A 217,266-nucleotide genomic window follows, 5' to 3' on the forward strand; every position below is an offset into this window, starting at 1 on the left:
GCTATTTTCGGTTATAAATACATACATACCATATATTATTATTTCAAGTGTGTGTATGTGTGTGTGTGTGTGTGTGTGTGTATGTGTGTGTGTGCGGGCGGGGGGGGGGGGGAGGTCGTGGTTTGTTCAGACAAGGGCCTACACTACTGATTCCCGCTGCCCCCCCCCCCCCCCCCCCTTGATGGGAATCATCTCTGGGTAGTACCCCGAAAGGCATGGATGTATAACTTTTTTTTTTTTAAATCTCTATCTCTCTTTCGATTCTTCCCCTTTTTTTTTTTACGGGGGGGGGGGGGGGGGGGGGACAGCGTGCACCCCACCCCCTCCCCCTTCCTCGAGGCCCTGATAATTATGCATGTATGTATATACGTAGTGCCTGTGTAATGCTAATGCTCATGAATGCTGATCCGATACTTCCCATTGAGATGAGGTTATTAGAATTATATCTAATGTATGTGAACATCATTATAAACAAGCATAAAATCACTAATATGGCTACAAACGGCAGCTTTTGGACTGTAAAATGTCAAAATTTTCAAGCTCGCTCGCTTCGCTCGCTCGCATCCAGCAGTTAAACCCGGTACGCCTCCCCCTTAATTTCTAAAGCGAAAAACATAGCTACGACGGCAGTTGTTGGACTCTAGAATGTCAAAATTTTCAAGCTCGCTCGCTTCGCTCGCTCGCATTGAATCGTTACGCCATTCTCCTAATGTTGCTGACAGTAATTGCCAGTAGTTGCGCCCGATGCCCCCACCCCTTAATTTCCAAAGCGAAAGATAAATATAGCTACAAACGGGAGTTTGGGGACTGTGAAATGTCAAAATTTTCAAGCTCGCTCGCATTGAATCGTTATGCCACTCTCCTAATGTTGCTGCCAGTAATTGCCAGCAGTTGCGTCCAATGCCCCCCCCCCTTAATTTCCAAAGCGAAAGATGGAGCTACAAACGGGAGTTTTTGGACTGTAAAATGTCAAAATTCTCAAGCTCGCTCGCTTTGCTCGCTCGCATTGAATCGTTATGCCATTCTCCTAATGTTGCTGCCAGTAATTGCCAGCAGTTGCGTCCGATGCCCCTCCCCTTAATTTCCAAAGCGAAAGATATAGCTACAAACGAGAGTTTTTGGTCTGTAAAATGTCAAAATTCTCAAGCTCGCTCGCTTTGCTCGCTCGCATTGAATCGTTATGCCATTCTCCTAATGTTGCTGCCAATAATTGCCAACAGTTGCGCCCGATGCGCCCCCATTTATTTCAAAGCGAAATATGTAGCTACAATTAAAACTCCAGTTTTGGAACTGTAGAATATCAAAATTTTCAAGCTCGCTCGCTTCGCTCGCTCGCATTTTATTGTTATGCCATTCACCTTATGTTGCTGACAGTATATAATTTGTCGATCGCTTCACACCGTCATTCCATAATCCATGTAAGGAAAACTTACAATGTTCCTCAATGACTGCGTTGTTGAATGTATCACATTCCGTAATGTATTGTAGTACTCTGGAATATGCACCTTAATAGTTTAAATTTTAACCAGAATATAGGCACAATGTACAAGGTCACATAATCTGATATTCCCAGACCAAAATGTGTTTCAGCAAACCACTCCGTATACCGGCCCTAAAACTATGGCCCCAATAAATTTGTCAAATAATTGTCATATACGAACTGCGAACACTAAAATAATTTCTGAAAGTACAAAGACTATCTTACTCTGTTGTTACATAATAAAATTCAATGATTCCACGTGCTAAAGTATGCTTAACTATAGAGTATAATATGCCTATGATTTTCCCTGTCAGTACACATACCTGCACGGTGTTTCTTCTTATTATTCTTTTCGACCTCTTTTTTTTTTTTTTTTTTTTTTTTTTTTTTTTTTTTTTGCTGAGCGGCGTTAGTTAGTTTGTTTGTCTGCTTGTTTGTTTGGTCGCCTTGGTTGTCTATGTCGTTGATGTCTATGTAGTTTAATGCCTTGTTATTCGTGCCCGATGCAACTGAGCTATGCTTTTTGGTGGCACTCCACCTTCAATGTTTATAGGCCTATAATACAAAATATTTACATTCCGATAATTTGGCATTGAAGGAAATAAATGAACTGCCCTGAAATGAGTATGTGTACATTGTGTGTGTGTGTGTGTGTGTGTGTGTGTGTGTGTGTGTGTGTGTGAGTGTGTGTGTGTGTGTGTGTGTGTGTGCGTGTGTGTGCGTGTGTCAAAAGTTGGAGAGGGGGAAGGGGAGAAAACAGGGTCATAAAATTTAGGCGTGTATATAGCGTATAATATGAGCATTATACACACAAACACACAAAATTCCATATACAGTATGCCCCCCCCCAAAAAAAAATCTACAATCAGATTTTCGCATTGATAACACCCAATATGATTAAACTGTCTAAATGCTACTTCAGAGTCTTAAAAGATAACATCTTAGCTCTATTTTGCAGAAAACCCCATTCAATTTGGTTAAGCGGTCACAGAGAAATGTGAATTGTTGTAAAGCATGTCATGAGTCTGATTCTTCCAAGTTTAGCAATTCGATGCTCTTGTGTGTGAATACAATAGACAGAACTTGGAGGGAAGAGATTTCTGACATCCTCTACAAAACTCAGAAAACCCCATTTGATTTGCTTCAGCGGTTTGACCACTGAAGCAAATCGAATGGGGTTTTCTGTAAGATGTGGGCAATGAGTTATAGTTTCATACCCTGAATTTGTATTTAGATTGATTCACTATTTTTAAATATCATTGCGGAGGGTCCCGTTGTATTTTTTTTTTTTTTTTTTGGGGGGGGGGGGGGGGGGACATACGGTACATGGAAGTTCGTTGATCCGAAAATGAAATCGGGTCCTTTAATCCGATTTTTTTTATTTTATTTTTATTTTATTTTATTGTTATTATTATTGTTATTATCATTATTTTATTTATTTATTTATTTATTTTATTTATTTATTTATTTATTTTTTATTTTTTTCTATTTTTATTAATTTATTTATTTATTTATTTTTTATTTTTTTTTTGGGGGGGGGGCCTTTTTCCGAAGATTTGTTATTCCGAACACTATAAAAACATCCGGGTCAGAACTGACCCGGAAAGGGTCCGTTGGGGTTAAACCCCATTCCGGGTCAAATGACTTGGAATTTGGTCATGAAGACCCGAAATGGGGTCATATCTGACCCCATTCCTTGTAATTTCTGACCCTGAACGGAGTGTGACCCCAACGAACTCTTTCCGGGTCAGTTCTGACCCGGATGTTTTTAGAGTGAAGGTTTGGTAATCCGAAAATGGAATAAAGTTCGTTATTCTGAAGGTTCGTTAATCCGAAAAACGAAAAAAAGTTGCTTACTAATGAACCATCGGAATTATGAACCTTATTACGTTTTCCGTATAAAGATCCTTCGGAAAAGAAACCCTTTTTCTTTCTATATTTGGATTAACGATCCTTTAGAATAAAGAAAAGTGACAAAAGTTGGAGAAGGGGGAGGGGGAGAAAACAGGGTCATAAAATTCAGGCGTATAGCGTACACACACAAACACACAAATTCCCTATACCTAGAAGTTCGTTAATCCGAAAATGAAATTGAGTCCTTTTTAATCCAAACATTTTTGTGGCCTCATTCCGAAGGTTCATTATTCCGACCGTTCGGTAATCCAACAATGAAATAGAGTTCGTTATTCCGGAGGAAGAATCCAAACATGAAAGAAGGCTTATATTCCGATTGATCGTTTATCCGAAAATTGAATAAGGTTCGATATTCTAAGGGTTCATTAACTCGAAATTCGAAATATGAACTTTATTTCGTTTTCCGAATAAAGATCCTTCTGAAAGCAACCCCCTTTTCCCCCCTATCACATTTTTTAATTTACGATACTTTGGAATATTTTTTCATTATCGGATTAAAGAACCTTCGGAGTAACGCGCCCTTTTTCATTGTTATATAGTTTAACCCATTGCACCTACGGAATAACGAACCTTATTTCGATTTCGGACTAACGAACCTTCGGAATCACAATTCTTTTTTCGGATTATCAAACCCTCTTGATAATAACCCTTGTCTCATTTTCGGATTAGCAAACCATCGGAATTACAAACCGTATCACCGCCAGAAGACAGGGCTCTCCAAAGATAAAAATTAATGTATGGGGACGTCTCACATATAAGGCATGCATGCTTTTCAGGGACTATACAGGGGTATTTTCCCCATCTGAGTGTAAGGGAAGTCCCAGCTTCTTCTTTACCTCCTGCTCCTCCTCTTCCTTCTTCGAGCTGAAGACATCATCCTATTCCATAGGCCACCGATCTTTGGTGTGTGTGTGTGTGTGTGTGTGTGTGTGTGTGTGTGTGTGCGATTTGCGTATACAGGGTATCTTGTGTTTATGTCACCGAGATAAACATCTAAATAGTATAGACTATTTAATTCTATGTTAGGGCTTATATGTCGCTCATGATACGGATCATCATCCTCCGACCGGAAACCAGTTCCAACTATTGATTTCGACTTTCTATCTGGAGATCCATGAAAGATCGGTGAAACAGAAGGAATCATCGTGTGGACTGCATAAATCTTGCCGTAAGTGGCTCTCGACCTCATTTTTTCCTAGCCCCATGGCAATCTCGAGCTTTGCTTCTGTTGTACTAGGCCTACGCAGTATTTTGATAGACATAAGAGTGTAAGGCGTATTATACTCATACATGTTTATTGCAGTATACAACAATAATTTAAATAAGATGCAATTGAAGTTTGAAATGACAAGATATCACACAGAGATTCTCTTAAGAGTCTGAGTGATGGTGAAGTTCAAATTAATTATTCTTTATTCTATATATAAATTCGACTAATTTTGTTGTTTTTCATATATGTATGGCTAAATATAATACAAATATTTGAAATAATGTGTTAATAGATTATTTACATACAGGCAATAGAACGATATAGAGAAATTGCAAAGATAATTTAAAATATTTAAATCTTTCTAGCATAAAGAAAGGGCACTTGACTTATCTCCTGCAAATTTCAGAAAATCTTTTTGATAGAGCAAGTTGATGCAATTATTATGTACTTTTCGTTTAAATACTAAATTTAATGGAATCATTTTTGTATCGTTATACTCTCTTTACAGCACAAAATGCTGCGGCCATCCTATTCCTCGATGACAGCACATTGATTCAATCAAACCTTGAAAAAAATCATTAAATTTTATTTGGTTGTCCAAGTTTCCTCACATCACTTGAATGACACGTCCATGCATTCCCTGAGTTATCATCATGTAGACACATGGTAACAGTCCGGTTCGTTATTCTAAAGGTTCTTTAATCCAAAAACAACAATTAGGGGTTCTTTTTTCCAAAAGTTAGTTAATCCGAAAATTAAAAATAAAAAAAGGTTCGTTATTCCGACAGTTTGTTAGTTTGCATTTTTTTTTTCACTTAACGAATATCATTTTCGGACTATCGAACGTTTAGAATACAAAGCCTTATTCAATATTTGGAATAACAAGCCTTCACTCTAAAAAAAAAAAAAAAAAAAAAAAAAAAAAAAAAATCAGAGTCAGAACTGATCCGGAACTGGGTCCGTTTGGGGTCACACACCGTTCCAGGTCAAAAATGACTTGGAATTTGGTCATGAAGACCCCGAATGGGGTCACCCTGACCCATACTGACTCTGAATGGGTCATATCTGACCCAATTCCTTGTCATTTCTGACCCAGAACGGTGTGTGACCCCAACGGGACCCAGTTCCTGGTCAGTTCTGACCCGGATATTTTAAGAGTGTTCATTTTCTGACAAACAAACATTCGGAATAACGAACTTTACTACGTTTTTCTGATTAACGAACCTGCGGAATAATGCCACAAACAGTTTCATCAGTGAACCGTATCCATTGTTGGATTAACGAACATAATATAGGCAGGTATTAAAAAACTTCGGAATAACGAACACCGCAGCCGTATATCATGACAATTGTTTTGGATAAGTTCCCTCATAGGTGTAGCGGGTGTCTATATGTTTTCAGGATGGGGGGGGGGGGGGGGATTTGGAAGATATAATGTGCGAGGGAGCAAAGCGACCAAGCGGGGAGGTGTCCTCCTCCCTGACGACGCGAGGGAGTTTTTTGCATTATCAGAATTAAAATTCAGTGATCTGATGCAAACTTTTGGTGGAATATTAGGACATTTTTTTTCTTCTTCTTCAATTTAAAAAGTGTACAGTACTAAGTCATTGGAGGTGGACGGGGTGGAATGAGAAGGGGTATCCTCCTCGTACATGAGGGAGCTTTGCATTTTTTTTAGAATTAAATGATCTGGTGCACATTTTTTTTTTGCGAAATGTTTGATAACTTTCAATTTAAAAATTAAGAAAAAGAGAATCCTATATTCTCTTCACGGTTAGTGTGAATGACTACATCGTTGCATCTATCAGCTCTTGGATGTTCTTTGACTGTGTGCGCCTTCATTGCATACAAAACCTATCATGCTTGGAGGTGGACGGGGGTGCAGATGGAGGTATATATATCCCCCTCTCACCTCATGAAGGAGCTTTTGCATTTTTAGAAGAACAGGATCTGTGATGGTGCTTGCACTCATTCGATGGAATATATCTCTCTGGAAAACACTTTATAAGTTTTGATAGCTGAATAGAATGTTTGCTTACAATTGATTGTCATTTATGTTTTAGCAGCTATATCTACTTGTGCTATTTTTTTTTAAATTTTTTTTTTTTGGGGGGAGGGAAGGCAAATTATGTTTGCCTCTCCCCCACCCCCAAACCCCCTCAACTTGAGTTGTCTAGTAGCAGTGTGCATGCTTCGTTATATGTAGGCCCTATTAATTCGAATCATAGAATAATTTCCTATTTCAGGTATAATGAGAAATAAACACCCAAGCTATTGACAAATTAATAAAGACATTGCTAATATGTATATCACCAGCTATCCACTTCAGGGGCCGCGGAACCGGATGGGGGTAGGGGACTTGCTGGATGCAGCCCTTCTTCACACCTTTGGCTCTTAAAAAAACAAATTCCGAACAAAAGGGAAACAGTAGAAAACCTATTGGATTTCCCGAGAGGTCCGACCCGAGACAGTTCCTATCAAGGGTGGGGGGGGGGGGGGGGGGGGGGGGCATTCCTCAATGACAAATTGACCACTCGTACAAACAAAGAAACATCTAATGCATTTTTGAACATTACCAAAGTCCACTGTAACTACACAGAACGACGAGTAGCTTGTATGAGGTAAGAATGAACAACTTCACCAGTTACCAATCTTATACAGCTTTCCCTTCTGTGTGTTTTGAATATACAGTCAAACCTGTCTTAGTGCCCACCTCTCTATAGCGGCCACTGAAAAATCCCCCGGACGAAATTGCCTTTTTGTGGACTCTTTATATATATAGCGGCCACCTGCCTAGCGCGGCCAGCGGCCACTCATTTTGTATTCCGTTGGCGCTCCTACTAATTGACGCAGACTAATGCAAACTAACGCAAACTGATGCAAACTAATGCAAACTGACGCAAACTAATGCAAACTCAATGTAAACTCAATGCAAACTGAATGCAAACTACTAATTAATGCAAACTAACGCAAATTACTAATTAATGCAAGTTAATACAAACCGCTAGCGGTGAAAATTAGGGTGAATTACAGCACCTGGACCTGGCTCTTCCCAGGTCACTCTAGCCCTCTCGAAACAGATATCGATCAAGTAAATCCATCTTATCGAAGAATGACTAACGTCACGTTTACGGCTATACTTCAGTATATCACACATCTAACCTCACAGTCAACAAAAAAAAATAAAAAACGTTTTATTGAAAAATCATCAAATTCGTATTTTTGACCAAACAGATGTCGTTTAGATTTTAGTTTACTTTCAAAATTCAGAAAATGTAGAACAGAATGAAGCGCAGAAATACGGACTGTAATGATCGATCATTGATGGTCGACCTACTAAATGCAATCTCAACGCAAACTCAAAGCAGGAAGGTCTCACCCATAGCTCCCCTGCTCCAAGACACAACGCTATCCTAGGGTCTATCCTATGTGAAAACCAAGTAATATCGATTACAAATATCGGAAACTGACATTCCGAAATACTAATTAATGCAAACTCAACGCAAACTGCAAGACACAGCGCTATCCTATGAGAAAACCACATAAATCGATTATAAATTTCGGAAAATGACACCCCGATATACTATAGCGTAATTAATTCAAACTCCAAGACCCAACGTTATCCTATGTGGAACTGACCTAAATCGATTACAAATATCGGAAAATGACACCCCGAAATCTTAATTAGTGCAAACTCAAACACACAACGTTACCCTCATGTAAAAATTACCTAATTTGATTACAAATATCAGAAAATAACACCCAAAAATATAAAACAAATGTAGATTATTGACAACTTAGGTCTCACGGAAAGGTGGAACAATCAAGCATCAAATCTCACTCTAGCAGAAGCAAATGTTTAGTTAGCGGCATATTAAATTACATTTATAAGGAAGAGTGGCGCATAGATATAGAATAAATTTTAATCCCCAATGTTTGCACTATCGAATTTTCAACCAGGAGCTTTTATACCTCAAGCACTTGAATGTTTTGCAAGGAAATCACAAATCCCAACTGTTTCTTGAAGATATAATCAATTCACTTCACTTCACTTCATTTCATTTGTAATCGTTCAATGGTAATAATAAAAAAAAAATTACAGTAAATTCAGTGCGGGATTTCAACATATATAAATACGAAGCATAACAAATACAATATATATATATATATATATATACAGGGAGAGAGAAAAAAACACGAAATAGTACATGATGAATAATAAATAACTGAACATGCATGCAAAGTCAAACTGAAAAGAACAATCGTATAAAAACGTGGCATAAAACCAACTCAATTGGCATGATGTTAAAAACTCCAGAAACCTTCCCTGTTGCTACGTTCCCAGTCTCACCCCCCCCCCCCATGTCAGCCCGCGATAAACTGAAGCAACTCAAACCAACTCGCCCTAAAATACGACACAACAAGCAAATTAACACATACGAAAACAATAACAGTGATTAGGCCTATATCATCATCTACATTTTTTTCTACATTCCACCTTTGTATTGCACATAATCACTTTACAATACTGAGATATACAAGATAACAAATATATTGTAATTATACGTCAATTTGCCAGAAAAAAAAAAATATGAAGGGAGGATTAACGGTAGAGAAAAGTAAGACAAATAAGAATGGAAAAGGAAGAGTTTCACTGTTTTACAATACCGTCCCAACCCGACAACTTTCCAAACCATAAATCACCGCAAATTTGTCCCTTATCTATCACAATTCGTCAATTTGAAAGCCCAAGATTCCACCAAAACACCCGCTCATCGCAGAAACAATTCCGACACACTCCTGCTGACCCTTACCTACCTCAAATTACTCAATGACAGTAGTATTTCACGTGAAAACAGTGGAAACAAAATTATCAGATAACCGACAGGAAGGCCTCTGGTAGCCCATTAAAGGGGTAACCTCACGGGCGGCCTCGGGTAGTTCAGCTACTAATGAGTTAACGGGTACTACTAAAAAGTCTAATTGCAAATGGAATGAAAGAATTTAGATATCGGTTTGTCTTGTATTTTGCAGACTGCCGTCGTTTGCCAGATCTCAACCAACAACAACAACAACAACAAAATGATGAAGGGGGTGTTTGGGGTCCCTCAAGATATTCAGAAATTAAAGATTTTTTTTCCCATTGCGATGAGAATAAAAGCGGTGGATTTCATTACCTTTTCATTGCAGCGTCCTATAGTGAACATAGAAAGAAATGCTGAATAAGATATCACAGGAAATACCCAAAATGAAGGTGGATCAATTATTATTTATTGTGAAAAGAGGGCAGTCATTTCTAGTTAAACCAAGTTTTGTAGTTATATAATGACACATGTTTTGATGACTATAGTATTTTGTCCCTTTCTTAGTCACTGCATAAGTCTCTTCCAGGCCGTGACTTCTTTATCTGTAACGTGTCTTTTCACTCTCCCCCTCTTTTTCTTCACTTCTCCTCCTCTTTCTCTCTCTCATCTCCATTTCCCTTCATTCTTTGTTCACTTATCATATGCATAATATTTCCGTACGTCTTTGTTTTTTTTTTCCCGTTGTTTTTCTCAACTATAATATGTGACTCGTATTTCTTTCATTCTAAATTTGTACAGCTATGCTCATGTCATCAGTTTGGTTCCTTCTCACTGTCCCCCTCCCTTATATTTCTCCCCCCCCCCGTCATATTTTCCTCTTTTTTTTTGTTCCCTGTATCGTGTATTAATAGTGTTGTATTTATTATATTTCTGTACATTTTCTTCGTTCTTTTCATCAATCATATTTCACTCTCATTTACTTTATTATAGTTATTTTGTATATTTTCAAAGTTACTTGCAACTCTGTTTGCATTATTGAATTGATAACGAGAAATATGACTTGACATTGGACTCCGATACCCAGAATATGGGTTGTTGAGTGAAGTAAAATTTTAACTTTCCACTAATCACAGCACTGCAAACACGTGAAAGGAAGGTGTCGATCGATTAACAGGTTCTGAAATGCAAACTCCTGAGCGCAGTTGGTCGTAATATGTTTCCCACAAATAACTGACAATTGCTGTACCGAAACAAATCAAAATCACATTAGCTATATCAATAGCTGCCTTTGTATATTAGTACTTCCATCAATGTTTTCTTCACAACATCAGATAAAAATAAACAAATTTATATGCAACTTATTTGACACATCGACAGTCTATCATTTAATTTAAGAGACAATTTAGGAATAAAATATCACAACAATGTTATGTTTGAAATGTTAAATCCTTCTGTTCGATATCCACTCCCCTCTTCATCTCTTCTTTTCCTTCTAATCTCAGTTTGTGTCATTTATTCCTTCTGTTTCTTATCCTTCCATCACATTTTCTGTTATCAAGCGGGGCTTTAGTTTCAATTGTTATTGTTATTGGCTTTTTAAAAATACCATTGTGGTATCAATACTTTGTTATAGTTGTTATACACGTAATAGATATTCTTTTATTTTCATTTATGTAGTAGATATTGTGTTTCTCAATATTCTTGATTTCAGTCAATTAAAGCAATGATCTCAGGGTCATCGATCCGTTTCAATGATGCTGATGGGAAAGGGAAGTAGTATTAGTATATCTCGGGTGTCTTAACTTGTGGGTATTGTTCAGGACAGTAGAATATGGGATATGAATATGAAAATGATAGATGAGTTATGAAACATGAATATAGGATACATAAAAAAGAAATTACAAAAATGAATGACGAATTAAAAAAAAACAAATAATGTTATACGTATTGATGAGTGAAAGGGATAATAAATGACGTCACTTATTTTTATATTCATAATGACGTCAGGAGCTTCACTAATTTCCATAAATGACGTCATAGATTGCATTAAGGTAATATCGGGCCGTGGCACACTCTAGCTCTCCACCCCACTCCCTGGGTCCTTCGAGAGTGCAAGAAAAAGTGCCCCCCCCCCCAAAAAAAAAAAAATATATATATATATATTTGGACCCGTCTGAACCCCACCCCCTGGGTCTGTGTACTCTTGCTCTGAACCCCACCCCCTGGGTCTGTGTACTCTTGCTCTGAACCCCACCCCCTGGGTCTGTGTACTCTTGCTCTGAACCCCACCCCCTGGGTCTGTGTACTCTTGCTCTGAACCCCACCCCCTGGGTCTGTGTACTCTTGCTCTGAACCCCACCCCCTGGGTCTGTGTACTCTTGCTCTGAACCCCACCCCCTGGGTCTGTGTACTCTTGCTCTGAACCCCACCCCCTGGGTCTGTGTACTCTTGCTCTGAACCCCACCCCCTGGGTCTGTGTACTCTTGCTCTGAACCCCACCCCCTGGGTCTGTGTACTCTTGCTCTGAACCCCACCCCCTGGGTCTGTGTACTCTTGCTCTGAACCCCACCCCCTGGGTCTGTGTACTCTTGCTCTGAACCCCACCCCCTGGGTCTGTGTACTCTTGCTCTGAACCCCACCCCCTGGGTCTGTGTACTCTTGCTCTGAACCCCACCCCCTGGGTCTGTGTACTCTTGCTCTGAACCCCACCCCCTGGGTCTGTGTACTCTTGCTCTGAACCCCACCCCCTGGGTCTGTGTACTCTTGCTCTGAACCCCACCCCCTGGGTCTGTGTACTCTTGCTCTGAACCCCACCCCCTGGGTCTGTGTACTCTTGCTCTGAACCCCACCCCCTGGGTCTGTGTACTCTTGCTCTGAACCCCACCCCCTGGGTCTGTGTACTCTTGCTCTGAACCCCACCCCCTGGGTCTGTGTACTCTTGCTCTGAACCCCACCCCCTGGGTCTGTGTACTCTTGCTCTGAACCCCACCCCCTGGGTCTGTGTACTCTTGCTCTGAACCCCACCCCCTGGGTCTGTGTACTCTTGCTCTGAACCCCACCCCCTGGGTCTGTGTACTCTTGCTCTGAACCCCACCCCCTGGGTCTGTGTACTCTTGCTCTGAACCCCACCCCCTGGGTCTGTGTACTCTTGCTCTGAACCCCACCCCCTGGGTCTGTGTACTCTTGCTCTGAACCCCACCCCCTGGGTCTGTGTACTCTTGCTCTGAACCCCACCCCCTGGGTCTGTGTACTCTTGCTCTGAACCCCACCCCCTGGGTCTGTGTACTCTTGCTCTGAACCCCACCCCCTGGGTCTGTGTACTCTTGCTCTGAACCCCACCCCCTGGGTCTGTGTACTCTTGCTCTGAACCCCACCCCCTGGGTCTGTGTACTCTTGCTCTGAACCCCACCCCCTGGGTCTGTGTACTCTTGCTCTGAACCCCACCCCCTGGGTCTGTGTACTCTTGCTCTGAACCCCACCCCCTGGGTCTGTGTACTCTTGCTCTGAACCCCACCCCCTGGGTCTGTGTACTCTTGCTCTGAACCCCACCCCCTGGGTCTGTGTACTCTTGCTCTGAACCCCACCCCCTGGGTCTGTGTACTCTTGCTCTGAACCCCACCCCCTGGGTCTGTGTACTCTTGCTCTGAACCCCACCCCCTGGGTCTGTGTACTCTTGCTCTGAACCCCACCCCCTGGGTCTGTGTACTCTTGCTCTGAACCCCACCCCCTGGGTCTGTGTACTCTTGCTCTGAACCCCACCCCCTGGGTCTGTGTACTCTTGCTCTGAACCCCACCCCCTGGGTCTGTGTACTCTTGCTCTGAACCCCACCCCCTGGGTCTGTGTACTCTTGCTCTGAACCCCACCCCCTGGGTCTGTGTACTCTTGCTCTGAACCCCACCCCCTGGGTCTGTGTACTCTTGCTCTGAACCCCACCCCCTGGGTCTGTGTACTCTTGCTCTGAACCCCACCCCCTGGGTCTGTGTACTCTTGCTCTGAACCCCACCCCCTGGGTCTGTGTACTCTTGCTCTGAACCCCACCCCCTGGGTCTGTGTACTCTTGCTCTGAACCCCACCCCCTGGGTCTGTGTACTCTTGCTCTGAACCCCACCCCCTGGGTCTGTGTACTCTTGCTCTGAACCCCACCCCCTGGGTCTGTGTACTCTTGCTCTGAACCCCACCCCCTGGGTCTGTGTACTCTTGCTCTGAACCCCACCCCCTGGGTCTGTGTACTCTTGCTCTGAACCCCACCCCCTGGGTCTGTGTACTCTTGCTCTGAACCCCACCCCCTGGGTCTGTGTACTCTTGCTCTGAACCCCACCCCCTGGGTCTGTGTACTCTTGCTCTGAACCCCACCCCCTGGGTCTGTGTACTCTTGCTCTGAACCCCACCCCCTGGGTCTGTGTACTCTTGCTCTGAACCCCACCCCCTGGGTCTGTGTACTCTTGCTCTGAACCCCACCCCCTGGGTCTGTGTACTCTTGCTCTGAACCCCACCCCCTGGGTCTGTGTACTCTTGCTCTGAACCCCACCCCCTGGGTCTGTGTACTCTTGCTCTGAACCCCACCCCCTGGGTCTGTGTACTCTTGCTCTGAACCCCACCCCCTGGGTCTGTGTACTCTTGCTCTGAACCCCACCCCCTGGGTCTGTGTACTCTTGCTCTGAACCCCACCCCCTGGGTCTGTGTACTCTTGCTCTGAACCCCACCCCCTGGGTCTGTGTACTCTTGCTCTGAACCCCACCCCCTGGGTCTGTGTACTCTTGCTCTGAACCCCACCCCCTGGGTCTGTGTACTCTTGCTCTGAACCCCACCCCCTGGGTCTGTGTACTCTTGCTCTGAACCCCACCCCCTGGGTCTGTGTACTCTTGCTCTGAACCCCACCCCCTGGGTCTGTGTACTCTTGCTCTGAACCCCACCCCCTGGGTCTGTGTACTCTTGCTCTGAACCCCACCCCCTGGGTCTGTGTACTCTTGCTCTGAACCCCACCCCCTGGGTCTGTGTACTCTTGCTCTGAACCCCACCCCCTGGGTCTGTGTACTCTTGCTCTGTGGACTGTCTGTGGACCCGTCTGAACCCCACCCCCTGGGTCTGTGTACTCTTGCTCTGAACCCCACCCCTGTCGTAAAATGATATAGAAAATATTAATTTCTTAAAAGACACAAACACTCGACCTGACATGACCCAGTGCCACATGTGCCACACTTAGTGGATGGGTTGTAAACAAGAGTGTATCTTGTTTAAACTCCACCCCCTGGATGTGGCACATGGCACATGGTGTTGTCTGGTCAGTCTTTGTGTCTTTTAAGAAATTAACATTTTTCTATATCTTTTTGTATAGTGTTTTACTACTTGATATGGGACACGCCACGCAGTCACACTAACACACACTTATTATTTTGAAATCATTTTGTATACTGTGATGTATACAAAGTGAAGTGGATGTCACATTTCACACCTTCACAGCACTCCCGAAATTAGAAGCCTGAATAAATGAATTTTATTTTCCATTTCATTTTGTATGCCAGAGAATACAAGATAAATTTGTCAAAAGTGCAGAGTGTACAGACCCCAGGGGGTGTGCTGTCACAGTGCTGACTGGATAGGCACTGTGACAACACACCCTCTGGGGTCTGCACACTCTGCACTTTTGACATGTCATCTTACATCTCTGCATACAAAATGAGATGAATGTCACATTTCAATCTGGGCACTCTGAAAATAAAGACAAACAGGTTCTGAAAATATTCTTTTTCACTTCGTAACGTTATTTCATCTTTATTGCAATCAACTGTACAAGATATCTACAAGTCCATGAAGCAATCTGCATTTCCACTAAAGATTTGATGCTTGAGCAGGTCTTTAAGATTGAGCGATTTTTCAAGTCTTAAGATGAAGCTGTCGTTATTAGAGGGTAAGTCATGTTATTCAGCTAAATGTCTCGAGGCAATGGTGAATTCCGTTATAGGACATGCATCACAAAGCACGTCGCCAGCTATTTTGTTGGTTTTTTGGGAAGAGAATTAAAAGCAAAAGAATGTAGGGTCTAAATTCATTTATTGGAGAGCCTCCATTCATTCTTATGGTTTAAGATATTGGTAGATTTATATCGTATTGGTAGATTTATATCGTTTTGGAAATGCCAAAATGGATTGTGGATCTATCTAAATATTATCTAACCTTACTTGATGTACAAATGGTTTTAGCAGCAGTTCCACCCGAAAGTATATAAAATTACAATTAAAAGCGAAACTTGTTCGTAGTCATTTGCCTTCTAAGATCATTCAGATTCTATCATAAAGGAATAAAGTTATCTGGGATGAAGCAAAGAAACAGCCAGTCCCCAAAAAGACAGCCAAGTCACTTACTAAAAACTTTAGATGCATTACCCGGGATCGTAAAAGTCGTCCCCACCGTGCTGACCAATAGGTGAAGTGCGGGAGGGGAGGCCCCGGCCGTCGAAGATGGCTCTATGGTCAGCTCTAGTAATGGGTTGTTTGAGCGTGGATTAGTCTCGTTGGTTGTATGCCCCACTAAGGCAATGGGATGCTCGGCATTCTGGGTCGTAGACTGGACAAGTAACCTGTAGAAGTATTATTAACTAGAGACATAAAAACATATCAATCATAAACTTTTCCGCAATCTACATCTCACTACACTGATCAGAATCGGTATTACTTTTCACTTGGTTTTTTAGTTTTACTTTTTCAAATAAAAAGAAAACTAAACGGAAGTCGAGGATATAGATGATACGGTGCTAGTGGCACATGGCATGTAGTAGCATAGCGATTTTCTATAATTTCTGTCCCAAATATGGAATTCAAAAACCAAAGGCAATGAGAGCTTACAACCAATACATTATCACCGCTTAAAACCGTATTCTGCTAAAATGATGTCCACTTGAGCTAACTGCTAGATTCTATAAATGGTTACGGAACCTGTACAAGAGATAAAAGAGATAAACTGGTATATTGGACACGCCCTATACTGTAACACAGGTGAAACAATATCATTTTGCAAGCATAGATTTAAAAGACAGACTAAACTACTAATGGCCCATTCGTGGCGGGTACATGCAGGTGGACTGGTGTCTGCTGCCGGGGATGGCTCCGTGGTCGGTCCAGCAGGTGTCCGAGCTTGGATTGGTCTCACTGGCTGCACGTCCCCCATAAAGGCTGTGAATTGGGACACTCGGCATGGTGGGCTTGTCGACTAGCATTCACCTTTGACACGACAGGTATAAAAAGTATAAGTAACCAGTTAATACAGTTTCCACACAAACAATGTTACATATAACATAACTTGTAAACATAAAAAAAAACAGCATTGGATGCATACATTGTGTGTAGTTTTTTCCTCACTAAGACCATAGATCTATATAGTCTACAGATATTTCGTCAAGCAAATAAATAGATAGATAAAGAAATAGAGTGCTAAATGTGTTTTACTTATATTTGCTTTGAATGCCGGTAACAAAGGAGCCAAAGTAGACAGCTGCCCAACTCCTGGGAGAGATGATGTCCACGAAACGGCCGTGCGGTCCTCCCCGCTCCTCAGCGGTATGATGTCGGATGCCTTGCTGCAGGGGAAAATGACTCGTTCCTCAGCATGCACGACTCCTCCATGTAGCATAGACTCTCCTCCAGCGGTGATACAGGCTGGTCTCTATCCACGCTGTCCCCTTTAATACTTTTCACTGACTCTACCCCCTAGCCAATGACAGGAGTAAAAACTCTCTTCAACGCCCAAATGAGAAAATCCCTCGTTTTCATTGGTGCTCACAAAATCAGCAGTTTCTCAATATATACTGTCACGCGACCCAAAGTGGGTGCGGTTAACATTACTAGTCAAGGGATTCCAATCATAAGTCTAATTTTATTCAAATGCATGCGAATTCCCGCCAACTGATGTTATGTGGGGCAGACTATACTAGAAACAATACAAAAGGGGCAAAATGTCCATTGACAAAATACCGTGTCTTCATTGGTGCTACGAACAAAATCAGCTGTTTCTTAGGGTAGGCCTGGCCTATCACACGAACCAAACTGGGTGCGGTTAACATTCTTAGTCAAATGATTCCTTTCAAAAGCTGAAATATATTCGAATGCATGCGAATTCTCGCTAACTGATGCTGTGTGAGGCAAAATACTACGAACATCACAAAATAGGCAACCTGACCACTCGATCGATGCCTTATCGAGTAAATGCCGTGCTTTCATTGGTGCCAACAAAGTCAGCAGTTTCTCAAAGTAGGCGTAGCCTATCACACGACCCAAACTTGGTGCGGTTAACATTCTTAGTCAGTTGATTCCTTTCAAAACCTGAATCGTATTCAAATGCATGCAAACTCCCACCACCTGGTGCTATGTGAGGCAAGCTACTACTAACATTACAAAAGGGGCAACGTGACCACTCCCTGCCTCATTTACAAAATACCGTGTCTTTATTGGTGCTATCGAAATCACGCAGTTTCTTTAAAAAAAGTCGCACAAGGATCCAAACTGGAGGAGGTTAACATTAATGTGCTTGCTTCCAAAACATGAATCGTATTAAAATACATGAAAACTCCCGCCACCTGATGCTATGTGAGGCAGGCTCCTATCTACGGACGGTACGAAGGGGCAACCTGATCACTCGCTGCCCTAATGACAAAAAATACCGTGTCTTCATTAGTGCTATCGAAATCAGCACTGACTCGAAGTCACCCATGTATCCAAACTGGGCGAGGTTATCATTTTTAGTCAAGTGTTTCCTTTCAAAATCTGAATCGTATTTAAATGCATGCAAACTCCCGCCACCTGATGCTATGTGAGGCAAGGCACTACGAACAATACAGAAGGAACAAGATGTCCTCTGGGTGCCCTATATGGACAATTCCCCGTGTCTTCATTGGTGCGATCGAAATCGGCCGTTCTTGAAAGATACCTATCACGACGTCCGTATGAGAGGTGTTATTTAAACATTCTATCCTTTCTTTTTTATACCCCCAGATTGCTCCGTATCGTTCAGATGTTACACGCTCTATCGCAGGTTTTATACTGAACTGCTTTGACCATGGACATTCATCACCCGTATACAGTTTCTGTCAAAAGCGTTACAATAATATTTTAAACATGCTTTCCTACTTGGATCCCATCATAACCGCCGACAGCCTAACTGAAGGAAAACAGGGAGGCATTATAGAGTGGCTTGGAACATGAAACACCAAAGCCAGAAAAATGCTACTTTTTCAATTGTCATCCTACACAATAGGGCCTACGCATAAATTTGCAAAATCGCGAAGAGATGTCACTTCTTTTCTATATAGTAACCACCTGCCTGCGCCACCAAACTGAGTGCAGATAACATTTTCTAGTTAAGTGAATGCTTTCAAAAGCTGAATTTTATTCAAATGCATGCAAACTCTGACTGCCTGTTGTTACGTGAGGCAAGCAACAATGAGCATTACAAAGGAGGAAAACAAGCAAACAAGTCTCTTCCTTCAAGACAAATTCCTCGTCGTCTCCAGTGCTAACAACCAGAGATTCAGCAGATTTCATACACTATATTACGCAATCAAAACAGCTTGTGCTTTACATGGGGCCTGTCATATGATTCCTGCAAACTGTGAGAAATTGAATTATATGATTACTCAAGCAATTATCGGCGCCTGTTGCCTTTGAGACCAACTTCTGTAAACATAACCAAAGGAGCCAGATGTGTAGACCTACCCCCTGCCCTCATGACGAAATCCTTTTCTTCACCAATGCAGATTGAATCAGCAGTCCCCCCCCCCCCCAGCTCCTATTATATTTTTAATGTAATTAGTCGTAATACTGGTCTTAGCAGCCATATTGGAATTCAAAATGGCGGGCAAACCGTTCGTCAGACAGATCACATTATTCCATTTCCTAACCAAGCGTGTTACAATATTTATGTGCAAATAATTTCAGCGACATTCGTCGTTTAGAACTTAAAAGACAAGTTCACCTTCATGTACACGTGGATTGAGTGAATGCAACAATATTAGTAGAACACATCAGTGAAAGTTTGAGGAAAATCCGACAATCCGTTCAAAAGTTATGAATTTTTTAAGTATCTGCGCAATTACTGCTGGATGAGAAGACCACTACAGTTTGTGATGTCACATGCGTATTTAATACAACGACATAATGAAAATAAAAAGAGAATTTCACAAAATTTTACTTTTTGAATGAAGTGCACATTTCTTGGACTTGTTACTGATGTATGTTAAGGATAATATTATTCCCCTTGCCTTCTGAAAGAGAGAAGTCGAGTGTTCTTTTGTTATGCGAGAAAAGTGAAAATAAGGTGAATTTTCTTTGTACTTTCTTTATACCGTTGTACTCATGTGACATCACAAGCTACAGTAGTCTTCGCATCCAGCCATGACTGAGCAGAAACTGTAAAAATTCATAACTTTTGAATGGATTGTCGGATTTTCCTCAAACTCTCACTGATGTGTTCTACTAATATTGCTGCATTCACTCAACCCACATGTCTATGAAGGTGAACTTGTCCTTTAAGATAGGGATTTTCAACTTTTTGGTCGAGGCGGCATTCTGAAATTCAAAATGGCGGCCATTCGATATGTTTGTCAGACATTTCAAATCCATCCGTCACATGAATCTGAAGTTAGCATGTCCAAAAGCCCTTGTTTACGAAATATTAATGCCACAAGTCATTTTGAAGCCAAGACAAGAATCTTTAAGCCCTAATTGTTTCTTCATGGCGGCCATGATATTGGAATTCAGGATGGGGGCCGACCCAGTAGTCATGTCTCTTTGATCCCGCATTTTTTTAAATCAGCGCCCCCAAAATACCTCTAGAAACAAAATGTACTCATTAAAGTGCACATAATCAGGTGTCGGCGACGATCATATACATCAAAGAAAGACTGCAGTGAACAGTCCATGCATATTAGGTCCATGGTAGGGCCAGCCTCCGGCAAGCTTTGCAACTTTTGTGAATCATAAGCATGCATGATATCTTAATACATTACCTGTCTATTCATATCAACAAAGAAATAAAAACAGCGAACATTTATGCAGGAGAGGAATATGAGCTTTTACGGATTCATCATCTCATCTGATTTGTCTATGGTTGTTCATTATGACTTTGCTGGAAAATCATGAAAAAAAACCCCCTGATTTCCAAATTTTCCATAATTTAAAAAACATATATCGTTAACGTGTTTGGTTGATGTCATTATTTTACTTATCAAAAGTCATGTTGAACAAAGACTCGATTTTCCTGTAAATGAACTATAAGGCCTACATAATGCAAATGCATGTGGACTTTGCGTTGATTCATGATACCCTCGACGGCATATGCAATGACCAAATGAATGTCTAAATACATGTCATATGTTTCATAATAGTCTTCTATTATTTTTCTTATACGCCCATTAAAAAAAAAACCCACTTCAAAACCAAGATCCTACCTGTGGCCTTAGTCAGTCAATTAGGTACTAATGATTAATGAAAGAAATTGGAATTCAGCTTTCCCTAGCCTAACTGTCATGCTTCCGTGTTCAAAAGACATTGCAGTTGAACACCCAAGTTATGTCCACTATACTGTGAAGATGCATTCCAATGTCTTTTGTTAATCAAGTAGTTCCTGAATTTGGGAGCGTTGTGAACGTCAGGGGGGCTGAGAAAATAGAGGTGCATTTATGTACTGTATACAACAGTTTCGTAATCAACACGTCATTCTGTTATGGCGATCGCGTCTAAAATAACAGTTAATGCTCTCCACTACTATACCCCCCCCCCCCAAAAAAAAAAAGTGTTGGAGAAGGAGTGGAGTCTCTTCGCAATTTGTGCGAATAGCATATGGGTTCTATAGCAAGACAAACACTATTAAACGCTTACCCTAAAGGGGGTATATCACTGAGCGGCGAACGTTTGCGAACGTAGCGAAATTTGGGATTTCGCCAGGGTTCGTAAAGGGTTGCAAAAGGTTCGTTAACAGTCGCAAGAAAGTTCGCAAACGGTTTTTATTGTCGCAAACAGTAACTCTTGTCGCAAAGAAATTTGAACATGTTCAAAATTTCTTTGCGAACCTTTGCGAATTTGTATTTTTCGCTAACAGTTGCAAACATTCGCAAAACATTCGTAAGAATTCGCAAACGGTCGTAATACGGTGTCGCTAACATTTTTATTTGATTCGCCACTGCTAGCGAACAAGTATATAAAAGCTTCTGAAACAGACAAGGTTCCACTCTAAGAAAGTTCTTGAAGCTCCTGACATCTCCATCATGTAATTGCTACAAAAGCTTTTCATATTGACCAAAGTCTGTCCTCTGCAACAATCACTCTCTGACCCAAACAGTCTTTCTTTTCTTCTTCCTTTCTTGTTTTTCTTTATCTTCCTTCTCTTATGCTGCACGATAGCTGTAGCAGCAGCCTGACAAAGCAGCTCTTCAAGGATAGCAACACGTTGAGCCTCTTCTTGGCAGAAATTTATTTCCATATAATGGAAATCCACCTTGAACGGATGTCACAAGAGATCTGAATTCAGTGGAAGGTTGTACGTTCGTCTGACTATACATAATCGCCTGGTACTTTTCTAGGTCCCAGAACACTCGCAAATTGTCTCAAAGGATTTGCAAACAGTTGCTAATATTTGCAAAACTGTCGCTAACATTTACAAAATTGTCGCTAACATTTGCTAACAGTCGCTAATAGTCGCCACCTGTGTTTCACAAACACTTTCGCAAACATTTGCTGAAGTGTTGCTTATTGTCGCTAAGCTAAACATCGCTAAAAGTCGCTAACTATCGCTAATGGCAGAAGCGAACCTTGATTTTTCGCAAACATTCGTCAGAAAAGTTGGCGAATCTCAAATTCGCTACGTTCGCAAACGTTCGCCGCTCAGTGAGATACCAGCTAGTACCAGCTTAAGCTGGTATCTCACTGAGCGGCGAACGTTTGCGAACGTAGCGAATTTGGGAATTCGCCAGGGTTCGTAAACGGTTGCAAAAGGTTCGTAAACATTCGCAAGAAAGTTCGCAAACGGTTTTTATTGTCGCAAACAGTTTTTCTTGTCGCAAAGAAATTTTGAACATGTTCAAAATTTCTTTGCGAACCTTTGCGAATTTGTATTTTCGCTAACAGTTGCAAACATTCGCAAACATTCGCAAAACACTCGTAAGAATTCGCAAACGGTCGTAATACGGTGTCGCTAACATTTTTATATGATTCGCCACTGCTAGCGAACAAGTAACCACATGGTTCCTATATAAAAGCTTCTGAAACAGACAAGGGTTCACTCTAAGAAAGTTCTTGAAGCTCTTGACATATCCATCATGATTGTAATTGCTTCAAAAGCTTTTCATATTGACTAAAGTCTGTCCTCTGCAACATGCACTCTCTGACTCTCTTTCTTTTCTTCTTCCTTTCTTGTTTTTCTTTGTTTTATTTCTCTTATGCTGCACAACTCTCTAAAAAAGAAAGAGTGAAAATGTTCACTCTTGAAGGAGTGAATTACAGAAAAGAGTGAGTTTTGAGTGAAATTGGAGTGAATTTTGGGTGAAAATGTCTATTTTCACTCATTTTGGAGTGACCTCAGGGATCACTCGAAAATCTTGGAGTGATCCCTGAGGTCACTCCAAAATGAGTGAAAATGAACATTTTCACTCCAAAATCACTCTAATTTCACTTGAAACTCACTCTATTCTGTTATTCACTTCTTCAAGAGTGAACATTTTCACTCTTTCTTTTTTAGAGAGAATAGCTGTAGCAGCAGCCTGACAAAGCAGCTCTTCAAGGATAGCAACACCTTGAGCCTCTTCTTGGCAGAAATTTATTTCCATATCCTGGAAATCCATCTTGAACGGTTGTCACAAGAGATCTGAATTCAGTGGAAGGTTTTATGTCGTTTTATGGGTCTTACTATACACAATCGCCTGGTTCTTTTCTAGGTCCAAGAACATTCGCAAAATTGTCGCAAAGGATTTGCAAACAGTTGCTAATATTTGCAAAACTGTCGCTAACATTTGCAAAATTGTCGCTAACGTTTGCAAAATTGTCGCTAACATTTGCTAACATTCGCTAATAGTCGCCGCCTGTGTTCGCAAACACTTTCGCAAACATTCGCTAAAGTGTTGCTAATTGTCGCTAAACATCGCTAAAAGTCGCTAACTGTCGCTAATGGCAGAAGCGAACTTTGATTTTTCGCAAACATTCGTCAGAAAAGTTGGCGAATCTCAAATTCGCTACGTTCGCAAACGTTCGCCGCTCAGTGAGATACCAGCTTTAGCATTTCACTGGCTTTGATGTTCCATGCTCCACGCCGCTCTTCCATAGTGTTTGGATATGGAGACCAAAGAAGAGGTTCTTGATTTAAGGAATTTTTAACTGTATTTCAGAGGAAATTTTGAAATCTAAATTTTAGTATGCAACTTGGTGGTAATCGTGTATGGAATAATATTTTTTTTCTTCTTCTTCAAATCTCCTTGTTATTAATACCTCCGGACTGAATATTAATATCTCATAAAAAAGGTAATATTTAACAATCTTGCGTATATTTAGTGCATAATATTGTTTGCCGGGTTTAACACTCAATTATCAAATCTTTCGAATTTAGTATTTGGCAATTGCGTGTTTCTGCCTGTTTAGTCGCATTTTACAGTTAAAGAAGTACATATTTTACTACATTCCTTCGTGCGTCCTGTATAGATTTATATTCTTTGCACATTGTACAATTGCAGCTGAAAATATTGGAGGGGCAGCGCATTGCTACTGGCTAGGATGTTGTATTTGAGGAATGATGCATACTTAAACAGAAGTGCTGTCTTAGGTGAAAGCAATTTATCAACACCTGCGGTAGAGTGCATAACTTCTCGGCGGCATGGAGCATGGGCAAAAGAAAAGATTCTCGTTTCTTCTCCTCTGACACCCCCATGCTACTGTCAATGACGGGTAATCCCGGCTCGTAAAGTAATGCGTTCTTTGCCAAAGCGGTAACGTTTCTTTATTCAAATGAAGCCTTTCGACCGTCGAATATCATACAAATAATGCATGTAAAGCTCGGGGCTGTTGCTCTGCTGTACAGGGATTCGCAGAGATACGCCGGAGTTGACTTTTATTTTGAACATGTCAAAAACAAATAAACAAACAAACAAACAAACAAACAAACAAACAAACAAACAAACAAACAACAACAACACCTGCTCCAGCTTATCTCTGCGAAACTAGCTACTGGAAATAAAGAACGTCAAACTTGGTTTCGATGAACCAATCTTACGCACTATCAACGGATCCGAACGCATCTAAATTTTTTTAATTCGTTTGGGCATTCGTTATCTCGATATGCCTTTAGAGAAGGAGCGAAATCTCCTCGCACTTTGTGCAATTTTTTCGTAGATTCATTGCATGACAATTCTTGAATGCTTACAGACATTCCATTGTCTTTGACTGTGCTCTAAGCCGCTCTTTTACAGAGTTTGAATATATCATGGAGACCTCCGTTCAAAAGAAATGTGGAAATCCTGTGTGGGACTTGGGGGTAATATGGCAGGGAACAAATCCCTTCAGTTTTTCTTCATTAAAAAATCGATCAACTACCTTGCGCACAAAATGGCTTCGCTTGGGAAGTTTAGAACTTGAATGTGAAATCTTTCTGATTATGAAATGTAATTGGCTAAAGCATGACCCGATTTATGTGTATACTTGAGTATCATGTTACAGTTAACAATCCGAAGTATGCCTAAATTTTTTAAACTGATTTTTGTTCACGTGTCCTATTCTCTATCCACATTGCTGCCGAAGGTATTGAAAGGGGCTTCGAACTGCTGCTCGTTCGGTTTGCTTTGATTGAGGAACTATGCATATTTAAACAGGGACGCTGTGTTTCGTCGAAGCAAATCATCAACACCTGCGATAGATCTCATTAATTCTTCCCTGCACAGAGCGACATTCGTCAAATAGAACTTAAGATAGGGATTTTCAACTTTCGTCGAGTCGGCATGCACACTGAAATTCAAAATGGCTGCCTTTCGATATGTTTGTCAGACATTTCAAATCCATCCGTCACATGAATTTGAAGTTAGCATGTCCAAAAGCCCTTGTGCATGAAATATTATTGCCACAAGTCATTTAGAAGCCAAGACAAAAAATTTTAAGCCCTAATTGTTTCTTCATGTCGGCCATGATATTGGAATTCAGGATGGGGGCCGACCCAGTGGTCATGTCTCTTGGATCCGGCAATTTTTTTTTTCTTTAAATCAGCACCCCCAAAATACCTCTAGAAACAAAATTTCATACTCTCCGCCGATGCAAGCATCTCGACCAATCTTTACAGCTACATATCTGCGCTACTACCAGTCTTATTATATACATACCAACAGCATGCATGAATTCCTGAATCTATAATGCCTAACAAACATGCTATATTTGGTACTTTTCCAGACATAAAGAGTCTGCAATAAGCATATGAATCAAACACACCATTTCTAATTGTCCATTTTGCTACTCGTCCATTTATTTCCATTTGCTATTCGTCCATTTATACTACTAGTAGAGGCTACTATGTAATCCCGTGAGATTTTTGTGCCAAAATTGATTTTTTTTGGCTAACTTTGTCAATTTGGGGGTGCTGAATCCAAAAAACTTTGGTTCCATTTTTTCCAACCACGTCTTCAGCCGCCATTTTGAATTTCAAAATGGCCGCCATAGCAAACTGTATTTTGACCCATATTTCATAAAGTGAGCATTGTTGAAGCTTCAAATTTGGTGCAAAATGCATGGGTGTGATGTCAGACACGCTGATATATCTTTTTCTGATATTGTGGATTGTTTTGATACAATTTGTAGGCTGCCATCTTGAATTTCAAAATGGCCGCCATGGGAAACTGTAATTTGACCCATATCTCATAGAGTGAGTATTGTAGAAGCTTCAAATTTGGTTCAAAATGCCTCGTTGTGATGTCAGACACTCTGATATATCTTTTTCTAATATTGTGGATTGTTTTGTACAGTTTGTAGGCTGCCATCTTGAATTTCAAAATGGCCGCCGTAGCGTTTTTACCCATATCTTAGGTTGCAATTATTGTAGAAACATCAATTTTTCAAGACTGCGCATGCTTGTGGTGTCCAACGTTCCAGTACAGCTGTTTCCTAATTGTGGATCATTAGACAGGTAACCATGTTGAAATTCAAGATGGCTGCTATATAGAAAACATATAATACTGTTGTAAGCGCCTTAGATGAATATGCCAAAATAGTTCTAGTTAGACCGAATTCGTTTCCAGGTCAAGCAGAATGACAGCCATCTCTCAATTCAAAATGAGAGCCATCTCTCAAAATGGTCGCCATAAATTCAAAATGTAAGGACGAGATTCCAATGACGTCATCAAGCCATGCTGAGGGGCAAAAACTGAGCATTGGGGGGGGGGGGGATACCCCTGTCCCATACATGTGGGCAAGCAAGCATGTAAGCGTTACATCCCATATAGCCAGGCGGGTATATGCGGTTTCCAAATTGCGCGCTAAAGCGGTTTGTTTTTGCCTCTCAGGGAACACATCACTTTGCATCGTGGAACCTCGTTAATGATTACATTTAATCCCAGTCAGAAAAATATTTGTACAAAAGCAACCATTGATACAATTGAAGGTGATCTTCAAAAACTTGATGCTGCCTCGAGAGATTGAAGACAAACAATGAAAAGTCTCGCAATGGCAAGAAATGTCACGGTCACCCTACCAGGCATCCCATTCACAAGCTTGTTTGTTGGCCACAAACTGAAACAAGATTTGCCAGACACTAGATATATTTCTAGAATAATGCAGAATGAATAAGGAATGAGTAGCCTCTTTCCTGATTGCCCTTGAGTGAGTCATCTTCAATTATTAAGACTTCCAAGATGCTCACTGCTGTTCAGCCTATGATTCTAAAGCAACAAAGGAGCAATAATAGCTTAGTTCTGTGACACTTTGCGTGCATCAGAATTCCTCCGCAATTTAGAAGACCATCACATGAGGTAATCTAAAAAATTAATTGTCACTGCCTTGAAGCTGATGAATGTGGTGTTTGGCATTCAGCTATAGGAAACATGCAAGGGGGATATTTTAGAAAGAGATGAAAAGGGCAGTTTTCATCTTCTGTACTAAGAATTTGTATCTAAGAGAATGAAAATATATTCATTTCTCGGATAGTATGAAAAGGCCAGACATTCAGCTCGTGCAATCAAAATACACCATGTAAGATCGGATCCAAAGTCATTAAGCATAAGAGGATCACCAACTTCTCAAAACATTTCTACTGGTTCTACAGTCTAATAGACCTGTCATTATGCAGTCATTGCTGGACGATGCAATTATCGGAAGGTATAAGTTCTAAGTAATTCTACAATCACTCTTCATCTCATAATTTCACGGCCTTCTCCTCATTCTCACTCAAAAAGGTTCCTTTTTTATACCCATGCCTTAGAAATCCACAAAACTGAGCCAAATAATCAGCCTGAAAGTTGAAATACTTAGCAGTCATTTCTATCTGACACAGAGACCACATCACGGAAAGAAAAGAAACAAAGGGTTCATCAAAGATGCCATGGGAGCTGTCACCCGTCACTCACAATGAGGAAACAGATAGCGTCATTCCATTGTATGTATTAGATGCTACTTCAAGAGCAACGGGAAAATTAGAGATATTGATGATTATTACGTATACACTGACATTTCAATTCTGCTGATAGATCTTGTAAGTTTGCTTTACTTACTGCATTGCATGATGTCTGCTCCATCACTGGAAAATTGTTAAAATGATAAAAGTACAATTGACATTATTGAGAGATTATATGTTCTGCCGTTCGTTGTGAAAAAACAACAACTATAAAGGTCTGCTTTATCATGCCTTTCATGGTGCTGGCTGAAGTTGAAAATTTGAGGATGTCTCAAAGAGCAGATGGACCAAGAAGTATCTGAACCTGGAATCATGCAGAATGTGAAATGACACAGTCCATGCCTTCCAGAAGTTTGGCGTGGATGACTTCAACCAGGACAATCTCCCGCTTTGCCCTGGTAGAGTCTTGGTTACTCTTGATACAACACATCGAGAGAGCAAACCTCGTCAACTCTCACAACCTAATTTGTGCCTCTACTACAGGGAAATTATGATATATTACATTGTAGCTATTTCCAGAGGGTATCCATAACCTGTTAAATTAAATACTTGGAGCTTCCTACACAAACGGTGGCCACAGAATTCATTATCATGCTCATAGCAAGAAATGCAAAAGTCATTGTTTCTGGAAGAATTTTATAGAACCAATCCTCCCCGTGTACAGCCTTAAAGTGCTGTGACTTCAAAAACTCATGCAGGGAATGAGCCTAGAAGACATTATATCTATTAAAGTGACTATCTCACAAATTTTTAGAATATAGGGCTAATATTGTAAACTCTACAAGCAAATCGTCTAAATGGGGCATTTAGTCACTCAGACTCAGTTATTAAGAAGTTCTTTTGAAAGTCATTTGTTTTGACGTCAGAATCACATGATTTCCCATTCACAATTTTTACGTAACGCTACGCTTTTAAAGGAATGTTTCCCATGGCAGCCATTTTGCATTTCAACATGGCAGTGTACCTACGGGACAGCAATTCACTGAAGTGATTGACTTACACATGAGTGTTCCAGCATGCTTGGGTTTGCAGTTTAATGATCTTACAGCACCAAATATGGTCGAAATCCATCTTGAATTTCAAGAGTGGCGGCCAACGCGAATAATTCATTATTACAGAATGTATAGGCTCTATGTGTTTGTTTTAAAAAGAATGTACACTGTACGCCACCATATAGACATTCATTGCTTGTAACCAGAGATATTAGCTGAAAAGCAGCCATTTTGAATGTTAAGATGGTCGCCTTGAAAGTGATCTGCAATTTCAGGGAGGGGAAAAGTGCATCTGAATGTTCAACATTATAAGCCTGGTTTATGCCCGAAATGTGAATTTTCTTTATTGCCTACAACAGCCCCTAGCAACATGAGACATTGGTCAAAATATACGTTTTGGTATGGCGGCCATTTTGAATTTTAAGATGGCCGCCTTCAATATCAAAATGAACCATCGTTTCAGAAAAAGATGTTTCAGAATGTCTGATAGCATACGCATGCTCTTTGCCCCGAATTACAACCTTACTCAATGTATACGATATGAGATACAGGCCCAATTACGTTTGTTATGGTGGCCATTTTGAATTTCAAGATGGCCGCCAATAAAATGATCCATCATTAAAAAAAATGTACATGTTAGTATGCCTGACATCACAAGCATGCTTTTTACCCCGAATTTTATACTTTCCATAATGCTGATAACCTTAGATATGGGTAAAATATATTTAGCTATGGCGGCCATTTTGAATTTCAAGATGGCTGCCTAAAAATTGTATTAATACTATCTACAGTATCAGAAAATGGTGTACCAGAATGTCTGGCATCATAAACATGCTTTTTTCATCAAATTTGAGCCTTCGATGATGCTCACATTATGAGAATTGGGTAAAAATACAGTTTACTATGGCGGCCATTTTGAAATTCAAAATGGCGGCTGAAGACGTGGTCGGAAAAAATGGAACCAAAGTTTTTTGGATTCAGCACCCCCAAATTGACCAAGTTAGCCAAAAAAATCAATTTTGGCACGAAAATCTCACGGGACCCAATATTTCGACATAGCAGACTGTACTATACAGTGTATAAGGGTTTGGAATAAATCGTTCCACAGTATATAAGTGACTAATGACTGTACTTGCTTCGTTCAAATAGCTAACGAATCAGCGATTCCGTTAGATTTTCCATTATTCATCCTAAACTGCACGTATATGGTATAACCCCCTGTCAGATAAACCCTTGCAATGTCGAATGTCATAAAAGATTCTATACGGAGAATAGATTCTTTGATATCATGCGAAATCAATGCTCACTATAATTCTCGGTTGCCAGTATGTGAGGCACTCGTATAGACCAATTCGGTTTGGGTACTGTTTTTCTGGTAATTTCTAACCGGGGGCTTTAAGTATGCCTGACAAAAGATAATTCATGCACTGACATTGCAACGCACCTGACTCATCTCATAACTCATTGAAAGTGATTTTGTTCTTCTTTGGAAGCCCCCAGTTACGGCTGCCATTTAAGCTACAGTGCTCTGAAGTCAGATTTATCTATACTATTACCATGTGAGGCGGCTTGCCCTCGGGAGTGCTAACATCACTATAAACTATCTGTTACGAATAATGTGGTATTGTTAGGCAGAACAGTAAGGCCAAACAAACAGATATTAGTAGAAGTTGAATCCAGAAATTAAAGAATGGAAAGCTTATGACTATCGAAGTTCATTGCATTTTCCAAAACTGCAATGGCCGTCTCAAGCACATTAGTAGTATGTGACGAGGACATTGTCATTGCCTCACAATATATTGATCTGACTTGTTTGTTCATTAAAAAAAAAAAAAATCTAATAAAAGTGTGTGTTTTTTTTTCTTCAATATGGACAGGGAGGTATCACCTCCCTGTCCATATTCACAAACAACATTGTAAAGCCGAACGCCCCGTCCTACTAATTGACGCAGACTAATGGAAACTGATGCAAACTGATGCAAACTGATGCAAACTAATGCAAACTCAATGCAAACTACTAGTTAATGCAAACTCACGCAAATTACTAATTAATGCAAACTAATACAAACCGTTAGCGGTGAAAGTTAGGGAGAATTACAGCACCTGGACCTGGCTCTTTGTAGGCCACTTAGCCGTCTCGAAACAGATATCGATCAAGTAAACCATCCTATCGTGATTCGATTCGATTTATCATGAAATCGTATTGAATATGGAATCAATAAAAGATTATGGAAAAACAAAAATCCTATCAACGAATGACTAACGTCACGTTTACTTCACTTCTTTAAGCATCTCATCCCGACAGTCAACTAAAACGCGGAAAATCATTTGTATTGAAATATCAAGATATTTTTTGACCAAATAGATGTCACGTAGATTCTATTTTGCTTTTAAAATGTGGAAAATGTAGAACAGAATGATTAATGATTACTTTGAAGGTCGAAATACTAATTAAAGCAAACTCAACACAAATTCCCAAGACACAACGCTATCCTATGTGAAAACCACGTAATATCGATTACAAATATCGAAAAATGACACCCCGAAATACTAATTAATGCAAACTCAACACAAACTCCAAGACACAACGCTATCCTATTGAAAATCACCTAAATCGATTCTAAATATCGCAAAATGACACCCCGAGTCCAAAAGACAACGTTATCCTATGTGAAACTGACCTAAATTGATTACAAATATCGGAAAATGACACCCCGAAATCCTAATTAATGCAAACTCCAAGACACAACGCTATCCTATTGAAAATCACCTAAATCGATTCTAAATATCGCAAAATGACACCCCGAGTCCAAGAGACAACGTTATCCTATGTGAAACTGACCTAAATTGATTACAAATATCGGAAAATAACACCCCAAAATATTTTAAAAATCTAGATATTTGACAACCTAGGTTTCACGAAAAGTTGGTACAATCAAGCATCAAATCTCACTCTAGCAGAAGCAAAAATTTAGTTAGCGCCAGATTAAATGAAAATTATAAGGAAGAGTGGCGCAGTGATGTATAGAAGACATTTTAATCCCCAATGTTTGCACTATCGAATTTTCAAGCAAGAGCTTCATTTTAAGAAATACCTCCAACACTGGAATAATTCGCAGGGAAATTTTCATGCAAATTCCTTTGTGCTAATCACAAATTCCCAGCAGTTTCTGGAAGATATTCAAATACTTTAAAATCAAAGATTGTGTGAATAAAAGTGGTGATGAATTCTATTACCTTTTCATTGCAGCCTCTGAATGAACAGCGAATCTACAGAAAAATACCCCAAAACGAATTGTGAAAAGTATGAAAAGAGGGCAGTTCTTTCTAGTTAAACTAAGTTTTGTAGTTATAGATGACACATGTTAAGATGACTATATTTCGTCCTTTTCTTAATTACTGCATAAGCCTTTTTTTAAACAGATTGTGACTTCTTTATCTGTAACGTGTTTTTTCACTCTCCCCCTCTTTCTCTTCATTTTTCTTCCTATCTTTCTCTCTCGTCTCCATTTTTCCTTCATTCTTTGTTCACTTATCATATGCATATATTCCCGTACGTCTTTGGGTTTTTTTATTTTCCCTTTTTGTTTTTCTTAACTATACGTGACTCGTATTTCTTTCATTCTAAATTTGTACAGCTGTGCTCATGTCATCAGTTTTGGGTCCTTCTCACTCTTAGGAATTCCCTTTCCCCTCTTTTTCTCTCTCACCGCCTCTCTCTCTCTCTCTCTCTCTCTCTCCATATTTTCCTTCTTTTTGTTTGTTCACGGGGTCGTGTATTATAACATGCCTACATTACATATTACTGTTCATTTTCTTGGTTCTTTTCATCAATCGTGATTCACTCTGATTTACTTATATACTTATTTTTTATATTTTCAAGTTACTTGCAACTCTGTTTGTATTATTGAACTGAAATATGACTTTACATTGGACTCCGATACCAAGAATATGGGTTATATAGTGAAGGAAATAAAATTTTAACTTTCCACTAATCACAGTACTGCAAACTTGTGAAAGGAAAGTGTCTATCGATTAACAGGTTCTGAAATGCAAACTCCTTAGCGCAGTTGGTCTTAAAATGAATCTGTTTCCCCACAAATTACTGACAATTACTGTACCAAAACAATCAAAATCACATTGGCTATGTCAATAGTTGCCTTTGTATGTTAGTACTTTTATCAATATTTGTTCACAACATCAGGTTAAACAAAACCCCACATACAAAGAATATTTATACACTAACCAATTTATATTCAACTTTGACACATCGACAGTCTATCATTTATTTTAAGAGACAATTTAGGAACCAAATATCACAACAAAGTTATGTTTGAAATGTTAAATCATTCTGTTCGATATCAGCTCCCCTCTCCATCTCTTCTTTCCCTTCTAATCTTAAGTTGTCTCATCTATTCCTTCTGTTTCGTATCCTTCCATCTCATTTTCTGTAATCATTGCGGGGCTTTAGTTTCAGTTGTTATAGTTATTGGCTTGTTTCTAAAGGTATGAATACTTTGCTGTTGTTGTGGTTGTTTGTGTAAATTACGGTTCTGTTATGATGGGATTTTTTTTTCGGGGGCCTATCTAATATAATGGCTGTGCTTTTGATTTAGACTCCTCCACTTAGGTTCTTCAACTATAGTTATTTACGGTTTGTTGCAAGCGTCTATAATTTGAACATGTTTTGAGATTATTATGTTTTTACATAAAAGATAGATTTTTCCTTTTTTTCATAATCATTTTAACTCATTTTTTCATGTTCTTGTGAACACAAAGTGGAAATGAATTCAGATCAATTCAATCAAAGTAAAGATGTGATTTTTTTTTTTTGGGGGGGGGGGGGGCAGGTAATACATGTTGCGTAGGCTCCTTTGACTACATAAATGCTCTTCTGTTGCAAAAGTTTTATATGCTTTATCATTTTTGTACGTCCAAAAAAAAAATGGACAAAAATGCTATTGTATAATCATTGTAAGTCAATTATATTTGTTTTTGTGCTAGCGAACACAAAGTGGAAATAATTTCAAATCGAATAGAATTAATCAATCATTCATACAATCAATCAATCAATCAATCAATCAATCAATCAATCAATCAATCTCAATCAATCAATCAATCAATCAATCAATCAATCAATCAATCAATCAATCAATCAATCAATCAATCAATCAATCAATCAAGCAATCAAGCAATCTCCTAGACGGTGCATTTTGTTTCACCTATTGTTGTGAACAAGCATTCATGAAAGTATTAACATACAAATATAAGTCACTTATCAGTACAGGTGTATTGATATCACCTGTTATTCCATCGTTTCGGCACAGTAATTGGCAGCAATTTGGAGGAATCAGATACAGTATTATAAAGAAAATCGATCTAATGCGCTCGGGAGTTTGCGTTGCACGATCTGTTAATCGATCGACACCTTCCTTTCATGACGTGTTTGCGGGACTGTAGTCGAAAGTTGAATGTTCATTTTACTCAACAACCCATATTCTGGCTATCGGAGTCCAATTTAAAATCATATTTCATGTTATTAATTCAATAATACAGAGTTGCACGTAACTTTAAGTCTATACAAACAACTATGATAAAGTAAATAAGAGTGAAATACGATTGATGAAAAGAAACAAAGAAGAATGTACAGAAACACATGCTTTATATAAACGATATAGTGAACAAAAAAGGAAGGAAAATATGACGACAGATGAGAGAGAGAGGGAGAGAGAGAGAGAGGATAAACAAAGAGTAAGAGGAAACTGTAAGAAGGACACAAAGCTGATGACAAATTCCTTGGACAAATTAACGAAAGAAATATGAATAACAGAATAATAAAAAAGAACAACAACAACAACAACAAAGAAAATTAAAAAACGTAGAAACGTACAGAAATATATTCATACGATGAATAAAGAATGTTAAATGTTTCTTAGGGGCAATATGTGTGGGTTCACATGAAATGCTTATGATATGTATCCTATATTCTTTACTTGGTCGAATAATTACATGAAATATGGACACAAGAGCGAGAAGAGAAAGGAAGAGAATGAGGGGAGAGTGGGATACATGTTGCATATAAGGCACAGGCTGTAAAAAGGGTTATGTAGGAATTAAGAAAAGGTCGGAAAAATATCAGTCATCTAAACATATTTCCTTATTAACTTTAAAACTTGGTTTAACTAGGAAGGACTGCCATCTTTCCACAATTGAATAATTGATCCACCTTCATTTTGGGTATTTCCTGTGATATCTGATTAAGTATTTCTTTCGCTGCTCATTTAAGAGGCTGCAATGAAAAATTAATCACCAATTTTATTCTTATTGCAATGGGTACAAAATCTTTAATTTCTAGGAATGTGATCATATCTTCCAGAAACAATTGGCAATTTGGGATATGCTCGACGGAATTTGCTTTAAAATATCTTTGCGAATCATTGAAGTGTTGGAAGTATTTCTTAGAATAAAGCTCCCGCTTGAAAATTCGAGAGTTCTAACATTGGGAATTAAAATTTCCTCTACATCACTACCCCACTCTTGCTGGAAACTGTTATTCAGTCTGGTGCTAATTAAATTTGCGCTTCTGCAAGAGTGAAAATATGATACAGGAAAATAATAGTGTTTTGGAAGTATGGTTTTACATGTCCTATATATGATACATGTCCAATATGATATAATATCGTGTTTGTTTGTTTTTTAATATCGAGGTGTTATTTTCCGATATTTGTAATTGATGTAGGTAGTTTTCGGGTAGAAAAACTTTTTGTTTTGGAATTTGCATTACTAAAGTGTTTCGATGTGTCATTTCCCGATATTTATAATCGATTTAGGTTATTCTAACCTTGGAAATGTTTGTACATCGGGTGTCATTTTCCGATATTTGTAATCGATATAGGTGATTTTCACATAGGATAGCGTTGTATCTTCGGGTTTGCATTAATAGGTGTTACCAAAAAAAAAAAAAAAACATTTCCCACTCTTGATGCTTAATAGCTCGAAAACTATATATCAGATAAAACTGTCATTGATATGAGTAATAGCTGAATAGTGTACATTTTAGTTGGAGGTGATTTGAATATGAAAACCTACATCAGTTTTATGAAATCCATAATTAATTTCAAAGTTAGATTCCAGATTTTGGTCAAATTTTAACCCTCTGTACAAAACCTGAACTTTACACAGGAACTAATGACGTGTATGTGAGTGTGTACATGCAATGACCCTGAACAATGGACCAGGGGGGCGTTTCATCAACGAGTTCGTCGGAGGTTTTCACCGACAAATTTGCTATCAGCCAATCAGACGCAAGGATTTACACTGATAACTGTTAAAAGCTAATGAAATCCTTGCGTCTGATTGGCTGATAGCAAATTTGTCGGTGAAAACTCCGACGAACTCGTTGATGAAACGCCCCCCTGGATACCACCTGTTCAGAGCTCTGCTCCAAGGCACATGAATGCTTTATTAATTATTCATGATGGATAACCTGGGCACTACTACTTTAAATTCCTAGCAAAGGGTGAAATGCATGCACATGAAAAAACAGTAAGCACATGTTTCCATGTGCTTGCATACACCACATTTCAGAATGAATAAAGACTAGCTGTGATAGTGGGATTTCTCATGAATAATGTAGCATTCAAATCCTGGTCATTGTCCAGGACCATTGATTGTCTGGGTGTCAACTACACACTTCCGTCAAGGAGGTTTAATACATTGGAGTTCCAACTGGCTGCAATTATTCAAACAATTATCAGATTTCTATTGATGTACAAAATAATTCCACAGGTGCACTTGTGCCTGTGATGATCGATGTTCCAAGCCGCCGTCTTGCTGAGCAATCTGAAGATTCATTTTGAACGTTATCATAAAGTTGGCCACATTTTGCTTATTCATTTATTAAAAGAAATGAAATTTTACGTAATGATAAAGCATGTAAAACAAAAGTAAATTCCGTCCAGAAATTTGCGCAGGAAGAGAAACAGGCCCCAGGTGCTGTAATTCACCCTAATTTTCACCGCTAAACGTTTTGTATTAGTGTGCATTAATTAGTATTTTGCGTTAGTTGGCATTAATTAGTATAGTTCGCATTGAGTTTACATTGAGTTTGCATTAGTTTGCATTAGTTTGCGTCAATTAGTAGGACCCCGTTCAAAATCGTGTTCAATCACCGACTACTTATACCCCTTTCATAAACTCAATAATGCGGATAATATCCGCAACATTTGGTCGTAAAATCGGAGCGGGGAAAGAATAATGCGCTTTATTTCGACCCTTCTATTATCCGCATAATAACAGCATCGGGACCAGATTTGGAGTTTATGAACGCAAACTCAAATAATGCGGATAATTGCCGGGGTGCGGTCAAACGTCACCTGTCTTTCCCGCAGGAGGGACGTGTGCAGTCCCATGACGATTATCCGCCTTTTTCAGGACGAGTGCTCGTAAAAATAATGCGGATAATTTTCAGAGTTTGTGAACGCATTTTTTATTGAATTGTCCGCATTATTCTTATGCGGATAATTGGAGGATGAGTTTATGAAAGGGGTAATTCCACAAATGCGTGTTTTTACGAGGTAGGGGCGCTATATAAAATTAACCTCACCAACCACAACTCAGACAAAGGCCTATACACGATGTTGCTGTTGTCTTTTTTTTTTTAATCGCATCGGACGTGGCAAAACAGACTGAAGTTTATTCTTATCTTCTTCTACTCCCTCTTGTGGTCATACATCACTAGCCGATAAAATAAATTTTAAATTGACTCGAGGGGGGGGGGGGCAATAAATTTGGTGTCAATTTTGGGGGTCTCTGGGGTATGGTTGCTGCGCTTCTTGGGGGATTCCACTAGAATTATTCTATGGCTTTAATATGTTTGTATATACCGGGTGTCCCCAAAAAAAAGCGGAACGGTGGATTTTCAGTACCTTGCGGTCTAAAAGTTATATATCTTTTGACATCATTAGAAAGAGCATCTTCCGCAGAAGACTATGATACCAAAATCATTACATTTGGTTCAGTACTTTTTATTCTACGCCAATTTCTGAAAATGCAGTCATTGTCAAATTTTGCCGGATTTTTGCGACTTATGAGATAATAATTTGAGTGCGACACGGTATCCATACGGTGAATATTGTGTAAGCTCGGTGATCCATGTCAACAAAAGATACAGCTTTCACATTGAGCACGGCACGGGCCAGGAAAAAACAGTGTGTGTGTGTGTCTGTGTGTGTGTGTGTGTGCGCGCGCGCTCCCAATATGAAAGCGTTATCTTTTGTTGACATGGATCAACGAGCTTATAAATTCACAGTATGGAACGCGTGTCGCACCCAAATTATTATCTGATAAGTCGCAAAAAATTGAAAATGACTGCATTTACAGAAATTGGCGTAGAATAAAAAGTACTGAACCAAATTTAATGATTTTGGTATCATGGTCTTCTGCGGAAGATGCTCTTTCTAATGATGTCAAAAAATATAGCACTTTTAGAACGCAAGGTACTGAAAATCCACCGTTCCGCTTTTTTTTGGGACACCCGGTATATTAGTGAGTTGTTATATTACATGTCTTAACTTGCCTTTTCAGGGGTCTTATTATACAAGCTTACTTTTCTAAGACCCCTCCACTTTACATCTATATGCATCTACATGCATTGTCAATTTATATTCAAATATTCTGCAAACTGTTTTAATCGCATATATTCAACAATGTATTTCTTGTTACATATTATTGCATTTATGTGTTTTTTTGTATTGTGGAAACTTTGAATAAACTTGAACTTGAACTTGAACTTCTTCTTCTTCTTACTCTTCCTAAGTCTGCCTTCTTCAATTAGCTGAAGATGACTGCAGACTGATTTTTTGTTACGGAGTAATTAGATTCCCGTAATTTCTATATAGGTTCACTGATGTACCCAATATTTCCCAACTGTTAATTTGGGTAATCGAACTCTTCATAACACAATTCTAGATTAATGACCTCATCGAACGTTACAAGTACTAAGTTATCTGTGTAACCCTGATGAGCTGGCAAATACGCACTTCCAGCAATGTTTTCGGGTGTACGATTTTCCATGACACTATGCACGTTGAAATGATTATATTTAACATAGAATATTGATCATTCTACTTGTATTGGCATTTGAATGCCTTCATCATGAAAACCGGCCATTCTAATTTATACATGAAATTAAACTACGTGTCGGCTCTTTAATTTGTTGACCCAGCCACTCCCTTTTAGAATCTGGAATAGTCAATTTCAATCTTCTTAGTGTCATTCGAAGTTAAAAATATATTTCTCGATGAGAAAAAAAGTGCATCAAATATAACAAAAAAGAATAGAACAGAATATAGTGAACTTAGTTCACTTATACATAATCTGATATTGAATTGAGCCATAAACATAATTTTTCAAGACACTATGCACGTTGTCATTATTATTAGTTAACATAGAATGTATCATTGGCATTTGAGTGCCTTCATCGTATTACATGCCAATTTCATATAATCATCAAAGGTTTATGAATAATGTTTCATTGAATGATGAATTCATTTTACAATACCTTCCTTGATTCTTAGAACGTATAATATGCCTAGGACGCATATATGGTTAATTTTATTGTTGTAATGCTTATTCAATCATAATTTTTGTTTTTCTTTGTTTTTTCGGGCCACCAAATTTCATTGTCGGGCCACTAAAAATGCAAAGGACCATCAAAGAAAAAAAAGAGCCTTGGAGCAGGTCGCAGTGAAAATCGTCGGTATGAAGAACAAGATGAGGAGTATGGATAAAAAAAACTTAGTGGAATCAAACTAAGGAAAAAAGGACCATGATACCCAAGGGTATAATAAAGTCTTCTTAAATGCAATATAGGAGAAAAACTAAAACACATGCACCTGGCAAATTAACGGCTGCTATGATAGCAATATTGACATTGGTGCAATAATGTGAGGTTTTCATAAGATTACACATTTATAGGGGCCTCACGAAGGGGTGGTCTTTGCTGTTCCGAAGGTTTGTTAATCCGAAAATGAAGTAAGGTTCTTTATTCCAAACGTTTATTATCCCTAAACACACAAATTCTATGTAAGCCTACCTATATGTTTGTCAATCCGGAAATGGAAATGGGTATGTTCATCCGAGTTTTGTTTTGTTTTGTGTTGTTGTTGTTGTTGTTGATGTTGTTGTTGTTGTTGTTGTTTTTTTTTTTTGGGGGGGGGGTGCGTTATTTCGAAGGTTCGTAATTTCGAAAATTAATTAAGGTTAGTTAAGCGCTGCTCTGAACAGTGGCGAATCCAGGGGGAGCGCACAGGGCGCGCGTCCCCTTTATTTTTTTGTTAAAACAAAAGAAATAAAAAGAAAAAAAAGGGGTGCGGGTGCCCCTTTAATTCTGTAAAGGTGCCCCTCTTTACGGAATTCCTGGATCCGCCCCTGCTGAAGGGTTCATCAATCCTAAAATGAAATACGAAGCGGTATTTCGAAGGTTCGTTAGTCCTAAAATGAAATACGATGCGTTATTCCGAAGGTTCGTTTATACGAAAATGAAAAGAAGGTGCGCGCGTACAAGCAATAAAAACCTTCGGATTGTACGAACCTGAATTCTATTATCAACGGAGGAGGTGAGAGTCACTTCCCTGATTCCATCATCTACGCGATGTCTCCGTGACGTCTCCTGGAAACTAGTCGGGTCTCTGGCCGGGGAGTCGCAAAATAATCGAACATGCATTTTTTTTTTTTTTTTTTTTTGGTCTTCCAGATACTTTTTCCAGTCTCCAACTAGTCTCGGGGACGTCTCCGCGACCAGTCACGAGCAAGATGTCACAGAGAGTAGACTTTTGTCCGCGAAGAGGATTGAGAAAACCGACTTTGAGACGTCGCAGCCAAGCGCGTCGGAACACGTCTGTTTTTGTTTTGTTTTGTTTTGTTTTGTTTTTTTTTGGGGGGGGGGGTGTGGGGGTGTGGGAGGGGTTATGGTAGGGACTTTTTGTGCAAACAGCTTATAAAAGTTTATATAGAGCATTTACAAACTATAATTTCCAGGGAATTAAACACAGTAAAAAAAAAATTCACTGCGAAGGACTATGATTATTTCATTTCATTCATTACATTTCATTTCATTTATTTATTGTCCATAAAATGGAAAATTGCTGTGATTCAAGTGGCAAACAATGTTCATAGATACACATATATAAAACACACATTTTAGAATGAAGTACAGAAAATAACAACATACACTAATAATTCATATAAAGTAACACAGAGAAACTTAACACTCGTAACAAAATATACATCCATGACATCCAGTATTGCACCCGTTTTTTTTTTTTTTATCTGTCCAGGCATTATATATATAACAGCAGTTGTAAAATACAATGAAATACAGGGGAAAAAATAAGGCTGATGTAGCACATACAAACAAATACTGACATATCATCTTAAAAAATCTGAAACACTACTATGAATTGTCACAAATGTACACACTAGTAGTTATGTACATGTATGATGTACTGTATGCATGGTTGTTTTAATGTGTATGTACACAGGTTGACCAGATTAATGGAGAACATTCTATGTGGTATAGATATAGTACATACAGGCTGACCAGATAAGTGGAGAATTTTCTAGGTGGTATACAATGTAGCTATACAGTACATGCATGTAACAGGAAATACATTATAACTCACTCAATCTAGAATGATTTCACCCTTTCCAGAATGTTCTGGGAAGTGCTTACATATTTGGCTGAGTGAGGCACTGTCCCTGTAGCCCAATGTGATTGGTAGTTATTCTTGGCAATGATGTTTTGTACATAGATAGGCAGTGAGTCATCCAGGATTCCTGGAACTTGGACTGGCTAGTAGGTTGGAGAGAGTTATAGAATGTGCTAGAAGGGGTTGAATGGATAGTATATAAGCCAGAGAAATTCTGCAGTAGGCAGAGTACCCAACACCTCTGCTCTGAGAGTTACGTCACTTCTGGCTCTGAAGCGACTTGTTATAGTCAGTCCTGTGTTACCTGCTGACCTGTTATGTTTGTGGAGATAAGGCCTGGGAGACATTTTGCCTGCAGAGAATTAATGTGCCTTCATTGGACTCCATATTTTAATGTCAATGGACATTGCTACGGCAAAGCTGTGACGGGCTGGATTCATAGCTGGACAATATAAAGTGAATCATCATTCAACGCATCAACTGGACGTGGTCGTCACAACGTTTGGACTCTGCACGTTTCGCCGTGGACGTATATCGTGGATTTTACCCCGGATCTATACCGTGGACTATCGTAACCTGCGCCTCTGGAGTTACGTCGGAGGAATCATTCATCGGTGCGTCAAGGATCATTCGTCTGTGCATCGAACATCGTATTTGGACACTTTCAAAGGATTATTTAATACGTGTAAGTGATTCCATTACCGATTTATAACCGCTTCTATTGATCATTGTTGTATTGATGTGACGCCGATTACCAGTCTGTACCCACAATATCACTGTTAATAAACCGCCTGAACATCAGTTGATTGTTTCTTTTGTGCGATCATTCTCAGAGTGATTTTGGTCGTAACAGAATAAAAGAGTTACTACCTGCATAAAACTCCTCTTAAAGAGACTCAACAAATTGACCAACATCCCACAGAGAATGTGGCTGAAACAGCACACACAAAAATGTGCCAGGTGTAGGGCATACAAGAATGTAACAGCTACAGCTAGGCTACAGCACAAACAAAAATGCGAGTGGTAAAGTACATGTACACACACCCGAGAATGTGGCATGGCATTTGCATTTGCACTATTTCCCAGACAGGGGATGATTTGTGCATGAGATTATATACTCATCCTTCCTAATAATTATCTGTCTACAGATACCATCCCATATTGAACACCAGTAATTTTACTTACTTCGTACTCTCACTTCAAGACTCTAGTGAAATCATATTTGTTTAATTGTAGTTTTTGTTAATGTTAATGTATTATCATGTGGATTTGGTTTGGATGGTTGTACACAGTATGTGTTGAAGTACGCAGGCTCTCATGCACCGAGAGTATCATTAATGATAGATACGGCGCATTATAAATGTACTTTATTATTATTATTATTATTACTTATTTCAGTATCCTTATGATTTGAGCAAATTTCCCTTTCCTAAAACTGCTATACAAACCCACACATCTCAACACACACTCCATATTACGGAGTAAACCGTAAAAGGTAGTGTCAACAAAAAACAGTACTGTGGCCGAAATGAAAACATTGGTCAGCAAAAGTGACAAAAACATGATATCAGAAATTACCTAGACATAATACATAATCTGACCACATGTTTTGTAGGATGCTATACCAGACCACCCATCCAAACACCAGTATACTTTCCAGTAGAACAAATATAAAATAATGGTATCAACATAAAGAATGATCTCAATTTCCGTATAAAAATATAGAAAACACTTAATTATATCACTTAATTACGGGGGCACATTCATGTAATGGTGTGAGATCCTCGGCGAGGGAGCGAAGCGACCGAGCGGGGGGAGAGTGTGGGAGGGAAGATGCCCCCTCCCAGGGTAGGGACTTTTTGTAAAAACAGAGAATAAAAGTTGCGTTTATAGAGCACTTAAGAAAATTTTCTAGGAAATTCAGCATAGTAAAAAAACAAAACAAAAGAAAAAAACCCCAAAAAACTGCAAAGGACTATGATTATAACTGTTAGTTTTAAAAAATCACTGCGAAAGACTATTATGATCTTAACTTACGGGGGGACATGTGACGGTGTGAGATCCTCGGTGAGAAAGCGAAGTGACCGAGCGGGGGAAGAGTGCGTGTGTGTGTGTGTGTGGGGGGGGGGGGTACCCCCCACGCAGTGGCGTATCTAGGGAAAACGGCGCCCGGGGCAAGCGCGAAAATTGCGCCCCTAATTTCTAAAAAAGTGTTCAACCCCAACCCCATCCCGGTAGTGACTTTAAAAAAAAGTCCACATAATATGCCTTTTCAAGCACTTAAAAGGGGTCTTTTGAGGGTGATTTAAATGTAATAAATTTTGATGAATTTTGGCGAGCGAGCCGAAAATTTTTGTATTTCAGCTTACAAACCATGGAATTCTTGTCATTTTTAGCTTATTAAATCTAACAATTCTAATCAAGATATAGTGACGGCCTTATAGATAACGATTTGTACCAACAAACTGAGGACGTGAAAAATACTCTAAATTAGTACGCGTGAGTGAGCCGAAATTTGTTATTTTTGCGTCATCATCACGTTTTGTTCTTATTTCTTTTTTTTATATACAAATTTTGGCGAGCGAGCGTAGCGAGCGAGCCGAAAACTTTTGTATTTAAACTTACAAAACATGGAATTGTGTCATTTTTTGGTTATTAAATCTTACAATTCTAATCAAGATATAGTGACGGCCTTATAGATAACGATTTGTACCAACAAAATGAGGACTTGAAAAAATTCTCTAAATTAGTACGAGCGAGTGAGCCGAAATTTGTATATTTCCGCGTCATCGTCACGTTTTGTTCTTATCTTTTTTTTATTGATAAATCTTAGCGAGCGAGCCGATTTTTTTTTTTTTTAATCTCAGCTTACAAAACATGGAATTCTTGCCATTTTTTGCCTATTAAACCTGCAATTCCCATCAAGATAAAGTGACGGCCTTTATAAATAACGATTTATACCAACAAACTGAGGAGCGAGTGAGCCGAAATTTGTATATCTCTGCGTCATCATTAGCTTTTGTTCTTATCTTGTTTGATTTGGGTTTTTTGCGTCTCTCCCCCCCCCCCCCCCCCGATGTTCGAAACCGTTGGCGCCCTCTTTTAATCCAATCGGCAATCGCTTCGGAGCGGAAGAAATTGCAGCCGCTGCTCCGTGTAACATTTTGCCTGATAAATATAAAATAGCATGTGTGAACACAATAGACATCGTCATTTTGTCCGCGTCATCATCACTTTTGTTCTTATCTCTTTTTGTTTGGATAAAATTTGGCGAGCGAGCGCAGCGAGCGAGCCAAATTTTATCCACGGTACGGACTTTTTGAAAAAAGAGACTTTTTGTAAAAAGAGAGTATGAAAGTCGCGTTTATAGAGCATTTTAAATCAAATTTCTAGGGAATTAAACATATAAAAATCACTGCGAAGGACTAATGATGATCATAACTTATGAAAACTATTCATTTTACTACAAGTACGGGCAGAGCGAGCGAGCGACTCGGAATGTATAATAGACTTTTACGTCTGATAAACTAAATTTTGTATTACGTTATTATTGACTTCAACAGATGCCACATGATTTTGTCATGCAATATTCTTTCAGAAACATTTATTCATACACATAAATATGCGCGAACGACGAGAGCGAGAGCTCAGAACCATCGTGAATTTTCGTTTCTCATGAACGTACGTGCACTGATAGCCGCTTCTAACAATAATCCATTATTAATGAGCCAAAACTGTTGGAAATGTTCATGGTAAAGTCACGTAAAGTAATATTCGTTACGTCACCATCTTGGGATTGGCCATTACTTCTAAGATTTCTTAATGCGGATGAGCCGCTGGGTGCATTGCGTGCATAGGCTAGGTTGAAGACCAGCGCCAGCATGCATTGGTGAGCACTTTCACTTTGTCATTTGGTTTTGGTCTGAAATGTATTCATTAAAAGCTTAAACGTGATCTCATTGTTAGAGCAATGAAAAACATTCTTATATTGCTAGAAAGCATATAAAACAAAAGGAAAAGTGAAAGGGTTTACTAAAAGTATGCATGGTATGTTTCAGGGGGCACACTCGTCGAAGGACGCGAGGCTACCATCTATTGTATACACAGTAAATATCAGTGTATATACGTACATTGTATAGTAATGTCAGTGTTATTATAATTTTCGCACCGTTAGGGGTGAAAATTTCGCATTAACAGTCGTGACCTTTGTTTGAAGGCATCCCACGCGTCTCCCTGGAGTCGCCTGCCTGATAGTGAGAGCGCAAACCATTTTTGGGGTTTGTTGTTGTTGCTTTTTATTTATTTATTTATTTTTTTTGGGGGGGGGGGGTGGGTGGGTTCGAGAGCACAAGTCGCGGCAGTAGCGGCGACATCTCCTTCAATGCTTATATGCCCATAATCCCCCTAGAAATTTTGTTTGATGAAAATCGGTTTTGAAATGACTCAGATATCCAAAAATAAGGTAAAACAAAGAGATGCCAGTAAAAGTCGTGGTCTGTCGCATTTTATTGGGATAGATTTTCTGGATATCTCAGCCATTTCAAGACCAATTTTCATCAAATAAACTGTGAATTCCTCTATGAATTGCATGTTCTTTCATATTGTTTCATGAGGTTTCTCATTATCTCACAAACACACGCACACACACACACACACACACACACACACACACAAAGTTGGAAATCTGCATCCCTATCTGAACCAAAACTATACTATCCCTTAAAAATTCAAATTCAATAAATGCTGTCTTAATTTACACAGGATGATGATGATAACATGTGACTTCTGCGGGGAGATCGTTCCATTATTTTGGCCCTGGTATACAATATTTTCTTCTCTTTGTTTCGTACTATGAAGGTGATAAGCATCACGTTGGCGGGTTGGATAGTTACGGACAGAGTTGTTTCTTTTAACCCTAAAAAGACTGGGCTATTTTGTTAGCTCGAAAGACCTGGGGGGCCTAAAGGCCCCCCCCCCCCCCCCCCGTAAGATCTCGGCCGTGGATCTCGCGATCGCCGCGAAAATTTGCACAATGGTAGTGTGCGATGTAATCTACAAGATCGTATATTTAAATTTTACAAAATAGTCTTCGTTTATTTTATTTTGATTATTTATGCTAATTTATGCAAGAAATCAGACTCTTTGCTCTAAATCAGTAAACAAAGCTCGAAAAGTGCTCATTTTTGGTCTAATTATTCTTCGTGGCATTCTTGGCAAATGTACTTGAAAAAAATGCGGTATCACAATTAATATCTTATTTATTTTATTGTTTTATGAATTTCTTATGTATTTCTTTGTTTTTTCGACCTTTTGTTTTTGTTGTTCTTTTAAACAAAATTTGTGGCAGACACTTTTTGAAGCATAATACTCATAAAACAAATTAATCTTAGCCATTGAGATTAAAAATAAGCATATTTATATGAACCATGTGAAAAAAATCAATTTGTATTGACTTTGTACACAAATTCACATTTTTGAGCCATTTTCGGCCTCACGTGCACGTACAAAACGTAACCCCGGGCGTCACAAATTTGGTGTCAAAATGTGCGGGAAACTCGAAAGAAAAAAGTCATAGAACATCGCGGTGAGAGCATTGCGCGTTGCAGAGTAATCGCGCGAAATGTCGAGGGGGGGCCTTTTAGGCCCCTCCCCAGTCTTTTTAGGGTTAAACATTTTGTAGAAGAAAAAAAAGAGGAAATTATCATCATAAGAATTTTTTTTTTCAAAAGCATGCCTACACTGTAATTAAACAAACCTATTTCAAAATTCTGTCGATGTTGTTGTTGTTTTTAATCGTTTGTGTGAAATATATACCAGTACAATATACCCGGCATGGATAATGACAAAAAACCTGTCTCCTAGGCAACAACGGTGATGAAGCTCTGTAGAGCTTCTAAGATGCATGTAAAATCTTGTCCAAGGCAATTTATTGCTGTAATGACATTGGTATTTTTCTTGCGTGGTTACATCTTTCAATGATTATTCTTTCCTTTGTTGTTTGATACACTTCAATAAAGTGAGGATGTACTACTACATTTGTTAAAAATGCACCAAAGCAACTCTTGGCTAATTGCACATTACATTTTGGAGTGTTATCTTAACATAATGATATTCCAACACTTCGTTTGTACACTTTCTAAAATGTTCATTTAAAATGCAAAAGGTTGTCACACCTCAAACCTTGGAAATGATTTTTCATAGATTTTTCATAGATGTGGGTAGTACAGTACCTAATGTTGCTGCTTTCACTCAATCCACATTTCTCTTTGGGTTTAGGTTTCCTTTAAATCAACATATAAAAGGTTGTCACTCCTGCAACCCTTGCTAAATTTAACATTTAAAACGCTGGATTTGCACAGTTTTAAAAGGTTAAAAAAATGTATACAGAATGTAGTCTCCTCGAAAATCCACATTAATTTGACAGAGCACAAACGTTGCGCATGACACACATCTCACAATGATCACATGACACAAAGAACAGAGCATACTGACAACAGAAATTTTATTTGTAGCCATCACTTTTGATAAACAACTTCAAATCAATGCCCATGTCTAGTGGGAATATGGCAAGAACTGATAATCTTGGTCTTTCTGCAAATCGTTGCAGGTATGTAAGAATGCTCGTCAGTCATCTGATCTTATGTTGACAAAAATTGACATAATCTATTCTACGATAACGTACACGTGAATGACACTGGAGTGTATGGTACAGTTTAGTCTCTAGGCTGCTAACAGCACTATGGCAGGTAGTCACAACATGACACGCCACATCATTCCTGACTAATGCAGCTGTTTTGACTATTTTAGAAATATGTTGTCTGTAGTTGTGTTCATCTTCGAGGTGATACTGGTCTGAACTATAACTTGCTACATTGTACTACTGAGTTTGTACCACATATGAACATGACTTTGCACTGGAATTCAAAGGGACCCCATGGCAATTCCTAAAAAAAAAAAATAAAGACAAGAAACAAAAAACTTTTGCTGATTCCATATTCAGCTTTGCAGGAGTGTACCCTCAGCATGTACCCAACTGTATCTGCCTGCATTTTCTTAAAAATGAAAAAGTAAAAAAAAATATCTTGTAGAAGTATCACTCATTAACCATCACAACTAAGGGTTGAGGGATACAATACTGCCCCGGCAGAAGCCTCTTGTCAGTCACAGATCAATGAATTCAATGATGGTATTTGATGACAATGGGATGGAGGAGCTAGCTGGGGGGGGGGGGGGGGGGGGATGAAGATTTCCAGAGTTGAAATTGTTTTTCTTTTTCTCTACTTGGAGATCATACATGTTAACACATGAGTATGAGTATCAAATGCTTCATTCATATGTAGTGCAATTTTTCCCTCACCCTAAGTTCAGGTCACTTTGCTCTTTTGAGTTAAATCTTTCCCCTTGAGAGAAAAAGAAATCCATCGGTAAGAGTCACAAATATGCACTGTACAACTGGCGTGACATATATATAGTTCTATGTCCTACGTAGACATATAATGTAATTTACAAATTTGTAGATACAGTATGAGGGCAGCACAATAGTCATTCCATGCCCTCTGTACGTGTAGGAAGAGGTGCTGGTGGATCCTTTATCTAATGCTATTCAATTCAAACAAATGATCTGATGATGACATCTGTATGGAAAATAAGAGTCCACAGGACTTTGTATCATCAAGCATTTGTACAACAACTGTACAATAGTGCAGCTTCCTAGGCAACAGTTGGGCAACTACTAATCAGCTGTAAGCACTTCAATCATCGCTACGAGTCTTGGTATTTGAAAATGGCATTGCATCTCTCTTCATGAAACAGGGCTCATGAGTACATATGTATATGAAGCAGTGTTTGAAGACTTAAGGCTATAATTGCGTAAATGAACTAGTCTTGAGTATACTGTATACATGTATATCTATATAAGTATAGTTGTATGCCTTTAATAATTGATAGACTGGGCAAAGAAAGTGATTGCATCATACATGTACTTTTTTTTTTTCTTTAGAACATTGCTACATCACAACTCGCTGTAAAGGGGATTCCTTTCTATAAGAGATGGAACAATCACTAACATTTTGGGCTTTAGAGATTGTCAGTGATCAAAGGAACAAAAAAAAACAAAAAACAAAAAAATCCCCAAACCATACAAATCATGGGCTAGTGTAATAAGACCTGATTCTGAATGCGCAATCTCCCTGAGTTTTAACATCATACATAGCTTCCCCTGCAAGATGAATGATGTCTTGGAAAAAATTGCAAAGTACACAATCACTCTACATAGAGTCATTCACACTAGCAAATGCAACAACACTGATTTGTGCAAAGTTGGAAATAATAAGGTTCCTGTATTGGCAGAACTGACTCTGAAGACTGGGGGAGGGGGAACCCACACAAAACAGTTCTCTAGTTAAACAAATCTTGCACGTCTACTGGGAAATTGCATGCATCTCTTATCTCCCCTCTTTCCCTGTCTCTCTTGGTCTGTATGTCTTTCACAAGATGGTATACAGTATTTCAATGCTTACATTATCTAGAATTTACGTCGTACTCGACTAGTCAGCATGGTGCTCCAATAAAGTCACAGACAGTAGAGCATGGTAGACTGCAGAAATAATGATTGGCCGTAAAATAAGAATATGAAACTTGCTACAAAATCAACATTTGATATCTTGTAACTATCCAGTCTGAATCTCAAAGTTTAAGAACGTTTTTGACTTAAGAATTCTTCAGTATTTATGAAGAATATCACTTCGATGCTTTGAATCTTATCTGATGTTCTCAACCATACCACTTCTGAAGTTAGCTTTGGGGTGAAAATGGGCCAAATTGCACAAAAATATGAAAATTTGTAATTGATGTTTTGTGACTTTATTAGTCTGTTATTGTGATAGGTCACAAAAAAAAGAAAAAAAGATGGTTCTGGGATCTGCCGACAACCATAATAATGACAGAAGTTAACTTTTTCTTCATACCATTATGCAGATGCTCTGTAGTGTTGGAATTGGATAAATTGACCTTACAAAACAAGATTCTGCTTTCACCGATTGTCATAAGTAGTTATTTGGCATGGTAAAGGCATTGGTAATTTTACATATGATTCAGCTGGATCTTTGTTTCAAATGGTACCCTAGATACAGCAAATACTGTAAAAGTGGAAATTTTTGTTGTGCTAAAATTTTCACGCATTTCGCGCAATCAGAAACAAGCGTGAAAATAAAAGCACGCGAATATTTTAGCTTGCCATATGTTAAAGTAGTTGATGTTTCGATTCCGCGGAATTAAAAACCTGCGATACTCTTATCCAGCCGAGCGCAAAAAATTAGTCACACGCAAATATCCACTCTTACAGTATTGTATTTTGCCAAACTGCGAGTGGTTAAATTTGCCATCAAATATCAAAATGACTAATAACATGCTAACAACTGATCATCGGTGAATGCATCTGTTAGCCAATCACATTGGTTTCTGTGGGCAGAGCACCCCCCCCGTACCTTCAATCTGTGTAGGAGAGGGTTCCATGAAGTCAGACGTAGTCTCTGCGGAACATTAACATATCCTTGATGATAAATACAGACTGATCTTTCGGTCTACCTTCCATTGTGCAGACGAAATAAATTGCATTTGTATTGCACGAGGCCATACTGTGATATATTGTTGATTTGGAGATGCATCTCACAAAATTTGTAAAGTATAAGCTGAGTACTTGTTCATTCAACCAAAGTGTGAATGACCCTATGAAAGCTCTTTGCAGTCTCTGGACACAAGTCTTGTTAAAGACCAGGGCCCTGTTTCATAAAGCTGTTCGTAAAGTTACGAAAGACTTACGAGCGACTGGTGATCAGTTCTTGTGCTGAATTATTGAAATAAGTATTGATGTGCTATATAAGTATAGCACATCAGAACTGATCACCAGTTGCTTGTAAGCTGTTCGTAACTTTACGAACAGCTTTATGAAACACCCCCCAGGTAGCATGCAGAAACATGGGTGGTCCAATAGAATCGATCTTCATTCGCTGCCCACTGGGGTACTTTCGAAAATCACAAATAGTGTTTATTAGCCACGTGTCAGTGCATATGTATATTGAAGCATATGCTCATTGGTAGTGGTTGACTGGAGTCAATATTCTTTGGCTGTGTGTGTGCTTCCAAAGAGATCAGTAATAAAGCTGTACACAGTTCATTATTGGGATGCTCAAATATATCCGAGCTGGGTCAGCCTTCCCACTCCACGGTATCTCCATTCTACCAGGTCTTAAAGGACTGGAGAGATTTTCCTCTCCGTGCCAAGACACCATCACACTTCAAGACATTTTATACAAGTGACTCCCCTTAAAACAAGCAAACCTGGGCCACAAGCCACTTACCTTCTCTCGAGAAATTTCACAGTGGGCAGATAGTAAAATCGCTGTACAACTGTGATTTCATCAAATGCATATAAATTACACTGACAGCCTTTCAACGTTAAGCTCAGTCTTGGCAATGTCACTGAATTGTTCTGAATGGTCGAGAGTATTTGTTCACATGTAGATATATATATTGGTTCACATAAGCTGCAGAGGGTGTGTCATTAACAATTACCGACACAGAAAACATAACCTGTCAGCTTTGAGAAATTCTTCTTAGATTGGTGATTCCCTGAAACTGACTCGAGGCTTTCAGTCAGGATTGGATATGATATTGACAGCTGGCAGCATTTGTTGAAATGGGCAATACACAGCACATGGCACATACAAGACTCTCATCTCCCACCATCCCTGCTTGCATCATTGAAATTACTGTGTCCGGAAAACCTAAACCTCACATACATGTTGCAAAGGGTGGACACACCAAAAGTAATACAGCATATTTCAATTCAAGAACTGCCTTGTCAAAAACTGTTCTGCTGTAGGAACCTGCAATGAACAGTTCCACTGGCGTTGCCTTGTACCCATCTTCACCTCTAGGTCAAGAGTGCAGATGGGTACAACATCTGATTCTGGTTGGATGCAGAACGTGTGCACTGAACCCCTAACCTGCTCTTTGAGAGTCCTTGGTATTCTCAGATACAGCATGGTGCTGCAGGCGGTGAATGCCTCATTGTACACACACCAGTTCTGTCAATGGAACAATGATTATAATCATATCAGGAGTATATATCGCACTTAGTTTGTGGACCTGTTCAGCGCAGTGCAGGCTTAGTGTTTTGATTTACATATCCAGCACAAAGTATGGTATGCACAAGTCTATATATTAGTTTATTAGTGGATTTCAGAAACTGAAAGAAAGCAAAGAATAAACCCTTTTGGTGGTGCATCACATTCAATTTCATATATTTACATGTAGTGAATTTTGATATTCTATTTCTTTTTCTTAAAGAAAAAGCACATAGAAATCACATTTAGCATATTCTAGCAAGAAAGTGTAACAGCCCAGTTGTTTTGAAGAATGTCTACAGCTGCAAAACAGCACTGATGCTTGGTAAAAATTTTGCTCAGTTACCAGCTGAAATTTGTTCAAACTTACAACATGGCAACTTATTTGGAGATACTGAGAAGTTCAAACTGCTCATACATGTAAGACTACAACCATATAATGAAAATTTACTTCTGTGGAAAGCAAGTGCACTGCTTCATCAATACTTAAGAGCCAACCCAGCACTGAGCAGGCTTCACACCAACATGACATGGGGTTTTGCAGTGACTACTGGACCTGTGCCAGAGCTTGTTATAAGAGGAAGTCATATGTACACAAAACCTCCTACTTTGCAATGTAGAGCAATGGATACAAAGAGTACTGTAATATCTACCCACTTACAACCTGATTTGTTGTTTTTAAAGTTTCAAAACAGCCCATTCTCACTATAGGTTCATCTCTTTGACTATACATATATATGCAATTCAATTCTATGCGATTCAATTCTTGATAGATGTTGTAATGATGATACATGCATTAATGTATTAGATATTCATCATGGTAACATGAAACATGAAATTTACACTTTGTAAGAGGTCTGTTAGCAAAAGTTAATACTTTCTCTCTTAAATGAAATGGTGAGCTTAACAAGATAATATATAATAAGTTACACTGTCATTGTGAATCTTGTTCATCTTTATAAAACACAGAAGCAACTCTTAGATGCCCCTCTGTCTCTTTTACTGGAACACACTGAATGCCATTAGGACTAATGGAAGTTTGTGCTCTATGAACAGCATACAACTTTATATTGACAAGTTCATCTATATCACTGAGTTGAACTTCTGACAGTTGCCAGCCAGAAAACATCATATCATGTGCTACTGTCACTTCAAGTCTATGCCGATCAAAATGGAAGAATTCCCTTCTGCGCCACCTTATCCCCCACTGGATGTTCCTGGCTGGTCTTGCCGACACCTAGCAAGCAGCATTTTTTCTTTCCTTCAGACAGTGCTTCCGGGAACACCAGTGGTGAATGAGTTGAGGAGGGGACGTCAAACTCTGTACAGAGGAGCAGCTCGGGGGGCTCAAGAGGATGACATTACCTACAGCTTTTCAACAGCACTGCCATGGTAACACATCCACAAGATTAGCACCACCAGATCCTCCACAGATCACTTGCCTGCTGGAATTGCTGCTCCTTCGGATAAGCAAGCTTCAAGAGTTCTGCTCACATTCGCTAATGCCCATTGCTGCACACACCTTTTCAATTTCTGTGATTTTTTTTTTCTCCAAATTATTATTACTTTTTGTATCAAAGTTGACAACAAATGGAAGCATCTACCTTACTTTTGGCAGTTAGGCATCTTCAATAAAAAGGAAACTTTATACCATTACAGCATTGTGTTTGTACTGTTGTCCATTGAGTTGTGCTCATCACATGTTGTTCATATTTTGGCTATGTGAGGGCAGATGCTGATCCCACTTGATGCGTCCGGAACCATTCTACAAATTCATCCAACATCACAGGCCCTAGGGTGAGACAAAAGACACAAAAATTCATAAGAAATTGAGGATGAGAATTCATTCAATGCCTTTACCAAATGCCCGGTAGCTACATGGCAAGGCCATAATACATGACATACCGGGTACATAAGCAATAAACTAGCTGATAGCATACTGACCATTTATTCCACATTAACATACATTAAATGGATGGTCCAGTATTGGTCAAGGTGAGGATTCTGCTTTTAACTTTTAGCAAGATACTTAGAAGCCACTTTATGAAATGTTAAGAGCATACAATTCTAAGAGGATTAAAGTTTATTTGATGAAAACTGGTTTTGAAACAGCTGAGAATTTAAAAAACAAAGTAGTACAGAGTGATCCTAATAAAAGGTGGGTGCCACCGTTTATTACAATCACTTTGTTTTGGATATCTCAGCTATTTCAAAACCAATTTCCATAAAATAAATTTTAAATTCTTAGAGTTATATGCTCTTTCACATTTCATAAGAAGTTTCTCATTATCAAAAAAAAATCTTTAAAAAAAAAGGTTGGAAACCTGAAGCCCAATCTCAACCGAAACTTTACCATCCCTTTTACAAGAACTTTTTTTTTTTTCGAAAGAAAGATATTATTCAGAGGCTGAAGGTTCAGGTGCAAGTTTCTTCACTTTGTCTCCCTCTACAAGTTAAATTTGTCAAGATCGCAACTGTTGATCTGTAAATTAACAAACATGTCGGAAAAAGGAACCAGTGGGACTCGAACCTATCATCTACTGCTTTAGGGGGCAAATTTGATTTGTAGAGGGAGACAAAGTGAAGAAACTCGCACCTGAACTTTTTTTTGTCATCTAGCATACCAGCAAATACCATCATCCCCTCACTCTCTTCCTCTCTTTCATGCTTTTATTATTATTATTATTATTACTATTATTTATAGTGCGCTTTTCCCACAAGGCCCAAAGCGCCTACAATCAATTCAAGACATGTAAGACAGTATGTAAAATAATGGATTGAAAGTAGAAGCCCTCCCTACGGATCACTCTCATACCCCTTCTGTGAAACCCTTAACCACAGATGGCACTAGAAATCTGAGTTGCAGGTGTCAAATTCTGGCACACACTGTCTATGGATTTCTCAGCTAGAATTCTCAGAAAAGTGGACACAAATTTCATGATTCATTTTGTTTTGGTTTAGAAAGTGACACAAACAAGTCATGGCAAGCTCTTACCTCTCAGATCCCTGCATAATTGGGTAAGAAATTGCAACATTTAAATTGCTGAAGGATATGCATGTATGAAAAGCAAATACGAACCACACAGTACTGAATACGCCATATATCTAGCAAGTCTAATCGCAATTGGGACTTCCCAACAATTTTGCAAGTGGTCAAATTTGCGATTATGGAGCACAGCAAGGGATGGGGAAATCGGGAAGTGTGCGCATCTCTAACACTAGTGCCAAGACTTAAGCCTACTAAACTGTAATATCACGCACCTTGTTAGTGTTCTGTGTACTGAGTACCAGTACATGCACGCGTCCACATTGCATTCATGTCGGGATCACTTTAATAATATCTCATGTCTTTGAATACCAGTATGCGAATAGTAACCAACTCACAAAATTCACTAAAATAAAAACTCCGCAAAATATATGACGTATACACCCCAAGGAGTTTTTGTCTTTGTATGTGTATGTGTATCAACAACATGTATACTGTACCTTCTCCAGGAAGGGATCTACAGTGAATACAGTATTCATTAAGACAAATAAAACCCCAAACTTACATGCTCCATCTTCATCGTAGTTGCTGAGATCAGCCCTAATGGCCCGACTGAACTCAAGAATATTGCACCACTGGTCCTTGTTGATGACCTTATACCTGGATTGCTCAAGGAACTGGTAGAAGTGATTAAACAGTGGCCACTGTCGACCGAGAAGTAGGGTTAGCATTGCCTTTGCTGTTTCCAAGTCCATACTTCGCTGATCTTTGTCCTGTGCAAAGGCAGTGGCATAATTGTGGGTACAGGGAAAGAAGACAAGAAATAGAAATAGAATCAGAACAGGAAAAAAAAAATTATAAGACAAGAGCATTATATAATGCACTGTTTCTTTGATATCTTTGCATGTGGTCTCTGCTCAAGTCTCTGCATAGATTTAAAACTTGTCAAAACCACTTGAAAGGGAATAACCTCCCCCCCATACTCCCAGAAATTCCTGACATTATACACCCATTTAAGATCAAACCACATCATGGGGAAAAATAAGAACCATTTCCACATGCTAATACATGTTGAGAAAACAGTAGTTCATTAAACAGGAAGAAAAAACAACAACAAAACACCAACAGGCGAACACCATGTAACAAATGAACTACCAGTATTATTAGGGAATACAATGGCAGAATTATTACAGGGCTCCACATCACATGATTATATCATGTGAACACTTTTTATCTGTCAAAATATCTATTACATCAGATGTTCACTGCCAAAAGAAACCCCTTGCTGAATGGTATATGTTAAAACTTCATATCTTTTTGATAAATACACTTATGACCACCACTATTTTGGGAAAGAACAGCTCGGGGAACTCACCCTAGCAAAGTCGAAGGCATATCTGTAGATCTTTTTGAATGTGAGAGGCTCATCAAGGAGGGAACGTAGTGAGTCAAGCTTTGCTCTCAGCTTCTCTATGCAGTCAACTCTATCAAATGAACAAAAAGGAGGGTAAAACAAAACTGTCTTCAACAAAATGTACTTTTCAACATAAAATGCAGAGTATGCATTTCTTTAAATTATAGATATGATAAGTACCCATGTGGATTCATAAATATCTTTTAAATAAAGTTGATAAAAGAACGTAGCAGAATATTTTCTTGTTTGTTCAAAGAACATCACAGATCAAGACTACATGAGACACAGATAACTTTGATTTTCCAACACCGTATGTCCCCAAAAAATTACAACGGGACCCTCAGCAATGGTAACTTTAGAAATAGTGTATAAATCCAAATAAAATTTCACGGTATGAAACTATAACTTATTACCCACATCTTACTGAAAACCCCATCTGATTTGCTTCAGTGGTCAAAGAAAAATGAGGAGTTTTGTAGAGTATGTGAGGAATTCCTTCCCTCTAAGTTCTGTCCATTGTGTTCACACATTATGCACTACCAAGAGCATCCATGAGTGCTAAATTTGGAAGAATCAGACCCATGACATGCTTTACAAAGACCCACATTTCTCTGTGACAACTTAACCAAATTGAATGGGGTTTTCTGCAAAATATAGCTCAGATGTTATATTTTAAGACCTTGAAGTAGCATTTAGACAGTCTAATTCATATTGAAAGTTTTCAATGTAAAAATCTGATTGTAATTTTTTTTGGGACATACTGTACATCATATTAACGGTACTCAATCCAGTCACATCTGCCATTGTCATAGTAAGTTGGACCACAAGCCAAAACTTCATTTCATAATGTTGATAAACTTGACCTTACATATGTAATTCAAGTTACTTAACAGTCCATCTTCACCTGAGAGTGTAGAGCTGGACCATATATAATCACAATTTGCTGAGTGTTTTGTGGTGTTTTGTTTGTTCATTCATTTGTTTGTTTATTTTTTTACACTGCAATAAAAGTAAGCTGTGATACACTGGACAAAGAGATGAAAACCATAACCTGTGAATGTAAATATCACATCTCAGGTAAACAAAATGCCAACTATTAGTTTTAGTCTTACTGTAGCTTCGTCATGCCATTCATCCACTCGATGTGTGTGAAGAAACCCATTTGTTTGGCATCTAGAGTCCATGCTATTACCAGCATTACCAGGTTCTCTGGCTCAACTCCGATGTCTTCACAAAATTTCTCCATACCTTCTGGACCTGGTGATGTGGATTAAACAAAGACAATGATTGCTAACTTACAAAGACGTAGTTGGATTTGCTGTTGTCAAGACAGAATATACATAAATCCATGCAAAACATGACCAACCAAATGTGGAATGAATTATGTGGGCTGCAAAAATATTGGAGTGAAATTGCACATAATGTGATCTACTCACAGTGACAATGGGATGCTTTTTTGAAAGTAGGCTCTGTGACAAATTTTATATGAAAGCCAATGTGACCAAAAAAAGACAACAAAAAACCAACTACAAAAGTAGCACACCTCCAATGTACACAAACACAAACATATACCTTTTGTTTTTTATACACACTACATATGTATAAATATATATTGTATCCCTAAGGACGGTCAATCATTTGCCTCAAATATTTATTTAAAGTGACCAAATCAATGGTTCAAACGAAAGAAAAAGATAAATTGATCATTCTCAGGTAAGTCCTATTTCAACAATCTTTTTCTCATCTGTTGCTCATCACTCTATGAAACTAGAAAAATGTCGCTACGGCGACTGGTGTATGCCTCCACCATAATGCATGGCTCTCCTAATAGGTCTATAGTACAATGTCTTGACAATGTGTGATGACAGTTTCACACAATTGGCAAAATATTAAAATGACAGGTTTGCCACAAATGTGCTGAATGTTCACTTTCCTAGAACTAGGTTCAATTGGATGAATTATTAAAACGTCAGAGTGCAGGTATTTGGGGGAACTGATGATTTTTACTTGACTTTTGACCCTTTAAATGCATTGAGTAATTTTCAAGGTATTGAGAAAAAGTATAATTTCAGTTTCAAATGGTAAAATAGTATTATCTAAACCTGGCCTTTGACCTTTGACCTCACAGTTCCAAAGAGAACCACCGTTAGGTAGAACATGCATGAATATGTAAGTTTCATGATAATACCTTGAGTTACTTTTTAGATATGGAGGAAGAAGTGCAATTTAGCACTTTCACTTGACCTTTGACCTTTTGGCAAGAAACCTCCCACAGAATATATATTGGGTTATACATGCATACATGAAGTTAAAAAAAAAATCCTTCTGGCACTGCATGAATATAAGGAAAGTAGTGATATTTTGAGGAGTTGACCTTGACCTTTGACCCCTGACCCCCAACTTCCCTAGATAATCACTGCCCATCGGTACATGCATATATACTAAGTTCCATGAAGATACCTTGAACCATTTGCGAGATATGGAGAAAAACATGAAATTTCAACCTTTTTTTCACAAAATAACCTGTGACCTTTGACCTTTGACCCCATGACCCTAAAATCCAAACAAAGTATCATTCCCCCAGGATATACCCTCATACCAAGTTTGATGCAAAACCACCTCACGGTTCTTGAGATATCGACAAAAACAAACGGGACGGACATACATACGGACGGACGGACGTACGTACGTACGGACGGACGGACAGACGACCCGAAAACAATGCCTCCGGCCACTTTGTTGGCAGAGGCATAAAAAAAGCATATTTAAACATTTTATAGTATTAACCGTAACTAGGGCGGGCTATTTAGGTAGATGATAGAGCCGGGAGGGGGGCCTCCCAGGTCCCCCCTCCAGATCTCAGCCGTCGACAGCACGATCGCGACGAGAATTGGCACACACACTGCCTATGATGTAATCTAACGTACCATGAAGTTAATTTTTTAAAGAGTCATAATTTATGCTAAATTATGATAATTTATTCATAATGATGCATGAAATCAGACAATTTGGTATCAATCACTAAATAAAGCTCAAAACAGGCACATTTTTTATGTAAATATTCTTTTCAGTGTCCTCAGCAAATGTATGAGAAAAAAATTGTGCTATCAGAAAAAAATTTCTTAAGTATTTTGTTTTTTGAATATCTTATTTATTTCCGTGTTTTTCAACTTTATGTTTTTCGTTGTTTTTTCGATGAAATTTGTCCGCTACATTGTTCCGAACAAGACAATATGGTATTAATTGATTTTAATCAATTAAACCCCCAAATAATCATGCTTTTATGAAATTTGCCTGTAAGCACAGTTTGCACTGAAATTGTACACAAATTCACGTTTTTGAGCAATTTTTGGTCTGACATGCACATACATATTCATGCGCAACTTCAGAACCGCGTGCTCGGGCATCGCAAATTTGGTGTCAAAAGATGCGGGAGACTTGAAAGAAAAAAGTCATGAAACGTCGCGGCGATAGCTTTTCGCAATAGCGATACATCGCGCGGAACGTCGAGGGGGGGGGCCTCGGAGCCCCCCCCCCCAGCCTAGTTAGGGTTAAAGGGAAGCACTCTGCCTCACCAACGGTACTGCCTCATAAGTCTAGAGATCTGAGATGGACAAAGACTTCACTCACCTATTGAATCCGTGTCTGAGTCAATGTAGTCTCTGTACCAGTTCTGACACTTTTTCACAGAGAAAGGAGATCTATGTGCATGTGTGGTGAAAGAGCTGGCATGGAGAAAATTCCTTATGCTGGATTGAAAACACACAAAACAAGAGTTGTAAAGACGCGATTAGTTATGGTAAGAAACAGATAAAGATAACAAATATGTCATTTGCCAAAATTCTATAAGCATTTAGGGCCAGGCTACTACATGTATGTATCATCATTTTTTTTTTCTGAAAGAAATTTTCAGAATTGCTTATGAAATATCTCAAATCAAGGGTACTTTTTTGTTTTTAATGATGAGTGACAATGGCCAATGACTGCAGTACAGCAGGCAGAAAAGATGTAGGGCCTGGTACCAGTGAGGTAAACAAGACAGCTAAAACCTCAAACATTAAAATCATAAGTATCAAGTTTTTCATCTGAGACCGAATACCTGGCACTTGCATTTTGTTAAGGCACAGGATTACAAATAAATAATGCTTAAGCCAGACTAACAGTGCCATTGAAGCCATTTGGACAAGTGGAAATGAGTAAGTGTTAAATACTAGCCCACAGTCCACATACATCATGTCTTCACAAGCAGTAAACGGATATTTCATTGTCCACTAGAACTTCTAAGATCTCTCATCTTTGCATACAAACTAAAAGGAGAAAACTACGAGGAGACAAATCATTACCCGTCTTTTGATTTCTTGTTCTTCACAATGTCTTCTGCGGAGGATGTTCCTCTTTTCCGCTTCGGTGCCATGTCTGAATGAGGAAATGTTGGGCTGTGTGTGGATGCAAAGTCTCCTCCTGCACCAAGGGTCTGTCAAAGACACATCAAAGATACAAAATGAGCTTTTTTTCTCAAGGGCAGAGGACCAATATGAAACATTAACATTGTGCCAAGAATCTTGACAGCAGTCTTGGGCCAAAAATTCATTTCCTGGCAAAATTACCTTTCATATATTCTTGGATATATTGTTTCATATCTATTTAGGCTCATACATGTGGGTTTTATTCAGAAGAAATAGGTGTAATATTTGATGTCGTGGATATATTTTTTTGTTACTGAGTGTTCAGATTTCTGTGCTAACATATGAATTAATGACGTGTGTGTTGTTATATTATCTTCTGAGTGGATGTGTGCTCTATGTATGTGTAATTATGTATGCCACTTGATTCATGAAAAGTTTATATTTCATGGACAATAAAAAAATGAAATGAAATTAAAACCACTATTCACTGGGGGATTTATGGGTAGTCTCTAAATGCTGATGGAAATGTACACAGAAAATGTCCAAGATTTTAAACTCTATTTTCAACATTGTGTTTTATTTGGAGAAACAAAGAGACAAGAGTAGAATAGAAAACTCATAGCTTGGTATCACATCAGTATAAGTAAGGGAAGGGGAATGGTTCTATGTCTCCAGGCTGATATTATGCTTTCATTTTATCAGTAATGTATGAGGAGCTGATGTGACTCAGTGCATAACACAATGGCATCTCAATCTTGAGGTTCCTGGTTCAAAGTCTTTTAGACTAACATTACCATTTGTGGTGACCTTAGGCCAGGCATTCTAATTACTACAGGTCCAGTCAAGGGGATTGAAAGCTGCTGATGCCATGCTTGCCTACTTCTCCACCAGCTATTTCTTCTGCATAAGGTAAATTCTAGCCAATACTCACCAAGCGAGTAAATCGCTGATGAAGGTTGGGCTGCGAAGAGTTGTCTGGGCAATCCAGGGCGAGACAGGAATGTGGGTATGTGTGTGAGTCTGGAATCAAGTGTCGATCACACAACGGGCAGGGGCCGTGGCCTGATAAGAGCTAGACGACAGGTGGTAGCTTGGCATGCCATCAAATAGCCTATAAATCAATCCAGAAGCAAAGGACAGTAATCTGCTGCATATTTCTCTTGTTCGTATCATATGAAATTCTGCGTAATAAATCATACATTTCATGTCTGTTATACAGTAGTGTCATCTTCTACAAAAAGATCTCAGATTTGCCTATAGAAATCATGTAAATGAAGAAAGAATAAAACAAATGAAGTGCCACAACACAATGGCACTGTATACAAAATCAAGAACTTTAGTATGATCTTAATAGTGAATGACACATCAAATATCAAAATACATTAACCCTAAAAGGGTCGGGCTTTTTTGGCTATGCTAAGACCAGCCGACCAGAGCAGAGACCAGAGATCTCGGCCATCGGTGGTGCGATCGCGATGAAATTTTGCATGCGTGAGACCCACGTCATAACCTACAAGATTGCATCATAAGATTTTTTGAAACAATCAATTTCTAATTTTAATTAATTAATTATGCAAATTATGCTCAAGATCATAGTTTAGCCTAATTAAAAGCATTGAGAGTCTAATTTTTGATCTGTAAATCTTTTTGAGCATATTCAACAATTGTACATCACAAAAACTTCCAAAATTCATTTCAATTTTTATGTAGGCCCTATATTATTGTTTTCAGAATTTATGTATTTCATCGTTTTTCAACTTTTGTTTTTTCTGTTTTTTTATTAGAAATTGTCACTGACCACTTTTCTACCATAATTAGCATAAAATAAATCAATGAAAGTTATTAATTGTAAAAATAATCAGGTTTTTAGGACTTTCATGACAGAGCACTGTTTTCCATAGGAAATGTACACAAAATCACAAAATTGTGCCCGTTTTGGGGCGACATTTCATTACAAAAATGGGCATGGCTTCGCAAAAGTATGCGCGGACATCGCAAATTTGGTCTCAAAAGTTGCGCGAGACTTGAACAAACAAAGTCATGAAGCCTCACGACGAGGCCTTCGTGCGTTACAGAATTATAGTGCGAAATGTCGGGGGGGGGGGGGGGGAGGGGGATTCCGCCCCCCGCACTTTTAGGGTTAAGCTGTAAAAATAGACTGCCTTTTCCAGTTTTTCAAATTCTGTGAAACACTTAGATTACTACAACAATTACAACAGCTACAATAATGAAGAACCATCAAATGGCATCAAAAGCTAAAATTTGTTTTTTCCTTTTCTTCGGGCAAGTATTGCGGTAGTGGTAGGGCGTGCATTTGCAACCCCTTGTATTTTTCTCTTTCATTTCAGGTATTTCTAACTTTACCTTTCTTTCCTATTAATCATTTCTTTGTGGGCTTCCTCTTGTCTTTCTCAATTTCCTATTCAATCTTACTTTCTGCTTAATTGTTCATTTCCTTCATGGGTAATCTTTCCTTCCATCTACCTTTTCTTTCTTTCCTCTTCAATACCTTTTTCTTATGTTTCGTTCCGATGTAGCCCTTTCTTTATTTCCTTTTCAACCTGTATAATTCTTTCTTACCTTCTTATTCATCTTTGCTTTAATCTAGTTTTGATTCATCCCTCATTCTATCATTTTTTTTTTAAATTTTCAATCTTTAAGTGTACTTTGGTACTATTTTGTAAACTCTTTGTCTCATTCATCCAGGTTTGCCTTTTTAGCATACTTCCTTTTTTCCTTTCCCCCTTTTCCTATCATTCCTCTTTATATCTTTCAGTAATTCACCCTTGTCTTATGAACCACATTTTTCACAATCTTCTTTCACACACACACACATACACACACACACACACACACACACACACACACACACACACACACACACACACACACACACACACACACACACAACAACCCCAAACCTCAATCGATCACTACCGCAAGACTTGGTACAAGCTGAGGAAAAGGCAGAAAAAAACAAGTCTATCTTTTTAAAGATACCATAGAAGAACTTGCTGTGATTGCTGAGATCGCTACATTCAGTACAATCGGGGCACTCACTGCTGTGCCGTGAATGTGTCTTGTAAGTTGTATGATACCGTGCTAGGCCGTCAGCTCCTGTGCAACACAGTTATCGCAGAGCGAACAAGTTGAGATCGACATTATTGTTTATTCTGATAAGTGTAAAAGTGTCAAAATGCTGAAAATTTCATTTCTATTGGACTTGGGTCTCTCTCAGATGCAAATCATTTGTACAGTATTGTATTTGTTGGATACTTAGAGTGAGTTTGTGCAAGTTTGGAGATCAACTGATGAGGAGGTGTGAAAGTACACTAGCACTGGAATGTGTGATGGCGCACATTATCAATAAAACAGTGCTCACCCGTTAATCGGGAACCGCTTTAGCGGGAACCCCGTTAAGTGCGACAAAACTTGATGCAACAAAATGTTCACATGTTATTTCCATCGCTATATCGGAACCATGAACCGCTTTATCGGGACAAATCTGGCTGAAATGCTTCCACTGTCTGTGTATCAATGTGTAAAAATAGTAAATTAACCCTTAGAAAAAATTGCAGGGATTTAATTTCCTTACCAGAAGGATTATTTTCTCACCAGTTCCTGATAGATTATGTCGACTGCAGCATTTGCCACTAGACCCTAGACAGTGAGACGTAGCAAAGTAGAGGCGGTCTTATTGAGCGTCATCTTATTGAGCGTCGTCAGCCTCTACTCACGCACTTTCACCGATCGAGTCCACTGATCTCGCCAGCCAGCAGCTACAGACGTAGCTAGCTGAGAGACTGAGCTCTCCCTCTCTTCCCTCTTATACCCCTTTCCCGCTGCCCCTCTCAGTGAACCACCGATTGTGATTCACTGGGGAATCCTCGGTGAATTTTCACTGCCGGTTTCACACCTACGACAATCTCTCGGTGAATTTTGTTATGCAACTTTCCCCTAGATGTGTTTTCTGCTCGCACCGTGGCCGATCCCAGCTGAAGTGTGTAATAATGGCGCGATTCGCGCGCTAATTTGAACATGGTCTGGTGGATACTGTACTACAGTGCGTAGTGGTTCGTACTCGTAACTTCTCTATGATATCACCTCTATCGATCGTAATTCGCATTTTCGGAGGGCCTTCATTTCATTGCTCACAGTGTTGAAATTCACGATATTTGCAGCTCATTATTGTATACAAAAAAAGAGAAAAAATAGAATGGAATTTGCTATCATTGTGTCACTGATGCTTCTGAATCAACTCGGACTGTTCAGAAACCGAGTGATGTTGCAATCGCAGCGGTATAGTCGAGTACGAAGACGGATGAGACTCATCAGCGTACCAGACTGGAAGAGGAATCAAAGAAGAAGACACGGCAACTCGAGTACACTCTAACTAATCAGCTCAGTTTATTTGTATACGGCATGCATAGACGATATACAACACCAAGATGCAATACTGTACAACAATGCCGTCGCGGCTGTGAAAGTCACACGAACGACATACTCCTGTAGTCGTGTGTGTATTTACATGGGTATACACGAATTACGTGTGGATTAATTTGGGAGAGCACGATAGCTAGCGAAAAACGTGTGCATGACCAGAAACAAAGCATGACCTTTGACATAATTTGCATATTTTCCCCGGTGTTTCACCGAGACAATCTTTCACTCTGGGCGTTCCTCGGTGAACCACCGGTGGTTTCCCCGTGAACTATCGGTGTTTACCCAGGACGCTTCTAGGGTAAAAATTGCCCAAAATTTAATCGGTGTTTCACCTAGGCTTCCCTAGGTTTCAACCGAGATTCCTTTCACACTGCGGGGTTCCCCGGGTGCCCCCGGGGGCACCCGGGGAAGATTTCCTTCAGCGGGAAAGGGGTATTAGCCCTCCTGCCAACTCATGTGTGACTGTGTGTGCCCCACAAACATTCGCCACAAACACACAGTACACTGTGTGTGCGTGCCAACACATGCAGTGCACTGTGTGAAACGTCAGCTTTGAGATTACATCAATTGCCCCTTTCCCAGGGCCCCATCAATGCAATCTACAAGCGAGTACCCAGATTCCTTTCAGCCTGGCCAGGTGGCTGGCATGCTTGTTAGGTGTCAGACTGTCAGTTTCCCTCTATCTACCATCATATTTTTTTGTTCTAATTCTTCATGAGATACCCTGCATGGCTGCTAGCAAGTGGTTTGTTGTTTAATCATTGCAGGGTTTTTGTTTTTCTCTGTCATTCATGGGATCGGGCCAGGGCGAGGGATATCAAAAGAAGAAAGTCTGCTCAAGCCAAGTTGCCTCTTGCACCATCCAATCAAATTGTCACTACGATCGCTTTTTTTTTTTTAGAGACCCAAAGTTGGGTTGCGTCTTATACAAGAGTGCGTCTATACACAGAACTTTACAGTATGTATTTTCAACTCTAAAAATACAAAAATTGGTTATTTTGTGGATCAAATGAATGGAGGTTTGTTCCAATAATGCAGTTGCCAAAATTATAAGACTGCTGTGTCCTTTCTTATTGCCGTTTTGTGTCTGCATGTCGTAGCGTGCGTGTGTTTGTCGCTGTGGTTATCGTCGAGTTTGATAACTGTGCATGGTTTAATGTAATGCTCACATACTGGGCACCATGTTGTGTGGTTTGCACAGGCCAATACCGGCCATCGCTTAAAGGTGCATAGTCCCAGTAGTGTAGAGGGCGCTGTTGATGATACTGCCAATCACCGTTAGCATTGATACGAAGATTGCCGAAGTTGAGCTGTCATCAAAAGTAAAGCGCGTAGGTGTTGCAAAGTAACGTTGCTTTCGTTAAGTCTTCGCTGCGCATCATGCAGTCTGTAGTAATGCCAGGGTGCGTGCATATGTGCTTCTTATTATGACATCACAAAAGAAGTTTGCTAAAGCTGTCATCCCCTCAGCCGAATCATGAGCCAAACTTTGATCGGACTTCATCAGACTCGGGGAAATGGCTCACAGCGTAAGCGCTAAAGAGGAGTCGATAGCGTAGGTCTCTATAGGAAACTTGCGCCATGCGCCCACGTACGCATTTGACTAAACCACCGTGACCATGTGCCTTTAAGCGGGAGCACCGCTTAAACGGGAAAAAAAACTTGTCTCCCGACCCCTTGCGATTAAGCGGTGAGCACTGTACTGTAAAACACAATATTTATTTTCGCGCCTTGAAATTTTCGTGAAATGGAGCTAATGGTATTTTTTGCCGCATAAAATTCTCGCGAGTTGCCTCTAAACATACAATGCATACAGTGTAAACAGGAACTTCATTTCGTGTGCATTTTAACTTTGCAAATTTTGGCTCTCGTGAAATTAAAATGCAGGGGAGCATTCGTTTTACAGCCTGATGGGATCAAGATTGCGGCATGCATAGCAGCACCAGCAGATCACACAACAGTGGGAACAAGCCTCAATGTCAGCTAGAGTCTGGTTTATATACCTTCTGTTTAGTCTAGAGTAACTGCGTCAGTAAGCGGCCGTGCAGCCGTTCGCGGCAGGTACAACATACACGGTAATATACAGCTAAACACAGCATTGCACTGTTACATGCACACTACACATATACTAGCACACTAGCAATCAACAAAAACCAACCGATAAAATGGGCACGATCTCTGACAAAAGTGAAATTTTCTCACCTAAATGACAACATATCGCATCCAAAATGAAATTTTTGGTACTTCTTAACATAACAGTTAAGAAACAATGGTCCAAGAAACTGGATTTTTTGTCGTTTTTTCGATGTTCATGGATTTTGAAAACACATCCTCACGTAAAATAGAATTTTCGCGAGCCGATGTGGGCCGCCATTTTTTCGGAAAGTGGCTGTTACCATCGAAAAAAAATGAGAAAGACAAGAGAAAGACATCAACAACACCGCCAGAATTGCGATCTTGTTTGCGGCCAATGCATGTGCGCACGCTATTTTCACGTGCTTTCGCAATGGGAATTGGCGCTTACGCAATGTTCGCGAGACATTTGAAGGCGTTCAGCTAAAGATTGCGGAGCACGCGCGTATTGCATAGGGATTGTACATCGTGCCGCAAGCAGAAATACTACGTCGCATATCGCCCTTATCGGCGAAAATTGTGCCGGGTTTTGCCCTGGTAAATCATGAAAACTGCGTTGGTCAATGGTAAATTTCTTTCATGAAAACAATTGCGTTAATGAATAATCTTGTCTATGATATATGAAATGGTTGAAAATAATTTGCCTGATTTGTTTACAAGTTGGAAAAACTCTTAACAATGCTTAAACTGCCGCAAACGGGATATTTTACTCTAGATCTTTTCTACACCTTAAACAACTCCTCATTTAATCAAGATGAAGTCCATACCAATTCCATGCATGGACATGGTCATCTACCTGGTCCTGGAAGGACCCTGGTTGTGACGTGTGAAATTAATTAACCCATCTAAAATTTGTTACGATATAAAAACAAACCAATGCTAACGGGGGTACGGAATCGACGGGTTAGGAACACGCGCACCACCTTCGTGGTTTGTTGATATTGGGCAGCTGCCGTGCCGTCACGTCTCTTTGCATACACACACACCGCGCAACGCAGGAAAGCGACGTGCACCAACCGCATTACTGGTCGTGTACTCACCACCACCTCTGCACTGCACTGCACACACAGCTCACGAAATGAAGTTGTACACAAGCCTACGACGTGCAGTGTAACGTTAGACGGTTCGAGTAGAGAAGTAGATCACTTCTTTTGTTTAGTTTCTCACAGTCTCCACATAGTTACTCTCTGTAGTAAAACGAACATCAATATGATAAGTAAGCAGTACTTACGAAATATCTACATATCTGTCGACAAAGCTATGTAGACAGTAAATTTTCATGTAACTTTCTCGCCCATGATTTCTCAGAACATCCTCACTCTGTACTCGCCATTGCGTATATTGTTGCGCATGCGCATTCGGAAGCTAAACATGATAAGCAAGACCATCTTTGATTGGATGACGAGAGACAGGGAAAAGATTCGACCAATGAAAAATGCCAATATTTACACATAGTTGAATGTAGGAAATTCCTGTGTGATCGAGAAGTGATCCCCGACCCGCAATGGTAAGTTCATCAAAATCAAGCGACTGCTCTTCACCCACGAATCAAAGGATTCATCAAATAAACATGTTTGCTTGTTCATTTCTCACAGGTGATAACGGAATTCGTGTTGCGCCATTAGTGGCTTGGAGAATACGTGATTGTGGCACGTAGATACCGAACGCCATTCCTTGGCAACCACATGTACATTGCCAGGCCGGTGGAGTCCCGTGCTTCTTCGCCCGGGTATCGCTGGGATGGTATCGTAGTGTGATAGGCCGCGGCTAGGCTGCTCGCAGCACTGCATAGAAGAAAGCTGCAGCCAGCCCATGGCATTGCATGCACCAATTTCTTAACGAGTTATAAATTTACACATCACATACCAGTGCAGATGCAGTGGCAAGGCATCAGGCGCAACTACCTACCTATTATTATATAGAGTAGTCTAGGCCCTATGTTATTGCTATTACGATCCTGTTTCGTTCGTAAATCGTAGCCATAGTCTACGTACTACTACTAGAATCTAGACCTCGGCTCTGGCTCTACTAGGTAACTTAGATTGTTACTACAGTACTTTCCGCGTATCGGGTATCGCTTAAACAGGTACTCCGTTTCATTGGGTAGTAATGACATGTCAAAATCAGTTCCAATGCACATTAAAATTTTTAAGATTACCTGATAATCGGGTTGCCTCTCCGCATAAATGGGTAAATAATTTTCTTCTTATCTAATTTCTACCCACATTTCATCGCAGACATAACACTTTAAGAAATCATGAATGTCAAAATTTCCACGGCTAGAGTAAGAACCCCAATTTTTGGCCGGCCTCCAATGTCCGGACACGTCCCACTTATCACAATGCAGCAAAGTCGACTGACAACACAAGCATATCACATCGTTTCACACACTAGCACACTCACTCACCACAGGAAAGTGCCTGAGTCACCTCCAAAAATCCATCTGAAATCCCAAATTTTGCCATCAAAAACACGGAATCGCCACAATTTTTCCAAAGTGCGCGCGAATTCAGTTCGGGAAACCCACTCACAAGGGGGGCCCCTCCTTATAAGTAACCCGTCCCCCTTATAAGTAACCCCGTCCCCCTTATAAGTAACCCCGTCCCCCTTATAAGTAACCCCCGGGGCACCCCTTATAAGGAGTCTCCACGCTTTTTTGCAATGCAACGCGAAAATGAAAGGACTGCGGCAATTCGCTTGATTATGTCCATAAAGCTTCACAAGTTTCCTAGTTACTCACGAAATTTGAGCAAAATCGGTTCGAGGCATCATATCTAAAATCATGGATTTAAATGCGATGTCAAACGACCCATGCGAATGCTGAAATGCGAGCGATTACTGGCGTGAGTGTCGCCAGGCGCGGCGGCGCGGCAATGCTTGAGTGCAGACGTGGCGACTGACCGACTGACAAGGGGGACGGGGTTACTTATAAGGGGGACGGGTTACTTATAAGGAGGGGCCCCCCTTGTGAGTGGGTTTCCCGAACTGAATTTGGTCCCGTGTGAAGAATCGGGGTCGTCGAAAAAGCGCTAAAAATTGAAAAATTACGCCGTTCCGTTGCGAGATTTTTCGGTTATCGCAAGCTCAGAGTGTGATGGTATCCTCAAATACACAAAAGAAAAACAAAATCTCTGTACGTGCCGATGCAGTGAATAAATGTACAGGGGCTGAATGCAAGTGCAGAGTCCCCAAAATTCGGACACGAACGGGCGCCGCAACATCCCCGATGCGACCTTGCACCAATAATGTATGGCGCGCGCGGATTTTTCAGCTGCCTTGTATGCGTATTGACATTGCGCACGTGTCCGAATTTTGGAGACGCTGTCCGAATTTTGGGGAATTGACAAGGTGATGATATTTGGGGTTTTTGTGAAATTTTATGATCTGTTTAACAAAGTAAATATTGGGAAAAATGAGGTTGATATATTTAACATGTAGATATAATTTTGGAGAGTATTATTTGAGTTGAATAAATATTGCAATAAAGCTTAAGTGTCTGAAAATTGGGGCTCTTACTCTAATCGCATTCTCTTCTTAATTTGCAAAGAAGACTGATCATTTGGGGAGTGATTAAACATGAAAACACAATACATGTACATGTACCAGTACCGACTTGACACACGTAAACGAACATTTAGTATGTAGCTGGCACTCAGACAGACAGGAGTTGAACACACTAAATGCGCTCCTCCCTTGCTCCGCAACAACATTCACAATACGAGATGTTTGCAACAAAAATCAGGCCATGCACCAGCTCCAAAATTTTGTTTTTCCCCAGTCACTTCCCGAAAAGTAACCCGACATTCTACATGACTAATGCATGCAAAGAGACGTGTTTATTTTCTGGAAACGTCTGCGTGTTAGCGAGGAGTCCATAGTCAAACAACAAAGTTTTCTGAAGACATATTGTCTATAAAAAGAGTAAATTATTGCTCGTGACTGAGCAAGTGTGAGGTATGTATAACGTGCCGTGCATCACAAGCACGCGTGTTACTAGTAAGTTTACAGTGTAGGTGTTTGGTGCAGTGTACAATGCATGTACATACAAATTGTACACTTTGTGTGTCTCAGTTGTGAATGAGACGTGTTCTTCTGTTAATCGGGTACTCCGCTTAATCGGGTAAGAAACGCTCTGCTCGAGCCTACCCGATTATGTGGAGAGTACTGTACTAGATCTAGATCTACTGTAGAAATACTGACTAGATTCTAACAGTTCTATACTACAGTGTAACATTAACATGTTAGAATTTCTAGAAACAATGGAATAGAACTTCTAGTTCTAGCATGATTAATTATTACCTATTCCCAAGGCCAAACTAACTGTTTAAGGAAACGCTGTAGCAATGTTAGAACTAGAACCTAATGGGCACATGGCATGGCTACGATTAGAAGAATGGGCAAATTGAATCGTGAATAGAACGGTGTCTAGACCATCTATTCCCGTTCTGTTGCGAGATTTTTCGCTTATCGCAAGCTCAGAGTGTGATGGTATCCTCAAAAACACTAAAGAAAAACAAAATCTCCGTACGTGCCGATGCAGTGAATAAATGTACAGGGGCTGAATGCAAGTGCAGAGTCCCCAAAATTCGCGACACGAACGGGCGCCACAACGTCCACGAACGGGCGCCACAACGTCCACGATGCAATCTTGCGCTCACAAGGTATGGCGCGCACGGATTTTTCAGTGGCCGGCCTTGTACGTGTATTGACATTGTGCGCATGTCCGAATTTTGGGGAATTGACAAGGTGATAATATTTGGGGATTCTGTGAAATTTTATCATCTGTTGAACAAAATCAATATCATTACCGGTAGGTTGATATATTTAACATACATTATTATAGATATAATTTTGTAGAGTATTATTTGAGTTGAACAGAAAAATATTGCAAAAAAGCGTAAGTCTCCGAAAATTGGGGCTTTTACTCTAGATCTAAAACCCCCAGTTTTCGGCCGGCCTCCAGAACCCGGACACTTGACTTATCACTTATCACAAACCAGCAAATTTTCCTGTCACAACACATGCATATCACATCGTTTCATGTAATTTACTTGTACACTCGTTCACCACAGGAAAGTGTCTGAGTCACCTCCAAAAATCCATCTAAAATCCCAAATTTCGCCTTCAAAAATGCAGCAATAGGTGCAACTTTTCCAAAGTGAGCACGAATTAGAACTGTTAAGAATCAGGGTTGCCGAAAAAGCACCAAAAATTGAAAAATTACGCCGTTCTGTTGCAAGATTTTTTGCTTATAAATCGCAAGCTGATAGAGTGTGATGGTATCCTAAAAAACACAAGAGAAAAACAAAATCTCTGTAGGTGCCTATGCAGTGAATAGATGTACAGGCCGGCTGAATGCAAGTGCCGAGTCACCAGAATTTGGACATGAATGGGTGCCGCAACGTCCCCGATGCAGCCTTGCGGCAACAAGGTATGGTGCGCGCTCATTTTTCAGTGGCCTTGTGGTAGTAGACTCTCTGCGTATTGACATTGAACGCGCATTGCGGTGTGTCCGAATTCTGGGGGATTATCAAGGTGATGATATTTAGGGATTTTGTGACATTTTATGATGTATTTAACAAAATCAATATTGAGAAAAAGTAGTTTGATATATTTAACATACAGCTAAGTTATCTGATTTTGTATGTATTATTTGACTTGAACAAATATTGCGAAAAAGCTTAAGTGTCCGAAAATTGGTGGTTTTACTCTATAGGAATAGGGTCTATACTGGTAGCCTAAGAGGCTTTCTTCTTATTGCAGTGCGTGCATGCATCCATATCAATTATGATGTAACGTTAGATCTAGGGTGTAGGCCTATTTGCCATTTGGGGCCTACTGTTTTTATTTTGCTAGTCAGCTGCTATTCGCGAAATTAAAAACTCGAAAATATTGACTCTAATGCTGATATGAATGTAACATAAATGCGTATACATTTCTCTGTTCAGTACAGGACTCCATGATCGCGAATTTAACCACTCGCGAAATTGTCGGGAAGTCCTGATTCGCGAAAATTTAGACTCGTGAAATATATGGCGTATACAGTGTTTCACGAGTAGGGTCAATCAAGGGCTAGGCTGCCAGTACTAGGATTCTACAACCGTACAGTACTGTGCGGAAGAGAGGTCAGTCCACAGACATTTGGGTCTGTTATAGTGGTCTAGATCTGTACAATAGTTTACCCTACCACTGACAAATTAACAATTACAACAGAGTTTGTATCTCTGTCAAATTTAAGCACCTCAATCATATAGCATATTTCTTACAAATTAGATTTTCATCTTGCTTTCTCTCACTTTGTCTTTAGCTTTGCCTTTGTGCTTTGGTTGGAAAAGGACTGAATTGAGCCCCGTTTGCATTGTATTAAAATGAGGCTCAGCTGAAGACTGAGAATCTGGTTGCACATCACTTGAAAGATGCCAACAGATGACGTGAGGAAGGAGCATGTGCTCTCCTCCTGTGCAGCTCTCCTGGGTATCCCGACTGGCGACGATGCGGTGACCAGCCTCCATTCTACCCTGGAGCTGAACAACTTTTTGGACGATGGCAACTGTACCGTGCTATCAGCCAAGCTTAACAGCTCCGGGGGGAACAAGAACATTTTTCTGGCAAATAAGGTAATGCAGCACCTTTACATGAACTTGGAACATATGTTATGCAAATATGCAAATACACAGACTATTCTACTGGACATTCAATGAGCAAGAAGAAGATGAGAACAACTATCAAGAATTTAGAATAGGCAAGGTGATTCCAATTTCCCATATGAAGAAAGATTATCAAGTGATTGTAGAGTAGTTATCCCTGTTTGTGATGGGATGCCTTTTTGCAGCAGGGTCCAGGGGCATTTTCATTGGTCGACATCAATGAAACAGCTAAAGAGTGGCAAGTATGCTTAGTCCCTTTTTAGAACAAAAGCGGGAGTTACTTGCAAGTGTTATGGGAAGTAGAGGTACTCTTGCACCTGATTGGGTCTTTTCATCAACGTATGAAATGGTCCCTGCCACTAATAGGCACCCTGTTGCAAACAGGGATGATTACTCTAGTCTCCACCTTATTCTGTTCCTTCGTAAATGTAAGTTAATTCAAGTAAAACAAGAAAGTAGCTTCTCGTCCAAATTTTTGGAGAGAGGTGATGTGGGAGGTCCTTGCTATTTGATATTTTACTGTTTTTATTTCCAGCCGCTGCGTACATAGGTAATTGCAACCTATTACAAGGGGCTAGTGTAGTTTTACATCGCCTTGTATAATGATGTCTAAACATGCACAAAATAACCCTTAACCTTTCACAACCTATAGTACTTGCATCTGAGTCTCCAAAGTCATGTAAAAGTTGAATAATTACTGTTAATTTTGACTGTACACCGTTGCTGTGTGCGTGTATGCATCGTGCCACTGCAACCAAACACAGAACTTCAACTCACGTGATTGTTTTAAACATTTTTTTTTCTCATCAGATTACTGTGAGTGACACAGGAGAGAAAGTGGTAGCATTCTTCAAGCTTCGCCCAGATGTGATCTCCGCAGATAATATCCAGTCTGATGTCCTCACCATTTCCATGCTAGACTCTCCAGCCCAGGCCCTCTATCATGCAGTTGATAAGGTAAATCACCTGACTCCAAAGAAGACTGCATGTAGACTTTGTCGAAGCACCAAACTGTCTGTGACTGATTAGCCCACAAGTTCTCAAGATCATGTCATTTTATCAGTTTGTATATACCTGGTCTTGTCAAATTACTTACTGAAGAAGATATTTTTAAATATGAAAGAACTGTAGTGCACTTTGGGGACCACTCTAATAGAAGCATATTTTTGTCGTGAGGACAACTGATGAAACTTGTCAATACCAGCTTCCGATTTCAAGAACTGAAAAATCTGTATCTGCATTTGAAAGTCCTCAAATGCGATATAAAATGGTAGTGTCTACTGCAAACAAATTTTATTGATTACTTGTGAGATAATTTTTCTTAAAACATCTTTTTGCATGTTTAAGTGATTCTGTCAAATTATGTTTTTAATGTTTCTTATCGTATGGCCTATGCTGCATGAAGGATTAATTGTAGAATTGTGTGGAAAGACTTCAATGCTAGGAAATGTAACGTTTAGCTCGGTCAGTCAGTTGAGTGGGAACTTACAAAGTTGTGTCTGTGATGCCCCCATGAAATAACATAAATGCTTTTAAAGGTAACTCATTCTGTATGGTAGAGAGAGTTATCCTTGTACATTGTTGAAATGTTCATTGAGTTACGGGAAATAACTGAGTCATTTATCTGTCTGTTCGTGTCTGCAGGTCTTTGCTCCTATTCTGATAGAGGACGAGAAGTACAACCGCTCCTTTAACCCAAAGTTGCAGAGCCTCCTGAGTGAACTGAGGGCAGGGCTGAAGAGTCTTGTCAGGAGAAAGGACCCTTCCCAAGCTGGCACAGACAAGAGAGGAGATAACGACTTTGCAGGCAAAATTTTAGCTTCTATCTTCTCTTCTACTATGAAAACATGACATTTTTCACAGTGTGGGAATTTTCACTGTCACTTTTTGCACTCTACTGATCTACCGTGAAAAGACAACAAGCGAATATTTTTGTACAGGGTAGAATACGTACAGAAATACTCTCATCCCCAAAGGTATCAAGTGAAGCTCACTGAAATTGGCTCGGAGTCACAAAACCTGCCAAAGAAAGTGTACCTATGAATAAAAGAGGTGAACTTATATCATTACAGGCTGACTTTGCCTTTGCTTTGACTTTGCTGCTGCCACTGAAATGAGGCTTGCGGGGATTTTCAAGAAATTTGTCATGTTCTCTTTGTGCAGTGAAGTTTTGTCTTGCTTATATGGAAGTGGGGTGAGCCGGGATTGTGCATCTTTGAAAACTTTTACCTTTGGTTTTTTTTTTCTTAATGGGTGAAAACCTTCACTTGACTGTAGTTGAGAATGCTCAATTTCTGGCTTTTGTGGGCTGATGAAGTAGACATGTGTGCGACATTGATGTCGCTGTCATAGAAAGTGTGGATGAAGGATTTAAACTGAAAGAATCAAGCGATGAGGTTGAACTTCTATCTGATGTCTTCCTCTAATTTAGGCATTCTGACTCCGTCGGACGAGTTCCAGTTCTGGTCGGAAGTGGCAATGTCTGGGCGGAACGAAGAGGCCCGGGAGCGTGCCCAGCACTTTCTCTCCTTCTTCGAGACGGTATCGCGAGAGTTTGACAGTCTCGACAGCTTGTCCCTAGAGGAGGTCCAGGAACTGGTTGACACCACCCAGGATGCTGTCGATGATGTCTGGAAGCAAGGGGAGTTTGATCCCTATCCCGAGAAGAGGATGGCCCACCTGCTCGAGGTCATAGGTCAGTAGAGATGTAGTCTTGATCATGCTGCCCCTGTTTCTGGAATGAACATCATTAATGACCACTTTATGGCTGATGATGGTGATGATATGGTAGAAAAAGTAGGAGCAGTAGTGATAGTAAAATCATTCTGCTAGTACTACTACTACTACTACTACTACTACATAACTACTACTACTGCTGCTGCTGCTGCTGCTGTTACTACTGTTACTACTGCTGCTACTACTACTACTACTATTACTACTACTATTACTACTACTACTGCTACTACTACTACTACTACTACTACTACTGCTACTACTACTACTACTACTACTACTACTACTACTACTACTACTACTACTACTACTACTACTACTACTACTACTACTACTACTACTATTACTACTACTCTACTAACAATGATAACAATGTACAGAACAATGTGCTTACCAGGTAGTACTTAATTTTTAGCCACTGAAACTGCACAATCAAACCAACTTCTTTTGTTCTCTGTCAAGAAATTTAAGTGTTGAGGGGTCTGTGTCTGCCTGTGAGACACAATGATTCTAATGTACGTGTATATGTTATATCAATGAAGTTGTTACAGTATTGGAAATGCAAAGATTCTTCTTTATTCTTTCGTTAGCCCATATCAACATCACCATGCAGTAATATTGGCTTACAGTACTCTTTTGGATTTATTTTGGGGTGTAGAGTTGACTTCATGTATTTTTATGAGGCTGTCCAGCAATTTTGCCAAAGAGGGCTGTAGTGAGCCACATGAATGGTGATGCTGCCTTGCTTCCATATAATTCAAATACAAGGGGAAAGAGCATTGTTTAGAAAGAATTACATAGAAAAGGGCTGTTGAAGACTGTTACTAGTGACTTTGATTTCTTGCTTTTACCCAACTTGTGCTATTCTAGGCAGTGCATTTGGGCGTTTCATCCAGCGCAAGCTCGCAGCCTTTGCCCTCTGGCAGGACCCCTTCCACAAGGTAAAGCAGGCTCTGCTCAGCGGCATCGCCATCTGCCTCAGGTGGGTGGCCAGCTGCGAGAAGCTCACCGAGCAGTTCTGGAAGAGGGACCCCATGCACCCCTGGAAGGGGCCTAAGTTCACCTCCGAAAGTCTCTCCCAGCTCTCCAAGAGACTGCAAGAGGTAATCAGCGTTGTCTGATATAATTGTACTGTGCTTGGGTAGAGATGACCCGGTTTACACATTACTTGGTAACAAGTGGGCTTTCTTCACCTGAGATGTCTGAAGTTTTAAATCAGAAAGTTGGGATATGTCACGACTGCATACATATATTTTTATATAGAAAAAAATAATAGTATTCATTCCAAAGGTATTGGAGGGGTCAACAGGATCTTTTTAAATGCAGTTGGCTTCTTCAAACTGATGATAATTTTTAGTGGCAGGAGGACACACAGCTTTAATCAATTGTAACTTCAGTATAAAGATGAAAAATCTGTAACATTACCGCTTTTTAATTGTCTCATTGAAAGTCATTGTATTGAGAAGTAAGTCACAGTATAATTTTTCTCAGAAGATGCCCATTAGGCATACTGCTAATATAATTAATAATACCCGTTGAATCTTGAAGATTGGTGATATAGTAGAAGTTTCATTCTCTCAAAGTACTTGTGATTCTTGGAAAGGCTTATCAACAAGGAAGAATTGTAAAATCAACATTGAAGTAATAAATGCTTCCTCAATTACTTTTGAAATCCATTCAATGACTCTAGAGTCACGTATGGTACGTTAAGGTGGGAAGAACATGGCAAGTATAAGAGTGGAACTTCTGTCAGTCTGTGATGCAGAATTGATCTCAATTCTTGACATTGTCAGATCGCCACGCTGAGGACGATCCACGAGCAGATGATGCGTCTGCTGTCGGCTGGTGAGCAAGAGGAGGTGAGACTGAAGGATGTCTTCTCTGCCTTCTCTGGGCTGAACGCTCTCCAGTACAACCCTTACACTGAACCCATGTGGAGGGCTGCTGTTGCTCAGTTTGAAAGAGGTATGTACGTAGCCTTACTTCCTCCACAGGGATTGATTCTGGGGACGTGGTATAAAGTGTAGTTTTTTCTAAGTTTCCAGTAAAAATCTGGTTGCTCTATGTTGAGTTAATGGCTTTTGTCATGTGCATGTCACAACATTTCATACGTGGTCTTAGAGTGATATTAACTTTTAGAGAGTTAATATTTTTGTCCTTTGCTGCTGGAAGATGATGTAGGCAGTCAGAGAATATGAGAGGAAGTACTGATGCAAAATTTTTACTTGTGGCCAAACAGAAAGGCACTGAACATTTACTTTGAAGTTTTTGTAGAGATTGACTCCTATTCTAACACTGAAGGACAAGACATTTAATAGAATTTAGTGAGCTTGAAATACAGGACTCATAGCAGTAAATCAAAGCTTAACAAAACTTGTTGCTGGTGAATAGATGCTTGGTTCTTTAGATTTCCAGTATCTTTTTTTTTTAAAACTAGACTATTAACCTTTTGCATATAAATGTGTGGCATTGTGGATTAAAGAGACTCCCATGTATTTTGGTTCCCCTCAAACAAATAAAATTGTACTAACAACTGCTTAGGCAAAGTCTTTTCAGTGCAGCCTTTGATGTTTTAAACAAAATGATGTGAAATTTTTATTTTCAGTGATGAGCATGCATTCATGACGGGATTTTGATTCATTCAATGTCAGCAGTTTCCTGGTGTATGCATTTTCTGTTCTTTTTTATACAAGTTTTGGGATACATTTGTGTATCTATGCCCATGCATGCATCTTTATGGATATCTCTTTTCAGATATGAGATTTATATATTTTTCATCTGTGCATTTTGGAATAAATGATTAGTAATTGTCACTGTTTGTATCAAGTTAAATGTTTATTAAATAAATGACCGTTAGGTCTGAATTTACTGAAGAAAATCCCTGATTTGAACCTAGTCTCTAGCTTACAATAAGCCTAGAAGGCATACCTCGTATATGCGTATGTTAGTGTGCGTTTATTTGTATAGGTCTGTTGGTGTACAGCAGTGTGTCATGTGCATGTATGCAGACAAAACTTGCTCCGTTCATGGACTAGATTGAAACTAACTTTGTGAATTCTGGCATTCTGTTTTTGTCAAAGTAATAGATGGCAGGATGCATCAGCTAACTCCACTTTAAACCTTTTCACCATTGCCAGCTATCAATCCTGCCGAGAGGCGCATAGCCATCAAGCTGAGGTCGCAGTTCCGTAACGTTGAGGGCAACCCCAGCCAGCTTCTTAGAGAGTTCCAGAAGAACAAGGAGCTTGTGAGCCGGGAGAGCGTTCGCAAGGAGGTTGTGTCAGAGAGGTGCGTATATGCAGGCATAAAGATGGCTCTGTGCAGCATCATTACCATATCTGGGGTGGCATTTTTTTTAATGCGTATGTGTTCATAGTTTTCATATCCATAGCTGCCTTACTTTCCTCCTTAGCTATCATGTGGTTCATGTCTTCCTAATCTTTGTGTATTCCTATTGTGTATCTTACATATTTTCTGTCTCTATCAAATCTGTCATATCTCTTATATCCTCTGTATTTGTGTATGTATCTTTGATATCTACCACATCTTCCATATCTGTTAGATTTATACTTGTCTATATCTCCAACATCTACCACATCTTTCATATCTATTATATCTATACTTGTCTAGATGTCCAACAGCTACCGCATCTTTCATATCTAATATATCCTCTTTGTTTGTCCATGTTTTTGATATCCACCACAACTTTCATATATATTACATCTTCTTTGTTTGTCCATATCTTCATTTTCTACCATATTTTTACAGTTTCGTTATATCTGAAAGTATATTTTCTTAATCTGTCCATATCCTTCATATTTGTCACATCTTTCATATCTATTGCTGTATATGCCATATGTTTTGAAAGTATATTTTGCAAATTATGACTTGAAAGGCAATTTAACGAATGGTTAAATATGCCTTCGAAAACCACATTGACAGTATGAGAATGAAGTATTATCACTCAGTATTAGCCTTTCCCCATCTTGAATATGATATTCAACAAATTTGTGTCACGTGGGGGGGGGGGGGGGGCGCAAATATATTTGCAAGGTGTTGATTTTGCAAATATCAACTGACTTGCAGAAATATAAAAAAATAAAAACACTGAAATATTTAATTTAGAGAGTATATCTTCCCTCTCTGTCCATGTCTTCCTACATATCTATCTTATCTTTTATATGTACAATATGTTCGTTAGTATCAACTGTAAAATAAAGAGTAACATTTCATCCACAATCCTATTGAATGAACCTTAACATGCTTCTCCTTGTCTTCCCATCAGAGAGACGCTCCTGGGCCAGCTACAGGTGTATCTGAAGGCCATCAAGGATGACTTCAACGTCCGGACAAGTGAGAGCAGTCCACCCACCAGCAAGAACCTGCCTGAAGTGGTCAATAACATCGTCTGGGTGCGGCAGCTGGAGGCCAAGGTGGGTGCTAGATTGTCAAGTCGTCCCTGCTGCAACTTCTAAAAAATTTCAGCAGTTTATTCTCTCATGAAAGTTTACTGATTGCCCTGCACGCATGTATTTCAGTGGTGCTGTTCCTAGTCACCAGATATTCTTAATCTTCACAATACTGATGCAACAGAAGTTGCTGCATCTTAAATGTCTTTGGTAAAAAAAAAAACCCAACAAAACAAAACAAAACAAACAAACAATGTTTTCCCTTATAGAGAAGATACACATGTGTTTGATATCTTTTATTTCTTACGTTTTCTGCTTCAGGTTGAACAGACTTCCCAAGTGGCTGATACGCTGCTCAATGACTTGTCCGGCTTTGGCCGTTTCAGACGGGATGCAGGAGATCTGCTGGATGAACTGCGGAACTGGCGACAGGACCAGTTCGACACTTGGTCCAGCGAGATGCAAGCAGCCATTGATGACCCCAACAAACCTCTCAGGTATATATAATGTCATAATCAGATATTTTTGACTAAAGTCCTTGTACACTGATGGGAAAATTGTATCTGCAGCCTCACACTGATTAACTGTGCTGCATGCAATGTGTAAACACACAACAAACTGACAACCTCCCACTTGTATTATTCTTTATAAAGATTCATCTGGGGAATATAAAGCAAATGTATCATGCACTATTTTGAACCCCTTGTGAAAACATGGATTCCTCAGTGAAGAGAAATATCACTGTTTGCTGCAACCTCAGAATCCATAGCTTCAACTAGAGCCTCTCAGTACTTGGAATATTTGTTTACTATCGTCTGATCTCTGTAAAAGATCTTACCAAAGAGAAATGATTGTCACTGGAGCATTTTCATTGTTAGGAAGGCACTGGCTCATTATTTCAAGGTAAGAAATTCATGAATTTGAATAACAAAGCAGTACCCGCTGCATGCTATAAGGATTAGAACCAACACTTGCTTTCGGGCGAAAGCTCGGTGGTCTAGTGGACATGACGCCTGTCCGGTTAGGAAGGCACTGTAGTATTTACGTAAAGACTGCAGTGCATTTACGTTTCAAGGTAATTATCATCTTGTTGTTCTTAAATGTGAAAGGCGAATACACAAAGCTAGTGCTGATTAGAAATCAGAAAGCCTCTAAAGTCATCCATTTTCACAAGAGGGATATGTGAGAAGATGCAAAAGTAATGTGCTGCTTTCATAGTGTAGTAATGCAGCCACCATTTAGCATTTATTCCTGATATTTTATATAATTATGTGGTGCACTGATGGTAGAGTTTTTACAGCTTCGATGAGTTGCTTATTTTCCAAATCATGAATAAAAGCAATTTGCTCTGCCAATATATGACACCATTGCCAGTTTGCAGATGACCGGTAGACTGATGGAGTTTGAGACAAAGAACAACGAGCTGAAGGTTTCGTACAGCGAGCGGCTGGTCACTCTCATGAGGGAGGTGCGACAGCTGCAAGCCCTGGGCTACCCAGTGGCAGCCAAGATCCAGCACACCGCTGCCACGGCGCAGAAGTTCTACAAGCATGGCGTCATACTCAAACAGGTTTGTTCTCGTGTATGGCACAACAGTTTAAGTCAATGGAGCTTGAGATTTTGTGTGTGTGTGTAAATTGTATGTTGTAATAAGTTTGCCTTCTACCTGTTTGTTTGGAGAAAGTGAGGGAGGATGTCTATAGGACATCAGCAGCATTTTACAGTAAATAGCATTTGTGTGGGAAAGGGGAGGAAAAAGGAAGAGGGAGAGAGAAAAATAGAGGGAGTAGACAGATGGGAAGATACATTTCGGTTGGGAAGTGATGAAGGGCGGATGGGTAGAAATCAAAAGTATAGCTATATACCAGTATTCAATTCAATTCAATTCTATTCAACTTTTTAAAATGTTTTTTTTTTTCAACAGAACATATAAACGTTGATAGAAGTGTGTGTTTGTAGAATGGATTGATGAATGGATGGATGGATGGGTGGATGGATGGGTGGATTGATGAATCATATGTTGTTAGGAGGGACTATTGATGGTAGGTAGGTAAAACAAGGGAAAGGAAGGGAGGTTGTTCTTGTTCTTTTTCGATCTTACTTGGATTATTCCAATCACTACTCTGCTTCTCTCCCCACCCAAGGTGGCACACTTTCACAACAGCATCGCAGAGCAGATGATCCCCAGCCAGCGCAACATGATGTTGCAGTCGGCACTGGCCTTTGAGCGCATCATCAAGAACCCGCGGGCGGGGTCCAAGGACGAGGGCAAGGGCAAGGTGCAGGTGACGTGGGACAACCCCAAGGAGCTGGAGGAGTACATCACCAAGCTGCAAGGAGCTGCCGAGAAGCTGACCACGGAGAACAGGCGGCTCAGGAAATGGCACTACACTGTCTCAGAGAAGGTCAGCTATAATTTCAGTTCCTGCAGATAACCTTTCTCCTCCTGGCCTAAGTGAGCTTTCAAATCAAAACAGACAGATGTCCTCACTTTTAGTAGAAGATGTTGGAAAGCTCTGAGCTATAAATGATGAACTCTTGATATCCTTGAACCCTCCTTTTTTTTTGGGGGGGGGGATGGGGGAGGAAAGAAGGGGGATAGGGAAAAGACATACAGAAGGGTAGGTAGCAATTGGCATTCACTCTCATTAGTATCAAGTGTATAAATTGCATGATATAATAATGATAATACTACATTTATAAAGCGCATGACATATATATGTATATATATGTATGTGAGTATTGGGACTTGCCTTTACTTGTGCCCTTCATGAAAGTGCTGCTCTTGCAATGAAGAATATAAGAATTTGTATGTGGTGAATATACCTACTTATGCTGCTACTAGTACTTGGGCTTAGTTTACGTGCTATTTTCTGATCACACTACTCAGCTGCATACTCTGTCTTCACGTCTTTGTCTTCCATTCGGCCATTCATTCACAACCGTGTTGAAACCGTTGGTTTGACGACTTTTCTTTATTAATTCCAATGACGATTGATGAACACGTACTCAACTGTTTGAATATGTTTCACTACCATACAATGCATTGTAACTTCCAAACCAAATTAAAAGGAAGGAAAAATGGCACTGTACCTAGTTAGGATTACTTTAGTTAGGATTACAATCCGAATATGCTAAAAAATTGTATTCCTCCTTTGGGTTCTACTGCATGCCCCCTTCCCCTTATCAGCTCTTTACATGTTTCTCATTCTGAGCAAAAGGTGGAGCTACTCGTAATATCTGCCTTAACAGAACCTTTGAAATAATGTGCGGGAAGCAAAGTTAGGAAACTTCCTATCCTCTTTGCCAACCAATACTTTGTGCTTGATTTTCAGGTTGTGTCTCTGATGTCCATCGATCTACTTCGCCAGCAGCCCAGATGGAAGGAAGGTCTGCAGGAGATACGAGGCATCATGGCTTCTCTTGAAGCACAGGTAGGATTCTCTCTCAGGATATATGTGATCCATGCAACAATATCGAGAGCAGACATATTTTTGTTGTATAGAGAGAAAATGTATCTGTTATCCCTTCCTCTCTATCAGTCTGTCTACCTATACGTCCATCTATTCATCTGTTTATCTATCTATCTATCCATCTGTTTATCTATCTATCTATCTATCTATCTATCTATCTATCTATCTATCTATCTATCTATCTATCTATCTATCTATCAATCTATTCATGTATCCAACTACCTATCCAGGCATCTATAAATCTATCTAGTTTTCCATCCTCTGTAAAAGTGGATTTTTTGTGCGTGTAAATTTTTTGCGCTCCACCGGGTATGATGGATTTTGCTTTTTTGATGTATTAGAAAGCATTTTTATTTCTGCATGTTCAAAACATATAGATAGCCTACATATCACAAGCACCCATCCAAAATATTGCCCAATGTACTTTTAATTTTGCCATAACCAGGGCTACAAGAGTCAGGACATGAAGTCATGAAGTGGAAGATGCACTGGGACCGGCAGCTCTACAAGGCCCTTGAGCACCAGTACCAGATGGGCCTTGAGGCCCTGAATGAGAACCTACCAGAGATCAAGGTGGAGCTGGTTTACAGGTGAGGAGAGATGGAGATGGCAGTATTGAGGAGAGTTAAAAGTTGGGAGACTGTGGTTTATGAAACATTGTATTTGTGTGTATATGTTTGTGTGTGTGTGGTCATGAGAGAGAATATGTGAGTGTGACAATGTGTGAATGTGTATGTGTTTTCAGAAGAGAACTTCTTTCTCCCTCTCTCGGAGTAGTTGAGTAAAAATCTTGATGGACACAAGTGCCACATGACAACCAAAGGAGTATTAAAATGGTCGTCTCTGCTGCCAATTGTAGCTGAAGATTTGATCCTATTTCTTTATCATCCCTTCTGACTCAATACCTCTTGCCTAGCCATTCCATTCTGTTAACAAATGAACTTGGTACAAATGTTAGTGCTTTTTATCCTTTTTATGAGTAAATTCAGGTCAAAATGGCTAAACAACTGTAGAGTAGCATCATTTTGTCAAGAACATGGCCTTCACGATGCTATCTGTATAGCCATGAGTTAACCTCTTACTTCCTGTAGTGAACAAAAAGCTTTTAGCTCTCAAGTGATGACATTATGTTTTACTCAAACCCTTCCTTTGCAGGCAACAGTCACTGCAGTTCCGTCCACCCATCGAGGAGATTCGTGCCAAGTACTACCGCGAGATGAAGAAGTTCATCAGCTTGCCCTACCACTTCCGGGGCATTGGGGACACGGGAGAACCGCTCATCTACCCGGCTATCATTGAGAGGAATGCATCTGGCTTTCTGGGTGTCTACAAGATGGCCGAGCTGCTCTTTGAGAAGCTGGACAAAGCCAAGGAGATCTTTGAGGTGAAGAAACCGTGATGATGGAGTATTGTATTAACTCACAACTAACCACTGGGAAGACTGAAATGATTATAAGTTATTCATGGGCCATTGTATGTCTAATTGAAATATATATTCTTACCCTTGTTAACGTATGCACAAGCACATAGCACATCCATTTAAACCAAAGTGATTGATAAACACATATCTATGTTTGCATTCTGTGTCGGTAAACTTCAGTATTGTCTCGACTGACACAAATATCTAGGTCAGCTGTGGCATGGTTCTTGGAGTACACTGATATATGAAACAATGGGCAATCGTATACAAAAGTGGATATTTTGCTTTCAATCCTAATTTTTTGCAAAGTGGGTAAATAAATGTTTCGCAATGTTTTTATTTACCTTAGAATCAAACATCAAGGAACATATAGCAAGTGATCTGTATTGAAGTATTTGACTTTGCTATTTTAATAGGTTGCGCGAAAACAAATTTACAAGGCGAATTAGTTGCCACTTTACAGTACATGAAATTATATTTTTGCTTTCTTCTCTTTGATTTTGCATCTTTTGAATACATTAATGTGAGTGCAATGTGTATCCCTTTACCGTTTGAGCATACTCAAAGGCGTTATCTGAACTGTAATCTGTAGAGTAGTTCATGTGACCCAGGGTATTAGTTTCCATTTCTACTCCTTGAAGTGTCTCTTTTGTTTGAATTTTGGTTACTCTTTAATTTGCATCTTTGAATGGAAGGGAATAATGAATGAATGAGTACTTGAATGTTGAATATCTTGTATTATTCTGCCATTCCAGGGCTGGGTTGTGCTGGGCTCCATCGACCTTGACAAGCTCCTTGAGACCCATTTGCAGACTGTGACTGACTGGGAGCGTAACTTCAAGGCCCTGAAGGCCAGAGGGAGAGACTCTGAGAAGCTTCCTCAGTGAGATAACTTCCTAAACATGATTAATCCATGAAAGAAAATGAAGAATGAAGCCACAATCTAAAACAAAGACTGGGTCTCATATTCTTTTGGATCTTGTGCCATGCCTCTTTTCAAAGTACTTCATCGCAAATTGAGATCTTCAAGTTAGACTCGTATATCATGTTTTAGTCTCTAGATTTTGCCATGGCGTGTTTTTCTATGAATTATTTTCAGTGATGGTAGTGGTCATACTGCTTGTCCAGTAAACATGAATAAGACTATGAAAGATGAAGCTGTGCAAGAGACTGTACATTGTGATTTCGAATTTGTATTGTAAGGTTGCTTTGCCAGACTCTGTACTGCTAACCGCAAAATACCAAAAGATAAACAGATTAAAAGAGAAATCAATGACGCATTACTCTATATTTCTCTCAATATCTCAATATCTCTCAAGTCAAATCAAGGTCTACTGTGTGACAGTGTCCACTGGCCCAGTCAAGGCTACCATCGACGACCACATCCAGCGACTTTTTGATGCCTTGCTCTCGTCGCTACGGCGATCCATCACAGAGAGCGTGACGGAGATTGAGCGATTCCTGAAGGAGGGAATGGAGGCACTGGGAACCATGCCACAGACGGTGGAGGAGATTGGGAATGCCAATGCCAAGCACGCTGAACTGGAGTCAAAGAAACCAGAGGTGGGCTATAAATCTAAATATAGGAGACTGTTCTGGATCTACGCAGTTTAGAGTGCAAATGGCATAAACTGAGGCTCTCTTTCACTGTCATTCACTGCTTGTTGACTAATGATTTGATTCTGTGACATCTTTGTCGTGAGTTCTATCACTTTTTGAGTTGACCCTTGAGGAGAATTCGCATCAAGCAGAGATTTGGTGTTCATGAATGCACACACATGGTTGGCAACACAGTTTGTAATTCTCAGAAGCTAGATTGTTACCAATGGAATTTGAATTTGCCTCAACATATCTGAGATTGTGATAGGGAGGCAATTTGCCAGAAATGGTAATAAAACTTAAAAGGGGAAAACAAGAAAAAAAAAAAAGAATGTCCGTAAAACACAGTCTCTACATAGTTATATCTGAAACTTCACAGATTTATGTTATTGGTTTTGGGGACAAAATACACAAGTGCTACAAGTTACAGTCTGTAGATGCATGTTTTAGTGAAATTGAGAGTGCTGTGAAATGGTACAGAGTAAAGATTTCTTAACTGAACATTGTTAATGGTTGGTGCAGATCCGCCCCAAGTTTGAGAATGCTGAGGCAAAGAACAAGCTGCTGCGCACTGTGGCTGGTGGAGGCGTCAATCAGTTCACCCAGCTGCATGCCCTCTGGGAGAAGTTTGAACTGATGATGGAGAGCCACCAGCTGATGATCAAGGAACAGGTAAAAACAGACACGCCCCGCATCCCATGGAGTCTTTACGGACTGGTTTTCCTGCAATACGCATTTCCCATTCACCCCAGCCCAAGAATACTTGGGACTGGTCTTCAACAGGTTAACAATCTACCGGCTGCTGTTTTACTTTGTCTACTTGATGAGGATTGGTTAGGGTTGAATATGTGCCATTATAGCATCAAATGACGCAAGATTAGGTTGTCACTTGTATACAAACTGGGAAAAGCTGTTCAGACACCCCAAATAGAAGTGTTGAGTTTTTTTTTCATCTTTGTTTCTTCTGTGTAAATGTTTGTTGATTAGTGTTATTATGGGCTCAATGAAGTAAATTTACAATAGATACATGTGTATGATTCTTTATGTGAGGAATTGATCACGAAAGCAAATCTGAAATCAATGATTGTAATTGATCAATTTGATAGCAAAATTGCATTTTCTCCATGTCATCTGATATCTGACAAATATTACAGAGTGATGTACTTTGTAGTAATGTGATATCACTTATGAATATCAGGCTTAACTTGAGGTTTTAATGACTTAAGATATCAGAGGAACATCTCTCATTTGTGGAGGATGTCTGTGTCAAAGTGCTTTATCTGTACGAGTAACATTTTATGGCCAAACTCTTCCCGTAGGTGAATGTGATGAAAAACAACGTTGAGTCGAGGGTGGAGGCATTCCGCACAGAGCTAGAGAAGTTTGCAGCTCGCTGGAACCATGCCAAGCCAACGTCAGATGTGATTGAGGCCGGTGGCAAGGAGGAGTGTCTTCGTGCCGTGGAGCTGGTGAAGGAGAAGAAGGTGGAGTTTGACGAGATGCAAAAGACCAAGAATAGCCTGATGTGAGTCTTTGAGTGGTCCACTAGCAGAATTGATGGTCTCCTTGGGGGATGGTGGACTTTGTTTTTAATATATGAGTTTTGGAGATTAAAAAAAAAATGATGATCTTACACTTCTTTCTGTACTCAATTACCATCTTTTAAGCTTGAAGAGGTTTAGGATGGAGGCTTTACTGTGGAGGCTACTGTCTATTCTCAAACGGCCATTTAAACATCTAAATCTTGTGTTAATCATTTCAAGTGTTACCTTAGAAGAACATAAGTCAGCACAGATGGCATGAAAACCCCAAGAATTTTTGCCATTCAGTTTGCTAATTTATGGGTCTCAGACTTGTTAACTTTGCAGAACACCTTGACGAAACAACTGTTAGTCTGCTTCCTTTAGATAGATAATCAGACTTGTTAACTTTGCAGGACGAAACAACTGCAGTCTGCTTCCTTTAGGGGCGTGATAAAGCAAATAAAAACAACAACAATCCAGTATAAAGGAGGCTCTAGTTCTCTGTTCACAGAGATTTGGCTTCTAGACCAGCCACCACTGTTTAATGATTCTCTTGTCAAAGGTAGATGACCACGGAAAGAATGAAACAAAATGGAGATTCATTGATATGGCTTTTCTATATGACATTGCCTCGTGAAAGATTTGATATCTATGTCACGCTGTCAGCCTGCTTATGGTCATGACACATCAAAATGTTTTAAGGTTAAGATGTTAATAATAAAATATAGTTCTGTAAAAGATGATCACAATGTTCCCATAATGCCTGCACAGTTTATCGCAGACATTTAAAATGGCAACATGTGATACGCTCTTTCAGATTTGACTGCAAGCATTTTGAGCTGGAGGAACCCTTCTTCTCCATTGCCAATGATCTTGAGGTTGACTTTGACCAGCAGACTACCATGTGGACTTTGTATGAAGAGTTCAACACTGGCCTCTCGGACATCGAGACAGAGGACTGGATCGTTTTTAGGTAAACACTCTCTGATACCTCTCAGATTGTTCCTATTGACTCTCTGCATGCCACATTAAGTTATTGTCCACAGGCATTTGTGTGAAAGTTGTGCACATTGGACTCTTTGGTACAGAAAGGGTTAAAAGGAAAAAAAAAAAAACACTTTCAGGGGTTTAGGTGTTCCAAGATTGTATTCTTTACACAGTAAATAAGTGAATGCCTGCTTTCTTGGAAAATGTCCTGAGCATATTATTCTTTTTATTGACTCTCTTTTTGCCTTTTTGAAGGAGTAACAGAGCAGAGCTTATTGACCAAACCCCCCCCCCCAAAAAAAAAAAAAAAAAAAAAAACCAAACAAAAAAACCCCCAAAAACCACACAACAAAACAAAAAGAACAAAGAACAGAGACTGAAGGAAACAAAGACTGTTATTGGACAGAATAAGATACAGTAACTACAAATCTTTATATTTTCCTTGGTGCACATTCATTGCCTGTATGTTTCATTTTTCTCCCCTGCAAAATGGCAAAAGTTAGAAACAAGACAACAAATTTACAAAACCCAGTATGTGGCAGCTGTATTGAATTATCATAACATATTTCCCCTCAGATCCAAGACGTACTTGTTTGATGACTTCCTGACACTGTGGGCAGAGAAGCTGCGGTCAGGAGGGCCTGACGTTGAGCACACCGTGATGACGGTCAGACTCAGCAAGGACATTGACAAGTACAAGGTGAACATCCACTTGCCCAAACACATGACGCAAGCACTACCACCAGCACCAGCACATGACAGGCACTAAAACTAACATCAACTTGAACATTAACACACTCTAATTCACACCTATCAAAGTCTTAATCCCATCAGGCTGGTTTTTACTGATAATGATGACTGAAGAGTCTGCACCATTGTAAATGGAATGGAGTAGTTAGAAAAAAAAAAAAAGGTGTAACATGCATTCACAGGACGTGTTACATTCAAAGTTGCGTACGAAGACATATATAACTGTCAAACAATGGTTTCAACTGCTAAATTTGGTTGTTTGAATCAAGTTACTTTTGATAGTTCTGCCTAACCTAAAATATAACTTTATACTCTGGTAAGCAAGAAATTTGCCTGCAAAGTTCAAGTAAACTGGGAAAGTGATGGAAGCATGATTTTTTTTTTTCAGCTTGTGTCTAGTGGAATCATTACAGAATGAATGGTAAAAAAGAGGTCTTTGAAAGGTAAAGGTATTTTCCATGTTCAATTTGTTAATTCTTAACAACACAGAAGGCCAGACACCTGTTATACCATTAGAGCATTTTTGTTTCACACAAGACATAGAATGTAACCCGAGAAAAAATAAAGTATTCATGTATCAAAATGTAAAATTATTGCAAAGAGATTAGTTCCGATAGAAAAGTATTAAAAAAGTGATCAAGAATGAAGAGTGCATGTCATTACTGTGCTGCAATGAACATTGAATAAACTGATTGAATAAATTGATAGTGGAAGTTTGATCCTTGAGTGATTAGGATTATGTTGGATGAATGATTCTGTGATGTGTGTCAAATGCAAGTGAATCAGCTGCTACCAGAGTACCTCCCGCGGATTTTGATGTCTCATGGAGGACATTAACTTGATAGAATACACACAAGGACATTGCAGTGATGATAATCAATGGTCGACTGTGTTAATTTGTGGCTCCACACAGATTGTGTCACCCCTGCTGAAGTACCTTAGCAGTGACATCTTTACCCAGGAGCACTGGATGGACCTCTACCGAATGCTGAAGATGCCTCGCTCCACAGCCGTGGACAGGATGACCTTCGGTGACATCCTCAAGACCTCAGATCAGATTGTGGCCAATGCCAGTGGCCTGAAGGTACGTCCATCTTGGCCTAGTTTGATCCATTGCCTAATTACTCGATAATAGAAGTCACAGCAAAAAATTCAGTGTGTTCATTGCTGCCTTCTATTAACGATATTGCTTGTAGTAGAAAATACCATTCCAGTACATAGTAGAAAATACCATTCCAGTGCAAAGTATGTTGCATTTGTATTGATTTTTATTTTAGTCTCCTGTTGTTTCCACCAAAGCCAAAATATTTGCCATTTCCAGCCTTTGAACATGACGTGTACCCATATTTATTGTCATTGGCACATTGAAGCATGTTACGAAGCCCTTATTTGCCAATTACCTTCAGCTTTTTCCTCTACGTTAATACAAAAGAGGTTTGGTGGAGATCTCAGAACAGTTCACTGTCACATGCTTTCTATGTTATCTGGTACTGTAAAAGTGGAAATGTTCGCGGTGTGGAAATTTTCGCGCATTTCGCGCAACCAGAAACTAGCGCGAAAATAAAAGTACACGAATATTTTTGCTTGCCATGTGTTCCTGTGCGTGATATCTTGATTCCGCGGAATTAAACACACGTGAAACTCTTCTTCCCCGGGGAAGCGCGAAAAATTAGTCACGCGAAAATATCCACTTTTACAGTAAACAGAGAGCCTGTAGTATGTTCTGGTACTATTGCCTCCCAATGATGTAGACTACTGCCTTTCTATATTATATACTGTAATATATATTTTTATCTGGTAAGGATTTGTACAACCGAGCCAAAGGAGAAGTGTCCATCCGTGAGGCGCTGAGAGAGTTGGATGTGTGGGGTGTAGGGGCTTGTTTCTCACTGACTGAGTACTCCGACAGCAAGAACAACCAGCTGATGCTGATCAAGGACTGGAAGGACCTTGTTACACAGGTTAGAAACCTTACAGCTGTTTGCATTTACTCTAGTACTTTTAGTTCTTAGTGTGTCTCTTACTAACTCAAATTTAACTCTGGGTTAAAGTTTCATTTTCAGAAATATATTATTTTGACAATCTTTATTGACCTATGCATATGTCATGCATGCATTTTTGTTCTTGAACAACACTTACAGTAAATTTCTGGGAAGATGCAGGGATAATTCTGCTCCAAGTGCAAGATTCTTAAAATGGAGCAGTAGATAGGTTGTTCAGATTTATCACATGTTAGAGACAGTCATAAGTGCATTTGAGTGAGAGTATCAGAACATGTTTTTAAAAATTATCCAATACTCTCAACTTTTACTTTTCAAAATCAATTGAAACAGAGGATGCTCTTGTCCAATGGAAAAAAAAAACAACTGATGCAGTCAAGTATTCATCCATTCATTTATTAAAAATCACACAAATGAACGGTATGGCACTGATTTCTTTCTAGGTGCTGCTATCCAAGCTATACAAGTATATTATGAATATCTCGCCTGATGTTTATGTGACCTCAAGTAACCTTTACTTCTTGATAATTCCAGGTTGGGGACAACCAGAGTTTGCTGCAGTCCCTAAAGGACTCGCCCTATTACAAAGGCTTTGCAGACAAGGCCACCATCTGGGAGCAGCGGCTGGCTGACTTGGACGAGTACCTCCAGAACCTGAATCAGATCCAGCGAAAATGGGTCTACCTGGAACCAATCTTTGGGCGTGGCGCCCTCCCCAAGGAGCAGGGGCGCTTCAGGAGGGTTGACGATGACTTCAGGTATCACAGGGCTTTATCTAGGCCTCTTCTTCTTGTAACAGTATTATTGAAAGCTGTGTGTGTGTGTGCGTCTGTCTGTGTTTGTGTATGTGTGTGTTCTTTTTTATAAAGTTGTGTTATTTTTGTTGTATTTGAAGATTTTGCCTTTAGCATAAGGTAAGGCCCAAGCAGTTTAAATCTCCACTCTTAGATGTGTTTAAAATGTTCCTGTTCTCTGAGATATGTCTTTGATGCAAGTAATCAAACAGACTCTGAGTGGTTATTGGCACTGATATTGTAATCAACACAGTATTATAATTTGTTCTCTATTTGCAGGAGCATCATGATGGACGTAGCCAGAGATAATCGCGTCCTCTCCCTCGTTGGCCGGTCTGGTTTACGCAACACTCTCTCTACTCTCCTCGACCAGTTGCAGAGATGTCAGAAAGCCCTCAATGAATTTCTGGAAGTATGTGAAGTCTCATTATCGATTCCTCTCTCATTTGACTGAAAACATAATCATTTTGAAACATGAGTGCTGAGTGAGATACGCTGCACAGAGTACTATTTTCTGCAAACTGGCTGGGGACTGTGAAATATAGTACTCTGTAATCAAATTAATATTAGAAGAAAAAAAAACTTTTCTTGTTATTATTCTCATCGTCATTATTGTCATAAAAAATTGTCATCGTCAATGTTGACAATATCATCATCAACATTTTATCTGGCATTGCACTTGTCCCTTTGTCGTTTAATCCTTCATGGTATTATATGCATTTCAGTAATTTTCCCCATAGTGAAGCAGGAACACAAAGTAGATGAGTCCACTCAAGCATGATAATATGATTGCATCTCGCCCATGTAAACCTTAAAGTCTAAGAACATGATGGTCAGACACTCAGAAATTGTAGGAAAGTAATTGTAGTACAACTCAGAACATCTCTGATGATCAGTGAACATGAGCAAGCCAGGGGTAAGACAATTGAAGGTAACGGGGTAGTGACAGGGTTTAATTCCTTCCATGCACACTCACCTGTCGACATTCCCTACATTGTTTTTGTCTCTAGGAGAAGAGGTCCATCCTGCCCCGGTTCTACTTCATCGGCGACGATGACCTTCTGGAGATCCTGGGTCAGTCCCAGAACCCAGCTGTCATCCAGTCCCACCTCAAGAAACTGTTCGCTGGTATCCACAGCGTGGACTTCGACGAGGGCTTCAAGCACATCGTGGCCATGAAGTCGCTGGAGGGCGAGGTCGTCCCCCTCCTCAAGGCTGTGGAGATTACTCCAGAAGTGGAGGTACACTGGGAATCACTGACATGTGATATATGTTTCCCCACTCTTTATTCACATCAAATTTGTAGTACTCTGAGTGTTTGCTTTCTTCAGTGTTGATCCTAAGGGATATAACTAGGCTGTGCAGATCAGAGTGCTGTTTATGCAGGCTTTGCACTGAGCTTTAACATCAGTTATTTGCCAATAACTTTCAAAACCATTTGTTTCTGTGTTTGTGCATGTGTTTTTTAAGGGGGTTGGGGGCTGTCACGAAACCTGCTCAATCTAGTCTTGTGGGCAATCTTAGTCCAATTCCATCTTCATCTGTTTTGTATGTGGAATGAATGCAGTTATGCCACCCCAACGACATAAAGATTCTATTTATCATTGTCTGGAGACAAATGAAATTAAGCATTATCTTTCGTTTTGTGTATGTAACATACAATAGAATAGACTGAAACTAACATGCTGTTTCTGACTAAATAGAGTGAGCAAGACAGCATGTACCGCTAAAAATGTCCTGTGAGTGAAGGCATCTTTTTCCATATAGCAAATATTGCTGGCATCACTGCGGAAACTGTATGCAACCAGTCACACAGCAGATTGTATAGCTGGATCCACTTGCATCTAAGTACCCCAGTTAGATTGTGAAATCGATGTGTTCTTTGCAACTGATGCTTAATTGTCAGTACTTGCTATCTCATTCTTCAGATCTGGCTGGGTGATTTGGCCAAGGAGATGAAGTCCACCTTGAAGAAACTGCTGATTGACTGCCTGAAAGCTCACAAGTCCAGCAGCTCAGGAGCTGGGGTGGACCCAACCAAGTACCCTTCACAGGTGAGCGTGTCACACGTCCTCTTCCAGTGCTTGTGAATGTATTGATCTTTTATCAGGAGTCTGGCGTATGGGTGATGTTTCAAGCACTCCTGTAGAATAAAACTGTGATTCATACCTTTGCGTGTTGTTGGTTGTTGAAAGAGCAGAACTGTAAAAGATCTAAAAGAATAATTCATGTATATTTTGCTTCAGATGCTTATTTTTTTCATGTACTCCCCTGATATCATATACCTCAAGGTAAGAACTGAAACTGTATTTTATTTTGTTGACATAAGTATCAGTAACGAATTGTCTACAGAGGCGTACTTATTTGCTTTGAGACTGATCTTGTTCCCATTGACCACCTATTGTACAATATATTTTCCTCCCATATTTTTACAAAGACCATATCTTGATTACCTTGCCTGGACTTCACTGCTGCATTTAAGCTGGAAAAACTGGGAATTACAAGAATTATATTCATAACTAGGACAGAGTATATGGGTCACCTCAATATGTTATCATGGAATCACATATTATAGTGCCTCTTCTCCATGCAGCAATGTATTTTAAGTTGCCCTTGGATGGATCGTTTAACATTTGCTGATTAAAGAGCTGAAATTTGTCACCTTTCTCTGACTCCAGATCTTGTGCCTAGCAGCTCAGATTCAGTTCACCGAGCAGTGTGAGGCTGCTATCAGTGAGAACAGTCTCCATGAGCTCCTGATTGAGCTGGAGCAGCAGCTGGAGGGATACACCTCGGCTGACATTGGTGGGGCTGCCGGGGAGCGCAACGTGGCAATCCATGTCCTGGAGCTCAAGCTAAAGGCAAGATGTCCCCTATGGCAAAGAGAAGAACTGATACATATTTTTTAAAAAGAAAACAGTCATATCTAGTTGTTATATTTACTGCTAGTTTTATGAGGACTTCTGACACGAAGCGATCGGAAATATGGGATATAAATTCAAAGAGATAAGAAACCAGAAACTGTTGAATAAGAATCAAGTCAAATCTATTTTTGAAAACACACCTACACACACATACACACACACACATGTACAAACACACACAATCAGGAAAACAATGAGAAAGCTAATTGTCACCATCACTAAACTTTCATTTTGACCAACTAGACCCACACACAAGTTAATCACCCAGATGAAACAGAGCTCTTCATACAATGTAGGTTCAAATAATGTAGATTTACAGCTGTGAAAAATGATCAAGAAAAGTAGACACTTCAGAATAGAAAAACCACGGTGACCATTTTAGGTGTAAATTCCTGTGTTTTCGTCTCTGATGTTGACGTTGATGTTGATGTTGAGGTTGATGCTTGTGTTGGTTCTGGTGCTGATGTTGGTGTTGGTGCCGATGTCAGTGCGCATGGTAGCACGTACTGTATACGCTCTTATTTTCGCGTACAGATATTTTCGCGAATGACGAGATCATAGACATTTTAGCGAGATGTTGTTTTCGCGAATCGACGGCAACGCTTACATTAATGCTCTATTAACAAAGCACATGGAGACAATTTCGGATGTTGTTTAATTCGTGATCCAACTGTGATTTGCAAAATTTGCAAAAATTAAACCCTCGCAAAAATAACAGCTTATACAGTAGTCATAATACAGATTCTCCTTCCCGACAGGCCCTCATTCTGGACACCATCCACAGCATCGATGTGGTGCAGCTCCTGCAGAAGAACAACGTGACCAGTCTGGGTGACTGGCTGTGGCAGAAACAGCTGCGCTATTACCTGGACAGCTCTAAGGCAGCCATCATGAGGATGGTGGATGCTGAGTTCCAGTACACCTATGAGTATCAGGGTGAGGATTCTACTTTAACTCTTAAGAAGGGCACAGTAGTGATGATGATGTCAATGATAATATTGATGATAGTAATAGCTTCGATGATAATAGAGATGTAATGATGGTGATGATAATAAACTAGAAAAGCACTCTGAGAGCGCAGACCTCCGCCAAGCAGCTACTTTCCATCGATGATCTTGCTCTTCCCAAAGAGATTTTTCTCCTCTCCACCACTGGGGAAAAGCTCTTTGGGCTCTTCCGTAGAGATCAGTGATTTCCACACCCATAGGTATACATGCTGAAAAATCGCCCGATTTCCCAATATAGAAGCCTTTGTTACGTCATAAACCCTCAGCTGCGCGATGCGCCTCGCCCAGCTGCAGAAACTGGAGCACGCACTTTAGTGCGCGTTTGAAAACCTCAGAAATGCGCAGCTTAAACTCCCAAGTTCATTGACCCTACCTGTCAAAATATCAAAAATCCTTCATAAATTCCCCCCAAATTCCTGGATCACTACCAAAATTCAATCGTTTGTTACTTGTGTCATTCTCAACCTTTCCTGTAAGTTTCATCCAAATCGTTAACTACTTTTTGAGTTATTTTGCACAAGGACAAACAACACAAACAAACAAACAAACCAACGGTAACGAAAACATAACCTCCTCTCTTGGCGGAGGTAATAATGATGATGATCATAACGATAATGATAATCAAGATAACAGTATCAATTTAAGTGAAACTTATAATGTGCTGGCTTTACTTACATGCTCAAGGCACAATAAGAAGATTTGATAAAGTTACCACTGGACAGAAAATGTTTAATATATGTGGGGACATAGATAAGCATATCTATGTTTTTTTAAGTAAAACCAGTCAAAGTAGTGAGAATGTCTTTAACTTTTGAATGTCACAAAGGGTTATAACATCACCATATTGTCCTCTCAGCTCCTTCAAATAATTGCCTTTATCACATTACAAGACTGCTCTTTATCACCATTCTGTCCGCTCTGATTCCTACAGGTAATGCAGCCAAGTTGGTGCACACCCCACTGACAGACAAGTGCTACCTGACCCTCACTCAAGGCATGCACATGGGTATGGGTGGGAACCCCTATGGACCAGCTGGTACGGGTAAGACAGAATCTGTCAAGGCCCTCGGCGGACTCTTTGGGCGACAAGTCCTGGTCTTCAATTGTGATGAAGTGAGTCAAAATTCTGATGTCCCTTACTGAATTACTAATGTATGGTGAGAGCAACAAAGATAGTCTTGTCCATGAAATGTTCTAGACAATTATGTGCATTTGATGGCCGGTGTGCAGGAAAGTGTTTACGGGAATGTGATATAATAGGTTTTTGTGAAATCCTCCATTTTTATCAGCACACAAAAACTAAAGCAATCATATTTACGAGCAGAATTTGAATATTTCTGTATTTGTGTGCTTCCATAACTTTTAAACATGTATCCAGTTGAACAGCTTGAATTATATGTTGTCATCATATTACTTAGATGAATCAAAATCTACATTGACATTTTGAACTTGTAGTGGAATACTGAGGTTGTATTGAATACCATTGCATTGAAATTGACCATTTTCTGGTCTTGAAGATAGTATTCAGTTTATGTTGATAATAAATATAATTGATACTGTAAGTATATGTCAGAAGCTATGCTTTGTTGCTTTTAGCAGTTTGGTATAGTAATGGTCCCAAGAGAATTAAAACAAACTCCTCAACTTTCACCCATGACCTTGCAGGGCATCGACGTGAAATCAATGGGTCGCATCTTCATCGGTCTGGTCAAGTGTGGCGCCTGGGGCTGCTTCGACGAGTTCAACCGTCTGGAGGAGGCGGTGCTCTCAGCTGTCTCCATGCAGATCCAGACCATCCAGGCGGCCCTCAAGCAGAAGAAGCCCAAGTGTGATCTACTAGACAGAACAGTGAGTGATTACCTTAAAGTGGCATTCTATTTCTTCTTTCTTTCTTAGAATGCATTTGTATGTATGTACATACTATACTTATGTCTCCATCTTTATTCCTAGCTATCTTAATCCACCCATATACCTATCTACTGTATGTATCTGCTTATGTACATTCATGTTGCTATCTATCTTGCTATAGTGTACGTATGATCTTAAAGATGTAAACAAAGAGTGATAGATGTAGAAAAGTGTATTCAGAAGATGTATAATAACAGGAAGCAACACTCGTAGCTAATAATTGAAAGAAGTTGTGTAAACTTGTTGTAGTTTATAGTAACATGATGCCAATTCAATATTCATTGTCATCATGTGAGATTGGAACCAGGAGTTTCATAACTTGGTCTGAAGATGACTTCAGGAAGCCATTTAAATGCAGAGAACATTTGCAGGAAAGATACAGGAAAATCAATTATGTTGCCTATAAACAGACAAACAGATAAGCAGCTGATACTTAATTTGTGTTGATGGAAGAGACATTATGAGAAATTAAGAATTCAAATCTTGTTTCTCTAATCCCAACTGCATAGGTTGACATCGACCCCAACTCTGGAATCTTTATCACCCTGAATCCTGCCGGGAAGGGTTACGGTGGCCGACAGAAGCTGCCGGACAATCTCAAGCAGCTCTTCCGGCCCGTGGCCATGTCGCGGCCGGACAACGAGCAGATCGCAGAGGTCATTCTCTTTTCTGAAGGCTTCAAGGACGGCAAGAGTCTGGGACGCAAGCTGGTGGCCATTTTTAACCTGGCAAAGTAAGCAGGGCAATGGGCTTGCAAGTTCTTATCTAATTTCAAAAGTGGCAATTTAGTGGGATCACATATGTGTGTTTCTATGTGTGATGATCTTTAACTTGATCTCACTATTGTAGGTAAAGAGTTATTTCCATTGTATACCATCACATTTTTGTCTTTGCTAACACTGTCATAGTCTTTAGAAATGAGGGGTGTTTTTTTTTTGGGGGGGGGGTGCAACATTTGAGTGTATTCTATCTGTGATGGTACATTATATACTTCAGCTGTCTCATGACATTGATGAATTATTTTCAGTATAGTCTTATCTTCCAATATATATTGATATGTGATCCAAGTGTTGATAGACATGAGTTACTGCACACATCTGAGTGTGTTTTGAGCTATGATAACTCTACACCTACAATAGTTGCTTGTTAGGAATGATATATCTTTGTGCCGTTTGGATTTGTTTCTATCTATAATGGTACCTTACCTCCTTTCTGTTGTCAGCAGCAAGTTTTGGCATCATATATTGTACTACATCAAATATTTTGTAATATGAAACAGGGTTCAACACTGATTTTATTCTCTGGTGGCCGATTCGAATCACTTGAACTTTTTTTAGATTTGAAAGTATAAAAGTTAACTTTTTTTGAAAATTTGGAGGCCCGACACCAGTTTTTAGTGGCCTTGGGCCACAGGGCCACTGCTAATCTTGAGCCCTATTCCATATTTTGTAAATTGGGACTTGTAAGACAATTTTGTGAGTGGCAAAGTTCTTGCAATCGACAACCACAGTGACAGAATGAAAAAAAACATATGATTCCTTTTCAGTAGAGAAGTGCTTGTGAAATTCTACCTTGAAGATGATGATAGCACAGGGCATTTATATCATGGATGGCAATATTTTTGCCAGATGTTAATTTTGCAAATATAGGACCTATTTGCTAAGGCACAACAGAATAACTGTGTTAGGGAGATATCTTCGTCGCGACGATATGAGACAAAAGATCGTCGCCAATCGTCCCCGACGATCCAAATTTTGGGCCTCATGTGCTCATTACTGCGCTCTTTTTGGCTCATTATAAATATCAACAAAAGATGGTTCCGACGAGTCGGAACGAAGTCGTCTCTTTTCGTCGCGACTAATCAATTAAGGAGGTCTTTTGTCGATCGGCGAAGCGTTTCAGTGATTGTTCAAACGTCGCACATCGTCCCCGACGACTGCGTATTCAACTTGACTAACCGTTTTGTAAAGGTTTTGGTGATGGTTTCGCGTCGCTCATCGTCCCGACGATTGACCATTGAATTTAAATCACCGTTCCGTGGCGAGTTTGTTAATCCATAATTGTTCGAACGTCGCACTTATCGTCCCGACGATTGTCCATTCAACTTGAATCACTGGTCAGAGACGCGTTTAGTATTATTGTAAAAGTGTCGCGCATCGTCCCTAGGCTTGCCCATTGAACTTAAATCACCGTTTGGTATGAGTTTGAAACGTCGCACATCGTCCCGACGATTGCTCATTCAATAATAGAAGTTGCTCGATGCTGAGGTGTTTATTTTTTCTAACATCGCGAGTGGTCCCGACGATTGCCCATTGAATTGAAATTGTCGTTCAATGATTGCCACCAGGGTAATTCATCTTCTATGAAGCCTTGCTCTTATGTTTGCCATACTTGTCTGTAAACAATACAAAAACATCGTAACGAGATCCGGTGGCTGTCAGACTCCCGAAATTCTTGAATGAATCATGAAAAAAAAAAGTGATGAACGTACATTATTATCTTTCCACAAGTCCAGAGCTTGAAAGAAAACATCCGGCATTTATTTTATCATCGTACGGAGTTGAATATCATTGTTATTCATTTCCGAACGTCAAAGCAAATTTCCGACACTTATATTAACATCTTTCAGAGCTGAATGTTATTGCTATTTACTTTCGAACGCATAAGCAAATATCCGGCATTTAGATCATCGTACGGAGTTGTATATCATTAGTAGTCATTTCCGAACGTCAAAGCAAACATGCGATATTTATTTAATCACCGTACGGAGTCGAATATTACTGTTATTCATTTCCGAACGCAAAATCGAATTTCTGACATTAATTTTAGCACCGTACGGAGCTGAATCTTACCGTTATTCAAATCCAAAAGTATAAGCATCCTTGGTATAAGCAAACATCCGACATTTATTTTAGTACCGTACGGAGTCGAATATTACCGTTATTCATTTCCAAAAATAAAAACAACATCTGACATTTATTTTAGCATCTTAAACGGAGTCGACTGTTACCGCTGTCCATTTCCAAAAATAAAGGCAAACATCCGACTTTTTTTTGATGGCCGTTGCGTGCGTTTTTGGTGGCCCCGGTCCACCGAGCCACCGTTAGTGTCGAGCCCTGATGTATACCTCACTAACCTCAGCTTGTTGGGGAAACTTATACTGCCATACGAGGGGAGATGCTTTCATCTCTTCTAGAGAGCTTCCCTATGAGCGAATGAAAATCTTTGTTTGGCATTTTCATTTCTATACTCCATAATCATTCGTTGTTTGCAAACATTTTCATGATGTCGGTATTTCAATATCATAATATTTTTCTTAATGTATTCCATTTTCATTCCTTGACCAAAGTCAGTAAGTCCGCCACAAGTACGGTAATCGCTACGTTTCGCGCAGTGCAATATGTGCCGAAGTGCGAAACACGTGGTTATCAAGTTCAATGAAACGCGCCGTCCATGCGTGATTCTTGTTTGGTTTCGTAGTAGCTCCATGGTTACGGCAAAGACAATAAACGGAGCCGAGGCACTCCGTATAGTGTTTTTCGTTTACAGTAAACAGTTTACATTCGATACAAATAAATTAATAGTCACGTCTTTTACTGTATGATGATCGCCAAGTCGGGAAGAAGTATCTAGAGGAACTTCTCAGTTGATATGTCCGTTATGTTCATTCTAATTTTCACACGCAGTGGTACGCAGATTTTATGAGTGTGAGATCGAAAGAAGTTTCAATATACGTTGCCATGATATTATGTAGGCCTACTGTTGTGTAATTGGGTAGGTATAGCTCTTACACTATAAACTTCAGCTTGTTGCAGCGGCATCTAGGAAAGCGATATTTTCTTCGGCATTCGAGACCTTTTTTATATTATCATTATTTTTTTTTTGACACGTGATTCGATTGTAAGTATGAAGCGACGAATAACCCCTTTGTTTTGTTTTAGTGTTAACATTAATGTGTAATACACCAATACTGTTCAACGTGTGGTTTTTTTACTGTTAAAGAAGCCAAGATAAGGCGACATTTTAATAGAATTATGCCGTTCGGTCGGTTTACAGACTGCTTATAACCTGAAATAGTTGCAGTGCGTGCATTTTTTTTTTTACCACCTGTTTTCGCAGAAATTTACACTAGAAAGGTTGTCAGCTTTTTTTCTTCTGCCATTATTTCCTCTGATATGATTTGTCGTGGCCATTAAGTTAGTTTCAACCTAAAAGATACATGTCACGTAGGTCTATTGGTTGCCAGCACGCATTTATCTGACTTGTTGTGCGGTTGTTGTTGTAGTTGTTGTTCATTTTCCATCTATGAAGATGGCTGGATAGCCCATATTCAGCTACACTAAGCTGGTCTTCCATGGGGTCCAGTTGGATGTGGGGTAGGACCACTTCACCAGGCTAGACACCCTGCTCTTTGCGATGAATGAATGAAGCGGGATCTTTTACGTGCATGAGCTGTGACTCTCTCATACACGGGACCTCCATTTTATGTCCTATCCGAGGGACAGAGTGTTTTGCCTCTTGCTAGAGGGGACGGTATGTTTACACACAACATTGCTCAGTCCAGACTCGGGTTCGAACCCGGGCCGCGTGATCGTGAGGCAGACGCGTTACCGACTGAGCCAACTCACCGCCCTATGTTGTTGTTGTTGTTGTTGTTGTTGTTGTTTTATCATTCATGCGAGGGGGCAAACAAGAGTGAGAAATGAGGGAGAGGTGAAATCAGAACAAGGAAACATCTGTTCATTTAGCTGTCACTTATGCCAGCAGTAGTAATTGTCATCACCATTGCTATTCAGATCAGTTTTAGTCATATCCTATAACATTCAATACACGACTATCATCATCATGACATGAGAGAGAGAGAGAGAGAGAGAGAGAGAGAGAGAGAGAGAGAGAGAGAGAGGAAAAAACCGCCACCCGTTCAAGGACGTATACAAAGCAAACGAATCGCAAAGTAGATCAACCAGGGGGGGGGGGGGGGGGGGGCGTTTCATCAACGAGTTCGCCGGAGGTTTTCACCGACAAATTTGCTATCAGCCAATCAGACGCAAGGATTTCAGTAGCTTTTAACAGTTGTCGGTGTAAATCACTGACAAAAAGTTTCATGAAACGGTTCCCAGGAAGGTGGATTCATGGTACAATATTCCGTATGGCATACCAGCAATACAAACAGACACGTTACTGCAAAATAAATGATAGAACACAGCAAGCGAGCAGGCTAGAATCAAACCTCCTTTTGTAGGAAAGTCCAACAAAAGTCTTACAACATACCTGTAATAGAGGGTTCACACGTACACAAATTAGCATGTTACAGAACTCAATTTTTGTTACCCTTTAGCAAACTCCAGTCTTTTGCACATGTGGACACACACACACACACACACAACAGAAAATTAGTGCGAACCAGTAGCGCGATGCATAACCTCAGAAATCTTGCTGATATTTCTGAATGAGCGCGGTATTTGCCCCGGCAGTACTTGAACGGTCGGGTTTAGAAACTTGATTGAGTTCTTTTATTCCCATCATTAACAACAGCGTGCTCTCCACACCACTGTGAGGCACAAGAACAATAGTTTCATCGATTGGCAATTAGCGGGTTATTTTCTGTACGTGGGAACGGTTGCAAAAAAACTCAAGTTTCCGAGGGTGGCTGGAGCGTCTGAACCAAAAAGTGTACAATCCTCGCGTGTTATACGCTCTTTAAATTTGTCTGAGAAGTTGGAAAAAAACCTCGAGTATTGGAGCATGTTCAATAACGCGCTATTTTGCACATGTGAAGGCGGGTATTGATATATCTCAGCATGGGGGGGGGGGGGGGGGGGCTGATGAAATCTAGCATTAAAAGAATGAACTACACTGACATACTAAAAATGATAAAACTGGACATGAAGTTCATGACCTCTATCCGAGTGCCTCGGACACGGGAAGTACTATGCATGTATCTACAAGCTACATTAAAGTAAAGCATAATGATATAATCATAAACGCTGCGATTCGAAGTGTTCTTCTGTTTTGCTTTCAGCAATAACCAAAACTGTATTTTACGCTCGATTCACAGTGGAGCACTAAATAAATCGAGCGTATAATATCAATACTAACTCTTTAAGAAGCAGGCCTGTGATTTCTCCATTTAGTCTGTTGAAGTATCTCATTGATATGATTTTTTTTTCCAGTCAATTGTGCTCCCCTGACTAAGCTATCAAGAGTATAGCTTTTGTGTTTGGAAACTGGATTCACGCAAAGCATACATTCACCATGTATAGTACAATGCTCCAATATTGATGAAAGCGGTTTCGTGTGTGATACGTATTCCTCTTTCGGGTGAGTGTGCTGTGAAATCCGGTCATTTTGTTTTATTTTCAACTACATCTCCTTACTTAGTATTTTGTAACTGTGGATGAGACTTTATTTCATTTTCTAAATTATGCAGGATGAGCCATACGTTTATTTTTCGGCATAAATATATAATTCGCCTTTTTGAATGACGAAACTTCGTGTAATTTTTGGATTAACAGATTTGTTACAGCTGCACTGGGATGTCTTCTGAATTATATTTTGAGGCCACTGAGATCAAGATGATCATGCGTAGGCATATATAACTCTCTACACTTTAATGTACATGAAGTTGTTCAATTAAGAAAAATTAACATATTTACTCTTGCTTACAATCCAGCACATTACAACGCATCGCACATTAACCTGCCAATGCCCAATAATCTTGGTAACATCTCGTTATTCCGAAGGTTCGTTATTCACAAGACTCTTTAGTCCGAAGATTCGTTTTTCCGAAGCTTCGTTATTCCGAATTTCATTTTCGAATTAACGAATCTCCGGAATAACGAACCGTCGGAATAACGCCACAATGTTCGGATTAACGAACCCTTTTTTATTTTCGGATTAACGAACCTCGGTATAGGAAATTTGTGTGTTTCAGATTAATGACCCTTCGAAATAGCGAACCTGGGAATAACGAACAGCACCAATAATCTTATAAAGAGAAAGGATGCCCGATATACTGGTATACATTAAAAATATTGAGGTATAATTAAGATACAGCATTATGTACATAACAGCAACAACAACAACAACAACAACAAAATTAGGATTGAGTAAGCAGACAAGTTTTCAACAATGATTTGAACATAATTTATCAACACTTTCAGCTATACGAATATAGAGAGGGAGTTTATTCCAAAGGGGTGGGGAAATACAGAAAAAGTCCTATATCACCATAGCGGGTATGTGCGGGACCACGTGATAATTGGAGAGAAGAGAGAGAACAGGCTGAAGTGGAGGAGCGGAAGGGAGGTAGGATTAATCCATAATATTTATCTTGTAAACAATAAGGATGATTTTAAAGGTGATACGTTGATGTATGGGGAGCCAGTGGAGGGATTGGATAACTGGAGTAATTTGGTCAGATGTTTTTGTCAGGGTTACAAGCCTTGCAGCTGTATTTTGAATTTTGAATTTGGTGCAATACTCGAAGCAGGGAGACCAACAAGAAGGAAATTGCAGTAGTCAAGATGAGAAGTAACAAATGCGTGGATTAGACGTTCGGTGGAAGACTGCTCTGATAACTTACGGATATTAATAATTTATTTTTACAAATACCCCTGAAGCAGCAGAACGACATGAGTTCTTAATGTGTGTGTTATTCTATTTGTTCGGGTTTTTTTTTTTACGTTCAGATGCTTATCTACCATAACTCCTAGATCTCTGACGGACTGGGAGATAAATTTTTGTGAGAAAACTAGCCCGCCTGACAATTCTGATTTAACAGAATTCAATTTCAAATGATTATCGCGAGACCATCGCTTAATACCATCAACACAACTATGAAGTTTGCAGAGCTCTTCGACGTTGGGTATTTGGTAGTATGATTATGTAAATTTGAGTATCGTAAGATATCTTCACGATCTTTCACAAATATTTCTTAAAATAATGATCAATATTGGATGCCCGCGTTCTACAGCTGATCTAAATTACAGCGAATTATGTGTCCCGTCAATTGGAAACCTTCACAATACCGCAATTTAACCGTCAAACGCAATAGAAATGCCACAACCTAAGGATTTGAATCCTCGTTCATCATTATTTTTTTTTTTTAACCTCTACAGAGGTACTTTATTCATTCATTTCCAAAGCTTTACATCAAACGATTTCTTTCTTTTCTTTTAACAATGAATGAGCACATACTCAAAAAGTACAGATTCTTCATTGGTTATCAAGTAAATGATTTCATCATGTTTGTTACAATCTCAGAAACATTATCTAACAATATTTCATTTCTAAAACTAATCCATATTTTCAAACTATTGTATAAATGCCCTTGAAATAAATGCATCATGTATTGTTTATAAATTGCATACTGCGCATATATCAATATCTTATTTATATTCGTTACATTTGGACCCTTTGATTCCACTCCAATAATCAATAATTTCTCGTTTAATAAGATTGTTTCTCTAAAAGCGAACTGAATAAAATCAGTAATCTTTTTCCAAAACATAGACACTTTAGGACACTCCAAAAGAACATGACTAAAGGTTTCTGTTTCAGAGCAAAATATACACAAATTATCACTTACAATTTTCCATTTGAAAAGATTATATCTATAAGGTAGAATACAATGTAATGTCTTGAAGTAGCATTGCTTAACTTTGTTGTTCCTTAGTTTCCGAAATGTTTGTTTCAGAACAGTATTCCAATCAAAATCAGTACTCAAATCAAATCTGTCTTTCCAATATAACAGTATAGTTAGATCACTTTTCTTACTCTCACATAAAAAACTATGAAATTGTTTCGACGATGTTCTAGATAGTCTGATATCTGATAGTCTCGTTCATCATTATGGTTTCTATTAATGAAAAAGAAGGGACAGAACGAAATGAGATTAAGACTTTTATGTTAGTGAAATTGATCACTCTCAGCTGCATATATTTTGAAGGAAAATTAATGATTTCGGACATGTGTTAAAAGCATCGTCGACAGCGCGATGCTGCTCCATTTGGCATGTTTGGTAAAGCTTATTATATCCCCTACTCCATTCCCCCTTTCTTTATGAATTTTGGGGATCACATAATAGGGTACGCGCTCTTTTGAAATGAGTCAAGTCTTAGTTAGGCATGTTACCTTTACAGTGATCACACTAAAGAACCCGATTCCACATCATTCTATCTAATCAGAGAATCGAAAGAGATAGCTTTTCTTATTGATGTTTGTTGATAGACCAAATCAGTGTCTCCGTCCCGTGATTACCTATCAGTGACGTAACAGCGCGAATACTATGCCCATACAACTGCGTGTGTTATCATAGGCCTAATCAGTTACACTAAGAAGCTGTCCGTGATGTGTGGTGTTTGCACCAAAATTAGTATGTAAAATTCATACAAATTTTACACTATTAAAATGGCTTACATGATTTCTTAGCTAGTTGGCAAGAGGGATACCCCAACTCACAAGCGAGCGCACCCTCTGCGAGCTGTGTCGTTGTGTGTGGTGTTGAATCAGCGTGTCTTATTCGATTCTTCTTGTATTGTTCCGCCAGGATGGTGTCTTTCAAGACAGCTGGACACTGCTTTCATTGTTCCTGGGAAAGGGTCATCTTTCTTTTGACGGTCAAGCCTTTCATTATTATCGTGGTGAACTTCACTAATCGTCCCCACGCTAACGTACAAAGGAAGGAAATGCTTTTATTATGTATCAATGCACGCGTAACACCATCAGAATAGGCCTATAAAACGAAAGTTTGACTCTATGTCCCGAACTGTAGGCCCTGTAATAGCAACTACACTTGAAGTCAAGTATGGAAACGATGGATTCCCACTGCCAATCAAATCTCTCTCGACAAGGACGCGATCGGAATCGATCTGGATGTGATCGATCTACCTTGATCGACATTGGTTTTGGCTTCCTCCTATACACGATATTTTTTAACACTGTGTCGGACTATAGATCATAACAAGCAGATTTGATCGGCAGTGGAACCCAGCCCTAAGGCGGATTCTTGTTCGAAAAGTAATAGCAGAAAATATCCTACACAAAATTCAGCATTGCATATACCAAAAGACAGATAGCGAGGAAAACATCGAGAAAGTAGTTCCAATCTAGGATTGAATGGAAGGTATATATATGTAACTGAATGCCATAAAAAGATAGATAAATAAATAAACAAATACAGCTCCAAAGTTATTCGCTTTGCGACGACCGCCACGTACACAATCTGAAAGTGAAGTTGGCTGTATGATTACATATTGCGCATAATGTCCGTTGGTCTGTCGAGGCAGTTGCTCAACCAAAATACGTAGCATTACGCTCTTAAAAAGAAAAGGGTAAAACAGCGTTTTAAAAGGGGCGAGGAGCGACAGCGTTTTCAAAATGTTGTATTCACCCTTTTTCTAGCTGTATCTCGCACATCTAACGTTGGATTCAGCTGGATAGATAGGGTGAATGCAACATTACCTTAAAAACGCTGTCACTCCTCAGCCCCTTTAAATGTTGATTTACCCTTTTCTTTTTAAGAGTGTAGGAGGCTAATTTCAATTTCAGATCCGTCGAACAGCTAGTCACGAGTTGTTTTGATCGATACCATGCATTTTGCCGTAATTCGCGATAACGGGTTCGGTTCAAATTTACGAAGGTGATCGGAAATTCTATATTTAGCGTTCTCGTCATTTTGGTGCAAGTTGGTACATTGTTTAATTTGATAAGTCCCCATGGGTATGAAAATAGGCCCCACACTAGCGCCTGATTTTCTTTATTCGAGACAGTGTGTATATTGGTATTGTGCCATCATCACACTTGTGCTTGTTTTGTTCAAAACAAACTGTCTTTTTCTCCATCCTTTACAAGTTACTTTCAATACGCAGTAGTTCAAAGGATGTTTTGATATACAGGAAGGTAAACGAGTAATTGCTGTTCGATCACCGCGATCCCCCGACTTTCAGCTAGAGCCGCGTTGGCCAGCACGCAATGCTAAATCCCTCTAACCAAAAATTCTACGGAACAGTATTACCCAGTGATGAAAAAAAAAATCCAACAAATCTTTATTTCCCGTTTTTTGTTGTTGTTTTTTCTGTCTCAAACACTGTCATTTCTCGTTGTAAAGTTATCTTTCGACATTATTGCAATAGTCGGGTAACGGGAAAACAAAACGTAAGGATTTTGTGTTTGATTCCGCACATATTCTCTTTATTTTACATAATAAAGAAAGAAAGAAAGAAAGAAAGAAAGACAGACAGACAGGCAGAAAGAAAGAAAGAAAGAAAGAAAGAAAGACAGACAGACAGGCAGAAAGAAAGAAAGAAAGAAAGAAAGAAAGAAAATGATCTCATACTCGTCTAAAGAAGTTTAAGCTTTTCACGCTGCAACCTACTAGGTGACGTCTATTCGGTGCACATGGCGCTCTCTCAAAATGAGTACTATGTCGCACGTGGAGTTTTCCTGTAATGAGCCAGAGATGAAGGGGATGCACTACTCGGGTCAAATAGGGAAGTTTCTTTATGACGGATAATGATTCCTTGGTGTTTTATTTATCTGTTCAGAAAATTTCAGTGTGAAAAAATTAGTAAAAGTGTCCAAAATCACGGTTACTTTGAGACATTTTTTTTTCCGTTACAATTTTTTTTTTCCAACCATCGACTTTACGGTGCGCTTTGCACCTATTGTTCTTGCCCGATCGTAGCCTTTTGTCAAGGCCCTCTCGCTGTAATGGGCGAGCGAAGCGAGCCCAGCCGACCGCGCCAGCGCGCAACCCCACTCAGCTACATTTGGGCTTTCTTCACCATACAGCGAGAGGGCCTTGACAAAAGGTTAGCCCGATCGAGGCTCCGCTTCCGTTGTAGAGCATAAGATGCTAATGAGCATTGCTCTTGACCCCATTGAAGACAAAAGGCATAGAGCGTGCGGCGGCGAGGGCTTTAGAATTGCGCAATACTGATGAGCTGAGCAAGACTCTGATCGGCGATATACACGCACCACATTTCATGAAGTGGTGATTGGCATGACGCACAATGGCGTTTGAAAAGTGTAGACACAAAGTACGATATGTATATATATATATACTATATATATATATATATATATATATATATATATATATATATATAGGCCTATATACATATATATATACAATGTGAGATATTTTATAACAGCTAAAACACAAAATAGCGAACTTACGACAACTCTCCGTGTGTACATTTACAAAGGTTATTGGCTTCATCAATAGATAATTCATTCAAATAATGATAATAATCAGCTGTTCCCTACTATGTGACAGGCTGTTCAAAGTTTATCTTTGGAGATATACAAGGTTAATTTCCTTTTCGCAAAGACAATTCGTGTAATAATTCATTCGCTGATTCGCCAAATGAATATATGCATGTTTCCCAGTCCAAATACTTATTGAATAAGTTATTGCCGGCAGGGAGAGAAATCGGAACAATAACTGATGCCCATTTTTAACTCGTGTTCTCTTTGTGAAATCTCTTCATCTGAGCACTTTTAGAAGTAGGGCCTATTTGAGAAAATGACAGAAAGCTTTGTCGCTACACAAAATGTGTTTGTTCAATAAGAATGTTTTTCGTGTAGTACGAGTACCTGACAGTTCAGAGGTCAAGTGTGCAAAGAATTTGCCTCAACAGCTTTGCGAAACTCGAATCAGTTGCCTGTATTGAAATGTGTAATCAGAATGAAAAGACTCGGACCTTCACGCCTTGTAACTGAGTACCACAGAACCACACACAACGAAACACACACACAAGAAAGGTGAGCTTCCTGCAATCTCAAGGAATGGATAATCAAGCAGCCATCATCCTTTCTTCGCCATTGATAGCAGGAAGTGACGTAATGGAGCGATGCTTTTGGAGAATCGGCATAAATGTCTGCTACAAGTACTATGTACAAAAAAAAAAAAATTCAGACCCCCTTTGTGTTCATGTTTTGCCAAAACAAAAGAACCACAGTCAGTGAGACGCTAACTTACTTTATGTCCTATCATAAACTATGGTCACTATAAGTTGAACGTTGAAACTGCCTTTTGCCTCCAGGCTTTTATAATAGCATACAAAGCTTTTATTGTTTGCCTGTATAAAAAAAGGCGGGAATACATGTACACCCTTCTCGCAATCATCCTGATCTGATAACAGAGTGATACGTTGTGTTTTTTTTTTTGTTCTCTTTCCCCCGACCAAGACCGATGCCATTAAAAAAAACAAGATCAATGCCATTAAAATAATGACCAAACAAACAAATAAACAGATCCATGCATATAACGAACAGAATATGCGTGTGTTTCATGTCTGTATAGGTTATCTCTTGATGTATAGTAGACAATTGTTTTTATACCGTTTCCTAATAAGTACCTCTAGCGAAAACCCGACTTTTTTTTTCTTTTTCTCAAGGAGGGAAGTTAACTTCAACGTAAAGATAGCTTACAGCTACATGCAAATGGGGCAATCATACATTCGCATTGTCAATTGTAAATTTGTCGGATGACGCTTATATAAACGTTTGATGATTTTTGTCTCCTAAGGCATTTTGGTTATGATTACAGACGTATCTATTTACAAGACATAAGTGATGGTTTAAGGAATTGATCTTCAATTTAGCAAGGATTAGTCTTATAAAGTCATGAGTTCCCTTTACCCATCATGGTTAATGGAACTGCGACATCGTTGAGGTAACCACACCTTTCAATTTTCATAGTTCAAACCTAAATCGTAACATAATCAAAACACAAGCAAAATATCTCAAAATGCTCAGAAGATGGCATGAATCAAAACTTTTTACGGAGATTGGATATGGCAATCTTTATTGACCTATATTTAATACAAGTTTTCCACAGCTATAATTTCCGCCTATGATAGCATTCTGATGATTTCGATTGCGTTTTGAACTCGTACCGAGCTATACTATCGAAACAGCTTTGACCTTTATACATGTAGTTCAATATGAACGAGTGTTTCGGACTCATAACCAACGTTCGTAATCGTAACCACACAGTAACAAATCAAACGAATATTGAGTAACGACTATCTTTATACATAGGCTGCCTGACTGATCACATGGTTTGACTACTACTTCAAGCAGGCTGAAAATAAAAGAAGAATGAATACACTTTTAATAATGATACGATGCTTTACAGCGTATTCACAGTATAATGTTTGCTTGCGTTTGTGTGTGCTATACGGACGGAAAATAAGATGCAGATGGATGCTATTAAATGCTAACACCCAACGCATCCAAATGTTTTTTAAATACATATTATTGTTTTACTATACTATTTGAAACGTCGAATTTGCGAGTCCTTTAAAGGGTTACTACTCATATCAGGCAAAAATAAAAGTATTAGGATTTTGATTTGCTCGCAAGACTAACGATGCTATGGCGATCGTTCGCAGCAGTGACAATCCGCTTCAATAGGTCTATTCAATTATTCTGTTTTCATTGAAAGAGGAAGGAGAAGTCAACTTTAAACTTCATTAGTTTTCTCGCCTTTTAAACATGTTTTCATGTATCATGCGTGGTATCGCTATTCCTTCTCATGGTAGTGCGTGAGATGGAGCGTGAACGCCGTCGCTAAGCAGGACTGCTATAGCGTTTCGTCCGAGAAAAGAAACAGGTTGTAAGCTTCTCTGATATACGATTCAATGGTACGCGGCAGTTTCTTTTTGAATGGACTCCTATATAATACTAGCTACTTTCAGGAGATTAAGATGGCCACGCGCTTAACGTTTCACATAATAAAAGAACCTTCTTCATCCCCATCCCGACAATAGAAAGCGTCGCCTAAGCAACCACATCCTGTGTACCACCGATGCTTTTCGTCCCGTCTCTTTCGCGTATACTACTGGGAATGTCTAGACCATAAAGTCTTTATAGATCCGAGCATGAATAATAAGAGGGCTTGCTCCAGTCGATTTGAGTGACATCATTAGTCGTCTTTAAGATAACAATAGCCTTTCAAACACAAAGTTCAAAATTGATGCGCCCCTCTAGCCTGAAATAACTATCATTCTCATATTCTATATAGACACTGAGGTGTCCACCGCGTACAAAAAAAGAGGGAAATTTGGCTCTTGCATAAAAATGGGCAAATGGTGCAATTCTAAGCATTCTTAGTTGTAAACTTACTAGACATTTGATAGAATGCATGGTACTGAAAAAAAGCACTTTGAATATGTTTAATGTAACAAACCGTTGTCAAGAATAACTCTATTCAATATCTAAAGTCAAGAATAACTCTATTTAACATCTAAAATGGCGCATGTCCATTTTGATACATAATATATATATACTGAAAGTTAACGTAAAAGACGAAAATCGCAAAATTATAATTAAAGATTAGAGGTAACAGTGTATCGTATAAGACTCGATAACGTATTATGATAACATCCATAAGTCGGCTTCCATTGCACACTATTCCGCTGCTATCAAAAAGAAACTAATCTAACCATGTAAAAAAGTACAGCCTCAGTATTGCAGTTTCATCAAATCAATGTGCTACATGCTGATAAACTGTCCGCATTTTTTTTTCGAGGGGCAGAGAAGTATATTCAAGGACTGGTGTTAAGCATGAAATAGTATAATTGGTTGAGATGAGGATTCAGCTATTAGCCTTTTTACAGATACAACGTACTTTGAAAAGAAAGAAATATTAAAGAGCATACAATTCTGACAGGAAATCAAATTTCATTTGGTGAAGATCGGTTCTGAAATGGTAGAGATATCCAGAAACAAAGTGAAACATAGCGATCCTTGTAAAAGGCGGGCACCTATATCTCAGCCATTTCAAATCGCACTTCTCTTTGGGTTTTGGATTCACGATGAGCCCTTCCTGTCATACCGAAAAAAAAAATCATTGTCTGATTATGTCAATTACTATCGCAGTATTTCAAAGTGAAATGAATATCCCTACTAACGTATAGTTACTACCTGTAAAAGTGGAAATTTTCGCTGTGTTGACATTTTCGCGAATTTCGCGCAACCAGAAACTGGCGTGAAAATAAAAGCACGTGAATATTTTTTGCTTGCTGAATGTTCCTGTGCGTGATGTCTTTATTCCGCGGAATTAAAAACACGCGAATCTCTTCTTACCCGGCCAAACGCGAAAAATTAGTCGCGCGAAAATATCCATTTTTACAGTAGTACATGACAGAAACATAATGATGTCTTGAAATTTGTTGTGAAGATGATAGATGAATGTTACAAAGAGATAGGAGGTAGAACATATCCTAACCGCATTCATGCAAGACTAATGATATTGTAGCAATAGTACCCCCCCCCCAAAAAAAAAAACCGCAATAATCATAACAATAACAATAACGATAATAATGATGATAATTGCAAAAAAAAAAGTATTCTCTATTTTTAGAGTAGCCTCTTCAATGCTATCAGTGCTCTAGCTATCAGAGGGCCCGCCTGACATTATTGCCCTAAATAGAGTTGCTATAGGACGGAATAGGACGTAGTCGCTGCGGGGAGGGAATTGAACTCGGGTCCTTCGACTGGGAGTCGTGAAGCTTAAATATCCACCGTGCCACGGCGCCCTCGCCCCCCCCCCCCCCCAAAAAAAAAGAAGAAAACAATGTTATTTGGCATAAAACAGGCATGATTATGCTTGATTTTTATGGTTCATCCCTGCAATACTGAAGATTTGCGATTCTTAATATCATTAAAGTATCCGTGGCATAAACAATTATGCTTATTGTCGCTGGCATTCAATGCATATAGTGTAGGCAAGAACTTCCACTCGCATGCTAATCTCTTGGTTCTCGGGAAATTTGCAAAATTATCATGCACGCAATTATTCCTCGTTTTACAGTAAAACCTTGTGTTCGCATGTTGCAACTTAAGCGGTAAAACAATACAAAATCAAAGGCAAGGTTAAACTTCGTCTTCTTTACACATCATTCTTAGGATGATCACTGACATGACAATTTTGTGTGTCCACCGCTTCAGAAAGATTAACTGTCTTATAATTTGATCGACATTGTGGGCTTAACATCTGCAGGAAGAGAACCTGAAGCATATTCCAAAATTCGGTTCAAATATATTAGGCGCCAAATCTTCAAATTTCATTCTATGTTGACGAATTCATATACACGGACGAAAGGAGAATGGTTAGCAATGTATACAAATTTCCGTCAAACTTCCAATGGCCCATTTGAAATATTATGCAACATGTAGGTTAATTGTCAGATCATCAAGTGATCAGCAACAGTGTGAATACCGCTGTGCCAGCGTGTAGTCATCACAACAAGCAAGAATAGCTGTTTCGTATAATGTACAAGCACGTCAACAGTACGCGGCAGTTTCTTTTTGAATGGACTCCCGCTATCTACTTTCAGGAGATTAAGTTTGCTACGCTGAACGTTTCACGTTATAAAAGAACCTTCTTCATCCCCATCCGGACAATAGAAAGCGTCGCCTACATCATCATCCCCATCCCGACAATAGAAAGCGGCGCCTAAGCAACCACATCCTGTGTACCACCGATGTTGTTGTTGTTGTTGTTCTTTTAGTTTTGTGGAGCTCTCTGCCGGGTGTGCCGGGTGGGCAATTTACTCCAAAAAATATATTCAATTTAAATATACACTTAAATTCAATTATAAAAACCTACACTACTTCTAATTATTTACAAAATCTAATAATAATAATAATAATAATAATAATAATAATAATAATGATAATAATAATAATAATATATATATATATATATATATATATATATATATATATATATAAATATTTACAAACGAGATATTTACAGAGAAAGAAAGGGGACACGTTTTAAGAAAAGATATCGCCTGCCTATACTCCTGCACCGACATGCAGGGTTACGCCGTTCCCGTCGGCAAGCAGGTAGAGGACCCGCCCGCCGACGCCGGTGAAGTCTCGGCCTTTCCCGGGGGCAGGCGCCTCTAGTGTTAGCCTGTATGATAGGCGAGGACATCATGGAAGAGGAGGGATGATAAAAGAATAGAGGAAAGGGTGAGGACAGAACAGAGAAAACAGACACCGATGCTTTTCGTCCCGTCTCTTTGTTGGGTATGTCGGAGCACTAGACCATAAAGTCTTTGTACATCCGAGCATGCATCGTAAGAGGGCTTGCTCCATTCAGTCGATTTGAGCGACATTATAAGTCGTCTTTAAGATGACAATAGCCTATCAAACACAAAGTTCAAAATTGATGCGCCTCTCTAGCCTGAAATAACTATTCTATATAGACACTGAGGTGTCCAACAAGTTCAAGAAAAGGACAATTTGGCTCTTGCATAGAAATGGGCACATGGTGCAATTCAAAGCATAAGATACTCATTCATAATTGTAAACTTACCCCAACGTTTGAAAGAATGCATGTAACTGAAGGAAAATATCTTTAATATGTTAAATGAAACAAACCATTGGAAATCGGAGAAATCTCTCCACCTGAAGCTTAACAATGTATTGTTATATTAATAACAGTCAAGTTTCTTTACAACTCGTCGTAGCTACCATCAACCTTCTTGGCGACCATTTCTTCGCACTCAGCCGGAAAAGGACAGCTGAAACAAGTTCTGCAGTCGAATTCCCGTTTGAAAACTGGACAGAATCTCTCCTCCAGCTCTTAAGTATTACAGGACGACATAGATTTTAGCAATTATATTACAACCATCACGAAGGCCGACGACCAGTTGAAGTAAATGCCGCAACAGAATAAAAAGGTAAACCCGGTGTTAAAATACAAAGATTTGATTCAATGGTGTGTCAAAGAACACAAATATCAATGTATTCTACAGCAACAAAAATGACAGAAGTTAACGGAGTTTGACAAAGAACGGCGACCAGCTGAAATAAGTATTAGAATGTTAGTCTAGTTCCCGTTTGGAAGTCGGACAAAATCTCACCACCTGATGCCAAACAATATTATATCAATAACAGTCAAGTTTCCTTACAACTCGTAGCTACCATCTTTTAATATCTTCACAGCCCCTTTTTACACTTTCACGGATTGCTTCACGGATGACCACGGATCGTCATCCGTGGTGTTCCGGCACGCAAAATATCGACTTTCCTTTCAATGCGGTGTGAATGCGGTCCCAACTGGTTGTCTACACGGACAAGTACGGAAGCTATAAGGACAAGTACGGTGCCTACACGGACAGACAAGGAATGAACGCGGACCACAGCGGAAACGATATGGAGCTAACACGGATATCAAGGAAGAGCACGGATGCAACTGGGTCCCTTCGCGGTGTTTACGCGGATATCCCCAAAAAGTTGACACATTTCATTGACTTTCTGAGCTTGTATTGGCAAAATATACACGAATTTCTCATCCCGGATGGAGCCGATGCTAATACGGACTTTCCGATGTCTTCACGGAGGCAACAAGGAAGGAATACGGATGCAACACGGAGTAGACGGTGCCGACTAGGAAGAGTTTGTATTGATTTCCATCCGTGATGTCCGGGATGAAAAATTAAGCAAGCTCATTTTTTTTCGGCGGACATGCCGGATGATCAAGGATAATGTCTGATGACTTCACGAAGTCAGCACGGTCATGCCGGAAATAGTACGGATGATCCCGGACCGACGATCCGTGGTCATCCGTGATGCAATCCGTGAAAGTGTAAAAGGGGCTTATAGCGACCAATTCTTCGCACTCGGCCGTGAAAAAAAGAGTTCCGTGTGTGTGTGTGTGTGTGTTTGTGTGTGTGTGTATGTGTGTGGTTTATTTTGTATATGTGTGTGTGTGTTCCCGAAATTAAGACATCATCTCCCGAAACATAATGGAAAGTGAAAACATTTGCATAATTTTCCTTAGGTGCTAGTTTCTGGTTGCGGAAAATGGGCGACAAAAAAAATCCGCCTTTACAATAAAGTTAAAAGGCGAACGCAGATGACATTCTATGGTATGTTGACAACATGAAATCAAATTTTTCTTTGTTTTGTTTCTTTTTCTAAGAATAACAAACAATAAGAACAGTTAACAGGGATCGACAAAAGTGGGATGGACAGCTGAAACAAGTTCTTCAGTCGAATTCCCGTTCGAAAGCTGGACGGAATCTCTCTTCCCGCTCTAAAATTTTACAGGACGACATAAATTTTAACAATTATACTGCAACCATGACGAAGGCCGACGACCAGTTGAAGTAAATGCCGCAACAAAGTAAAAAGGTAAACCTGGTATTAAAATACACAGATTTGATTCAATGATGTGTCAAAGAACACAGAAATCAATGTATTCTATGCAGCTACAAAATGACAGAAGTCAACGGAGTTTAACAAAGAAAGACAACCAGCTGAAATAAGTATAAGAATGTTAGTCTAGTTCCCGTTTGGAAGTCGGACAAAATCTCTCCACCTGAAGCTTAACAATTAATTCGATAACAGTCAAGTTTCCTTACAAGTCGTCGTAGCTACCATCAACCATCTTAGTGACCAATTCTTCGCACTCGGCCGTGAAAGAGAGTTTCGTACTTTACCGAAACCAAGACATCATCTCCTGAAACATAATGGCAAGTGAAAACATTCGCATAATTTTCTTTTTGCGCTAGTTTCTGGTTGCGCAAAGTGGGTGAAAAAAAATCCGCCTTTACAGTAAGGTTAAAAGGCGAATGCAGCTGACATTTTTTGGTATGTTGACAACATGAAATCAATATCCCTTTTTTAGCATAACAAACAATGAGAACAGTCAGCAGGGATTGACAGCTGAAACAAGTTCTGCAGTCGAATTCCCGTTTGAACGCTGGACAGAATCTCTCCGCCCGCTCTAAAATTTTACAAGACAACATAAATGTTAACAATGATTACAACCACGCGAAGGCCAACGACCAGTGGAAGTAAATGCCGCAACAGAATAAATAGGTAAACACGTTGTTGAAATACAAATTTTTGATTCAATGTTGTGTCAAATAACAAAAAAAAATCAATGTATTCTACAGCAAAAAATATGACAGAAGTTGTCGGAGTTTGACAACGAACGGCGACCATCAAATAAGTTTTGCAACGATGGTCAAGTTTTCGTTTGTAAACCGGACAAAATCTCTCCGCCGTGTTTCCTACGCGTAAAGACAAGATAATACAAATTCAATGTCTATCGACTGCGGTCAAGTCTCCTTTCACATCGCCGGAACTACCATTTGCACAAAAGACGGAAAGTCAGCCTGTTATTCACAATTATCTATAGCAGCGAGAATACATTTTTTTTTTCTCGTGAAAACACAAAACTTCCCATTCATTATCGTACTCGGCATTGCGAATCATATCACCCAGCGGATTAGCTGTAGCCACGCGTTTTGGACGTTGCTCGACGATGGAACAGAGACGGAATTTCGGTGGTACAGTAATGGTAATTCGTCGGGACGATATGCGACGTTTTAGATCACACGGATAACGGGCTTTATGCTGTGACAAGTAAAGCTGAACACGAACGGCATTGAAACGAAGCCATATAGTCAGGACGTTTCCTGACGGTTGAACAATGATTCGTCGGGAACGATATGCGACGTTTTTAACAAAAAGAAACGCAAGGCACAATAGAAGCCGAACTTTGAAAATAGCTAGTAAGTCGGGACGAAGAGCGACGATTAGTGAAAGGGAATCCTTTCTCTATCGTCGCTTATCGTCGGGACGAATAAACAAAGGTATGAATAGAAAGTACGTGTATTCATATGCACGGTTGCTTATTCATATGCACGTGACGCCTGTTCATATGCAAATCATCAAACATGCACAATGCGACATCGTCGCGACGAAGATATCTCTCTATCAGGTTTTTCTGTGGTGCCTAAAATACCTGCGAAATATACCACATATGCAGTATGTGAGTGTGTTTATGTCTTTTAGTGATTGTGTCCTTCTTTTGTTGTTTCCAGGGAGTTGTTGACACCCCAGCAACACTATGACTGGGGTTTGAGGGCACTCAAGACTGTTCTCAGGGGTTGCGGCAACCTCCTCTCAATAGCCAGACAGAATGCAGGACAGGACAGAAGTAAGGAACTTTTGTGAGAAACTCAATTAAACACTTGTGGGACTGATACATGAAATTAGTTCTGATACATTATAGTACACTAGGATTTTGTAAACATAGATAAATAGGAGTGTCAGTGCAGATCCTATTCTGTGTTTGTGAGATGTTTTTGTTTCCATTTTCAAAGAATGATATGGCCATGGATCAACATGGTCAAACCTGTATTTGCATATATTCATAGTTTATCGCTTTCTGTGGCAGTGATAATCTACATGCTTCAAATGCATTTTGTGTGCACTTACAAATTTTTAGCATGCATTTATTACACACTCTGTGCCATCTTTTCATAGCAAACCATCAATTACTTTCAATGAATATGGTTCAATGGAATAAAAATTAGATTTTAGAAGTGATGTGTTGCTGGGATAGTTGCAGTGTGTGGTATACAACCTTGATATATGGCATGTCTTGAATATTCCTTCAAATAAAAAAAGGGAAACAAATTTACGAAGCAGGTGTGCTAGTCTATATGAATTTGTAATACTGTGGTAGCATTGTGACTACGTTCCTCTATAGTTTTCACAGACAGCTAGTACTCGCCAAGTTGCTTTAGAGCAGTGAATAAGATTTTGGTTCTTGTCCTTTCACCGTTAATTTATCACACCCAACACCAGGCAAGATTGAAGAACCCAAGCTTGTGGTACAGGCCCTGAGGGTCAACACACTTTCCAAGCTGACCTTCTCCGACAGCAGTCGTTTTGATGCCCTGGTCAGGGACGTCTTCCCTGGCATTGAGCTCAAGGACATTGAGTACCTCAAGCTGGCTGATGCCATTAGGCAGCACTGCAAAGACCATGGACTGGTTGTCATGGAAACACAGGTTAGAAACTTCTTTCTCACACCCGCATGATATTCAAATTCTTTGAAAAACATGGATATGCAGGTAATACATCATTATTTAATGCCATGTAAGGCACTTGGTAGACAGAACTTCCTAGCTATTCTATTTGCATTAGTGTTTCCATTACACTTGGCTCTGCTGTAATTTACAGAAAGTTGCCCAGGTGTAACAATCAAACAGGCTAATCTGAAGACCATTATAAATGCAAAAGATTAAGAGGATTATGAAATCCCTTTTTATGATACTATATGAACATCTTTAGCTATGTGCAATCACAAGGCTGCCAACATGTAAGGTGCAGTCAGACTGGCAAAAGATCGAAAAGTTTAAGATCATGAAGTTTCAGTTTCTAGTGGTCACGCAGGCAAAAGATAGAGAAATTTGGCGGGGATAGGGAAATATCTCTAGTTGGAGTAGGAAGTTTGTGGTCACACTGGCAAAACTTTGAGATCATAAAGACGGCGATCTTAAACTTCTTGATCTTTGCCAGTCTGACCGTGCCTATAGATTTATTGGTGAACAAAGCATAGAAAGGGTCGAATACAGATGAACACTCCTAAAACTTGTAATTTCTTCCTAAAACAGGTGAAGAAGGCACTGGAACTCTACGAGCAGCTCCGGCAGAGGATGGGTGTGGTGGTAGTGGGCCCCAGCGGCTCAGGGAAGTCCACCACTTGGCAGATCCTCCGGGCAGGACTCAACAGCACTGGCCAGGTGGTCAAGCAGTACACCATGAACCCCAAGGCCATGCCAAGGACACAGGTTAGTGTCCACCTACCTTCGTTGACATTTGCCTCTCACATCAGCACTTTTCCCCACAGTCATTGCGCAGCGGGTTTTGCTCAATGTTTTTTTATTGTGCCAATAAGTTGAGTTGATACAGCTCAGACTTGAACATGGCACTTGACAAACAGAAAGCACAAATTAGGTTTCATTCATATGTCTCCCCTTTGAGCCATCGCTGAGTGGTTGGCGTGTTATGTCTCTACAATAAAGGGAGAAAAAGATAAACATGTGCATACATAGCAACTGATTGACAAATTGCCCCACGTCGACGTAAATAAGCACTGAATTGATCAGTGTTTTAGTAGTATAGCCATGATAAAAATCATGGGCGTACATACTCGAGCAGGATTCGAACCTACGATCTCCTGATTTCCGGACAGGTGTCATCTCCACTAGACCACCGAGCTTCTGCCCGACAGCAAATGTTGGTTCTCATCCTTATAGCATGCAGCGGGTACTGTGTAATTATTCAAATTCATGAAATTCTTCCGTCGAGATGTTTTTTCATTGCAACTGATTGACAAATAGCCCCACATCGACGTAAATAAGCACTGAATTGATCAGTGTGTTAGTAGTAACCATGCTAAAAGATCATGGGCGTACATACTAGGGCAGGATTCGAACCTTCCACCTCCTGATATCCGGACAGGCGTCATCTCCACTAGACCACCGAGCTTTTGCCCAACAGCAAGTGTTGGTTCTAATCCTTATCCATCTCGACGGAAGAATTTCATGAGTTTGAATGTGCATACATAGCTTGTAAAAATGTCTGAAATAGCACATGGCAGTAAACATAAATTGATATTGCTGTTGTGAAGGGAAAAATTGGATATGACAGTATGCCTTCAAATTAAGCATGTCTTGTTTAACTAACTACCCAAGGGAAGCAGAAGAAATCACCATCATTGACAGGCAGACTTCTTGCATGTGAGCTGTTATGTGCAAACTGCTCTGAAGGAAATGATAACTGGTCATTTCTATGCTGAAATGGTCATATAAGAAGATTTAAGTTGAGTGTTGATCTTATTCAATAAGATGATCTTAAAAAGAAATGCAGTCTAAAAGCAGTGGTAATAGTAATGATGATAATGAAATGACAGTGTTTTCAGATTATATTCTAAAACCAAGTCTGTTTGTATTGCTTTCATTGAAAAATGCAAGCAAAAGTGAATTCCAGAAATTGTAAAGTATATGTACTTTTTTCTCTCTCTCTTTCCAGTTGCTAGGTCACATTGACATGGACACTCGTGAATGGAGTGATGGTGTGCTGACCTACAGTGCTAGACAGGTTGTTAGAGAGCCACAAGGTAATAATATTTCTCTCAAAAATGTGATTTTGAATAGAAAATTATTGAATTCAACATCAGGTGAAAATAATTTTCATATGGCACTACTGAGGTGTGCAACATGTAGTTCTGATCGCATTTCTGTTGGAAGGCAGGATATGTATTACATACTATCTCATCAGCGATCATTATTGTTTCACCAACCCCTCAGAAATTCACTCATGGATAATATGTGATGGCGACATCGACCCCGAGTGGATCGAGTCTCTTAACTCTGTGCTGGACGACAACCGCCTCCTGACGATGCCGTCGGGAGAGCGCATCCAGTTTGGACCGAACATCAACTTCCTGTTTGAGACCCATGACTTGAGCTGTGCATCACCAGCAACCATCTCTCGCATGGGCATGATCTTTATGAGGTGTGCTAATGTTCTTTTCAATTAGATATTGAAAAACAAAACTTTACCAGTGCCATTAGCTTTGATAATCTACCAAGTCTTAAAAAATCAACAACAGGAACCCTGCAAAAAAAAAAAGAAGAAGAAAAATATGTGGCTTTATACTGTATCCTTTTTTATGAAAATTTTTTCTAAGGTACAGTAAAACACAAACAAACAAAAAATCCTTTATGACAGCTCACTGTTGTTTAGTCAATATTGTTTGTTTTTATAAAACTATTATTCACAAGCCTCATATAAGCTGTATTGTTAACTGAATCTTAATTTGGTATACTATTTAATAGATTAAAATTCCCATTCCTAGCTCAAATTTGCAAATTTTTGTACACATCTGTCTAGTATTGTGCAGATTTTGCGGGCTCAATCTAAGCTTTCTCCAATGTAAGATATGCTGTGAAATTCAAATGTGCAAATTAAGTGACGACAAGGTGATAATATCTGCAGCAAAATTATTCAGGACTTGATGGCTCTAATGAGAGGGCTGTTAAGTATAGGCCTGCAGACTCCTAAAAAAGCTTGATGGTTTTCCCCAAATTTGAATGCTGCTTAACATCATTCTTTCCTCTAGTCAGCCCTTTGTAGATTGGAGTGAAGTATGGGTTTTTTCTTGTCAAATTTTTTGTCAAAATTTCACACACATCATGTCATTGTTTAAGCACTGCTAACACTTTACACCACCTTTATATAAAATGATTGGCTGTTGATCTCATACAGCTTGAGAAGGTACTTCTCTTGTGCTTGATGAGGCCTTTGTTTAAACCCCAGTGTCATAATTGCAACTCTAACATTAACATTAATTCTAACAATGGTTAAGTCATGAATCATGATAGTAGAGAAACAGTAAAATCAAACTGATTTGAATAGATGATAGGAGATATTAGTTGGATGAAGGGCAAGTCGATGAGTGGAGTTTGATTTTGTGGAGAACAAATGTTCAAATTTCATCTTCCATTGGAAAGAAAGTTATACGTAGGATCAGTAGACCTTACAGAAAGAGAAAAGAAACACATGTAAAATTAATGGTTTTTGCTATGAATGAATCCAATTACTATTCTCATGTTTTATTTCTTTATTTCTTATTCAGTGATGAAGACACAGAGATTAAGGATCTGGTGCAGTCCTGGCTCAGCCACCAACCTGAGGAGTGCCGCGGCCGTCTGGAAGCCTGGATCGACAACCACTTCTACCAGGCGCTGGAGTGGGTCATGCGCCAGGGTGACTTTGTGGTGGACACCAGCCTGGTGGGCGTGGTCATGAATGGGCTGTCCCACCTGAGGGGCGCTGAATGCACCGCCGACTTCGCCATCAAGCTGGTGCGGGGCTTGGGTGCCAACCTTCCCGAGGGTATCCGCACCAACTTTGCCAAAGAGGTGAGTGATCTGCTTTCTTCAATTTGCTACTTCTCTGTCATTTATGAGCCAATTTTGATTCTGTTTGCTTTATATGATAGCACTACATGGGAGCTTTGAAACTTCTACACAGAATTTCAGTCGTGACCTTTGACCTTGACCTTTGACCTATATTGTACATTTTGCTACAAAATGCTACTCCTTCGCCATTTCTAACCCGATTTCGATTCCGTTTGCTTTATGTGATGGCGCTAGGTGAGGGCTTCAAAACTTCTACACAGAATTTTGACCTTTGACTTCTTTGACCTTTGACCTTGATTTTTTGACCTATATTGTACATTTTGCTACAAAATGCTACTCCTTCGCCATTTCTAACCCGATTTCGATTCCGTTTGCTTTATGTGATGGCACTAGGTGAGGGCTTCAAAACTTCTACACAGAATTTTGACCTTTGACTTCTTTGACCTTTGACCTTGATTTTTGACCTATATTGTACATTTTGCTACGAAATGCTACTCCTTCGCCATTTTTAACCCGATTTCGATTCCGTTTGCTTTATATGATGGCACTAGTTGAGGGCTTCAAAACTTCTACACAGAATTTTGACCTTTGACTTCTTTGACCTTTGACCTTGATTTTTGACCTATATTGTGCATTTTGCTACAGAATGCTACTCCTTCGCCATTTCTAACCCGATTTCGATTCCGTTTGCTTTATGTGATAGCACTAGGTGAGGGCTTCAAAACTTCTACACAGAATTTTGACCTTTGTCTTCTTTGACCTTTGACCTTGATTTTTGACCTATATTGTACATTGGCTACAAAATGCTACTCCTTCGCCATTTCTAACCCAATTTCGATTCCATTTGCTTTATGTGATGGCACTAGGTGAGGGCTTCAAAACTTCTACACAGAATTTTGACCTTTGACTTCTTTGACCTTTGACCTTGATTTTTTACCTATATTGCACATTTTGTTACAAAATGCTACTTCCGGCGGGGACATATGTTACGCACTGCGTAATTTCTACTTTTCCTTTATCTCCAGGCATAGACCTTTGTAGAGAATTGTCATGGTGATGTCACATTGTTCGTTATAGCTAGGGTTGGAACCAGGTGCGTGCATAGACGCTCGGACCAGCTGAGGTTGTTTAGACCCAGTTTCTATGGCGATGAATGGCTATGACATCACACTTTGGTACCCTATGCTATATTATGTCACATACTTCCTGCAAGTTCTGGAGTGTTGCATGTGCATGATTGGTCTAGGGCAATTACCCCCAGGGCAATTACCCCAGACCCTTCCCCTGACCCTATCCCCCAATCCTAATCCTGAACCTAACCCTAACCCAAACTCTAACCCTAAACCTAACCCTAACCCTAATCTTTACTCTAACCTTATCACTAACCAGTATTTAGCCAGGGGGCAGTTGCGCTTGGGGGGTAATTGCCCTGATACGGTTCATGACTGATTGAGCTCTACACTTAATGATATGAAATTGTAGGAATATACAGATAATGTAATCGTGCAACTGTGACACTTTATGCATGATAATTAATCTACACTTGTTTAGTATGCCAAAATGAGAAATAGGTGTGGTGGAAAGTATACAAAAGAGAAAAACATTCTTGATCTGTCTAATGTAAAATGTATTGTACAACAGCGCAAATTTGAATTCAGTGGCAGTGTGAGCTCAAGAGGAATGAGGGGCCAGTTGTCAAGTTCACATAACTGGATCTTTCCAGAGTGCCTAAAGAAAGCAATGATAGATAACTTTCTGGCATTAAGATGATCAAAAATTTGTTGATGTCGTTTTCTTTTTTTTTGTCAATCTGAAATAATTTTCTTCCCAGGAAAATATTTTTGTTTCAAATAAAGCATGTTTTTCCACCCTTCCAGAATCATTTGTTATTTGCCAAAATGCCAAGAACCATTTATCAGTTTGCAATTTTTCCCTCTCTGAAGCATTTTTGATTCACTGCTGTTCTATCTGAATACATCTGCATTTATCCACTTTCTCTTGTTTGAAACACATTTCAATACCCACTATTCCAAACGCATTTGCAAATGTGTTTTGGATTGAGTTTCTCAAGTTGTTGCATTTATCAACTCTGTTGCAATTCGATTGTTAGGCCTTGTCACTGCACAGCTTCATTGCGCTTAATGACCCGAGGAGCACAGGTGTGTAGTTGGCAGTGGTTGGCGTGGGTAGGTCCGAACTATAAATGCATTTCAAAACGACTTTCCATTTATCAACTCTACAGAAACACATTTCCAGCTCAAACATGTTTGCAATGGACTTTTTCAGCATTTCAAAAACTTTTTTCTAACCCCTAACCCCATAATTGAAACATTTGTGCGTCTATCAACTGCCCAAAACTCTGTGAAAATCAATTATTAATATATTAATTTATTCTATGCAGATTTGAGTTGATAAACACACCCTATAACCCTTCTTCCAGGTGTTTCAGTGGATGCGTGAACAGCCACCAGACCCCAGGAGGATTCTTGACACTTACTTTGATGAGCGGACTGGCTCACTGGCCACTTACACCATGCAGGTAAGACACTGATTTTGTTTTACCATTTATTGTCATCAGTCTTCAATGTCTCTTATTGTTTTCATTTTGAGTTAACCTTGTAAAATTGATGACTCTACATTTTTTTTTTTAAATTGTATGTATAAAATGTTTGTTTCATGAGCATTTTTAAGCAGACTGATATGACATTCCAATTAATCTCAGTGAAAAGGAGTTTTGATACTCTAGGTCATTTTTGAAGAAAAGTGATTTGTTTTTGTGTGTGACATTTTACAATCAAGTTGGTAATGAGAGTGTAAATAAAATTTGTATGTTGACAGTTTTAGCATGTAATACTTTTTCTGCCATCATTGCCATTTGCACCAAGCTCATGAAACAATTTGCCAAACAAAGCAGCCACAGGACAAACTATCTAACCACTGCAAGTAAAACCAGATTACCACTTTTTTTTTTCTCATTCCGCTATTGTTTTTAAAGGATTCCCTGGAGCTGTCTGCATCAGACTTCAACAACCCAAGCTCCCTCCCCGTCATCGGAACCCCGGATGTCCAGAGGTGCCTAGATTTCTTTAAGCCATGGCTGGAGACTGAGAACAGACAGCCCTTCATCCTCGTTGGACCGGATGGCTGCGGAAAAGGGTGAGATGATCTTTGTATTTTGGTTGTCTGGGTCATTTGTTCGAAGGTACTTAGTTTTAAAGGTGCTGAAAGGTTTTGTTTCAAACTTGACCAGAAGATTGGTGGATATCTTGGTGAAAATATGTGATGATTGTTGATGAATGACCTTTAACTAAATGAAAATATGTCTGTACTTAACATTTGCGATTCCAGATCTACGTGTATGTGTATTCATCATTTACAACTTTGCCCCTGTCTAGTGTCAAAACCAAACAAATCGCAAAACACTCCGCATAATAGGAAGGGAAAAAAAGAAGATTGTGTGTTATCATACCTCTCACCTCAATTGCCTACGTCCCATCCACATCAATCTCTTGGTGTTGTTTTTGTTGGATGAAGTGCTCTGCACACACCAACATAGATCATCAATTGTAACTATACGTAAATATGAATGGCACCAACAACAAAACAGGTGATACTACATCACAAGTACTGTTTGCACCATATATTTCGCGAGTATGATTTTTAGACTTGTAAGACAATGAGATGAGTAATTGAATTCACATTCTATTACCACTGTGATGGAATGAGAAATGAGTATTTTCCTTTTTTAGGAGAAAAGTAATTGATTTCCCACTCTGAAGACAATATATTGTAGTAATGCAGGAGGCAATATTTTCATGGGCTGTTCATTTTCAAATATCAGTTGACTCTTTAAATTTGTGAAAATAAAAACACAGCTAAATTTGCCATATATACTGTCAGTATACATTGTTCCAATGCATACACTCCATTCACAGCCTTCTCTGTCAGGGATTTTATAGCAAATGCCATTTTAATGTCTTTCCTTGCTTTTACCTGCCTATCTATCTATTGTGATAAATCATGATGTTCTGCTCTGTCATCCCCCCCCCCCCCACAAAAACACAAACGAACAAACCCTACAACAATACTCACATCCAGGATGATCCTGCGGCACTGCTTCTCTCAGCTGCGTTCCACCCAGATCGCCACCATCCACTGCAATGCCCAGACTTCGCCCACCCACCTGCTGCAGAAGCTGCAGCAGATGTGCATGGTGCTTTCCACCAACACAGGCCGTGTCTATCGGCCCAAGGACTGCGAGAACCTGGTCCTCTATCTGAAGGACCTGAACCTGCCCAAGCCGGACAAGTGGGGCACATGTCAGCTTCTCGCCTTCCTCCAACAGGTCAGAGGAACTTTGAATGTTGACTGACTCTTGTGTAGCTGTAGAATTAAAATGACCTCCCTCAGGTGCAATATTACCAAGAGGGTACTGACATATGATTTAACATGGGTATGAACTCTTTATGTGCCACATTCGCACGTCCGACTCGGTCGACGGCGTGCCAACTTCGCATATTCTGCTCAACAAACAAAGCCGCCAAAACCGATCGATGGTAAATCGCTAATCACTGCTAATCCCGTGCTTTTCTCGTGCTTTTGTTCCTCTCATATACGGCTTGCATTCTATGTGGTGATTGACTATCAAGTGGTGTTCCCAACTAGATTTGCTCTTACATTCTAAGTTTCTGTCACGGTTTTATGTGCAAAAGTCATGCCTTTACAGTAATGTAGCAACTGGTTATTCAAAAGAAAAATTGAAAATAGATTTGTCATACAATTTATATCGAAACAAAGCTTGGCATTCCTCTTTAATTTTGCCTGCTATTTTGCCCATCTTAACAGAAATTTGTAGAAGTTATACAAATTGGAAACACAAAATTCTTTCTCAAAGCATAACTCTCCTCATAGAGTCCCCTTACAGTTTTCTTGAATTTTCACAAAGTCCTTCACACGTCCATCTTTAATGCATTCCTCTTTTCTATTTGTTTCCACTTGTGAAAAAAACACAACTAGGATTGAAGGCAGGAATAGTTCATAAATCATGAAAACAATATGGAAGGACACTTCAACATGAGAAAAGCCTTGGAGTACAAAACAGTGATCATGAAAACAACTATTCCCAGAATGCAGGGCGATCAACATAGAGTGTTGGTCTTTAGGCTGATTGTTGGAGTGGAATATGGTTTTCTGTCAGTTCTGAAGACAATCTTATGCTATACTTAATATATGAATTTTTTGTCTGTTATTGCTTCAAGTATCATAAGTGTTTCTGGGATCCTTTCCTACTTCTTTTTGTATCTTCACACATTTGCATGTTTGTACATTTTACCTGCAGTTTGTAGCCATTAATATGCCACACAAGAGCATGAACTTACGATGGCTTGCAGTACAAGAGGTGGAATTCTTTTGGTTCTAAAATAATCTGATACCATATTTGTGTCCCGAAAGGATATCAATTCGAAGAACTTGGGTGACATATTGAAGCGATTGATGATAATTGACATACATTTGTAGAACATGAGATGTGTATATTAGGTGATTACTCTTCTCTGTCATATTTCAGGTGTTGACCTATCGTGGTTTCTATGACAACAACTTGGAGTGGGTCGGTCTCGATGGCGTGCAGATTGTTGCCAGCATGAATGCTGCGCACACTGTGGGAAGACATCCCCTCTCAACCCGCTTCACCTCCATTGTCCGCATCTGCTCCATTGGGTGAGTCCAGAGGGATGATTATCTTCTTTTGTCTTTTGCATCTCTCCCTCTGGAGGATAGGTTGACCTGAAGAGGAGAATTTGTATGCGGTGAGAGGCAAACTTAGTTGTGGATGATGTAAGGCTTACTTCCTTCAGAGTGGATGCTCCTCTAATAGTAAGATAGTCTAATAACAACTAGGCACATACTCCCTTGAAATGCGATTCTCAGCCTTGAATGACGGGCCATATTCTGTAGAAGCTTAAAGTCCTCTGCTGTGAGCATGTTATGGTAGATTCCATCCATTGAATGAGTGAATTTTGATCTATTCCTTCCTCCTCTCTAAACTGTCTCATAGATATTCTGACAAGGAGCAGCTGCAAAGCATCTACAGTGCCTACCTGACACCGGTCCTTCACCGTAGCCTCAGCAACCACCCTGTATGGGCGTCGCCATCTAGGGTCAGCCAGCTGGCAGGGTCCATGATCAGTGTCTACCAACAGGTAGGAAGAACAGCTTTGGCTCAGAATCATTCCAGAGTGTAATCTCCTTAGAAGTGCAGTGTTCCTGTGGTAGCATGCATTTCTGTTTTTAGATGCATGACTGGATGCAATGCCAGATCATTGGCAACTTGTGTGGAATGACATTGGAGGAGAAGAACCGACACAGGTTTGTTTCAGCCCGATGCTCGTAGTTTATAGTTTAAATGCAGAAGCCCTATTTCACCCATTGATCTCTTTGGCTCTTTAAGTCTACAGAGACCTTAGCTCCACAACTGATTAGTGTTTCACTGACTTGTAACTTGTCTTTGAACCCATTAGTATTATATTCCAGCCTGATTGGCTAAAAGATATTTTTGTTACCTAAATGTTTGAAAACATACAGAAAGATGGATGTCTCAAGCTGAGTATCATAATCTGTTTTCTTTCCCTGTAACCAGGTCAGGGCCAAGTTCTCCATTGATGACCACAGTCACTACCTGTTCACTCCACGCGACCTCACCCAGTGGGTCCTGGGACTGCTACGCTACGACCTCAATGCCTCAGCCTCGGAGACTTCCAGCGAGCACGTCCTAGAGGTCTGGAGCTATGAGGCATGCCGCCTCTTCCAGGATCGGTTGGTCGGGGAGGAGTCCCGGAACCGCTTTGAGAACATCCTCAACGGCACCCTGCAGGCTGATTGGAATGCTGGTCATGTCTTGCAAAATCTTAATGGTAATTATATTATCACTAAGTTCTAGTTATATCATCACTAAGTTCCCCTTTTTTTTTCAACTGGGGGAGGGGACTGTACAGAATATCAGTAAAGTAGTAAATTACCACGCAGTCCATGGAGCTCAAAAGAATTTGCCCATCTTTGCAAGAAAAAAACAACAGAAGAGAATACAAGTTAAGAATGTACACAGTTCAGCAATCTACAAAGATAGTAAATGTGTAGTCTGCTGAAGACCATTTCCCCAATATTCATATTTTAGAGTGCAATTTCTTAGGAAAAACAGTTGTCATTCGAATGTAGATAATGAGTAGATATTGATATGATGTAATGAGAAGTGAGACATGTTGAAATTACACTGTAACTACTTTGAACTTACATTATCTTAGTTTCAGCTGCTTCTGATTTCATTGTAGGAATCTGGATTAATGATGTCAACATAACTTGTAATGAAATGTACATTTTATTCTGAATAGATGAAACAGTGCTGTGATGAATACAAGTAAAACAAAGGACTGTGAATTAGTTGATATGACTTTATTTTTGTGGAGAAGAATGTCTGTGTTGAAATAAAAGACCCTGATAGCCAGAGGTGCAATTTGAATTCTCATTAGTGCTTTAACAAATTTTTGTAATGAATTTGCAGACATGTAGCAAAGTGAACTTAAAACATAAAGGAATGTAGCTTCACTTTACATAAAAAATCAGGTAATATAATGACAGATTAATTTTGTTGTGTTGTGTCACTCACCAGGAAACTATTACGTAACATGGGGCGCAAGAGCAGAGGCCACTGGTAGTTCCCTCCCACCGGCTGGGAAGAGCCTTGGAAGACTGTCGACCTCTGACCTCAAAGAGGTCATCAAGAAGGCCAAAAAGACGTTCGGTGAGTCACAAGTGCAACAATGGGCCCCACTGGTTGGAAGACATGCATTAAAATTCATAGAAACTGGCACTATTTGTTTTCTAGGACATGTCTCATAGATTACTTTACACTATTTGCAGTATTCAAGTCATTCATGCAACAGCCAATCAGCTTTAAGAATTTTAATTCTTGCTGTGGTTGCCTGAAATAGGGCCTTGTGGTCAGATAGAATGTGTAATTGGCACATGATGTGTTACCTTATATGTAAGCATGAATCATCAACATTTAAAACTTAATGAAGAACTATCAGTTCGCTGTAATTTATTCCGTTAAAAAATGGATCTACAATGTATGCTATCATAAAGCAACCAGAACATAGGGTCATAAATGTGTTTAGCAAGCTCAAAACTTTTCCTAAGCTTGCCTAGATTGATGCCTGTTGAGGGCATTTCATCCAACAAAATCAAGTCACTGTATTGCATTGTTTATTGTAATATATGAATTAATCACTATGATTTTGATTAGCTTTCATGAATGCATGTTGCTAGTTCAAAGCCAGAAATGCAGTCAAACTTGAGAACCAGAATGATATTAAGCCTGCACAAAGTTTATGAAATTAGTGCTCTGTTATTTCTGAACTCATAGAGTAAAACACTTTCTTCAATATCTTGATATTTCTGTGTCACAGCACGAGAGAATCGCGAGCTGGACATCCAGATATTCCATGAGGTGCTTGACCACGTGGCCAGGGTGGATCGCGTGCTGACCCAGCCCCGTGGGTCACTCTTGCTGGCTGGCCGGAGTGGTGTGGGGCGCAGAACGGCTGCCTCCCTGGTGGCTCATACCCACAGGACAGAGCTCTTCACCCCCAACGTGTCCCGCTCCTATGGCCTCAAGCAGTTTAAGAATGACCTGAAGACGGTAAGCTGCTCCATCAATTTTTTTTTTTTTTTCAGATTGTGAACAAAATAGAGGGTCACAACTTGTGAGAATCAAAGATCCTACTGGCAAAGAACATGGTCTGTCAACACACACATGTTGAAAAATGTTTAGATTATATAGACCTTTTGTAGTTTGTTGCAGGTGACTAGCAATAGTCATTACCTGGTACCAGCGTGGCACATTGTGCCTTGTGAATGATCAAATAGGATCAATTATGTCAGACATCAATGGGTGTAGTGATATCCTTGTAAAGGAACCAACCATAATTTTACTTTGTTTATGTGCATTGACCAGAATTTGAAATATCTTTCAATATCATTTTTCTCCAGATTGTCTTATGTTGCAACTGTGTGGGTAGTTCAGGATGAGTATTTGTATGGCATCAATTCACAATATGATAACACTAAAGCCATGTTCTATTCAGTTTCAACAAGGAAAATGAATTCATGCATGTTACAAGACAGTGAGATGTCATTATCTATGATGATGACAAACCAACTTGAGGAAAACACTCCATTGACTCCATGCAAATGATGGTGGCCAAATCCAAGATGAAAATGGAACATATATTTCAGTGGAGAATAATTGGCAAATGATCTATATCCCTCTTTCTGTGTGATCAGGTGATGCAGATGGCTGGTATAGAGGGCCAACAGGTGGTTCTCCTTATCGAGGACCACCAACTGGTCCAGCCCCAGTTCCTGGAACTCATCAACAGCCTCCTGTCGTCAGGCGAGATTCCGGGTCTGTACACCACGGAGGAGTTGGAACCACTTCTGTCTCCAATTCGAGACCAGGCCTCGGATGAAGGCTTCCGTGGGACCCTCATTAGCTACTATGCCTCTCGTAAGTTTTGAAAGTTGATGGAGAGTCAAAATTTGAGTTTTGTTAATTGGGACAATTTCATCAGGACAGTGTCTACTTTATACTTACATTAAAACCTTTGCAACAACATTCATCAAATAATGTACGAACTTGTGCAAGACATTATTGGACCTTTCTTATTTCAACCAGACATTTCCTCTTTGTGTGTGTTTGTGTTCATATATTTAACATATTTCTTCATTCTCTTCTTTCTATGAAGACATTTTCAAAAGGCAACACTTATATCTGCACAAACTTCTTTTGAAATTAGCCTTTCCATGGAACGATGTTTCTAATTGGTTCCAGTCTGAGAGATTTACTACTAGAGCTGTTTATTTTATGACATTATAAGTATCTAGTGATGGACACAATGGAAATGGATATGATATCTATTCCAATAAGATAACCTGACAGTCACTGTTAATGGCAATCATTATAGTGTAATCTCAACATTCTTGGTAGGAGCCAAAATGCATACTTCGGAAACTCAAAAATATGTTTTCAGGTGGCAAACTACGTCACACAGAGATGATGTCATTGGACAATATTTCTCATAATTTTTTTTTTGCAAATTTAACAGGTATCCTGACCAACCTGCACATTGTGCTAATCATGGACAGCAAGAACGCATCGTTTGCAGTCAACTGTCAGAGCAACCCAGCCTTCTACAAGAGCTGCTCGGTGCAGTGGATGGAGGGCTGGAGCAAGGAGAGCATGAAAGAGGTCAGTGGCACTTTCACAGAGGTCAAGCCTGGTCATGTCACCTCATGTCACTGGACGTTAATGAACTAACCCAAATGTCATACTGTAAAGAGATGAGATTCAGAAGCTTAGCCAATCATAATTTACTCATTGATCCACTTAAAGAGGAAATCCACTGCCAAAATGAATAAACTTAAAAAAAAAAGAAAGAAAAATAATTCAAATGACAAAAATTGAACAAGAAATGAGGAAAATATGACATTTTGAAATTTTACATTTTTTCGGAAAACATTTCTTGACCAGTCCTTATGAATATTCAAATGGGCGAGTTGATGATGTCATACCCCCACAATTTTTCATGTATGTTATATATGAAATTGGGAAAAATTGCTAGTTTTAGCTAATACAAGTGAAAGCATGTTTTCATACCAAGATATGTCAGAGTTAATATTTGTTCTTTTTTATTTTGGGTGGTTTTAAGGCCAGTTTTTTATTCATACGGATGAAATGTGAGATTTTTGTCATTTCTGTATGTGTAATGAATAAGAAATTGTGAGAGCATGACATCGTCAACTTGCTCATTTGAATTTTCATAAGGACTGGTCACGAAATGTTTACTGAAAAAACATGAATTTTCAAACTGTCATTTCTTCCATATTTCTTGTCTGATTTTAGGCATTTTTGTATTGTTCCGTAGGGAATATTTTTATCTTTCTTTTGAAGTTCATTTATTTTTTGTCGTGGTTTTCCTCATTAATTATGATGTAGATTAGCGCAAGAAATCATTAAAGAACCCTCTTTTTTCTGTACATGATCGATTGAGGACCATGTGAGAATGCTGATTCATAAGAACAGGGATCTTATGTCTGCCTTTGGTATGCTATCTTTCCCATCCTTGATGATCAGATCCCAAAGCTGCTGCTGAGGAGCCAGAAGAGTGAGGGCAAGGAGGACGGCAAGGAGGAGAAGAAGCGACACCGCAAGATCTCCGGGGGTGACGAGATCATCCGCAACTTCCTGGAGATACACAAGTCGGCGTCGCCCGGTGACTCCACGCCGCGCCGGTACATATCCTTCCTGCACACGTACCTGTCGGTGTACCAGCACAAGAAGCAAGGCGTCGAGGATAAACAGAAGCACTTGCAGGTAAAAAGTGCTAGCTGTACAGGAGTGTGTTGGTTGTGTGATTACACTGTTGACACTGGTAAAGCCATGGGCTTATGGCCATCAGGTTGCGGGTTCACATTTTGGCAGAAAAATGCTGCCAGAATCTTCATATGTCATTGGTAAAGAGCAAAATATTGTTTTCAGTTTCTCACCTGACACTTGGTAGCAAAGAAGCCACAGGGAAGTTTGTATATTTTTTGATCTATAGTTTTCCCATCTATATTCTTCACTGAGTTGCAAACCCGGAGAAAAACTTTTTTTCTTAGCAGCTGAGATTAAGAATGCTTTTACATTGTTAACTTTGAAGGGTGACTTGTCATCAATCTATGGTTCTTCTTGGAGAATCCCCCCCCCAAAAAAAAAAAAGTCATGTTGAACTTTTCTTCCTCTCCAGGCGGGAGTCTCGAAGCTGAATGAGGCCAAGGCGCTGGTGGCTGAGCTGAACAGTAAGGCAGCGAAACAGAGCGCCCTCTTAGCTGAGAAGCAGAAGGAAGCTGATGAAGCCCTGAAGAAAATCCAGACCAGCATGGAGGTATTTGAAAGAACGAAGCAACCAAAGAGCAGACCCATGTTGAAATCATTATAGCTACATCATAGAGTTGGTAATTGAGAACACTGGCAAACCTTTAGAATGGGACGCAACACTGTGTCAATATGATGCCTAGGAATCAGAATCGCTTGCTTATCAGATATTAACCCATTTACGACGAGCTGATTTTGCTATAACACACGTTTTCCATAGGCACCTGTCTGAGTATACTCAGGATTAATCTTCGATGGTTTAAGTAGCATATGATAGTAAAAGGTGCTTCTACTCTGTTTGAGGAAGCTGAAGGCATTTTGCCATGAGCTTTTAAAAGGTGCATTGAGGATCCTTTTAGTTTTCCAAAAGCAATAAAAATTAATCTCAACCTTGATATTTCTGTGTGTCTTTCATTACACAGTTCCTGCAGTGACAACAAAATATTAAAGAAACTTTAAGCTTTTTCAAATAATACAACATTTGTGATATTTTATACAGTATAGGTTGTGATTGCATCTCCTCTATTTGGTCTTTTAGAAAGCGGGAGAGCAGCGTCGAGAGATTGAAATTCTGAAGCAGCAGGCAGACGAGGAGAACGTCAAACTGGAAAAGAGGAAGAAGGTCATTGACCAGGAGCTGGCTGAAATCGAACCTCAGGTTAGCTAACAGTCCTTATTTTTACAGCCATTTGTAATAAAAATTCAAAGTCCTAATTTTGAAAGCAGACTGGTGTCGAGGTTCAGTGTGTTTCTACACAACTGTCTGAAAAATCGTCCCCTTCCATCACTTCCTATAAAACTCTTTCTTTGTTACAGACTGTCATGCATATTGTCAGCGCCACTTGTGTACCACCACCTGTTAAAATATTGCTACCTCTATAACCACCTGGAAGTTATTCTCTCATCAGTGATCATGTATCCAGCCCTGACAAGTGTACATTTGATAGCAGTGTAGAAAACAACAAAAAGCTGAATTTAACTGAACAATAATGATGATAGAAATTACATTTATATAACGCTTCATACAATGTTTCAAAAGCACTCTGCGTCCAAAGTGCAGGCAGTAATATGTGATGGTTACTTAAATGATAAAGAATGAAGGATTTAAATCTATTTTAAGAGTGACAACTAGTCGTCATTTGAATTTTCACTTTAGATCTCACCAGAGGATGATGCCCCCTTGAAACTGGGACTGTTGTTAAAAATACAAAGCATTTGAGACATACGTCTTATATGATGAAAATATTATGTGTCTTATTCCAAGGCATTTGAATAGATATGATTCTAAAGCTGTTGGTATTTTAGTAAGTGCAGGAATATAATGTCAGAAATGTATGTTTTCCCTTGAATACTTTATCATTGTGGGAACAGTTTTTGATGACAGGCTGATTCAATGTAATGGGTATAGCATGTGATTTGTAAGTTCGGTCAATGAATCATAAAGACATCCTGGTTGAATTTTGCAAACAGAAAAAGCTGATTCAATCAGCGCAGTTGCAACTGGACGATTGTCTTTCTTTTTTTAATTTCTTCATCTGGAATTTCTCTGTTTAGCAACTGACCTAGCTGCTAACCTGATCAATTTGATGATGATTTTTGTGAGAACAATCTATGACTTTATTTGACAAAAAAAAAAATAAAAATCATACAGGTCCAAGCTGCCAAGAGTGCTGTGGGCAGCATCAAGTCTGAGAGCCTCAGCGAGATTCGCGCCATGCGAGCACCACCAGATGTCATCAGAGACATCCTAGAGGGCGTGCTTCGTCTCATGGGAATATTTGACACATCCTGGGTCAGCATGAAGAGGTACGTGTGGAAACATCACCTAAGGAAACGGTGTCAAAGGCAGATGGCCACCAATATCTGAGAGATAGTAGTCATTGTTTGAAGGCATTGGTTTGTGAAGCAGAATTGAATATTTGGCACACAGTCATGGCCCAAGGGGTAAGCAGGTCACATTCTAGTCATTGCCATAATGAAGCTGTAGAAATTGAAAATATGACATTTTCGAAGTCTGCGTGAAGATACTTTGAAAAAAAATACTGTATGCTGTTGATATGGTGGCAGATCTCATATATTCACATTTTTATTATTACTTGAAGTAGGAAACAAAATGTTTGATCTGTATGGTCATTTAAATTACACACCAAGTAGGCTGGCTGCAGGTTACTAGAAGATCCAATAAACATTAAAATGACCTACAAGTTGTGATGTTTGTATGTTACTGCTCACGGTGATAGTACTTTAAGCTGAAATATGACCCAAACTAATTCTGACAGCATCAACTTCTTCAGATAGAATGGTTGGAATGTGGAAGATCTAGCAGTAAAACTTTTAAACACTATTGCAATGGCATACCAAAGTAAAGTGCATGAAATCTTGCAAATATAGCAAATTTATCAGTTTTAAAAATGTTTCAATCTCTCAAATGTTGCAGCTTCTTGGCAAAGAGAGGAGTCAAGGAGGAGATCTCCACGTTTGATGCTCGGAAGATTAACTCGGACATCAGGGAGGGGGTGGAGAAGCTGCTAAGAGGACATGCAGCTTCCTTTGATGCTCAGGTGAGTGGGTGGAGGTCAAGGCAACAAGTCAGCTGTGATCCATTTTCGCCTAGAGTGATGTGCCTGCTGCACTGTCTTCTATCAGTCACCGAGGATGGACCCAATCGGATCGGTCATTGTATATACATACTTTTTGGCTGTGCCATTTTACCAATGATCATGTAAGGTTTTCACTACGCTTACAACAGGAGATTTTGTAAGTGAAGAGGGGATCTCCCTCATGTGCATGATGATGATGATGAGGGCTTGGTCGACCTCCACGCACAGGAATTTTGTTGCCTTGTGTTTCTTGTGAGGGACACAGTGTTATGCCTCCTTGTTGGGAGAGTGTGTTCTGAATAGACAATTCCTGTACACACCCATGTTAGATGTACATTGCAGGTGTATGGTTAATTTTGCAGGGTTTTGCCTAATTTCGCTGAAGATCTGTGATAAGAATCCTTGTGAGTTTTCTCAATGATGAATATTAAATGGGTTAGTCAAATACTGGTTAGTGATTGGTTAAACAGAGTCACGTGATGGAGGTACATTCGTTATGTTCTCCCATGGGCGAACATTCTTGGTAATGTTCTCCCATGGGAAAACATTTCCACGTAACAAATGACAGAATGCCTACGCGTAGGACGCACAGTGAATTTGGCTCTGCGCGAGCGAGTTATACATAGTGCGTAGTGCGCGCTAGCTGCACATGCACGCTTTGCTGGTACAATGTACATGGTGGCCGTGGCTGCAAAGTTCGTAGGAGCCTACAGATCTCTACGATCTTTGGTGGTTGACGTTGACGTATTTGACTAACCCATATAATATAACAGATGATGACTTTTGTTGTCAGGAACATGTACCAAACGTTCCCCCCTCAGGGTTTGAAATGCTATTTCGGGAGGCTATAACTCCCTCGACTTCGTCTCGGGACTTATAACCTCCCTCAATAGCATTTCAAACCCTTCGGGTGGAACATTCGGTATGTTCCCTCCCCGCCAGTCATCATCTATATAATGTTTAGCCTACCAATATGACACCACCATCACCCTGCTTTTTAAAGAGGCAAAAGATTTTGTCTTACCAATAGAATTAGATTAGAGGACCTTAATCTATGCTTGTAAATGACTCCAAGTACCAGAAGCAGTTTGAAAAAAACACAAATGAAATGACAAAGATTCAGACCTCTCATAGTATATATTCCCAACATTAGAAAATTACTCAGTGTCTGTATCGATGTGTCAAAATGTGTGTCGGTGCTTTGAAACACTTCATGTACCTTATTTCACAATCTTGAATTGGAAGATTCTGGAATACAGAAGAATCACTATATTCACATCAGCAGTAGTCAGTAATCATTTATCATGTGAACAAAGATTGTTGTTGTGTTGTTAACATTAGATTGATAAGAGCAATATGCAATAACTCATTCCAAGGAGAATTAAGGCATGCACAATGTTTGCAACTCATTTTATTTTTGGTAATGTTTTGTATGCTGCATCGGCTTAGCATGTATTAAGTTTGTTGTGGTTTTGTGTGTTTGGTTTAATCCAAATTGAGTCTGTGAATATTTTGAGCTCATGTTCTTTCATTCAGAATGCAAAGCGTGCCAGCGTGGCCGCAGCTCCTCTTGCTGCCTGGGTGAAGGCCAACATCAAGTTTTCCTACGCCTTGGAAAAAATTGAACCCTTGGAGACTGAGCAAAATCAGCTGAAAAAGTAAGACTCAACAACACTGAATGTGATGCTGTGTGATTAGTCTGTATTTGTTTCAATTCTGCTTCAGTGCTTCTGCCTCCTTTATTTTCTTTTCTTGCCACCATCCTCAAACTCTGTTTTTATCGTATGTGTGTTGTCGTTTGTTGCTCCTTTCCTGTTGTTCTCTTCAGTCTACATGTCTTACAATTCTTACTGACATACATTGTTACAATTAGCCAGTACGCTCTTTTACCTTTTTAAACATTGTGCTGAGCAGGGAAGTGTTGTCATGAAATGTAAGTGACTTTTAGAATACTGTTAAAAACAAAAAGAAAATTGAATAAATATCTTGTCTTGCAATGCATTGCTATAATTTATATCTGTCTGAGTGTCCGGAATCCACCTCAATTCTTCTGTTCTTTCAGTGTATAAAAGAAGATGTTACCTGTTTGGGCTCACCCGTTAAAACCACAACCAACTCTGCATTTATTTCTTTGTTCACCACAGGAACTTGGAGAAAGCCACCGGTCGCATCGAGAAGCTGTCCAAGGGATTGGCCGATGTCGACCGCAGGGTCGACGAATACAAGCGCCGCTTCCAGAAACTGAATGAGGAGGCGGCCAAGCTCAAGTATGAATTGGAGAAGGAGCAGGAGACGATCGCCTCAGCAGAGAACCTCATCGGCAAACTGGAGGGAGAGTACCAAAGATGGAACAACCAGGTGATGGGATGTTTGATGATGGGCTCCTTTTTACTCTGCTGTTTTACTTACCTTTCTTTTAAATGATGTGCATCAAGAAAACCACTATCCCAATTTAGAATAGATGTTTTGCCTTTGTACGTGATTCCATTCTTGTCCAAGAAGAATTGTTGGAAGACAAGTGTTTCTGTTTGGACACACAATGCAAGTGATCGAGGTAAAGGATTCAAAGTCACAGTTGTTAGCTGTTTTTATTCTTGTCTGCAACAAGCCCACCGGATGCTGATGTAGAAGCATGATGGTCTAAATCGATATTATAAAACAACATAAGGATACAATGACTTCTCTATTCTCTGTAGTGTTCAAAAAAGCAACTAAGAGAACAAGGTAATATAAATGATGCAGGTATTGGTGTTGTAATCTTTATTCTTCCACTTTCTTTTCCAACCAGGTGTCAGAGCTGAATACTGAACTGGAGACCCTGCCTAAAAAGGCTCAGTGTGCCGCTGGTTTCATTACCTACCTGACCTCGGCGCCTGAGGATGAACGCCGTGAGAAACTAGCCCAATGGAGCCAGCTGTGTGGCCTGGAGCGCTTTGACATGCGGCGCTTTCTGAGCACCGAGAGTGAGCAGCTCACATGGAAAGGGGAGGGGTTGCCTAGCGATGACCTCTCCGTGGAGAATGCTGTCATGATTCTGCAGGTGAGACAAACTATGCACTGCACATTTTCGCCCATGGAAATCATTTAAATGCTTTGTCATTATTCAGGAATTGTCTTCATTTATACAAGGTATTAGAAAGCCCCTTGATTTCTCTGCCCTTAAAAACTCCATTAGATGTTCCTTTTTTGAAGCCTGATGTGGCATTTTGATGAGATTTTAGTCAAGACTCAAAATTTGTTCAGTCTGCTTTCCAGTTGATTTGTTACCACTACTGTATAGTATGGGTAATATCCCTTAATGTTAATGAAAAGAGGGGGGCCAATTTTTTTTTTATACTTCTGCCGTGGAGGGTGCTGGAGGCATCTCTGTTTTTCAAACTGTAGGATGGAATTTTGATGAAAGTAAGGTGGTTATTCATTTATCTTTTTATAACAGATTGTTTTATTTATTGATTTATGTTATGTCTCATTCCTGGAGCATCACTGATTAAACTACTTGCCCATGAAACAAACAAATTTGTGCCTGGTACATTAGCAACACTAGCAATGTGCTACCAGTACTTTGCAACTGTGTAAGCGGGAATGACTAGAGACTCTGAGATGATCGATGCCTGATGTAGTGTTTGCCATGAGCCATTACAAGAAGTGTCATACATGGCAGTCCTTTTCTTGATTTCTGAATATGCTACAGGTATGGAAAAAATAGCAAATACATGTATTTCTGTCAATGACAAATATGAGAAACGTGCTTAAAATCAAGCGTAATAGTAATGCACTGTGGCTGATCAAAAATTTCAGTACAGTTAATATTCATGTGGCAGGATCTAAACATCATTGACATCCTTGCTTTACAATGCCAGGAGTGGGTCAAATGCAGAAGTAAGGTAGAGCATATGCATTCCTCTTAACAATAACATTTATTTTCCATCACATTCAATGAGTTGTAAATCCCACAGCTGGTAATCACAACGATTCTATGCGCAACAAAAGCCAAGAAAAAAGTTTACCTCCAAAGCCAAGAAAAAAAGTTTACCACCATTTCTTGTTTAGTTCTAAATGTGAAAGCCAAGTCTACACTATTAAAATGTTTCAAATTTGTGACCTAATGATGAATGGGTTACAGCTCTACCCTTAAAATGTGTCAACTTGCTGCTGAATATAAAATGTAATGTGATAGTGTAGAGATCTGCATAAAGTTAGCAATCAGGATTTACATGAGAAAAATGATACTGTAAATCATCAGTTATCCATGAGACACAAATCAAGAAGTTACATATTACTCTTCTTCACTAAATGTAAAATTCATCCGGAAGATAACATACGTTTACTTGTAAACTCTGCTTACAGACGAATGATATGCCCATAAAGGTAAGATACTTTATTTACTTAGCTTTTTTCTTCCATCCATGTCCTTCCTCACGTCACACTAAGTTGGGATATATGGTTAAGCAAGTTTACTCCTTTCACCTTTATTCACCCATTTCAGTCTGTATTTATCTTCTCTTGATTTTTTTTCTGAATAATACTTCTGTTTCATCATGCGCAATTTTACTATGTGGTCTGGGATACATTAATATTTTCTTCTCCTTTGCCTATATCAACGTCTGTGGTGATTGAGTAGCCTTTCAGCATTCTTGGTGCATTCTGCTCACTGGATTATTGACTCTGTTCTCTTATTCTACTCTTGTTTTGGGTGTGTCTGTGTGTACTGTCTCATGGAATTAGTAATTAGCTGTCTACATATTTGTGTGGAGGCACAATACATTTATGAGCACTACATGAGTGGAGAGATGTATAGTTTCAGAGAGATAGATCGTCGAAGTGGGATGAACTGGATAGCTGGGGGATCATGCTCCAGTCGATGTGTGATATCCATCTGTTTGTTTGTTTTTTAATAACTCTGAAGATCACATGCTGAGGGGAGTTGTCTTTCCCTTGTAAAACTTGCTGTTTGGCACTTTTGTTACATCTGTTATTGGAGCTGTGGTCATCATCTTTACTGACTCCTAGAACCGCAGAATGAAGTCTTCAGTCCACGCTGAGTAAACTCTACTGTAAAAGTGGTTTCTTTCGCGGTGGTTTTACGCTCGCACTCTTGTGCTTTTCGCGCTTTGAGTTGAACCGCGAATTTAACATCACATGAAAATGTTTTGAACTCGCCGCTTGTTACAATGCTATTGCGCACATGCACATATGAATATTCCGCGCATTGAGTGTATTGATGGTCAACACACGCAGCGATACCGCGCAATGTAGGTACAAGCATGTTAAAAAGTACTCGAGAGACGGGATTTCAGATAAGCCTGCATTTAATATTAATTTATATTTAATAAATAAAAGAATAATTGGATTATAATTTAGGTTTTCATGTGCAAAACAAAACAGTTTTTGCCGACTGTGATATCACAGAATTTGCCGACCGCGAATTTAAACACACGCGAAAAAGTCGGCACCGATGGAAACCGCAAAAGTGTCTGTACGTGAAAGAAACCACTTTTACAGTATATCAATTATAATGCAAGTGGTATGAAGAAATGTCATTTGCAAGCAGCAGCTGTGGATGTAACATAATTACCAAATTTTCTTCTGTCAGTCATTTTGTTGGTGATTGAGTTTTACATCTCTGTGTAGCATAGCTGAAGTTTCACCCATTAACATGTTTTTGACAACTTGAAGCTCATTCCCATTGTTATGCCATCTTCTACACATGCCATGATTGGCCATTGGTAGTTGATCGTGGAATTTTCATTTATGTCTATCACAATCTTCACCACTGTCCAAATCGTGGTTGGAATCATGGATTAATGGAGGTGATCATATCAGATCTTTACATCAGAGCTTGAGGTCAGTCATGGCAATCGCATTGATCGTAGAAAAGTTTTAGACGGTACAAACTTGTCAACTGCAATTAATGTGATTGCTGTGACAGACTTCAAGATCTGATACAGTCACCATGATTACTCCACAATTCAGGCTGTGATTTCAACTGTGATACAAATAACAAAAATTACACGATCAGCTACTTGTGGTCCAATCATGGCAAAACGAGCCGTAAAGTACATTAGACTGGTATGACTAAACTACACATGAAATAAATGTTGATTATAAGTAGTTCAGAAAAAGCTGAAAAAGAAACACATGTCACTGACAGGTGCTACTAAAGAAATTGTGCAAAATTTCCAAGGTGTCACTCTGCTCACTGTACCATGGGTTCTCACATTCATCATTGTAACCATAATTGTATCACATCCTTATCAGCTCCATACCCTTCTTTGTTCTTGTTCAGATGATATACATATAGCTGTGTACATATAGCCAAATATATCACAATTCCCTGTGTACAAATTCATAGCTAGCCCATCTGCCATAGGTACCAATATTTAGGTGTTTGTACAGTGCCATAGTTTCCGTCAAACTTGTGTACCATGTAATGTCGTTTCAGGTACTACACAATTTCTATCAGTTGTAGTACATAGTATTTGTCTTCTTATGTTTCTCATTTGAAAGCCAACTTATAGATCAGCTCCATAGACTTCTGGAGCCAGTATCATAGAAATATTTTTTTTTATTATAATTATCTCTTATGTTGAGGGATAGTTCAAGCGTAGATGCAGGTCAAAACAAGATTGAATACATGTATTCTAATTAATATTTCCCTTAAAGGAAATCAAAACCCGAAGAGAAATGTGGATGGAGTGAAAGCAGCAACATTAGTAGAACATCAGTGAAAGTTTGAAGAAAATCGGACAATCGATGCAAAAGTTATGAATTTTAAAAGTTTTGGTGTTGGAACGACTGGATAAGGAGACTACTTGAGTTTATGACCACATGTGTTGACAGAATCTAAAGAAAATATAAAGAAAATTCAACATGCTTTCACTTTTCCAGCGTAATGAAAGAGCACTTCACTAACTGCTTTCAGAAAGCAGGGGGAATAATTACTACCCTTAACATATGTCAGTATCAAGTTGATGGAATGGGTAATTTTCATGAAAAATGAATTTTTGTGGAGTTCTCTTTATATTTTCTTTATATTGGTGTCCACACATGACATCCTAACCTCTAGTAGTCTCCTCATCCAGTGGTTCCCACACCAAAACTTTAAAATTAAAAACTTTTGCATCAATTGTCCGATTTTCCTCAAACTTTCACTGATGTGTTCTAATAATGTTGCGCCTTTCACTCAATCCAAATTGCTCTTTGGGTTTTGGTTTCCTTTAACACATTCATACTCTTTCTTCTTGTTTCTAAAGCCAAACTACTGCTTTCTGAGAATGAAAAGAAAAAAAAAAGAGAAACGACTATGCCAACCTGTATATATCTTTTGTCAGTTGATTTGGCTTCAGAACAAGATTTGATGCAGTATATCTGACTCACTTTGTAATGCAAACTCTATGTTAAGGTCCTTTATTCAAAACAAAAAAGTTAAGAAGATCAAGATACTCCTGCAGTTTCTCTGTGAGTCATGCATGCAAATTGATAGGAGTTTGTACATATATTTGGACAAGTATTTACATGGACCTGTTACATAAGGAAAAAAAATCACAGTCATCGCAATTTACATCCCACAAAATAGATTAATGGCCGCTCTTGTAGAAACAGCTGGGAAAAAAATATATCATTGTTTGTTGGTAGCCACTACCATGGAAATGACAATAGTTATATGTTGGAATTGCTGACATCTGAATTTATGAATGAGACTCTTTCCTCTTGTGTGGACCAGACCTCCTTGAGGCCCTTCCTTGTAGACCCATCCCTCAGGGCGACTGAATGGCTGAAGACCCACCTCAAGGAAGCCAGACTGGAGGTCATCAATCAGCAGGTTAGTCCTATCATTGTCAACTAATTGATAAATTTGTCGGCTAGGACCCATATTGCTTTGTCATTGTGGCTTGCACTGGGCCATGTCTTTAAAGTCAGTGACATGTGTGAATACAGTAAATATAAAAATGAGGGCTTCTATCTGTTAGTGTAATGACTACCACACATTATTTATTATTTATGCCACTGCTTGAAGTCAAAGCTATCTTTGTCAATTTCTTTTCATTACCAGATGAATTCTCCTACATGATTTAGTATTGCTAATTCATGTGCAAAGAATGAACGGCTGTCACTGTTGCATGCTCTTTTGCGTCATCTGATGCATTGGTCTCTGTTTAAATAAATATGCTAAACCATTCAAATATCTTGGCTATTTCACATACATAATTTTCTCTTCAAAATACATGTTGGAATAATTTTATAATGTGTAGGAGTACCCACGCTTTGCGGTATTGACTTTATCTGTATCACATACGATATGATTATATTTCATGTAAGATAACATTAATGTCCTTTGTAATGGAGTGCAACCTCCTTGTGATAAATAGAACTAGCTTTATCTGTCATACATTTATCTGTGAATATTAATTAGTGAACTCTGGGAATCAACTGGTATTCCAGAATAAACAACATGCCCAATATATTGCCTCTCATAACACAAATGCAATATATATTGTCTCCGATGGGGCACATAGCTGACTTTGCTTCTTTGAAAGGGATGATACATATTTCTCATTCTATCACTGTGATTCTTGATCATGAATTTAATCACTCATATTTCATGAATCGCGACTTCAAAGACAATAAGAGTGATTGAATATTAGTCCTGTTTCACCCATTATTCTGAATTAGGAAGATGGTGTTCTACAGTATGTATGTGTAGAGCCATGTACAGCAAATATAATATGCTTTCAACCTAAATGGTAAATTATGGAAGTTGATAAGTTACACTGCGTAATGGAAGAATTTTCTCTTTTTTTCCCCTCGATAGAATGCCGTCATTATTTTGTTTAGTTGTTTATTTGTGTTTTTTCCCCCTAGGATGCCAATTTTTCGACAGCCTTAGAGCTAGCCGTCAGGTTTGGGAAGACCCTGATCATCCAGGAGATGGATGGAATAGAGCCAGTCCTCTACCCTTTGCTCAGGGCTGACCTTGTTAGCCAAGGTGAGTACCTGCATGAGGAATCCATTGAAGAAAATCATCAAGATTTTTTGGACCTAAAAGTACTCCTTTCATATTACTGTGCAGTTACTTTCTTATTTTGTGTGGCAACAGTTCGATGTAGACAAAAGTAAATTTCAATTTCAATTTCACTTTCAGTCTTCATTGTTTATTTGGAAATTCCAATTGGAACTGACGAAAGTGAAGTCACAGCACATTTTAACAGCGCTTCTATGAACATGTCAAAGGGTACATTCCAAGAACACATTCATGTGCACATTTTGAATACCCCAGTATATGTGAATACATCAGGTACCTATTGATTTTTCCTCCTTGCCAAAAACAGGACCCAGGTTTGTGGTCCAGGTCGGAGAAAAGGTGATAGACTACAATGAGGATTTCCGTTTGTTCATGACCACCCGTAACCCCAACCCGGAGATCCCACCCGATGCAGCCTCCATCATAGCAGAGGTCAATTTCACCACTACCAGGGCAGGTCTCACAGGCCAGGTAAGAGGGTTAAGAGGGGTAAGAGCTTTCCATGTTTGGTTGAGATATCTGTGGCTTTAATTGTGAGTTACCGAGGTTCTTGATTTTGGACAATGACCTTAGATATGTCTGTTTGTTGTGCAGTGTTTTAGTCTTATTTGACTGTTATATCCAGACATTGATCGTGAATAAGATTTGTTAAGAACAAAATTATGTGCAGTCACTGCAAGACTCTGATCTTTGCTTGACTCGTTCCTCCATCCCTGGAAATGAAATACAATGTAATTTTGAAATGATGCTCAGTATTTATTGGCAATTATAGTATTATGACCCTTTCAATTTTGTGATGAGAGATCTAGAAAACTTTTAAACTAGAATGTTGTTATACTCTTTCCATACAGTGTACTTTTTATGCTATTACAGACCTCAAGTTCAAACTACAAGTTTTATTTGCTATTAGTTATGACTTCCATGATGCATAGTTCCCCCTGTACTCCATCAGTTATTGGCAGCCACCATCCAGCATGAAAAACCAGAGCTGGAGGTGAGGAAGACTGAACTCCTAAAACAGGAAGAGGATCTCAAAATACAGCTGGCTCAGCTGGAAGAGAGCTTGCTGGAGGTGGGTGTATGTCTGGTGTAGTACCTGCTTTGCCATGAAGTGTGTAGTGTATGTTTCCAGTGTATGCTCCTCATAAATACTAAACTTCCTCTGAAGGGACTCAGTGTGAGGTGTAGAGCCATTTGCTTGTTGAGTAGGTTTATCATTTGTGATGATGAGCTTATGTAATGTGAATACTGCATATGCAAGGACTGGGTGTAAAGTGTGGAGTGTATGTGTATTGCCATGATGACAGAGACTCCAACTCTCCCGTTTTCGACGGGAGATCTCCCGCCGAAAGCCCATTTTTGCACAATCTCCCGTTCTCCCGTTTGGGATTTGATTTCTCCCGCCCTGGCTGTGTGTCTCCCGGTGGAAAGGATTTCTTACTAATTTCTATCGTATGTTGAAAAAATAAGCCTTAGACAGCACCAGAGAACACCTAGAATCCTAGGAACTTCGCACTTCGCACACATCAACTTGGAGTCTCCCGTTTGCTAGGGGTTTCGGGCGGGAGAATCTCCAGATCAGAAGGTGCTTGGGGTTGGAGTCTCTGTGATGACCCATGGGACACTACAATTAAGTACTTTATAAATGTGAACAAAGATTATCCCTTACTGAATCAGTGCGTCTGTTGAGAAATGAGAACTTGCCATGAGTTGATTTATGGTGTATGTCAGAATGACAGCGAAAACAGCGTGTATCACCAGGTTTTTAGTTTTGCTATTTCTCGAATTAAGCACATGGTATGGAAACATATGCATTGAAGGTCAGTGTACTGTCATTGCATGTCTTGTGTGGTGTAGTGTTTGTGTAATACACTGTGGTGTTGTGAATCCCTGTTGACTCTGACATTTCGACTGTCCTCTCCAGACTCTGGCCAAAGCTGAGGGCAACATCCTTGAGAACAAGGTTCTCCTTGAATCCCTCAACAAGACTAAAGAGAGTAGTCAGACCATCACAAAGTCCCTGGTGGAGTCGGTGCAACTGCAGGAGTCTCTTGATCAGGTATGAACAATGCTACTGGTGGATGGTGTTCTTGTTCACACTGTGGATGGGGTCTGTTCACACCATTGTATCAGATGACTTTACTATTAAAGAGAGTCGCCAGTGATAACACACATTCCATATAATTATGTACATTTTCATGTGCAGTGAAACATGGCAGACAGCTTACTTAAATATTTAGATTGAAATGGACAGCGTATGACAGATATCTTTTGACAATTATCTGTATATCAATTTTACTTCGTAAGTATTTCATTCTATGTTCTGTATTATGTATAGTCATGAACTTGCATTGCACAAGTTTGGGCCAAGATATATTCTCACAGGTGAAGAGAAGTTGTAACTTGAGCAGGAGGTATCATTTGGTTGTTTTGAGAATGGTAGAAATGATGTCATTACTTTTTGTCTTATGAGTTAGATAGACATATTCTTAATGGTAAATTAGACACCCCATAAAGTATTCTACTCCTTCCTGAAATTTGCTATTAAAATGTTTGTGACTCACCCCTCCAGGAGCGAGCTGCCTACCTCCCCCTGGCTGAGAATGGAAGCTCCCTCTTCTTTGTCATCTCTGACCTGGCCAAGCTGAACAACATGTACCGCTTCAGCCTGGGGTCTTTCCTCCGCCTCTTTGGGAGGGCCCTCCAGGGCAGAATGGTAATGATGCAACCACCACATGTGCAGTTTTGGAATGCAATGATTGACACTTGCTGATGATATATGTCAGTCAAATAATGAAGCAGTTTCAGAAGAATAGACATGACTACAGAAATTAACAGAAGAGAATATTATGTAGTTCATCATCATCATATCATATTCTGTTATTTACATTTGTTTATGATTTTTTTTTCTCCAAAGGTTAGGACTGTGCCTACTCATTCATGAATTGAGCATCCCTGTCTAGTCTAGAATTTTGAGCATTATGAACTTTTCACCACTTTGATAAACATTAGTTCTACTGAATATGAAAAGAAAATGATAAAGAACCATTGCTTGCATCAATTATAAATTCATACAAAATTAGTGACAATTGTCTTGGTTTGTGGAAGTTTTCTAAGCAATTACATTTTAATGTTTTACTGTCATCTCTCTTTAAGATGGTGAATGTCATTTTGTTTTAAAATAAATAAAAATTGTTTTGTCCTAATATTAGGTGTTCTAAAATGTCGCCATTTTTTTCTTTGTTGACATGTTTTTTCTTTTGGTGCCCATGCCCCTAATCTACAGCTTGCCAAACCATCTTATTGGCATAAGTAGCAATTCAAGCACAAAAAGACAAACAACAAACACCCCAGAATAACACAAAAGTAAAAGAAATTAAAAACTTGTGTGTGATGTAATACAGACAAAACCTAGCGAAGAGTTGAACCATCAAAGCTCCCACATACTGTAAGATGCATAGCAAGGTTATTCCAATCACTTCATGTACACCTCTGAAGGAGATTGTCAGAGATTTCCTTGTATAATCTATTTCGATACAGGATGGTAGCAGCACTGAGATGCGCATCCAGACACTGATTAAGACACTACAGACCCTCGTCTATGAGTACGTCTGCCAGTCCCTCTTCAAGGCTGACCGCCTCATGTTTGCCCTCCACCTGGTCCACGGCATGCACCCCAACCACTTTAGGGAAAATGTGAGTAGGGCCATGCATCCATCATCATAATCCTCATCTTTACTGACCTGTATATCTGTAGCAGGTGCACCCAAGCTTTGTATTATGCCATGGTTTGAAATTCTGTAGCAGTGTCTGTGATGTCATAAGAACAGGAAGCAAATTTGGCCATCCAAGCTTATAGGTTGTCTGTTGCTGATGCTAAATGTTATGGACCCCCATGTCTCAGGATTGTATCATTCTAATCCAGTAGCAAACTTTTTTTAGCTGTCTTTCCTGAAAGGAGAGCCAAATGCAAGGTCTGGAATGGTGTTTTGTGGCTTGGCAAGTGAGATTAGTTGGTATTACCCCACAAATTTAATTCGTGCCTTTCTACTATTGTCCACAAGCTGTTTCAGCCACGCAATCATGACATATTTTCATCAATTTTATTTCCTTGCATTCTTGAGTGATTAATGTATCGTTCTAAAACAGACATGTAATATCAACATTTTCAGATTAAGGTTGATGTGACACATTTCTTTATAAACATGTCACACATAATACCTACATTATGCAAAATGTTATATGTGTCATAATAACTGCTTATGCTCTTGAGAGCACATTCTGAGTAGTACATATTCAGTTCTTTCATTTTCACATATTGATACCATCTGGTCACTTTCCATGTATGGGCCTACACGCATTTGTTTTCGTATTTTCTTAACAATAAATATGACATAAAGGAGATAGGAATGTGACAAATACTGATGATTCCGTGTAAGTATCTACAAATGAGATTTCATGAAAACTTAAAGGCCTCACAGAAGGGCATGTACCAGGTAGGGGTTGTTGGATTTTTTTTTTTCTGTAGGCAAATGAAGTGATCACACTTTGTTTCATATTCTAGGAATGGGAGGCGTTCCTTGGTCAGATTGTGGCCGATGTGCGGGACTCTCAACGTGGTGACTCCATCCCTGGCTGGATCAATCAGGACAGACAGAAGGCACTGGCTTCACTTACAGTAAGTAGGCATTTTAAAGTCATCTACTGTATACGCTGTTATTTTCGCGTGCAGATATTTTTGCGAATGACGAGGTCGTAGACATTTTTGCAAGATGTTGTTTTTGCGAATCGACACCGACGCTTGTACGTTAATGCATTATTAACAAAGCACATGGAGACATTTTCGCGTGTTGTTAAATTCGCGGTCCAAATGTGATTCGCGAAAATTAAACCCTCGCGAAAATAACAGCTTATACAGTATATCTTTTCTTGGAGTAGATTTTCATGCAGAGGGACATGAATTGTCTCAAATTACCATCACCTTGGGCAGCTGACATGAATTGAGATCATGGTAGAGTTTGATACCTACCAGTAGCGAATTATCACTTATGTTGTAATGCAAGAACTACCAAGGGAGTCCCAAATACCTGTTAGATTCTAATCATACCATCCTCATTAGTAAGAGGCAAAATAATGTGTCCCTCAGATAGGGCATTAAGTAGAGGTCCCATGTGTGAGTTACTCAGTCATGACTCCTACACTAAAAAGATCCCACTTCGTTCTTTCATTGTAAAGAGCAGGGATGCTAATCTAGTGAAAAGGTCCACCTACTACACGTACCTACCCACATGAGAAAAACGGGAGAATGATGCCGACCCGTCATGGTTTGCCACAGGTGACTAGCAATAGTCAGCAAATAGTATCAACTGGGCACACTGTGCCTTACAAAGAAGAAGAAGTTTGATTCTAAGAGGTGAGAACCTCTCTATCTGGCAGCAAAGGATCAATTTAATTTTCCAGTGATCCAGTGATTCAGTGACAGTGACAGCACTATGGTATAGTGGATAAAGCTCTCGTGACACTCAAAGAGGATATCATTGGTTCAAATCCTGCCTCAGCGTAGACATCTTTAGGCAAGATGCATTACCCACAGCGTCCCTCTCGACCCACCCAGATGTATACATTGTAAATGGGTACCTGACAGTACTTTGGGTCATGTCCTTCTATGCACACCTATTTTTCAAATACTGTTGGTGATTTCCATTGTTATTACAGGGTGGTCTACAAGGGGTTTTTGCATGTCGCTGCGACATGCTAAAGTTTTTGCACGACATCCTTCAAAACGTGCAACATTCCCCTCAATCACCCTCATGAACACGAGACACATTAGCACTCTTTTTTTTTTCTTCTTCTTCTTCTTCATTTTTCTTTTCTTTTTCTTTTATTTTTTACCACACCACACAGCATGCATTCACCCCATCACATACTTGCTGAACACAACCAGGTGGTCACTCTCAGTCATAAATTTCTCCGGACACCCCCGTTATTCCAGGACTATGATTAAAAAAAACCCAAAACCACGCTTAATAGGGCGGGTGGCATTGGATGTTGAAATATGGCATATTCTGGACAGCAGAATGAGTTATTAAAAACAGCATGGCTGCCAACATTGGGAACTAGTTGAGAGTGAGACTCCCATAGGCCAATGCTATAGGTAAATTTAGGAGTCAAAATGAGTGAGATCAATAGAAATGCATACAAATGCAATAAAGTTTTAGAGTGAGAAAGGACCAAAATGAGTGAGTCTCACTCTCAGTGAGTGAGAGTTGGCAGCCCTGAAACAGTCAGTGTACTGTACTGTAGTAAAAGTTCAAGATGTCCTTGTCATTTTTCATAGCATCCCCATTGAGGAGTATATCATATTAAAAATATATTCAAAAGTCTTAGGAGTAAGGATGATATATTAACATTTCAAGAACAATTTAAAATCTTATGTCATAATCAAACATAATAATTTTTCAAATATATTAATGATTTTTATCCTGGCATTGCTGAGTGATCATGGTGATCAAAGCGTTCAAAATAAGGCTAAGATAGCACCAGAGAGCATCTAGAACCCTAGAGCTTCCAGGGCCCTTAAGCGGGCCCTGGACCCCGGCAGCAAGGGACTTCGCGCTCGTGATGTGCGCTTCACACACACATACTTTCACGCGCAAGATCACTTTTTTCCCCTGCAACATGCTAAAATTTCAAGTTGTGGACCACCCTGTATTATCATTATTATTGATGATACTGATGATGTTGGTAGAAGTGATGGCTTGATTTCATGCAGCAGTGACAGTAAAAGGATGGTGTACTGTCAGCACTGGCTGTTTCTATCACTGGGTCTCCACTTTATAGGTCACTGACCTCTTTGAGTCTTGTCCTGTCCATCTTATGGCTCTGACTGATGGCTCAGTGTTTGATATGATTTCTTCATCATTCAGGCAAGCTTCCCAGCTCTGCACCAGGCACTGAGTCTGAATGACACAGGTCTGTGGAGTCAGTTCAGCCGCAGCTCGCTGTGTGAGCAGGAGTTCCCCACTTCCCTGGAGAAGAAGATCTCCCCGTTCCAGCAGGTGAGGTGGAGAAATATCATTAGACTAATTTTTGTGGTCAGTTGTTTGCTCTTCATCAGTGGCGCTTGTGCTGCATGATTCTTCCTGTATTGTTATTAGTGAAAGAAATTATCAATAGTGGTTGTTAACTAAAAACGAGTTTTCTTAATGTCAAGAATGTCTTAAGCATTCATATGTGAGAAGTAAAGTAAAGGATATTGAACAAAAATTACAGTGACAAATGCTAAATTCCGCCGACATTAAAAATGAAAATAATTGAGTTGTGAAATTGAAAATGAGTGGGGATCTAATCATGACATGTATTCATGGAAATATGAGAAGTACCTTTTTATTTGTTGATAACTTGTTTTGGTGCTATTTGATTTTTAGAATGATTCCCTTGTGCTGCTTTGGGTAATGAGGGCCTGTACAGTGTGTCTTTGAATGCGTGGCACAGGATGGCTTTTATAGTTTGTTATACTCATATCATGACATTGATGTTATGCGAATGATAATATTAGTTACAGTTGTAGAGATCCTATCTAATCTGAAGCCAACTGTCCTTGTGATGTCTTCAAATACAGTCAGTAAGCATGTTGATACTTATCTTTGTATATTTATCATGACATGTTTCTCAAGAGTATGTTTGTTGACGTTACTGTTATTGAAAACACATTGTGTTATTGTTTTTGAATGTTTGCATTCTATTTATATCTTTTTCAGCTTCTTTTGATCCAAGCCATCAGACCAGACCGCCTTCAGAGTGCAATGGCATTCTTTGCCACCAAGGCTTTAGGTATATGATTCTCTTTTAACCAGAGAAGTCCAATTTTGCTAACAGATTGCAACTGCTTTAAAAGTCAATGTGGAGATCATTTACTTTAAGGAAATTTTGCAATGTCATGTTTCATGCTAAAGTGACTATATTGACATTTAATGTAACACCATGGCCTATTTCTGTCATTTTAACCTGTTGAGGATGGGCTGATTTTGCTACAACACACGTTTCCCATAGACCCCTGCCCGAGTATACTCGGGACTCGTCCTCAACGGGTTAAGCAACTACTCCATACTCCATCTAGCGAAGTGATGTTACGTTTGTTTGTTGTTGTTTTTTTTTTCAGAAGTATTGTTAAAAATTGCTTTCAAAACCAAAACATTCTTCTTAGTGTGACAATATCTCTTCTCTTATTCTGATATCATGGCCTATATTGTCCCTCCAGGCATGAAGGAGCTGACTACCCCTACCCTGAATTTGAAGAGGCTGAGTCAGGACACAATGCCCAGCGAGCCCATTCTCATCATCATCTCTCCCGGTGCCGATCCATCCCAGGAGCTGCAGGAGCTGGCTGGGGAGGTGGTCGGAGCTGACCACTATCATGAGGTCAGTCTGGAGGGGAGAAGTAATACAATGCAAAAACTTTATCTTTAGTTGGAGCAGTGGAGAGAAGGTATTGGGCCTGTGAAAATTTTAATAGTGAAAGTAAATGGAAACTGTTTGATTGCCATTGCATCAACTATCACGATGTCCTTTGTCACTAGGCAGGCAAGTGATGTTGCATTTATATAATCAAACAGCTTTTTTCTAATGGTCTGTAGAATTTCAGTTTGATGATAGAATGAGATTCACATGATCATGCGTAACTCTGCAATTTCTTTGTACGATTGGCTGCAGTATAAATGTTTTCGTTTGAAACAATATTTCTTGTAGTGTGAACTCTCCAACTTCCAGATACCAGTATTCTGTAGTTATGTTATATTGATCACTGATTTGGGCTATGTGCCTAGAGAAAGATGCCTCCTTTTACCCTGGAGAGAGGCATGTCACTATGTAGGCCTTACGGCCAGGATAAACCAGGATATCCCAGGATTGACAGTATCATTCAGATTTAGAAAATATTTTTATTTCTATGCCAAGGCCACAGTGTACCCCAGATAGAAAACAATGTACTGCAGGTGCCATATATTTCATGTGTGCGATATATTTTCAAAATGTGAACTTGTAGGACAATAGTAGAATGATAACATTCAATACATATCATTAGTCATATACAGTACTGCGTGATAGAAAATACATGTATTCTAAAAAGAAGAAGGGAAAAGAGAATTGCTGTGACTCTAATGATGGATCATATCGTGCCCCATCTCCCACCAGGTTGCCATGGGACAGGGCCAGGCAGACATTGCCATGCAACTCCTCCAAGAGTGCTCTAGGAATGGAGAGTGGCTGTGCCTGAAGAACCTGCATCTCGTCACGGCATGGCTGCCTGTACTGGAAAAGGTATATACCTCTTTATCTGTCTCACTGTGGACTTTGAGTGCAGTGAAACCCCTCTCCACATCTCAGATGACAGCAATACTGTGAGATCAAACACATGCACATAAGTACGGCCAAAAACTCTCAGTGAATTATTTTTGTTTGTTTCTGTGTGTTCTTATAGTTGGGCCAAAGGTAAGATGGTTATGGAATCACTAGACTCCAGTTAATATGGTCTGTCACATGAGAAGACTGTATTCCCTGTGATCCCCAAGAGTATCGTTTGATATTATGTGAATTCTGTGACAGGCAGGTAATGCACTACATAGATGTGAACTTGCAGGGCTTTTGTGGACCATGCTGAATCTAATCTTTTCTCTATTCCATTTCCTTATAGAAATTAAATTCAAATGTAATTTCTGTGATGAGGTTATCTAGAATATCATCATGTTTTAATTTCTGACTTGTACAGACATTTGGTTACACAAATATAGAAATTACAATCCAGGCATTTTGTTATGGCAGTTATCCTTTCACTGTTTATATATTCATTGCTTTTATCTTTGTCCAGGAACTGAATTCACTGAGCCCGCATGAAAATTTCCGTCTGTGGATGACAGCAGAGAGCCACCCTAAGTTCCCCACCATCCTTCTTCAGTCCAGCCTCAAGGTCACCTACGAAGTAAGACGATCTCGATTTGATTCTTACATTGTCCATAATTGCAATATTATATGGAAGAAAGTAGCCATGATGCAGTCATGTTTTCAGTTACTGAATACATGTAACCCTTTGAACTATAGTGTTTACATCCTGTTTCAGAGTAATCACTAGTCCTACCATGCATTATTCTATTTTTTTTTTATAAAGGTGGATAAACAGTTTCAATAAGGAATGCTGTAGTATGACAAGATTTTAATAACTTAGATATCTTAGTCAGTGAGATGTATATTTCTGTCATATAAATTTAGTCCTGTGAGAATAGAAACATAAAATTGCAAACCCAGCTACAAAGTGTAAACTTCAGCATCCATGAATTAAACATTAGATTAACAGTGTTACTTGTCTTATATGTATGATTATTATTTTTTTTTTATAACAAAATGCACAGAGGCAAGGTCTGCATCAACTAAAGAATGACTGGTACTCATATTTCGTACCATATGTACTTTGCAGTAGGTCATGTAATGGAATTTGATATTCATTACATGATCAAATATTCAAATAAAGTATTTTGATAAGTAGCTAGTGGGAATGAGATATCTTGATAAGGGTTTTGTTCTGTGTTTTGTGAGCAAATAAATAAACCCTGTAACACTCAGAACATGCTGTCCCACATTCCAGAATTTGATTTGGGATAGCGTTATATGCCATTTTTTTTTTTAAATATAGGGACATGTAACTGACCCTTTGATTCTAATAGCATGTGGCAATTAACATTAAGTTCATAATCCATTGTCCTGAAAATGTGTTATCAAGATTTTCTTCAAAACAACTTTTGTTTGAAGGTAATCACTTCAGGGAGAAAAACAATCAAAAAAACTAAGTCACTTTTCTTTGTAAAAATCCAAGGCTCCTCCTGGAATCAAGAAAAATCTGCTGAGGAGCTACGACACCTGGACACCCGAGTTCATCGCCCGGGACAACAACGTGGTCCGAGCCCAGGCACTGTTTGCCCTGGCCTGGTTCCATGCCATCTGCCAGGAGCGACGCAACTTCATCCCCCAGGGCTGGACCAAGTTCTATGAGTTCTCCATGTCAGACCTAAGGGCAGGGGCTGATATCATCGACAGGTTGTGCCGAGGGAAAGGTGATTTCTTTGGCCTCTGCTCTCCTTAATTTTTTAGACTGCTTTCAATTCTTGAAGGACAATTTGCACAACATGCTGAATGTGGTTTTTACTGTATTTCTATTCCGCATGGCCTTTCTTCTATTTATTTTTTTTTTCAAAGTTGATAGGAACGTTTTTAAGTGTGAGCGTTGTGACAGAAGAGTTCACAGAAATGTGGTATGCCTTCTAAAACAATAGCAAAGGGGGAAACCTTGTGTGCTATCAAAAAAGTTGACTTTGAATAGACTTGTCATCGTACTGAGCACCAGTTCACTTTACATACCTCTTGAGAGTATTCTATCCAAATTGAGCGATGATCGTATGCAGTGATGTCGGCAGTATCTAATTTCATGCTTTATCATCTAGTGGATTGCCACTCCGTGTTCAACTTAGCTTTAATAAACAGAGTGAACTCAATCAAACAAAATGGTACAAGTGTCTAATTTGTCACTATGATTGGTGATTTTTGGACCTGCAATAAATGGTAACCGTGTATGTGGCAGGTTCCAGAAAGTGTCACAAAGCTGTATAATGATGCGTGTGAAGAAAAGTATGTACTTTGTTACTCAAGAGTTTATCACTCAAACTCATGAATATTTCAATTGTTTCATTTAATTTGACTTCCTTCCCTGTGCAGGCAAAGAAATTCAATGGGACTTCATCTATGGCCTGTTTGAGAATGCCATCTATGGTGGCAGAGTGGACAACCCCTTTGACATGCGAGTGCTGAGGTCCTACCTGGCCCAGTATTTCAACAAGGAGATGCTTGCTGGGAGCAGTGCCAGACGATCCAAGAAGATTCCAGGGGGAAATACCATTCCAGTCTCCACTTACTACAAGGTAGGCTCACAATCGTCCTGTAAGAAAATATTCCATCTACAATTGTATCATCATTTGATTGAAATGCTTTGTGGTGTAGTTTGGTATCTACTACAAGATTGTGTTACAATGTATGCTGCAAAATTAGCAAACTGGACTTACATTGTCAAACTTTAAATGTCTGATTGACTTCACACTACAAGTTGATTTTGATGTACATGTACTTCTGCCAAAAATTGCAATAAGTGCCCAAAATGAGCCATAATTATTGACTTGCTAATTTTGATATTTTGTAAACATGTTGTTTGGTATGCATCAATACACACACAACAAAAACAACAAATCAACAGCAAAAACATAAAAGATGTTGAGATAGGTGGCTGTTTAGCTGGTTATCCTATAGCAGTATATAGTTTGGTTTATGAGAAAGCCATGTTTCCTTTGAGTATGCGTGCTTCAATTAAATTGTATACTATTGAATAAATGAGTTAATGCTGTTGTAGGCCAGATAGTACATACAATTCTGTATTTAAAATGCATTATCTTCTTGGGCGAGGCAAACAAAGTCTTTTTTTTAACACTTGCTGTTTAAAACAGTAGCCTTTATATGGCTTACTTTAGTAAGTCATTTAGAGAATATTTAGTTCTCTTTTTCCAAATTAAACATTAAATTTCATGTATATTGTGAAGGTGTTGTACAGAACAATCATAGCAAAAAAATCCAACAAAAAACAAGAAACAAAAAAAAACACCAAACAAAGGTGAGACAAGTCATACTCCCTCCCCTCCTCCCTCCCCTTCCCACACAGGACTTCACTGAGCTGGTGTCCAAGTTCCCTGATGACGACAAACCAGCATTCTTTGGGCTGCCAGCCAACATTGAACGCTCCTCCCAACGCATCATCAGCGGCCAGGTCATCGCGCAGCTTAAGGTTCTGAGGAGGTCAGACGAGGCGGCCGACAAGTTTGACACCGAGAAGTGGAACTCGGAGCTGGGACCAATCCTGACACTCTGGAAGAAACTGAACCAGGTAGGAAGTGCAGCAGCGAATGATGTGAATCCACTTTCCACACCATCCATTTTGATGCAATCGTACATAATGGCTGGTTCGTAAAAGATTGGTGCCTCTTACTGGACATTAGTTTTTTTTATGTTTTTTGGTTTTTTTTTTCAAAAAAAAAAAGAGCAGTGACAGCTGCAAAGTTGCACGGTACCCCTGAACAGCAAAAATATCTCATCCTGCTTGTTGAAAACAAATATTTAGCAATTGTCTTTATGAGGCACTTATCCTTAAGGCATCTTAATTTGGAGAAAAATGTGCATTGAAAACAGCCAATCAGCGTTGGTCTGGAAGTGGACTACCCCTTATAGCAAAGGTCTTAAAGCAGACTACCCATTACAGCAAAGTAGCTCTAGATAGAAATGTGCTTTGAAAACAAACAGCATTTGTCTTTTTACAGTTGGACTGCCCACTACAGCAAAATGGAGAAAGACTATGAGATAAAAGTAACAAATTAGCATTTCAAATGCCTAGTTATGGAACGCTTGAACTCTATATTACCTTTGGGAGCAGTGATTTAAAAAATGTTCAAGATATCACATTTGATCCATATGTATAGGTCTGTTGTATCACAAAACATCCTGCCATACAAAACTTTCACAATAAAGCCTAAAATATAAGGAAATATCAGTATTTTTCTCAATAAACCATAACTGTAGACGATTTAGTCTGGAAACATTTTTATTATAACTATTGTTCACATTTTGTGTATTCAGCAATACTTAACATTGATTATACGGATTCAAATTTTTACAGTGGTTGTTCCTATCCCTAACTCACATTTCAGAACTATTTTAGAGCACTAATGGTGGGTTTTTGTTTCATCTGCAAATGGTAAATTATGCCTTTATAGCCTTGTTAGTGAAGCCATCAGTCTCTGATGCCTCCACTGATCCCACTCTTTGCTGCTACTCAGGGGGCAAACCTGATCCAGACCAAGGCCCAGCCACCCAATGACCGGGGTGGCAGCTTGGGACCCATTGACTCCTTCATACAGCTGGAGAGGTTCAATGCCCTTCAGCTGGTACAGTATGTCCACTCCACCCTTGCCGCACTCAGCAAGGTCATCCGGGGCACCTCTCTCCTCACCAGTGAAGTCCAGAAACTGGCCGCAGCGCTACTCAAACAGGAGGTCAGTGAACGTGTAATGTTCCTCGGTCTTGTCCAATTTGTACAGTATTTCTGAGCTGTTTCGTGTTAGTTATTCCCATTTTCTGATTCTGTACTACTTCGTGCTATATCTGCATTTCCTTCTGTCCACTCTTCACCACCTCTCTTTCCACACTCGCTAGTGGCTCATCCTTTCTCAAAGTTTGTGTGTTGTGTTTTTTATGCCTCCGCAACGAAGTGGCCGGAGGCATTATGCTTTCGGGTCGTCCGTCCGTCCGTCCGTCCGTCCGTCCGTCCGTCCGTCCCGTTTTGTTTTTGTCGATATCTCAAGAACCGTGTGGTGGTTTTACATCAAACTTGGTATGAGGGTATATCCTTGGAGGATAATACTTTGTGTGGATTTTAGGGTCACAGGGTCAAAGGTCAAAGGTCACAGGTTATTTTGTGAAAAAAAATTTGAAATTTCATGTTTTTCTCCATATCTCGCAAATGGTTCAAGGTATCTTCATGGAACTTAGTATATATGCTTGTACCGATGGGCAGTGATTATCTAGGGAAGTTGGGGGTCATGGGTCAAAGGTCAGGGGTCAAAGGTCAAGGTCAACTCCTCAAAATATCACTACTTTCCTTATATTTATGCGATGAATGAAGGTTTTTTTTTTTTTTTAACTTGATGTATACATGTATTACCCAATATATATTCTGTGGGAAGTTTCTTGCCAAAAGGTCAAAGGTCAAAAGGTCAAAGGTCAAGTGAAAGTGCTGAATTGCACTTTTTCCTCCATATCTCAAAAGTAACTCAAGGTATCATCATGAAACTTACATATTTATGCATGTTCAACCTAACAGTGATTCTCTTTGGAACTGTGAGGTCAAAGGTCAAAGGCCAGGTTTCGATAATGCTATTTTCCCATTTGATACTGAAATAATACTTTTTCTCAATACCTTGAAAAATTACTCAATGCATAAACTTATAAAAGGGTCAAAAGTCAAGTAAAAATCATCAGTTCCCCAAATACCTGCGCTCTGACATTTTAATCATTCATCCAATTGAACCTAGTTCTAGGAAAGTGAACATTCAGCACATTTGTGTCAAACCTGTCATTTTAATATTTTGCCAATTGTTTGAAACTGTCATCACACATTGTCAAGACATTGTACTATAGACCTATTAGGAGAACCATGCATTATGGCGGAGGCATATCAGTCGCCGTAGCGATATATCTAGTTTCTAATTTTGCCTCGGGCATGATTTGCTTCTCATTATCTGAATGCAGCATAATATGAATGATTATTCACTACTCTTTACCCCTGTGTGAAAGTCGCTTGCACAAGGTCATGAATCTAATTGGTCTGAAACATTTGTAGTAATGTATATTTAGGCAAAATTTGGATGAAGAGCCAGAACATATTAATGTCTGGTGTAAATTTTAGATTATTTGTCATGCTCTCACACAATCCAAGGGCATTTCCAGTTAGGCAAATACCTCACACATAAACTGGAAGGTTGATTGCTTGATGAAACTTTTGATGTCTTTGTGTACTCCATACATGAAAAGAAGAAATCTGCTGCAATCATGCATGCCAATGATAATTGACTCCCCACAATGGTACCATTATGGAATTTCACTTATGCAGTGAACATCCATTTACATAATGGAGCACATTATGGATGCTATGATGTTTTGCATTGGTAGTATTAAGGTACTGTTATTGTAGGTAGTCTTCTACTTTATTTGACTCAGAGTTGTGACAAGATTAGCTTGGATTATCTCATTAGGAAGTGTCCATCCTTCCAGTAGTATATATTCAGTGGCTATGTTCAAAATAATTTTATCATAGTTCCTTGTTTTCCGTTATATTTACCAATTCCTGCAGACACCCCTCAGCTGGCAGAAGAAGTGGGAGGGTCCAGAGGATCCCGTGCTGTACCTGAAGACTATAGTGGCCCGTACCACTGCCATACAGGGGTGGATGGAGAAGGCGGAGAGGAAGAGCTTACTTTCAGACACCCTGAACTTGTCAGAGCTGTTTCACCCAGACACGTTCCTCAATGCCCTCAGGCAACAGTCAGCAAGGTACTGAGACTAAGGCTTTTATACTGATGGCATCTTCAGCTTTGATAATGAGTTGACTTTTAATTCAGAGAGAAAATGGTTTGATGTATTCATTTGACAGTTGACTCAGTCCCCACCTCCTGTCCATGTTGCTTTCTCCTTATCTGCAGAAAATTATATTCTTGTTGCACACCCTTTCCCTTATTTTAACTTACCTGCAAGCAAATTTTCAGAGAGAAAGCAGAGGTAAAATTGAAATTGATATTGTATGAAGCTATCTGGAGAAAACTGGTTGAAGAAGCAGAAAAAAAAAAACCCTACAAATTTCTTGTTTTGATTTCAAATTTCCTATGTGACACAAAAATGTCCATTTTGTGTAGATTTGCAAAAAAAAAAAATGTTATTCTGTAAAACACATGTCGTTGGAAAAGTAGGTTTTATGTGTTTATAGATACTAATATTGAGTAAAATGTTATATCATGGAGACAAAGACTTTCCTGCATTTAAAGGACAAGTCCACCTTCACAGACATGTGGATTGAGTGAATGCAGCAATATTAGTAGAACACATTCGTGAGAGTTTGAGGGAAACCGAACAATCTGTTCAAAAGTTGTGAATTTTTGAAGTTTCTGCTCACTCAGGGCTGGATGAGAAGACTACTATAGCTTGTGATGTCACATGTGTACAACGATATAAAGAAAGAATAAAGAGAATTCAACATATTTTCAATTTACTCACATAGCAAAAGATCACTTGACTTCTCTCTTTCAGAGGGCAGGGGGAATAATATTACTCTTAACATATGTCAGTGACAAGTCGAAGAAATGTGCACGTCATTCAAAAAGTTAAGTTTTGTGAAATTCTCTATTTATTTTCTTTTGAATTATATCGTTGTACGCATGTGACATCATACGCTGTCATAGTCTTCTCTTCCAGCAGTGACTGCTCAGATACTTAAAATATTCGTAACTTTTGAACAGATTGTCCGATTTTCCCCAAACGTTCACTGATGTGTTCTACTAATATTGTTGCATTCACATAATCCACATGTATATGAAGGTGAACTTGTCCTTTGATATCTGTGCATTACATTGTTTTATGAATTTGTATTGAATCATGTTGTTGTTTTTTACATTTAACTGTTTGATAGGGACACCAAGACATCAATGGACAGCCTCAAATTTGCCTGTCGCTGGACAGGAAACATATCAGGAGCCAAATACCAAGTCAAGGTAATGCTGCATTTCACTTAGAGTTACTCCATTGCCATGCCACACGGTATACTGACTTAAAGATATTCAATATCAAGACAGTAAATGTTGTCTGAGATATATGGGTATATATGCCTGCAGGATGGCAGATGGGTTCCAGTGTAGCAGGAGAATTGAATATTGAGCAAGTGGAAGGCTATCTTTCTGTCACCATTGATTTTGATGTGTGCAAAGCTGACTGGATTGAGAGACCCAGTAGTGTGGGGAGAGAAGGTTGATCAGATTGGACTGGTCTTCATTCGCTGCCCACTGGGGTACATTCGAAAACCAAGTCTGGCGCAGGATTGCTAGAATACAATTTCCCCGTCGGCGAATATGTGCATTTTAAGTGTATGCTCATTGGCAACATTCTACAGTGGACACCCATTATAACGAAGTCCTGGGGACTGGGAGTTTTCTTTTGTTATATCGAAATTTCATTGTAACCGATCAAATAAACAATAAAGATACATAGAGCGGATAATGTTGCGGCCTGAATTTTTACTTCATTGTAACCGGAATTTCATTATAACCATGTTCGTTATAACAAGAGTGCACTATACTCGAGTAGGGATTCTTCAGCTGTGTGTGTTATGTACTCATATTGAAATCAGTGATAAAGCTGTACACAATACGTTTTGGGGATTTCCACATATTTTGGAGCCGGACCAGCCTTCCCACTCCATGGTGCCCCCACACTACCTGGTCTTTAAACATCTTGATGCATGAAAGTGTGTATCAAGGAATGCTATGTATGTTACTGAGTACCACAAGTATGTAATCCGAGGCACTGCTATTTGTCTGTTTCAATGTTCTCACTGTTTCTTGATCTGATCGTGACAGATTGGTGGTCTTCAGCTGGAAGGATGCACCTTTGATGGCCAGAGACTATCAGAGAACCAGAGGGACTCACCCAGTGTCTGCTCCGTCCCACCCTGCTCTGTGGCCTGGGTGCTAAAGGTAAGGGTCTGGATTCTTGTTTGCATCTAATGAGGAGGGGATTTGTTTATTTGATTGCTTAATGTTTACTAGCTGAATTCCCAGTCACATATTATGCTGCTTAGGTGCTGATTATATCTTGTCACTAAACAAACTTTAAATGTGACTTGTCGCAATAGTACTTTGCTAAAGCTGCAGAATTACAGTTGAGAAAACTGCTAAATAAGGTGATTTACTGAAACCCAAGAAACTCTATGTCATTTTGCTCTACAGTGATTGATGATTATGTTGTAACATCCTCCTGTTTGATTTCCAAATTTGATAATGCTTTGAGATACTAAGTTTTCACTGCTTTAGCTGTGTTATTTTGAACTGACCTATTGTGCTTCAATGTTTTAATGATGATTTCCTGTATCTTGACTCTTGCACTTTTTTTTTCTGCAGAACTCTGTGTATCTTTTGAACAGCTAGGCTTATATGCAGTTTCCACAATAGGTGTTTTGAAATTCAATGCAACAAATCGTACATCAGTGGAAAGCATAGATTCCTGAGTCTAGAGAAGTTATTCCACAAGTTGAAAGCACCATGAGCTTCGAAAGGTGGACCTGTGCACTATACAGGTAGCCACTATTATTATCATTAAAGGACAAGTCCACCTTCGTATACATAAGGACGCTTAAGGATTAAGAGAATGCAGCAATATTAGTAGAACACATCAGTGAAAGTTTGAGGAAAATCAGACAATCCGTTCAAAAGTTATGAATTTTTAAAGTATCTGTGCAGTCACTGCTGGATGAGAAGACTACTACAGTGTATGATGTCGCATGCGTACAACAATATAAGGGAAATAAAAAGAGAATTTCACAAAACTTAACTTTTTGAATAAAGTGCACATTTCTTTGACTTGTTACTGACGTATGTTATGGGTAATATTATTCCCCCGCCTTCTGAAAGAGAGAAGTCGAATGTTCTTTTTTTATGTGAGAAAAATGGAAATATGTTGAATATTCTTTATTCTTTCTTTATATCGTTGTACACATGTGACATCACAAGCTATAGTAGTCTTTTCTTCTAGCCATTACTGAGCAGCAACTTCAAAAATTCATAACTTTTGAACAGATCGTCCGATTTTCTTCAAACTCTTACTGATGTGTTCTACTAATATTGCTGCATTCACTCAACTCACATGTCTATGAAGGTGAACATGTCCTTTAAGTCCACGCCCAGCCACTTCGTTAGAACTTTCATGGTAATGGGTCAAGAAGTACAGATTAAGGCTTTTCCAATTATCAAGCATTTTTCGTCTTGGCTTTACCCCTGTATAGGACACACCCGATGCCTACCACCCATCAGAGAGCATCTCTCTGCCGGTCTACTTCAGCGAGGAGAGGGAGAAGATTGTGACCCATCTGACGCTGCCATGTGGAGGGGAACAGGACCATTGGATACAGACTGGAGCTGCCCTATTCCTTCAGAGCCAGTGATGGTTCTCTGTCGGTTAGGTAGTGACCCCCAGCTGTAAGATAATCCTGTAAAAGATGGTCCAGACTTTATGAAAAGTAGCATTTGACTCTGTTTACAAATATCTCTTTTGCTTCCATTGTGAAGCTGTTGTTGCTCGCATTGATGCTTGTGTAAAAAGTCAGATGATGATAGCTTGACATACTCTTTCCTATTGTTCCTATTGTCGAGGAGAAAACTGCACATGTCAGTTTTGGGAACTTTGACAATAACTATTGCTGTGTTATAGTGATTGTACAATAGTGGAGCGTTAGACACTCATGCCTTTATAACTAATGTTGATAAATGTTAAAGCAGAGTGAATGACTGAATGATCAAACCCAATTCAAGATTAGTTACTCTGGAAGTTCTGGTTATTTTAGCTCAACAGAACATGTGACTGTGCTCCAAAGAATGCAATGCATTTGCAGTAATTTCAGGGAGCATGGTTGTTTACCCTGTATGGGTTGGCAGTATAAAAAGTCCACTCAATTTTTGTTCAGCTTGTGTCATCCAAACATGGAAATTAGAATGAAAGTTTAAGTAACCATACATGTAAGGCATGTAGCAAGTTTGCAGAGTGCTAATAATGTGACCAATTGTCGAAATTTGGAAGTTGTTGTTTTTTGACCCCTTGTGAGCTAGTGTTCAGATTTTGACACACTTCACAAATATTGGTAGTATTTTGTATCATTGATTTTGTGTGTACAAGTTATGAATTCCTTGTTTCTTCAATGTGTGTGAAAGAAATATTGAAAACTGTATGATTAATTATATGCTTAATTTTCTTTGCTATATGCATATGTAGCTTTGTACCTATACTTCGTGCAGAAACACCTTGAATGATGAAAGGATAGCATCATATTGTTCAAAGCAATGTTTTGTTTGAGTGTTTTCAGTGTCAAACCACTGCCATGTGTTGGTTTAAGAGCATTGCATCTATTCAGCTCTCTTTCAGTTCCTCCTTTTGCACATAAATTGATTCATATTCAATTTTCATTGTAAACCATGTTAATCTGAGACTGACCCTTTAAAGCCAAGTGTTTCTTGAAGTGTGTATGTATAGATGAATTACTCTGATTTTAGGTCAAGAACATACAGGTCATGTATCAGAGTTGAGAGATGTCATGTATTGCTATTAGAAGGAACTGTCAGATTGAATTCAGTCAGGCATGTGAAAAGGATAGTACATCACATGTCCATTTCATTGGTCTAATTTTTGGTAGAAAGATGCCCTGTTGTGTGAGAAGTGACATATAAGATGAATAACTTGGCTCCTTACTTATAATAATCCAGCAGTTAGGATATGCACTTTATTTGTATATCTGATCTGGATGCTTTTATGCCTTGATGAGTTCTAGTGTAATGATAAGGCTCAAAGCCGTAGAATTCAGTCAGATTTTGTAAGAGAGTTAATTCTATGACAGAATTTATTGAGATGATTCTCATCAGTACATTGATGGTCGTGAGTTACAGACCAAAGGTGATATTCTGTGATTTTACAGTGTGCAAGTCAATGTTTAGAACCATGGATCAAATTAAAGTCAAGTGGTTGTGGTTGAAAGATAAATCTTTGATGTGAAATATGGAACAGTTGTGATCTTGGATTGATGTCCACAGGTCAAGTTGACAGACCTTGTGATCTGTAGCCCCCAACTATTAAAGAGTAGCAGAAATTAAATACTTCAGCAGAGATCAGATGTGTCAACAATTAATTTTGCAACATGCTGAGCTATACTTGATAGAATGAGGATTAGTATTTTTGTAGCTCTTTACTGTCTGCCGTCCATTTGCGTGTGTGTGTGTAAAGTCACTGTATTCATAACCCATTGTGTACTTGTGTATAAAATAAAGGCTGCACTGGAATCAATATAGAATCAATCTACAGACAGTTTCATCTATCATTAAGCTTATGATCCTTTTTTTGCTGTGTTAAAGAATACCAGTATATTAGATTAACATGGTGATAAACCCTTTCAATATATGTCATGTATTAGATTTGAATCACAGTCAATGTGAAAAAGTGTAAAGAGAGCATGTTTGTAACAATTCTTTCTATGTTTGCTGAAAGCTGTTTGTAGAGATTTTTGGTTTCTAATGTGAAAGGCGGAGGGGTTGGATGGATTGTGGTGCACTTGAGTGTTTTGTTTGCACCTGTTATATGAGTGTAACATGCCTTCAAAGTGTACATTAACCGTCTATTCAGAGGATATAATGATTTATCAATAAAATCAGAGCCTTTATCAGTCTGAGCACATTCATGTCAGATTTGAAAATGAATCTGAAGTTTGCTTTTGCCAGTACCGGATCATAAGCAGGGCATGATGCTGTTTGTTCCCCTTTCATACTGTATATGCTGTTATATTCGCGTACAAATATTTTCGCGAATGAGGAGGTCACGAACATTTTCGCGAGATGTTGTTCTTGCGAATTGACACAGAGCCCATCATAAGCGCACTATTACCTTAGCACATGGTGACATTTTGGCGTGTTGTTAAATTCGCGGTCCAAATGTGATTCGCGAAAATTAACCCCTCGCGAAAATAACAGCTTATACAGTATGTTTGTATCTGTGTGTATGGATTTGTGTGTATTGCTTGGATGGGTTTGGATGTGTGTATATGCTTATGTGTGTGTGTTTGTGCATACATACGCTTGTGTTTGTGTGTTTGAATAACTTTGAATCAGAAGAATGAACACGAGGTGAAAGCCCCTACTGGGCATTATTCATTGTAGTATATTACATTATATTGTTGATTACTGTACACGTACAAATAGTACACAATAGTGAATACACTATCCAGACTATATGCACAGCAAATGCATAAATAGCCCAAGTGCAATATCATTTTGCTGTGGCTTTCTGCCTTGGTGATTAGAATTGGATGAGGGTGATACCAATTGTGCATTTAAAGTGTATATTGGTGAGAATAATTTTTTCAATTTCAATTTCAATTTCAATTTATTTTCATACTTCTCAATGAAGGAATGTACAGCAAATATAATAAAAACATAGTGAATCATAATATCCGGCTTGGATGTACAGTAAATTAATGTAAGAATATAAGATATATAGTGGTCAATCATCGTACGTTTGGTTCTATGTATAACGCTAAAGAAATATGACGGAACCTACTTAAAAGCGAGCTTGTTGAGCGTAGGTCCCAAATTCTGAACAGAGTGTAAAGATGAGGAGCACGGATGCAACGTAGGACCAAAATAAAGAGAAACAAAAATGAAAGGCAAAAATACCTGGTGCACTAACAGAATCTTCTCAATACATTAATAGTGATATACAGATAACCACATTCTGCAGATGTAAGGACAGTTGATTTAACAATGTTGACAATAGTGTAGTAGTATGATTTGAATAACGGTGAAAAGAGAACAACTCGACATGCGAGTCCTCGGAGGAGATACGGGAAACCTAAAGAGTGAACATACAAGTACTAACATTCAAAGAAAATTTGGAATTAATTAGAATTACCAGCCAGTATAGCACTAAGGGGAATACAACAAGCCAGCTGTTCACGCGTTCCGAAGTCTTAGGGTATCAAAAGGGGTACTGGTGTGAAGGAATTTAAGAGCGCAAACAGAGAGGCTTAGCGCCAGTGTGTTATACTGCCCTCTTACGGGCAGTGTTTGAGATGTATGTTATATTGTTGCTGTACAACCTTCGCCCCTTTCGGCCGGCAGTTTGTGTTGCGTGAGCATAATAAAGTTTGCTTAAACCTTAACTATTGTGACTGGTTATCCATCCCCGAACGATGTTCATTTAATGGCGTGGTGGCAGCTACATGGGATAAAGTACCCTGCTCTTCCCTCATTACCGATGGATTTCATGCATGATATGGCAGCCAGTTGGTCGGCAAAACGTGTCGTGATAGGTAGTTATGGTTTGCTCGCATCTGCTGTAGTCCCATACATAGCCCCTGAATGGCTGTTCCCTGTCCCCTATTGAGGCAACGACCTCGCACCCAGGCCCGAGAGAGAGGCCGCCCCTACCAGTATCCTAACCAGAAGTACAATGTACCAGGTACCTTACAGTGTTTACGATTCTGAGTCAATTCAAATCAAAAGAAATGAAAGCAATGAATGGATGACTGAGGATGATTATGTCAGTCTTGATTATGATGATTTCTGTGACGATTATGATGATGAAAGTGAATATGACAGTTGTGATGAGCCCTTCGGGGACCCTAACCAACCTCGTCCCCATGAGGATAGAGTATTGCATGCTACTCGGTATGATGCTGTCAATCCAAGTTCATGTAGCATTACTCCTCGTTCTGTCCCTATGTGTATGAGTAGTCTTAGTGTTAGTGAGTCCAGTCGTTCCAATGTTAGACATAAGGTTCACAGTTGCCCAATATGTCTTGTGGCCAATCGCCCGAACCAGCATCACATCAGTGATTGCTCATTCCTACCAGAGCATGAAAGAGATATCATTACATGTGCTCGCCAAGCGGCGTCCGTCCTTGGCTACTCTGATTCCCTGTGTCCTTATGACAACTATCTGGATGATTATGATGAGCTAGAGTCAGAATGTGATTTCTCGGAAGTTGATGAATGTTTTGATGATCTTCATGACAGTGCTTTGGCTACAGATATCGTCTGCTTGTCTGCTAGGGTATGTGTTGCTGATTCAGACAGTACTAGTCTTGGAGATGCAAAGGATATGTCAGATTTAGACAGGTCAGTAGGGTTTCAAGACAATTCTTACTGCTATGATCGTGGCTCATCGGAGTCGGATGAGCTCCACTTCCGGGTTGATCAGTCGCCACAGTCTCCAGTAGCTAGTCCCTCAGTGTTGCCTGAAAAGGCCTGTATGTCTCCCTACATTGATCTTGACCATGGCCAACAGAGTGTCCGGGTTACTCTTGTCAGCGGTTCTCCACAGAACTTGATTGGCTACTCAGTGTTTAAGAGTCTTGGAGGTGTTTTAACGGACTCTTCTGAGGCATATTCAGTTGACCATTCTTCACCGTATGCAATCATTGGAGGGACGTGCCTTACACTCACAAGAGATGGAAGGGCATTTCTCTTTGAAGGGTTAGTTGTTGACTCTCCGGATGTTATAATTGAGGCAGGCATTCCGTTCATAGTGTTGCACGACATTTCCATCCGTCCCGCAAAGCGCAGTATCACAATCGGTGATGGACCTTCGTACACCTATGGTCCTGATCCTACACCAGAGGTAGATATTCGTCTTTCCCGCACACCTCCGATGTCTCTCAGCCTTCCCCGATACAACCCGCCTTCCTCTATCTCTGATGATGTGACCGCACCTTCACCAGCCAGCAACGGTCACCACCAAGGCATCGGCCTACACCCTCATTCCCAGGATGCTGAGGCTGCACGTCGGTGTCTAGCTCAGTCGGAGCTAGCCATCATTCCCACCCCTGAGATGAATCGCACCATCCCTGATGTCACCGATGATTTCTCTGGTGCCCTAACCACACCTCGTCATCGCTCTGGCTTGCTAGCATGCCAGCCATCTTCAGATGTCACCCAGTGTCCCTCACCCACTGATGAGCTTCCTGTGGATGTTCTCAATATCAGTGTTAGTAGCATCAGCACTCCTCATCGACGCAGTGGCCCCCCAGACCATCCTCGCACTATCGAGATCAACGACCCTCCTGGGCGCCCCCCAGATGCATCCAGAGGACCCCGTGCCTTCACCAGTACCTCCACTCCTGGAGATACATCTCACGTTCCACGGCGTGAGAAGAGTACTGCTCCTCGTGTTCAGCTCTGCACATTTGTGATGTCTCCAACCTCAGACATTGCTCCTACTCCTCGACCAGGTCACTCCACGGGCTTGCATGTAGGACCCCCTCCTGGCCGTCCTCCAGACATTGACTGTATGTTCAGAAGCTCCCTGATAACTGATAACCCCCATTTTTGACCTCAGCTACCGGATGTTCCTGGACTCTGACTTGTGAATTGAATTGTGTGCCACATGCCTGCTTCATTTTTATGAGTTTGTTAAGCCAATATATTTGTGTATACATGTAATAGGATACATGGATGTTGTTGATTAACTAATGCAGGATTTTTAAGGTTATTGGTTATTTTTTCTTATTATGTATAATGTACATGTGAAATTAGTGCTTAGAAGTGAGACACAAAAAGTGCGATGTATAAGTTTGTGATCTGTTATGTTTTATTTGCAAGGTAATATTGTAAACTTTAGTTGCTAATTATGTTAGTTATATTGAAATGTTTTTTTACAATGGGTGAAGTTTGTGTGAATTGTGTATAATTCTGCCACTTTTCATATTTTGGCACTCTAAGATTTAAAACTCGAGTTCATTTTTTGTTTGTTTGTTTTTGTGATTGTATGAAATCTATGCACGGCATGCATTTTTTTTTTCTTTGAGCATACTATATTACAAAGTTGCTAATATTTTTGTTCTGGTCTAAAGTGTTTTGCATTTATTCTGATTCATGTAATGTACGGAGACAGTGCATGTATATTGTTATTGGATGCAAGTACATGTTGTAGTATACATCATATAAGCAGCCAGTTGACTTGCACATAGCAAGTTGTGCAAATCTGGATAACATGTTTACCGTTTTATGTATGTAGCATACACATGATGGTTTTGCCAGCAACTCAAGTATAAGTCAGCATTTTTATGTTTGTGTTTTTGCCTTTCAGTTTGCCCAGTGTGTATGATTCTTTGAGTCATTTCCTCTGTCTTATGTCAAATACATATTGCGAACATTTAGGAGAGGTGAAATTTTTACATACGTATGTATGATGCTCGTTTGATTTTTTTTTGTTGTTGCGTATGCAAGGGTAAAATATCAGTAACAGGTTTATTGATAAAGAAAAGATAAATGTACGTATGATGATAATTTGTCATTATATGAAGTTTATATGATATGTATGGTAACACATTGTACATGGCATATACAATGTAGTTTTGATGGACCTCATGTAGTTCACTCTTCCCCTTTTTGATATGTAAGAATCATGTGTCAGGTCATATTGTATGGAGTGACGTCAATGTCGGAGTCCGTTTTTGATACACTTGAAGGACAAAATATGTTTCCGAAGTTTGAGTATGTTTTTAAAAGTATAATACACCGTACAGGTGTATTTGATCTCTGCGTTTTTCTGATACAAATGTATATTGTAATTTGTTTTTATATACAGTACATCTTTTATTGGATGTATCATTGTCGGTTGTTTCGTTTGGTATTATATGCCGAAGGGTTGTAGTTATAACTCACATGATAAGTTAATGATGACATTAAGGTTTTGATATTGCTACATCAGATGGGTGGCTATTCTCAGCGGCTTTCATTCACATGCGTGTCTTACTCATACCGATTTGAATACATGTACAGTAATGTATCAGGCATTATTATGAACACACCACATTGTTGTTTTCAATGCCATGTTGCTTTCATTTGATTTATCTAGGGATTTTTGTCTCTGCGCTTTACGAGCCTATGTTGATGTCTATTTGGTTCTAATGTAACAACATTGTGTGTGGTGTGTATGTGCTTTAAGACTGTAGAGGAAAGACAGCTATAGTGTAGTGTTTATGTACACTCGTCCTAAATCCCAGCATATGTAGAAGAAAAGGGATTACAGCTGTATGTGCTGTGTTTAACAGTGTTGTAACAAAAGAGTGAATGCGAGTGGGGAGACCATGGTACTTACGTAGGCCTACAGTAGTAGTGTTTCATATTGTGAGAAAAGGTAGAAAGTGAGGTAGCTACACGTGTTTGTATGATATTTGATAGTTGACATTGTGAAATATTTTCTGTTTCATTTACACCGTAAAGTAGTTTGTTTTATTAAGTGTTTTATGATTGGTAGAAGACGTTGTACAGGGTATGTATGAGGTTATACATGTACATTGTATAGCATAGGTTATTGGCATTTTTGTATGAGCATGATTCTGATTGGTGATCCATTGAGTAAGTACTGTATGATAGCAGTGCTTATCATAGTGTAATGTTGGTGTGTCATATTAGTTGGTTGTCAGTCCATACAAGTTTCTAGAGACTGTGTCTATATGGGGATAATGTTTGTATTAATGTTATCAAATCATTGAGTGTTCGTAATGTGGTCTAGCTATCCACATCATTAGTCAGAAGTTTGATTGGTTTAATTCCACACACATTCTTGGCATATTGAATGTGCATGATTATTCCATAGCCAAGGGTTTTCCATTGTGTTGTGTAGAAGAAGACAGAAAGAAGAAAGTGATCGCGCCAGTGTGTTATACTGCCCTCTTACGGGCAGTGTTTGAGATGTATGTTATATTGTTGCTGTACAACCTTCGCCCCTTTCGGCCGGCAGTTTGTGTTGCGTGAGCATAATAAAGTTTGCTTAAACCTTAACTATTGTGACTGGTTATCCATCCCCGAACGATGTTCATTTAATGGCGTAGCTGATTTGAATAACAACAACCAACACAGCAGGTAAAGGCACATAAACAAGAAAGAAGGAAATTTCAATGGACTTACGCAATGTAATTATTCAATAAATTATGTCTTAATTTGTGTTATTAATGAAATATCATGTAACATTGAAAATGAAATTAAAATCAAATTAGAATAAAGTATCATCGATTAGGCTATAGGGAGATTCCCTATGCAGGTATCAAAAATTTGAGTTCATGCCCATGAACTATAGTGAAATCCATGAATGTCATGGCGTACGACAATTGGACCAATTACAAATCTTGTCATAAATTAATGCTGATATACGTAATTCATATATGTAAAGCTGTATACACAGACGTTCATATTTAAAGAGGAATGAAACCCAGATAGATTGAATGAATGCAGCAATATTAGTAGAAACACATCAGTGAAGTTTTAATAAGATTGGACAATCCCTTCAAAAGTTATGATTTTTTTTTACGTTTCAGTGCAGTCACTGGATAAGAAGACTGCTATAGAGGGTGATGTCACATATGTACAACAGAAAGAAAATATAAAAAGACTTCTACAAAATTTCATTTTTTATGAAATTAGGGCCTACATTTTCCCCAGTCGACTTGTTACCGACATATGTTAAGGATAATATCATCCCCCTGCTTTCTGAAAGAGTTAAGTTGATTGCTTTTTTATGCTATAGTGGGGTGGCTTAGTGACAAATATACTGATAATCGTGACACGCCGGACAAAAGTGTCATTTTTTCCTCAGACATTTGTACAGTGGAAACTCGATATAACGAGATGGTCGGGACCGAGTCATTTTCCTCGTTATAGCCGATATCTCGTTATATCAGTAGGCATAAAAGAAGGCATAACATAAAGACATTAATTTGCACATGTGGGACTACCCATCATATTTCAATCAATACTGATAACTTGATATTGTGTGTGAGGGAATTACATTGTACTCACCTTTATGGGTAAGAGGATGTTTTTCGCCAAGGAAATCCAATATCAAGAATGTGTTTCTTATTAATTGTAGATGTTTGAATTTGTAAATTTATATAGCTTGCGATTGTATCAAGATCGTCTGTGGATTGGTATTTGGTTATCGTGTGGGTGTGTGTTGTGTGGAAAGCTTGAATATGGTCTGCACAATGCTGTGTGTGTATGTGACACATTCTGTATGTAAATTATGACTGCGTGTGTGTGAAGATGGGGAATTCCCTACGTAGAAGGCCAATCACAGCATCAGATTGCCTCACACCTGCTAAACGTCATGATGATGTCATGCATACATATGGCTGTCCCACCACATTTTCTGCATGTATCAGTGTGCGCGCACACACAGAGTTACACGTACAACATGCAGTGCTAGCTGGAGTGCACTGAAGAAAATGATTATGTGTGTACAAGACAGTTTTTGGCGCATCAAGCTTTACAATCTCGGAAGATGATAGCACAGGCGAAGTAAAGCTTTACCGAAGGCATTTTGCTTAACCTCGCTATAGCAGGTTTGATTGACTATGTTTTTCTTTGTTTGGAAGTCACAAAATTTATCTCGTTATAGCAGTTATTTCGTTATAGCCGATCTCGCTATAAAAGTAGCATTTTACATAGACTTGTGTGGAAGGAAATTTGGGACCGGGAAAATTTCCTCGTTATAACCGATATCTCGTTATAGCAGTGTTCGTTATACCGAGTTTTCCCTGTATATATATGAGGATCAAAATTAGGGGGTGCTCCAAGAAATCCGCTAACAGAAAAAATGAGAAAATGCCCTTAATTCGTACATAACAATAATGTCTGAATTCAAAGACTGTACACAGGGCATTCGCCAGGTTTCTGTACAATGCAATGCAATGTACATGGTTGCTAGTCTTAAAATTCAGACCCATAATTCGACATATTATGTGCATGTTTACAATAATACACCATTTTTACTGGTGTTCCTATGGTAACAGGTGGTTAGTCTGTGTTGCAGACCTGAGGGAGGTGTGTTGGAATAGTCCAGTTTTCTTAAGCACCTTTTCATTAAATAATTTGATATAATTTCTGGTAAAGAATTTTTTTTAGTACTGTCTACCTCCTGTAGAGAAATGGCAAAGAGTGACATGTGACTCTGGCTCAGATACTTTAAATCTTGGGCAATGACTTAGCCAGGTGTAGGACTTAGGCCGCGTTCATGCGAATTTCGTAGCCAGAATCACAAACATGAATCATGATTCAAAACGGCGTTTCAAATCACGGTCTCAGCGGAAGAGCGTTCATGCGGGCTTTCGCAGCGCTGATTCTGGCTCTGCTCATCCTTTGCCATCGCGCAGCGCACTGCGCAGTTTGACCTTGTCTCTGCAACTCGAGCCAGACCTCCTTATGCCAACTGATCAGTCAGTTCATTATAGGCCTTTTTACGTTTTTATTTCGGTGAATACTTTCCAATAAGCTGTGGCATTCAGGCTCTGCCCACAGATCGAGGAATAATCTTAATTCTTCGTCTCTCCAATTGTTTCCCTTGGTAGACACAGCGCTGCAGCCATTACTATTATCAACTCAATCGGAGAGTAATTACATGTATTATTATATTAAACAGCTAGATACTGGCATTGATGTAAACAAACAAGTGCAAGTATGGTACCGAAACACACGATTCATAAGACGTACACAAGCGCGCGAACAGAACAAGAAGCTGTGGGATACCCCATGAGACACGCATGCGCACAGCGCACAATGACGTCATAGAATCATGATTGAAATCACGGTTGCGTTCATGCGGTTTCTGCGATCGTGATTCTGGCAGAATCATGATTCAAAATGCCCTTTTTTCCGCGTTTCAGATCGGCGTTTTGAAACGCGTTTAAATCGAAAAATCGCATGAACGCAACGCAACTAAACACGTTTAGCGACTAAACGTGTTTAGAAACGCAATTCTAGTTTCGCATGAACGCAGCCTATGTCACAGCTAATTTTTTCTCCCAGAACTACTAGTTTACCAGTAGAAGAGCTGCATATTCCATTGAGAACTTAAGGTTTTGGGTATTGGCCTACATATTTCCTAACAAATTTAACCTGTTTCCTCCAAGATTGTGTGAATTCCATAGGTTAGCGCAGGGATTACCTGGTTCCCGTAAGCAATTTTTATAGTCCGCACTTCCCCTCTCTATATGTTTCTTATTTCTTATGGGGGTTATTCAAATGTTTAAAAAGGTTAAAAGTTTGTTTTCATAGATGAAGTTGAATTTAGACAATTTGAATATTTTTAAAAATATATTGATATTTGTAATTTCACTCATAAAGACTTAAAGCGGTTTGAATATTTTTGGTCTGATAGCTATGTATAGACATGTTATTAAAGAGTAAAAGCAATGTTTGATTGGTTCACATTATCCAAAGAGGGTGGGATGTAGTTGGCTGGTGAACAAAGTCTATGGGGGAGTTTAAAAAGTTGATTGAAATAAAACAAAATCGGCATAGAGTAGAATCTAAATCACAATATAATATGACAAAATTCCCGACCCCAAAGGCGGTTGATTCTATGATGCTTTATGTCAAAATACATTCCACCCAAAATACATGTGATTGATAGGAGGAAAAAGTATAGTACATTAAAAACAATATAGTTCAACTAACCCCATTAGTCCAGCAGCATAATGAAATGATTGTTAAGTTTTATCGCCTTGTCAATTGAAGATGATGTTACATAATGACAATTATCAAAGTTAGCTAGATCTACTAGTATATCAAGAAACCAAAAAGAAGGGGTGGGGTGGGGAGAGAAGAATGAAGTAAGTTATTAGTATCTGTAGTTTTGGTTTTCAGTATATTCATTTTAATTTCCTTAATTTCCGTTAGGTCATCATGGATTGGAGCATTTGTGTACTAGTAATCTGCCAGGAACAAACACAAGAAAAACTTAAAGGTCCTATATACACTTTTGGGAGAGTGACTTGAAAAAAAATGTTCAGGATATCACATTTTATGCATAATATGTGTAGGTCTGGGGGCATTTCATGAAGCATTTCGTCTGACAAGTTGTCGGACAAATTTGCTCTCTGCCAATCAGATGCAAGGATTTCTGTAGTTTGTAACAGTTTGTCAGAAAAATATTTGACCAAACTGCTTCATGAAATGCCCCCCCCCCCCTGTTGTATCACAAGACATCCTACCATATACAGTTTTTGCAATCAAAGCAAACATATAAAGAGATATCAGTATTTTTCTCATTAAAGCATAAATGCGGACGGTTTAGTCTGGAAACATGTTATCATAGAAATATTGTTCACATTTTGTGTTATTAACAATACTTAACATTGATTATACAGATTCATTTTTACAGAGGTTCTTTCTATCCGTAACTCACACTTAAGAATAATTTTCGAGCACTAATTTTGGGGTTTTGCCTTTAATTATCCACAAAAAGGAGGACTCAATGCATAAAAGGTGTATGCTTTATTTTTGGAAAATGTTGAAGAGATCAGGAAAATTATATATATTGATGTAGATTTTGGACCTGAAGGAGCAGGTGAAGCATTTTTAAAAAACAATGCCTTGTGGCATCGTTCTTATCAAAAATTAATAATGACAAACTCAAATGAAAATTGGAGGGGGGAAGAAAAGACGAACATATTGACATGAGACAGCATGGTAAAGATTAAACGCTAAAATAGACAATGCAGCCTCTTTTCTCAGTTCATACTTATCCAGAGTGTGTGCTTTCTTTCCATTACCGGTATTATTATTTAGATAGGTTAGGGGAATCCCTTTGAATTGTGTGATACATCATTTTAAAGCTTACAGTCTGCTCTTTCAGAATCTGTCCTTAAAGGACAAGTCCACCTTCATGCACACATGGATTCAGTGAATACAACAATATTAGTAGGACACATCACAGAAAGCTTGGAAAAAATCGTACAATCCGTTCAAAAGTTATGATTTTTTAAGGTATCTGCACAGTCGCGGCGGGATGAAAAGACTACCACAGTGTATGATGTCACATGCGCACATTCTAAGGAAAATAAAATGAGAATTTCACAAAACCATACTTTTTGAATAAAGTTCACATAGTTTCTTTGACTTGCTACTGACGTATGTCAAGGGTAATATTATTCCCCCTGCCTTCTGAAAGAGAAGTTGAGTATCCTTTTGTAAGCGAAAATAATTTATGTTGAATTTTCTTTATTCATTCTTTATATCGTTGTACACATGTGACATTACAAGCTACAGTAGTCTTCTCATCCAGCCTCGACTGCATGAGCAGAAACTTCGAAAATTCATAACTTTAGAACGGATTGTCCAATTTTCCTCAAACTCTCACTGATGTGTTCTACTATTGTTGCTGCATTCACTCAACCCACATGCTATAAAGGTGACAAATCTTTGGCGACTTTTTTGTTGATCAATTATACCAACCCTGATGGAAATCTCTTCAAATTCATAAGTTCTGAAGTCTCCTTTAAGTTTAACCAAAATCTATATATGTAGTTGCCATGGCAACATACCACTTAACACTAATGAAAAGTATTTCAAACCTCTATACATCCCGTCGATCAGTTGTACCTATTCAAATGGAATCTCTTCCAAACTGGAAAATAGCCTCCTGTAACTAACTTCAATTAAAAACCCTAGTTTTGGGTTGCCATGGCAACGCACAAATCAACAATTATATTTGACCCCTGGTTTATACTCTTAGTACCTTCTATACAACGTTCATATCAAATTTTGTGAAAATTGAATCTTCCTACCTGGAGAAATAAACAAAAACATGATTTTTAGAAAAAGTTCATTGACCTTTGACCTTTGACCTTTGGAAAATTCACTCCAAATTCACTCCAAATTCAATCAAAATATTTTACTTGTTCTCAATATTCTTCCTGCCAAGTTTTATCCAGATTTGATATTCCTGACCTGAGAAATACTAAGTAGCCAAAAAACCTATTTCACAAATAAAGGTCATTGACCTTTGACCTCTGACGTCCTTCCCAGCATCAATTTTCTTGGAGCACCCTATTTTTTGAGAAGGTACATCATGAAGTACCTTTGGTGAAAAAATCATGCTTTTGTCCGCCGTGTCACGATAATTTCACTAAGCCACCCCACTATAGAACTTGAAGAGTGAAAAATTGTTGAATTTTCTTTATATCATTGTACATATGTGATGTCACAAACTGCAGTCATCTTATCATCCAGCACTGGCTGCACGTTGAAAACTTTAAAGATTTAAAACTTTTGAACTGATTGCCTGATTTTCCTCAGACTTTGCTGATATGTTCTACCTATATGTTGCTGCATCCCCTCAATTCTCGCTATCGCCAATGACGTAAAAAGTACCCGGATGTGGCTTTCTCGTCAAGATTTAGTGCACTTGGTAGCAAGGGCACTTCCGGCGCGGGGCATAATTTGCACAACGCTAGCGTGCGCGTACGTGTACCTTACCTATAGCGCAGCGCCGAGACCACGGATACTAGTACAGTAGGCCGCTCTACCGCCCGAGCCAGCGAGTGGCCAGGCCTGTCTTCACTCGTACACTGTAGTCCCCGCCGGCGGCCGGCCTTGTATTAGCATGCACCACTGCACGCAGCGCATAAGCTAACACATACCGGTACAGCGTACTGCTTGATCATGCGATCGATGTGCACATCACAAATCAGTCATCTCTGCATACGCTGAAAATATGCTGGAAAATATTCACCCACCTGGATATACAGTATATCGTCATGGAATGCCCATCTTTTTTCTTGATTTGTTCTTAGCTGTCGAAATGTCGCGAACACAATCGGGAACGAACAGTGATCTCGAACTTATCCTGTCTCCGAAGCAATTTCTTCCAAGTAAGTACGTACACAGTGTACGTAGGCACTAGGCCTACTTCGTAGTACTACTAGTACCTAGTGCTACTACCACTACTAGTAAGTCGCGCGTGCACGTACTGCGCTGTGGAGTCACCCGCAAACTTCACCCACGCTGCCACGTCACGTCTCGCATGCCAGTAAGGGTCCTACTTCTGCAGATTTTTTTCATTTATTGTCGTGCGAACAACACATGGCAGCTTCGCAGCAACAACCAATAGTTGTAGTAACAGCAATTTCTTAAGAATGGAGAAATTTCAAATCATATTAAAGCTGTAATTCAAGTCGAGAAAACCGGAAGTACACGTAGAATACAGTCGGTTGTGTGTGTAAATAGCATTAGTCACGTATCACGCGCGTACGAACGGAAGTGACTTTGCTACCGGAGTATCCCATAATGCACCGTAAATGACGCTTAAATCAACATCCGGGTATTTTTTACGTCATTGGCGATAGCGAGAATTCATATGTTTGTTCTGGACTCATTGGCTCTCCTTTAAGTGTGACATGTAATAGAGAGAGAGGAGAGAGAGGAGGGGGGGGGGGGAGGATGGAGAGAGAGAGGTGAACATTATGCATATAGGTGTCAAGAACATTGCAGTTGTAATCGTATAATAGTAAGTGACAGATGGGTATAATACTTTATTAGATTCACTTGAACTATAGACAATTATAGAAGATCGAGTGGTGCCATATATCCTTAAACAAAATATAGTTTTCTAGGCTGTATAGTCAGCATCATGTGCACGCAATCATGCAGGCTTTGGAATTTATTTGCTGTACATCTGTTACAATACCCCATTCCATTGTATATGTTGCATATTACTATCTGTACATCTATATGCATCCCTCTCTCTCTCTCTCTCTCTCTCTCTCTCTATATATATATATATATATATATATATATAAATATATATGTATATATATTTATATATTATATACATTGTCGTTGTTCCGCGTATTGGCAGTACTAGAAATAGCAATAATAAAGTCACAACAGAGGAATGCAGGGAATGCATTAATAGCCAATCTTGATTTAATGAATAATCCGAATTTTCGAGGATCCTTCCTCTTCTTCAGGGATGACAGTGCGAATATTCACAATGATTATTAATAATGATTATTAACAGTGAGGTGTTACTGAGGTGTTGCTGTAACACCTCACTGTTAATAATCATTGTGAATATTCGCACTGTCATCCCTGAAGAAGAGGAAGGATCCTCGAAAATTCGGATTATTCATTAAATCAAGATTGGCTATTAATGCATTCCCTGCATTCCTCTGTTGTGACTTTATTATTGCTATATATTATATATATATATATATATATATATATATATATATATATATATTGTATATATATATATATATATATATTGTATATATATATATATATATATATATATATAATAATAATAGTGGCTACTTGTATAGCGCACAGGTCCACTTTTCAGTGCTCATGGCGCTTCAAAAATGAAAAGATATCATATATTTACATGCATATACATATTCAAACATTTCAACATTTGTATATATAATATCCATGTTGATAAGGTAGTCCACGTGTTGGCAAGATAAAAAGATAAGTAACAAAGCTGCAACAAAGTTCATGCTGTATTCACCAACGGTTTATTTCTTCACACAAATTTTCGAGCGTCTCGCCGCCCTTTCTCAAGTGTTGATACTGAGAGAACAATAACAAAATTAAGCCATACAGCATGAACTTTGTTGCAGCTTTGTTACATACATAATATACCTTCATGCACACAAAAGGTTATTCATAAATGTATAAATGTGTGTGTGTGAGATGGGGCTTTCATAAACAAGATCCCATTTTTCTTGAGTTGTACATCATATATGATATATTTTATATATACATATATCTTCTTTTTTTTTGCAAATAATTTCATTCTCTTAAAAGGGAATATGAGTTATGTGTTTACATGTTCAAGAAAAATATGGTTTCATTTGCCAATATAATCCAGTAGAATAAAATTATTGATTTGTTAGTATTGTTAATAATATAGTTGGTCTGACTTTTAATTTATTATCATTGACAATGTTGAAGAGAAAGCTTAATACAGCTGTACTGCAAATTTTGATCTTGTTTTCAGCTGTATCCATTTAACATTCTTTACTTGGTATCCAGAATGAATTGTTTATTTATGTATGATTGGAGAATGAAATAAATACAAATAAAGATCAAGGGAGGAAAAAATGTGTGCGTGAGAGGTGGAGAGAAGAAGACAGAGAACTGGTGATCTATGATATACTGCTGACTGAGTAGTAGCAAGTTACATGCCTCACATCCGCATTACAGACACCGTAAGAAGGTAGTGAGGTAGCCAGATAGTGGCTAGGTTTATTACCACAAGTTATAGATTTCAAAGGAACTGTACGCTGAATTTAGAGCGGATGTTTTGACGTACCTGCGTCGTCGTCATATCATCGGGTACCAGCAAGCATTGCTGTTGCCCATTGCGCTTTTGGGGAAATCACCGGCTCCGGATCTTCTACAAACACAGCCTACCGACCGGGAAACGTGGGGAGTCTCTGCTACTGCATACCCTAGACAGACGAAGCAATAGCTGGTAGCCTCCCGTGTGAACTTTACAAATTTTTACTAGTGTCTGGATTTGGAATGTTTCCTGCTCCAGATTCCACTATTAAACGTTCTCATACGGTACAACGAAGTCAACAAGAGGTGTCAAGACGAGTGAAACAGACGCCCCTACCCGCCACTTGCGTGCAATATGGATGCGGCACCTCAGAAGGTTACAGCCATGGCCAACGACAACGTGGCAGCAATGAAGGCGAAGTTACTGGCCAACGAGACCAAACTTGAGGTCCATCTTCCTCCCAAGCCGGTATAAACACAAACAATAGTAATGGGGCTGTGTATACTACATGTAGTTACTAATAGACAAGCAGAATATAACGTTAGAACTCTATTAAACTGTTAAGAAGGTTAAGATAACTGCTGTCATGCAGTGCTGACTCTATCCCCCTGCCCCTACTACCGGTATGATTGAGGGCTACCACCTATCGTCACCCTAAGGATCTGTAGCTTGTTTATACCAAAAGTATAAAACAAATTCGCCTAAGTCTTTAATATCTCAAATATGCCATAAATACTGCAGTTTCGAATGTCGTGACCATCTCGTTGATTCTGAATCTCCGTTTTAAAATAGCGAAATTTTAGTGCATGCGTTCCATTTTCTTCGCGCAGCTTAAAAGGGTACCTAGCGATCGGCACCCCCTCTCTCTCCATAGGTAATACACATGAATTTCACAGCCATGCGTCGTTACTGAGCGGATGTGTAATTGAAACGTGTTTAGTTTGGTTTGTTAGTTTGTTTTTGAGTTTGATTTTCGTTTCTTCGTTTTTATTGTTTTTATAGCTAATGACACTTAATCCCACGTGTACCTTTTCGTTCTATACGCAAACAGCCATGATACGCTGGGTGCGGACAGGAAAGTACCCTGCCGATAGGTGGTACCCCATCATACAACACAAGCCCTACTATATGGCCCTATTAAATTGCTACCTTCAAGTTTAACATGTATAATTGGGTGTCCAATACATCGACACCCTTAATTTTATGTTTTTCTATCAATAGGTACTTGAAATATCTCACAATTTTTCCTGAGAGTTTGCTCACATGTAAAGAAAATACTCTGAATTCACAAGCGTGCATTGAACAATAAAAACTTCTGCTATTTTGCAGTATTTTACACTCTCCAAGATGACTGCTTCGAACACGTGTATAGGCACCTAACTAGGAATCCTACCGGTTATTTTAATTTTGAAACTAACAACCCTACCCTCTATTGACAATACATGTGAAATGCACATAATGCTTTTCCAGTGTGCATTTATAATCTACAGACATGTTTTGCTGTTGATCTTGTTTATTACTAAATTACGTTTTTCAGTATTATTTGGAAGTCTTCTAATCCCCAGTGAAAAATACAAAACCACTGTGCGTAGTCTCATGTGTAAAAGTTTGTTCTTTACTCGCGCAGTGCTATAAATAGAGTGCCGATGTGTTGAACACCTACTATACTGGTACCTAACGTTTGAAAAATCTCTCTGTCCAGAGCTATTAAACGTTAGACTCTAGGAGTAGGACAGTAGGAAGTTTTATCATTTTTTCTTACTTTTAAGTTGTACAGCCCTCTTCCATAACAGATTCTGTGAAGCCAGATTTAGTCTCTGCAGAACATATCCCTGACAAGATCAGTAAACGGGCCGATCTTTTGGTCCAATCTAACCCTGGGAGGTGCTATAACTAGTCCTGATCATGAGCAGTAACCTGACACGAACATGTGTTACTGTTAGGGTCGCCAATGCGATTTCTTCAGAGATCTAACCGAATTAACTGTTAGTCTACACATATTGTAAAATGTAGATGAATTTAAGATCTACTAGATTTATTTCATCTCAATATGTCTAACGTTTGTGTGCAGACTGTATGGCTCTGCCGAGCTGTAACGTTAGAATCTTTTCTAGCTAGAACCTCCTTGCTGTATGGGGGTGAGCACAACAGCATGGACAGCATGCAATTCCATTGGTCAACTGGAACCTGTTATGATTATTCAGTATGAGTTCCTGCAGTCCCCGAAAATAATGTGCGAAGCAGATCTCAAAACGCCCTCGTGCTCAACTGGCCTCGCTTCACTCACCCATGTAGCCATACCATACAGTGAGAGGACCTTTTTAAAAGACTAGGTTTGTTACGGATACTGTGTTACTGGCAGTCCTGCTTGATACCGGGGTCACCAGGGAAGTAGAAGAAAGATAGAAACTAGAGAGTGAACTATTAGTCTGAGAGCTTATTGTAGAGAGGGAAAAAACACTAATGATTCAAATGCTAATCCCTAATAAGAATATGCTGCACACTGGCACTGGTCTGACGGTCCCTTACCTGTAAAAATCACTGTCAGGCCAGTTTAACTTTTTCAGAAATTGACCAGTAAAAGATGCAAAAACTGGACACCTACTGGTCTGACAGACAGGTCAGACCAGTAGAAAAAAAAATGGGTTAGTGTCCAGCCCTGGTTACAGACAACATTTGATGAAAAATTCACTGTGGTAGCAACTTTAAAGGCAACAAATACACACTGCCATGGTGAGGAAGAAAACTTCAGTTTCTTTATGTGTAATTTCAGATCCTTTTGTCCAAGGGATTTCCTGTATGTATGTGTACTGCTGCTAATGCCATGGTGTGTTTTTTTTCATTATTTTTTAAGTTGCAGTCTGTGCGCTTATCACACATTCATTGTGAATATGAGGTCTGACACATAGTCAGTGGACTGTTCATGTAGACTGATTGTATGACAAACAGTTTAGGTATTACAAATTCACTTTAACTATCATTCTCTTTCAGACACTGGATCTAGCGAAGCTGCCAGAACAAGAGAGAATAAGGTGTGTAAAAGTGAAATAGTAAGAGTGTTGTGTGTCACTTTTTTTACCTCCGCCAAGGTTATCCTTTTGCTGACATTTATTTGTTTGTTTGTAAGTGTGCAAAATAAATCAAATATTTGTAAACAAATATGGATGAAACTTGCAGGAAAAGTTGACAATGACATAAAATTGAACATTTGATTAAATTTGGGTAGTGATCCGGGAATTTTCATGAATATTTGAAGGATTTGTTATCATTTTGCATATAGGGTCAAGGAACTTTGGAGTTCAAGCTGCGCGTATTTGAGGTTTGCATACGCGCAGTAAAGCGCGTGCTCTGCTTGAGGCGCCGCGCAGCATGAAGGAAGCTGATGAGGTAAACACAAGGGTTCTTTATCAATCGTGGGACTCACACCTAGATACTAATCTTTAGATTTTGAACACGATTGTTATCCCGCTGCTTTGTATGTGTGAATGCAGCCATAGGGAAAGTGGGCGATTTTCAGCATGTGTGTCTGGGTGGAATTGAGCTGCTGAGCGGAGGTGCTTTTCTAGTTTTTATTTATTTTGCCATACAAATGAAAGTTATTTGGTGTCACCTGTTCATGGAATAAATGCTGTCATATTAATGAAATGCTAATCAAAATATTTGATTTTCTGTGTAGTTGTCTATTAATTAATCCCAAATATGATTCATTCATCGAAACTGCACCTTCCATATCATCAATCATGAATTTTTGCCTCCAAAACTGTAATTAGCATTTTATTAGTATACAACGTAGAGTTCAATGCATCATGGAACTGTTAAGTTTTTTGTTGTGATTTTAAAAGAAGACATTCTGTGTACTTCAAATGAATATTTTCGTTGCTTAAATAATAATAGGGGTATTTATAATGCCCTTTACCACTCAATCTGAGTACTCAAAGGGCATGCATAATCTCAATTTTTGAATAGTTGTAAGTGTTGTACATGATTCATTGTTTTGTTAATGATATTTGCTTGCCAAGCGACTGCGGCAAATGCTGTCTATCGAGCATCAACCCCATTATCATATCCAGTACTTCTCTTCACAATGACGACCAACATACAGAATCCAGCATCAGAGACTACATGAGAAGCACAAGGGACATGAGGCCATGCACGCAGAGATGATCCTCATTCTCATTGCCACGCTCTTCATCGCACAGATCTTATTGGTGCAGTGGAAGCAGAGGCATTTCAAGTCGTATCAGGTGAGAGGGAGGTACATGGATATCAAGTACAATGTGTATTGCTTGGCTGGCTTTCGAGGGATGGATCTGGTGATTACCCAGAGCAAGGGTCATGATTGTACTAGTTTGAGACTGGATTGTGTGGTGTGGTTCTTGCCGAGGCAATGTTGTCTGAAACCCTGTCAATATTTTGTTAATATTCTTATGATCCTGTCTCCCGGGAAGAAAGAAAATAATGTACAACTGCAAATCACAGTTTTGCACAGCACTTGAATGCTTGATGTGAAAACCATATGTGACAATGCACAGATTCTGTGATCATTACTATTTTAAGCTTTAATTCTTGATATTCTTGATTTTCATGCAACCAGAAACTAGCATGAAAATAAAAGCATGTGAATATTGTTGCTTGCCAAGTGTTCCAGTAGTTTATGTCCAGGGAATTAAAAACATGCGACACTCGCCTAACCCAGCCGAGCACAAAATGTTGCTTGTGCGAAAATATCCACTTTTACAATATGCTATTTTCTATCAGTTACCTGTATATTAAGAGTACTGTTTAGTACCATTACTAATGTGTATCCAGAGTTATATATATTTCTTTTTTTCTTGTGATGTTTTCTAATTCCAGATGGTGACACTGTTTGGCATGTGGGTCATACCACTCTACTTCTGCTTCTCCATGCACTGGTACCGATTTCTGATAATATGGTTTATCTTCTCCGTAATCACAAGTTTTATTGTCCGCAAGGCGACAAGGAAACCTCTTCCGGGTACAACACCTAGGTATGTTTTCACCTTTTACTTATTGGAATGTAACATAAGATAAAACATCTTGCAGGCAAGACTGTTATCACAATATTGTACTCGTCAGGGTGTATAGCTTGTCAAGTTTTTCCTAAGTGTCTTCTTCTGCAAAAGTGGAAATTTTCGCCCATTTTGTGCAACCAGACGCTAGCGCAAAAATAAAAGCACGCGAATATTTTTGCGTGCCATATGTTCCAGTAGTTAATGTCCTGATTTCGCGGAATTAAGAACTCGCGAATATCCATCTTACCCGTCCCAGTTCGAAAAATTACTCATGCGAAAATATCCACTTTTACAGTGTTTGTTTAGTGTGTGTATTTGGCAGGGTGCTGCATAATTTTTTTTTTAACCACTTGCCCAGTTGAGCAAGCAGATTTTGAAATCATTGCATAGCTCTTGCCCGAAGAGAAAGTCCAAAAATACAGGAAACTGATGTAGAAAATAACTTTCAAGTCAAGAGCCTCATGAAACACAATTATTTGAATAAACTGCACACATTGATTTGCACACTTAAACACATTGGTGTGACAAACTTGGTTTGATCGAGTGTTGGTGTTGCATTGCTTTTGGCTTCTTCACATAAGTGTTGGAAAGTTGCTGAAGTGAAATTTAGGGCATTGCATCACTAAACAGTCTTATTAGCTTTGGACTTCTATATGGTTGACTTAGTTGATTTGTAGGGGAAAAGTAAAAAAAAAAGATATAAAAAAAAGGTAGCTCTAAAATTTCTGCTCGTCTTTTTCAGGCAAGCATTTTCTCTCATTGTTCCAGAACACTTTCTCGACTTTGATTTTAACTTGCCCTGGACAATCGGGTAAGCTCTTTTGTAGCACCTTGATTCAGGTGTGTGACTGTATACCTCTTCTATTATCAGTGGTAATCTGGAAAATATATAGTTATAGAGAAGGTCAGCATAGGCAGCAGGTCAGTTTCTCAAAGTTTTATTACAGTTAAGGTGGTTTTTACTTTTGTACCTATACTGTACTTCCTCGAAAATTGTAAATGGAATACCTGGTACCCATAAAGCCAGCAGTAATGTTTTAGCATGGCCAGAGTGCATTTGCCTTGAGGAATATGGTAGAACTGTTTAATGTGTGCTCCAACTGCGCCATGCAAGTCCTGTTGATGTATACCCATCTTTAGTACCTTACTAAAAAGTCTGAGCATTGCATGTGAATTTTACGTACAATGTCAAGGTCACTGTAATATCTTACCTTTGGGTGTCATGCTTTTGATTGCAAATGGTTGATGAATGAGACAAATAGCCATAGTTTACTCATAACATGTGCTACAGTCACCTTTTCAGAATGTGCCAAGTGACACATTCACACTTTGATGGTACACTCTAGATTATCGTGAGGACTGTCATCTGATTTGTGAGAAGCAGGTGAGAGAAGTTATTAAGAAAAGCAAGCTTGGTACTTGAAAAATGTGAAAGTGAAAATTGTTGGCATGATGTTATATTCATGCATGTGCCATACAGATAAAGCAGCAAAGATGCAGAAAAAAATTGTTCTATGATTTTAGTTTTCTTCTTCTTTTTTTTCCTTTTTCAAAATTAGGGGGCCTCAGAGTTAGTAAATGCCAAAAGACAACATTCAAATATTTGCACAGTATATATCCGCATGGATTACAGTAACATTTTACGTAACATGTTTGCAAAAAGCAGTACGTATTATTGTTTCTGTATATATGTCGGAATGAATGAATGTCGGCATCAACGTACTTGTGCATTTCTGTATGTCTGTTTACTATCACTCTTAGACTAGTTTACAGGTGGTTCTTCCTTATCTACAAGATCAGCTATGCACTGGGAATCATTGGTTACACAATCATAATGTTCACCTTCCTGGGCCTGAACCTAATCTTCCTCATCAAGCCAGAGGTAGCTATGGACTGTGGCATGGTGTTCCTCTTCTATGGCCTGTACTATGGTGTCTTGGGTAGGGACTTTGCTGAGATTTGCTCGGAAACCATGGCATCACATATAGGGGTGAGTTGTAAATGTGCAGACCGTGACATGTCATTTGGTTCTTTGGTTCATTCTTGGTTCATTCTCCTTTAAATGATATGAGGCCTGTATAATAATGTCATACTTCAGAGACAGTACATTCACTGATTTTAGCTGCAGAGACAGTACATTCACTGATTTTAGCTTCAGAGACAGTACATTCACTGATTTTAGCTGCAGAGACAGTACATTCACTGATTTTAGGTCAGTATTTGTTAAGTTGGGGTGGTATTCTGAAATCTTCCTCAGTTTCATCGTAAGTTTCTTCCTAAGTCTGAAACTTAGGAAATGCCTAGGAAAGTCAGAATTGGTATTCTGAAATTTCTTCCTCGGAACTTCTTTAATGCGAATTAGGCCATCCTTATCCCTGCCCACGTCCTTTCTTTAGCCAATACAAAATGCCGTGTCATAAGGAACCCACCAATGACAATCGCGTATTATGACATAGGGTTAAATACATGTGTGCGCGGCATGTCCCCTTTCTCATACCCATTTTGAGCATCAAAGTACATGTTGCGTGCAGTGAATGACAAGCGCGTATCATGATGTTTTGCAGCTTGCTATATCTTAACAATGTACTTAGGACAGGGGTGGGGCTTTCCTAAATATCTTCCTAAAATTCTTTCCTTTGTGCATTCTAGAATGCCATCCTTCAAGCAACACAATACCAACTTTTTCCGTGAAGTCAGAAATTTGCATATCTCATCCTCATTAGCATATCTTCCTAAGTTTTTTCCTAAGTTTACAAAAAAAAAAGTTAGGAAAACACGTAGGAAGAAACTTAGGAAAAAATCCTGACTTCGGAAGAAATTTCTTCCTAGGTAGGATTTCAGAATACCACCCTTGCTGTCCAGTTTGTATTTCACTGTCTTTCCCATTTGGTCACTGGAAAGAGCTCATGTGGTATATTTGAGCATACAAAACATTTCAAAGGAAAATACATGTTTGAAAGGGAATGAACAAAATATCTAGACACACAACTTGAGATAGGTCAGAAATTCCTGTCAATATCTGTCAGTGTTTGCCAATGTAGTGTGTGTATCCCCACATACATATACATTATATAAACTCACTTCCTCATTGTGTATTCATTTGATTTTTTAAAAAAAAAGATGTGTATGGAATTTGTTGTATCCCGGTTACATGATTCAGCAGTTTTATGCCACCACCACCACGGCGTCGCATTTTGTGTGCACAATACTGGCCATGCTTTCTGAATTGATTTCATTCGAATTCAATATAGAGCTGTGCCATTAAAATTTATCTGCCTGGTGGTAGCGTTCTCCTTTGTTCCGTCGTCATACACAAAAAGGTTGATTTTTGAAGGTCTGTTTCGTGTTTGTGTGTGCTCTTCTAGCCATACATTGTATTTCCAGACAGATTTAGTTCATGTTTCGTACCAAAGTTTATCGTTGAACCCCTATCATTTTTGGTGATGCTGTCCCCTAGTAAGATTTTGGTGATGCTGTCCCCGATGTTTTGCCTTTAGCAGGGTCAAAATCATCCACTATATTATGTACATACGCTCTATCTACAATTCACATTTTTGGATCGATTTCCTTTGAAATTCACATGGGGTGATTCATGGTGATAGTTAGGCTCTTTTTTTTTTCTTTTCTTTTTTTGCCATGCTGTCCCCAGTGCTCCGCCTTTTACAGGGTCAGAGGTTATGTGTTGGCAGGTGTCTTGTGTGTTGCCTATGTGCAGTCTTTCTTTGAGGATTTGATTTAAAATCAATGTAGAAGTGTATCATTTACAAATCTAGCCTCCTGTAACTTCTGTTGAAAGCGCCCTCTCTTGTTTTGTCTTCGTACTCAAAAAGGTTGATATTTTAGGGTCTCCGTATCTGCACTCTACTGGCCACATTTCTCGTTGATTTTTTTTTTTCAAGTTTTGTACAGAGCTGTATCATCTTCAAATCATGACCTGTTCTAAATGGTTATGCTGCCCTCAGTGTTCTGCCTCTTAGTGGGTTGAAAGCATGTTATTCTTGTGACAGTTTTAAACTGTCACAAGAATTTTTTTCCCCTTTGATATTCAGGTCCATCATGATATTCTTAAGTTCTTAACCCCTACAATTTCACAACCCAGTGGTTTTGATAAAAGCTAAGACATGTTCACTTATCTGGTGTGACATACTCTGATACTGACATGGGACATTTTTTCTGGTGTTACACCCAACAGTATTACACAAAAACAGGACTCCCGGGCAGAGCGTTAGAACCCTACGTGTGTTCAGTGTGTGGCCAGACCATGAGGATACCGGAGGAGGATGAAGAGGGTGCAGAGAGAATATACCAGCTGACGTGCAATCACAGGTAGATTTTGAATTGGTTGATCTCGTGATCAACAAATGCAACGATGCTTGTGATGACAAGGATAAACACAATAGCATGATTCAGTGAACTTAAAGGCCAAATTTACCGAGGGGGTTTAAATTTAGACCATGGTCTAAAATAAGCGTGAAATAGGCGTACCTTTGACATGCCTGTATCAACATGCATTTGTTACCGCATGTCTGTTGATGTATGCAATCTGCCAATTGTGTTTATGCAGAAGAAATTTGCATAAACCATAGTTTAAATTTACATCACAATCGTGAATTCGGACCAGTGTGTTGGAGGGTGGAGGACTACATGAGGATTGTTGCAATGATTGCCTTTATGTAGTACAAGTGCGCAGCACAAGTCAAGCACAGTGGAATGAAGTTGCCTTCCTTGAAAGCTGTCCTCTTCTTGAGCTGTGCTGGAAGTTTACATATTTGTAAAGTTTACATATTTGTAAATTTAAACCCCCTCGGTAAAGCAGTATATGATTGGACATTTCTTGTATTTGTACAAGGTAAGGAATTCACCAGCATTTGAGGGCATAAATCATCATCGTATGAATATGTGTATATTAGTGTCAGTGCACAAGTGTGTGTATTGCTAAAAGTTGCTTTGCTGTGGAGCTGCACGTGCATGAAACAAAATAAGTTCTTGAACTGTCATACAAAGATTTGTGATAAATTTTAGCATTTGAGGCAAGGAAATAGCATGTATTACAGGGATCGTATAGTTTTGGTTGAGACCTAATTTCAGGTTTCTAACATTTTTTGGTGAGATAATGAGAAACCTCTTATGAACATGAAAGAGCATGTAATTCCATGAGGAATGCAACATTTATTTGATGAAAATTGGTCTTGAAATGGCTTAGATATCCAAAACAGAGCGATTCTAATGAAGTGTGGGACCCACCTTTTATTACTATTGCTTTGTTTTACTTTGTTTTCCAAACCTAATTTTTATCAAATAAACTTTGAATTCCACTTAAAATGGTATGCTCTGTACTATTTCATAAATGTTTTCTTGGTATCTCACAAAAAGTTAAAAGCCCAATTCTCATCTCTGCCAATACTGTGCTATCCCTTTAAAAATAGCATTACTGTGATACTACAGGCATATTCACAGAAGTAGGCAAGGTAGTACACTAATTTTTTGGGGGGAAAATAAAAAGACTTCGCCAAAAGAATTCTGCCTGCTGAAGGAACCATGTATTGGTACACCATTCTCTATTTCTACCTTCAGGACCAACTTATCCAAAAATAAAATCCACAGTTGTGTCATTGTTGCTCCACTACCCCCTATATACCTTGTATATTTTTCATGTGTTTCCACTTATCACTGCATTCACCTTTCACCTTTAAGATTCCATGAGTATTGCATACGTGGCTGGTGCATCGTGGGAAAGAAACAGACATGTCCGTACTGCAAGGAGAAAGTGGACCTCAAGAGGATGTTTAAAAATCCGTATCCTTTTTTTTCAAGCTGGAGAGCAGTACTTGATGTTAGTAGGTGGTATCGCTATCCATGCCCTCCAACATTGTGTGTGTGTGTGTGTGTGTGTGTGGGTAGGCATAAATGTGCGATGATGACGTGTGTAGGTAGAAGTATGTGTGTAATAACTATGTGTGGGTAGGTGTGTGTGTGTGTGTGGTTTTGAAAATGTGTAAGTAGGTATGTGTGCATGATGAGAAGTGTGGGTAGGTACAATATATGTGTGTGGTTGTGATAAGCACAGATGTGCGTGGTTGTGATGATATGTGGGTAGATGTGTGTTTGTGTGTATGTCTGGACTTCTATATGTCTTTCAGTGCCACTGACGACTTAGTTTGAATGCAATGTCATTGGCATTTTGAAATGGTGACCCTGAGAACGGTGAAAGTGATTGATGATAGCTTTTGTGCCGATTTATGCCATAGCACAGAGCTTTATTACGATTGCTGCTGCGAAAGCTTCCACATTGTATAATGCCATGACAGAGGGAGACCCAATTTAGGAATAGGGATGCCAAATGAACAGGTCTATCATCAGGCAATAATGGTAGTTCCAATTTGCCTTCTATTTCATCAAATTCGTTTTGCGTCATCAAGCAAATTGTAATATGTTTTGGGTGGGCTTGTCATGGCAGTGGGTTCTTTCAAGGAGCAAGGAGAATTTTGAAAGTAAACATTCCTGGTTTGTGACCCTCACGAATTCATATCTATTTCAACCATATGGAGTGCTTCTAGTTGATTGATTACAGTGTACTTGTCTACAGTCCTGTTTTGTTTTATTTGTTATTTTCTATGGCAAATCAGACGGCCCCTTGACTTTTTGTTTTCTCACGATAGTACCATAGATTGCAAATCAGTTCAATAGGTTGGGACAATATCAATTGAAATAGCAGTAGGGTAACTGTCACAGAAGTAAAACTTGTGTTATGTAGTTACTGATAATAGGCAGTAACAGTTCAGTTCAGTTCAGTTTTATCCACCATCATTTCAGCAGTATACAATAAAAAGACATGCGAAGATACATAATTACATACAAAGTAAACATAAAACAAAACAAAATCAATTGAACTTGATGGTGGGAACCCCAGGAGAAGCAGTGCTTATAGATAGGGGCCCCAATAATGCTTAGACATTGATATACACGTAAAACAAACAAACAAAAGAATCAGTATACATTTCAAGTTTGTCTGTACATATGGTTTGGTGGGGGGGGGGGGGACATATGTATACATAGATACCTTGGCAAACAACGGAAATCCAGGAAAGATGAGAAAAGATTAGAAAACAAGGTGAGTATAGGAAAGGCGAGAGTAGACGAGAGAGTTGGACTTGAGACATAGTGCTTGCAAGCAATGATTTTCATTCATCATGTGAATACAAAGTGATGTGAGTACGATGACAATAGATTTGTCAACTTTCCCTCGGCAGGAGCATGTTAAGTGACAATCTCTTATATTGTGATAAAGTAGAACTTTGCCTTATCTCTTCTGGAAGAGCATTCCTTAATTTAGGGAATTTTACCTGGAATATGTTCAGGGCTAATCATCATACAAATGAATAGAGCTATTTAAAACAAATCAATCATTGATTTATCGTTGATCACGTCAAATCTATTTCTACTTGTTGCAGTAATAACATACAAATAATACGCATCAGTGAGGGCATTAGTTAGAACTACCCAGACAAGGTACCTTTGGAACAGTCTAACATGCCTGAAGTGATAGCCAAGGGTGTTTGGACTGTCTGGAAGGTAGTGAGTGTGGGTAATTACAGTAATGCCCCAACAAAACAATGTGTATCATTAGCTTTATAAAATGATGAAGCAGATCCTTGTTGTTTGATAAGTCACCCTCATCGCAAGTAAATAAAATGAAATCTTGCGCGGTCACCGTTGCAACGTGAAAGTGCTTATGACCCGTCATAAGCAAAATTGCGCATGAGGCAAAATGAATTCCTGGTCCCATGTATGATCTCAACCAATCATTTGATTAGGATCTGCTCCCCCAGTTTATAAAGTTTAATACCACACCATGACCAAGTTGACTTTGGTGAATGTAGTGAAATTAGACAAAACTAAATTGTAGCAGTTTTATCAAAATAGGACTTAGAAAAAGATCAGTGGAATCTTCAAATATTTTAACTCAATAGTGATTTTGGCTAAAACTCCATCTAAGAATGTCCTCATTGATGATGTCATCAACTCAATATTCTGTCATTGGTGTTTTCACGAAGGTGTCATGAAAATTATATTCTTGGGTAGAGAATTTAGCAATCATGACCCTTTGCCACCTTATGAGCCATAATTGCATGGATATTTGATATAACAGAAAAAATGTTTGCAAGATTTAGGTCTTTATTATTGATTAGTCAAAGCAAGATATTTGTTTGAGTAGAAAAAAAACAGTAGACTTATGAAGACGTAATATCACCTCATTTAACAGGCACATTTGGTTACTACTAATGTGAATCTTTTGTGAAAACATACAAAATTGTAATAGCAGGTGACTGTCTTTTCTTTAGTCCAGTTTTGACGAAACAACTATCACTCTGTGAAATAAATTTTCCTGTATTTGTCAAACCCAACTTGGCAAAAGTGTGGTATTGCACTGTGAAGGAGATATTTGCTTAAAGTGCCATATACATGTTAAATTTATCACTGGTAGAGAGCACCACTGTTTCAGTAACAAAAAGTTGCATTATTTTGCATGTTTCCTAAACATATGTGCGTAAAGATGCCAGGACAGAATACTGGAATAGCACTTATCAGTGGTGGAATCAGAGGGGGGCGCACACCTTTTAATTTTGTAAAGGCGCCTCTCCTTTACCGAATTCCTGGATCCGCCCCTGCTTATGAATATCAACATGGTTCTTTGTAGGTACAAAAAATATTTTGTAGGATAGTGAAATGAAAAGAAGAGCCCAATATAGCTTATGTGTCAAGTCTTTACCAGGACTGATGTAAATTATGTGATGGTTTTGTTTTAGAATATGATTCTTGATCTAGTAAGGAGTCTAAGAATCTACCATTGGGAGACATGGACGTCACTTTTTTTTTTTAGTTTTTCAAAATCTACACTGTATTCCCATTGCAGAAAATGGTGTGTCACAAATATTGTTGGAGAGAAATGTATGTATTATGGCTACTGAAACATCAGTTTGTGTCTGCTTGGAGTCGTCAAAGTTAACAGATGTGATCATATTTCTGTGTTTGATGTGTGTCTGATTTATACATGCAGAAATGCAGGTTATTTTCCATGACAGAACATTATTCTGCATTCCAGGTGGGAGCGCCCCCACGTCCTCTTTGGTCAACTCTTGGACTGGATCAGATATTTAGTTGCCTGGCAACCTGTGATATTCTTCCTTGTTCAAGCATCATACTATGTACTAGGTCTGGAGTAGATCCTCAGTCTATTTAACTGATAAGTATTTCAGATTTTTATTATTTTCCCCAAGACTGTTTTATGTGAGTATATATAGCATTAAATTGATATGTAAGTAAATTTCATATGAGACAAAGGTATTGATTTTTTGTTTTGATATTTATGCAATGCAGAGTTTTTGTAATTACAGTATGTATTACCTTGTCTTTAATACCTTGCAGCTATTACAATGTACTCATTTGTGGTAAAGCAAGACGTCTGTGGTAGGTTATGGACTACAAAAGTTAAATGAGAATGTGTAATAAGACCTCACAGATCTTGTTCATAAAGGGAAACAGGCAGGTTCAATCAGTGAATGTAGTGCACTGACTGAATATACTGATTTGTCAAAATATGAGTGGATGAATTGAAAGATAAGGAGAAACACAGAGAAAGGAAGGAGAGGATGTTTGGTCAATACACATGCAGTCTAACCTTTGATTGAAACTCGCTGATTTAGGCCATCAACAAGACTAGAATTTTCACTTTTGTATGAAATATTTAGTTTGTGGCAGTACAGTGTACTTACCACAAACCTGTTTTTTCCCCTTTAGCTTCTCACTTTATTTGTCATTACCTTTGGTTGGCTTAGTGTTCTATTCTTATTTTGTTTTCCCAATTACACTTTTATCTCTAAGGAAGTTGACAGGAGGCCTTTGCCCTCTCAAACATGTTCAAACTTTCTGTCTTTCTGCCAAATGTGACAATACTCCCAACAAGTAATGCCCATATCTTCTGAGATTCTGACAACACACTTTGTAATTCATATGGGATGCAGTCAAGCTTGAGTGAAATACACATGGGTAATTCCATGAAGTTGGGGCAGTGTCCATGTAGCATCGTGATATTTGAAAAATACATTTCAGCATAACTCAATATTCATGATGCTATACATTTATTGTTTGTAGGCTTTACATTTGCATTGAGGCCACACATTTTCCTGGAAATTTTGTGCCATTCAGACTCAATTTTGATGAAGTTATTAAACAATATGTAACGGTGTCCTGTAGCATCGTGACGTGTCCATGTAGCATCGTGATATTTTAAAATTTGGTCCTAAGAGACAAATTATGGCAATTAGCTTGACCAAAATTTGATGCAATATGCATATTTACTACATTAGTCAGATAGCTAAATATCTCAAATTTCCTGTACACAGTTTTAATTTTAAAAGAAAATTACAAAATGTATCACGATGCTACGCAGTGTCCTTTTTTTGTTACATTTGGTGGACACCGCGTAGCATAGTGACACATTGTGTAAATTTTCTTGTAAAAGTAAAACTGTGGAAAGGAAAGTTAAGATATTTAGCTATCTGACTAATCTAGTAATTATGCATATTATATCAAATTTTGGTCAAGCTAATTGCATTAATTTGTCTTTTAGGACCAGATTTTAACTATCACGATGCTACATGGACACGTCACGATGCTACAGGACACCGTTACATTTTTTTAAGATAACTTCATCAAAATTGAGTCTGAATGGCACAAATTTCCAGGAAAACGTATGGTCTCAATACAAATGTAAAGCCTATAAACAATATATGTATAGCATAATTAGTATTGAGTTATGCTAAAATGTAACACTTTGTGCCCCAACTTCACGGAATTACCCACATGCATGTTTTTGCCCACAATGAATAAAGATACCAACTTACAGAGGGATAGAGTACAGGATGTATTTCGGAACACTGCTCTCAGTTTTTACAGAACTTTAACTGGTTCAACGATTTTGCTGCTGGAAGTTTGACTTCAAGAAATGTTACATATATCTTTATAAAAAAGGAATTACAGTTGGATTCTCTGAAATCTGTAGAATGTGAATTTTATCAGTTAAGATTCTTTGGTACATATTACAAAAGAAAAGTCAAGAGTAAAATATACATTGACATTAACACACACTTGGTTAGTGTGAGTAAAATGTAGAATTTGGGTTGTGTTCACTTTTTGAACCAGCTTCCATTGCACATCTGAAACCATGATATTTTTTGATATACCGGTAGCACGTTCCATTGCTTGGTTTAAGTGTATTTCATATATTTGTTCATATATTGCATAGCACAATTTCTACTTCCTCATTAGCATCACATTGACCTACTGATGTGTAAAATATCTGAATTTAATGTAGGTTTTTATCTGACATTTCCTGGTGTAGAGAGGGCTTGTATCAAGGAAATCCAGCCGTAATGCGTCATGTTCAAGGAAACTTTGTTTTACTCTGTTGGAGTGTTAAGTGTAGTATGCCGCCTTTTCCATATGAACTTGCGGTGATCACACACATTGTTTCCTAGCAGTTGTAACGTACCAATCAGCCCATTGTTTTGTGTATCTACCTCCAGCTTGTGATACTGGCAATGAATTGTTTTCCAGGGAAATTGCAGGGATGTAGGATGATTAGCATCTGGTAGCAAGCTTTGCCATTTCTTAGGGTCATTAAAGGTCAAAATGTGATGTCACAAATGATGCCACAAGTGGAGACCTAATATCTTCTTGATACAAAAAATCAAAGTACATTGTCATGCTGCAGGCAGGAAATGGTGTGAATGTGTATTTCTGAATCAGCTATTTTTGAAGTACTTTTCTGCCAAATTACTCTAACTTAGGGGTTTGTTTGTCTTAACTCACTAATAGACCACATTATTACATGTGTATGCCAAATATTTACTGTACTCATAATGCTTGTGTATGATTGCTGACTTAAATAAGAAATGTGATTCCAGACATCCCCCCCCCCCCCAATCCTCATTAGGATGCCATTTGGCATGCTCAACCCAGCATCAGCCCTGGCAAGAATTTGGGCTTCTTATTTACATACAATGTCAATGCAAGTGTAAGGTGATGGGCTTTTACAGGGTGAAACAAATGAAGTGTTGCTAGAAGAAGAGGATATATACTTGCCAATTTGCCTCGGTATTTGGGCCAGCAACACTAACCCAGAGCAATTCATAAGGCTTTATTTTGATTCAATGCATAATTTTTGTTGAAAATTCCTGACTGTTTCATCGAAGACCTTTTTTATCGCATGTAAATTCAGATTCCCACTGTTGTAGAAAAATACAGAATGCACTGAGGTTGAACTCAGTTGATTGATATTCTTTTTTTTTCAAGTCAGCATTTCACAGTAAGGAGGGCGCAACCACCGATCTCTTTTTAGAAAAAGGTTTTACATAGATGCAGTTGTATTAGTGGGCACTTTTAACAAAATTTTATGTCAGAAAATTACGAAAGCCTTTGTGTTTCTGCTTTCCAACGTATAGGGCGTACCTTTCTTCCAGGAAAAAAAAGGAACCAAAACAGGAACCAAAACAAAATAGAAACTGGCTGTCGTCGTGACAGCTCACATGCAGCTAGATGCATTAATGTAGATGTCTGTATGTGGGTTGATTAAGGAAATGCAGAAGTCATGTGTAGATGATGAGTTAATGAGAGATTAGTGTGGATGAACCTTGCCAGTCTCTATAGTGGGAGAATGATTCTGGAAAAAAGAAAGAAAGATTCTTATCCACGCATCAAGAGGGATTTAAGAATACATTGTAGTAGAAAAAAAAAAGAACAAAAAAGGATGCCGACGTTGTAAGTGTTGTAGCGGTAGAGCGCATCCTCGTACCTTAGACATGGAAAAACACTGTGTTGGGGAATCCCAATACAGGTACGGTAATATTTCTTTTTTTGCTTCCTGTTATGGGAAAGCTAAGAACGTGTGATGTGTATAACCCAAGATTGTTGATATAAGAGCAATGATCCGGTGAGGGCTAATAATCACTTTATGCCTTCCACATATGGTTTGCCCGAGGCATCGTGTGATCGGGGTGTCTGTTGGCTTTATACATATATCTGTGTAAAGAGATGTTGTAGTTCACACTGATGATTCATTAGACTATCTAGGTTTGAAATGTGAGAGAGCACTCAAAAGATCAGGGTTTTACTTAATAACAACAATCTAAAGAAGGTGTTTTTTGGGGTATCAAAATGTAGGTCAATTTTAAAAATGTCACGTACATGCAATAACTGTAGGTATACTTGATGTATTCAACATTTGCCCAAGATTATGTTAAGACAGGGACAGATGTGGGGATAAGTCCGAGGTCGGGGCGGTCAAAACTAATGTCAAATTCTGAATTGTTTTCTTAGTGTAATGAACTTAGGTTTTACATGTACTGTATCTCTTTAAAAATGACAAAAGACATCTGAATTGATTGATGGATTATGCGTTAAACATAGAAAGTGTATGATCGGAGTGATTTTGGGCGAATACAGTTAAATTAATGCACTATGGTGTGGAATTTATTCACTAAAACAGTACCTGGCTAAAAGACACCACGGCGTGCAAAGAATGCACTGGTTGTTATTTTGACTGTGGCAGTAGATGAGCGTATGAAATTGTTTTTGTATATTGTATAAAAAGCCGCAAGAAGTAATAAAGTTTTGTTTTTCAGACTTTCAAAAAGTGTCTTAAGAGATTTATTTGTTCTGTCAAGGATTACTTTGTTTCCTTCACCCCGCTGTGTAGAAATTTGATTGTGAGCGACTGAGATTACACACATTTTCAGCTATCATCAGTTAAGATCATGATGGCACTTGTGTTGAGGGCCTGACAGTGTGGTATATGTACTTCACTAGTGCTCTTACAAATGACGAACTCGTGCAAGGGTCCGTCAATAGTACAGCGCAGATCTGTTGCCTGACTTCTACCTCTCGAGTGTCTGATGTGTTGCAAAGTCTTTTTAATGGAATGGAAATATGACTGCACGGAAGGCCAGTTTCATCGAATCAAAGGACAGTTCATGGCTTCTATGTAAACGCCTCGCCTTTCGTAATCAAGAAATTAAAACCAGAACGAAAACAGAAAAATAAGAAATGATAATGTACGCACAGCTCCTCATGGTCTTGTGACCTCTCTACAAAGCGCTATACACATAATATTATTACGTTGAGGTCATTCAATGTACACTTCACTGGCTAGTCCACGACACAAAGTTATCCACTGAGCTATCCTGTGGAGTCTTCTTTATTGCCTGGGTAGTGGATAAAATCGAATAAAGATGACTGTCAAGACCTGAACAATATTCCGTAAGAGTAATGCGTCTACTGTTAAAGGGGAAATCCAGTCCAAAAATAAGTTAGTCTGATGAAAAAAAGAGTAAAATCTCAAGAGTTCAACTGTAAAAATTTGACTGAAATTGGATGAAAAGTAAGGAAGTTAAGAAATTTTGCTGATTTCTGCAAAACATTTCTTGTACAGTGGATATGCAACTGAGTGAGCTGACTATGTTGTAACCTCACAATTTGTCATTGATCGTGTACATAAAAAAGTGACGAAAATTCAATGTAACTGTCATTGAAGTCTGAAACACAATGTTATTCCTGGTTGAACAACTTCAGAATAGTGATCAGTTAGATATATCAGGATTTGAGCCATGGGCATAATTGCGTTTGAATGAAAAACAGGAAATTTCAAAATTTTACGTACAAACTATGTACAAACTATATGGCAAGTTGTGAGTGGATGACATGCTCACTTTGCCATTTGCATATTCATATTGACCGTTCAAGAACTGTTTCCTCAAAAATTAGGGAAACTTGTAAATGTCATAACTTCCTTATTTTTCACCCGATTTCGATCAAAATTTTACTATTGAACTCGTAATATTTTACTGTTTCTTGTCAGACTAACTTATATTTGAACTGGATTTCCCCTTTAAATGTATCACACAAAGTGCAGTTGGATGGCAGTATGATAGGTTGCTAGTTTTAAAGACAAATTTAGGATGCTGTCATCAGAATTGTGGTTATTGCCTCATAGGCAATCCAACAAATCTATAAACTGCACGATTTCACATTATGTTGGACCCGTTAAGAGCGGAGGTATAGAAAACAACAGCAAACGAAATCAAAACCTCAAGCAGCGTTAGAATCTATAAGCAGTTTGATAACTTGGATACTAAACATGAGACCCATTGCACATTTTTGGTGTATACTATTACAGTTTTCTTTGAAAAGAAAATAGCAAAGGGAAGAAAAAGCGACGACAAGAAAACAAACTCTCATAGCCAATAGGAATATGTTGTGGAATGGCACGGTCTTATTCTATTACAGCCAATTGGAACATTGTGGAACTGCACTTGAAACCCACGTAAGCATGGAGTGATGGTCCCATTTCATTTGGGATCAAAGTCTTCACGCTTATACGTCTCTGTTTCACCGAAGAGTCATTTTCGGCCGATTTGATTTTCAGACAACCATGATAGCTTGATATTTTTAAATCCTTTCCTCCATCAACTGATATAATCATGTTTGTTATCGCTGAAGGAGTGATAACTACCCCATCCTCTTCTTGCTCTTTTCACCGGCAGATATACAGTGGCGGATCCAGAGGGGGGCGAATTCGGTGCACGCCCCCCTTTATTTTTCGTTTAAAACAAAAGAAATAAAAAGAAAAAAAATGAAATGAAACCCGGAAGTGGCTCCAGAAATATTAGTTGCGCTTCTCCCCCCCCCCCCTTTATAGAATTCCTGGATCCGCCCCCGATATATATTGATGGATACACGATAGCTTATAAAAACGAACGATATGCATGGTTATTCAACGATATGCTCAAAACTTCCTTCCCTTTGTGGATCACGCATTTCCATACACGGTCTGCTTATTGTAGGACTACAGGCTATTTTGGGCTCATGCTTCCTCGTTACAGAAGTGTTGCGGTGTAAATTCTGATCCTGAGATGACCTGCTTTTCCTTGTTTATTTCTTTCTTATGATTCGCTATGTTAGTTGATAAACATTGAGGAAAGTTAGGTGACGTATAAAAAGATGAAGTATAGATGAGAGAAAGAGAAAGAATGATCGAGAGAGGGAGGCCAAGGGAATACCGGGAGACAGGGAATATGTGACGTGTGTGGATGTAGTGTGCAATGCATAAATACCGCATATCTCAGTCTGTTGTGTGAAATTATCAAACATGACGCTCGCAGTTTGACAGGTTAACAGGTCAAAACCTCTCTCACATTTCAAGAACACTAGATTTTTAACTAGATGACCATGCCTATTGAGGAAACGAGCAAGATTATTATAGCTTTCACTCCTCCATACAAAGAAAAAAAAATAAAGGAAACTTTTACCCAAATACATGTATGAATGTGGATTGAGTGAAAACAGCAGTATTAATAGAACACATCAGTGAAGTTTGAGGAATGTGAAACAATCAATTCAAAATTTTAAAAGTTTCGATGCCGTCAGTGCTGGATAAGGAGACTTACTAAAGCTTATGACATCATGTATGGACAATAATGTAAAGAAAATGGAAAGAAAATTCAACATATAAAAGCAAGATATTATTAAATCAGAGGGATGAAGGTTGAGGTGTGAGTTCTCTTAATTTTGCCTCCCTCTGTACATTTCAAATTTGTAAGATCCCAACTGCTATAAATCTACACAATTAAAAAAAAAAACATTTCCGAAAAAGGAGCCAGCGGGAATCGAACCTGTCATCTATTGTACAGAAGGAGACAAAGTTAAAACTCATACCTCAAAATTCAACTTACTTTCACTTTTCTAGCATAATGAAAGAACACCTAACTCACTTCTTTGAGAAGGCAGGAGGGATGATATTACCATTGACATGTCAGTAACAAGTCGATGGAATATGTACTTTTCATGAAAAAGACATTTTGTTGAATTCTTACATTTTTCTTTCTATTGTTGTCCAAGCATGACGTCATGATGTGGTTTGTAGTAGTCGTCTTATTCAGCGATGACGGCACCGAGACTTTCAAAATCCATAACTTTTGAATAGATTGCCCAATTTTCCTTAAACTTAGCTGATGTGTTGTTTCTATTTCTACCTTTTAGTCTGGGTGCCAAAACCACTTTTTTGGGCCTTACCTTGTTTTGCCGTCCACCCAATGTTTTCTGATAGTTCTACCCTATTTCGATGGTGCTGAATCCGAATCTGGATGATGCAACTCTTGCATCCTTGAGGGTTTTGAGATATTCAAGATGGCCGCCAAAATGGCCGCCCAAACCGGAAATTCCCATGTATTTCCTTCTAAATGGTGAAAAATTGAAAACAATTGATGGTTTTACCCTATTTCGAGGGTGCTGTATCCAAATCTGGCTGATGTGACTCTTGCATCCTTGAGGATTTTGAGATATTCAAGATGGCCGCCAAAATGGCCGCCAAAACCGAAAATTTCCACGTATTTCAATTTTAATGTTTTGCAATTGAGAACAATTTTATTGACGATTCTACCCTATTTCGATCACTGTGCTGAATGCGAATCTGGACGATGCCACCCCATGCAGCATTGAGAGTTTGGAGATAGGCCTATTCAAGATAGCCGCCAAAATGCTCGCCAGAATGGTGAGAAATTGACAACAATTGATAGTTTTACCCTATTTCAGGTTTGCGTCAATGGCATAATCTAAACCCAACCATACTCTGCTGATAAACGAACGCATATTGTACATCCCAGTTTGAACTTGTAGTACAGTGAAACCAGCTTTACCGGATACATGTATCTTGGAGTTTGTAGGATACAGCTGTGACAAGAATTAATCTTGCAAGACTACAGATGCGGTTGAATATTTGAAAGATTACACTGTTTCATCTACATATCATGGATATGTTTTGAACACTAACAATCAGTGGACAAGACATACCCATCTCGATCATATTTTGATAGTGATGTAGAGAAGTTTACTGAGATTCCCAACACTACCTGTTTTAATCCATAAACAGTTTTAATCGTTTTATCCATGAACACCCACATTGGTTAATTGGTTTATATTGGTGGTCTTGATGACATTGTTGAAGACAAGAGTTGGACATTTTTATAGTTCTACTTCAAATTTTTCTTCAATATGATGTAATATTATATATGTATATATGTATATATGTATATATATATATATATATATACATATATATATTATATATATATATATATATATATATACATATATATATTATATATATATATATATATATATATATATATATATATATATATATATATAATTATGTATGGGGCGACAAACCTCGTATTATCTACAAAATGTCACATGTTCAGGAGAGAAATACAAAAATAAAAAGCAAACAAACATGGCAGCCAAAGCACTATAACAAATGAGAGAACCTTCCTTTGACATACCAGGGTAGCTTCATTTTGGGGTAAGACAGCTAAGGTTTGGACAGGACATCATTAACTGATTATCTGACTGTTTATTAAAAAAGTCATTTTCACTGAAATTTCAGATACAGGGTCTTGTCGCCCAAGCGACGATGTCAGATATACACACGAGGGGATGGAAAAAATCACATTTGACGCGCAGTAAAAACAAACAAACAAACAAACAAACGACAACATGTAAGGTAATAGTTAATAATCCAGTACTTACAACTGTCATAATCACGCAGAGTGCTTTTGAAATTACCCTTATAATATGATATCTGCTATAGTGGTCATGGCTGCAACCATTTCTAGTGACGTAATCAGAATATGCCCCAAGTTTCATAAGAGTACGCTGCGAGACTCATAAGAATACAAGACAAATTTCAACACAAAATACCAACAGGCCGTAATTTAATATTACTCTTAAAGGATTAACTTCACATCAGTCTGCGGAGCCCTTATTGGCTACCACAGGCATTACTTCATAACAATTGTGCATAAAGAAATTTTCAGTTTTATCTTTGTGTTTGTACGTTTCAGTATGATGTCAATATCATTTTTCTTTCCATTACGTGTTAAATTTCCGTTTGAGACATATCGGAATATCTCAGTATATTACAATACCATTGTGACAGTCATTTTGGATGCCATTAATTGTTGGCTGATTTGACAAATTTGCTCTCAAGAATACGGATTATTGCTTTTAATCCCTTGCTTCACGTTATAGCACAGTATTTCACAATTCATAAGAAAATATCTAGGAATTTCCGTTTATACAGGACATTTGTAAATATCTCAAAAAACTTCAGCACCCTCGAAATAGGGTGAGACCATCAATTTATTTTCAAATTTTCACTATTTAGAAAAAATATTAACAATGGAATTTCAATTTCTGCCGATTATTTTGGCGGTCATCGTGGACATCTCAAAACCCTAATGCAAAAATGGCAACAACAAAATGTCGAGGGTGAATAGGGTCTCAAAATTTTCAATGTTGACAGTTATTTTGGCGGTCATCTTGGAATTCTCAGAACCCCCCCCCCAAAAAAAAAACACACACAAAACAAAACAAAACAAAACAAAAACAAAACAAAAAACCAACAACAACAACAACAACAACAACAACAACAACAACAAAACCAAACACAAGAGTTGCATCAACCAGGTTCGGATTCAGCACCCTCAAAATAGGGTTAAACCACCAATTGTTTTCAATTTTACACCGTTTAGAACGAATTAGGGGGCCTACATGGGAATTTCCGTTTTTGACGGCCATTTGGGGCCATTTTGGCGGCCATCTTTATCATCTCAAAACCATTAAGGATGCAAGAGCTGTATCCTGCAACTTCAAATTCAGCAAACTCAAGATAGGGTAAAACCATCAATTTGTTTTCAATTTTACACCATTTAGAAGGAAAAAGGGGGTCTACATGTGAGTTTCCATTTCTGGTGGACATTTTGGTGGCCATCTTTATTATCTCATCCCTTAAGGATACAAGAGTTTTATCAAGATTCTGATGCAGCACCCTCGAACTAGCCGGGTAAAACCATCAATAGTTTTTCAATTTCTAACCATTTGAAAGAAATACAGGGGAATTTCCGGTTTTGGCGGCCATTTTGGCGGCCATCTTGAATATCTCAGAACCCTTAACGATGCAAGAGTTGCATCATCCTGATTCGGATTCAACACCGTCGAAATAGCTTCGAACTATCAATTGTTTTTAATTACTAACCATTAAGAAGGAAATACATAGGAATTTCCTATTTGGGCGGCCATTTTGGCGGCCTTTTTGGCGGCCATCTTGAATATCTCAAAATCCTCAAGGATGCAAGTGTCGCATCAGCCAGATTCGGATTCAGCACCCTCGAAATAGCTTAGAACCATAAATTGTTTTGAACTTCTCACCATTTAGAAGGAAATACATAGGAATTTCCGGGTTTTGGCAGCCATTTTGGCGGCCATCTAGAATATCTCAATATCCTCAAGGATGCAAGAGTCACATCAGCCAGATTCGGATTCAGCATCCTCGAAATAGCTTAGAACCATCAATTGTTTTCAATTTCTCACCATTTAGAAGGAAATACTTCGGAATTTCCGGTTTTGGCGCCCATCTTGAATATCTCAAAATCCTCAAGGGTGCAAGAGCAGCATCATCCAGATTCGGATTCAGCACCCTCGAAATAGGGTAAAACTATCAATTTATTGTTTTCAATTTCTCACTATTTAGAGGGAAATAATGTGGGAATTTTCGGTTCGGGCGGCCATTTTGGCGGCCATTTTGAATATCTCAAAATCCTCAAGTATGCAAGAGTTGCATCATACAGATTCGGATTCAGCACCCCCGAAATAGGGTAAACCCATCAAAAAACATCGGGTGGACGGTAAAACAAGGTTCAGCCTTTGGCACCCAGACTATTTCAACCATTTCACGTTTATAGTTTGGTTTAGGTTCCTTATTAAACGCAGGGCCCTTGAATGTACCAACCCGAGCTAAGATATGCACTCTTGTTCACTTCCCTCAGCATTGCTCAGAAAGCAAAGTTTTACAACTCTCTGAAGTGGTCTGTTCGATATTTTTGAAGAAAAATCGCACACACACACACACACACACACACACACACACGCACGAACAAACATGATTTAGACCAGTCCAATAATGTACGCAGGTTGGACATGCCCTATAGTATACCCGAACTTAGAGTTATGAATAGCGACTCGAAACGCATGGACCTGCATGGACCTAGTTTTTGTAAACTTGAAAGCGTGCACATCCAATTACAGCTGCTGGCCCGCAACGAGGCCTTTGTGAGTGTGTTTGTGTGTGTGTGGTTTTTTTTTTCTTCTTTTTTAATCGATGCTTGCCAAAGAGGAAGGTAAGTGGATAGGTGAGTCGGGCTTAAAGTCAGTATTATCCATTACAATGTTCAAGGTGACTTAGAACAGGCGTTGACGTCATCACTTCCCAACTCTCCCATTGGTTTGTACACATTATTATTACAAAAATCATAAATGATCTTTGAAGGAAGAAGTTTGCATGGTGGTGTACATAACATATACTCTCGCTCACTTTCTCGCTTCTTCCTCTCCTATCATCTCATTTCCCCTTTCATTCCAACAGTCCTTTTCAGGACTCACACATGATGAACCGCAAACCTAGTATATGTTACAAAAATGATGTTGGTGCAACCCCTTTTCCCCGTAAAAGTCATTGGTGCTAGGTTATTTCACGGCTGCAATAGTATGATGCGAAGGATACAACGTAATCTTGTTTGCTTTCATGTCAAAAGAAAGAAATCTACAGCCATTCTGTAAGTCTGATTTCACTTTTAAAAACTAACGTGTAGTCGAAAGGACTCGAGAGGACATCACGCTAGCAAATCACTGGACCATGTTACATTCGAAACCGTAACCTCCAAAGCTCCCATCACCTCTTTTCCCGGAGGCAGCGAAAAAGACATTTCTTGTAATTTGTCCAGACTCTAATCAAAATATATGAAGATAACATTAGATAACAGAATATGGTGTGAAAATGAAAGTTTCAACCGCCGGTTGTAAGATGACGACGAGAATAGGGAAAGTTGAAATTCTCGACTTCCATGCGACGCCATTAACTCAAGGACGTCGCCTGGCAACCACGAGATTAACATGATTGAGGGGTCTGCTCTAGTGGGGTGTATGTTACAATCACATGATGGGCGGTGTTATGTACTCAAGATGTATTGACAATAGCTCCCCTATGACTCCATATAATTATTGTGTAAGACTCTGACGCTATTGGCAAATCAGAGCAAACATACCTCTAGAGGTCAAATAAATTCTGTTTTGCATTAAGTAAAAAAGAATAACAATAATATGAAATATATATATATATATATATATATATATATATATATATATATATATATATTTATACAACATGTTTCGAAGCGCTTTACAATTCTGTCAAAACAAACAAACAAACAAACACATAAATCAGCTTCGAATACAAATAATCAACTATTCATAATCATCAGTTCTGTTCTAGAAATAAATGAGCTTTGAGTTTCTTTTTGAAAATGTCAATGGAGGTGGAGGACTGATTATAGGGAGATATGAAATATCGAAAGATATCAAATGTATGGTATGGAATGATGTAGGTACCTTAATAATTTATACATTGAAATCGGTACTATACATTGGATAACCTGAACACTAGGTATTCAAGTTAAGATGAAATCACCATGGAATTTGTAACTGAGACAAGTACTCTCTTATAGTGACTTTTTCATTTCGGTTTCATTTATAATGACTATTATATTCCATCCTATACATGCGGAACGAGCCTGAAGAAGCAGCACACTGACAAAACGGTATAAGCAGTGGCATCCCGTATAGCGGGTTGTGGCTTGTGACTCAACATTTCTCGTCTTTCGGTTTTCTATGCTCAAAACTGCGGTACATGAATGAAACAAGTTTCACTTCTCACATATTATATCATTATCAATGATTCAGGGGATTCATTGTGTAAAGTACCCGGGCTATTTTTAATGGATTGTACAAAATGTTGTGGACTTCCTGTACGGTGTGAAATATTATGTTCCATGCAGGATGTGCCGCTTGAAACCTTATCCAGCACATGATGACCAAGTACCGGGCATTGTTTCAAAGAGGAAGAAGAGAGTCGTTAAAATGGATTCTGCATGGACTGGATGTATATCATTTGACAAAGCCTCACATTAAAGTTGCTTTCTGTTCTCCCTGATAAAAATGGAAGTGAGAAGTGTCAAAGAATTATTCAATGAAATGAAAGTCCGTGCATAGGAGTTTTTATACCTTCATCACTTTTCTTTGAAGACTTCGTATGGCACGATGGCATACAGCATTGGATCGTAATATTGATAGCATAAAGTATCCATGGAAGCCCAGCTGTCAGTCAGAACTATTGTCTACATTCTCTCTTATACAGACACAATTTTTTCTTCTGTCAGACTTAACTCGTCTTTAGCATTAAAGCGGAGTACATGAGCCCATGAAAAGGGTTTTGCGAACTTTGGTTAAAACCGTTACTCGATGAGAAATTTGGCACGTACATCCTCACGACCTTTCAGAAACTATAGGAAAACAAAACATGTTTTATGAGCTAAAATCAGGCTCCATTCGAAGATATATGCGAGGACTGTAATTTCTACAGATCAATCAAGATTTCCCGGTAAATAGCAAAGTTTGAGTAATGCATGCATTGCTTCAATTTTTTCTTTTTTTTTGGGGGGGGGGGGTGTTGGTATATTGTGTTTACTTTGTACCTTTTTTGCATTTTGTGGTATTATCAACGGACGTATTTGACGATTACCAAAATCCCCAGTATTGGTACACGTGTATTACCACTAACCTCTCCCAAACACTTTATTTATAATAGTTCTTGCCCAAATTGCGCGCACAAGAACTCCCTATCTCTCTCTCTCTCTCTCTCACACACACACACATACATAAAACAACAACACGCAAGCACACACTTACAGTAAGGTTACATAGATCTAAACATAGAGAGAGTGACACACACACACACA

The 217,266-nt window shown here is 39.1% G+C and overlaps 3 protein-coding genes across 3 annotated transcripts; 2 read left to right on the forward strand and 1 right to left on the reverse strand.

Moving 5' to 3' along the window:
- Window positions 1-49,086: 49,086 nt before the first annotated feature.
- On the reverse strand, window positions 49,087-69,569 carry LOC139716296 (DCN1-like protein 4). The gene is made up of 8 exons (XM_071627859.1): window positions 69,470-69,569; window positions 62,594-62,773; window positions 61,600-61,730; window positions 60,887-61,005; window positions 58,369-58,513; window positions 57,218-57,326; window positions 56,408-56,615; window positions 49,087-54,648 (listed from the first exon to the last, which is right to left on the reverse strand). Exons 3-8 carry the CDS (start codon window positions 61,668-61,670, stop codon window positions 54,575-54,577), a joined length of 726 nt encoding a protein of 241 aa, XP_071483960.1. The 5' UTR covers window positions 61,671-61,730; window positions 62,594-62,773; window positions 69,470-69,569; the 3' UTR covers window positions 49,087-54,574.
- Window positions 69,570-69,695: 126 nt separating this feature from the next.
- Window positions 69,696-171,289, forward strand: LOC139716300 (cytoplasmic dynein 2 heavy chain 1-like). The gene is given in 78 exon segments (XM_071627863.1): window positions 69,696-69,745; window positions 74,546-74,855; window positions 75,696-75,842; window positions 76,530-76,692; window positions 77,317-77,580; window positions 78,489-78,721; window positions 79,412-79,583; window positions 80,756-80,906; window positions 81,904-82,051; window positions 82,349-82,524; window positions 83,402-83,597; window positions 84,172-84,432; window positions 85,363-85,461; window positions 85,946-85,972; window positions 85,975-86,090; window positions 86,656-86,884; window positions 87,676-87,803; window positions 88,240-88,483; window positions 89,042-89,191; window positions 89,839-90,044; window positions 90,860-91,015; window positions 91,606-91,729; window positions 92,693-92,863; window positions 93,582-93,740; window positions 94,314-94,537; window positions 94,853-94,985; window positions 95,584-95,814; window positions 96,502-96,627; window positions 97,252-97,434; window positions 98,256-98,433; window positions 99,436-99,617; window positions 100,170-100,352; window positions 100,922-101,145; window positions 122,276-122,391; window positions 123,045-123,250; window positions 123,857-124,033; window positions 125,277-125,364; window positions 125,555-125,762; window positions 126,886-127,171; window positions 129,612-129,710; window positions 130,167-130,327; window positions 131,270-131,516; window positions 132,738-132,889; window positions 133,227-133,371; window positions 133,809-134,082; window positions 134,835-134,966; window positions 135,634-135,866; window positions 136,511-136,733; window positions 137,332-137,474; window positions 138,360-138,599; window positions 139,015-139,152; window positions 139,681-139,800; window positions 140,794-140,948; window positions 141,580-141,703; window positions 143,279-143,400; window positions 143,887-144,100; window positions 144,531-144,782; window positions 149,466-149,564; window positions 150,605-150,728; window positions 151,072-151,235; window positions 151,717-151,836; window positions 152,689-152,823; window positions 153,337-153,480; window positions 154,305-154,460; window positions 155,329-155,442; window positions 157,691-157,822; window positions 158,525-158,597; window positions 159,025-159,185; window positions 159,957-160,082; window positions 160,630-160,740; window positions 161,629-161,866; window positions 162,525-162,727; window positions 163,516-163,737; window positions 164,684-164,899; window positions 166,756-166,955; window positions 168,085-168,166; window positions 169,028-169,144; window positions 170,449-171,289. Coding segments are annotated over 77 exon segments (12,936 nt in total). The 5' UTR covers window positions 69,696-69,745; window positions 74,546-74,654; the 3' UTR covers window positions 170,608-171,289.
- Window positions 171,290-188,421: 17,132 nt separating this feature from the next.
- LOC139716218 (E3 ubiquitin ligase Rnf121-like) lies at window positions 188,422-203,343 on the forward strand. Its single transcript, XM_071627780.1, has 8 exons — window positions 188,422-188,738; window positions 191,262-191,302; window positions 192,373-192,514; window positions 193,125-193,279; window positions 195,065-195,293; window positions 197,496-197,629; window positions 198,998-199,099; window positions 202,407-203,343. Exons 1-8 carry the CDS (start codon window positions 188,625-188,627, stop codon window positions 202,525-202,527), a joined length of 1,038 nt encoding a protein of 345 aa, XP_071483881.1. The 5' UTR covers window positions 188,422-188,624; the 3' UTR covers window positions 202,528-203,343.
- Window positions 203,344-217,266: the final 13,923 nt, after the last annotated feature.

The sequence above is a fragment of the Diadema antillarum genome, unplaced genomic scaffold (genome assembly GCF_040938485.1).
Source record: "Diadema antillarum isolate AM-2024a unplaced genomic scaffold, OU_Dant_1.0 scf00000063, whole genome shotgun sequence".
NCBI classification, from domain to species: Eukaryota; Metazoa; Echinodermata; class Echinoidea; order Diadematoida; family Diadematidae; genus Diadema; species Diadema antillarum.

Excerpts from the sequence above, each read along its gene's own strand:
- LOC139716296 (XM_071627859.1), bottom strand. The coding sequence starts at position 61,670 with ATGGCACCGAAGCGGAAAAGAGGAACATCCTCCGCAGAAGACATTGTG. Across the intron at positions 58,514-60,886 it reads CTCAGACACGGATTCAATAG|GTCCAGAAGGTATGGAGAAA; the intron begins GTGAGTGAAGTC and ends CCACATCACCAG. Across the intron at positions 56,616-57,217 it reads ATGCCTTCGACTTTGCTAGG|GACAAAGATCAGCGAAGTAT; the intron begins GTGAGTTCCCCG and ends GCCTTTGCACAG.
- LOC139716218 (XM_071627780.1), top strand. The coding sequence starts at position 188,625 with ATGGATGCGGCACCTCAGAAGGTTACAGCCATGGCCAACGACAACGTG. Across the intron at positions 188,739-191,261 it reads TCCATCTTCCTCCCAAGCCG|ACACTGGATCTAGCGAAGCT; the intron begins GTATAAACACAA and ends ATTCTCTTTCAG. Across the intron at positions 195,294-197,495 it reads CCATGGCATCACATATAGGG|TATTACACAAAAACAGGACT; the intron begins GTGAGTTGTAAA and ends TACACCCAACAG.